General features: G+C 46.7%; 1 protein-coding gene and 1 long non-coding RNA gene across 10 annotated transcripts; one reads left to right on the forward strand and one right to left on the reverse strand.

Moving 5' to 3' along the window:
- Positions 1-41837: 41837 nt before the first annotated feature.
- NR5A2 (nuclear receptor subfamily 5 group A member 2) lies at positions 41838-169845 on the reverse strand. Of its 7 annotated transcripts, XM_070384675.1 has the most exons (8): positions 169658-169845; positions 157925-158062; positions 153846-153964; positions 152193-152334; positions 149349-149995; positions 93055-93174; positions 86776-86923; positions 41838-45049 (listed from the first exon to the last, which is right to left on the reverse strand). In XM_070384675.1, the coding sequence occupies exons 1-8, from the start codon at positions 169719-169721 to the stop codon at positions 44802-44804; spliced, it is 1626 nt and encodes a 541-aa protein (XP_070240776.1). In that variant the 5' UTR covers positions 169722-169845; the 3' UTR covers positions 41838-44801. The 7 variants fall into 7 exon arrangements, with proteins under 7 accessions (XP_070240776.1, XP_005902118.1, XP_070240773.1 ...); XM_005902056.3 differs by lacking the exon at positions 157925-158062 and having other exon boundaries at positions 169658-169843; XM_070384672.1 differs by lacking the exons at positions 157925-158062; positions 169658-169845 and adding an exon at positions 161799-161924.
- Positions 162845-206908, forward strand: LOC138991229 (uncharacterized). 3 transcript variants are annotated; one of them, XR_011467194.1, is made up of 5 exons: positions 162845-162976; positions 165949-166027; positions 168607-168657; positions 204584-204814; positions 205522-206908. It is a non-coding gene; the product is annotated as an uncharacterized lncRNA (long non-coding RNA). The 3 variants fall into 3 exon arrangements; XR_011467195.1 differs by lacking the exon at positions 165949-166027 and having other exon boundaries at positions 162848-162976; XR_011467193.1 differs by lacking the exon at positions 165949-166027 and having other exon boundaries at positions 162969-163319.
- The last annotated feature ends 81450 nt before the right edge of the window (positions 206909-288358 follow it).

Here is a 288358-nt window from a genome sequence, read left to right on the forward strand (position 1 = left end):
GCACGGTCACTTGTGTTTTGTAGGTGAAAGGGAGTTCGGATAAAAGCTTCAGTGTGGTTTGTTTACTACTAAAATTTAGCCGACTATTTTTAAGAATAAATGTATATTTTTTCGGCTGTGATGAGTCTCCGTTGCAGCGCGTGTGGGAACTCTTAACTGCAGCGCGTGGGATCTAGTTCCCTGGCCAGGAGTTGAGCCCAGGCGCCCTGCACTGGGAGTGCAGTCTTAGCCCCTGGGCCATCCGGGAAGTAGCCCACTATTTCTAAGCTCTACAAATATCGCTGTACTCAATCAACCACTGAAGCAAAATATTATAAATAACAGACGTAGAATAGCTTTTGCAGGGTCTTTGAATTCTAGTGTCAGAACATGTACTTGTATGTTTCTGCATACAAACATAGTCATTGGAAACAGAGAAATCATTTATTGTATTATCATTTATTCAAAATGCTCATGCGTTTTCACATTGGGCTGAGTTCATCCACTGAGCCAGGGGCTGAAGGTCCCTCTTCAAGGCGGCTCCTTCAGATGGCTGGCAGGTTGGCGTGGGCTGTGAGCTGTGAGCTCGGCCAGGGCGGTGGCGTCCCCTCATGGGCCTCCTCTAGGATGCCTGGCCGAGTTCCAAGAGTGAGCGTCCCAAGAGAATAAGGTGGAGGTACACGGCATTTGGGCTTCCATGTGGTTCAGATGGTAAAGAATCTGCCTGCAGTGCAGGAGACCAGGGTTCAATCCCTGAGTGGCGAAGATGCTCTGGAGAAGGGAACAGCTATCCACTTCAGTATTCTTGCCTGGAGAAGCCTGTGGACAGAGGAGCCTGGCGGGCTAGAGTCCATGGGTCGCAAAGAGTTGGACACGACTGAGCGACTAAATGAGAACAACACTGTGGCATTTATCACCTCTAGCCTCAGAAGTCCCAGCATGGCTTGTGCCAAACTCTTGGCGGACACAGGCATAAAAGTCCACTGAGGTTCACAGAGAGGGGACAGAGACCCTACCCCTTGAAGGGGGAGCATCAGCATCAGATTTCAGAAGAGCTTGTGGAATGAGAGATGCCAAAGTCACGTTTGCATGATACAACTTGCCGCAGAAGCCCTGTACTCCATCCTGTTGCATAACATTTATTATTTTGGGTGTGATTTAATTTGAGAGAGGCAAAAATGAATACAAAATCAAACAAGATTCTAATGATTCAACTGTAGTTATTCTTTAAACAGCATACTTTAAATTGTGTTGTTTTTGTTTTTTTCAGAGAAAAGGGAATAAAGGCAGGTCATTCTTTCTTTCAAATATTTTTATTTTATTGAAGTACAGTTGATTTATAATGTGTTAAGTTTAACACAGGACATTTCTAATGAGATAATGAGTGTGAAAGTACTTTGAAATCTATCATCTATAATGTAAGATTGTATGGGAAATAAAAACTATGAATTAAAATATATAACCACTGTTTAGTCAATATCTACTTCATCATCCTTTGGAAATTAGTTAGGTTCTGATGCAAAGAAGCCACACTCTTTCCCCAGATTCTGACTGTTGTCAGGTTGGTTGTATGTTGTTACTTTAGAGGCTCACGTGCTGTGATAATCGTGTTTGATGTTTGCTGACATCGAGATGAGATGGCTGTGTTGTAGCATTATGTATCTAGGGTCTTTAAGAGTTCTCTCCTTTAGTCAGTGAATTTTTGTTGTGCTTCTATCCTGAACCAGCCAGTGTTCTAGGCACTTTGGAAATTATTGTCAGAGTGGAACTTTTAATGTACACAATGATGTATGTATAAATTTTATTTAACAGATGTAATACGTTTCTCTGTGCTCGTTTCTTTTGAACCATGGAGTAGAGTTTCTTTGTTTAATTTAGTTTTTAAATATTATCTGTTGATGTACTTTTGGCTGCACTGGTCTTTGTCGCTTTGCGAAGGCTTTCTCTAGTCGTGGTGAGCCGAGGCTGCCCTTCGTTCGGGTGCTGGGCTTCTCATCACGGTGGCTTCTCTCGTTGGGGAGCACGGGCTCTGGCCACATGGGCTTCAGTGGTTGCCACACACAGGCTCGGTAGTTATAACACACAGGCTCGGTGGCTGCAGCACACAGGCTCTGTATTTATAGCACTCAGGCTCGGTAGTTATAGCACTCAGGCTCGGTGGCTGCAGCACAAAGGCTCTGTATTTATAGTACTCAGGCTCAGTAGTTACAGCACACAGGCTCGGTAGCTGCAGCACTCAGGCTCTGTATTTATAGCACTCAGGCTCGGTAGTTACAGCACACAGGCTCGGTAGCTGCAGCACACAGGCTCTGTATTTATAGCACTGGCTTGGTAGTTACAGCACACAGGCTCGGTAGCTGCAGCACACAGGCTCTGTATTTATAGCACTCAGGCTTGGTAGTTACAGCACACAGGCTCGGTGGCTGCAGCACAAAGGCTCTGTATTTATAGTACTCAGGCTCGGTAGTTACAGCACACAGGCTCGGTAGCTGCAGCACTCAGGCTCTGTATTTATAGCACTCAGGCTCGGTAGTTACAGCACACAGGCTCGGTAGCTGCAGCACTCAGGCTCTGTATTGATAGCACTCAGGCTCGGTAGTTACAGCACACAGGCTCGGTAGCTGCAGCACACAGGCTCTGTATTTATAGCACTCAGGCTTGGTAGTTACAGCACACAGGCTCGGTAGCTGCAGCACTCAGGCTCGGTAGCTGCAGCACACAGGCTCTGTATTTATAGCACTCAGGCTTGGTAGTTACAGCACACAGGCTCGGTAGCTGCAGCACTCAGGCTCTGTATTGATAGCACTCAGGCTCGGTAGTTACAGCACACAGGCTCGGTAGCTGCAGCACTCAGGCTCTGTATTTATAGCACTCAGGCTCGGTAGTTACAGCACACAGGCTCGGTAGCTGCAGCACACAGGCTCTGTATTGATAGCACTCAGGCTCGGTAGTTACAGCACACAGGCTCGGTAGCTGCAGCACTCAGGCTCTGTATTTATAGCACTCAGGCTCGGTGGCTGCAGTCCGTCTGCTCTGGAGCCCAGGCTCAGTAGCTGTGGTGCATGGGCTTACTTGCTCCGCGGCATGTGGAATCTTCCTGGACAAGGGCTCAAAACTGTGTTCCCCTGCATTGGCAGGCAGATTCCTATCCACTGAGCTACTGGGGAAGTCCTCTTTAATTTGTAATAAGGAAAAGAGTTGAGAAATAAAGGCAATTTTTAGGAGCCATCAGCAGGTGTAATTTGCTCTTGATACACAATTAATCCACAAGTGTAACTTAGGATGTTTGGTGTAAGTTGTTTTAAAGAACACAGAGCACAGCCTCACGAAGACAACATACACAGCTATTTATCAAGGTGTTTTAAAAGTGTTTATTTATTTTTATTTCTTTATCTGGTTGCACTCGGTCTTAGTTGCAGCAAGGGGGATCTAGTTCCTTAACCAGGGATTGAACCTGGGCCCCTCCAGAGCCCATGTAACAACTCTGCATAATCAAATTTTCAGTATAGATTTTCTAATAATAATTTTCAGCCAAAGTTTGTTGAGATACATTACATTGTATTATATGTGACATCTTTTTAAAAAATTTTATTAACTTTTTGTTGGTGGATAATTGCTTTACAATTTTGTGCTGTTTCTGCCGTACAACTTGAAGCAGTCATAATCATATATATATACATGCTCAGTCACTTCAGTCGTGTACCACTGCAACCCTATGGATTGTACCCCGCCAGGCTCCTCTGTCCATAGGATTCTCCAGGCAAGAATATTGGAGTGGGCTGCCATTTCCTTCTCCAGGGAATATTCCCGACCCAGGGATTCAACCTGAGTCTCTTATGTCTCCTACATTGGCAGGTGGGTTCTTTACCACTATCGCCGCCTGGGAAGCCACCCAATTTTATATATATACATACATATATGTATTTATTTATTTATCTCCCCTACTGTATCGCCATCTTTGCATGACTTTCAGTGGAATCCTCAGAAAGGATAAGTATGCCCATTTCACAGATGAGTGTATCTGGTCCTCACTATTTCTCCTGTTCCTGCAGGCGTTTTCCAGGCCTGTATCTAGCCTTCCAATATGCAGAAGGGCAGTGCCACAGTTTCGGTCCTTGTCAGAACCGGGTGTTATGTGACTCTTGTATCCAGGGTTACACAAGTCATGGATTTCACTTGTGGGTAGAACTTCCGCCCCTCACGTCTCCTGTGCATTGAGATGTGGCAGTGCTCCAAACACAGGACGGTATCGGTGTTTCCCACGTGAGCAACCTGAGGTCAGGTCTTCATGTCCGTCATCCAGTTTCTCTGTCTTGTGCAGTGACGCGGAATTCCATTTATTAAACCATTTTTTTTACTGACATAGTGAAACAAGAAAAAGCGGAGCAGTGTTTTCATCTCGAGCACTCGGGGCTCCAGGGCCGGCATCCCCGGATTCACGCGGGGGCAGCACCAGCGGTGGGCGCGACAGGAGGGCGTGTGACGCGCCTCACAGGGGCTCCAGTGAGGCCGTCGGGCTGGGGGGTGACCGGGGAGACTTCTGAGCCCTCCCGGTGCTCCGCGGGTCTCCACTGTGCTTGTGGCGATTTTGTTCGGGGCCGGGTGATGTGGGGAGTCCTCCGCTCTTCCCACTCCTGCAGCGTCAGGGCCAACGGGAGGAACCTCGCTGGGTGAGCGGGGGCCCCTCCCTGGGCACAGATGCACCTCGAGCCGGCTTGTGCAGGGGAAGGAGAGTGAGCTTTTAAGGGGTACTCTCTGCAGACTTCCAGCGGCTCCGTGTTCATTGGCGAGGTTTTCTCGGTGGCGCTTTACTGGCTGGCTTGTCAGGCACGTTGCGCGTGAGACCAGCAGAGCCTGCCTGCTCCCAGGATGCCTTTCCTTTCTCCTCCACGCTGAAAGTCGTTCCTGTGTGCCGCGGCTCTCCAAGCTGCCTGCAGGAACTTTGGCATGGTTTTCCTAACCTTTCAAACACTAAAATCAAAACTCTCCTTTGATTATTAAAAAAAAAAAAAAAAAAGCCGGAGGACTCTGGCATGGAGCCACGAAGGATGCAGGCGATCTGAGGGGATATTCCACAAAACACTGCGAGCTCCCTCTCCGGGCCCCAGCGCGGGCCACGCACTTTGCTTGTACTTAACGTACATCAACTGTCACCCAGCGGCAGTCGGCGTTCAGCCGAACACAATGGAACATCCAGATGGTCTAAACAAAGCCGACAAATGTTCACTGCTATTAAAAGCTGTTTACATCAGCTTCCAGGGTTTCATGGATTGAACTTTATATTCTGTCTCCACCGAGGTGCGTAGGTCCGTGGCCGGGACTGCCTCTTACAGAGTCTTACTGCTGACGTTTCCACACCCCATGGAGACGAAATGAGGCAGCAACCTAGGAGGCAGGATAATGTCAGCTAGAGCGCCACCGCAGGCGCTCTCAGTGACTTGCCCCCGATTCTGTTTTATTGTTGGTCCATTGCAGCCTCGGCCCCAGACCCAATAAACATACAGCGGACCCTCCCTGCTGGTGGTGGTGGTAGGCCTGGTGGATGGCTGGGCCCCTACCTGCCCTGCAGTCAGGCCTCTGGGCCTCCTTGCTCCCCATGGGGGTGTTTAGGCCGTGAATGCTTGTTTTCTTCCTCTGAGACGCTGTGCTATCAGGCCCTGTGCTGCTGGGGTTAATATACTCGAGTGGCCGACCTGCGTTCTGCTTCTTTGCTAGTCTTTGCGGCGCGATGCATCGCTCGTGGTGTGGGAGGTGTGTGGCCGCCGTTGTGTAGCGGGGGGGGGGGTGGTGTGTGGCCGCCGTTGTGTAGCGGGGGGTGTGTGGCCACCGTTGTGTATCGCCATCGCGTCCTGTTGCATACTGCCATTCACAACACTATCCCCGGGAAGGAAGTCCAACTCATTTCTTGTTAAAGAAGAATCTGAGAAACTGTCCCTGTGTTTAACAGGGTATGCTCACCATTGCCAATTTCTCTCATTATAACATACCTGTAAAGTGAATAAACACGAAAGCGTATTGTACATTAATTTGCCCTGACATTCAAACTAGCACAAGAACAGAAAAGAGCCTCAATGGAATAATTCAAATCATTATTTTCTACATAAATAGATAATCTTAGCTTTATGTCATATTTGGGTTAAATTTCATGCATTATTTGTTGTGTCATTTCTGAGTTACCATGCTTCAAGTTTTCTGATGTATTTTTTAAGATGTGTGAGCTCATAAATGACTAAAGTAACATGTTTAAGAAAATATGATTTGTTGGCGTGTTTTCTCCAGAAATAACCTTTAAGATCAAGATAGGTAGGGAACGAGGTTGTACGACGTGTCACAGGACTGAATTTTACTGATGCTATGTAAGGTCCTCAAAGCAAGATTGATGTGGGCTGTTAGGAACACAGCGAAGACAGGCTCTCCTCTATGAGTGGGGACCAAGCTCATCTTCACAACCGTCCTGCTGGAGCAGATCATTTCAATAAATTTGATAAGAAACAGGTTTCGATCTCCTATATTTTTATAGGGTTATAGGCTTTCTTTATATTATCACTTGAAATTCAAAGCTTTAAGCTCGAGCAAGAAAAAGATGTTGTCCATAAAAAGTTAATCTAGGACTTCCCTCGTGGCTCAGTGGTAAAGAATCCGCCTGCCAATGCAGGAGACATGGGTTTGATTCCTGGTCAGGGAGGATCCCACGTGCTGCGGAGCTGTAGCTACTGAGTCTGTGCCCTAGAACCCAGGAGAAGCAACTCGTGGGCCCACAGGCTGCAGCTACTGGAGCCCTGCTCCTCAGCAAGAGCAGACATGGCAGTGAGAAGCCCGCACACCACAGCTGGAGAGTCGCCTCCACTTGCCACAGTTAGAGAAAAGCCCGCCCCGCAATGAAGGCAGACCCAGTGCAACCAAAGGTGAATAAAATCATATATAAAACAGTTACTCTGCACTGGTATACTTCGTGATCGTGATGAAATGAGGCGGTCCTCCTTACAGAGCTGGTAAGCATTTGAAACTTTGCACTGATAATAGTTCTGTCAAATGCTATTTCAGGAAGGCAGCCTGGGAGTGGTGAAGACGCCATTCACACCTCTGTAATTTGGATTAGGGAGATCATTTTATTGGCTGTTGGTATGTGTGGTATTTTCATAGATGTCTCAAGAGTGATAGGCTTAAAAAAAAAAAAAAGGATAGCACAGAAAAGGGAAAAAGAAAAATGTAACAGAGCCTGAGTGTGGGCTTGTGCCCATCCTGGGGGACCCACTCTCCGCTGCCTCTCCTCCTGAACCAGCATGGGCTGCTCCCTTTCCTGTTTTCCGTCTAGCAGAGCGGCAGGCTTTTCCGCACACCCCAGGAGATCGCTTCCTTAAAATGGCTCATTATTTATCATTTAAGTAAGCCATCGGAATTTTGTTAATTCCTGTTTGACTTAGCACATGCAAAATGCTATCATTATCTGGGGGAAGATAATGTTAACTTATAACTGTTACCCAGAGTACTAATTAAGTGACCTTTGCAAAACAAACCTGATCAGGGAGTCAGCCAAGATGGAGGCCAAGTTGATTCCCTTCCAGGCCTTTGGGTCTATAACCTGACAATGCACGGTGGTTAAAGACTGCCTAGTTATTTGAAGACGTTCCAGGGTTTGCCTTGACTAATGTGGTCAAAATTTAGAGATCTCTTTAGCTTCAGCCAAATATCGAGTAAGCTGCACTTCAGCCTGTGTGGCCCTCCTCTTTAGTGCCTCTGTCTTCCTCCTCTGCATCCAGATTCTCCATCATTTCTGCTGGTCTCTTAGCAACACTCAGAGAGATTATGATAACCTAGCTTACACTCAAGTATAAATGACAGTTTGCTGAATAGTTGAATAGTCCACCTTTCCTAGGAGTATTGTGTTTTAAAATAAGATAAAATTCTAAGCTGGGAAAATAAGATTTTGGAATTTTAGGTTTCAATGAACTCAATAGGAAGGGTATTTTTCGAGCGTGAAGAGACTTGTCAGTGGCCCTGTAATCAAATCAATGAAACTGTGTTTCTTCAAAGCCAGGTCGACACTGTTCTCTCTTCTGTTTATCAGCTGGTATAGACGGCTTTTAAAAAGTTCAAATTAGATGCAGTCCACATTCAGTCTCACATAGTGAGAGACTACACACCTGCGAGGTCTGTTTCCTCCCGCCCCAAGTCTTCTGATGGCCTTATTTCTTAATTCTGTCTCAACAGAAAGGAACCCCTATTTTTGTTTTCTCACTTCTCCTAAAATAGACCATCCTTTCAAACATTTTTGAATTTCAAAAATCATTTATGAATGTTATATTCTTTTTAAAAATTTATTGACTTTTTAAAAAGTGCCTGTTTTCTTTTTATTGCTTATTGTTTATTTTTAATAATTAATTAATGTATTATCTTTTAAATTAATTTTTATTGGAGTATAGTTGCTTCTTTTCATACTGTTCGTGGGGTGTTCGAGGCAAGATTGATGATTGATGGATCATGGAAAAAGCAAGAGAGTTCCAGAAAAACATCTATTTCTGCTTTATTGACTATGCCAAAGCCTTTGACTGTGTGGACTGTGGAAAATTCTGAAAGAGATGGGCATGCCAGACCACCTGACCTGCCTCTTGAGAAACCTGTATGCAGCTCTGGAAGCAACAGTTAGAACTGGACATGGAACAACAGACTGGTTCCAAATAGGAAAAGGAGTATGTCAAGGCTGTATATTGTCACCCTGCTTATTTAACTTCTATGCAGAGTACATCATGAGAAATGCTGGGCTGGAGGAAGCACAAGCTGGAATCAAGATTGACGGGAGAAATATCAAGAACGTCAGATATGTAAATGACACCACCCTTATGGCAGAAAGTGAAGAAGAACTAAAGAGCCTCTTGATGAAAGTGAAAGAGGAGAGTGAAAAAGTTGGCTTAAAGCTCAACATTCAGAAAACTAAGATCATGGCATCTGGTCCCATCACTTCATGGCAGATAGATGGGGAAACAGTGGAAACAGTGTCAGACTTTATTTTTGGGGGCTCCAAAATTACAGCAGATGGTGATTGCAGTCATGAAATTAAAAGACGCTTACTCCTTGGAAGAAAAGTTACGACCAAACTAGATAACATATTAAAAAGCAGAGACATTACTTTGCCAACAAAGGTCTGTCTAGTCAAGGCTATGGCTTTTCCAGTGGTCATGTATGAATGTGAGAGTTGGACTATAAAGAAGGCTGAGCACCGAAGAATTGATGCTTTTGAACTGTGGTGTTGGAGAGGACTCTTGAGAGTCCCATGGACTGCAAGGAGATCCAACCAGTCCATCCTAAAGGAGATCAGTCCTAGGTGTTCATTGGAAGGACTGATGCTGAAGCTGAAACTCCAATACTTTGGCCACCTGATGCAAAGAGCTGACTCATTTGAAAGGACCCTGATGCTGGGAAAGATTGAGGGCAGGAGGAAAAGGGGACGACAGAGGATGAAATGGTTGGATGGCATCACTGATTCGATGGACATGGGTTTGGGTGGACTCTGGGAGTTGGTGATGGACAGGGAGGCCTGGCGTGCTGCGATTCATGGGGTCATAAAGAGTCGGACACGACTCAGTGACTGAACTGATAGTTGCTTAACAAAAATACTTATTTTTAAACAAAGAACTTAAATGCCATTCCAGTTTCCAATTTTCCTCTGTTCACCTACTTCCATAAGCTGTCCTGGCATCAAATTTCACTCAGATATTTGGGGGATAAGAGTATAAAACATGTAAAATAAATGATAATAGATTTTTCTTGAAAAGCTGAAAAAATAAACATTCTGCTTGAAGATTGTTGCTTATTAATACTCTGATTCTATAACATTTGCCATATTTATTTGTAGCTTCTGCCTTAATTATTACACTAATAGAAATATATATATATTTTTTTAGTAATTGATGGAGAAATCTTTCAACACACTGCTCTCTGATTTATAAAAGAGCACAAGACTAAAGCTGGGAAGACTGGATCAATCTGACGCTAGGTTCTCCTATAACGTAGTTGACACACGGTGCGATACCAGTAAACACGTAGTAAGCAGTCAAGGGAGTTTATCCCAATGTAATTAAAAATACCAGACACTTAGTGGCTTTGCAAAGAATTAAAAAAACGGCTGTTATTTATCGACTAGGGTTGAAATATATCCAAGTCTGGATATAAGATTCTACAGGATTGAAACGCTAGTAGCTGGAATACCACTGCACGTGGTACTTGATTTTACCGGGTCTTGGGAATGAGGTTAGTAATCAAGGTCTAGTGATCTGTAACGGGTCTTCTCTTTCCAACGCTGTATGACTTGGTTACTTTCTCAAATTGCTCACCCTCATCTTTCGATGCCCACAGTCCTTTCCCAAATGCCCTTTTCTACCACCGTTTCCTATTATCCACAGCTTGTAATGATTTATTTTTAGATTATTGGGCAATATTGCTTACCTACACTCCCTGTTTTTTTTCCCTTAAAGAACATTTTCATGAACCGTCATAGTTCTCTGTTATATGGCTAATTGATTAAAAGAGTAAAAATCCAGCATGTCAGCAAGTACTCCATAAGTGAAGTGAAGTCGCTCAGTCGTGTCCGACTCTTTGCGACCCCATGACTGTAGCCTAGCAGGCTCCTCTGCCCATGGAATTTTCCAGGCAAGAATACTGGAGTGGGTTGCCATTCCCTTCTCCTGGGGATCTTCCCCACCCAGGGATCAAACCCAGGTCTCCAGCATTGCAGGCAGACGTTTTACCACCTGAGCCACCAGTCAGCCATATTTATAAACACAGCTTCATAAAAATATTCCATTGGCCGTAGAATGACTAAACCCTTAACTTCTTGGAGAATCCTGCTCATGTTCTGTGACCCTTTCACACACATTTTATCTATCACCAAAAGAACATCCCAGTTAAAGCCTTTCCCCATGGTCATCAAGGTTCAAGCCAGAGAAAAATTATATTCCCTTCAAGAATAGTTGATGAGCTGAATAGTTTTAGAAGACGAGCTGAATAGAGCTGAATAGTTTTAGAAGATGAGCCTACTGGATCAATGTCTTTCCACGATGATATCGTCTTGACTAAACTTGACTAAAGTTGACTTTCCCGTTTCACTGCCAAGATGTTTGTTGACTTTTTCTTGAAAAAAACATCAATTTCTAATGCCTTTTGCCTGGAGGCCAGAGTATACTATTTCTTTTATTATTACACTTTATCTTTCTTCAATTGCTTGTTGTAAAGATTGTTATAACATTTGTTTGGTTCAATGCTCACAGTTTCAGCAGATTTTGGTAACACGATAATGTGTTTGAAGCTGTAAAATACTTTTAGTATTCTAGTGTTGCTAAGTCAGGCTTCCCTGGTGGCTCAGCGTTAAAGGATCTGTCTGCAATACAGGAGCTGTAGGAGACTCGAGTTTGATCCTTGGGTTGGGAAGAGCCCCTGGAAGATGGCATAGCAGCCCACTCCAGGATTCTTGCCTGGAGAATCCCATGGACAGAGGGGCCTGGTGGACCACAGTCCATAGGATCACAAAGGGATCTCAAAGAGCTGGACGTGACTGAAGTGACGGAGTGAGTACACAGGCGTGCATTCATGGATCAATTCTTGAGAATGGTCAGGCCTCCTAATCTTGCATCCAACATGAGGTGCTCCTGTCCTCTGGACAGCTGCAAGTATAATGAATTCATTCAGCCCACAAGTACTTACTTAGATCTCCTATATGCCGTTCGCTAGGGTCACGGTGGAGTAAGTCACCATCCGGGGAGCCTAGTGTTTAAGAAGGGAGGTGACCAACATCCATCTTACAGTGTGAAACCCAGACGTGGGGGCTGGCTTTAGGGGCTGGCTTTAACAGCTGCGAGAGTCGGGGGCAAGCCCGCCCGCGCTGAGCTGGAGCAGGAGTGGGTTCCCTGACTGTGCTCGGCATGGTGTGAAGGCTCCTGGCGGAGGGAACGGCCTGTGCAAAGTGTGAGGGAAGAGGGCCACGTCCAGAACGAACTGCAGGGACTTTCTGGGGGTCCAGGGGTCGGGGCGTCACCTTCCGATGCAGGGGTGCAGGTTGGACCCCTGGTTGGGGGCTAAGATCCCACGTGCCTTGTGGCCGAGAGATAGATCAGAAGCGGTATTGTGACAAATTGAGTAAAGGACTTTAAAAGCGGTCCATGTGAAAAACGACAACGACAAAATCCCAAGAAACTAACCGTAGGGCATGTGGGCGAGAAGGGAGGAGGGCCCCCTCGGGCCGTGGGGCTTGAATGTGACGGCTCTTTAGGCAAAATGCGAGGCCCTGGAGATTTTAGGTGATCAAGTGACATGAGAAGACAGCAGTGCGATGGCTGAGCGCTGCATAGGTGGGTCAAATCCTGTCCCTGTTATTTTGTTTGGAATATAGTTGATTTTCAGCATTTCATGTGTACAGCAAAGTGCATCGGTTGTACATATATGTGTACGTGTGTGTATGTGTGTATGTGTAACTGAATCACGGAAACACACACGCATACACGTGCATGCTGTTGCTCAGTTGTGTCCGGCTCTGCAACCCGTGGACTGTAGCCCGCCAGGCTCCTGTCTGTGGGATTTCCCAGGCAAGACTCCTGGAGTGGGTTGCCATTCCTCCTCCAGGGGATCTTCCTGACCCAGGGATAGAACCTGCCTCTCCTGCGGCTTCTGCATTGGCAGCTGAATTCTTTACCCCTGCAGCCCTGGGAAACCCCCCACCTCCACACACACACATACATATTTTTTGGCTGTGCCTCGAGGCATGTGGGATCTTAGTTCCCCAACCTGGGGTTGAACCCATGCCTCCTGCCGTGGAGGCTCAGCGTCTTAGCCACAGGATGGCCAGGGAATTCCCTGAAACACAGCTTAACTTCTGTTTGACTCTGGTTCAATTTGAGCAGGTTGTCTTGCGTGTGACAGAGCTGATGGATAAAATTAACATAGGAACTAGGTCACGGAGAAGAAAGGAACTTTATCCTGTACAGAGAATCTCGGTAGCTGGTAGCACATCTTGTGAGGTGGTATGTTAACAATACCTGGCCTTGCCTGAGTTCTTACTCTCTGCTGGTCAGGGTCTCATTAAGCCTTCGCAGTGACCCTGTGACTTACTCCTGTGAGCATCACCATCTACAGGCGAGGAGGCTGAGGCTCCTCAGGTGAGCAGGCGGCCGCACACTTAGGAAGTAAGGAGGCTTGTGCCGGGGTCTGTCTGCATAGTCTGTGTTCCCAGCACGGCTCTCCTCTCTCCTGAGGATGGAAGCCAGCCCCTCACTGAAAACCTGCTGCCTCTAACTGAGTCTCCGGTTTCTTTCAAGCCATTGCCTTCAGTCAACTCTGGAGGATTTAGTTGATGGTGGGCTTTGAGCTATTCTTTTCACTGCAGCTGTTTCTCCCTCAGAAAGGTTGAGAGAAACCATTGGTCAAAGAAGGATGGGATGTGGGTCTCACCCTCTCTGGTCATTTGTTAAGGCTTCCCTGAAAGCTCAGTTGGTCAAGAATCCGCCTGCAATGCGGGAGACCTGGGTTTGATCCCTTGGTTGGGAAGACCCCGTGGAGAAGGGGACGGCTACCCACTCCAGTATTCTGGCCTGGAGAATTCCAGGGACTGTATAGGCCATGGGGTCGCAAAGAGTCGGACACGACTTGTCATTTGTTATGTGTTCAATCTCAACAGAAACCCAGCTCAAGTGCCCAAGTTCCAGATTCAAGAGGGAGGTGTTTTTGTAAGGGGCCCAGGAGTCCATATGTTTGTAAGCATTTTATGGGGGGAAACCCAAGCCCCATGGCCCTGCACATATGGAACACTCAGGAAATGGCAGCTAAGCCCGGGGTCGTGGAGGGGGCCCAGCTCCCGGCTCCAAGTAGCTGGGCCTCGTGCTGAAGACGGCTGATAGGGACTCCGAAGGACCTCAGTGGCGGGGAGCGTGTGGTCAGAATGTGGGGAAGGGTAGATCACTATGGAGTCAGAGTTTATCATGGATGTATGTGGCCAAGATGGGAGGTGGAGGGACTTCCCTGGGGGTTCTGTGGTTAATACTCTATGCAGGGGGCACGAGTTCGATACCTAGCTGGGGAAATAAGATTCCACATGCAGTGTGGTGTGGCCCAAAATAAATAAAAATAAGTTAAAAAAATAAAATCAATTGCACTTTAAAAAAGTACCTACTGCCTCATATTTAAAATAAAGATGGGCGGCCGAGAGAAGAGTTAGGAAGCCATTGGTGAGGGTCTAGGAGACAGAGCGGAGGGCTGCCGTGTTGGACGTAAGGACAGAGCGGAGGCTGGGGAGTGGATTGGAGCCAGGGTACAGAATCAAGAACCCTTTACTAGTCAAGAGGTTTCTGGGCCAGTTCTTGGGTTTCTGACCGGCTGACCGGTGGGGCGTGTCACTGGAATAGCTGTGGAGCAGGGGGATGGTGGGGTCGGGTCCTTGTCCAGAGGGTCCGGTGTGTCCCACACGAGGAACCCAGAGGGGAGCCAGGGGGCCCAGAGATGCTATTCTGGGGGAGAACGATGCGATCAAAACAACAATAAAAAAAAGACAAATGATTAAAAACTTATGCTTTTGCTTTCTTTCCAGACTCATTTTCCCAAGGTGGCATTTCTGGAAACGCCATATTTTAGAAGAATATGAGAATTTCCTCTTTATGGCCACCTGGCCTGTGAGATGAAGACTTCCTGCAGTTTCAATCTCTCTCGTCAGATCCGGGGGTAAATAGGCTTCAGTCACCCCTGACAATGGCGTGAGGAACAGCCCCTCCGTAGGATGGAGCGGCATTGATTTTTCATAAAAGTTTAATAAGATGCTACAGGTCAAAAGCTTTGCAAAGTTTGCTATAAATTTTAGTGAGGAACTGAGCAAGATGTAATTGGATGAGAAAATGGAAATGAAACTTGGATCAGGGCAGCAGCGCGGATGGGGGACAGAGACGAGGAGGCCCTCCTACCCTCCCCCTGACCTTCAGGAACGAGGCTCAGGCCTGGCCACTGACCACCTAGAGCACCTGTTACCCCCCAGTTACCTGCATGTCAGTCACATCGCTCTGGCTCACTCGAGGGGCACCCGTCCCATAGGACCCCCAGTGTGCTTTGCAACGAACTTGATTTCCAGGTTGTACTTTCTGGTTATGTTTGTTTAATCCCAGAGTAAAGAACAGTATAAATTATCTTCCTTTAAAACCAGCTCCACAATTTCCAGCACCTATAATTTATGTCATATTGATTTACTTTGGATTTTCTAGATGAATGCACATTTATATCACTTTTTTGTGAGATACTCTCTCTTCCTAAGTAGGACTCTGTCTCCCACCCACAATCCATCTTAATCTAAGATTTTTAAAGTCCGCTTTCTTGCTTTAGCATTGGAATGAGGGCAATCCGTGCACTCCTGTTTTCTTATTATGACAAAGTGATGGTCTCTTTAAAGACCTCTGGATGGTGTCTGCCATTGGTTTAGATTTTCTTGCTCTGTGCTCGCTTCAGCAGCACATATACTAAATTTTCTTGCTCAACACAGCACACTCTACCCAGTCAATCTGTTTGTAATCAATTTAACGTCATGGACTATCACACACACACATGAACGATATTTCTCCCAGCTGTGTTCCTGTAGAGTTACGGGGGGAAGATAAGCTTGTTAGACTTAATTTCGTGTGGGTCCCTTTGCTGTATTACTTTCTCAGTTGCCACGTAAACCTTTTCTCCCCCTTGTTGGTGAAATTTAGGATAGAGTTAGAGGGATGCTTTTAGAATCCGTTCTCTGCTATGCTAAAAGCAGCTAGTTCTCTTTCTGGTTTAAAAGCCCCAAGCCTAACGAGACTGGGAGGGTGAGATGATGGAGGCAAAAACATTTTCAAGAAGCAGCCTTATAATTTAGGATTCCTGTAAATTACTAGGAAGTTGTGCAACTGCTATTTAATAGACACGGACTAATTATAGCCCCGAGTGCTGAGTCCCATCCTGCGGATATGCAGTATAATTCCTTTTAGAGAAGCAATGACATGTTGTTAATACCAGGCCATATTAGTGTATATCCCTCCAATCTCAAAGGGCTCTCTAAAAAAGGGACATGTGACAAAGAGCCAGCAGGTAACAATCTGGGCTTTGGAACTATCCTTTGGTGGCTCTTTTGTAAATGGATGTACGTAACTGAAAATTGTGTCACAGTCCTCTACTCTGCAACACTTGTGTCTCCATGACAACCACTTGTATTTATTAATGATCATAGCCAGTGATTACTGAACCTTCACTCTTTGCTTAGGGGTTTATATAACCTGCCAATTACCCTGAGAGAGTCTCATTCCATTATAATAGATGGAAAATGGTAGCTCAGAGAGGTTAAGGAACTTGCCCAAGGTCACACAGTTAATAAGTGGGGAAGCCTGGATTCAAACCCGAGTCAGTCTGTGCAATATCATTCATCCTATTTGGAGATGGCTAATTGGGCCACTCCTAGTTCTGGGGCTCAGTGTGACTTAATTTTCCTGTCCCTTGAAGCTTTCAAGGGTATTAGATACTCTTGCAGGAAAGAGGCAGGTTGGCCCTTGAGCTCCAAAAGGACTGAGTTCTATAATTTGACTACAGACTGTCCGGAGAGCTGGGTATCATGCCAGTGGGTCTCTGGGAGCTGCTCCAGATCTTGGAACCCTCAGATGCTCCTGGGGTCCTCCACGTCTCCTTAGTGGGAAGCATATTTATCCACATGATGAGTTTATGCCTCATAAGATCCAGGAAATGCCTGTGCTATGCTATGCTAAGTCACTTGAGTCGTGTCCGACTCTGTGTGACCCCATAGACGGTAGCCTACCAGGCTCCCCCGTCCCTGGGATTCTCCAGGCAAGAACACTGGAGTGGGTTGCCATTTCCTTCTCCAGTGCATGAAGGTGAAAAGTGAAAGTGAAGTCGCCTAGTCGTGTCCGACTCTTAGCGACCCCATGGACTGCAGCCTACCAGGCTCCTCCGTCCATGGGATTTTCCAGGCAAGAGTACTGGAGTGGGGTGCCATTGCCTTCTCCGAGGAAATGCCTAGGGATGTACATATGTGAACCTGTTTGTTGATTTGAGATCTACTTCTTCAGTCTCTAAGTCATGCCCAGCTCTTTGCGACCCCATGGACTGCGGCATGCCAGGCTTCCCTGTCCATCACTGACTCCCAGAGCTTACTCAAACTCATGTCCATTGAGTCGGTGATGCCATCCGACCATCTCATCCTCTGTCGTCCCCTTCTCCTCCTGCCTTCAATCTTTCCCCGCATCAGGGGCTTTTCCAGTGAGTCGTTGACTCTGGCATCAGGTGGCCAAAGTGGACCTTCAGCCTTAGCAGGAGACATACTGGTAAGATTCAAGTCCTCTTGGGTCTTTGAAGAACTCAACTTCCTGCCAGTTGCTCTTCTTGCCGGGAACCTCGCCTATGCTAGACACCAGGCCTCCTCAGGAGCTGGGGCTTTTGCACAGCAGCCTGGGTGAACTCTCGGGTCTTCACATGCTCCGGTAAGACGAGGGAGCCTCTCGGTGAGGAGGGCTCCCCTCGCCCCAGGTCAGCTCCTGCACCAGGCACCAAGCGTCACCCCTTCACTCCTTTCCTAGTGTCACGCCTGGGGTCATGGAGACTTGCTGGGGAAGGGGAGACTGAGGTGAGACGTGGGGTACAAGCAGTGATTGGCTGGGCAAGGGATGGAAAGGGGGTTCCAGGTGCAGGGACTCACCCACGTGGGGTCAGGGGTCGCGGGAGGATGGGGCGGCAGTGCCGTGTGGACACAGCAGGCGGTGAGACGGCGGGCTCGCAAGACTTGCAAATTGTAGATGACAGAGCCCTGCATGATTGCCCTTTTAAAAATGAGGCATCAATATCCTGTGATAAAGACTCTAAAAATGAGTGAATATATGTATATATGTGACTGAATCACTTTGCTGTACACCTGAAGCTAACACCACATTGTAAATCAACTACACGCCAGTAAAATTTGAATTTTAAAAAAATCAAGAAAATAAAAATTGAGGTATCATTGACATATCAGTTTCAGGTGGACATGATGATTCACTATTTGTATATGTTGCAAAATGATCACCACAGAAAGTCTAGTTAATATCTGTTGTATTATATGCATTATACCCAAACACACAAATGCATTTTTATTTTTTGGTTAAAATGGGATCTTTATTCAATTTCAGTATCAGTACCAGTTCAGTCGCTTAGTTGTGTCTGACTCTTTGTGACCCCATGAATCGCAGCACGCCAGGCTTCCCTGTCCATCACCAACTCCCGGAGCTTGCTCAAACTCATGTCCATCGAGTCAGTGATGCCATCCAGCCATCTCATCCTCTGTCGTCCCCTTCTCCTCCTGCCCCCAATCCCTCCCAGCATCAGAGTCTTTTCCAATGAGTCAACTCTTCGCATGAGGTGGCCAAAGCACTGGAGTTTCGGCTTTCGCATCATTCCTTCCAAAGAACACCCAGAACTGATCTCCTTTAGAATGGACTGGTTGGATCTCCTTGCAGTCCATGGGACTCTCAAGAGTCTTCTCCAACACCACAGTTCAAAAGCATCAATTCTTCGGCGCTCAGCTTTCTTCACAGTCCAACTCTCACATCCATACTTTAGGATGGACAAAATAGAAATGTTAGAAAACAAAATCTTCAGAGAGAACTCTGTTATGAAACCCCGTTCACATGTGATTATGTACCCAGTTGAAGAGTGTGCTGTGTTTTTCTCATTTCACTTACTCTTCATAGTCAAGGCGTGGTACACACGATGAGTACGCATGCCAGGCATGCGTACAAATGCCTTTTTAAACTTCAGAAACAAGCGACTACACTGCTGTGAAAGATACAAATCACAGAAGGGAGAGAGAAGGGAACTATCTGCAGTTTGCAGAGTGAAACTCTGACCCTGGGGCAGTTCTCGCGTCTACACGACGTTTCTGGGAGCCGAGATGGAGGAAGGCGCACCGCGTGGTGCGGCCCCGCCCTGGCAGGCCCTTTCCCGGCACGCCCAGGCAGCGCGCGTGCCCCTGTTTTCCGTAACCGACCCCCAGCCCTTTTATAAACAAGTTATCTTGGTAACAAAGGATGCGGCGCGGGCAGGAAGGAAGGTCAGGGAGCGCCCGGAGCGCCGGGGGAAACACATCACGCCTGGCCGCGCTTTCCTGGGGAGACGGGTCTGGCCTCGGAGGGCGTCACGTGGGCCGACGGGGCGGTTCGGAAGCGCCGTGTGTTTCGCGGGCCCGGGACGGAGGGAGGGAGGGGCCCGCGCACCGTCCGTGAGGCGGGGGTCCGGGCTCCGATCGGAGGCCCCGAGTCGTGTTGCCCGAGACTCCGGGGGAGGAGGCGACGTTCTCGGTGCGGTTCATGGAATTCGACATGTTTCCTGTGCGCAGTGCTGTCCTTCCAGTGCTGTTGACACTACCAGACGCTCACGGCCACAAGCTGAGCATATCTGTCCATCAGCGTTGATCCCCTCCACCGGCCTCCCTGTCCGCCACCCCAGTGGAAGCCCTGGGGTTGCCACTACGCTGTTCTCTGTATCTACGTGATAAACCACGCCATTTGGTCTTCTGTTAATATATGGACTATGTTAATGGAGTAGCTGGCAGATGCCTTCCCAAGGTGCATCTCCTAAAGGCATGCTTTACGGCTCTGAAAGATTTGCAATGAACATGCCTTTTCGCATATTTTGAAAACTCAGTGGAGCCCCAGGCTCTCTCTGGATGGTTTGTGGGGAACAGTTAGAAGAATTAGGAAGCATTTTATTTGGATGAGTGTGAGCAACTCTTGTTTACTTGAAGCAGTTAAAGACAAGACTGCTAGAAAGTTCCTGGCGGTTAGGACTGCGGCTTTCACTGGTGAGGGTGTGGGTTCAGTCCCTGGTTGGGGAACTAAGATCCCAGGAGCTGTGTGGCACTGACAAAAAAAAAAAAAAGACAAGATTCCTCAAGAAACCGTATCATAATATGTTTCTTAATAAGAATTCTGGTATAGCCATCAATTTCTAATTTTCTTTGAAGGATCTAGGCAAAAATGACCAAAGACTTTGTTATGTTTATTTGTGTGTGTTTCAAACCATTCTTTATGGTTCAGTTCACTTCAGTCGCTCAGTCGTGTCCAACTCTTTGCGACCCCCTGAACCACAGCACGCCAGGCCTCCCTGTCCTTCACTGGAGTTTGCTAAAACTCATGTCCATAGGAGCTGGTGATGCCGTCCAACCATCTCATCCTCTGTTGTCCCCTTCTCCTCCTGCCTTCAATCTTTCCCAGCATCAGGGTCTTTTTCCATTCATATATTTACCTATGCATAAAAATGATACAGCGCCAATTCAGCTTAAAAGCTTAGAAAGAAGTGATTATTGCATACTGGTGAAAGGGGCACAAAAGTTTTATTTTGGACCCTGATTAAGGGACTTGCTACAGAACTTCCTTCCTCTTTGCAAATAAGGCACATAGCTAGGTTGACCATAAGGCAGGAAGCAGGCAAATATACACAATGGCATTAGGACTATCTTCAGTCTTTACAAGAGATTGTATCACACCGTCTGTTTCCCACCTTTATCAACACCCTGAGTTGGACAGCTGCCCTAAGAGGTGCCTGCTCCTCTGCCCCCACCCTCCTTCCACACCCCCACACCCCTGCTCCTGGAGCAGGTCCGTGGTCCTCAAAGGGCATTTTTTCTGAAGTGGCTGAGGTTGAGCTTACTGGGTATCTCTTAGAAAGCGTGTGTAGTTATACAAAGCAGCACTCTGTCATAGCTCAGAGACGGTCAGCCTCCAGGGGAAGCAACACAGGCTGGGGGAAATCAGGAAGGCTTCCTGGAGGAGGTGAGACTTGGGCTTGGATTTTAAAGTAGGAGCTGGACTCAGACCAATTGCAGAAGACGAGGAAAATGGTCATTCTGGACAGAGAAAAGCTTCCACTCCTATCTGAGCCCCACGGAGTGTAATAATGAACAAATGCTTCCAGAATGGTCCAGGAATCACAGATCCCCTCGGCATTTCATGAGCCTCATTTGTAAAACCAGGGTCTGGACTCCAGTCTCTGGGGCCCCCCCAGAGCTCTGTGGTTAACTGTGGTTCAGAGGTAACCAGGCTCCCTTTCTCTGACTGCCTTCAGGAACGAAGTATAAGCCCATCTGGTAGAGTCTTTTCAGCCCGAGCCCATCACAAACCCCCCACTTCTGAGCCGAGGATCCTTGTCACTCTTGCCTTTTCTGGTGTGAATCTTCCTGTCTCTTCTCTGGGGCTTTCGTTTTCTATCTGCTGATTGAGACAGTCAGTGATCACCGAGCTCCAGGCAGGAAGCGTAGGTGCTGAATCATCAATTCTCCCTAATCCATCCTCACACCGCCGGCTTCCCCGCAGGCTTCAGCCCAGATGAAGAGAGGAAGAGGGAGAGGATTCACTTCCGATGTCAGACATCGGAATGAGGGCCTGCTTTCCTGCCCCGAGGGGCTCAGAGGGATCTGGGGCGACGGACTCCCGCCTGCCTGGGAAAATGGCAAGAGGCACCCCACTTAGGGATCAGGATGCTGCCCTGAGTTTCAGGACATGCCGAGTGCCGAGAGCACAGACGTCTGTCTCAGAGACTTTAGAGACGTGCTCCCACCTCTGTGTAGAACTGGGCGCAGTCGTGTCCGACTCTTTGCAACTCCATGGACTGCAGCATGCCAGGCCTCCCTGTCCATCACCAACCCCTGGAGTTTGCTCAAACTCATGTCTGTTGAGTCAGTGATGCCATCCAACCATCTCATCCTCTGCCACCCTCTTCTCCTCCCACCTTCAATCTTTCCCAGCATTAGGGTCTTTTCTAATGAGTGGGCTCTTCACATCAGGTGGCCAAAGTATTGGAGCTCCAGCATCAGTCCTTCCAGTGAATATTCAGGACTGATCTCCTTTAGGATGGACTGGTTGGATCTCCGTGCAGCCCCAGGGACTCTCGGGAGTCTTCTCCAACACCCCAGTTCCCTCCTCTAAGTGACACTGATTCTGAGAGTTTCTGCTTTTTTTAACACTTAGGTATTTGGCTGTGCTGGGCCTGTTTCGGCACACGGGATGTTTAGTTTCGGCTTGCAGACTCTTAGTTGAGGCTGTGGGATCTAGTTCCCTGACCAGGGATCAAACCTGGGCCCCCTGCCTTGGGATCACGGAATCTCAGCCACTGGACGACCAGGGAAGTTCCTGAAGTTTCTTAGGAATTAAACTGAAAAGTCAAATCCGAGGGCCCGTGGTTGGTAGAATATCAGCGTCTTCTTCCGAAGGCCTGCTTTGGGCTTAGCTCCCTGGCTCTAATGCCTCGTTCTCCTGCTTTGTGGGTATGTGGTGTGCATCTGTGTGCTTCCGCGAGTGTGTGTGTGCACACGCTGAGTGCCTCTTTGCTCTTCAGACCATTCTTGAGTGAATGGAACTGGTGTCAGACAGCTGAGATTTGCAGTGAGAATCTGGATTAAAAGATTTCCCCGTTAGCTATGGAGTTACTGGTGCAGCGGGTGCAGTTATACGATTCCCCTTTCTTTCCCAGTTCTCCTTGTGCTAAAAATAGCGACGGCCCAGGGCTGCCAGGTGGGAGGCTTGCGGTTTAGATTTAAATCCCTCTGACACAGTGGAACTCTCTCAGGGACAGCGCCTGCATCCTCTGCAGGCGAGGAGGAGGAGAAGGAAGAGGTGTTCAGGCATTTGCTGTGTCAGGTTGAGTGAAGCAAGCTTGCCCGTGAGCTGACTGAAGGACGTTTCTGCCCTGACATAGTCTAGGTCCTTCGGAAGGCGTGGGGAGAAAATGCTTGAACTTCATCAGCAAAACGGTTGCTCTACCGACTTGCAATTGTGACCCTGGACTGGAGACCCTTGGAAAATGCAGAGGACCGTACATTCATCAGTGATAACGATTTTTCTGAGACTTGGTTTCAGTATTTCAAAGTGAACTTAGGAGCAAGGTATAGAGTAAATGGGGCTTCCCTGATGGCTCCACGGGTTAATAATCCACCTGCAGTGCAGGAGACACAGGAGATGCAGGTTCAGTTCCTGGGTCTGGAAGATCCCCTGGAGGAGGAAATGGCAACCCACTCCAGTATTCTTGCCTGGAGAATCCCACAGACAGAGGAGCCTGGCGGGCTGCAGTCCATGGGCTCACAAAGAGTCCGACACGACTGAGTGACTGAGCACAAAGTAAACCCTCCGGGGAACGTCTGGGTACTCATCAGGAGCACTTGCGTCCCGTATATCCTTGGAACATGTATTTTATTGTGGAAACTGAAAAAAAAATCGCATTTACTGAGAATAAGTTTGAAAAATACAAAACTTATCTTGATCTTTCTAGCTGTTGCTATGGTTTTGAGTAATACATCATTAACAGCCTGGCACCCCAATGATGTATTGAAGCCATACATCATACCAGTGCCGTAGCTTTGATGATATATTAATGTAATTCGTGGTTAAGGCGCCATTGGCCCCATGATGTATGACTCAAAACACTACCAATTGGTTAGATCAACACACAGGGACCTGTGTGTTTGGGACAGGAGAATGGCAAATGCTTCTGGACCAAAACAGAATTGAACTTCTCAGGGGTGTCTCGGTGGTCTGTGCTGCAGGTGAAGGGTGGGTGCGCGGCTGCTCTGACAGTGATGGAACCTGTGCCCGGGGCCAAGTGGGCACGAGGCGGGGGAGAAAAAGGCCTCCGCTCTGCCCGCCCCAGCCGTGACCTCGTGTCATCCCTGCAGAGACGATAGCAGATGTTACTCACCTGGTGCTAGAGATCAGGAGCCCGGGGTTGAGAAGTGAGTGAAGTGACTGCCCGGAGTGACGGGGCTGTGGTGGGAACGCTGTCTGCCTGGCTCTTGAGCCTGGTGGGGGCGGGGTTCCTTCTGATTTCGTGCCCCCCGTTTCGAGGAAGGATGTGTCCCTCTCTGAAGAGGGACTGGAGAATGAGGTGTCTTCCCATCTCCCCCTCCACCTTCCCTGCCTCCACTTGTGGATGTATTGTGTCGGGAGGAGGGATTTGAAGGCACAGACCTGGGGAGGCTCAGGCAATGTGCTGGGCCTCTGACGCATCTCCTCAGGGTCCTGCCAAGTGCCTGCCCCCCGGCTGAGGGGGGGTGGCCCCCGGAGGGCGGCTCAGCTGGCGGCCTGAAGCCCCACTTGGCTCTGCTGACCGGCCTCCTCCCTGGGGTCTAGCGTCCACGCTGGCTCCCGGGACAGATGCATCCCATGCACGGTAGCCAGTGTCATCATTTAAACATGTGAATCCCATCGCAGAGCCATTCGACTTGGGTCCCTTCGAGGCTCCCTGCTGCACTTAGAGGAAAATCGAACTCCTTACCTCGGTCCCTGGAGCCCTGACCCGTGTGGGGCTTCTTCCTGCTGCCCGAGGCTTTTACACGCACTGACAGCCTGCACCAGCGCTGGGGGCTGCTTCTAAGGTCTCCCCTCAGACGCAGCGTCTCAGAGAGGCCATCCCAGACCTCTGGGCACTCTTTTTTTGGCTGCGCTGGGTGTTAACTGCAGCCTGTGGGATCTTTCGTCCCCTCGTGTGGGCTCTTCATTGCGGTGCAGGGGTCCCTTCTAGTTGTGACTCCAAGAATCAGTTGCCCCGAGGCATGTGGGATCTTAGCTTCCGGACCAGGGATTGAACCTGTGCCCCGCCTTTGAAGCGTGGAGTCTGAACCGCTGCACCGCCAGGAAGCATTTAAGGGTCCCTCAACTCAAGGGAGGTTCTGACTGCCCCTTTATTAATAGCTTAAATAATTAAGTCAATTTGTTGGGTGTCTTCTGAGTGGTAACTGCTGAGAGTTTAACAGTGACTCAAATCAGAGGCCGTGTCCCTTAAAATTACGCTTGTAGGAATTATACTCCAATTTCCAATTTAGTCCTAAATGGTCATGTTTTACATGTTATTCGCTAGTGTTAGAAAATGTAGAGCGTTTGACTTTAATATTAAACAATTCAGGGTTACACAATTTTAGTATGCTTTAAAAACTTCCCTGGCCTTAACTAACAGTGACTATTAGTTGTCTATAATTCAGTTCAGTCGCTCAGTCGTGTCCGACTCTTTGTGACCCCATGGACTGCAGCACGCCAGGCTTCCCTGTGTATCACCAACTACACAATTCTAATTGTGTATAATTCACAATTGTGAATTATTGTGAATTATAGAATTGTGTATAATTCTAAGTGTGTCTAATTCACATGAGCAAATGAAATTGGTAAGTATTATTTGTGTTTGTTGAGAGACCTATTTAGGACTTGGGAGAGTGGGGTAGGGAAGACATTTCATGGTGCCTAAAGAGATAAAGCCCTAACTCGTCAAAAATAGAAACAACAGCACAAAAAATAGCAAAACAATTGCACTTCATGGTTGGTTGCTAAAAAGTTAACTGTACAGATGAACATGCTAGGGTAGTTTCTATCTAATTTTAGTTTTATTCTGGTGTATAGTCAGTTTCCAGTGTGGCGTTAGCTTCGAGTGTACGGCAAAGTGATTCAGTCACGTGTTTGCAACACCCACTCTTTTCCAGATTCTCTTCCCATATAGGTCACTACGGAACACTGCCTGGAGTTCCCCGTGTGGTACAGCAGGCCCTTGGTGGTCTGTTCCATACACAGCACGCGTATGTTACTCCCCAGCTCCTGAGTCATCCCTCCCTGCGCCTTTCCCCATTGGTAGCCGTAAGTTTGCTTTCTGTGTCTGCGAGTGTTTCTGCTTCGTAAATAAGTTCATTATTCTATCGCCCTTTTAGATTCCATGTACAAGTGATATCGCCTGTCTTCCTTCTGACTCACTCTCTGGGTTCAGCCATGTGGCCGCAGATGGCATCATTGCATCCTTTCTTTCAGCTGAGGAATAAAGGATGAAGGGACCCCGAAGGACAGAAGGGTCAGGCAGCTTTATGGAGGTGTTGGAATCTGAGCTCTGTCTTCCGAGGCTGAGGAGGAGTCATCAACCAGTTCAAGAGGTTATTAATTAGTCCCCTATTATTTTAGATGCTTATATCTTATCTCTCATCAGGCTAGCTGAATATGAAATGACTTCTGCCTTCAAGACACTTTCAGTCTAATAGGGATAGTAATTAAAAAGATGGAGGCTTCCCAGGGGATGGGATCATGTGAGCTGCAGGACTAGGGGGCCATCGTGGAGCTGATTTGCCTGGAAGGGAAATTTCCTGAGTGCTAGGAGAAGCCCAAGTGTGGATGGCTAAGGGCCTTCCAGAATTTCTTCCCCTGCAGCCAGCGTTGTTGTTGTTCAGTCATTCAGTTGTGTCCAACTCTTTATGACCCCCTGGACTGCAGCACACCAGGCTTCCCTGTCCTTCATCATCTCTCGGCTGCTGCTGCTGCTAAGTCACTTCAGTCGTGTCCAACTCTGTGTGACCCCATAGATGGCAGCCCACCAGGCTCCCCCGTCCCTGGGATTCTCCCGGCAAGAACACTAGAGTGGGTTGCCATTTCCTTCTCCAGTGCATGAAAGTGAAAAGTGAAAGGGAAGTTGCTCAGTCGTGTCTGACTCTTCGCGACCCCATGGACTGCAGCCCACCAGGCTCCTCCGTCCATGGGATTTTCCAGGCAAGAGTACTGGAGTGGGGTGCCATCGCCTTCTCCGCATCATCTCTCGGAGTTTGGGCAAACTCCAGTGAGTTGGTGATGCCATCCGCCCATCTCATCCTCAGCCTGCCCCCCTTCTCCTCTTGCCCTCAATGGAGCCAATTAGGAATCATTTCAATACCATGAGCACACATGTTCTTCTGTGCTCTCCCCACCTCTACCCGTCACACTAAGCACATCCATTATCTTGAGGAAAATAACACGATTGAATCCAGGGCCGCCTGGTACCATGCTTTCAGGTGAGTGATGGAGCAGGAGCGTCGGAGGCAGCTCTGACCACAGAGGGCCTGGGAGGCGGAGTCGAGGCAGTGCAGGGAGCGAATCAGGACGCGCGGAGCGTTTAATCACCTGAAACAGGAGCAGGGGGCACTGCTGTGGATTAAGTCGTGGGACCCGCATACAACGGAACATCCCTCAGTCGTAGGAAAGAACGCGGTACTGCCATGTGCGGCGACATGGGTGAGCCTGGGGATGGTCCTACTAAGTGAAGCAGGGCAAACAGGGAAAGACAAGGACACGCGCCGCTTCACGTGTAGTCCGTAACGCTGACACACACGAACGTCTTCACAAAACAGAAGCAGGCTCTCAACAGACGTGGAAAGCAAATTTATGGTTGCCAAAGGAGAAGGGAGGAGGGATAAACTTGGAATGAACAGATAAAAGCAAAGATGCACTGTAACAGCTCTTCCTTCTGGGCCAGCATGTCGTCATTCCCCCCGGGTTGCTATGTTTTTTCCGGCTATTATTAGTCACATACGACCAGAACCCACGGGGCTGCCACCAGGACCCGGAGGGGCCTTGGTTAAGTGCCGTTCAGTCATAGGAACAGCTGCGTGAAACGTGGCAGTGCTACGTGTCTTCTAGGTCTTTCCTGTACCCTCATTTGTGCACCTGCCTTGGAGTTTATCGAGACCAAAAAATCTAAGTGAAACATGAAGCCTGCAGGCTCTGGGGTCCCCAGGAGCCCTGTAGCCTTGGCAGCCAGACACGGTCGGGGCGCTACCACAGACCCCGGCCGCCACAGGGTCACAGCCCGCCTGTCGGGTTCAGGACTGACAGATGCCTTCTCGCTGTTCCCTTTGATCTGAGCTGCAAGGGGCTTCTCGGAGACCATCACCCTCTCTTGCAGGCCGTGTCGGGGGCTCTGAGTCTGTGATAGGTGTGGCAGGGGACATGGTGTCTCTGCCTGCTGGATTGGCCCCTGGCAGGGCCCAAATCCCCCAAGATTTATGGCTGGTTGGAAGAGCTGGTGGCAATGAAGGTGCAGAGTGAGTGGAAAGTGTGCCGGCCCTGATCTCAGTGGATCAGTCCTGAGTGAGCGGTGTGTCCTGAGCTCCTGGCCATGAGGGAGGCCTGAACCCAGAAGGAGAGAACTGGGGGCGTTTTCCAGGGGTCCGTGAAGTCACCCTGCTTATTTACCTTATATGCAGAGTGCATCATGAGAAACGCTGGGCTGGAAGAAGCACAAGCTGGATCAAGACTGCTGGGAGAAATATCAATAACCTCAGATATGCACCTCAGATGACACTACCCTTATGGCAGAAAGTAAAGAACTAATGAGCCTCTTGATGAAAGAGAAAGAGGAGAGTGAAAAAGTTGGCTTAAAACTCAACATTGAGAAAACTAAGATCATGGCATCAGTCCCATTACTTCATGGCAAATAGATGGGTAAACAATGGAAACAGTGAGAGACTTTATTTTTTTGGGCTTCAAAATCACTGCAGATGGTCACTGCAGCCATGAAATTAAAAGACGCTTACTCCTTGGAAGGAAAGTTATGACCAACCTAGATAGCATATTGAAAAGCAGAGACATTACTTTGCTGATAAAGGTCCGTCTAGTCAAAGCTGTGGTTTTTCCAGTAGTCATGTATGGATGTGAGAGTTGGGACTGTAAAGAAAGCTGAACACCAAAGACTTGATGCTTTTGAACTGTGGTGCTGGAGAAGACTCTTGAGAGTCCCTTGGACAGCAAGGAGATCCAACCAGTCCATTCCAAAGGAAATCAATCCTAAATATTCATTGGAAGGACTGATGCTGAAGCTGAAACTCTAATGCTTTGGCCACCTGATGCGAAGAACTGACTCATTTGAAAAGACCCTGATGCTGGGAAAGATTGAAGGTGGGAGGAGAAGGGGACGACAGAGGATGAGATGGTTGGATGGTATCACTGACTCAATGGACATGAGTTTGAGTAAACTCTGGGAGTTGGTGATGGACAGGGAAGCCTGGCGTGCTGCAGTCCACGAGGTCACCAAGAGTCAGATGTGACTGAGCGGCTGAGCTGAGCTGAGCTGTGACGTTTCCCGCAGCCACGTTTCTGGGATGGCTGGATGGCTGTGTTTACACCAGTGAGAAATTCACCTCGAGAGCTAAGTAGTGACTGTTCTTTCATGAACTGTCCTGTACACATGGAGTACTTTTGCAAGTATATCTATAAGCTAATTTCCTAAAAATGGACTTATTCAAGGAGTCTACGCATTTTAACTTTGTGTAGACGTTAATAAATTGACCTCTGAGAGGTCTGCACCAATTTCCATTCTTACCCAGAGCATTTGGAGTGTCAGTTTCTTGACACCCAGTGACCACTGGGAATCTAAATGTTTCATTTTAGCTAATCTGACTGGTCAAAGGGTGTATCCTTGTTTTTATTTGCATCTTAAAATTAGAAATGAAGTTGAGAGTCTTTTTAATATATATGTTTAGCCATTCTCTATTTAACATCTGTGAATTTAGAGTCTGTTCTTTATACTATCATCAAGATACTAATGGTTGGATTATTTCTTAACTCTGTTTTCCCCTTGAGAGTTCATTTAATCCCGGTCATGTTGTATGGCTTGTGTAGATTTACTATCCATCAAATCCCAGGATGTTAGAGCTAGAGAACTCTTGAGATGATGCCAGGATGCATTTTCATTTCCAGGTAAACAAACTGAGGTCCAGGGAAGCAAACTCAACTGTCCAAGATCGGAGACTGGGTCAGAACCAGAACTTGTGCTGTCCGGGATGTACCCTGGGTCTTTTATTCTGCTGTTGATGACAATGAGAGGTCTCTCTTGGACTTTGAAAGCACTCATTTTAATCTATGAACATCCCAAAGAGTTTCTTTTGACTATAACCTCGATCCAGTGAGCCAGCTTGTCCATCCATGTTTTGGGTAATGGCGTATTTGATCACAGTCTGGTGGTCCTGCAGGCTGGATGTGTCTGCCGTGAGTGTTAAACTGCTCTGAGTACAGCAGCGAAGTTCCCTGCACGTCAGGGGCTGTAGTTCAGGGACAGAGAGCTTCCGGTGCTCACTCAACACCAGCGCAGGACAAATCAAGTGAGAGGAATCAATAATCTCACTCTTGTCTTTACGGTTTTCATGGATTGTTTAATATGATAAAATAGCTACAGGAAAAAAAGAAGTCTAAAACATCATACTATGTTCTCATCTTTGTAGAGCTATCCCAAATTCGTCATAAAATTATCCTCATTTAATTTCAGTCTTGAAATTGGAATTTTCTCTTCCATACATTGCTTAGAGGACCCCTAAATGATTACTAAAATCTGAGCTTATCATTAGGGGGACTTAAAAATCAGCATTCATCTCCCATAGACTTTAATCCAAGCACCCTAAGTACATAGACCCCAGACTTCTGTGTCTCCACTATGTCTCCTTGTTTTTTCCCCTTCCAAAGGAGCAAGACTTTTTTTTTTAATTTTATTTTATTTTTAAACTTTACATAATTGTATTAGTTTTGCCAAATATCAAAATGAATCCGCCACAGGTATACATGTGTTCCCCATCCTGAACCCTCCTCCCTCCTCCCTCCCCATACCATCCCTCTGGTTTAGATACATCTAGGTCTTCTTTTTTAAGACTATATTTTTAAAATTAAAGAACTTATAACTCTAAGTTATAAAGGGATGGATATAATTTTCCATTTGCTAGAATAAAAACTTGATTTTGAGGAAAAGAATGAGCAAAATAGGAACAATCGGCCACGTCATGCTTACACTGCATGTTAAAAGTAATCTACATCAGAAAGCAAAAAAGGGAGTTCAAATATGGAAAAAAGAGTACATTTGAATTGTAAATACTATAATTGATAGAAAATGTTTAACACGCGGTCTCAGAATTTTTTTTTCAGCCCGATGTGTGCAGCTCGACTGCAGTTCGGGAGTCGATGTGCGCTATTTCTGTTTTGAGTGCACTGTTTTATTCCCTCCCCCCTTCCTTTCCAGGTTATGGTGAGCTAATTATGAAAATGCTGAACATTCTGTCCTGATACTTGAAAGTTCTTGACTTCTAAGTATAATGGGTACCAGCGAAATTCTCCCAGTCCTGTTTTACTGACCTTCTCTCTGAGTACATTCGTAAGAAACTGTTCAAATCAATGGAATTGTACCTTTGGTTTCAGCTAAATGCAGCTGGAAACTAGTGTATTCATACCAGTAAAAATGTTCTTGTTTTCAAAGCTGACTGTGACAGTCATGGCAAATGTCAGGTATTTGTAATACATATTCAAGGGAGCGGATTGCTCATGAAAAGGCAGAGAGGGTTGGATGAGGCCAGGGGACTGCATCACCCTAGGCGGGTTCTTTCCAGACACAGCACAGAGGCTGAGAGCCGACCTGGGAACAGCAGCTGATGAAAGACACTTCTCCCACCTAAGAAAGTACTTTGTTGACATTTAGTCGCTTCAGTTGTGTCTGACTCTGTGCGACCTTATGGGCTGTAGCCCGCCAGGCTCCTCTGTCCGTGGGATTCTCCAGGCAAGAGTACTGGAGTGGGTTGCCATGACTTCCTCCAGGGGATCTTTCCGACCCAGGGATCAAACCCGTGTCTTTTATGTCTGCTGCATTAGCAGGCAGGTTCTTTCCCACCAGCGCCACCTGGGAAGCCCCTTATATACATTTGTCGTTCAGCTGTCAAGCTGTGTCCAGCTCTTTGCGACCCCAAGGGCTGCAGCACACCAGGCTTCCCAGTCCTTCACCGTCTCCCTGACTTTGCTCAAACTCATGTCCGTTGAGTCAGTGATGACATCCAACCATCTCATCCTCTGTTGTCCCCTTCTCCTCTTGCCCTCAGTCTTTCCCAGCATCAGGGTCTCTTCCATTGAGTCAGCTCTTCACATCAGGTGGCCAAAGTATTGGAGCTTCAGCATCAGTCCTTCCAATGAATATTCAGGGTTGATTTCCTTTAGGATTGAGTGATTTGATCTCCTTGCTGTCCAAGGGACTCGCTTCTCCAGCACCATAGTTCGAAAGCATCAGTGCTTTGGTGCTCAGCCTTCTTTATAATCCAACTCTCACATCCACACATGATTACTGGAAAAACCATAGCTTTGAGTAGACGGACCTTTGTTGGCAAAGTGGTCTCTGCTTTTTAACATGCTGTCTAGGTTTGTCATAGCTTTTCTTCCAAGGAGCAAGCGTCTTTTAATTTCATGGCTGCAGTCACCATCTGCAGTGATTTTGGAGTCCAAGAAAAGGTAATCTGTCCCATTACCACATGTAAAATAAATGGCTAATGGAAAGTTGCTGTATACGGGGAGCTCAAACCCAGTGCTCTGTGATGACCTTGAGGGGTGCGGTGGGTGGGAGGGGAGGGAGGTTCAAGAGGGATGGGACCTATGACTGACTCATGTTGAGGTATGGCCGAAACCAACACAACATTGTAAAGCAATTATCCTCCAATTAAAAGTAAACAATTTTTAAAAGTCAAGAAAAGAGTTGTTTTCTAAGTTTTTTTCCCCTTTATCCTAGATAAAGGATATAGAAATTAGGATATAGAAATTTCTACTGACATAGAAATTAGGAATTGTGAAAGCACAGTGTTTGGTTCTGTTTGAAAGCAGTTATAAGAAAGGTGAGAAGGAGGGTTTTCTTATATTTCAGGATGTGTCTGTCTTTTTCACGGTGAACGATCATTAATCCTGCTTTTTAAACTATTTGTTTTCAAACATATGTTAAAATGTCCCTTGGACTGCAAGGAGATCCAACCAGTCCATTCTGAAGGAGATCAGCCCTGGGATTTCTTTGGAAGGAGTGATGCTTGAAACTCCAGTACTTTGGCCACCTCGTGTGAAGAGTTGACTCACTGGAAAAGACTCTGATGCTGGGAGGGATTGGGGGCAGGAGGAAAAGGGGACGACAGAGGATGAGATGGCTGGATGGCATCACCGACTTGATGGACGTGAGTTTAAGTGAACTCTGGGAGTTGGTGATGGACAGGGAAGCTTGGCGGCTGCAATTCATGGAGTTGCAAAGAGTCGGACACGACTGAGCGACTGAACTGAACTGAACTGAACGGATGAGTAGGTAGGGAGTTACAAGAGCTTCCCTGGTGGCTCAGAGGGTAAAACGTCTGCCTGCAATGTGGGAGACCCAGGTTGGGAGACCCGGGTTCAATCCCTGGGTCGGGAAGATCCCCTGGAGAAGGAAATGGCAACCCACTCCAGTATTCTTGCCTGGAGGATCCCAGGGACGGAGGAGCCTGCTGGGCTAGTCCACGGGGTCACAAAGAGTCAGACACGACTGAGCGACTTCACTTTCACTTGTGGAGTTACCAGACACCAAGGGTGTGAACAGGCGTGGAGGTCCCTGGCGGAGAGCCTGGCCCCCGAAAGCAACACTTGGGGGTGTTGCTAGACCTCCCTGTTTAATTCTTTAGGCCCACGTGAGGGCACGTCTCCCTGCTGGAGACTTGTGACTGCTGCTCTGCAGGCTTGCTTCTCGGAGAGCACAGCACGGTCAGAAAGGAAGTTGGGGGCGGGGGATGGGAAGGACGTCTGGGCCAGGACCGGGACCCCTGCTGCCCTGAGCCCTGATCACTGGTGGGTGGTCCGCCTGTTCACCTTCCTCTGCCCAAGGAAAGCCCAGGTCTGAGACTGTGCCCCCGAGATGCAGAGAAAGACCCAGGAGAGCTGGGGGCGAGGTCCAGGGCAGGGTGGGGCGCACACATCCCTGTAATCTGATTTACAGGGAGCTGATGACAAAGCAGGAAGGTGAGGCAGGGCGGAGGAGCGGGGACCCCCTGCCTGCTGCTCTCCCCCTCCCCTCCACCTCTGGGAGAGCGACACTTTCTCTGCCTTCTCTGCCATGTACCCAGGTATACAGGGGCAGGCGTGTAGCCCCCATGTTTGCAAAGCCACTGCACTTCCCCTGCCCACCTAAGACAAGTCCACACTTCTGACCAGGGGCTGAAGGCAGCTGGGACCCCCGGGGAGGCACCTAGGGGAACGATGGTAGCTCCTTTCCACTCCTGACCCCCTGAGAAATTTCTGGTGAGAGACAGGAGGAGGTCCCAGGCCTTTATTCTGCTTGGAGGCTTCGAAGCAAGCAGAGATGATTAACCACAAAAGAATAAGTGGTTTGTCAACAGATCATAAAATAAGCGGGTGTGGGGTTTCCCTGTGCCCCGGGACGCTCCGGCACTGTGCTCACGATATAAACACACTCGCAGCCCCGGTCCGCAGCCGCCCCCTCCCGCCCACACCTGCTGGGGGCTCTGTTGCCCAGCAGATCGTATCTGGGAAAGTTCCCCGCAGGGCTGGAAAAACAGGAACTGGGCACCTCCGAGGGTCGTAAATCAGAGCTGGGTGGAAACCCCCTTCTCCTGACTCTCTGCACCAGGGGATCACTTGCTGCTGCCCGGGAAAATAAACGCAGGAAGTTTTGAGGGTGCTTCAGCAGAGCTGCAAACCACACACCGGTGAGACCATTCCATGTCACCTCCCAACACCCCAGCTCCTTATTTGGCCACGGTTGTCCACAGAATGAGGTAATGCAGTGACAGTTTAATGTTAGAACAATGACCCTTCTCATTGTTACCCGGCAGATCCCAGATTGCACACTTTTTCTTTTGCAGGGTGGGGTGCCCCCCACCCCTGCTTTAACCGCCCCCCCACTCTGGGCCCACCCTCCTGTCCCAGCGGGGCTCTCGTCTATGTCGCCCTTGTCTCCCTTGTCTAAGTCTCGCTCACACCATCCGGCTCCCACTTCTCACCCCTCAGTCGTCACCAGTGCTCAGCCTTTCATGCCTCTGTGAGCAGCGTCTGCGTCTAAATACTGCACCTTCCACCAGATTCTCTTCGGCCAGTAATTCTAGGCACCAATGTGGCTGCAGAAAGTGCCTGCATTTTAGTGTTGAAAATAACCCAGGTCCTCGTTTCAGTCCCTTTACATAAAGCACCGAAGAGCTGATGCTTTAAACTGTGGCGCTGAAGAAGACTCTCGAGAGTCCCTTGAACAGCAAGGAGATCAAACCAGTCCATCCTAAAGGAAATCAGTCCTGAATATGCACTGGAAGGACTGATGCTGAAGCTGAAACTTCAATACTTTGGCCACCTGATGCTAAGAGTGGACTCATTAGAAAAGACCCTGAAGATGGGAAAGATTGAAGGCAGGAGGAGAAGGGGATGGCAGAAGATGAGATGGTTGGACGGCATCACCTACTCAACAGACATGAGTTTGAGCAAGCTCCGGGAGTTGGTGATGGACAGGGAGGCCTGGCGTGCTGCAGTCCATGGGGTTGCAGAGTCGGACATGACTGAGCGACTGAACAACAATAACACATTAAAATGAAATAAAGCAAAAGCAAAGGGGAAAAAAGCAGCAAAAAAGCAGGGGCTTCCTATCACCCAGGCTTACTATTTTACTTCTGTGTTTAGTTACGGTAAGGCGGCTGTTTTTACTGACGTGAAATTATCACGTGACCAGAGTGTGTTGTCTTGCTGTTTCTTGATATGGATCTAGATCTCAACTGAACTTGGGCAAAGGGACGTTTGCCTCAAGAGTTAGGCAGCATGATGGTGAGATGGAAAAGCAGGTGAGGAGCTGAGCACCTATCTCCCCGTGTGCTCTCGCGGGTCTGTGTTGATCTGGGTGAGCTGCTGGGCTGCGTGGACAAGTGGAGCTGGGTTTGCATCCTGGCCTTGCCTCGCCAGCTGTGTGACCTCAGGAAACTACCGTGACTCAGCTGTGGTTTCCTCGTCTGCGACGCGATGGTGACAAACAGGTCACCTCGCAGGCTCGTTGTGAGACTCAGGGGAGGCGCTTGGACTGAGCGCTGCTCAGCCTCTCTCAGGGCATAGTCGTGGCTCCCCATCGTCATCCTTTTCTCACCAGTGACACCGGGAGTAGGTCGTGGAGGGGGAGACCTCTTCTCCCACGGGATGGGCACTCCTACACTTTCTGCTCCTTTAAGGGAGGTGGGAGGCCGGGTGAGCACCGGCCGGGCATTGCCAGGGGAACTTGGCCGCAATCCAGGCCACACAATAGTTGTAGGAGCATTTGACACAGGAATAACACAAGGCCACGGAGGAGCAGAGGGGAAATGAAACCTGTCGCGGCCACACCAGGGGCAGGGCGACACGTGTTTCCACACTTATTTATAGAAGCTGCTCCCCCGAGGGGGCAGAGATTTTGACAGTCCTGATTTATTTCTGGGGAAAATCCTTGGGACAAGAATTTTTTTTTTTTAAATACTGAATACGTTAGTAAGTGGGCTAATGGCGAAGGAAGTGAGCTGAATTAACATGCACCAAATGTTTATTCTTCATAAACATTGCCTGGATTCCCGGATAGGCTGTCTATGAATATATTTTTTTAATATTTATTTATTTGGGTGTGTTAGTGGGGGCATGCAGGATATTCAGCTGCAGCACGTGGAACCTTTTCTTTTTTTGTCGTTGTGGCATGGGCCGTCCAGCTCCCTGACCGGGGACCGAACCTGGCCCGACACTGGGAGTGCAGAGTCTCAGCAACTGGGCCGGCAGGGAAGTCCCACAGACGGGACGTTATGAACAACGGATGCATAAGATGCTTCTCGAATGGTTTCGTGGTGACACTAAATAGGGGAACTACTCGTCGGACTACAGTATGGGAGCTTTTAAAGTCGTAACGTGGTCAGGACTAACGGTGGACGGTGCTGATGGCGATGCTTCCTGTCGAGAAGGTGTACAAATAAAGGTTTCCACCCCTGGTTCTCCTGTGGGTAAGGCTCAAAGAATTTGTAGGTTTCGGGGGTCCCTGAGGCGCTTGGCAGTCAACCCCTGTTTTACTTATGTACTCATTTTAAACGTTTCATTTTGTATTGGAGAACAGCTGATTAACAGTGCTGTGACAGTTTCAGGTGGACAGCAAAGGGACTCAGCCACGTGTACATGCGTCCATTCTCCCCCAGGCTCCCCTCCCGTCCAGGCTGCCACGTGACACTGAGCTGTGTGGTGGGACTTAGTTGGTTATCCGTTTTAAATAGAGCAGCGTGTCCATCCATGTCCATCTCAGGCTTCCTAACTATCCCTTCCCCCATCCTTCCCGCCGGCAACCGTAAGTTCATCCTCTAAGTCAGGCAGCACCTGTTTTAGGTATCAGTGATATCTGATAACTGATCACTCCTGCTCTTGTTGAGACAAAGTACGTTTCTGGGTTTTGGGTGCCACTATTTTAAAAAATGTGTCCGTCACCATTGTGTCTTTTGAGTCCTAAAGAAAAGGGTCAGTAATGAACATGAGTCCTGGGGTGCCTTGGTTTGTGCTTCCAGGGGTTCAAAGCATGGGGTTTGGAATCAGAACCATGTGCACCCTGCCCTACCACCTCCTGGCTGGGACTTGGGCAAATTACTTAACTCCTGTAAATCCCGGTTTCCTTGTTGTGAAGATGGAGTTGCCGTGAGGATTTGGCAATATCATTTTTGTATATTTGAGGAAATATCAAGCTTTTGAAACAGAGAGACCCCATCATACAGTGGCTTAAATGAGAGCAGTTCATTTCTCTCTCATCTGAGCCTGGTCAGTGGACACGCCTCATCAGATCATTCTGGGACCCACTGTGCCCCCAGAGAAGGTATGTTGGAGAGCCAACACCTCCACCACCACAACTCACCTCCACTCAATGGCAGATGCTGCAGAAGCAGGTTTTTTTAATTTATATTGTATTGCTGCATGCTGTTGTTCAGTCACCCAGTCACGTCCGACTCTCTGTGACCCCATGGACTACCGCACGCCAGACCTCCCTGTCCCTCACCGTCTCCTGAAGTTTGCCCAAGTTTGTGTCCACTGCATCGGCGATGCCATCTAGCCGTCTCATCCTCTGACACCCTCTTCTCCTTGGGGTAAAGCTGACTAACAATGCTGTGATGGTTTCAGGTGGACAGCAAAGGGACTCAGCCACACATACACATGTATCCGTTCTTCCCTAATCCCCTCCCATCCAGGTTTCCACATAACACTGAGCAGAGTTCTCTGTGCTATAAGGACCTTGTTGGTTATCCATTTAAAATATAGCGATGTGTATATATCCATCCCAAACTCCCTAACTATCCTTTCCCCCCATCCTTCCCCCTGGCAACCATAAGTTCATTCTCAAAGTCTGTGAGTGTCTTTCTGCTTTGTAAGTTAGGTTCATTTGCATCATTTCTTTTTAGATTCCATGTATGAGGGACGTCATGTGGTATTTCTTCTTCCCTGACTACTCCACTCAGTATGACGCGCTCCAGGTCCATCCATCTTGCTGCGAATGACGTTATTTCATTCTTTTAATGGCTGAGTAATAACTTCTATGCAGAGCACATCACGAGAAACGCTGGGCTGGAGGAAGCACGAGCTGGAATCAAGACTTCTGGGAGAAATACCAAGAACCTCAGATATGCAGATGACACCGCCCTTATGGCAGAAAGTGAAAAACTAAAAAGCCTCTTGATGAAAGTGAAAGAGTGAAAGAGTTGGCTTAAAGCTCAACATTCAGAAAACTAAGGTCATGGCATTCAGTCCCATCGCTTCATGGGAAATAGATGGGGAAACAGTGGAAACAGTGGCTGACTTTATTTTTCTAGGCTCTAAAATCACTGCAGATGGTGATTGCAGCCATGAAGTTAAAAGACGCTTACTCCTTGGAAGGAAAGTTATGACCAACCTAGACAGCATATTAAAAAGCAGAGACATTACTTTGTCAACAAAGGTCCATCTAGTCAAGGCTATGGTTTTTCCAGTAGTCATGTATGGATGTGAGAGTTGGACTATAAAGAAAGCTGAGTGCCAAAGAATTGATGCTTTTGAACTGTGGTGTTGGAGAAGACTCTTGAGAGTCCCTTGGACCATAAGGAGCTCCAACCAGTCCATCCTAAAGGAGATCAGTCCTGGGTGTTCATTGGAAGGACTGATGCTGAAGCTGAAACTCCAATACTTTGGCCACCTGATGTGGAGAACTGACTCATTTGAAAAGACCCTGATGCTGGGAAAGATTGAAGGTGGGAAGATAAGGGAACTACAGAGGATGAGATGGTTGGATGGCATCACCGACTCAATGGACATGGGTTTGGGTGGACTCTGGGAGTTGGTGATGGACAGGGAGGCCTGGCGTGCTGCAGTCCATGGGGTCTCAAAGAGTTGGACACACTGAGCGACTGAACTGAACTGAATATTCCGTCGTATGTATGTACCACACCTTCATGATCCATTCCTCTGTCAATGGACATAGGTTGCTTCCATGTCTTGGCCATTGTAAACAGTGCTTCAGTGAACAATTAGGGTGTATATATCCTTTTGGATCATGTTTTTCTCCAGATATATGCCCAGGAGTGGGATTTCAGGGTCATATGGCAGCTTTATTTAAAGGCCATACTGCTCTCCATAGTGGCCGCACCAATTTACATTCCCACCAACAGTGCAGGAGGGTTCCCTTAAAGAAGCAGTTTTGAATGAATTTACAGAATTTTTCAAAAAGTTGTCCTTGCAAGGACACCTCCCATCTCCTCTTGGCTCTTTCTCACTGACTTGGTTCTGAAAACAATCTTAGACACAGTGGCCCAGGGAGGCTGGTCTGGGGACCACCGGACCTCCCGGGGAGTCCAGGGTCCGCCCCACACCGCCCTCAGCTCAGGAGGGGAGCAGGAGGGCCTGCAGTCTCCAGTCTGTTGGCTTCCTGATCATTTAGTGCCAAACTCATGTCAGGGATACTCAGCGATTAGTCTAATGACACCCCCTCCTTCCCTCCTTTCCAGCAACAATTAAACATGTGACGTTTCACAGACTGGCTCTAAGCTTTCCTGCAAACAAAACCACCACCACCGACTGATCTGAGTCACTGAATTATTAATTCCTCACTTAACATAAAACAAATGCCTGTGTGCAGCAGTTAAAGTCTTGCAGGAATATTTATTTTGAGTGACTAAACTATACACTTCCTGTTCGGCGTGCAGGAAAATTGGTCTTTATTATTCCAGGGAAATGTCAAGATCACTGAATGTCGGAGCATTTTGACCCACGTTGCGGAGAACAAACCCTCCACATGGTTCTCATAAAAATATACATCAGAGGTGGCTTCAAACCGAACGTCAAACTTCGTTAAAGGTACAAACCCCTTCAAAGTTACTGTGAATATCGAATATAACAATCAAATGCACATCAGCAAGAACCATTTCCCGCCCCCCGCCCCCCACCCCCAACCCTGCAACCCAGGGCTGGTTCATGCTGACGGACTCAGCAACTTTGTGAGAGTTATCCTAGGGGCTGGGAGTGAGGTCTCTGCTTATCAGAATCACCTTCACTGGCCGCTGGGCTGGGCTTTTTGAAAAACAGCCCCTCCACCAATTAAAAAAAAAAATGTATATAGCCTCTTATAAAAACATAAATGCACGATGCTGGATGCTTGGGGCTGGTGCACGGGGACGACCCAGAGGGATGGTGTGGGGAGGGAGGAGGGTTCAGGATGGGGAACACATGTATACTAATTAAATAATTTTCTATTAAAGAAAAAAAAAGAAAAGAAAAGTCCAAGGTAATAAATGCCATTCATGAGAAAAGGAAAAAAAAAAAGAAAAAAAAAATTAAAAAAAAATATGTTCTATGACTCCCTTGACCTGTGTGATGATTATCTGGGCGTATACATATGTAAAAGTTTCTGCACTTTTCTATGTGTTAAGTTATAGGTCACAAATGAACCTATGTACATATTTGTATGCATGAATGTAGACAATGTATGAATATATACATTTTTTTCATATTTCATGCAATGTCGGCATGAATTTTGTTAGTAAGAGGTTGACAAGGGAGATGTCTTTTGTGGGCCACTGTTTGCTGCTGCTAAGTCGCTTCAGTCATGTCCGACTCCGTTTGACCCTATAGACGGCAGCCCACCAGGCTCCCCTGTCCCTGGGTTTCTCCAGGCAAGAACATTGGAGTGGGTTGCCGTTTCCTTCTCCATCGCATGAAAGTGAAAAGTGAAGGTGAAGTCGCTCAGTCATGTATGACCCTCAGCGACCCCATGGACTGCAGCCCACCAGGCTCCTCCATCCATGGGATTTTCCAGGCAAGAGTACTGGAGTGGGGTGCCATTTCTTAGTTGATCAAAAATCTTAGCTCCATAATCAACTAGACCTTAGGTATGGCGTTCTGATTCTTTGGCATCCTTTGTGTGGGTAGTTGCTCAATGGCATCCAATTCTTTGTGATCCCATGGACTGTAGCCTGCCAGGCTCCTCTGCCCATGGGATTTTCCAGGCAAGAATACTGGAGTGGGGTGCCATTTTCTTCTCCAGGAGACTTTCCCCACCCAGGGATCAAACCCTCGTTGCTTACATCTCTGCACTGGCAGGTGGGTTCTTTACCACTGTGCCATCTGGATAATATCATTGATAAAATTTATATCAAATACCAATAACTTAGTACCAGATGCCTGACTTTGTCTAACATACCTTTTCCTTTTGAAGCAAATCCTAAGTGTCATCCTGGCCCAGAGACAAATGCAGTATTGTGTTTAAGGGCTTCTGAGTCTTGGATCCACAATTCCCACTGACTAACACATCACTCTGAGCAAGAAACTGTCAGGAAGAGGATGCTACCTCGTGAAGCTGATCTGTGGTTGTTCAGTCGCTCATCGTGTCTGACTCTTTGCGACCCCGTGGTCTGCGGCATGCCAGGCTTCCCTGTTCTTCGCCATCTCCTGGAGTTTGCACAAACTCGTGTCCATTGAGTCAGACTCTGGAGCTGATCCAAGGATCAACTGAATTGACCGAACACCTGGGGAAATGACTAGGGCACAGGGAGGGCTACAAAGACAGATACTATAGGATATTGCTGTCAGCTGTAACAGTGAGTGATGCAAAATGCTGTATTTTATGTATGGAGAGGTGATGCACAGGTTGAGTTCAATGCTTCATTTCCCACTGAGGACAGTGGGCCACCTGAGGCATGTCTGTGCATGTGGAAGTCTTCTGACTCCATTCCTAGTCAAGGATCTCAGTTACTTTAGATGCTTTAGAACCCTGTAGAATGAGGACACCATAAAAACTTTTAAAAATGATCAGGCTGGGCATATCAATATTTATTGAAATACTGAAAAAAAAATTCCATTTTGTTGAGAAATTCCTGGCAAGAACCAACATGACAATTTGATTTCACGGATACAGTTAAGTAACGTCAACGAGGAACTGACTTCACACTCTCGACATCGCGTGGATTCAAATCCAGGGGGCAGCAGAAGATCCGTAAGATAAATACCCAGATGTGACAGATTGTCTGTTTATAAACATAGACCAATGACAGTGAACCCGGCCAAGCCCTGAACCTCCATATCTGAGTCTGCCTTTCCTAGTAAATCCTACAGCTGATAAGGCAGAGGATAAGTCAGTGTCTGGCTGAAACCCAGTTACTGGCAGACACTAGAGAAAGTCTGCACGCGCCATGGACGCCAAGCAGCACTCTGTCGGCTTCTGTCCTTAGTGTCACCATCAGCGTGGCTGAAGTCTCTGTGTCCCCATCTTTCTAACTGTTCTCACGGTGTAATTTATTAGGTTAACAACACAATAATATGTGGCCTTGTTTAGATAAAATAGTCAGTGGGGAATACTGTACATTTAAAATAAAACTTGGACTTTTGGGATCGATATATTTGTTTTTGAAAAAAATTTTTTTTTTTTGCAATGTTAAGCACCCTCCAAACAACTATGTCCCAGATCTAGAAATCGTCTCATCCCGTGTTCCATATACAGTGATGGAGCCATCTCATAAACTGCCGACACTTTTCTCTTCCAACTTGGGGACAGTAAAGATGCTGCTCTATTTACTGCTTTGGGTATGGACTGATCAACTATTTTCCTGTTGTCCTTTGAGCCATGGAGACAACATAGGTGACCTCTGAGTGACGAGCTATGGACGCCCGGCTTAGCTATGGGTACCCTTCACTTGGACGTGTGTTAGAGGTGATTAATAAAAATAATAAAATAATCTTCTCTGTACTCACAGAAGTAATAACTAATATCTTTGGTATACAACTTACAACGCTTGGAAAGAAAACCAGATAAGACTCCACCCTTGTTAAATTTACTAGAAAACAGAGGGAGCTACAAGTCACATAATTTACAATAGACATTAAATAAACTACGGTAAGAACCATGAAGATTTACAGACATTTAATCAAGTGAATGATTTAAATTCATTAAGACGCCTCTCTGTCTCTGAACTATGTCCCACTAACTTGACATGCTACAATGAACCACAGATTTGGTTTCTTCAGCCTTGGCTCTATTTTAGACAAAGGCGAAACCAAGGAACAATAAATTAGCATCATAATTGTCTACAGTTGAACCTATGATATACAATATAAATAAACTATTCAAAAGCCAGAAACATTTATGAAAAAATTAAGGGACTAGGAGATACTTTCATGTTTTTACAGTTTCTACAAGTGATTGTGCCGCCAATAATCTCAAAAAAAAAAAAAAAATTAAAATCTAAATGAGATCCCCGTTTCTGATTTTAGTGTCTCACGACATACAATAACTAAGTACTGTTAAAAATAATTACCGATCAGAAAAATAACATTAAGAAATTGCTACTCCAGCTCTTTCGTCACATCACAGTCCCCCCCCGCCCCCCAGAGGCCCTAAGGAATGTAAACACTCTATTTCATTTGACTTTAAAGTATTAATACTTTATTTTAAACAAGTGTTGATCCACATCTGCTACCTTTGAGAATTGTGAAGTAAGGCAAGACTTCTGTATCTCTGGCATCGCCTGTTGATAATACTGACAGCGGGGTCTGGAGACTGTTTCGCAGTTCTCTGTCCTCCAGTATTTGTTCTATAGCAGACTTTGGTCTATAGAGTGACTCAGAAAGGTCACCATCACTCTCTTCCCTTCCCTACTGGGGAAGATTTGAAGCACATTGCTATCTTTCCAGGCTCACCGTTTCCTCTCTGCGTTCAGGGGATGATCAATTGCAACACGCCACTCATCGTGTGTGCTCACCCCCGCCTTGATTTTGCATAGCTTAACATGCTTCCGTGTTCTTTTTCTGTTCAGAACGGTGACTATTTGACATTCCAGCAAAATATGTTTCCTATTGTATTTTTTTAATGAACTACAAACCTTGATGGTTAAAAAGGCTGATGTATCCTAATAAGCCTTTCTGCTGGGATTTTTTATGAAATCCAGTAATGCTAAAGCTAAAGCTTTACAAGTTTGTAGTCGCTGCCCTTAATATTAATGAACGCTTGTAATAGGATCAGAAAAGGGACACTGCCTGCTTTTTTTTTTTTTCCCAAACATTATGAACACGTGACAAAACAATCCAGAACATAGTCAAAATGGCAAGCTCACATATCAATGGACTGTTCTTATTAGCTGTTGGCAGGTCTAAGATACAGACAGTCAAGAATAGGCTTTTCAAGGTTTGGTGGCGGAGCTCCTGGGGGGTGCAGCTGAGCACAGGTCCTCGCTACAGACTCCGGGATCCCAGGACAGAAGGTGCCGGGTCCTTGGAAGGAAGAGGAGAGGGCTGTTATCGGCGCAGCTGATGGATTCTTGAGGATGGTTCCAGTTCCGCTTTACCACGGAGGAATTCTGTAAGCTCAAATTCCCTGCCACGTAAGCCTAACGAATAGCACAGATCAGTTCCTAGATTTCTTCACAGCGGAGATCGGTTTCAATATACAGGAAAGCGTCTGTCCGTTTCCAGCCTGACACGGTGTTGGGGTCCGTCTGTGGGTTCAGTCGACTCCGTTCCAGTGTCTTTTGCACAGAACGCTCTGGGGATGTGACACATTTGATTCACAGTTTGCGATACAAATACCCTGATACATCATTTATTGGCCATTCAGCACTTGACTACTATGCCTTATTAAATTCAGTATCTTTAAACCAAGTGTTTAATTCATGTTGCTTGGAGCCATTCAGAGTATTTTTTTTTTCCCTTTCTTCCTGTTCTTCTCCTCCCCCACCCCACCCATCTCTGTGTTTTGTTGGGAGGCCGAGCCCGCGGCTGTGATCACGCTCGCTTTGCATGCAGCATCTCGATCAGCAGGTTGTTGTAGGGGACGTCTCCGTTCAGGTGCTTGTAGTACAGGTACTCCTCGGCCTGCATGCTGAGGGCCCGGATCTCCGGGAGGCGGAGCAGCAGCTGCCCGAACTTCTCCGTCTGCTGCGGGTAGTTGCACACCGTGTAATCCAGCAGGGCGGCGTTGACCTGCTCCTGAACGCCCTCCACCAGCTGGAAGTTCTCCAAGTTTTTGACATCTGGATTAAAAAAAAAAAACCACAATATTTCAATGGTGTTTTAATCCCTGTTTATAGCAGCCTGTTCAATTCAGGGTTGCATTTTTCCTCCTGACATTCAGCCCACCTGACGCCCCGCCAGACGGTCGGTCAGCCCCACTCATGGAGACTGCCTGAGCAGACGGTCACAAACGTGCTTTAGGACAATGTCCTGTGGAAATTCTGCCTGTGCCTCTGGTCAGCTAGACACCAGTGGGTTTTGAGCAAGGTCAGTTCTTTTCATATCTCACAAAAGAAAAGGTTTGAGGATTCCGAAAGTAGAAGGATCGTAATATATTGCCAGCAAATGAGTCCCCTGAGGAAGACTGATCTTAACCCAGTATATGACACGGTGCACGGAACTCTGTATTAATTTTTCTGACCCAAGGTGAAATCTGTGTCCAGGCTATGATGTAGTTAATTCTAATAAAAAGTGACAGGGTTCTTGTTTCTGTTTGACATTTTCTAAATGATTCTGAAAGCCTCTGACTTGTCTAGCCTATGCTAATGAACCATCTGGTACACTCCAGTGACTGCCAGCGGAGTTGTCGCTGCTGGGAACTCTCTAAAATATATGTCTTGGTGACTAATGATCTTTATCAAATGAAAGCTTCGTCCTTTAGGCAGAGTTCAAGCAGGATGGCCGGTGCCCTTTAACCTGAATGTGGTTTCTGCAGTTGATACTTTGCTTTTTTTTTTTTGATTTTCCCTTCTAGACACGAGCCATTCACACAGAGGAGATGGATTCAGACAATCCACCTGGCCTGACTCCTACGGATCCTCGCCCTGCAGGTCCTCATAATGTAGAGGAAGAGGGAAACAGAGTTGAAAGACAGATTGACACACACAGACACACAGACCCTGAGCCGGGGCAAGCGGTTATGGTGGGATTTCTCTCCTGGAGTTGGTTTATGTGAACTGTGCAACGTGTTCACGGTGTGTAGACAGACGTCTCTGGGAGAAATCTATAGACATGTGTGCACGTGTTTACGTACGTCATCTGTGCTAAGAAAGCAAACAGATGCAGGCACCTCTCCCTCTGCTTTGTCTTCTAATTGGACAAAAATAAATAAGAACGATTCCATAGAACACCAACTAATACCCTGGCTAAAAGGTTAAACGTACCAAACCCCGCTGAGTCACCAAGATGACTCATGTCCTGTGTATCTGCCACCGTACGTCGTGAGGCTGAGTCTGTACGCATGTGCACGGTCCCTTTGGTGTCTCTACACGCTGCGACAACAGGCTGCCTCACATGTGCTGTCGAAACGTGTCCAGGATGATTTCGGTGTTTACGTTTTGAGCCATAACTTTGCATTAAGCATGCTTCCCCAATTCCGTCCCCAAATCTCTGCCCCAAATTAAAAACAGTGGGGAATTAGTACCGAAATAGCGTGGGCACTGGTACGATCACATCTACTTCAAAGTGCAACAGGGGAGTCAAAAACACGCTATTACTTATTAACGAGATGCACAGACAGACAAATGCTACCTGATGAGGCGCCTCGCCTTCCAAGGTGCTGCCCACCGGACACGACACAGGTGGCACAACCACTAATAATGCGCTTTCCATCTATCGCATCTAAGACGGCTTAGAGCTCAAGTAAGATACTTACTAGTTATAGCCGGTTCAGAACTATAAGATGTAAACAACTGGAAATCCCCTGAATATGCCGTACCAAGACAGATGACAGAAAAACGCACGTTCATGTCAGCCTGGTTCTCTGCCACACTGTTCGAATTTCAGAGGCACACACCCTGGTTCCAGACATTGGTCCTTCCTAAAGCATCATGGCAGAGAACCAGTAATTCCAAAACAGTTCATCTGAATTCTGACCAGCTTCTTAGTGCTGCTTCTCTTTACCCTCCCGCTCAACCTAAAGAAAACATTTAAGCCTAAAACCTAAGGAATAATTTAGTTTTTTCTTTTATATACTACTAAGAAGTTGAAAGAAAAAAAAAAAGCAAATTCCAGTGTTATAGTGATTTTAACACAATCATAGGAAAAAAATCGAAGTATTATTTTATGCTACAATGACAGATATTGTCACAGCAAGAAAAGCTAACGAAAGTCACCAAGATTCATAGGGAGGATGCAGGAATTTGCACAGTATAAAACGCAAGATAAACGAATAATAGTCTTTTCAGAAAGTCGTTTTTGAAACCTTTTTTTGATAAACGTATTTTTTGAGAATAAGGTTCAACCTTCTGTGATAAATTATGCCACTCTCTTAATAAAAGCAAAACAAAACACACTGAACTGCTGAGAAACAGAAGACAAAGGACGGATCGTAAGTTCTGGTTAAATCACGTGCTCTCGTTACAGACAAACATTTGAAGTCTTCAGGTCTTTAGAATTCAATTAAGATACTTACTAGTTATATCTGGTTCAAAACTATAAGATGTAAACAACTGGAAATCCCTTGACTATGCTGTACCAAGACAGATGACAGAAAAATGCACGTTCATGTCAGCCTGGTTCTCTGCCACACTGTTCGAATTTCAGAGGTGCACACCCTGGTTCCAGATATTGGTCCTTCCTAAAGCATCAGGGCAGAGAACCAGCAGCAATGCGTTTTCCATCTATCTCAAACCCTAAAGTTTAAAAACACATGCAATTGTCCTTCTGAAGGAAAATCCCGTTTAACGTGTTTATCATTAACTATAACAGAAGTTACGTTGCTGGTTGTCCCAAAGGTACTACTTACTGCATGTCCACTCTGTTTCTATGTCTATACAGGCAGTTTGTAATTCAGTGGCAATGATTCTGATATTAAAGCTATGTAGTGGAAGAAAGAGAGAGAGAGAAAGAAAGGAAGGAAGGAAAGAAAGAAAAGCATTTTGACTGAGTTCCTCTCATCCACTGACCAAGAAGTTCCCAAATCACAGCTCCGGCTGATCTGTTTCAGCTCTGTGTCCCTCTCACAGCATCTTGTCCTCTTTTATTAACCGTCCATTTCCCCATGAAAACTTCCAGCATCTTGGGATCAGCACTATTATCTATTAGTCAAGGCCTCCCCAGAGATGTCTCCGATTGTTTGCTTTATATTTAGGTGTATTTGTCCAAAAATCGCTTAATTATAAAATGACCTATTATGTTAGCTGCTACATATTTTTTATGCTGTTGTGTGTGTGCTCAGTCCTGTCTGGCTCTCTGCGACCCCATGGACTGCAGCCTGTAAAGCTCCTCTGTCCGTGGGATTATCCCAGCAAGAATACCGGAGTGGGTTGACATTTCCTCCTCCAGAGGATCTTCCCATCCAGGGATCAAACCTGATTCTCCCGCATCTCCTTCAATGGCAGGCAGATTCTTTACCACTGAGCCACCTGGGAAATCCTTGAGCCGCTTTGTAGCTTCTAAGTTGATTTCCTTTCTTTTTCTAGCTTGACACTGGCTTTCAAAAATGGACTTATACATCTCTCCTTGAAGTAAAATAGTTTAAATGTAATAGTGTGTTCTACTCAAGAATCCAGTGGTGAGCCTTTTTATGATCTGAATAACCAAGGCTCAGTTCACGTGTTCTGACAACGGGGGTCAGTTGTGCTCTAGGGAGAACGTGCCCACGCCTTCTCGTCTTTCCCGTCCGACAGGCAGAACTTGGCGTTTCCACGTGGAGAATGTAAACTGGTGCAGCCATTGTGGAAGACAGCATGGAGGCTTCTCAAAAAACTAAAATGCAGCTGCCATATGACCCGGAAATTCCACTCCTGGGTATGTACTTGCAGAAAATGAAAACAATAATTGGAAAAGACACACACACCCCAATGTTCATAGCAGCACTCTTTACAATATTGAGATGTGGAAGCAACCTCGGGGTCCATCAACAGACGACAAAGAAGGTCATGAGTGCAAGCAAACGCTGGGAGATGGTGAAGGACAGGGAAGCCTGGTATGCTGTAGTTCACAGGGTTGCAAAGAGTCGGACATGGCTGAGTGACTGAACAACATACATATATATACATATATATATACATATATGTATATATATATGTATAATGGAACACTTTGCCAACAATGGTCCATCTAGTCAAGGCTATGGTTTTTCCAGCAGTCAAGTATGGCTGTGAGAGTTGGACCATAAAGCAACCTGAGTACCAAAGAATTGATGCTTTTGAACTGTGGTGTTGGAGAAGACTCTTGAGAGTCCCTTGGACTGTTAGGAGATCAAACCAGTCAATCCTAAAGGAAATCAGTCCCGAATATTCATTGGAAGGACTGATGCTGAAGCTGAAACTCCAATACTATGGCCACCTGATGCAAAGAGCTGACTCATTGGGAAACACCCTGATACTGGAAAGACTGAAGGCAGGAGGAGAAGGGGACGATAGAGGATGAGATGGTTGGATGGAATCACTGACTCGATGGACATGGGTTTGAGCAAGTTCTGGGAGTTGGTGATGGACAAGGAAGCCTGGTGTGCTGCCGTCCATGGGGTCGCAGAGAGTTGGACATGACTGAGCAACTGAACTGAAGTGAAGAATGGAACACTGCCCAGCTATAAAGAACGAGATTCTGCCATCTGCAAGAACATGGCTAGACTTGGAGGGCATTATTCTCAGTGAAGTAAGTCAGACAGAGAGAGACACACACTGCGGTATCACTTATCCGTGGGATCTAAAACATGGCAGACCAGTGAATGTAACACCAACCAAGAGAAAGACTTGCAGATGCGGAGAACCAGCTGGTGCTACCAGTGGGGAGAGGGACACGGGAGGGCCGAGACACACCCTACAACACAGGAGCACAGCCAGATGTTACACTAACAGTAACTAGGATGGAACATAGCCTTCAGAAACTGTGAACTCAAAAAAGCAAGCAAGCAGAGACGAAAAGCGCCTCAACGCAGTGCCACCACGTCTCCGAAGACCTGGAACTTTCTCTTTCACGCGGGTCACTTGTGTGCACCTTACAGGAAGAGACCAGATTTAACTGTGCCCGTGGAATTCATTTTTAGGCTAATTCATGCCCTGTCCTAAAAAACTAAACGTGAAATACCTTTAAAACGCTAATCATTTTCTCTGTGATGCCGCCTTACCAATCAAGCCCCACTCTACAAGTAACGAATGGGTGCTGGCATGCCTCGGGGGTCTTAACTCACCTCTAGCAGGAGTCCGTAACGCTGGAAGTTCATGAATGAACTGATAGCTAATTATATGAGAAAGCAAAATTTGGACAAATTATTCCATGTTCTGGGGTCCTTGGAAATCTGCTTTTTGGGATTTGGTCTTCAGTTCCCAGATGAAAGAGCCTTGCCCCACACGTGGGTTTGAGGAGACCCAGCTGGGGGAGATCGACAGGAGACCAAAATCCGCCGCCAGCTCTTCTGGGGCGTCACGCCGGATCCCTGAGCCTCCTGCGTTTGGCACGCTACACGTTTCTTTGAAACTGATGTAAGCTTCATCTTAATACAATTTAGAAACGCAAGTTAATGAACCCCATCATTACAAATTCTGAGTCGGAAACAGTACGTAAACAGGCAGAGGCACCCCCGACCCTTTCTCCCCCGCCTTTAAATTTTGATGACCGGCAAAAAAGCATTTTCAGCTTCTCGTCTAAGTATCAATCTCCCATCATCTATTCCACTTTACTCACTCAGGGACTAATTACCAACTAGTTATATGGAGCAGCCTGACGATCAGCTCACAGTGGGGGCCCAGAGTCTCTTCCATCCTTATTGGAAAGTAAACCCTTAGGTCTTCTTGAATACATTACAGCTGGCTTTTTGGTCGCACACAGCTTTTAGCCTCCTTCTGAAGCTAAAGACGCCGGTTTCTGCCGCCCTGGTCTCTGCCACATGGCACGGCTCCCGTACAGCATGCTCTTTTGGGAGACTGGTTCTCTGCAGAGCAAGGGGGCTGGGGGCTGGGGGGCTCAAACGGCCGGAGAATATAATTATCTTTGTTAACTTTCCACACATTGGGGGAAAAAAAGAAATCTCATCCAGTCCTTTCAAAGATACAAAAGTGGGGGGAAGAGGTACCACTTCGCATCCGGAGAATACTGCTTCCCCTTGAGGCTTCTGGAGGGCTACCTCTAAACTGGCTCGCGACTTGTCCCTCGAAGACTGAACTGAACTGAAGTCCTTTATCTAAATCTCTGTATGTGTGCACATGTGTATGATTATTAGCCACGAACTATTCGTAGTGACTGGAACAACAGAATAAGAAAATCCAAGTCTTTGGCGGGAACTGCATGTAAAAATGTGGGCATACAGGATATGTATTATTTTTGTACATAGAAATGAGCCTGTACAACTTGCTCAGTTCAGTTCAGTCGCTCAGTTGTGTCCGAGTCTTTGCGACCCCATGGACTGCAGCACGCCAGGCCTCCCTGTCCATCACCAGCTCCTGGAGTTTACCCAAACTCATGTCCATCACGTCGGTGATGCCATCCAACCATCCCGTCGTCTGTCGTCCCCTTCTGCTCCCGCCTTCAATCTTTCCCAGCATCAGGGTCTTTTCAAATGAGTCAGCTCCTCCCATCAGGTGGCCAAAGTATTAGAACTTCAGCATCAGACCTTCCAATGAATATTCAGGACTGACTTCCTTTAGGATGGACTGGTTGGATCTCCTTACAACTAGCTGGTGCTTTATAAATGACAAAGCACACGACAGTGCTTTACTACTTCACACTTTATGTATACACCGTCTATGAATTCATTCATTCATTCATTCAGCCGTGCGTGAGATGATGGAGATATAGGAATAAAAGACAGACTCTGGGTCAAGTGCTAGACACAAACAGTGGGTGCCCCAGGCACACACAGAGCCGAGGGGCAAGAGAGTGCTCGGGGGAGGTGACGTCTGAGAGCTTTCGAGAAACGAGGCAGAGAGAGCTGAGCATCATGGGGAAGTGAGAGGAGCAAGCTGCACTCAGAGCCCCAGAGACAGGGAATGGGTCCCCGGAACAGCTCAGCTTCTGTGAAGGGCTGCGGGGGGCAGGGAGTGGGCACGGCGGCGGGAGCGGGTACAGAAGGGTGGACTGTAAAGTTTGGGGTGGGGGGTGCTATACAAAGAGTCTGTCTTTTGTTCTGGAAGCTACACAGAAGCATTGCAAGATGTGAAGGAAGGAAGGGCGCGGTCAGCTCTCTGAGTGGTTAACAGCGGGTGTGTGCAGGACCACAGTGGCAAGCTCGGTGGCCACAGCAGTGGGGATGCGCGTGAGGGTCATCCAGGCAGTCACGCCACAGGGCGTGCCGGCCCCGGGTTATTCCGGAGTGGGAGAGGGCAGAGGCCCTGGCTGGTGGTCTGGGTGTCCGTCCAGGGGGAGAGTGGTGGGCACCTCCACCCCTGCCCCCCGGCAGAAGGAGAGGACGAGGCGCAGGACGTGGTGAGTCCAGGGGCAGGTGGGCGTCCCCAGGGATGCAGGGCGAACGGCTGGAGATGGGGGAGGGGGCGGTCCAGGCTCAGCAGGGAAGCTGGACTGGTGTCCAGAGGCGGGAGCCATCAGTGGGCAGTGAGGATGAAACCCCAGGAGTCGGGGGAGTGTGTGGAGAGAGACGAGAAGGAGCCGGGGCTGGGAGCTGGGAGACTACCAACTCGCCAAGGATTCTCTCGTGAGAAGGCATTGTGGGTTACGAGATTTAGACTCGGAAAGATTAAATAGCTTTTCCACGATTTCTAAGTTAAGGACAGACCCAGAGAATGCGGGAGTGGCTAACATTCGGCCGCATTAGTCAACCTGCAGAGGAGGTTTTCACAGACCTCTTAAGACTGGGAATGTGTCACACAGCCCCAGGTTCCTGCCACCTAAGGGGTTTCGGAATGGGACGTACCGGGTGGTCCAGTAGCTCAGCTTCTAAAGGGTCTCAAGGTCTGTGAATGAACAGTTTTCAGAGAACGTGAGTGAAGTCACGTACCCCTGACACCCATACTGACGCATGTAAGTTGCTTCAGTCATGTCCAACTCTTCGTGACCCCATGCACTGCAGCCCGCCAGGCTCCTCTGTCCACGGAATTCTCCAGGCAAGAATCCTGGAGTGGGTTGCATTTCCTTCTCCAGGGGGTCTTCAGGACCCAGGGATCCAACCAGCGTCTGTCATGTCTCCTGTACTGACAGGTGGGCTCTTTAACACTAGCCCATATCTATGCATTAGACACCTTAGTCGTCGTAATGCCCCAGGTCATGGTCATAAACAGTCGCAGTGACACTGAGCAGAGACCAGAGTCATCAGTACCCTCCTGGAGGGCTTTTCTGCGCACCAGCCCTTGACATCGGGGCTGTTTCATGGACAAATCAGTCTCTCTGATGTTTTCCAAAATCAGAGAAAGGTAGAGGATTCCTTGCACATTTATCCCATTCTCAATCACAAAGAATATTCAGGAAAACATGGCCAAGCCCTAAGTTTCAGTTAGAGACTTACTTTCCACTCTCTTTTCTTAATTTTGAAGTGCAATTTCCCCAAACATGTATGACACTTCACAAAAAGCAGTGCCTCCCGGGGTTGCCGAAAGCGCAGGCTCAGGAAGCGCCGCTGCATAAAGAACGTCCCCTGCGGGGGCCACGCGTGTGTCAGCTCTGCGTTCAGAGTTTGTCCCCCCTAACGGGCAGCAGCTTTTTCCCCAACGGAAAAGAACACCGCGCCCTAACCAAACATCATGCTTCTGGCCCCGACCCTGTCTCTAACTCTGAGATCACGGGCGCGTCGGTCTCTGGGGCCCTGAGTCTCCTGGTCCCTGAAGGGCAAGGGCTGCACCTGACCATCTCCCATCGCCCCAGCCCTAAGAGTCCACAGCTGTGTGACTATGAGTCCAAGCTTTGAAGGAAGGCGCTGGATTCGCGCCGTGAACACAAGTAGTGACGTGTATCTCTCTGCGCCCGCCTGGTCAGCTGCGTTTTCACTCAACTGTCCGGGCTTGGCTTTGATTCCCCGAGATGGTTTTGGGCTTGAATCGCAAATTATTTCAAACTCTGTTTAGTAGGCAGCAGAAAGTGGACACAATGTCCGTTAGGAAAACGGCGCCTGAACCGATGTACATCCACGTGGCAACCCCTTTACAAGGGGGAGGAGAGTAGTTTTGTGTGGACTTGACCACAAAGCTCACAGACGGTGCAAAGCGGGCTGCGGGGTGCTGACCCAGGTCAGGCAGCCTGGTCGGGAATCTACAGAGTATAGACCAATTGAGTAAATGGTCTATTTAATGGCTATTTAAATGGCTATTTAAATGACTATTTAAATGGCTTCATTTAAATAGTCAAAGCAAACACTATTCTGGGGACTTCCTTGGTGGCGCGGTGGGTAAGAATCCACTAGCCAGTGCAGGGGACGCGGCTCAGGCCCTGGTCCAGGAAGATCCCATGTGCCTGGGAGCAGCTAAGCCTTTGCGTCACGACTACCAAGCCCTCGAGCCCAGGGCCCCGCGCTCCGCACGGAGAGAAGCCACTGCAACGAGGAGCCTGCGCAAAGAACGGGCCCTGCTCGCTGCAGCTAGAGAGCGCCCGCGCCAGCAATGGAGACCCAGCGCAGCCAAAACACACCACTGTTCCCCTGAGCTCGTGCACATTCCCTTCTCAGAACAGCGCGACATCCTCGTCCCGGTCTAACCCCGAACTCACGTCTCTGCCAGGCTCCTCTCCGGACATGCTGGTCTCATCGCTTGCTCCTGACTTAGGACCTCACACGTGCTGTTCCCACAGTCCGGATGGTTCTTCTCGATCCTGTGGACTTTTTCCAGGAAATTCAGAAACTCAGAACACCCCAGTTTCTGCTCACACGTCACCCCCTCAGGACGCCTCTGCTGACAACTTTTTCTAAAACAGCTCTGCCTCCCTATCAAATCACTTTGGCCCTTCCTTCTGCCTTACTTTTCCTTAAAAATATTTACAATGTTTGCAAGAGTTGTGTGTACATCCATACGCAGAGGCCGCAGTGCCTGTTAATGGGTAAAGGAATAAAAAGCAGGGTCTGTAGATTCAGTGAAACAGTGACCGCTTAGGAAGGAGGGTCATTCTGACAAGGGCACGACATGGGGGAACCTTGAGGACACCGCGCCGGGTGCAGGAGGCCAGTCACAAAGGGACAGATAGCGCAGGCCTCCTCGGGGCTGCCAGGGCCCGGGGGACGGCGGGTCGGGGTGTCTGGCGGGTTCAGAGTTCTGCAAAGTGGAAGGACTTCGGGACGCTGACTGGACACCAGTGTACATCCACTTCACATCCTTGAACTGCCCACTTAAAAATGGCGAAGGTGAGAAAGTTTATGCTCCGTAGACAGACGTGTGGTTGCCAAGGGCGAAGGACGGATCAGGAGTTTGGGGTTAGCAGATGGATAAGCGAGGTCCTACTGCCGAGCACAGGGAGCTGTATTCAAAGCCCTGTGTAGACCACAGTGGAAAAGACAATGAAAAACACGCATGTAAGAACACACGCACAACTGAGCTGCTCTGCTGTATGGCAGACTTTAACACAGCCTTGTTAACACAACTGTAATTCGATGAAAAACAAGAAATTTTATGTGCTGTGTATTTCACCACAATTAAACTCTGAAAACTGTACTGTCCGTGTGGTGTTTGAACATAATAAAACAACGACCGGAGAACCACCGCTCTGCAGAACCAGACCATCCCCGACGCTGTCCAGGCCACTGGCATTGTGTGTTCCTTCCACGGACCAGATGCCCGCAGCTGAAGGGGGACTGCTACCCGTTCTGCGCTTCCCCTTCGCTCACATCCTTACGCTGCGCCTTCCTGTTGATGCCGCGTGACGACTTCTCAGGATACAGTTACTTGTCTAATTCTACATTAAGTGTTTACCTGATCTCTAAGCTTGCCTGTCGCCCTCACGAGGCGCGCTGTGAAGGCGGGGACACCCGGGCCGGGGGCAGCACACGGGACGCCCTCCCCGACACGGAAGGGGTGACTGCAGAGTACGTACACTTCCTGCCTTGACGCTGTGTGGCCCTAAACCCAAGTACTTCCTTCTTCCTCTTTTGTCCTTTGACACATTGTTTGTGCTTCCACATCAAATTCACGCCAGACTGTGTTTCTCTTTCGTGTAGAACCGTTTCACGATCAGAAGCAAAAAGCACCAACCACACTGTGCACTGTGCTTTCTAGGGACACAGATTCTGAACCGGGTGCTGGCTGTGTGCCCTGACAGCAGTGCCAGGCCCGCCGGCTTCCCCGGGCTCCTCCGCACCTTCCGTGTGTAGAGCACTTACTTCCTCTGCCGGGGTTCCACCTTCGCCGTGTGCTCAAGGCCCAGGACGACGGCTCCCGGGCGTGACTTAGTAGATCCAACCGCTTCTGGACCTTCTCGCTTCTGCACCTCCTGCCCGAATGGCGAGTGGGCATCACAGGCTCAGGTGGTAACATCGCCCTCCATTCCCTGGGTACCCAAGCCTGCTCTCTGCCTCCGGATTTCCCTGTTCTGATCACCAGCCAACGTCCCCAGGCCTCGGCCCAGACAGCCTGGCCTCCAGGGGGCCTCTCCAATCCCATCTCTGTGGACTGTGCTGTTTGCCCATCGCAGGGGGCATCTGGCACCATCTGGTCACCTACCTGTCAATCGTGGCGATGGGATGTTGACCTTGGCAATAGCCACCCTTCCCCCATCCTACCACGGGGCCTGGGCAAAGTCAGAGCCCCCTTCACACTCAGCGAATGGACACATTCTCACGTTAGTGCACACATCCCTCTTCGCCTTGCTGTGTCTGAAGTCCCTCTAAACACGTCTGATCGGACCCCCTAACCCACAGCCCATGTCCTGCCTCCCCTGCTGGTCTGCCTCCTCGGGGAAGGCAAGACGCCCAGCACAGACCTGAGGAGACTCGCCGCTTGGAACCAAGCTCCCACGAGCAGGAACCATGTGCCGACTAACTCCCTAAGAAGGGCCTGCTAACCCCGCCGGAGCCAGAGCCCCGGCGACTAGAGCCCTAGGCGCCTTCAGAGCTCCTCACGGCGTGAAGTCACCACCAACCTCAGATACAACAGCAGGACACCTTCCTACTGTTCGGCTCTGGAAAAAGAGATGAAACTGAGCTCGGTGAACTTCAGAAGGAAAAGCATTTGGTTTGCCTGGTATAGTGAAGCGGTACGTCATCTGAGGATGTTGAGAAAAGCCTGTCTGGGCACTGTGAGCCAAGTCCTGACCACTGCTGACAGAGGGCATTCATTCTTTCCTTCTCTACACACATTTGCAGCGTGTTTTCCGGAATGCTAGGGGATAAAAACGCGGAAGGAAGGCCATACTACAGGGGTTTTAAGACCAAGAATTGAAGCAGGTTGTAATGTTTATCAAGTTAAATGCATGCAGAATGAAAGGCAAAAAAAGAGAAAAATCTCTGACTGGGAATTAACGGAGTAGTTTGAACCAGGAAACAGAACTGAAAGAGGCACAGGATAGAACAATTTTCTGGTCTCCTCCTAAATTTCAAATGAAACCGTGTGTCAGACGGACTTAATCCTTAGGGCAAACGCATACGGTGCTTGGTAAACAGGAACTACTTCTAGCTGGAGCGGCCCTGGCCAGCCAGCCTTGGCAGCCTCTGTCCTTACCTTGTTATAAAGACCGTCTGTCTGCTCGGAAGACGTCCACATGCACGAAAACCTGTCCGCCTTCAGAGCAGAGCTCCTCCCCCCACTCTCGTAGTCACGGCCCAGAATAGGTTTTGACTCACAAGTTTGCAGTTTTGATTTTGACTCAGGAATTTCTGTGGTTTTGGCCAAGTTTTCTTACTCTCTTCGAGTAAGGTTATGGTCTTCAGTTTGTTCAGGTGGCAAGTCAAGCCTATGAATAAACCAACGTTATCATATGAAAGAGAATTAAACAGGCAGATCCAAGTGGGGATATATTAAGCCAAATTTAAGCTCCAGTTGTTGAATTTAGCCCGGGCTTGCTGTCTGGTTTGCCTGGGGATAAATTCAGCTTTCCAGCTAATCGAATGAAGAAAACCGCCTCAGGTATGATAAAATTTACAAGAGAGCGCTGTCCAACCGTTCTTGTTAAAAATATTAGCTTAAAGGCATTCTTATCGTCTTTGGGATGAAGACCATATTTGCATTTAATGATCTGGTTTCAAACTTTTATGAACTTGGAACCAATATTAGCTTAGCCAATTAAAATCTTATTTGGAGGGAGAGTGAGGGGTAAAAAGCCCGACCTACTCAGCTCTGGTTAGTGTTTTAGAACTTGCCTATGAACTCTCGAAGAGGTTATTTCTAAGAGAAAAAATAAAGGGGAGGGTAACATTTCAGAATATAAATGTACATTTAGTAAACAATGTTATATTCACAATACGCAATTGACTTGAAGCTTTTCTGCACATTAGAGCCTTGGTCCAGAAGACAAAAGATGTAATCTTCCAGATATTTCCACCGTACAATCAATACTCCTTCATAATTCAGCATTTGAAAGAAATGCTTTTTCTCTAAACTGCTGTTAGTCCACAGGCCACAGGGTGGTTGCAGGGCCAGGGGCGGCCTGCTCCCCGTCCAGACCCGTTCCAGCCTGCTTTCTATCCTCCAGGCCCGGGAGGAGGCAGACGGGCCAGGGGTGCGAACGGCTGAGGGTCCACGGGGAGAAGGAGCCGACTGCAAACTAAAGGGTGGGCGGAAATGTTGGAAAAAGGCATTCAGAATCCTCCCCCAGATAAGCAGTTTATTCCGTATAAATTGCAGCACGCAGACCTCAGGGCCCCTGGCTGATTGGTCAGGAACCTCACGGACTCTCCCAGGGCACCACATCCACGAGCAGTCCGGGGTCAGAAACACGAGTGTCCCCGCTGCCCAGCTGTGGTCCACTCCCCGGCTGACGGCCGTGGCCCTGGGGACATCACGGCCGTGGCCCAGCTTCAGTGTCCCCAGTGGCATCTGGGACGAGACAGAAACGAATCAGACACCCCGGGACCAGTTCTCCTCTCACTCATTTCAACAGAAACCAAGACGTGAATGGAACACACACGTCATTTGGAAGAATAAGCACCGGTTATTTCAAAAGGATGAAACCCATGACAGTTAAGCCAATACAAGACCATGTGACGAGGTAAGGAATTCTGCCTCCCGAGCAGCCAGAAATAAGGACTGAGAACCTCCACTGCTATTCATGGTTGGTTCCCGAATGAAGACTCAGCAAGTTGATCAGATCGGATCAGATCAGTCGCTCAGTCCTGTCCAACTCTTTGCGACCCCATGAATCGTGGCATGCCAGGCCTCCCTGTCTATCACAAACTCCCGGAGTTCACTCAGACTCACGTCCATCGAGTCAGTGATGCCATCCAGCCATCTCATCCTCTGTCGTCCCCTTCTCCTCTTGCCCCCAATCCCTCCCAGCATCAGAGTCTTTTCTAATGAGTCAACTCTTCGCATGAGGTGGCCAAAGTACTGGAGTTTCAGCTTTAGCATCATTCCTTCCAAAGAAATGCCAGGGCTGATCTCCTTCAGAATGGACTGGTTGGATCTCCTTGCAGTCCAAGGGACTCTCAAGAGTCTTCTCCAACACCACAGTTCAAAAGCATCAATTCTTCAGCGCTCAGAGGCTGTATTTGGGCTTTATGTTTGATAAGAAGTTTAAAAGATGCCTTTCCGTTTCACAGGGCTTCGCTTGTAGCTCAGTCAGTAAAGAATCTGCCGTGGTGCAGGAGACCTGGGTTCGATCCCTGGGTTTGGAAGTTCCCCTGGAGAAGGAAATGGCAACCCACTCCAGTATCCTTGCCTGGAAAATCTCATGGACAGAGGAGCCTGGTGGACTGCAGTTCATGGGCTCGCAAAGAGTCGGGTACGACTGAGTGACTAACACTTTTTGTTTCACAGTGTAAATATCTTAATTCATGAGAAATAAATTCTATCTGAAACCAGCAGCAGAATCAGAAATTCAAGGAATTAAAAGCACTATTGGGACTTCCCTGGTGGTCGGGCGGTTAAGAATCTGCCGTGCAACGCAGGGGCTGTGGGTTCGATCCCCAGTCGGGGAACTAAGATCCCACACGCTTTGAGGCAACAAAGCCTATGAGCTCTAGAGTCCTCGGCTCTGCAACTAGAGAAAGCCCAGCACCGCAAGGAAGACCCAGCGCAGACAAAAAACCCCAAAAAACCTACTATTAATGTGTCATCTACTTTAAAACCCAATTTTAAAATGTTAAAGGCGTTCTGTAAGGCATTTTATGAAATGTAGGCCCGTCACGTTTTACAGTCTCTGAAGATGAAGTACTTGTTTTGCTCTTTGACGTTTTACCACAGCCTTTCTGTCTACTCTAGCTCCCCCTGCAGCACTTGGGGCTCCCCCATCACCCGTCTTCTGAGACACCAGGGCGAATGCAAGGGCTGGAAGGAAAACGGGGGATTTTTTAAATGCTGCACCTGGTGCCTCCAGTCCTCTCCTCACAGGACCCCACCCTCCTGCGTTGACCGCTATTTTAGAGGAAGCATCGGAGTGAGGTCCCCAAACGGCATTTCTTTAATTGCATGTGAACTCAGCTTCCTGTTGAATTGTTAGGAATTAGTGAGGTTTCTTGTGGTTTGCATGTTCTGTTTTCCACCTGTACTAAAAATGCTTGCAACCCTCGGTCCATACGAGAACTGTTATTTATATACATCTGATCAAGATAGCCAAGGTTTCTCTTTAGTTTGTAGGATTAAAATAAAACTACCCTTCAAGAGCTAGATATACTTGCTACTTAGCATTACATCATTTTCCTCAGCTTATTAAAATTCTACTCAATAAGATCAGAGGTTGAATGAAGGGGGGAAAAATCATTCAGTTGACCGATACATATCAGAATCATTTGATATAAAAAGAAAAGAGAGGTCTTTGGGGTGAGAACCAGGGAGGAAGGGATACTGACTACCTAACAAGATCACTGAAGACAAATACTTATCAATTGTTTGGATATAAATTAATAATTCACCCAACTGCTTAGGGATATGTATCTGTTAGTGAAAGACAGAAAATCCATCACCAGTTTGTTTTCTGTTTAATGATGCGAACTTTTCAGGGACTTCCCTGGTGGCCCAGTGAAGAGTGTGCCTTCCAATGCAGGGGACTCGGGTTCCACCCCTGGTCAGGGAACTAGGATCCCATGTGCAGCGAGGCAGCTACACTCGTGCACCACAACTCTGGACCTGTGTTCCGCAACCAGAGAAAGCCTGTGCGCTGCAATGAAGACCCAGTGAAAAAATAGAAAGAAGAAAGAAGGAGAAGAAGAACTTTTAAGAGCCTGAAACACTGGCAAAGGAAGCTCTCCGCCCCCCTCTCTGTGACTGTGGATTTGCTGAGACAGTGATAGGGCTGGTATCACAACACTCACATCTGACCGTATCTGTTCTGGGAAGTGTTGTGCTCAACTCTAAGCCTGCAGAGCAAGGCAATGAGGAAGAGGTGGTCACCTCACCTTTCCCCACTGGGTATCACGGATGTCAGAGTCAATAGACATTGGTGCCCCTGAGGCTGAATTACAGCCAATGCTTGAGTATTTAGGGGAATAATTGGTCTGTGTGTTTCCACAGCTGGGAAAAAGTTAAAGAGGTGATCTTAAATCTGTGAACATCTCACTGGTCAAATGATCTTGGAACGAGGAAACGGCACCAGGTCTCAGGTTCCTCTTCTTTGCAATGAATTCCAACGGTGATTCCACGAGGCGGGACACCCCCTGTAAGGCTGTAAGCTACCTTCAGTCATTTCACCCACAGTGATGACTTCGCTGCTGTGAAACATCTCCAGCGCAGAGAAGGCTCTTCCTGCACCCGGAGCCGGAGAAGGCAATGGCACCCCACTCCAGTACTCTTGCCTGGAAAATCCCATGGATGGAGGAGCCTGGTAGACTGCAGTCCATGGGGTCTCGAAGAGTCGGACACGACCGAGCGACTTCACTTTCACTTTTCACTTTCATGCATTGAGAAGGAAATGGCACCCCACTCCAGTGTTGCCTGGAGAATCCCAGGGATGGGGAAGCCTGGTGGGCTGCGGTCTATGGGGTCACAGAGTCGGACACGACTGAAGTGACTTAGAAGCAGCAGCACCTGGAGCGGCTCTGATAAGAGTCAGGGTCAGCGGGGATGACGCCGCACTGCCCAACCTCTGCTCTGCGCTCATCCGCACGGCGAGGGGGCTGCTCCCGGGGCCCCAAGGAGCCTGGGGTGAGAAACCGTGGTGTCTCACAGGCGCTTCCAACCTTAAGTGGGTGTCCAGCATGTGACAAAGCACTGGATACGCCTTGCCCGTGCCTGGCGGTGGCCCAGGGACCCGACCCACGACAAGTTCAAGGGCAGCTCCAGACCACTCTCGGAGATGTGGCTGGTATTAGCAACAAGTCTCATCTTGCGCAGCAGGATTGAAGTAACTGTTTAAGACTCGATTTGTGGAAATCTGCGGACTTTGTGTTGTCCTTCATTAACAGAAAACTGGGAACATTTTTTAAATTCCCACGCAGTAGATCACAAACAGCAAACTTGGAGTTGACCTGGCCGTGACCAAAGGTAACAGTGACTGTGGAATCAGGGAAGGTCTCTCAGGGGTGAGCGCGCTGTGGTTACTCTCCAGCTGTGAAGGAACATGGGCTTCCCTGGTGGCTCAGCTGGCAAAGAATCCGCCTCAGTGCAGGAGACCTGGGTTTGATTCCTGGGCTGGGAAGATCCCCTGGAGAAGGGCATGGCAACCCACTCCAGCATTCTGGCCTGGAGAATCTCTATGGACGGAGGATCCTGGTGGGCTACAGTCCACAGGGTTGCGAAGAGCTGGACATGACTGAGTGACTAAGCACTGAAGCACTGTGAAGAAACAAGGACGCTTCCATTCCCTATATTTTAAAGAAACACTTCTACAAAGCATCAAGCGCATCTCAAAAAAAAAAAAAAAAAGAAAAGAAAAATCTCCAGATGCTTGACATTTATGGATAGAAATGTTTCTTTTAAAAAGGCATAAACCTTAGATTGTGTGAGAACAGAGCAACTGTTTACATTCACTATTTCAAAGCAAATAAATCCCTCACCATCTAATCAAGACCAGTTCTTATTTCTCCGATTAAAACAAAGTCCTGGCAGAAAGGAAGTCCACTGGATGTATGCAAATAAATACATTTTAACAGCCGTCTGAGCATTTTTAGCTTGTAAGGGGGTGGAGGTTGTATGTTTATGATGAATGGCCTATTAACCAATAATGTCAGCAAATTTCTTAAGTGTCTATCTGTGTTCGCGCTCTCTCATTCAAGGCTTCAGACACTCCAGTGGGTTGATGGTGTGCTTGTCATCTGTATTCTTTTACTTGGTGCTAGTTGGTGGCAGAACTGGGAGCTGGATTAGTTTCCAGTCTGCCCTCCGGGCCTTGACTCACGCTCACCTTCCGTTCCTGGGAGCCTCGGTCGTCGGTGGGAGTGGACACGCGGGACGAAGCTCCCCCCACCCTCCTGAAGGGTGTTGAATTTTGCTGCAACAGAACCCGGGGGTTCTACGCCGAGGAGCTGGAAGGGCAGGGCCAGCAGGGACCCTGCGATGGGAAGACCTCATGATGGGCTGAGAGTGGAAAGAATGCTTGTGAAAATATTACAAATGTTCAAGTTATTTTTCTTAACTAACCTGGATAAAGAACGCACCGATTGAAGAATTCAACCGGATCAAAGACTAATGTTTACGCCAGGGCAATTCTAACTGATCCCTCCTCTCCTCTCTTTCCTTCCTTCTTCTCTCTTCCCCTTGTTTACCGTCTCATACATTATCACCTCATTTTCACTGCATCCTCAATTCCTGCTGAAAATGTACTCTTTCACAGTACCTACTTTTAGAACAGTCAACGCCGCCCACGGGTGGCGATGTCTGGCCCGCAGCCTCCCTGGTGGGGAAGCAGGGAACCTGATGGCAAACGTGCTGTCCTTCTGGATCTCCCCCCTCACCTGAGCCCACGGGGCCGAGAAAGCTGGGCTTGAAGCCCCCTCCTGGCACCGCACCCCGCTCCAGGGCTTCCTGCCAGGGTCTGTGCCCTCTGTCTGCGGCCGCCAGCAGCCGTGCGGGCCACCCCAGCGGGTTGGGTGTCGGGGTAGGTGTGTTGTGGAAGGACTGCTTTTTAACTGCGCAAGATAAAGGATGTGCAAAGAGTGTTTTCTGGCTGCCAGACGACAGAATTATTAAAAAGCACGGGTGTGACAAATGATACTCCATTTGACTCAGATCTCCAGTTATAGAAGGGACAAGCACCTCTAAAGCAGGTTAAAAAAAAATACTGCCTGTTAAGTAAAGGGGAGAATAGAAAAAGAAATAATGAGAGCAGGGATACAGTTAGAGATTGGCATTGTAGGAATTAACCTGTGCAGGTTTAATTGTTGGGGCCACCGCAAATAAAAATGGACATCACGGCCACCTGACCAGTCATGCAGGGGAGTGCCTGGCTCCGAGGACGTCGGGCAGAAGGACAGAGCCTGTCCATCCTGTTGTCAGAATGTCAAAAGGAAATTTAAAACATTCTCATGCAAAATCTAGTAGCATATTAACATGGAAGGAAAAAAACCAGAAACTTGAAATACTATGAAAGAGAATATTCGAAAAATCCATCATCAAAATAGTCCTTCCTCCACCCCCATCTCCCTCCAAACAAACCCACCCCAAGAACTCAAACTCCTTGCTGACATTCATCTTCAAATGCTGCTTTGGGAAGGTGGTCTCCTGCTCAGGGTTTTTGCTGGTTTGTTGTTTGTTTAATATTTCCAAAAAATATTTTTGTAGTTCTTCAAGACTCTTACACAAATTCAAAAATTATCCACGTGTGAGTTTCTGCCTTCTTGATAAAATATATTATCTCTAAAGGTAATTTTTATAGTGGGGGTTTGGAGTTGGCACACAGTATTAATAACGAACTATGAAAAACCCTTATACAGTAAGTCCCCTACATACAAACAAGTTGTGTTCTGAGAGCATGTTTGTAAGTCTGATTTGTTCCAAGTCTAACAAAGTTAGCCTACGTGTCCAACTAACACGACAGGCTACATAGTGCTGCTTTTACGCTTGCTTACGGACACGCTGGGCTTGAATTTGAGATACTGCACTACCACACTCTATAAAGTACACAAAAGCACAGCCACTCGTAACGGATGCACACACGTGACAATGTGCGCCTCACATGTGAACTGACGTGACTGAACATGCGAACACACGTGTGCACCTTTGAAAGTTCGCATGTGGGGGACTTACTGTAGAGATCGCCACTGTCAGGAAGTACTGATAAATGATAAAGCATTTCACTGTCCATGTATCTGAGATTGGGAATGCAATAGGACTTATGATTCTACACAGTTCAGATTCGAGATGCGTTAGGATCTGCTCTGTAAATTGCCTCTTTATGTTGCCGAAATGCTGGAGATGCCGAGGTCTTGCCTGTCCCCCAAGCATGACTGGTAGCCAAGATCCTCTCATTGCTTTAAAATCCTATTTCTTTTTTTCGGTCCTCCAACCTGTGCTCTGAAAGACTATTCAACTCATCCACGCATCTGTCCGGCCTCTGGGGCTGACTGGACTCTGGCGACATCGCTTTGCAGGGACACGGTGTGCAGAGGCCTCCGGGGCTGACTGGACTCTGGCGACATCGCTTTGCAGGGACACGGTGTGCAGAGGCCTCACTGCTGGGCTGGGGGGCGTGTGGCATTTGTACCTTTCACCTCAGCAGCGGTCACTCCTGGCTCGGAGAGTCAGTCTGGGCCACAGTCACCCGGAGCATCCTTCCACGGCCCAGAGGACCTGAAGGGCCAGTTGCAGAACAGAATCCACAGAAGCAACATCTTTATGTCCACTGAAAGATGCTAGCACTTTCCAGACCGTCTGCGTGGCTTTCCCAGGCTCTCTACCCTTCGCTTTCAAATACAGCAGCATTTCTAAAATTCCCTACAGCGGGTGTGCAGAATCCCACCGTCTTCTGTTCAGCCTGGCAGAAAACGGTCACGTGCCCCTTCGTGGCTGGCGAGCTGGGTCTCGCCAGGTGCGCTCCCGCCACTGGGGCTCTTTGCTTGATGTAGATGGTAATGAAAGCTCGCTATTGATTTCCCTGTAGCTGCTTGTAACTATTATAGTTGATACATCAATAGAAAAGGAAAGCACAATGTTTCACGAGAGGCAGAAAATCAGAGGCCAGTGATGCTCCGACAGTAAATCACGCCATAATCTTAGGAATTGATGGATGGTCCCTGCGAACGTGAAACCCACGGCTTTCCTGAAAAAGACTGTCCTACGACCGCCCAATGTGTCCTGACAGACGGGCTGCCCTCGAAGCTGCTGCAGGATCAGGAGGTGCTTCATCTTCTCAACACACTCCTCTCACTCGGGGCGGGGGCAGGCGGGGGCAGGCGTGGGCGTGGGGCTGAGTCCTCAGGGTGGGATGCGGGTGAGTGGGGTCACTTCAGCCGGGTGGTAGGCTGGCAGGAGGGCCATTTTCCGTCCCCCTCCTCTTTCTCGGTCTGAAATGTCATAACCTCTGGGACACCATAAAATGCACCAACATTTGCATCACAGGGGTCCCAGAAGGAGAAGAGAGAGAGAAAGGGTCTGAGAAAATATTTGAAGAGATTGTAGCAAAAAACTTCCCTAACACGGGAGAGAAAACAGCCACCCAAGTCCAGGAAGTGCAGAGCGTCCCAAGGAGGAACCCACGGAGGAACATGTCAAGACACATAGGAATCAAACACATAAAAATTAAAGACAAAGAGAAAATATTAAAGCATCAAGAGAAAAGCAACGAATAACATACAAAGGAATCCCCATAAGGTTATCAGCTGATTTTTCAGCCAAAACTCCACGAGCCAGAAGGCAATGGCATGATTTATTCAAGTGATGAAAGGGAAAAGCCTGCAACCAAGAACACCCAGCGAGGATCTTGTTCACATTCGACGGAGAAATCAAAAGCTTCACAGACAAGCAAAAGCTGAGAGAATTCAGCAGCACCACGCCAGCTTTACAACAAATGCCAAAGGAACTTATCTGGGAAGGAGAAGGGCTGCAATGTCATAGACTCTGAGAAGGCAGAGAGCGTGGGTCATTTCCGAGGACGGCAAACGACAGAGAGGAATCACAGTGCACCCCACCAGTCCTTCACTCCGTGGGCCCCGGTGCTGGAGTGAGAGTGCTTTAGTTACTCTCAGCAAAGGTACCTGGGCTGAAAGGACCTGCACTGTGGCGGTTTCTGCCTCTTAAAAAGGTAGACGGCGAACTGTGACTCATGCATGATGCTATTATGTCACTAGAATCATTCTCAAAAAATGTCTGGGGCATCAACAATGCCTGTATCCTGCCTTTATAGAGCCTTAAAAAAAATTCTTAATAGCACGAAGAGCATCCCTGGTAGTCCAATCGTCAAGAATCCTCCTGCCAATGCAGGGGACACGGGTTCGATCCCTGGTCTGGGAAGGTACCACGTAAGCAACGAAGCCCGTGCACAACTACTGCTGAGGCTCACACGCCTGGAGCCCAAGCTCCCCAAGAGAAGCCACCGCAACGAGACGCCCGTGCACTGCAACTCGAGAGCAGCCACCGTGCTGCAACCAGAGAAAGCCCATGCACAGCAGGGAAGACCCAGCACAGCCACGGAAGAGTAATCCTCAAAAAGAGACACCGAGACCTCTATACCAATGTGCCGTCTCATGACCTGTCTTCCCCTTTGTCTCCCACCCTTCCCCAGCCTCACTGAACATTTGCCCACTTTTTTATACACAGCGTTAACACGGCAACAATTACACCTATGCCGTACGCTTCGTGTTTAAGCCGTCTTACAAGCATCTTGTAATCAGTCCATTCATTATTGGAGCTCTGAGCATTGTTTGAAGCTCTCCCCATCACACGTATCAATTATTTAACAAGGAGTCATATTTTTAAGTGGTGCTGATAATCAGCCAGGGTCTTACTGCTATAAACACAGAGGCATGAAATATAAATGACACTCACTAATGTAACGTCCAGGCTATTTTAGACTCTCCATCACACTGATGCTAGAAAAACAAACCCAGCGATGGACAAACTGGTTTAGCTATAACTCCTTGAAGCGACAGCACAATTTCATATTTCCCCCACTAATACATACCAAGCATGACAAGACACGGGTTAGGTTCTTAGTTTTTCATTTGATTTTGGTCCCTGTTTGTGTCATTCTGGGGACAGAATGAATGAGAAAGTGTGTGTGAGACAGTGCTGCTTCAAACTGCTCGACATGCCTGCTAATCGATGACTGTTTTGACCATCCATCCATGCATCATCCATGCATCCATCCCCTCCTCCCTCCATCCAGCCAGCCAGCCATTCCAGGCTTCTTGAACACCTCCGTCTGCCAAGACTGGGGTTACGACTTCAGCAAGCGGGGCAAACCCCGAGACAAACAGATAACTGCAATTACTACACGGAAGTTGGTAGAAAAAATGTCGTGGGGAGTCAGGCAGGGATCTGGGAAGAAGCAACACTTAGATGGGTCCTAGGGAATGAAGAGGAGCCCACGGGTGGAATCGGAAGTTCCACTGAACTTCAGGCAGGTACACCTCCTGCTTGGCCAGCGCTGCTTGGGATATAACGCGAGAAAGATGTGCTCCCAGGAGGGAGGAGCTTCTGGTGGGTGCGCTTCCAGCCCTGGGAGGCACACACACTGCTGGCAACAGGGGCCTTCTGCATTTGCAGCTCGTCCTTGCTACAAGCAGCCCTAGCCCACAGCCTCTCCCTGGGAGAAAGGCCCCTCCTCCCGAATTGGACCCCCTCAGCGTGCCTGCAGTGTGCGGAGGGGTGGGGGGTGTGAGTGGATGTGGAAACACAGCTGTGGGTGGTGGGGAAATCCTAGGGACTCCGTGGCTGACGCTGAGTTGGTGCTCATGATCAGAAACAAGGAGCCTCTTGGACTCAGCACCACCGGACATGTGATTCCAAGGGCAGAGAAGGGAGGGGCCCGCCCCGCGGTGGGCAGTGCTCAGGCACTGGGGGCCACGCGGGCTGGGGGCACCCTCGGCCACACAGGCCAGCTGCCACAATCCCCTCATCAGCCACAGTCACTCTTCTGAATACAGGGGTGAGAGTTTACAGCACCAGGAAGTATGAACACACAGACTGGCTGGAAGCGTGCTCTGACTGGACCAAGAAGATGAAGGGACCCTCTCCACCCTCATGAGGCCGGAACAGGCCCACAGGGTCCCCTTCACGCTTCCTCGTGGCTGGAGTCAACTTTTATTCCATGTTCCTAGATTATTCAGCTAAGGAAATGTATAAAAGGAAAGAGAAAGCCACTCACGTAGAAATGGCGCTTTTAATACATTTTAAGTTTACCAGGGACGTTTTTATTCTCAAAAATTGTCTTTTGCTCGTATTTACAGCCTATGTATATCTTATTTTCGTTTTTTGAATGTAATTCTTGAAGTGTTGTTGATTACTAGTGAGTTTCAGGTGAACAGGCATCTCTGGATCAGACTGTTCACCTTCTGTATCAGGACTGCCCTGCTTCTTTTCACTCTCTTGTACGGTTTTCTCCCCCAATTCTTGAAAAAAATTTTTTTACTAACATGATTATTAACTAGTAATTAACCAGCCTTCTATTTGTTCATAACCACTGAAAAAGATAAAACTTCCAATCAGACACCTACTCAGCATGAGATGACTCCTGGTACACTGACTTGCTGTCATTAAGTTAAAAGGAAGGCTGTGTTAGCCCTGGCGATCTCACTGCAGGTAAGTGTACAGTTTCTAAATGGAGTTTCGGAAGTACTGAAAATACCTGGGGTGGTTTGAGTGCCCCAGGAGCCGTGATTCACAGGATGGACAGGGAGGGCATGCTTTGCACCTCTCCCAGCAAGCTGAATAAGCAGTTGTTAATCCACCGTTCTAACTTGATTTTATTTAATATTTAAAAGCCATGAGATCTTTTTACTAGTAGAGCACTAGACCTTGAACGTATCGTAAGTTGCCTTAGCTGCACTCCAGTACCCAGCAGCGAAGGTGGGCGGGACATTTCCATGGTACCTACTGACGGCCACTCACACAGGCTGTTAACATCACCGCTGTATCAAGTTAAAGCAAATAAGCCAAGAACACTGTCCTGCGTCTGCCTGCACACACTTCCTGCGGTAGCCCCACCAGGTGAATCCGAGCAACGGGGCCACTGAGCAGCGAGACAGAAAGCAGAGCTCCCCCTTTTTTCTTGTTTACACACGGAGGGCTGTTGACAGCTCACGTGTACTTTGAAGAATTCTCCACAAACCAGTGACGTATTTCCACAACTAAATTAGCAACTCAAGAAGTTTACTGTTAATATTCAGCAACCTTATTAATCTCTAGTAATCTTGTATCTTGGATTTCACAGTGTTTTTAAAAATATGATTTAATTTTATATTGGGATATAGTTGATTTCCCTGGGTCAGGAAGATCCCCTGGAGGAGGAAATGGCAACCCACTGCAGAATTCTTGCCTGGAGAATTCCACGGGCAGAGGAGCCTGGCGGGCTACAGTCCATGGGGTTGCAAAGACTCTGACACGACTGAGCAGCACAGCACGGCGTGGTTTGTAATAAACGTCCAACACCTGGAGAATGAGTCAATAGACTGGTACATTAAACAATGACATCTATGGGTCAGTGAAAATGATGATCCAGGCTCTGGATTTAGGAAGGATTCTAGAGCCACAAGAATCAAAATGGGAATCTAGAAAATACGGAGCAGAAAGGGTAAATGAAGAGGCTTTTTAATCCTAAAAGCCTCCATTCTTTTGTAAGCTCCGAGTTAAGTTTCTGCAGCTACCCCTTTGAGAGAGGAAGTTCCCTGAAGTTATAATTAGAAGCGATACTGTTCCAGTATTCACGGACCCAGTCCTCCTTGATATGGGTTGTCCTGGACAAACGCCAGAACGCGTGGCTATGCAATTTGCCCCATAATTTTTTTGCAGCAAGCAATAAAGACACGAACTTTGTTTTTTTTAATTTTAAAAGAAATTGATAATTACTAAAACTCCAGGCTATGAGTATCAGGAATGTACTAAAGACTTTTATGATAAAACTTTAATTTTGGTAATTCTTTAAAACACGCATACACATTCGTCTTTCCATCTCTACTTCCTGTTCTCCTGCTCTACTAAGCCCGGTCCTCTGAGTTTGAAACTAGCCATAGTAGGAAACAGAGAATCTGCCGAGGACCCAAGCTTACCATATCTGATAAATCGTGCGATCCTGTTCACAATAAAGACCTGGAAGGTAGGGATTTGGACACGAGATGTGCCTTCGCATTAAAAGCTAGTCAGTGTGAAAGCTAAGTGTCCTGAAATGTCAACAGTGCTTTGACTTTGCATTGAGAAAATCTGCCACCCACTTCCTAAAACGGGCCAGGAGAAATCAGCCCTGGGTGAAAGAAACCACGCGTGGCAGTCCTGAGCAGGACGCTGGGGAAGGGACTCCCTAGCCAAGGAGGAGGTCCAGCAGGTAATCCATTCTTGTTGCAAGAAAGATGTAGAAGATCAGACATCCTCCAGATTCCTGACTGGTCCACTTAGAACGAGTCCTCATTATCCTAAATGACAAGCATTGACAGAGAGCCTTATGGTTTACACGCTTAAGCACTGAGAACACTCGTTAGGCAAGTACTGGTTTCAATGTGAACGACTTGCCAGGCGTGGCGCTAAGCACCAGGAATGCAGAATGAAAAACAGACTGGAGTTGCATGCGGGACATAGAGTTCAATGACGGAACACGGTGGTTGGTGGAGATGAAAGCAACAGGAATCCAGGGGAGGAAGCATGAGCCCGTCTGGGAGACAAGGAGGACTCCTCGGAGTCAGTGATCTTGACCTGAGACGTGAAGGGTGACAGCACACACCCGCAAGGCAGACCCCGGAGTCAGTGTTTACACTGGAGGCGGAGGAAGCCCCAGGGAGACGCACGTCATGCAGGAGGCTGCCAGCGTCAGCCTGGGCGTCCCAAACCCCCAGCCCGACCTGCTTCTAGAACCCAGGACTCCGAACCGAAAATATTTTAAAACATGCATTTTTCCTATTTCACTGAGCCCCTTGAGTTTGAAGCCAAAAATATAAAAAGGGGGAGAATCTGTTAATATTCCCACTGTTGTTCAGTCACCCAGTCATGTCCGACTCCTTGCGACCCCGTGGACTGCAGCACACCAGGCCTCCCTGTCCCTCACCATCTCAGAATCACTATTAATAATTGTTATTAATAAAGCATTCCTCTTATTTTAAAATGTGTTCACAAAAGAACAAAGTTAACTTCTCTGAAAGGTTTCAGTTTGTGAATTCCAACGACTCCCTTGGAGGGAAAAGGTTATCCAGGATTTTTGTTCCAAAAGAAATTGCTTTCTTTCTCTAAGTGAAATCTTTCAGTTTGTATACTGGAAGCTGTGAGAGACCAAGTATTAATACGTCTGAAAGAAGAACTTACAACCTTTTTAGGTAAAGTTAACTACAGAGCATTGATAATCTTAGACAATTGGAGGGAAATGTTGAATCTCCTGGAGCGAACATTTTTGTAGAGAGCAGGTGCTGACCCAGCTCCTCTGCGTGGTCAGAACATCACGACTGGGGCTCCAGCAGCTTAGAAAGAGGACCGGTTGCTTATTTCGTGTGCCTTCGGTGGAATCTGAAGGTTTGTGGTACACGGAGTGAAGCGAAGTGGCTTGAATTTGCTTCTTCTGGCACATTTCAAAATACCCAAGGTAATCATGGCGCCGTGGGTTAGTAGATGGAAGATTTCAAACTATCTCCTGGTGCTCAATTAATAGAGTAGTTTCTGCTGCCACGAGGAAGATCTTTTCCATATAATCTATTCACCAGAGATTACATTTTGGAAAGAGGCATTTCCCAATAAGGGACCTTCACTTACATGACTTCTGCTGATGTAAAAGAGATGCTTTAAACAATATTAATAATTATTGGTACCTTACTGGGGCCCTGGACCAGGTGCTGAGCTAAATTCTTCATAATAATGATTGCATTTAGCCCTCACAACAGCGCTTTTAGGAGATCATTATTATTTCGATTTTACAGATGGGGAAACAGGAGAGCTAAGTTGCCTAGGAATGTGGATTCAAGCCTGCAGCCTTCCCTGCCTAGGTAGTAAGCTAAGCTAAGTCACTTCAGTCGTGTCCGACTCTGTGTGACCCCATAGACGGGAGCCCACCAGGCTCCCCCGTCCCTGGGATTCTCCAGGCAAGAACACTGGAGTGGGTGTCACTTCCTTCTCCAATGCATGAAGGTGAAAAGTGAAAGTGAAGTCGCTCAGTTGTGTCTGACTCTTAGCGACCCCATGGACTGCAGCCTACCAGGCTCCTCCGTCCATGGGATTTTCCAGGCAAACACCTCCCCCTTCTCTCCTTTCCTACTTTAGACCCAGAACCCAAGACTACCTTCCCTGTGGGTGTAGATGGATGGCCACAGGTCTGGGATTAGAGAACTTGGCTTGGGTCACAGGCTCTTAGACTCCAAGCTGTGTGGCCTTGGGCATGTCAGCCACAGTTTCTGAACCACTTGTAACGTTATGTTATATAGAAGGAGTACTTTCTAAATAAAAACAGTTCTGCATGATGACTGCAGGTATTAGAGGGAAAAGGGAAACTGAAGTTGCTCAGTCGTGTCCGACTCTTTGCAACCCTATGGACTGTAGCCCGCCAGGCTCCTCTGTCCATGGAATTTCCCAGGCAAGAATACTGGAGTGGGTTGACATTTCCTTCTCCAGGCGATCTTCCCGACCCAGGGATCGAACTCAGGTCTCCCGCATGGCAGGCAGATGCTTTATCGTCTGAGCCACCAGGAGTGTAATAAAAGGCAATGAGCACCCCTTAGTTTCATGGAAAACTACTTTTGTGAACTGGAATGATGACAGATTTTGTTAGAAAGATACCCAAGAAATTTAGATTTCGTTAAGAAAGATACACGAGAAATAGCTCCGTCTAACTTTGAAATCTTGCAAAAGCAGTAACGCAGCCATTACTGAAATCCGGGCCTGTGTGCGGAGTCTAACCCGTCAGTTCAGACTGAGCCCATGGGCCTGGGCCTGGGCCTCCTGAGCTGCTCGGCCCATTTCTCCATCTGGGGAGAAGCGCCTGGGCTTGGCCTTGGACTCAGTGCAGGGTCTTTTATGCGTAAAATTCTAGGATTCAGTGTCTTTTTGGGGGGCAGGCCCACAGTTTCTGCCAAAAATCCAGGCAGCTCAGGGTGTGGGACAGGGTCCCCTCCAGAGGTTCTACCGGACCCCACGCCCGGCTTCCCGCTCCTCCTGCCTCTGCGGGTGGTCACTCACACCACGTGAGGGCTGACAAAGGCCTTCTCACTGACACGACAGGGCTGGTGAGCCGGCCACGTGTGTGGCATGTGATGTGGGTCCCAGGAACGAAGCAGGCAGGGAGGGAGCCACGGCATCAGGGTATGCGGTCGAGGGAAGGCCTTTTCTGCAACGGCGTCCCTGGGTTCTGTGTCCGATGGGAAGCTTCCTTCCTTTTGGAAAGACTGTGGGAAGACACAGGGCCCAGTGCAATGGTTTTACACGTAGCAGGCACTTGGTGTGTTTTGTCATTTAATGCTTCAAAACGATGAAAAGCCTTTATCTTTTATATTTCCTCTTGGTTCCTGGCTGGAATTGGTCTGTCTTAACCAAATATCCTAAAGCAAACCAGTCCATCCTAAAGGAAATCAGTCCTGAATATTCATTGGAAGGACTGATGCTGAAACTGAAGCTCCAATACTTTGGCCACCTGATGTGAAGAGCTGATTCACTGGAAAAGACCCTGATGCTGGGAAAGATTGAAGGTAGGATGAGAAGGGAGCAGCAGAGGATGAGATGGTTGGATGGCATCACTGACTCGATGGACATGAGTTTGAGTAAGCTCCAGGACTTGGTGATGGACAGAGAGGCCTGGCGTGCTGCAGTCCATGGGGTTGCAAAGAGTCAAACACGGCTTAGTGACTGAACAACAACAAAAACCAAATGTACCCAGAACTCAAGATTGGATTTTATCAGTCAAATAGGAAAAAGGTTTACGCGTGCTTCAGCCATGAGTGACAGACTGGCTCCATTCTGGAATGCCCCCGAGGGTTCTGGAGTTAACTAGTGTGCGGACCTGAACCGGCCACATTAACCAACTAACCTCTGCTGAGTCTAGACTAAGACAGCTGGTCCTGGGGTCGTCACAGAGCAGCTGGCAGGACCAAGGCAAGAGACACCTGGGCAGAATGCCCCACGCACTCCGCCACTTCCCTCCCTGCTCACTCCGTTTGCCAGGCCAATTGCACTCTGAAAAATCATCTCCCTAAACGGCAGCAGTTAGCAAAATGACAATATTAGTGTGAACAACTAAAAAATGATAAATATTTTTAGGCATAAGCTATTCAGAAATATGCCTAAATAAATGCTATTTAGGCAATTATATTCTTGCACCAGGAGATAACAAATGATAATCACTTCTTCCACGGCTGTAAATTCATATCGATTCAGCTCAAACTTAGAACTCCAAAATGAATTATATCTGCTCATTGCTAAACTGCTTTGCTCACTGAAAAAAAAAAAAATCCACACAACACCTATTATACCGCATTTAATTAAGACAAGCATCAACTTTATGTGCCATTATTTGCTCCTGCCAAATCTCTATGGTGTAAATATTGAGCGGGGGCATCTCCTGAATGCTAATCAATCCTTTCTGAATTTCAAATGATTACATAAATTTTAGGAAATGCTTATTTGCCAGCATTACCTTCCGCTGCATCTCCATCAGCCGGGCAATCCTGTGGAGATCTAGAAAGTGTCTGGTGAGTGTTTTTCTAAATTATAATATCATACACGAAAAGGGAAAAACTGAGATGGAATGCTAATTGTAGGAAGAAGCCGGGAGCCCTCTTTCCCTTATGTTTCACAAGGAACAATTTAAGAGTGCACTTGGGGAACGATGTGAGGGGAATATACCCACCGGTCAGGGACGGCGTGTGTGTGGGTGTGCACGCGTGCTCTAGCACACAGGTGAGGGTTTGGAAGGCTACAACAAGGCAAATATTGAGACCAGCTTCAGGAAAACCAACGACCACATCATGGAAAACTGGTTTTTGCTGTTCCATCTTTTTCTCAGGTACTTTATAAGTAGTTCTGTGACCTGCAGACAGCTGTGCCTGTTTTCAGACTGAATTAATATTCAGACGCACAGGGGATGCACACGTGCGGAGGTCTGCCAGGCTTCCAGCCTTCCCAAGCTCCCCCGGTGGACCGAGGCTGTGAGCTGAGCCCAGCAGCACGACCCAGGTCGGCCGTGGGTTTGCTCCGCAGTTGACCCAACGCCCGCGCGTCGTGGTCTGACTGACAGAGAGCACAGTTCATTTTGCTCCAGGCGCTGCAAACGCAGCGTTAACCACTGTCGTCGAATCTGCTGGGTCTGGGCCACTTCCGTGAATTAGATTTAATGTTGCCAAAAAGCAAAGGGGGGTTTGTGTTTCCGTTGGTTCCTGTGGCTTTGCTTAGAACTGTGCTCTCACCCGCCTTCCACCGCCCCTTCCAACTCAACAGGGGCGCACAGTCCAAAGGCAAAACCCCTCAAACCCAGCAAGCTGCTGGGCCTCTGCTGGAGACGCCGGCAAAACAAGCTCTTTCTTTTGCAGCTCCTCTCCTGGCATCCCCTCCTTGAAGGTGGCTGTCACTATTCCCAGACTCGTCTAGAAGTCGGGGGGCGGAGCATGGGGCCTCTGCTGTGTCCGTATGTGTGCCCCCTGCCAAGGCTGCCCAGCTCGGGGTCAGCAGGGCATGGGGGCACAGCCCAGGCCAGAACAACCCAACGTCCCATAACTCACCAGTCATCACCGGATCCTGCAGAACTGTCTCCTCCCTGCAGGAGGCAGGACTGAACGCAGATGCCTCAGTGACCTCTGGACGGGGACTGGTGAATGGAATGCAGTTGAGCAACCAGCGCACACCCTGGTCTGTCCTGAGGGCCGCAAACACCGAGTAGAGGGGAGGAGGCGGGCGTGCAGGGGGGCGGTCTTCTCTTATTACAGGAGGGCACACGCCACCCTTGGCAATGGCTTCACGGTGGTCTTTCCCATCCAGCAGCGACAGCAGTGAAGAAGGAGAAGCGGCCTCGGTTAGGGAGGCCAGCACCGAACCGCTAGGGCCGCCGGGCCGGGGACACGTGGGCCTTGCCTGTGCGCCACTTAACCACGCAGTGCTGACTATCCCTGCGAGTCCTGTGGCCTCTGGTTAATTGGGATCTGAGAGCAACAGTTGCTCTGCGATTCCCGGCCCATTAGAACGCTCTCATTTCAAATGAAATCTACATAGATAAACAATCTGGTCCTGACAGTGACTCGAGTCCCCTTTGGTGACAGCTTTCTGAGCTCTGCACAGAGGCTCTGACTGCACGGGGCTCGTCTCCCTCCTGGCGTTTTTCTTTGCCACCTGCTCCCTGGGGAGCACTGACCATGCATCTTGGCCAGGTTCTGACACTGCAAGCCAGGAGGAGAAATGGTGTGTGCAGGAGAAGGAAACAAGAATAAACCCTCATTTAAAAGCCCCAAGCAGAAGAATTACCGGACAAGATTTAAAACACAAAAACAAGAGAAAATCCATCCTATCAAAGAATAAGCTCTTTGGGAAAACCAGTGACCAAAAATACGTCTCTTTAACCCAAAAGACTGAACTCACCGTCCACAGTCTCAAGCTAGAAAGCACAGTGTGATTTTATTTACTATTAACAAAATCAACATCATATTGCAAGAGTCAGGGTGGACCCTTTAGTAAAGCAAGAAGATAGAATGTCCTAATTTGCCTCCCCACCAAGGAGCGTCACGTCCTGAATCTCCTAGCCTCCTCTTTTTCTGTTTAGAGTGTTTGATGCTGATGACCAACGGGCAAGAGGACAACGACCATCAAGCTACTCTGGCTAATCGTCTCCTGTGAACATCACAGAGTCCAGGGGGATACAAAGCAGACACGAGTTCTGAAAGCCTGGGATCACTCATGCGGCTCTGCTAAGGTATGGTTCGAGGTCAAAAAAAGAGGCAAAGCTGAGACAGCAACAAACTACGAGGAGGGATTCTTCGAGAGGGAGGTACCAAGGCTACGACACAATGCTTTCCACAAGCTCGCTGAAATCCTCAGCCCAGAGTGCACACAGACATACGATCTCTCTCTCTCTCTCTCACACACACACAGAAACCAAGGGGAGTGAAAAGCTTTGCAATTACTTAGTATAGTCAATAAAAATGGGAAATTCATGTAAAGCAGTTCCCTGCTTTTACCCAAGAGAGTCTGATCTCCTTCCTGGTCCATATTCTTCAGATGACAGTCCTGATTCTCTTCATCATTCTGTCTGTAGAGATGGTGCCTTAGGATGTAGGGAGCGTTTAAGAAACACTCACTGATAAGCTCATAGGTCCCTGAAGAGTCTGTCGTGCCAGACCAAGCTTTGGGGCTGTCAGTTCCAGATGTGGCTCTGAGCCTAAAATGCTGGGGGAGACTACCTGGTCTTCTTTTAAACACGAAATGAAAGGGGGACAGTAAGACGTTTACCCACTTGAAGGCATTTAAAAATGTTTAAAACTGTGCTGAGTCTCTGCTGCAACACGCAAGCTTCTCCACTTGTACCGCTCGGGCTTAGCTGCCCTGCGGCATGCGGGATCTCAGGTCCCCAACCAGGGATCAAACCCAGGTCCTCAGCGTTGGAAGGTGGATTCTTAGCCACTGGGCCACCAGGGAAGTCCTGAGGGTACTTTATTGCTAACGTTAGAGGAGAAACGCCTTCCTGCCCCCTCCTTCTATGGCTCATGTTGACACTGAGCCTCTTAGCACCGCCGTTTCAACAGAACCTGAATACTGAGCATCGGTCCTTAACTTCGTTGACTATGTTATTCCCAAAGGAGAAGATTCTGTTTAGTCTCTACTTCCCTAACAAGAACTCCACTCACAATGTGAAGACTCAGATCCTTAATTTCTAAAATAAAAAGATGTCGAATTCTCTAACATGTATCCAGAGGATCTATTTTCTAGCCTCCTGTCTTGAAACTTTGTACATTTTTTAAAACTAATTTTTCAAGTTTCTATTACTTAAAACATTTTTTATCATATAAATATTTTTTACTTTTATTGGAGTGTGATTGATTTACAATGTTGTGTTATTTTCAGGCGCACATCACGGTGAGCCAGTTAAACACACGCAGCCGCTGCTGTTCAGTCTCCAGGTCGTGTCTGACTCTTGTGACCCCATGGTCTGCAGCCCACCAGGCTCCTCTGTCCATGGAATTCTCTAGGCAAGAATACTGGAGTGGGTGGCCATTTCCTCCTCCAGAGGATCTTCCCAACCAAGGGATCGAACTTGAGTCTCCTGCACTGCAGGTGGATCTTGCACTGAGCCACCTGGAAAGCCCAGCTATACACAGATATATATCCTCTCTTTTTACGATTGCTTCCCACATAGGCCATTGCAGAGTACTGAGGAGCTCCCTGCGCTATACAGAAGGTCCTCATTGCTCGTCTATTCTATACATAGTACTGTGTGTATGTCAACGCCAATATTCCATTTTATCCCTTCCCTCACCAGGTTTCACCCCTTTCTTTTTAACCCAGAAGTTGGATGCAAAAGCATTCTTTCATCTGTGAACCACGCAATACATATTTCTTAAAAACCTACTATATGTTCAAGAGTAAGCTTGGAGCAAACCAGATACACATCCCCTGCTCATGGGCTGGAGAGCTGGTTAATCCGGGGGCTCGGCGGCCTTGACCTCATTGAGAACAACGGCCGGCCCCCGGTGTCAGGTCAGGCTGCAGAGCTTACGGCAGCCACACAGATAGGAGAAAACCACTCTGTCCGGCCTTAGAAATATTTTGCTTTTCAAATTGTAATTTTTCAATGACTTTCGGACCTGAAGGTACTACCCAGCCACCGTCAAAACCCCTTCTGACCATGGATCAGGCCACACTAATGCTGTTTTGTTCTTGAACACTCAGCAATTGCTTGGACGGTCGTTGGTGTTTAAGACACTGTGCCTGACGGCCCTGAGGTGCAGGGGTTGTGCTGAGCCCGCGGGATGGAAGAGCTGAGCCACGGGATGAAGGAGACGCCTCTGCTCACTCGGTGCTCCTCCGGGACGGGCCGCGGGCGGCAGCTGGATGAGGGCGGCCATGAGGCCGGGGATTTCATATCGAGTCATCACATGGCCCCACCACCCACCTCCGCTGGGGTGTCCGCCCTCACGAGCATGACTCTTCCCCGTGCGGTGTTACTCGTGAGCAGCACCCCAGTCAACACCTGGACGCTTGGAGCGAAGCTAAGAGCTGCCACGATGGATTGAGACACGACTGTGTCCACCCGAGAAGGACAGCCGTCCTCAGCCACGTTCGTGAACAAGGGCTGAAGGCCTACCGTCTCACATTTACTTGCTTGGAACAGATAGGCATTAACCACCTGGTTTTAGCCACTGATATTCTTTCTAATGTTACTGCTGCTGCTGCTGCTGCTAAGTTGCTTCAGTCGTGTCCGACTTAGCTACCCTGAGAGCTTACAAGTGAACAGCTCTCCACGTACCCTGGGAGAATGCAAACTGGGAATAGAAAAGAATGTAATTGTGTAACATGGACGGACCTAGAGGTTATCGCACTACATGAAGTGAGTCAGACGGAGAAAGACGAGCCGCGCACGGTATCACTTATACTTAGTTAGTCAGCGTTAGTTGTTCAGTCACGTCCGGCTCTCTGAGATCCCACAGACTGTAACCTGCGAGGCTCCTCTGCCCATGGGATTCTTCAGGCAAGAACACTGGAGTGGGTAGCCATTCCCTTCTCCAGGGGACTGAACCTGGGTCTCCTGCACTGCAGGCAGATTCTTTACTGTCTGAGACACTAGGGAAGCCCATGATGTCACTTACATGTGGAATCTGAAAAGAAGGACACAAATGAATTTACTTAGAAAACAGAAACAGACTCACAGACAAAGAAAATAAACTTATGGTTACCAAAGGGGAAAGGTGCAGGGGATAAGTTAGGAGTCTGAGATTAACACACACACACTACTAGGCATAAAGTAGGGAAATCAACGAGGACCTACTGCACAGCACATGGAGCTGCAGTGAATATCCTGTAACAAGCTATGCTGAACAAGAATCTGAAAAAAAATATACCTGTGCACTTATAACTAAATCACATTGTTGTACACCTGGAACATTGTAAATCAACTTACACTTCAGTTAAAGAAGAAAGAATTTAATTGTGAGGAGGTAGTTGTTAGAGAGTACTTTGGAAAAACTAGTCTCTGAAAATTAACCTGCACTTGGATAGATAGAGCCCACCTGCCAATGCAGGAGACATAAGAGACGTGGGTTCAATCCCTGGGTCAGGAAGGTTCCCTGGAGGAGGGCATGGAAACCCGCTCCAGTATTCTTGCCTGGAGAATCCCTGGACAGAGGAACCTGGCGGCCTATGGTCCATAGAGTCACAAAGAGTTGGACACGCCTGACTCAACTAAGCACTTAGACAGAACTTTCTGACTGAAATACCTCCTATTATACAGATCACAAACTATTTCGGTAGAGGCTTTGCCTTGAGTTTAAAACTGAATAAGTCAAACTGAATCATGTTTCTGTATACCTGAAACTAACACAGCATTATAAATCAATGATATTCTAATATAAAGCAAAAATTAATAAAAGTAGTTTCTAAAAAAATAAAAATAAAGCTGAGTATTCAGAGTACATCATGAGAAACGCTGGGCTGGAAGAAGCACAAGCTGGAATCAAGATTGCCAGGAGAAATATCAATAACCTCAGATATGCAGATGACACCACCCTTATGGCAGAAAGTGAAGAGGAACTAAAAAGCCTCTTGATGAAGTGAAAGAGGAGAGTGAGAAAGTTGGCTTAAAGCTCAACATTCAGAAAACGAAGATCACGGCATCTGGTCCCATCACTTCATGGGAAACAGATGGGGAAACAGTGGAAACAGTATCAGACTTTATTTTTTGGGGCTCCAAAATCACTGCAGATGGTGACTGCAGCCATGAAATTAAAAGATGCTTACTCCTTGGAAGGAAAGTTATGACCAACCTAGACAGCATATTCAAAAGCTGAGACATTACTTTGCCAACAAAGGTTAGTCTAGTCAAGCCTATGGTTTTTCCAGTGGTCATGTATGGATGCGAGAGCTGGACTGTGAAGAAGGCTGAGCACTGAAGAATTGATGCTTTTGAACTGTGGTGTTGGAGAAGACTCTTGAGAGTCCCTTGAACTGCAAGGAGATCCAGCCAGTCCATTCTGAAGGAGATCAGCCCTAGGATTTCTTTGGAAGGAATGATGCTAAAGCTGAAACTCCAGTACTTTGGCCACCTCATGGGAAGAGCTGACTCATTGGAAAAGACTCTGATGCTGGAAGGGATTGGGGGCAGGAGGAGAAGGGGATGACAGAGGATGAGATGGCTGGATGGCATCACTGACTCGATGGACGTGAGTTTGAGTGAACTCCGGGAGTTGGTGATGGACAGGGAGGCCTGGCGTGCTGCGATTCATGGGGTTGCAAAGAGTCGGACATGACTGAGTGACTGAACTGAACTGAACTCTATTGATGCATCTACTTTATCAGTGACATTTCCTAAGTCCCTGCTGTGTACCAAGCAATGAAACCTGGGATATAGAGAAAAATAAAGGACAACTTCTAACCCCAATCAACTTTTTAGGTCAGGGAAATCGTCTCAAAGAGAAGAAACCATCTCTTCCACTCAGCTGAGTATGAAAAAGTGCTGTCAGAAATACTGACCAGACAAGAGAATGACTCACAACAGTCAAGGGCACACACCAGACGAGATGGGATGCAATATGTGTCTATTTTCTCCTGCCACCTGGGATCGAACAGGAGTCCACCAAGCCCAGGCACGGAGCCCCGAGGCAGAGAAGATCCCAGCCAGGGTGACCTCTTAGCTGGGATACTGCCCTGAGCTCTCAGACCACATTCACGCCCCTGCTGGCCTGGACCATGCAACGACCTTATCCAGGAAGCGGCAGTTACAGGTCAGGTGACCTTCTCAGCTCAGCTCGGACCTTCGCAGCTGTGCACGTGTTTTCAGGTGATGCAGTGGGCGGGACCGGTCTCCTGGTCTTGGAAGGCACGCGGTAAAGACGGTATTGGGATCATGACTCCACACGCCTACCTCCTCCTCTGTGAGAGTCACCTCTGTCCTGGTGGCTGACAGCAAACGGCATCAGCAACCTCGATTCCTCTTTAAAAGGTGGGAGTACAAGCCAATAAACAAACATTTTATTTTGGCCTCTCTTGGGGCATCAGTTTGCACTGGACAATTAAGAATTCTCTCCACGGATGCAAATTATGTTATCTCATAGTAAGGTGAGAAGGGTTCCCAGGCGGCTGAGTGGTAAAGAATCTGCCTGAAAATGCAGGAGACACAGGAGATGTGGCTTTGATCCCTGGGTCAGGAAGATGCCCTGGAGGAGGAAATGGAAACCTACCCCAGTATTTTTGCCTGGAGAATCCCATGGACACAGGAGCCTGGGGGACTACAGTCCATGGGTTGCAAAAACTTGGACACAACTGAGCATAGTTAGGTGAGAAAAAGAAAAAATAAATAAGTAATAGGATTTTAAGAAAATAAAATAACCAGTGAAGACTGGGACTCTGGAGCCTACTCTATCACACACAGAGAAATATCCTGGAAGACAGGGCATTTTTTCACTTTTTCTTTTTCTAAACCAGCGTAATCAACTGATGTCTGCTTATGGACACAATTTGAAGGGGAAAAATTCAGGTAGCAGATTGGAAGAATTTTGGTCAGCTGCAGCTTTTACTTTAGTTCCGTCATTAGCTTTTCATGGAATCAGGACTCAGCTTCAGTGTAGGACAACTGTTAGGAGAAGCCTAGCTGCTTCCCTGGTGGCTCAGACGGCAAAGAATCCTCCTGCAACGCAGGAGACCCAGCTTTGATCCCTGGGTCAGGAAGATCCCCTGGAGGAGGGCATGGTAACTCACTCCAGTATTCCTGCCTGGAGAATCCCACGGACAGAGGAGCCTGGTGGGCCCCATGGGGTCAGCCCACGGGGTCACAAAGAGTTGGACATGACTGAACGGCCAACACACTGGTTGAAATCAGTCAGGGGATGCTCCTGTCGAATCTCCTCTTCTGGGTGAGGAGCCCAGAAAACCGAGATGCGTCCCAGCGTCTCCTCTGCATCAGTCACATCCCAAGGTCTGTGCCCTGTGACATGTCCATACCTATCGCACTTCTGTCTTCAAGGCTCGTTAAATCCACTGAAGACAGTTTCTAGTCCACTTTCCACGTCGCTACAGGGAAGGCAAATCTCCTTCAGTGACACGCCTCCAACCCTTTAAAAAGAATCCAGACTTTCTGCAGAATGAAGACTGTGGTCCCCAGTTTTGGTGGCCACTGCATCCCCGTGGTGGGGCAGGAAGTGCTCAGCTTAGGCAGTGCCTCTCGCCTGCCTCTCCAGCCACATCCCCTGCCAGTGCCCTGATGGTCCCCAGTCCATCTGCCCTCCTACCTCCCGTGTTTTGCACGGCGTGGCATCCTGTGTCTTAGGAGGCTGGACCTGCGAGGGCTCACACCTACTCTCACCACATCCACCTGGAAAGCCCACCTCATCTTTCAGTCCACACCGCCCCTGACCTCATATGAGTCCATATGGAGCCCCAGCCATCTCCAGGATCCCAGAGGCTCACGGCTGGAGCCTTGAGATAGGAATATCTCAAGGGATATTGACCACAGCAATACAGGAATAAACCTGGGATAGGAACACCGCAGGTTTCAGACTCAGGGGCACAGGGTCAGCTTTTGTGGGAGGCCCTGATGTGATCTCACATCCATCTTGGGTACAACAGGCTTTGGGGGCTGGCGTGGGTGCCCAATGGTGAATTACCACATCCCTTCCAAAGATTGATTATTTATTGTTTCTAAGGGGGACTAACGTTTTCCATTCAGAGATTGGAAAATACTTGGACTTTATGGCCCAAAACTATTCGTGATTCTTTAAAAATGAACCCTTGGCCAGACTTGGTTTACATCTACCAGAAAGCCATGCTTTCCTTTCTTCCTTAAGCCACAAACAAGAATAGTTTTAAGGGACATTCAACTGGGTATTCCCTGATGCTCAGGATCCTGAAACGGTTAACATACTCACTAGAGTGCAGTTCTGGTAAACGCATGGCCAACGGTTCAGGAGGATAACCTGTCAAGTTCGAGCGTTTCGAGCACTTTAGAACTGCCCCTCCCCCGCCACCCCGGGCCCACGCCCCTGACCACCCATCCATAGGATTTGGCAGAGAATATAATAATTTTGAAAAATGATGAACGAAAGATAAAAGTGATGAAAACGAAACATGGCTGATGGTTAATCTCCGCATCTTCAAATGTCACGCAGTTCTTCAACTAATTTAAAATACCATTGAAGTGAGATGACTCTCTTTAAATATTTTATCACTGAGATGCTGTAAGATTTCTTACACACACATTACCACATTTTTCATTTAATTACTGATCAAATGCATGAGTTGAAAAGACTAAGATCTTGCCATAAAGCAGAATAAATAGTGAGATGACAGCAAGCAGGCCTATGCTATATGTTCCTCTCCTTTAAAAAAAAAAAAATGCTCTTGGGACATAGACTTGGTTGAATAGAACTCTCCTATTTCTTGTGGTTAATATAGAAACCACACAGGTCCCAGGGCTGGCATGGTAAACCTTTGAACACTACATCTATGAAATTCTGTTGTCTTTTCAAATTTTCAGTAACATTTCTTTTTGCTATATTTATCACATTTTCCAAAATATGAAAATGTTCCTTTTCTTTTCAATGTTGACTACATGTGAAAAATTAACTCTGGTTCTATTACTTCAAACTATGCCTTTATTAGCAACAGTTGTGCTGTGCTGTCAAGAAGAATTTTAAAACGAAAGTACCAAATCTGGAGCGTAGACACATCTGTTTTACTTTGCAGTGTGTTTTATTGTTTTATTTCTTAGGATATGAATTCACAACTATCTTATAACTGAAGACTAAAGAAAAAACATATGTTGGTAAATCTGATTTCTGCATTTTTTTCATTCAAGGGAAGTTGCCTCCCTCAGCTGTCTGCCAATAAGTAATAAATGCACTTGGCAAAAATTTTATTTAAGTTGGCTTTATTAAGCCAACAAAATACAGAAATCAAGTATGGGACAGGCAGAAAAATCTGTGCCTTTGAAGTCAATAAAAATCCATCTCCTTAATCCTTTTTTTATTCCAAGCAGTGGTGATTTTTCTCAGCTGACTCACTGGGAACCTTGATTTAGCTAATCTGTCTTGCTTAGTTATTTCTTCTCCAAAGCTTTCCTAAAGAAGCATCCTTTCCCCTTGACAACCATCATCTTTTATGCTTGCCTAGTGTGTATTTGGTTATAAACATACTCTAGTTAATCCTGATAGAGATTTAAGAATCAAGTTTTTAATTACTCTCCATATTTCATAAGAACAAAAACAGCAGTAGCTTGCAAGCTGAAGCAAAAGGTACAGAGAGACGACCAAGAGCAGCTAAGGTGGCCCAAATGTGGCCCACGTGCCCTTCCGGGCCCTCTGCCGCAGCTTTCTATCAGGGTCGCCCCTGTTACGGCCATCAGTCATGACTCCTCCACGCCCCAGTCCACCCACTACGGAGCAACAACTCAGCCAGGACCACACAGGAAAACACGATCAAGCTGGAAGGTGTCATGATTAGAAAGGAAGGTTCTTCTCTTCTGGAAAAACAAAAACATGGATGGACTTCAAGGCACTCAAAGATCGGGATCATTTAGTCACTTGGATGAGGAAAGGATTCCTTACCTAAACTAAAGAGCACCAAGAACTTCAGACACACGAACTCTCGTTGATCAAACTGCAGAGAACGAAGCTTTGCCACCAATTCCTGTGCATGGCTCATGAGGTTGTTGAGTGTGGCCCCCGCCTGTGAGGCTATGACGGAATAGTCTACCTGCAACACAGAACGCGGCGTGTTAGTAGGAAAACTGCACGTGCAGAACTGGCAAGTCTGTCGTATTTACTGTTTATTTAGACTTTATACATATATATAAACACGCATATATACAATACATGGGGCTTCCCAGGCGGTTCAGTGGTAAAGAATCTGCCTGCCAATGCAGGAGACTTGGGAGACACAGGTTCAATTCCTGGGTCGGGAAGATCCCCCAGAGGAGGAAATGGCAACCCACTCCAGTATTCTTGCCTGGAGAATCCCGTGGATGGAAGAGCCTGGTGGGCTAAGGTCCATGGGATCTCAAAGAGTTGGATGTGACTTTTTTTCCTATTGTGACATGCCATTACCACCTAAGATGAAAACTGTTAACTTATGAATAAGTTTAAAGGAAAATACACTGTCCATAAAAAGTGAATCCAGAGAGGCATTCTAAATGTATGCTCAGTCGCTAAGCGGTGTTCAACGCTGTGAGACCCCATGGACTGCAGCCCGCCAGGCTCCTCTGTCCATGGGATTCTCCAGGCAAGAATACTGGAGTGGGTTGCCATTTCCTCCTCCAGGGGATCTTCCTGACCTAGGAATCGAACCTACGCCTCCTGTATCTCCTGCATTGGCAAGTAATTCTTTACCACTGCACCACCTGGGCAGCCTACATTCCAAGTGTATACAAAGTTAATTAATGAGGCAAGTGAAGGCAGAGATGTATTTATTGCTTATTTATTTTTTAAATGTTATTTAATAAAATTATTAAGAGACTTCATTTTAAAGTAATCATCATTCAAGACTCTATGCTTACAGGTGATGAAGGTGTCACATTTAGATTATTCTTTGATTTGAGTGAGTGATGGTGACGCAGTTGTATCTGACCCTGCAACCCCATGGACCCACCAGGCTCCTCAGTCCATGGAATTCTCCAGGCAAGAATACTGAATACTGGAGGGGGTTGTCATTTCCTTCTGCAGTTCCTTAGTTTGCTGCTTTCTAAAAAGCTACAACAACTAGCTACCCTCACGCGATTATTAATACATCACTCTCTAAAGACACAACGATCTTATTTATGAGAAGAATAATTTCTTGATTTGGAAAACAAAAAAAGGCTTATTTTCTTCTCCGTTAAAAAAAAAACGGAGCAGCAGATGCATCCATCTCAGATTATTCACAGGGACACCCAAAGTTCGACCTACAATAGTAAGTTAAGATGTTGGGGTGGCCGTCAATGGCAGAACCGGCTGTGCTGCTGCAATTACAGCATAACGGGAGAGCCCGGCTGGTACCTGCTGCCCCATCCTCTTCTTCACTGGCGGGCGCTCAGGCAGCCAGATATTCTTTTAGGTGCATTTAATATTTGCAGCAGCAGCAAATTTGTCTGGGAGGCAAGTCCTCATCTGCCACTCACCCGGAGCAGATTGTATTAAATTTTTATATTTATTGACATTTCATTACCATAATTGACTGCACTTGCTTCTCTAGGAGAAGGCACAGGGCTGCCTCCTAAGCAGGAGAACGAGTCCCTCGAGGAGAATTTGCAATTAAAAACAAGGCAGAATGGATTTTGTGTGTGTGTGTGTAAATATGATGAGTTGAATTTTCAGCTCTAACTAGAGAATACTGGGTGCACAGAAACCTTTTTTCGAGAGTGAGAAAAATTATGAGTCAGTGGAAAGACGACCCCCACAAAGGTGTCAATCAGTTTACAGAGAGTCAACTGTGCATGAAAAAGCCCCAGTTCATGCGTGTCCTCGGGAGGCCCCGCATCCCACCACACCGTCCTCCTCGCCTGGGCCAGGTGCCCGCCTCTCCCCCTAAACTCACACATCAGCAGCTAAGTGCTCCTGTGCTTCTGTCTCGGACCGTGTAAAAGGAAGGGCCAGCACACAGGCAGCCTGAAGCCTGAGCTGGAGGCAGAGAGGCCCAGCGGAAGGATGCCATGACCACTGCAGGGTCACCCGCTGGGCACGCCCAGGGATGCCCCAACCTTCACTGGACCAGGTCCCGCCAGGAGAACTTCCTACTCCAAGGACGTTCTTCTTACTAAACAGGGGTAGCTCAGCTCCAAATCCCTTGGGGACTGCACAGGGTCTAACTACCCTAGTAAGAAGAATGTAAATCCTGCAGGGACAAAGTGGGGTAGAAGAGGGAACGGCAGCCAGGGTCAGAGGTGGGGGAAGCCCGGGGCAGAGCGGGAGGGGGCCTGTGGGAGCCTCGGAGAGGCCCCGTCCTTTTGTGCCCTCCTCTCAGCGAGGTATTCAGCTGGATAACAGTAAGGGGCCACCCACTCCCATCGTCATTAAGAAATGAGAACAGCTGGGACAACATTGCCAAGTTAAACTTGGAATCACCAGCTGAAAGCATCGTCACTACAGCTTAGAATGCACATAACACGTTAAAAAAAAAATCACCAGCCAGCCCTACACCTGGAGAGTGTACCAAAGTAAGCCACAAGTACATTGCTACTGGAGAAGGGAGTGGTGACCCACTCTAGTATTCTTGTCTGGGAAATCCATGGACAGAGGAGGCTGGTGGGCTACAGTCCACAGGGTTGTAAAGACTCAGGCACGACTGAGAGACTGAGCATGTGATTCTTTTTTATTATTAAGATGGGGTTAATTCAATTCTGCAATGTGTGTGGTTCTAATAGGTAGGCAGTAAGTTACAAAGGAGATCATTGCTAGGACTGTTCATTGGTAAGACTGATTTTGAAGCTGAAACTCCAGTACTTTGACCACCTGATGCGATGAGCCGACTCATTTGAAAAGACCCTGACGCTGGAAAAGATTGAGGGCATGAGGAGAAGGGGATGACAGAGGATGAGATGGTTGGATGGTATCACCGACTCAATGGACATGGGTTTGGGTGGACTCGGAGTTGGTGATGGACAGGGAGGCCTGGCGTGCTGCAGTTCATGGGGTTGCCAAGAGTCAGACACGACTGAGCTACTGAACTGAACTGAAAGTTACAAAACTAAAACTTTATAGTTGCAAATGAAGTACACTGTAACTGAAAGGACTCTAAATTCATTTTTTAAAAAGATGGGTAAGTTAAAACTTGTGAGGTGTATGTAGATCAAATAGGTATGAAATAAGTTCAACTGTCAGAATTTCATACTTGGAAACATAAACACACTCTAAGAGAAAGGAACTGAAATGGTTTCACCGGACTCTAAACTAGCGAGGTGGACTTCGGGAAATCAATTGGCATACCGACAACTTTATCGCTATATATTTATATGCAGGCTAATGTGAGAGCTCAAACATGCTCATGAAGTGGGGGCTCTGATAACCTCTCCTTCAAGGATAATTTATCAAATCACACGGCTCTGAAGGAGGAGCAGTGATTTATTCCTGAAACAGCGCCCAGATCTGCAACTTCTTTACATTTTATTACAAACATAATTATATTTTCATTGTCGAATGTGGAGTTTGCACTCACCGCAGGAGCAGCTGGCCTTGTCTTTTATGTACTTAGTAAAATTAATTTATTACTGCCTTACCTGGAATCTTTGTGCCCATTAAATTCAAGGGAGATATTGAAGAAATACTGTAAGTGGATGTCCCCTTTGGATAAATTCCGCTCATCATGAAGGGAGCAACAGTTTTAGCTAAATTGCTTTCCGTTCTGATAGCTGCAATTTTTGATGACTTGTATGCTGGAAGATGCCTGTCTTTTTAATACGATACATAATAACAGAAGATAATGAAAAAGGTGCCAGCAGGCCCTTCCCATAGGAAAATGTTACAGCGGCTGTTCATTAGCGAGAATGTGCAAACACTTAAAAGTGGAACCACTTCAAAATCCTCTGTTGCTATTTTATATATGCACTTTCAGCCATACGTTTTGTGTGCATGTGGTTTAAAAATCCTGATAAGAAATGAATTCTTATAGTGATAAGATGCTAAATACTGATATGTAGAATTGATTTGGCGATGCTTAATGTTACTGACAATCATTTTTTTCCTTTTGGCTTAAAAAGGCTATTTAACGTACCCTTAGAGAAGCCAGAAGAAAAGACAGAATTAAAATAGCTAACTTCAGGGTTAAGTAAGAAATTCCGTTGTGATGGAAAACACGAAGTAGCAATAATTGATACTGAACATGAGAAACGCCATCCACTCCTTGATCATTCTTGGTTTGGAAAATCGGAGGAAGAGGGCACTTTCTCTACTTTTTACATGGTAATTGCCTTTACCAGGGTCAGCACTTAGTGCAAAATGAAACGTGAAATGAGGAGCATTTCTAAGAGCAGGAATGGAAGTGCTCTGAGAAAGAACGGCACAAACCCATTTGATTTCTGGAACTCGGAAGGACGAAATCAAATTAATTTGTGGGCTGAGTCTTGTTCTTCTAATGTAGCTCCCCGTGGGGCCCGGGAGGGAGGGGGTTGGGAGGCAGGCTGTGACGAGGCTCTGAAAATGGGTCCACTCCTTCCACAGACCCGGGTCACAGGCTGGAAACGCTCAACGGAAATTCAAAAGATCAGGAAGTCAAACCCGCTGAGGCTTGATCCTAGAAAGCCTTTTTCTCAGGAGCTGTGCAGGAAGCAGGGGCCAGGCAGTGATGATGGCTGATCCGATCTGCAAAAACTCTGAGACAGTGCTTGCCTTTAACTTGATTGGGAACATGTGATTTATCTATAATTCAGCAAATGATGTGGAAACAGCCTTTCACTTTCAAATATGCACTGCCGGGCTTTCACAGCACATAAACATTTATGGTTGGAAGTAAAAGATCACGGTGCCTGGGTCCTGAGGCCTGCAGCAGCCCCCCGGACTAATCGGGTCTCTGCATCCCTCCCATCATTTTAACAACCCACAGAAAACAGAAAACGGAGGCCAAGAACCAGGAGGGACATTCCAGAACGCGGTAAAGCTGGAATCAGGTTCACTAGGCAGACCTTCTCTCCTCCCAGGTGTCCAGAAGGCCAGGTGTCTTTCTTCCCTCAAGGCTTCGCTCAAATCTCACCTTCTGAATAAGGCTCAGCCAACCCGTCCCGTTAACACTGCAAGCCGTGGGTCACACAGCAACACGCCAGGGGAGGACACTGATTCCCCTCTACACGGCATCCCCCCGCCCCTTTTTTTTTTAATTCAATAGCACTTTGACTTCTCACATTTATTAGGATTATTGATTACCGTCAGCTTCTCCTGCTGAAGCGTTAAGCCCCTTTATCGTTTGACTACTTTTCTGTTTTGGTCACTAATATATGCCGAAGCCACAGGACAGTGAGCGAGGGGCCCTGCACGATGCTCAATAAATACCCGTGGACCAAACAAATACCCATTCATAAAGGAGTAGGACCTCACGGCAATTTCCTGTTTCCATCTTCCTTTTCGATAATGACTGGCTGGGGGGGAGTGGGACGAACTGAGCAAGTGGGACTGACATACACACCCCGGCCTGTGCAAAACAGATCGCGAGTGGGAAGCTGCTGCAGAGTGCAGGGAGCTCAGCTCGGTGCTCCGAGATGACCGGGAGGGGAGGGGAACGGAGGGTGGGGGGGCGCCTACGAGGGATATGTACACACAGCTGACTCAGTTCCCTGTACAGAAGAAACTAACAGAGGAGTGTAAAGCAGTTATACTCCAATTAAAAAAAGAAAAAAATAAAGGTGGAAGGGGGGAGAAAAAAACAGTGACTGACTCTTGAAAATGAACACTGCCTTTCCTTCTCACTTGGCTGCCTTTAGGCCAAAGATACAGATGATTGACATACAGTATTTGAATCAGTCTCTCCCACCAACATGATTCCAAAATACCAAGATTTCATCATTTCCAAGTTTTTTTTTTTTTTTTTTTTTTTAATAGCTAACAAACAAGTGTGATAGATTCATGCAGAAGCTTGGGGAAGAAACCCAAGGTACCAACCATTAATCCCGACTCAGCAATTGTTTTGACCCTTCAGAGCACCACTCGCAACCCCAGCAGGCCGGCAGGGGTGGCGGTCTGGGCCAAGTTTCACTGTAACCATCCGAGCGGGAACAGGGCGCCCCAAGTCAGCGTCTCTAAATTATATGCAGCCAATATATATCCCTTTCAAAGCGCAAAAGAGCTTCTGACCTAGTTGAATTCCTGCCATCCTGCACATGCTTAATAAAAAGACACTTCTTTTTTCCTTCTGGCGTCTACACTCACTTGTTGCCCAGTAACCAGGAAGATGGAGCCCTCCTTTCCGTGAACCACTTGTCGGTAAATGTGGTCGAGAATTAAGAGCTCACTCCAGCAGTTCTGAAGCAGCTTCATTTGGTCATCTACCTGTAAAAGAAATGGAAAAAAATGACTCTGTAACTCACTACTATTTTTTATTTTGCATTTTTTTTCCACACAAGAGAACCTACCATATAAGCCAGGAAAACCACCAACGGTCACCAGATGAATTCACACCCTCCCTCCTGAAAGTCCTTCTTTGCATTTGGACAAATACGTTTCAGGCCACAGAGAAATACTTAAGCAAAGTATCTGCAATCAATGAGCTGCTAGGAAAAGGTACTCCATCAGATGGGTCTACTTGTCATCAGTAGATCTATTAGCGTTTGCTCGTGGGAGGGACAGGCGCCTCAGACAGTCCTCAGTGGACCCCACTTGAATGACCCTGGATAGGACTTCCCTGGCAGTCCAGTGGTTAAGACTCCGCCTTCCAATGCAGACAAGTTGGGTTCCATCCCTGATCCAGATACTAAGATCCATGTGCCTCGGGGAGAAAGCCTGCACATCACAGTGAAGGCCCAGCACAGCCAAGATAAGAATAAGACATGAAAGAGGAGGAGGAGGAGGACGATTCACATCGCCCAGGCTTGTATAAATGGCACCCACTCCAGTACTCTCGCCTGGAGAATCCCACGGGTGGAGGAGCCTGGTGGGCTGCAGTCCACGGGGTCGCAAAGAGTCGGACACGACTGAGCGACGTCACTTTCACTTTCACTTGTATGTGTATCTAGAGGTTAATGCACTGAGCCCAAGCTGAAACAGTATATGGATATTAGCAAGTCAGGACTCGCCAGGTGGCTCAGGGGTAAAGACTCTGCCTACAGTGCAGGTTTGATCCCTGGGCGGGGAAGATCCCCTGGAGAAAGGAATGGCAACCCACTCCAGGATTCTTGCCTGGAGAATTCCATGGACAGAGGAGCCTGGTGGGCCCCGGTCCCTGGGGTCGCAGAGAGTCGGCCTCAAGTGAGTGACCGAGCACACACACACATCTGCAAGCTGCCAAACCGCGAGGATTTATATGAAAAGCAATCAGCACAACAGTTCAAGTGACTTTCAAATTTAGAGGCCCAGGGCCGTTGTCCTCAGTCTCAGCTAGTCCACGTCACACTAGACCTTGACCGGAACGACCACCAAGCCCCTCTTGACGTTCAGCTGCACTTGCTTTAAGATTTGGCCAATCCTCCCACAAACTACCTCCACTTCAGTTTCGGCATCTGAAACGTGGGCCGAGAACAGCACCTCCCTCCCACGTCAGCAGTGTGGAGTAAAATGCAGAGGGCTGAGTCACAGTGAGTCGTGTAGGCACACGATGCCACCCCCCTCCCAGGGGACCGCATTCTTCACACACCTATGCAGGTACAAGTCACACATGCACCGTCAGACGTGGAGGGCATATGGATCCATTTCCAGGACTATTTGTAACAGCTTCTCTTCATTTTGCAACTGTAACCAGCCAAAGAAATTGGTGGGCCTGAAGGTTGATACATCATGCTTTTACACAGATAACACCTAACATTTAGATGTCCTGTAACGGCTAAGAAGGGAGGGGTGGAGGAATAAATGAGGAGTTTGGGATTAATATTACACACGACTACATAGAGAATGGGCTTCCCTCGTAGCTCAGCTGGTAAAGAATCTGCCTGCAATGCAGGAGACCCAGGTTCGATTCTGGGGTTGGGAAGACCCCCTGGAGAAGAAAATGACAAGCCACTCCAGTATTCTTGCCTGGCTCCTCTGTCCATGGAGTTGCAAGAGTCGGACACGACTTAGCAACTAAATCACCACATGTAGAATAAATAAGCAACAAGGATTTACCATACAGCACAGAGAATAATATTCAATATCTTTAACAACCTATAATGGAAAATAATCTGAAAAAATATATCAATGTATATATAATCGCATCAGTTTGCTATACACCTGTAACTAACACAACTTTGTAAATCAACCATACTCAATTTTTTTTAAAAAGGTGCTAGAATTTTCTAAACCATTTTTTTTTTTTTTCAAATTAATTTAACTCACTCTTAACACTCATTTTTAAGTGAGTATTCAATGAGATTTGGATGGCTGGGGATTCTTAGGAAGTTTTCACTCATACACTAGCAGTTATACGAGCTTGTTGTTGTTCAGTCTCTAAGTCTTTTCCGACTCTGCAATCGCATGGACTGCAGCACGCCAGGCCTCCCTGTCCTTCACTAACTCCTGGAGTTTGCACAAACTCATGTCCATTGAGTTGGTGATGCCATCCAATCATCTCGTCCTCCTCTGTCGCCCTCTTCTCCTCCTGCCTTCGAAGTTTCCCAGCATTAGGGTCTTATCCAATGATATAAGCTTAGGACTATTTCCGTGAGTCTAGGAAACAGTGAATGTGGTCAAGCCAGCACTGAACTTAGACTAAGGATTCCGGGCACAACTGTGTACTTTCCAGCTCCAAGAGCTTGGCCAAGCCACTTAGTTCTGAAAGCCTTATCTTCTCACCTAAAAATACACGAGTAGCTCTTGTCATGAGGATGGAGTGAGAGATATCCTCATGTCTCTCACTGTGAGACAATACATTAATGCAGAAACAGTGCCAAACACGAGGCTCCCGTCTGGAAGAGCGTATTGACCCTACTTAGAGGGAAAAAGGCAACTGCAGAGATTGAGGCTACTCTGTGATTAGGAAAACAGACCCAGAAACATCTCCATCAGAAATGATCTGAGCTGGTGAGTCGGCTCTGACCAAGAGACCTCCACTCCTTGAGTAAACATGTGAAGAGTCGGGTGCTTGTTGAGAGTAAGGGTCACGTCTAGGGTGTAACGGTGAACGAGGCAGAAGCAGGCCCTCCCCGTGGCAGTGACTCCTCTTCAGGGAGAACGCTCACCAACTCTGGTGCGTGGGCTCAGGAGAGCAGAAGCTCAGATCCTGCTTCACAGGAAACCTTGGGCGCTGTGAGTACAGGCTGGGCGACAGCAGCTGATGAGAACCCACCTCGCAGGCCTCTGAGCACAGCTCGTACTAGAAGGCGTGGGCCTGTCTTCACATCCACCCCTGCTCACATCCAGAGGCAGGAGGGGACAGACTGGCTTTGGAAATCTGTTTCCTGGGTCCTCAGCTTCTTCGGACCTGGAAGAGGAAATGGCAACCCGCTCCAGTAATCTTGCCTGGGAAATCCCGTGGACGGAGGAGCCTGCAGGGCTAGTCCAAGGGGCTGCAGAGAGTCAGAAAGGACTGAGCAGCTACGCACAGCTTCGTCAGGAGTTGCAGTAGTGGGTGAGATTGAGCACGTCGGTCTCTCATGCCAGCACTTCATTTCCGGCTTTGTACTTTGTGCTGTTCATGTCATCACTTCTTCTGATTCCACCAAGTGCCACGCTTGTTTACCTGTCTCCCCGCTTTTTAGCTGGGGGTGCCCAGAAACAGCAGCTCTTGGGGGGCCCAGCGCCGCGTCGGCAGAAACGCTCGTGAGATAAACAGAGGAACACAGGACTGATGGAGGTACCCTCACTCCCGTAAGTGCCTGCTTGCGGCCTGAGTCCCTGGCACTTGACAACAGCCAGAGCCACTCCTCAGGTGCTTGCGGAAGGCAGGGCCCTTGAACATTCAGATGACCCCACACGCGGGCTGGCGGGTCTGGACCCACTGCTGGCGCTCGGTAAAGATTTCTTGACCAATTGTCATTTTAACACCCCTCTCAGGCAACTGATCCCTTGTTTTAAGGCTCTCTGAGGAGGCTTTCCAGGCTGACATCCCAGTTCAGTATTTCCATAATTGATTATGTGATATTTTATGTTATCTTGAAATTGGCGAGTAGGCAACTTCCCTGGGCTTTGCGTGTCCTAATTTGTACGCAGCTCTTTGAATGAAAGGACAAGGCAAATATGACTCCTTCCTTATCTCCAGATAAGAGATGTTGGCAATTGCAAAGATAACTTCTCTTTAGAAAACAAGCTTACAGGTGATACGGCGGTGGGGGTGGGAAGGAGAAAAACTATCTCCTCCTTTCGAGTCAGTTCTCTGGGTACTCATGTCGTCAACACTTTCGGGTGGACGAACGGACTACGATTTCCAGGACACATCAGAACCTCGAACTAGCTGGCAATGCCACCTCACACGATCCTGCATTATCAGCTGTAATAAAAGGGAGGGCTTATCTCAGAAGCCGAGCTGCTCTGCGGGCAACGACTCAGGCTGACATTATAGATGAGCGTGTGAACGAGCACAGGCCTCACGGGGTTGCCCGCACACCTCCCCACAACCCAGGAGGTTAATCATTAGAAACCTGTGCTTTCTCATAAGTGCAGTCAGGCTGGCAAACAATTAGAAGAAGAAAAATGTGTGGATCTTTCTCAAGCCCACAGTGAACTTATCAGAGCCTCTCTGATGCCCCCTTTATCTTCTCACCGTCTGGCCACGGAACTGTGAGTCCACGTTCCCTCTCCCAGGGGCCTTTATTTGAAAATCGCCGTCATGAGTCACTGTGGAGCAGCTTCAAGAAAGGCATTTTTAGGAAAATATTCAACTGACATGGGTCAGTAATTGAAAGTCGACGAAAACCCATTTCCCATTTCTGATCATTAAATCTGGTGCGTACCAGGCCTCGAAATAGAGACTCGGGGGAAAAACGGAGGTGACCACACCCTGCCTTCAAAAAGTCACACTCCAAGGAGAAGCATCGGAGGGTCCATCTGTTATTATAACCCCATGTGTACTGGATGCCGGGGCCATCTCACCCTGCTTCTTTCTCTTTTTTAATTTAAACTCTTTAATTTGTGTTGGGGCAGAGCTGCTTAACAATACTGTGATGGTTTCAGGTGAGCTGTGAAGGGACTCAGCCCTACATACACATGTATCCATTCTCCCCCAAACCCAACCCTGCTTCTTTCTTGGGGGTACTCCCAGCGGCTCAGGGAAGCTTAGAAGGACAGTGTGTTTAAGCAGGTCTTAATGTTGTAGGATCATTTAATAATACACATTCTTTTTTCTCAGTAGCTTCTATTAAAAGAACTCGGAATAAAAGATTTAAAAAGCAGTGTGACGATTCTAAAGATAACACGTATACACGGCTATATTTAAAATGGATAACCAACAAACAAGGACCTACTGCATGGCACAGGGAACTCTGCCCAATGTCATGTGGCAGCCTGGATGGGAGGGGAGTTTGGGGAGAATGGGTACGTGTGTGTGTGGTTGAGTTGCTCCGCTGTCCACCTAAAACTACCACAACACTGTTAATCGGCTCTACTCCAATACAAAATAAAAAGTTAAAAAGTTCATTATGATGACTGCAACATATCTTAACCTATTTTCTGCTATATAAGCCAATAATAAACCACTTATTATTTATATTGGGCTTCCCTGGTGGCTCAGCTGGTAAAGAATCCGCCTGCAGTTCGGGAGACCTGGGTTCAATCCCTGGGTCGGGAAGATCCCCTGGAGAAGGGAAAGGCTACCCAGTCTAGTAATCTGGCCTGGAGAATTCTATGGACTGTATAGTCCATGGAGTATAATCACTGTATAGTCACAAAGAGTTGGACATGACTGAGCGACTTTCAATTATTATATATATTAAGTCAATAATAAACCACTTATTATCAAAAAAAGATTCTTCAGAATCATTATTAATAACATCCAGTAATGTTTCTGGACAAAAGAAAAAAAAATCGCTGAAGGTGGACTTCCCTTCGTGACAATGATGATACGTATAAAGGAATATTCAGATGCAGGGAAAGGAAAATCACCCCCCAACAAATCAGCAGCAACTCAGCAACTCTTAATGAGAACCTGCTTTGGGCAAGACAGACACACAACTACTCGACCCCTTTACTGTCTTTGTAGAGAACACTGACGGTTATCTGCAGCCTCTATAATAAACTGCTACAAAGTCCAAGAAAAAATGATTTCACATTAGCAATGATTAAACAGGCACGAACAACACCACCGTACAAGAGCAGTAACAGCCAGTCAAACTCCCCTGCCAATTGCTGCAAAACCCAGCAGATTTATGAGCAGAAGGTCTTCCTCTCTCGGAGGACAACTGAAGTCACTCTCGCATGCTTGCTGGACTGTGTGGCCGCGGGTGCGGAGCACAAGGACTTACCTGGCAACCCTCAGCCCCGGGCCTCAGCTCTTCTGCCCCTTTCTACGTTTCTCCAGCAAAGCAACAAAGGATTTTTTTTCTCTCCTTGGAATCGAAACTCTCTTCCCGGAGAGGGAAGCAGGAGGCAGAGGGGTCTGACTGCGGGGTATCTGCCTCGTGCTTCCATTCCCACCAAGTCCCTTCCATGCAGGTCCTGACCAAGGCTCCATGGAAGTCAGGACCCAGGTGAGTCCCCGTGCTTCTTTGTCAAGTAATTCATCACATGAAAGGTGTCGGTCGGTCAGTGCTGTCCGACTCTCTGCGACCCTGTAGACTGCAGCCCGCCAGGCTCCTCTGTCCTTGGAATTCTCCAGGCAAGAATCCTGGCACGGGGTTGCCATTTCCTTCTCCAGGAGATTTTCCCAACCCAGGGATCGGACCTGGGTCTCCCGAATTGCAGACAGATTCTTTACTGTCTGAGCTATCTGGGAAGCCCTCAGTTCATCACATTCACAGGCACCAGAGCGATCTATCGCAGTCAGGCTATTCCTTCAGACACAAGACTCTTCCACATTCTCTAGATTCCCCTCCGAGGACCTCTCCCGAAGCAGACCTCCCTGACCAGTGCTTGGGGAATGGGCACCACCGATCGGTGTGCCCACTGGCCCGGCCATCCAGGAACTGAGGGGTCGAGTGGCTGCCCAGGCAGCCTCAACCTCTGGGGACGTGGGCCACCTCCACACGATGGCGGGGGGGGGGAAGCTGGGAAACGAACATGCAAGCTGTCAGCAGAGGAGGGAGACAGAAGATTCAGCAGAGCAGCCCTCGATCTACCTCTTGAACATCTCAATCCAGGCAGGAGACGCATCAGGGGCCCGAGACCTCAGGAACCCTTAAGGGGACCACCCAGAACCCTGGATCCAAGAGCCGGTGCCTGTGACCATCATGAGCCATCAGAACAGGCTCAGCAAATCCTCAGTTTGGAAATGAGGGATCCTGTGACTTCTGCAGCAGGCTTTCCATCCAAAACAAAAACAAAAACAAAATTCATTTCAAAGGCAGATACTTCTGAAATTGCTTCATTTATCAAAAGTATTCAGGTTCCTGGTACACATTAATTCCCAGGAATGCTGAAGTCAATACTTTTTTTTTCTTTGTAATCTTTTTAAAAGATTTTTTTAAAAATGTGGACCATTTTTAAAGACTTCATTGAATTTGTTACAATATTTCTTCTGTTTTATGCTTTGATTTTGGCCACAAGGGATGCCCGATCTTGGCACCCTGACCCGGGACTGAACCCACAGCCCCTGCACTGGGCAGCGAAGTCTTAACCATTGGACTGCCAGGGAATATTCTTTTACTGAAAGATGTGCTAATGCCAGATATTCAGTGCCACCTTTTTATTTGTATACATACGAGGTAATAAGTGAGAGACATACGTGAGGTTTGGAGGAAAAAGACTGCAGAATGTATGTGAGTGTGAAATATCACTTGAGATTCATCAACATAATACAGTCTAGCCATTTCTTTCAAACAGAATGGTAACGGTATTCTCAGAATTTGTCAAAGGGAAGGAAAACTTTTGCTTAAATTTTCCTCGTCCCCCATTTCAACAAGCTTCCTGCTAAAGTAAGAATGAATTATAAGCTAATAGTGTGTTCATGGCATTTGTGGGCTCAGTGAAGAGTCTGCACCCCGTCGTCCTGGCAGAGCTTTCTGTTCAGGTTTCTGGGTGCGGGCACACAGAATTTATCAGACCTGATTGAGGTGAGCCCTAAAATGTAAAAAGGCCATTTTTATTCTGGAACCAACCACATCCCACTGCTTCAAAAGCCTGTTCATACGTAAAGAGATGGGAAGAGAAGGGGTTTCTGCCACTCGTGAAAGGTGAGCTGGGTCCATCCTTTCCGTAAGAGTGGCTTTGACAGGAAAACTCAGCAAGATGCGGTGATTCTTCTCTAAGTTCGCAGCAGTTTACAAAGTAAACAAATAGAATTAGCATATCGGTGCATTTCATGGCCAATCCAGCTCCAGATTTGTGAGACTGGCAGTAAGAAGGATGGTCTGTATGGGGGCACAGTGGGCCTAGGAGTCATTCATCTTGTCAGATTATGGGTATTTCTCAGTCAGCAGTCAGTCAAACAACACAGATGGGTGCTTGGTGCCACTGAGACTCGAATGGAATAAGATGTAATTCTTCTGCTCAAGGAACTTACAAACCAACCAACCAAACGTGACGAGCCCATGCAGAGTGATCAGGGCACAAGGCACCATGTGTGGTGCTGGCTCCGTGGGGCCAGTTATTAGAAAATAAACATAGGTGTCTGTGCGTGTAAAATATGACATCCTACACACCATTACATATAAAATAGACAACAACAAGGATCTGCTGTATAGCACAAGGAACTCTGTGATGACCTGTAACTAAATCATGGGAGTATCAGACCACCTTACCTGCCCCTTGACAAATCTGTACGTAGCTCAAGAAGCAACAGTTAGAACCAGAATCGGAACAACAGACTGGTTCCAAGTTGGGAAAGGAGTACGTCAAGGCTATATATTGTCACCCTGCTTATTTAACTTCTATGCAGAGTACATCATGAGAAACGCTGGGCTGGATGAAGCACAAGCTGGAATCAAGATCACCGGGAGAAATATCAGTAACCTCAGATATGCAGATGACACCACCATATGGCAGAAAGTGAAGAACTAAAGAGCCTCTTGATGAAAGTGAAAGAGGAGAGTAAAAAAGCCGGTTTAAAGCTCAACATTCAGAAAACTAAGATCATGGCATCTGGTCCCATCACTTCATGGCAAAAAGATGAGGAAACAATGGAAACAGTGTCAGACTTTATTTTTTTGGGCTCCAAAATCATTGCAGATGGTGACTGCAGCCATGAAATTAAAAGACACTTGCTCCTTGGAAGAAAAGCCATGACCAACCTAGATAGCATATTGAAAAGCAGAGGCCTTGCTTTGCTGACAAAGTCTGTCTAGTCAAAGCTATGGTTTTGCCAGTAGTCATGTCTGGATGTGAGAGTTGGACCATAAAGGAAGCTGAGCACCGAAGAATTGATGCTTTTGAACTGTGGTTTGGAGAAGACTCTTGAGAGTCCCTTAGACTGCAAAGAGATCCAACCAGTCCATCCTAAAGGAAATCAGTCCTGAATGTTCATTGGAAGGACTGATGCTGAAGCTGAAGCTCCAATATTTTGGCCACCTGATGCAAACAATGGGTAAAGACCTGATGCTGGGAAAGATTGAAGGCGGGAGCAGAAGGGGATGAGAGAGGATGAGATGGTTGGATGGCATCACCAACTCAATGGACAAGAGTTGGAGCAAACTCCGGGAATTGGTGATGGATAGTTAGACCTGGCGTGCTGCAGTCCATGAGGTCGAAAAGAGTCAGACACAACTGAGCCACTGAACTGAACTGAACTGAACGCATTTTTCTGCACCCCTGAAACTAACACAAAATTATAAATCAACTGTGGTGTTGTGCTCAGTCACGTCTGACTCTTTGCAACCCCGTGGCCTGCAGCACGCCAGGCTCCTCTGTCCGTGGGACTTCTCAGGCAAGAATACTGGAGCGGGTTGCCATTCCTTCTACCCAATAGAAAATAAAATAAAATGCAACAACCTTAAAAACTTCTGAAGCAGTTTCTACGTGAATAGAGTAAAAGATGGACGAGGACAGAAATGAGAAAGTGGAGACTAAGGGAAAATAAAGGGAGGAGAAGAAGTCGAAGCCAAGGACAACATCGGTCCCCAAACCAGCTCCACAAGGGCTGTTCTGGGCGGGCGGGGAAGGGCCACAGCGGGTCCTGTCGCCGGGCAGCACCCTTAGACGGTCTGCGGACACGCGCCACCCAACACGGCTTCCCTACTGCTGGACTCCCGAGAGGAATCTCGTGTGCGTTTTCACAGGAGGACTCTTGATGGCATGCAAGCCAGGCAAGGACAGCATCCTGGCTGCACCGGGCTTCAGTCAGTGAAGCTGCCGGTAAAGCTGCCAGCGATGTCAGGGGGGAGCTGTGACAATCTGATGCTAGAACACAACTTTCTGAGGGCCTGACTTCCAAAGATAAACTAGGACACTCCGGAAAAGGAGGGAAAGTCAAAGTGAAAGTTGCTCAGTTGTGTCCGACTCTTTGTGACCCCATGGACTTCGTCCATGGAATTCTCCAGGCCAGAATACTGGAGTGGGTTAGCCTTCCCCATCTCCAGGGGATCGTCCCAAACCAGGGATCGAACCCAGGTCTCCCACATTGCAGGCGGATACCTTACCAGCGGAGCCACAGGGGAAGCCCATTTATCGCCTGGCTCAGGACCACGCGGCATTGTGAAGGGCACATTTGGGCTTTACAGCTCAGAAGCCTGGGTTCCTGCCTTGCTCCTGGGTTCCTCACCATGTAACTTTGATTCCTTCAACCTCAGCTGTTCTCACAAGCCACTGTTTTTGTTAAATGAGATGAAACACAAGTGTGCCCAGCTGGGCAGCTGGCACACCACAGACTAATAGTAGGGAAACCTGAATCTGACGAAGTAAAGGAAGGCAAAATGTAAGAGGCGTTAAATGAAGTACCAGGGAAAAACTTCAGGTGACGGAAAAGGTTGATGAATGAGAAATCTTTTAAAGTGGATTAATGTGAAATATTTTCCAGCGCTTTCTGCTAGCAGGTATTGTTCCATTTATGACTGCTGCCTGTTTCCTGTCTCGTTTAGAAGTCTCCTCTTGTACAATTAGGGCAACGTTCCTCTCATGTCCGACCAGGCGGATGGTCCAGCCATGAGGACAAAGCTCTTTAAGCCTGGTTGGAAAGGCCGGAAGGCATCTGTGAATTCGATGGTCATTTTCAGAATAGGGCAACAAGATTAAGATTGTAATCTTCATTTTCCAGACACCGCCTTAAAGACAATAATGACACCAGCCAGAGAATCCTGGGGAAGCAGGGGCTCACTGTCTGGACAACAGCGATTAAGGCATAAGTGAGGGAAGGTTTTGGCTGCCCTGCGCCCAGTGAAATGGACTCCCTGCTGGAGTTCTTGGGACACCAGGTGGAGAAGAAAGATGCAAGCTCTGTGACGCCCTTAAGGTCTGGGGGTGCAGCTTCCCCTCTGTAGCTGCTGCTACTGCTTGCTGCTAAGTCACGTCAGTCGTGTCCGACTCTGTGTGACCCCACAGAAGGCAGCCCAACAGGCTCCTCTGTCCCTGGGATTCTCCAGGCAAGAACACTGGAGTGGGTTGCCATTTCCTTCTCCAATCCCCTCTGTAGACTGTGTTTCAAAGTCAGAAGGAAAAAAAAAAGTTCTTAGAGCTAAAAAATGACCTTGGGTCCTTTTTGGCTGGCTGCTTCAATCAGGCTTTTAGCCAAAGAAAGGAGGAAAGAACCCAAGTGGCCTAAATATCACTCACCAAAAATACAATAGAAATTAAGGCAGAGGCAAAGGAGAGGTCCCTGGGGACTATGATGGGAATTCACTGGGCACAAAGGCTGCTGGGAGAATCCCTCCACCCAGTTCCCCAGTGACACAGGAGGACCTGCTCCCTTCCCATGATTCAACTCCCCTCTTAAGGTGGCAGGTAACCTGTGCCTTCAGAGATGCCCAGAAATACGTCAGAGAGCTAGTGACAACTAAAGATAAACCTCAGAGATGCCCAGAAATACGTCAGAGAGCTAGTGACAACTAAAGATAAACCTCAGAGATGCCCAGAAATACGTCAGAGAGCTAGTGACAACTAAAGATAAACCTCAGAGATGCCCAGAAATACGTCAGAGAGCTAGTGACAACTAAAGATAAACCTCAAGAGTCTACATCTGTAACTCCATTTCTGTTTTGTTGGTAAGTTCATTTGTAGTCTTTTTTCAGATTCCTCCTACGCTGTTGGGGGGAATGTAAATTGGTACAGCCACTATGGAGAATGGTATGGAGGTTCCTCAAAAAACTAAAAATAGAGCTACGACAGGATCCTGCTACCCCAGTCCTGGACATATATCCACAGAAAAACATGGTCCAAAAGGATACATGCACTCCAGTGTTCACTGCAGCACTGTTTACAACAGCCCGGACGTGGAGGAGGCCTAAAGTTCAGTCGACGGAGGAATGGATAAAGAAGACATGGTATGTACATACGGAGAATGTTCAGTTCCATTGAATATTACTCAGAAATTAAAAGGATGAAACAATGTCACAGAGAAGGAGAAATATCCTGATACTCCCTGGATGTGGGATCTAAAAAGAAATTACAGAAATGAACTTACGGATGGACCTAGAGATTGTTACCCCTGGATGTGGGATCTAAAAGAATTACAGAAATGAACACAAGTCAGACAGAGAAGGAGAAATATCCTGATACCCCCTGGATGTGGGATCTAAAAAGAAATTACAGAAATGAACTTACTTGCTGAGAGCAAGCAAGTCAGACAGAGAAGGAGAAATATCCTGATACCCCTGGATGTGGAATCTAAAAAGAAATTACAGAAATGAACTTACTTGCAAAACACAGACTCACAGACCTAAATGAGGTTATGGTTGCCAGGGGGGAGGATGGGGGAAGGGATGGCTCGGGGAGTTTGGGATGGACATGGACACACTGCTGCATTTAAGATGGATAACCAACGAGGTCCTACCATAAGGCACAGGGAACTCTGCTCAGCGTCTCGTGGAAGGCTGGATGGTGGGGAGTTTGGGAGAGAATGATACATGTGAAGTGATGTGGCCTAGTCCCTTCCTGCTCATCTGAAACTAACGCAGCATTGTTAATCAGCGATGCCCCAGGACAAAATAAACAGTCAAAAACAAAACCAAACCCCAGGAGTCAACGGGCGAGCCCTCAAGTGCGGGATGATTATTTTGAGGTAAACCATTTCTGCTTTGCTTAGTTAATGCTTACTTGGCCAGCACTGAAAAGGCCCCTTAGTTCAAAGACTTCATTTTTACAGAGAAGAAACTCTGTCTGGGTGGGCTGTGGTTCACAGAAGCTGACTCGGGGGCCAGAAACGGGATGGGAACCCAGGTGTTCTGAATCCGAGCACAGCGCCCTGTCACTGAGCCTTCATACAGGAATTAAAAATGAGTCTTTTTTTCCTCTAAAAGTTTTATTCTTTTTAAATATAAATTGCCTCAATTTATTTCCTGCAAGGAAATACACTAAAGGTAATATAATTGCTCTATTTCAGATGTAAAAAAAGGCTGATTTGAGAAAAAAAAAAAGTCCTTTGGAAACATACAAAAACACAGTCACCCAATGACAGAAGCCTGGAGTTTCTATCTGGACATAAAATCTAGAAGGGAGTTCTTTCTTATTTCCGTGGAAAGACTATGAAGGTAACTTGAATGGAAGGAGAGCTAAGGCCTGGCATTTCCTTAATCCCAAGGGGGTCTGTTCTGTGCCCTCAGCGGAAGTAAGGGTGTGGTTCTTCTGGGTAAAGTAGACCCAAGAGGGAGAAGGGGCCGAGGGGGAAAAAAGAACATCCTCTCTTCACATTTTTGAAAATCCACAAATTACGGTCTGGGATGACTGACATCATCGCGCAACCGACATGAATTGGAGCAAACTCCAGGAGACAAGTGGACGGAGGAGTCTGGCGTGCTGCAGTTAGGAGTCCGGCACGATGGAGCGACTGAACAATGATGACAGCCATTAACTGTGTTTTCCTCTTAAGACACTCAGGCAAATAAGAGCTTTATTTGACCCCTTTCCCCTAACAGCCCCCATATGGCCTCAGGATGTGTCCCCTGGGTCAGGACAGAGTGCGTGGCCGTGGCCAGCTGTCTGTGGGGACCACCTTTTCGGGCTGTGTCCCTGGGGCAGCACCGGGGCTCACCTCCGTCAAAGCTCTCAGGCTGCACCTTCACAGTGATGCACCGGCTTCCCGGTATCTCGGGGCCACCACTGAAAGGCCGGGTAGCCCCTGCATGGCTTGGCCCCGGCCCCAGAGGACCCGAAGGCGAGCTGAGTCACCACGAAACTCCGTCCTGCAGCTCGGCGGGGGAGGAGGACCAAGGACTCCTCAACCTCCTGAAGGGCCCAGAGCTAACTATGAAGGACATTAGCATCGTCAAAACACTGTTTCCAAACGTCGTATCCACACTGGTTTCGAACAATTTTTTAGTTAAAAGGGGAAAACATCCTACAAAGCTGCACGGTAATGGAATTTGGAATTAAATTCACAAAAGCTAGATTTTTAGCAGCAGCGTCCCGAGCTCTCTGCACCTGTATCAGGAGGGTGGGCCTTACAACACGCTTCCCATTCCTTTGGCCTGTCTCAGTGATGCTGGCCGCTGCTATGAGTTATTAATAGAAAGCAAAGGCCTCCCAGCTGTGACATGCAAGACTTTTCCCATTATGTCTTTATGACCAATTAGGACTTTTCCCTGCCAAAAAAAAAATTAACAATTTTCCCTTGACTATGATTCAGAACCTAGAAGATACCGAATAATCCTAACTCACTCCTTGGCTAGAGGGCCCAGAAGCTTCACCGACCTAGTCAGGTCACAAGGTGGGTGGGCCCATCCCCATCCCAGCTCCCCGGGGCCCGACTCCGCCCTGTCTGAACCGAAGCCGAGTTGGGCCGATCAGATGGAGGACCCTGGGGTCTTCTCGCTCTTTCAAATGCTCAGAAGGAGCTCAAACACCAATAAACAAAGTGAAGTAAGTCAACAGGAGAAAGACCAGTATCGTACATTTGCACGTATATATGGAGTCTAGAGGCTTCCCAGGTGCCGCAGTGGTAAAGAACCTGCCTGCCAGTGCAGGAGACACAAGAGACTCGGGTTCCATCCCTGGGTGGGGAGATCCCCTGGAGGAGGGCATGGCAACCCACTCCAGGATTCTTGCCTGGAGAATCCCATGGGCAGAGGAGCCTGGTGGGCTACAGTCCGTAGAGTTGCAGTCTCGGACAGAACTGAAGTGACGTAGCATGCATGGGCTCCCGGAATCTAGAACGCTGGTACTGATGAGCCTATCCGCAGGGCAGCAGTGGAGACGCAGAACAGAGGGAGGAGAAGGTGGGATGATCTGACAGTGCACGCGTTTATTCCAGTAATGGAAACATACACGTTACCACGTGTAAAACAGATAGCCGGTGGGAACCTGCTGTACGATGCAGGTGAAGGAGCCTGGCGGGCTACAGTCCGTAGGGTCCCAAAGAACTGGACACAACTGAAGGGACTCCGCTCACACGCACAGAGGGAACGCGAAGCCAGCACCGTGTGCCAGCCTCGAGGGCTGGGACGGGGAAGGGGGCTTAAGAGCGAGGGTGCCTGTGGCTGACTCGTGGGGATGTACGGCAGAAACCAACACGATGCTGTAAAGTAATTAAAATAAAAAATTAAAACACAGAGCAGAGTGCTCCTTCTGGTGACCGCCTGCCTTCACAAGGCGGGGGTGGGGACATGCCTGGAAAAGCCTTAGACGGGGAATCTCACAGAAGCCTGAAGAGGAGACTCGCCCTGTGAAGAAGTTTCAACACGAAAACCCGTTTCAAAGTGGTATTTCACAGACGTCCCTTTCAGAAACCCCTAGCCAAGAATGAGGTGTAATTTTCATGTTACAAAAATCTGACCCGTCTACTTGCCTCAGATACAGGCTTAACTCTCTTTCCCAAAGCAAAATTTGGCTAGAAAATGAGCAAAATGGAGTCGAGGAGAAGCCGACCGCTGCTTGCTGAGCTCAGCGCTGGGCTGGGGCCGGGAGGGGTTCACGGGTGACCAGGGAACTTCTCAGGGGGCTTGTCTCCCCGTGGATGGTGGTGAGGGGGCCTGCGGGTGGGGCGAGTCTCTTGGAAACCAAGTCTGAGGCTTAGCAGGGCGCTGAGCGTGTTCCCGTCCAGCTTGAATCTGGAATCTACACTTCAGAAGAAAAAGGAAATGTTTGCCACTGCACTTCTAGAATTCCCAAGGCCCATCACTTCCAGGAAGACGCACACAAAGGTCACATAAATGTTTTACGAGCTGGATCCACCGAGCCACTGCTTCCTCAGTGCTCCAGCAATTAAAGGATGACAGGAATACAGGGATGGCCGTGACTTGTGACAAAAAGAGACACGGATAGGGTGACGCCTGGGTCCTAAAGACCACGCCGAGCAGGTATCATTTAATGAAGAAACCCCGAGCTGTGTTTGTTAACATCCACGTTATGTCTGAAAGCAAACCATCTGCCTATATTCCAATGCATCTAATCCCTCCTTTGGGCTCACGTGATTTAGACTGCAGAAGAAAAACAGCTCCTCACGGTAGAAAAGCAACCCATCTCTTACTTTTTTTTTTCTGAGTAAATAAAAAACGAGTCCCTAGGCACCGAACGGAAGACCTACAACGAGGGTGTTTGCCCATCCACCTTTTGCCCTGCTAGGATCCTCAGCTCAGAAAGCTGGCCATCCACACCACCCGTGAGCTGATCAGTTCAAGGACGGGCGCGCCCACGAGCCCAGATCAATACGGTGAAGTATGGAGATGGATCTCGTCCCGGCATGACTGCATTAACGAGCTCCTCTCCGTGACCTTTGCCCGGTGGCGCAAATTAGACTCCACCACAAACCACATTCTTCAAGGGGGCCCTTCCGTCTTTGTTGGCTTTTAATCAAGCACACTGCAGGCAGACCTCAAAGATGACCATGAGAAATTACAGTGCGTCCTCTGCACAGACTAGGCCTTGAGGAATTCGTCCAGGTTGTCTGAGATTACGGACGAGATAGCGTACATGCATGCTTTTAAAGCACGTTCTCCTAAGAAGCACCCCTTTCTCCGTTTTTTCACTGAAGCTCCTGGATGTGTCTCTAAGCGGGAAGCCCCCCTAGCGGCCTCATGTCATCCTCATTCTGGAGGTCAGGAGACGCAGCACCTGTGTCTCAGAAGCCAAGGCACCTCCAGTTAGCAGGGCTCTTCCTAAGACACAGGCTCTGATTCACCAGGCTCTGCAGCACGTCTAACAGGCTGACCATGATGCAGTGCTGACGGAATCACCACCTCTTGAATAAAAAGTTTTGCAGATTTCCAGGAAACATACAGCCCCCTCTCCAAGTGTGAATGTGTCTTCACACACAGTCTAATACACACACACTCACAAACCGACATTTTGGGCGCACAAATACAGTATAAGGAAATATACCCGATGGCGAGGGGCGAGAGCTTTGCAGTCGGTCAGGCCTGACGCAAAGGCAGACTCCACCCGCGGCCCACAGAGGAGGGCTGGGCAAAGACTTAACTTCCTGGGCCTTCCTCTACTCCAGAGTCCATCAAATCCTTTTTTTTTTAAATTTTATTGGAGTATAGTTGATTTACAATGTTGTGTTAGCTTCAGATGTACAGCAAAGCGATTCAGTCACACACATACATATATTCATTCTTTATCAGATTCCTTTCTCACATGGGTTATCACAGAATACTGAGCAGAGGTCCCTGTGCTACACAGTAGGTCCTTGTTGGCGATCCATCTTACAAAAGTACTGTGTGTATTAATCCCAAGCTCCTGACTTATCCCTAGCCCCTCCCCAGCTCCAATCAGACTCTAATAAATGCTGACACCTTGAACTTGGGGTGGGAGTTCACCAAGCTAGCACATGCCTAGAACTTTTGGCAAGGCTTGGGCTCAGTAAATACTCACCGTGTTTAGAGGACACCATTGTGCTTCTTTCTACAAAAGTCAGGCACAGTCCTTCATCCTCAGTTCAGTCGTTACTACCACCCAAGAGTTCAACCCAAAATGAAAACCCAAGCACTAAGTCTAAGCTTTCGCCTGGACGGGGTCCCTCCGCTCACTTTCCTCCCTGTCCTGGGGGTGACCGGACAGAAATTGTAGCTGATGCACAAACCCAGAGAATCTCGACCTCAGCAAGGGAGCGCCGTGGTGCCCGGCCGCCCCTCACCAGGGGTCATGGTCCAGGTGAGTGAGCGTGTGCTGGGGAGGCCGGGGCTGACCACAGCAGGGGACGCGTGCCCTGTGACTCCACGACAGCGACTTCACAAGCACCGCAGCTGGGAAGATTTCATTCCCTGGGGTCTCCACTGCCTGGCTGATGTGGAAATTCTGGTTTGGGAAGTGCACTCAGCTGGCATCATGCTTTAATTCCCTTGAGAGAGGAAATACCCACAGGAGGGATACCTAAACACCAGCTTACAAGTGCGGTCAGAAGGTCTTCCTGTTTGCACTCGGATGAAACTCGCCCTTTGACCCTCTGCCTCTCAGGACTGTGCCGAGGCCCCAGGATGAGGTGACATCACTCTCCTGCTAAGTGGAAACTGGGCTGGTGAATTCTTGTGCTTTAACCATTTCTCAGTTCTAACTCCAAAGACATTAACACTGAGAGTTAAGACTCACATGAACTAAAGGTCTTGGAGTCCTCGGTCATTTTCAAGAGTGCAAAGGGTCCTGTCAAAATGGCTGAGACCTCTGGGACCAGACTTCCCTGGGGGGTTCAATGGTCAAGACTCAGTGCTTCCAACGCAAGGGCTTTGAATTCAATCCCTAGTCAGGGAGCTTCGATCCCACATACTACATGTTACAGCCAAAAAAACATTTTTTAAAAGTTTGAGACCCCTGCGTTAAATCAGTATGGCATTTTCATATGAACATGGGTGAATTTCTGACAAACGAACCTTGCTATGCAGTGAGTTCAAAACTCTCTGCTCGGTTTTGTGGGAGAATCCTTCAGAGTGACAAAGCAGGGGTGCAGACAAGTAGCAGAGACAGACATACAAGTAAGCGCCCCCGGGGAAAGAAGCGGAGAGCCTCACCACGGGCCCCAGCGTCTGACACACCAGTTTCAGAGATCTCCGTGACTACGCTTACATTGGGCCCATGAGTGGCTTTGAGTCTGGCGGTGGCGGTGTTCAATATACAGACAGATCAGCTAAAAAAGAAGAAGTGGGAAACTGCAGTCGCGGAGGAAGGAGGGAAGTTAATTCCACCCCGAGCCGCTGCGGAAGCTTCCGGGATCTGGAGTTTAGCGCAGTCGGTTCTGATGAGCGCGGTGGAGGGCTGCCCACGCGGGCCCAGCACAGCGGTGGCTGCGTGTGAGCATTTCCGTGTGTCTGGAGTCGGGGAGGGACGTGAAAAGGCGGGGGTGATGAGATGCCTGCTGGCGAGCCGTCGCTTGTTCGGCAGCTGAGAGCGCCGTGATGGAACCACACGACCCAGGAAATGAGCTGGAGGGGCTGTGACCCCAGGAGGCCTCCGGGCGCTGATGTGGGTGATGAGCCCGTGTGTCCGGAAACAGAGCAGTCTGGGGAGAAGGTTTGTGGGCGGCATCCCCAAGGACGCACAGCGTGAGAGGGAGAGGAAAACACTGTTTTGGGGCGGGTCAAGGCAGGGGAGCCTCGGAGGGAACGATCAGGAGTCGCTGCAGGGGCGCCTCAGGGTGCAAGAGAGAGAGCAGGCACAGGCCGAGGCGAGGCGGCCAAGGGCGCCGGGAGGCTCTGAGACGCGTCTCCCTGCGGGGCGGGGTGCGGCCTCCGCGGACCCTGCAGACGCCGGCGGTGGAGCCCAGGGCGGGGGGACCCTGATGGGAACAGATGCTGGTTGGGAGATGGGCTTTGTTTGTTGAGAAGTGGAGTCTCGCAGCTGCCTGTTGGGTGAGGGAACCTGGTGGAGGGAAAGCTGGAAAAACTGCCGGGCAATGAGACGTCTAACAGGAGTAAGGGACGTGGGAGACAGGGCAGCGGAAAGACAGAGGAGAAGGGACCCTCTGGCTCCACAGCAGGAAGGGGGCACCGAGCTACAGGCACAGTGGAGAGCTTCTGAGTGTGTGAGTGTGTTGATGGGCAGGTGTGTGCCTTATGGAGAATACCTGTAGCTAAATCAGGGCACGTAGGTCAGGGCTAAGAAAGAACTCACCTGCACAAGCCCTTCGACTTCTTCAGAAGCCGCAACCTGCCTGCCCTTCGTTTCTCTGTCCCCAGTTTTAACCCAGGTCAGGGTTGCAGAGAAAAAAAAGGGACTCACATGTGCTGAGACTTTTTTCTTCTCGGGGGACCTCTATTATTGCACTTGCCATATTGTAAAGCAATTATCTAAGGGTTTTGTTTTTTTTTTTTTAATTTCTAAAAAAGTTTCCGGAACTCATTCTCTCCCCGCCCTCCTGCCCCTCCATTAATAACAGACATAACTATTTGGCATAAATCAGCCTGTGTGACATGCTAGAGTACGGGGGAGCAGAGTCACGGAGCAGCTCAGGGGAGTGGATCATCCTTGGCTCCTGCCGGCCTTCTCCCTTCCTCCAGCATTTGTCTCCTGACCGCGGAGCTGGACAGGCTGATGGCCTCACAGCTTCTCTCCCCTCCCTCCATCCTTCAGTGAGAACCAGAGACAGCAGGCCTTCCATCAGACCCAAGAGATGCAGAGAGAGCCATCCAGACGCGAGAGAATTGTCTTGTAAAGGTCTGGGCAACTAAAGAGGAGATATGAAATGCATACAAATAAACACACCTTCTGGTTGCTGGTCTACACCAGGGATCTCTCTACTGCAGAGCCCTGGAGATGTAGTTCTTGCTGGGGGACAGCCTTCTCTCCTCTCCCCACCTCCAAACCGCACTGGTCCTCTCCCCCCACCTCCCAAATAGCACTGGTTCTCACATCTTACACACATGAGCCCTCCTATCTGAGGATGGAGACCATTCCATCTCCGTGCATCCAGGTTCTTGCACAGTGCACTTTGCAAATATGATCTCACTTTATTTAAAATTACCACATCAACAGTACACAATCCCTGTTTTGTAGATAAGGACACTAAAGTTAAGTTCCTTTCCTGAGAGCATGTGACCACAAAGTGGCAGATCTAGGATCTGAGGCAAGTCTGACTCCAAAGCCCATGCAGGACTGGGTGGTCCTGTGGTGAAGAAGCCGCCTTCCAGTGCAGGGGACGTGGGTTCCATCCCTGGTCAGGGAACTAAGATCTCACGTACCACCCAGCAAGTCCAAAAGATAAACAAAACAAAACCAAGAAACAGAGGCCACTTGATGAGGCCCCCACTGTGATGAGAGGCAAGTAACAGTTCAGTCAGTGCCCAGCAACAAGCAGGGAATTTGTATCAAACACAGCACCAGACTTTCCGGTATCAATTAAGGAAAGAAGAAACTGATGTTTCCAGATCAGTGGTGACTCACCCTGGAGCCTCCCTGGGGCACAGTCCAGATGCTGCTGCCTCCCACTACCTTCAAGTCATCTGACCTGGAACAAAACAGCTTACAAAACGGCCTGATGATAGAATTCTTAAACAGCGCTACCGAACTGAACTTGGATCCCCTTGCTGGGCATGCAGCAAAGCCAGCTACTGACACCGGGTTGTGGTGAAGGAAAGCACAGCGTTTATTGCAGGGCACCAAGTCAGGAGAATGGGCAGCTCGTGCTCAAAATGCCTGAACTCCCCATTGGGTTTCAGGGAACAATTTTTAAAGCCAACATTTAGGGTGAGGGCTGAAGGGTGTGTGACTTTCTCCTGACGGGTTGGTGATGAGGTAAGGCGTGGCGTGTGGGCAATCCTAATCATACTCTGTTTTACTTTGTTCCCTGACTGCTTTTTGTCAGCTGTGTTCCCTGACTTCCCTAATTAGTAACTGCTTGAGTCTGCTCTTTGGAAGTCAGGGAAGGCCAAGGACACTAAACCCTTTTTCCACAAACATGATATAGGGGACACAGAAGGCCTTTGTGCCCTGAAAGGCCCTGAAGGGTCCTGTGCTGGTGGCTCAGTCACCAAGTCGTGTCCAACTCTTTGCGACCCCATGGACTGTAGCCCGCCAGGCTCCTCTGTCCGTGGGATTATGCAGGCAAGAATACTGGAGTGGGTTGCCGTTTCCTCCTCCTGGGGATCTTCCCCAGCCAGGGATTGAACCTGGGTCTCCTGCTCTGGCAGGCAGGTTCTTCGCCACTGAGCTAAGGGTCCTGCTCAGTTTCGATATCAGATTTCAGCACTGCCCACCCAGCACTGTCCCGTAGCTGATTCTCCACTTGCTTTCCCGTCACACTGTGTACTTGTAGGTAGAGTACACTTTGATATTGCATTTTGTGATGCCAAAAATGTTTATTAGGCCTATATCATTGAATCAATGAATTAGAGAAGGTATCCCAAAAGGACCGATGCATTTTTAATGAAACCACATAACTTATGCAGCTCTGGAGAGTTACCAATCAAAGCCCACAAATGGGCATCGTTCAGCTGTCACAGGAAAGAATATTTCTAGGGATTCTAATCAGGCTTTAAAAGCACTGTTTACCTACATGAGTTTCACCCTTCTTTGATTCCTCTAATAAAGTTACTATTAATTTGTGAAAAAAATTATTATTCTCCTTAATCATTATTGTTCCTTTTCACCTTGACTCTGAGTGTCGAAAGGGACACTAACTATTAAAATTATCTTTGAACACAGCCAGGAATGTACTTGAAATCATACTATGAACTGAATGGGGAAGCTGCAGAGTCTCTTGAAAACTTAAGCAGAGGGGGAGCAGAAACACTCCATGATTTGGGCCTTTAATCCTTGATTAGGCTGGCTTGCTAAATTACAAAGGCTTTTATTAACTCAGTGTAATTACTCAAAAAAGATTCAACACCACTAAAATATATAAAAAATATACTTCTCAAAAGGAGGGATATTGACTCTCTAAGTCCTAAGATGTAACTGGACACAACTGACCCTTAAGAAGTATTTACTGAATGAAAGAAGGGATTGTAAAATTATCTGACCAACTCTATGGCAATTCAACCGTACACTTATGAGTTCAGCTGTGGACGTGCCAGGAAAGCGTATTTCGTGTTGCTTTGGTGGCTACTGTAGGTTACACACAGGATCCAGGCTTTCATTCTCCAGGGTCTACTGTAGGGCTGTATAGGAACCCACAGAATTCATAAAAGCTCATCTCATCTCATCATTGAAATGGTTTAGAAACTCTGTATGAGCACATATTTAGATTTTAAATTACGTTTAAAGTTGATAAGAAAACTTGAATCTCAAATGACACTGGCATTGACAATTTGGATAACAAAGAGAATATTCATTACTCTAGAAGCCCCTAGAAAAGGCAACTGTAATTAATACTTTAGGATGAAATTAATTGATTTGAGAAATAGAGTGAGTTGAATTATAGTATATATCTCTTTAAAAAGTCCTTCTTACTCTGCCCTACCCTATTGTAGGTAAATCTAAATTGTTTATGTAATATCAAAATATAGTGACAATAAGATCACAATATATGTTTTATGTTGTTGGTAGTCTGATATCTGTAACCCATTGTCTCATTTAAAGTTACCATTAGAAATTTAAGTTCTGAAAAACATCTTAACTGGTAGGAAACTTGTGACTTTTTTACCTTTAAATGAAAATAAATGCTACTGAAAAAGTCAGAATTTCTAGACTGAAAAACTTAAGAGACATACAGTCTGAGTTTAGTCTCTAAGGGCTTATGTTAGAAGAGCCATCCTAATTCCAGAAAAAACATATATAGATTCTTTTCAGATAGCTTGCATACATTTTTAGATGAAAAAACTGATAATAAATGTAAAAGCTTTGTAGATTCACAGCAAGTGTTTTGGGGGCTTATGTTGAAAAGCTGAAAACAACTAATTATACAAATCTGGCTGGACTAATCAATTACTCAGATCAACATTAGGTGCCTATTACAGACATAAACACGGGAATTATATCTCCCTTAAGTAATGCACTAAAATCATGAGCCTAAAACATTCTAATACCAAACGTGATGGTATAAGCAGTCTAATTATTAAAAGTCCTTCCAAGCAATGAATTGACTTTTATGTGAACATTAGACACACGAAAGACACTTTTTTGTTTCAGCTTGATTCCCATTTTTGTAATTTGCTTTATATTTTTATAACAACAAATGTCAGTGAAATAATTAACTAGTACAAAGGACCTTGGTGCAAAGCATCTAATGTGATGATCTCATAACCACCACAAAACATCATTTTTTGTTAAGGAAATTTTTAGAATTGCATACATGCATATGATTATGATCTCCAGAATGTAAACATATTAATCTTTAAAAAAGTGCATCTGTGGTATCCAACTCTGTTCTCTGCATCTTTCCCCTAAACCAGGGGTATTCTTAGAAAAATGATAACAAAAATGTCCTCCTACAAACAAGCTTTCCAGCTGCCTGTCAAATATATGCTGTTCCTTCCTCCAATGAGGACTCTGGTATTTAGGAAAAAGCAAGCTCTTAAATACATTCAAACCAGAGGAAAACCAAAAATAGAAGCAAATAGACACCTGCTGATGAACAGTGACAAATCCCACTGACACCGCAGTGACCCCCAGTTAGTCAGGATTTAATTAAGGGCATAATTAAGTCAGTGGAACGGAACGCTAATGAGTGTTTTTTTAATACGGGTAATTATACGTAAAAATCCAAAGTGTGATGGAGACTTAGATATATCATTAACATGAACGGTATAGAATAACAAACAGGGCAGAGTGTGCCACTTCTATTGCGGTGAAGAAAAAAAAAGTTGAATCAGTCTCAGGTTGAATAATACTCGGGCAAGTTTATGTTGGCTCCATGCTGGGAACATTTGTTATTCTAATTTTGCAACAATAAGCGACTTCGGGTATTGAGATCCTGTTTTCAATGCAGATTCCATTGGCTTTGAAGTCTTTCTGCAGTTAGCGTTCTGTCCAACTGCAAATGAGCAATTAAGAGACTGTTTGCAAGTATGTGGCTTCCTCGCTTGCCTTCTGGAAGAGTCCATCTGAGCGGGAGACCGACAGATGCAGGGGTGGGGGCTCCTCACTAATTCAGAGTGAGCTCCCATTATGTGAGAGCCTTTGATCTGATCTCTGCCTTAGGCAGGGACAGAACCTACAGGACCGGGGTCTGCTGGCGGGAAATAGCAGGAGGAAGGGGAAGAGGGCTGAAACAAAGTCGCCAACTCTGCAAAAGGCGAAAAGGAGGCGTCAGGTCAGGAGCAAAAAGTCTACAGCCACCGACCACTTCATGTTCTGTGACGGAAAGCATCCCAGTGGGGTTTGGGACCTGCCCTTCTGCCGGGATTATTTTATCTATGGTTCCCTTGACTGGTTTGTTGTTGTTTAGTCGATAAGTTGTGTCCGACTCTTTGTGATCCCCATGCACTGTAACCTGCCAGACTCCTCTGTCCATGGGCTTTCCCAGGCAAGGATACTGGAATGGTCTGCCATTTCCTCCTCTAGGGGATCTTCCCGACCCAGGAATTGAACCCGTGTCTCCTGCATTGGCAGACGGATTCTTTACCACTGAGTCACCAGGGAAGCCATAGGGAACTCATCTATCCAAGCAACAAGTGGACAAGGAGATTCCACTCACCATCCAACTCTCTCTCTAATAAGCGGTTCTGATTTTAAAGCTTTCCTTAAAATAGTCAGGGCATCTTCTTCCTGTGGGTCTCTCAAGTCTGATCTAACCTGCACTTTTACAATATTCCAGAGGAAAAGAAAAGAACATCTCTGTAAGCCTACAGTATTTTCCAGGTGGCTCAGTGGTAACGAACCTGCCTGGAGAAGGAAATGGCAACCCACTCCAGTACTCTTGCTTGGGAAACCCCATGGACAGAGGAGCCTGGTGGGCTACAGTCCAAGGGGATGCCAAGAGTCAGACATAACTTAGAAATGACACAATAGAAACATGAGCATATTACTAGCAGAGCCAATGGTCAGACCCTGTATCTTTCCACTGTGGGCCAGGCTTGAGGGTGTCTGGATAAGGATTGGGACAACGGTGCCTTGTCAAGTATATGTGAATTTGGGGCACAGCTGGGTCACCCACGTAAAAATTAAATTCCCATTGGCACTTATATATTATCAGATGGGTGCCCAATATTAACTTCTTATAAATCCCAGCGTATCTATGATGATAATGAGTTTGCCTCTGACAAAGGTATTCAGTATAAAAATGTCTACGAATGGAATTTTGACACTGTATATACTCACCAAACCCAAGGGCCCTGGAGCACAAAAGAACTGGAAAGAAAACTCACCTTTTGTTTAGACGGTGAGTTTACAGAGCTCATTTTTCCTGAATGCTTGCCATAAAAACAACCATTATCTCTCTGACAAGGCTCGTATAACAGTTACCAGGAGTTATAAAGTTGAAGATTTTGTATGGACACATCCCACAACTAGAGTTAATAATTAATTGCAGAAGACTTGCACGTTAAGGCCTACCAGAATGCCTAATATTCTCATGATCATTAAATCTATGAATACTAGGAGTGGCTTTGGCAACTCTAGAATCTGTAGGACAACTTCTCAGAGGCCGAGAGGCACTGGTTGCATTAATCTGGGGCCAAGTTCAATTCACAAAAAACATCTGAGCCACAAGATAAATTTTTTGGTTGCACTGTCCGGCTGTTCTCACTGGGCAAATCCATCACTGGTCTGTGTTCTTTCCCTTCCCCAAATCAAGTCAAATTTTCTAAACAAAATAATAAAGCAGACTAAGGAAGCCCTTTATGCAAAGCTTAGGGGTGGGTGCAAAACGCCAAGTCTGAAGCTCTTGGTAGCTTCTAATGAGATCCTAACGGCGGAGCATCTCCCTGGGTTCGCCGTTTTGTGTTTTTTAAGATTTTTTTTTGATGTGGACCATTTTTAAAGTCTTTATTGAATTTGTTACAGTATTGTTTCTGCTTTCATGTTCTGGTTGTCTGGCTGCAAGGCGTGTGGCATCTTAGCTCCCCGACCAGGGCTCGAACCTGCACTCCCTGCACGGGATATGAGGTGTCCTAACCACTGGCCGGCCAGGGCAGTGCCCCCAAGTACTCCAGGTTCGTCTCACACGACCCTCACACACGCCTGATAGCACCACCCCTTCCATGCTCCACTTTTTCGGGCAAGGCCACTCGTATCAAGTTCTGCGTGAATGAAGAGAGGTGTCTTTCACCCCCCACTTGCCTCCTGGTTCAAAAGGAACTACTGAAATAGCAACAGCATTCCAGCCGCAGCCTGGCAGCCGGCGTGCACGCGGCCCACCCTTGCTCCCCGGGCCCGTGAGAGGTTGGAGAGCTCAGCAAAATTTTTATGTACGGGAGCGGGCCCAAGGAAAACTCAGCCGCCATAACCAATTGTGGACAGGGGGGTCATCTATCAGCAGACAAATGCAGGAACTCCAGGATGTCTCTCCTCAAATGAAATAATATATCTTTGAAAGCCAATGCCCGTTTGAGGCCCGAGGCCCATATATCAAGGCTGAGCGGCTGGCGGAATCGCTCCAGGGCCATTAACCTTCCACCTGTTTCTCCTTGTCCTTCAGGATGAGACCCTGCCCTTGGTTTTACTCCCTTCCCCTGTTCATCTTCCGACAGAGTGTAAATGTAAAGCAGCGGGCCTGTGAAATAATTCAAGAGCAATGGACCAGGCGCACGGTTACAAATCTCTGCCACTGGCGCTGTGACTTATGCAAGCAGTTTGTCACACATGAGCCCGGTGACCTCTGTCACATAACAGAGGAAAATGCCGCCGGAGATCAAAGCCGGGATGCGGAGCTCCAGGACTCTGCGCCACGGACCGAGCGGGTTACTCGTACCCCAGCGTGTAACATCTGCTCCAGAGAGTACGGACAGGAGCGCGGGGCGCCCTCCTCGGGATCACTGCTGTCAAGGGGAGCGGGGGCTTTCCTGGAACATCGGGACTAGAATTTCTGTGTTCTGGAGAATGCCTTAGACCGGCTGGGACTGCCAAGAGGAGGCAACATCCATCTGTCTAATTTGACCTGAACGCAGAGAAGTTAATAGAATTCGAAAAATGTAAAAGGAAGGCCATGAGGAATGTGTCAGCTTGAGAACTTAAATGCTGTGGTTGTGACGATAAAAACAAACTTTTACCGAAGCTTATAAATTTGCTGGGTGAAAGAAGCAGGTGAGTAGATTTTTTGAGACTCACGTGACTCATTAAAAGGAACTGCACACATTTAGTGATGTATGTATTCCTTCCTCCCCCACCCCCCCAAAAAAGATAGCTCATTAAAGGACCAAATAAGATCACCTACATGAAAGTACCTTACAAAGTCCAGGAATTCTCTGCCAGTCCAGTGGTTAGGACTCTGCGCTTTTACTGCGTAGGGCCTGGGTTCAGTCCCTGGTCAGGGAACTAATATTCCACAAGCCACATGATGCAACCAAAAATTAAAAAAAAGTCCAAAGCTTTCTCCAAATGACATTAGAATTTAGAAAAATGTTGAATCTCCCACGGGTGGCTTAAAAATAGAGAGACCTACGCTGGAAGGAAATTAGCAGTTTCACTATTCTTAAATCTGCTTTAGGATTAATTCCTATTTTGTACTTATGTATGACGTTACTCTTACTCTGTCCATTCCATATTCTGTGTAGAGTACAGAAAATGAACAGAGCTAGAAATGGTCCTCCCTAGGCTCCTAGTCTCTTTGGTATATACATACCTACTTACATAGTAAGTTGCTTCAGTCGTGTCTGACTCTTTGTGACCCTGTGGACCACAGCCCGCCAGGCTCCTCTGTCCATGGGATTCTCCAGTCAAGAATACTGGAGTGGGTTGCCATGCCCTCCTCCAGGGGATCTTCCTGACCCAGGGATTGAACCCAGGTCTCCTGTGGATCCTGCATTGCAGGCAGACTCTTTACCACTGAACCACTCGGAAAGTCCTTTGTTAGGAGCATTTAATTTTGATTTCTTCATAAATTAAAAACGACAACAGAAGTCTCGATTAGCTGATTGGGAGATGCAAGCAGACCTCAGTTCATGCATTTCCTGCCCTGAAGAGAGCCCTGGCTGGGACGTGTGACACCCACCCCTCCAGCCGTGCACACACTTGGCTGGGACGTGTGACACCCTCCCCTCCAGCTGTGCACACACACAGGGTCTCTTTCAGGTACCATACACACTGCTCTTTAGTTGACCGAGTAATGCGAGTTTCCATTCTTCAAGCAGGCTGACACCAACGTCCAGTCTTCTACGTGGAAACGTTAGACAATAAAAATAGTTAACCTAAATAATAATTTTCAAAGTTCTGCTGCTAAAGTTTTGAGCTATTTTTAAATGCCTCATCAAATTTTCACAAAAACATGAAGCTACCCAGTCTCGGGATTCTTAACCTGGGGCCCCTCCCTGGGCTCCAAGGGGTCTGTGAAGCCCCAAGACTGCATGCAAACTCCTGTTCGTGCAATTTCCTGGGAAGAGTCATGATAATCCTCATCAGATGCTCAGAGGTGCCTGTGATCCAAAGAAGGTGAACAAGGATTGACAGGAAGTAGAACCTGAAGCCCCTCTGTTGGTTTTACCACCAAACAAGAACCTGGAACTGCGAGAACTGGAGAGGCCCCAGAGGTCACCCAGCCTGACCCGTTGTCTTACAGATGAGACGATGTAGACTGAGATGAGGCCACCACAGGCCACGGTTTAAAAAATCAGTTTGTGGAAGGAGACCGCAGACTCCTGCTTCCAGCCTAGGACTCCTCTACGTGTGATCCCAGTCTTTCTTTCCTTTGGCTGTTGTTTAAAAGTCAGATTTTGTTTCATGTCCCCTGAAATAATTTTTCTGTGATGCAGAAACCTAATTATAAGAGATACCTATGTCTTTTAAAAAAAATAGAACATTTTATAATTATGGCCTTAGGCATCTGCTGTTATGAATAAACATGAAAAGACTTTCCTTTGTGGATTACAATTTGTTTTGATAAAAACAGCAGTAGAATGATGGATATGATGCCTTGAATTCTTGTTAGGTTTCCTTCCTGAAAAAGATGTGTGTGAGTGTGTGTGTGAGTATGTGTGTGTGTGTGTCTGTGTGAGAGAGAGAGAGAGAGATAGAACACAGTGGGCCTAATTTTTAAGTAGCTTTGTAGTACCTATTTCATTGTAAGCATATTTTAAGCTTCTTTATAAATTAATATTTAATTTGCACAGATAAAATCATTGTCTCTTATGGTAAGCATGGCTGCTCCTTTGGAATAATCATGAAAAGTTCAAACCAAGATCATATAATGCTACCTATTAGCAATAAATGTTCTACTTAATGTTTGATTACTTTGAGTTCTCTATGCTTCCAAATTATGAACAAAAATAAGAAGAGAGTCAGGCATTCATTTCTCTGACTCCTCAGATAAAAGCAAGGCACTGAATATTTCCAGTAAAGCACCTAAAATAGTCACTCCTTTTAGAAGGAAATGCTGGACCCCAAAAACGGAAAAGATACTCTAATAATAAGTTACCCTAAAATTTTTAATCCATTAATGGTCTGCGATTTAAAACAAACAAAAATATGATCAGCCTGCAAAAAAAAAAAAAAAAATTCCTGGGCATGAATCACTGCTTACATTCTTTTCCATCCACAAACAATTTCGTTTGGGAAAGTTGCCACGAAGAATCGACAGTGACAACAAATGGCATTGTCCCGTGAACATCTGTTTCCGACGCCCACGCTGATACTGCGGGCTGAGGACGCCGGGCCTGCCTGGTCTTCACAAGTTGCCACAAAGGAACTGGAAGCCACTGGTACGCTGAGGCTTTATTATTGGAACACAGGAAAACTTTATCATCATGCTGGGAAGTTCTGTATCTTTTGAAATATTGGAACCGGGGTTATGTTAGCACATTAAACCATGCGGAAGACTACTTCTGAAGAAAAGGAGGAAAAAAATGGTTTCTTGTCTATTATGTCCTTGGGTTGACGTTCCCACTCAATCTTCATATAACTTCCTCACCCACCCTCGACTGAAAACTATTTTGTTTGCTAAAGATGGGACTGAGTTTTGCTTCTTGTAAAAACTGAGAGGATCGAATACCAAAGAAATTCTAAGCCAAACATGATAAATAAACACTATTGTTTCTTAACAAAAAGAAATCAAATGCAAGCAGAAGAGCTTTCATATACACTTTGGTTTTTTTTTTTTTTTTTTTTCCTTTCTAAATTCAAACTACCATGCTTACATTTACTGGAAACCTGGAAACAGGGGGCTCATGAAGGCTCCTGACTAGAGAATTCTCAGCTCAGTGCGAGCTGCAAAAAGAAGAAAGGCAGAGAGCTTCCGGGAGAGAAGCCAGTGTGAATGGACTACAGGGAGGGCAGGACCCTGGACACAGTCTTGGGGCTGTGACTTTGAACTTGAACCTGGGCTGTCAGGGTGAAGCTTTATGCCAGCCTGTCAGTAAAGGAGCAAGGGCACAGACCTCCTGTTTTCCCCCTTTTCTCTGTTTCTTGTCTACTTTTAACAAACGCAATATTGGAAGTCAAAGTTATTCATGATGGTAATTTTAAATGGTAATCTGTCTGCTCAAAGCCTTTGCATACTCCAAATTAATTTGAATACTGCCAAAGCAATAAAAAGAGGCTTCCTTCTTTTTTTGTGGTCAAACACTGATTCACTTACATGAATGGAGGTGCTAAGTGGGAAATGCAATCCATGACTGACTTGCATGTATGTGTGAGTGTTTCGTTCTGTCTAAAAAAGAGGGGATATATGTATATGATGTATAACTGATTCATCTTCCTAAACAGCAGAAAGTAACACAATGTCGTAAAGCAACTATACTCCATTAAAAATTATTTTAAAAATGTTTCATTCTAAAAAGACATATTGCTTGGGACTTCCCTGGTGGTCAGTGGCTAAGACTCTGCACTCCCAACGCAGGGGGCATTGATTCCTGGTCAGGGAACTAGATTTCACACGCAGTAAGTAAGATCTAGTGCAGCCAAATAAATAAATACATCAAATACATATTTTAAAAAATAAATAAAAAGACATATTGGAACATATTCCATAAGATGTTGCTCACCCAGTTTGACAATGCACAAAACAGGCACTCAAAAAATACTTGCGGAATAAATCAGTAAATCACAGTGCCAGCTATCCAACTGAGGATAAGAAAACAAATATTTACTGGACAGAGATAAATCTGATATATAATTTGCCTAAGAAAGATGATCTCTTTCACCTGAAAACACATAGCTTGTGCATAAGGAATCTGTCTTTTCTTTAAAAGCGATCTAATATTAATACTAATTACCACATTGTTATAACTCCACATCCTGAAAATCACCACAAATATAACTACTTCAGAAGTAATTACTATCATTATTACTTATGGGAAAACATAATCTGTATTTTGGAGGAATTACCATTTCTTCTTTTGATTCTGGACCATACTGATCAAAAACAAGAACCAGAAAGTACTTGAGAGTCGTGTTTCTGTCACTTAACTACACTTTCATAGTCAGTTTTCACATAACTACACTCATCATTAGTTGTCAAAAAAGAAAAAGAAAATTAGCAAGCACTTCCCAGATGGCACGGTAGTAAAGAAAGGGTCTGCAAATGCAGGAGATGTAAGAGATGTGGGGTCAATCCCTGGGTTGGGAAGACCCCCTCTAGGAGGAAATGGCAGCCCACTCCAGTATTCCTGCCTGGAGAATCCCGTGGACAGAGGAGCCTGGTGAGCTACAGCCCACGGGGCTGCAAAGAGCCAGACACAACTGCGCATGCTCACAAGGCCAAGTACCATGTAAGCATGTGAATCTTTTGTTATTAAAAGTGAAACAAATTAGAAATTTGTTGTATGCGTCGTATGGGGCAAGAGTAGCCTATGCTTATACTGTCTTTTCATTTGAACTCACTTTTATGATGCTATTGGTTTCTCACCAGACCCTTGGCAGATAAGCAAGTACAGCCGCCTCCATCTGCTTCTATAGATGAGGCAGCCTCCGAGATGGAGTTGATTCAGATGGCTCCATTTTTACAAAGCTTTCCCAGTGCCCTTAGAGTACAGCTCTGCCCTGCCTTTTTTTTTTTTTTTACTTCGTTTGTTATTATCATCTTGGGTTCACAGCATATGGGATCTTGGTTCCCCAGCCAGGGATCGAACCTGTGCTCCCCTGCGCTGGAAGTGCGGAGCTGGCTGCTGGACCACCAGGGAGGTCCCTGCTCTGTATTCCTGCACAGAGATCGTCTCTATGATGTATTCCTCATCAGCTGCAGGTCTGTCCCCCAGCCACGCGTGGTCTGTGGGCAGGAACCGGGGTTTCTCATTTACCCTGTAACCCCACTGCTTCGTGTTGTACCCGGAGGACTGGAGCTCGACACACACTTGTCACGTTCATCAACCAGCAAACGGGCACAGGGGCACATCCACAGATGCTCTGACCCGGAGCTCAGGGCTGGTGGCTCAGGTGAAGCTCAGACCCGAGCCCTGGCCGGGGCTGCCCACCACCCCCGCCCAGCTTCGGTCGCATCACCTGATCCCCCAGAGAAATAATGTGGGAATAACCAAATAAGTTAACAAGGCAAGCCCTCAGCGCCGATTTCAGTAAGAAAGTCAGGATAAGATTCTTCATCACACCTTGTGTCACCGGAGGAAGCGTCGGCCTGCCAATTTCACAAACATGCCAGCAAAAAGAATTTCCTTGGCAAACGGACAGCATGGAAACGTCCTTTTTAAAAGTCAATTAACCCCTAAATTCATGAGCTTGCTAGAAATGTTTCCTACTCCGTGGAATACAAGGCTCCTGAAGAAGCTCTTCCCCCTTCTATTTCTGGAATCTTCTTTTGTTCATCCGTGCTGATAACAGTGACAGACCAGGGGTTATTTATAGCAGCGGCTCTGTGAGCTCGACATCCATTTATATTTCCTGTGTTTATTGTTACCTTACCTTTCTGGTAATTAAAAGTGCCCTCCAAGATTGTATTTAGTAACAAATCACCTGTAAATAGCTTTTCTTTTAATATATGAAAGCTTATATTTAGACTCAATAAAATGTTTTACTCCCATTTCCTATGAACTAAAAACAGATTTCAATGGTGGTGGGGGGAGGGGTGTGTTTTATTTTCAATTTTATAGGAAATGTTATTATTTGACCTTTAAACGTTTTGATTCAAAAGAACCTCACTTTATGTGGTAGCTCATGTATCCTCAAATCATTCAAATTTTGTCTTTTGATACTGAAACAAAGTTGCTATTAAGACTAAGCCACAAAGAGTTTATTAATGAACAGACTATCCTTTAAAAACATATCTGATTACTATATAGTATGATAAAAAATATAATATTAAAAAATGCCTCATCTTCTCCCCCACTTGCCCCAAACTGCTTGCTGGAATACAGTCCCTATAAATGGTCCCATCTAGGGATTCCCTATGGGTTTTCTGGTATAAAAAGCACTCAGAATCAGGAAGATCAATTCTGTCAGATTTACTTCTAATATTTCTTTACCTTGATTTAAAAAAATTTCCATTTTATATTGGAGCATGGTTGATTGACAGTGTTATGTTAGTTTTAAGCATACAGCAAATTGATTCAGTTATACATGTACACTTATCTATTCTTTCTGAAATTCTTTTCCCATTTACTATCTTGATTTTTGATGAGTTAGAGCCTATCCCTTTATGAGTATTTCCTTGGGAAGACAGTCATAGGAAAGATGAATCAATTTCTTCCTCGGATCTAAGACAACATACAGGTATATTCTGTCAACTGAACCAGCGTCCCATGTCCACGGGGTCCTTTATAACACAGCATAGACTGTTTTAATCACAAAGTCAAAGTCAGGATAGTCTGGGTACATGTATTTTTAAACTGGTCAACTCTCAAAACATTCAGAAAAAAAAAATCTGCTGAATACTGTGCCTGGCTCTGTCTGGGGGTAGGGGAGATGCTGAGTCACAGAAGTGTACCAGCTTCTGTGGTCTTTGTTAATATCAGCTCTGCTTTCCATCAGAGTCTTAAATCCATGAGAATGGAGACAAGGTGTCTTTTTTTTAAACTGAAAATAGTATATTCCTCAAAAACTAAAAATAGAAGTACCAGCTGACCCAGAAATCCCACTCTGGGTATATATCTGGAAAAAAAAAAAAAAGAACCCACTAATTTGAAATAATACATATATCTCAGTGTTCATAGCAGCATTATTTACAACAGCTAAGAGAAACAACCTCAGTGTTCATCAACAGATGATGGATAAAGATGTGGCACGTACACACACACACATGTGCACGCACATACAGCACACACACAACACGCGTGCACACACACAACACACATATAACACGCATGCACACGCACGCACGCACACAATGGAGTACTACTCAGTCATAAAGAGAATGAAAACAATGCCGTCTGCAGCCACAGGGACGCACTTGGAGAGCACTATGCTAAGTGAAACAGGTCAGACAGAGAAAGATAAACACTGTATGGTATGACATATATGAGCCTAAAAAATACAACAGTCCAGTAAGTAAAACAAAAAGAAGCAGAGTCACAGATCTAGAGAGCACCCTGGTGGTTACCAGTTTGGGGGCGGGGGTAATATAGAGGTGAGAACAAAGGGTTATTCTGAAATCACGTGAAATCGTGTGTGTGAAGCTTCTGAAAACTGCAAAAGGACCGTAGAGTAGAAAGAATCGTTTATTCAACATAAAGGTGAACTAGGGCATTCCCTGGTGGCTCGGTGGTGAAGAGTCTGCAAACCACTGAGCCCACGCACCCTAGAGCCGGTGCTCGGGAAGAGAAGCCCGCAGAGCAGCCAAGACCCAGCACGGCCAAAGATACGTACACAAACAAAATTACCTAAAAAAAGAAGTCATTTTTAAAAAGTAAAGCAATATTACAAGGAAAAAAAAAAGAAAATTGTCTATTTAGCGAAACAACCAGCTCTTGGTTAAAGGACTCAATCTCAAAGCTCTCTTTTAATAATATATACTTTTTTATTTCTCTGATCTAAAACTGATCAGACTAAGCGAGTCAGGAAAAGTGGGAGCAATTATGTAAACATTTACTCACCAATCTCAATATGGAGTAATTTAACAACTGGATTTGCCTGCTGCTGCTGCTGCTGCTGAGTCACTTCAGTCGTGTCCGACTCTGTGCGACCCCATAGACGGCAGCCCACCAGGCTCCCCCGTCCCTGGGATTCTCCAGGCAAGAACACTGGAGTGGGTTGCCATTTCCTTCTCCAATGCATGAAAGTGAAAAGCTAAAGTGAAAAGCTAAAATGAAGTCGCTCAGTCGTGTCCGACTCTTAGCGACCCCATGGACTGAACACTCAAACATAAAGGAGCAACAGGTTGCGGACACCTTCGGACACCTCTGCTGTTTCAAGCGTCCCTTCCGCATGTTTTTGCCTCATGTTTTACTCTGATAAAGTTAAAGCCAAACAGATACTCCTTATCTCAGAGACCTTTATAAAATGTTACATCTGAGCAGCAAAGTGCTTTTGAACCTAAGCTAATAATTGATATAGTGGGGTTTTTTCCCACCTCCTGAAGTAAAGTGCATTAGGGCTCAAAACCGTGGAAAACCTCACTGCTAAAATTCTACTTTGTGGATCCAAGCTCCCGTCTGTGACAGTGTTGTGTGTGGCGCATTTGATTTGGAAACCAAAGAACATTAGTCTAAATGGTTCTAAAAATGATGTGACCGATGTCTAATTTCTCACCAGGTAGCCATCTGGGTAAATTGTTCGAAACCAAAGAAGAAAACGGCTCAAAAAAAAAAAAAAAATCTCATAAAAGGACAGGAATCTGGAAAAGTAGGTAGTTTGTTCTCATTTCACAACATAAATTCATTTTAGTAAGAACCTACTGTATAGCACAGGAAACTCTACTCAAAACTCTGCAGTAACCTATATGGGAAAAGAATCTAGCTAAGAGTGGATTATGTACATCTATAACCGATTCACTCTGCTGTACACTTGAAATACAACGCTGCAAGTCAACGATGCTCAATAAAAATTTTAAAACTAAATTCATCCTCACTCTTTTGTCTCAAAAGGATGCCAACGAGTGTCTCCTCTGCCTTACAGATTCTTCCAGGGTTCTCCCACTTACTGACTGTCATCACTGCTCTGTTTATACGTCACAAGGGAGGCACGTTCCAGCAGAGTGAGAGTCAGCAACCTGAGTCAGCTCTGAGCCAGACCCACGGATACGTTCAATTTCTAGATCAGATTTTCTGTCAAGTGTTACTATGCAGAAACAGTCCACGAAGTCTCCTGATTGATCGTTTTATTAATAGGACATTCTTATAGTTTATTCAGATATAAAGTCCACAAGACGTTCTAAAATATGACTTGGCTCAGAGTTTGCTGGACTCTCTCCCCTCACCCCCTTCGCCACTCCTCAAAACAAAAGTTCACAGCAAATGCAAAAGGACCGTTACCCACCCATTCAACCAACACACAATCCTTTGGTTCCCTGTACCATAAATTATTTATTTCAGTTTTACCGATGTATTTAGTTGACATACCAAATTCTCTAAGATACTTAAAGTGTATATTGTGATGATTTGATACATCTATATCTAGGGTTTTTTTTTTAATTTTTATTGGAGTATAGTTGATTTACAGTGTTGTACTGGTTTCTGCTATACAGCAAAGTGATTCAGTTATATATACACATATTTCCGCTCTCCTTTATATTCTTTTCCCATGTAGATCACCAGAGTGTTGAGTAGAGGTCCCTGTGCTGCACAGTAGGTTCTTATTAGTTACCTATTTTATATATAGGAGTGTGTATACGTCAATCCCAATCTCCCCTTACCTTTTGGGAGGATTCCTCCATTTAGTTAATTAGCATCCATCACCTCATTTCTTTCTTCATTTTTGTTTCGGTGAGGACATTTAAGTTCTTATGCACAACTTACATAGCCATACCACCTCACAAACAAAAACCACTTGAGAAATTCACTTCAGTGTTTTAAAGCAGTATTAGAAGTGAGAAAAATTCACTTTTTAAAAACTTCTCAAAACATTTTAAATTTATTTTGAACATTGAGCTCTCAAGAGTAAACTCTTCACCAGAATGTTCTCCAAGGTCCCATTTGAAAGCCAACGAGAATCCAGCTGAGAGGTAACCACTCACGGATGCAGGATCGAACTGAGACCCAGGGAGAGTCTATCTCTCAGTGCTCCTCCTGATGAATCCCTAAGAATTCTAGTCTTTTCACTCACATGTTTTCAGTTCAGTTCAGTCCTTCAGTTGTGTTCGACTCTTTGTGACCCCATGAATCGCAGCACGCCAGGCCTCCCTGTCCATCACCAACTCCCGGAGTTCACTCAGACTCACATCCATCGAGTCAGTGATGCCATCCAGCCATCTCATCCTCTGTCGTCCCCTTCTCCTCCTACCCCCAATCCCTCCCAGCATCAGAGTCTTTTCCAATGAGTCAGCTCTTCCCATGAGGTGGCCAAAGTACTGGAGTTTCAGCTTTAGCATCATTCCTTCCAAAGAAATCCCAGGGCTGATCTCCTTCAGAATGGACTGGTTGGATCTCCTTGCAGTCCAAGGGACTCTCAAGAGTCTTCTCCAACACCACAGTTCAAAAGCATCAATTCTTCGGCGCTCAGCCTTCTTCACAGTCCAACTCTCACATCCATACGTGACCACTGTTTGAGACTGGGTAAATACAGACTCCCTGGCAGTCCAGTGGTTAAGGCCCCGTGATGCCAACGCAGGGGGCAACAGGTTCCGTCCCTGGTTAGGGAACCGGAACCCACATGCTGCATGGCAGGGCCAAGAAACAAACAACTTAAAAACAAAAAAATTTTAAAGACTGGGTAAACAAAATCCAAGAGAAAATGTATGACTCCTCAATAGTTGATTGTGCTATTCCTCTTAAGAATAGAAAAGCTGAGTTTCTGCAGTCTGAGGCTCTTCAAACCTTTGTGCCCTGCTGCACCACGTCACCACAGGACACCCTTCCCCCTTCTCAGCAGGTCACCAAGACCCTACGTGGACACACAGCACGCCTGTCACTGGAGAGTGCGAATTCTTTATGAATGCTTCAGCAAAACTGACGTAAAACTTGTGGCACTTTCTATTTAAATTGGTCGGATACGCGCGTGAGACATGTCTCGGGCAAGGAGAGCGGAGCCGTGGAAACAGGAAGATGCGTGAGCGCGGCCGGTGAGTCCGGGTGAGGAGGTGGACCAGCGGGAGAACACCCAGCGCTCTCACGCTGACACTGCAGCTACGACCTGAATCCACAGGCAGGACTACCCTCGTCCTCCCATACCCGGCGAGGCGTCCTTCTTGGGAAGAAGACTCAGTGCAGGTGTCTGGGCTTCTCATCTGTGTTACTCAGTGTGGGTCGCTACTGTCCGGTCCCTCAGTCGTCACTCTTTGTGACCCCATGGACGGCAGCACGCCAGGCTCCCCTGTCCTTTCCAACTCCCGGAGCTTGCTCAAACTCATGTCCATTGAGTCGGTGATGCCGTCCAACCATCGCATCCTCTGTTGCCCCCTTCTCCTGCTGCCCTCAACCTTTCCCAGCATCAGGGTCTTTTCCAGTGAGTCGGCTCTTTGAATCAGGCGCCCACAGTATTGGGAGCTTCAGCATTAGTCCTTCCAATGAATATTCAGAGTTGATTCAGTGTGGGTGGTCTACACTTAAATCCTATTTGACTACAGTGTAGATTTTTATCCCCACCTTCTTCCTACCCCAGTGACATCCTATGCAGGAAATTCCTTATTGGAATAGAAATCAGAGGCAGTCTTTCCTGAAATGAATGAGCTTAAGCTTCAAAAACCTTCCCAACTGCAGAGACACTAGACAAATATCAAGATGCTTTTCAATGTCAAGAAGTAAAGTGTGCAAGGTACACACAGTCCTTTCGGAGAATCAGGGGGTGTCAGCATTATAATACACGGAACACTCATTGCTGTAGGCAGGGTACGATCCTGGAATGCCAGGCATACTCATGTCCGACTCTCTGCAACCCTACAGACCGTAGCCCACCACGCTCCTCTGACCACAGGACTCTCCAGGCAAGAATACTGGAGTGGGTTGCCATGCCCTCCTCCAGGGGATCTTCCCGACACAGGGATGAAACCCACACGTCTCACGTCTCCTGCCCTGGCAGGTGGGTTCTTCACCCCTAGCGCCGCCTGGGAAGCCCGTGGAATATTAATGCCCATCTATAATTCTGTAGATAAATCCCTGGATCTGTTTTATAATCCAATCCAGTCTGCACTGTGGGGAGGGAAGCGTTGGAGAGACTGTAGCTTGGATTATCTGTTACTATAGAAAAGAAAGTGAAAGTTCTTACAAAAGCAACACACATAATGAAAGGATTGGAGATAAAGCTTCGGTGGGATATTTAAAATACCCAGCAATTTTCTCCTCATAAAAAAGACACGGCTGTGGAGGAAAACAAAGGTGGGTCCATGTCAAGGAGGTGGCTCAAACTCAAGGATCAAATTCTTCTAGACAATTTCAAAGGTCTGATGGTCCAAAGCTTCCTCTGCCTTCTCGGAATGGGAGTCACGTTGGCCTCAGCCATTCATAGAACGTGCCACTCCGACTGAATCTGCAACCTGGTCAGTTTCTGTTGGCAGAGGGGTTCGGTCTTAACCAGACTCCTATCTTAATTACTGAAATACATTTGGATCCCTTAAGGAGAGAATACTGGTAAGTTCTCATGTAGCTGCAACTCAACGAGCTGCACCTCAGTAAGAGGTTAGGAGCCGGGGTGTCCTCCTGTTTTGATCTCACTGACAGGCTGGTGACACCTGTGCAGGATGAAGGGTCGAAGCTGCAAACCACAGAGCATCTTGACTGCTGTGGAACTCAGGCCGACTGCAGAGGGTGTCAAGAATCCGGGTCTCTGGGAAGAACTTGGCTTCTTGTCTGCAGGGGATGTTGTAGCTACAGAACGTCGGAGGGTCCCCAAGGCAGCATCTAAAGACCAGTCCTGGCACCTGTATCTACCTGTTCCAGGAGCATCTCAGGCGCTCTGCAGGCATGCTCCCAGAGATGCCAGTTCCCCTTCCTTCTCCACAATGGCTCTCAGTGGCTCAGGCCACAAACCCAAACTGTGCTTGTCTCATCTTTTTCTCTGAAAGCCCCTTTCAGCAAATCTGTCCGCTCTACCTCAACCTGTGTCCTGAGTCCGTCCACGCTGTCACTTCTCCAGTCCCACTGTCACACCCTGTCTAAGCCACTGGCCTGCTGAACCTCCTACGTCCCCCTTCTTGCTTCCTTCTGAAGCACTTCCTACCTGTGGCCAGAGAGATGTTTCCCATAATAAGAATGCAGTGAAGACACTGCATTGTCTAAAATCTTCCTAAGAGTTCCTATCCCAAACCGTACAAAATCCAAGCCCTATGTGGGTTGGACCTTGCCAAACGCTTTGACTCTCTGTATTTTGGCTTTCTTCATGATTCTTGAAAATACTGAGCTAGTTTCCATCCTGGGGCCTTTGCACTTGCTATCCCTGTGTCTGGACTGTCTCCGAGCTTAGCAAGCCTGGTTCTTTCCTGCCGCTTAGGTTTCAGCTCAAGTGTCCGCTCCTCATGCTGGCTTCTTCTGATGCCCCCTGTTCCCTCTCTTCCCATACTCTCCTCCCTCATTTATTCCGTTCACCTTGTCTTTCTTGTCTGTTTCCACGCGCTTCCCTCCCACCACAAAGTGAGCACCAATAAAAGCGGTGTCCTTGTTGCTCCTGTTCACCACTGCATCCCCTGCTTTAGAATAAGGCTTGTCACTTAGTGGATAACTTTACTTTCTGGCCTCGCCATGTGGCATGCGGGATCCTAGTTCCCTGACCAGGAACTGAATCCACACCCCTGCACTGGGAGCACAGTCTTAACCGCTGGGTCTCCAGGGAAGAGACCTGGAGACGTTTAATTAACATGGGCTGAATGAATGAATGATTTGAACAAATAATTTTAAAAGCTGGTATGTGATCGCTCTAGGTCCACTGGGCTAGCTGAACCCTCTCGCCAACACTCAATATAAACTGATTTGGTGCCATTAAATCAATGACTATGAAACAAACAGCAATAGATGTGTGTGAGGTGAAAAAGAAAAGTTTCCTGGTCAAAATACAAGTTATACTGAAGGAGTTTTAAAATGTCACGTGGGTTTAAACATGAAATAAAAACCAGAACCTCGAATATATCCACGTCACCAGTGACTGGACTTTACCTAGAAGAAAAGGCCTTGGAAAGAATAGCAGAAATAACATAGTATATATGAAAGACTTTATACCTTCTTCACAGCAACAACAACGTTTAACAATACATAAAAAGAGGTCACTGGGATGCATTTCAGCTAAACACTGGGAAAACAAAGGAAAATGACGCCAGAATTGAATGCAAAAAATGAAACAAAAAAAAGCTCAAATAATAAAATATTATTAAAATAAAAAATAAAAAAAGTTTAAAATAAAAAATAAAGCTTGAAAAATAGTGGTTTTGAGATATAATAAACATACGAGAAAAGTAACTCCCCCCTTCAGAAAAAGAAACAGTCGGCGTGTATGTCCAATGGTCACCATGCACATTTCCAGTCCCCCTGGGTCACTCCTCAAGCTCCCCTGGCGGCTTCCCTTTGCCTAGGACAAGATCCACACACAGGAGCCCACGTGGTGGCCCCGCCACCTGTCCGGTCACCTCCCCCCCCAGTCACTTCCTGCAAAAGGAGGCAGGTGCCCCCAGATTACAGGGCCCACGCCTTGTGCTCTCTGCACCAGCCCCTCTCTGCTGGGGACATCCCCCGTGACCCCCACAATGCCACCTGCTCACCTGGCTGGCATCTCCTCCTCATCCTGCAAGACCTCCCTTCCCCTGACCAGCTTTGCCCCAGCTCCACGCGGGGTAGGCGCCCCCAAGAGCTCACCCTGCATTCTAGGCAAACCTTCCTCTCTTGGTACTAGTCACCGCTGGACTACTGCCATGGACCACTGGTTGGTGGTGGCTCAGTTGCTAAGTCATGTCCTGACTCTTGTGACCCCAAGAACCATGGCCCACCAGGCTCCTCTGTCCATGAGGATTCTCCAGGCAAGAACACTGGAGTGGCTTGCCACTTCCTTCTCCAGGGGATCCTCCCACCCCAGGGATCGAACCCTGATCCCCTGCATTGCAGGCAGATTCTTCACCAACTGAGCCACAAGGGAAGCCCAAAACTTATCAATGGGGTGTTTCAAATTCTGGACTGTATACAATTAACTGAACTATATAAATGGTACTTCATTTTCCTCATCTTTACTTTCTTCATCCACATTATTTATAGCTAAGAATAAATAAGACTCTTGAGAGTCCCTTGGACTGCAAGGAGACCCAACCAGTCCACCCTAAAGGAGATCCATCAGTTCTGGATGTTCATTGGAAGAACTGATGTTGAAGCTGAAACTCCAACACTTTGGCCACCTGATGCGAAGAGGTGATTCATTTGAAAAGACCCTGATGCTGGGAAAGATTGAGGGCAGGAGGAGAAGGGGATGACAGAGGATAAGATGGTTGGATGGCATCACTGATGCAATGGACATGAGTTTAGGTAAACTCTGGGAGTTGGTGATGGACAGGGAGGCCTGGCATGCTGTGGTTCATAGGGTCGCAAAGAGTCGGACACGACTGAGAGACTGAACAACTGAACTGAAGAATAAATAAATATCTTCTAATATTCACCTCTGTCAACTGTGGTTATATGAAATTGCCCAATGTCATTTTTAACATGAAATGTTTATTTTTAAACTTCAGTGACAGAATTAGACCTAAGTTTTATTTATACAAAAAAGAGTCCCCTCTTTAAGATGCATAAATTGCCCATGTACTCATTTATGCAATTCACCACTGCTACTACAAACCCCTGCCGCGTTTCTCAGGGTTGGCATGATGTCCACGAGAATTCGATCGTCTCTTCAGTTTCAGCATCGTTTCAACCATCAGTGCGAGCATTGTCACACATAGCTGCACAGGCTTCCAGAGGCAGTGTCTGCTAGGGGGCCAGGTGTTGCTCCTACTTGAATTGAGCAAAACGCCCCGCAGAACACGGCTGGTGTTGGGGGCGGGGAGCCCACCTGTCCTGTCTGCAGCACAGGCATCGACGCACAGTCAGAACTCAGTAAAGGCTGCGTGAACGGGGGCATAAACAGGTAAGACCTAAATGGATAAAATCTCAGATCTGCCCTGATCCTAAGTCACAGCCCATCATTTACGGAAGTGTTTTACCAATGGCTAGGGAGTCAAGCCTTCTTGAATTGATCAGATTCTTGAAGGATTTCTTTAGAGATTCACTTCTAAAGAAAAAAAACCGCTACGTCCTGGTGAATGAAATGCAGGCACAATGTGTTCTGGCTCTTTTCAAAAGCCAACCATCAGCTGTACCCAACCAAATCCATGACTGGAATGAAGTTATGTTTTCAAGATTGTGACACGTCATTGATAAAACCATAAAAGGAATTCTCTATGGTCGAATAAAACTCCTCTGAAAACATTCATAACCACAAATCCCAATACATGAGCGCAAACTATTAATGCTTTTAAAGCAAGTTAGACCCCACAAAAGTGACGGCTATTGTTTCCACGCTAAATATCTGGCATGAGTTGAACCTTATATAAATGGCAGTATTTTTGTGCCCAAGCATCTTCCCTCCTTCATTTGCTTGCCAAACAGATCCAGAATTTTTTTTTTTCCCTCTGAAACTGGAGCAAGAATCAATTAAAATGTATAATAATGTGTTAACTAACTAATACAGCAATTAACGCTAAGGGGCATTTCAAGCCCGGAGTTTTTAGCAACAGCCCTGTTCTTTCATTCCCTCTGTCGGATCTGTAATTGAGAGAATACCGTGAGAGCAGTCTTTCATCAGCTCCAAGAGTTACATTTCCCGCTTTGATAACCGTACAAGGAAATCTGAGGCACTTCAAGCTTCCAATTACATTTGATTAGCCAGTCAGAATCATCTAACAGCTTTCATCACCCAAAGGAGAACTTTTGAAGAATTCTGTTGCCCATACTTCTGCACAAACACTAATCTATATCATTATTTTACAAGGGGAAATGTAATATTTAGTAAGTTTTTAAATTAGGCAATAAGCAAAAGCCTCTTACTCATCACGACTTTGGGATCAAAGAAGCACAAGGGTGGTTCTGAGATGTGTGAGGTAAAGGATTTGTGGTGAGTTCACAGGAGGCAAGATACTCTGGTCAAAATGAAACAACAGGTCTTGGAATCTGCTAACATTTCGGAGAGCACGTCTGAAAACAGGATATGCACTTGTGATACATACACACAAGATCTGCCTGGGAGAAGCGCGGAGGACCCGAGACCTACGTGTGTGTGAAATTATTTCCTACCAAATGCACGCGAGTGTGGCTGTATCGACCACATCAGGGCCACTGCTTAAGAAGTCACTGAAAACATCCTCCTCGGAATTTTCTGATGACCAGTTAGGAATTTAATCCTGCTTAAAAGTGAAGACAGGAATTGTTATCAGTGCTGCCTTGACCCAGCCCCACGCCCCTCCCCATCTTGAGTGTATCCCTGCAAAACGGACCTGATATCCTCCATGTTTCATCCTCCATAAAAATGTGTTTTTAATTTAAGTGAAATAATTATCCTGCTTTCCCAGGTAAAGTATTCTGTAAACAGGCTACTTAGAAATGTGATCGTCATTTCACAGGAGGTGGTCCTGCTGCATAGACTTTAAAGAGCAATGCTATGAGGCACGGATGGAAGGCCAGCTACCTCCACTCTCCCCAAATGAATGGCAGAAGGGGTTACCCTCTGCCTCCGCAACCCTCGTCTTGTGCAATAAAAGACAGACTTTAGACCTGTTGCCCAGTTAGTCCATCTGCTACGTCAAGAGAAGGCCTTCTTACAGCGTCAGAAATCGGATCACGGTTGGTTGCAAAGTTAATCCTTAATGTTGCGTAATCCTGGGGACATTTCTAAATATTCAAGATAATGGGGCGCTCTTTTAGTCTTCACGGAGAAATGGAGAGCAGCAGGGCCCTACAGTCCTGTGCCCTTCAGATCTGTACAATTTCTCTTCCAAGTGTTTGGCTGTTCCTTCCAAGGCTGCTGGATGTGAATAACCCAGGCTTGGTCCTGGGAGGTCGGAGACATGGCGTTTGAAAATGATTTCCAGGGGTCTTCCCTGGTGGTCCGGTGGTTAAGAACAGCTTTGCAGCGCAGGGCACGTGGGTTTGATCCCTGGCTGAGGACCTAAAAACTCACACGGCTCGGAGCAACAGCCTGGACCTGCAACCAGAGAATCTGTGCACCGCAACGAAGACCCCGCATGCCGCAGAGAAGTTCCCACGTGCCGCAGCTAGGACCCCGTGCAGCCAAGTAAACATTTTTTAGAAAGAAAGAGAATGATTTCCATGGAGGAAGTAAAAAGGCAGGGACACACGGGCAGCCAGCCCTTTGCGGGACCGTGCGGAGGTGTCGCTTACACAGTGTAGGCGGGCGTTACAGGGGTCCCCACACTCGCGGTCAGTCTCTTGTGCCCTGGCTCTGGAGGCTGACCTGCTTCTGCAACAGGAAACCCCACTGTGTGGAGTCCCCTCGCCCGGAGACAAGGCCACCCAGATGTTCCACCGACTACCCGCGAACGCTGCCCACTCCTGGGTTCGCCGACCTGACCGTTTCTCATGTCTTCTCCATCTGCCCTCAGACCTCCAGGGCTCAGGGGCCCTCCTGGCCCACCACGTCCCATCTGCAGGGAAATACAGACCCAGCCCCGGATGGGGCGGGCTCCCAGGACCCACAACACTGCAGGCGCCTGTGGGGAGCTGAGAGACCCTGGGGAAGGAGGAGAAGCCATGTGAGTGAGCAAAGAGAAAGGGGGTCAGGACAGATAGAAAGGAGAGATGGAGGAGAAGGAAAGGGGAGAAAACCAGAGGACGATACAGCAGGTCAGCGTGTCTCCAGAGACACTGGCCGGGGCCCCGTGCACAGGAGGCCCGAGCTTCGCCTGGCACGTGGCGAAGGCAGCCCCAGAGGAAGCAGGTGGTAAGCATCAGGTATTTAAGAAAGACCCAGGGCTGGCAGAGGGACTCTGTGGACCGTGCTGTGCTGGAGGGCGGCGGCATTCTTGGGTCAGAGATGAATGTCTTTAACGTGAGCAACAGCACAGACGTGCGATTTCCATGCAGCCATTCTGCAAATGGATGTGGAGCTCGCAGAGATTTGTATGATCGACTTCCAGAGCTGCAGAAGAATGAGTCAGAGCAAGTCATCCTTCACTTGCCCTGGAAAACAGAAAGACCTACTCTACCTCACAGGTTCAGAGGGCAAAGTCCTTCAAAAGTGTGTTAGGGAGTGTCACACGTGAGTCATGTTTGCGGCGTTGCCACCCACTACCAGACTCGGAGTGCCGGCGGAGATCTCCCCTCCCCGAGACTGAGGAGCAGACGTTCTAGACTTTCTTAAGATCTGTGAGCAGCCTGTGTGTCCTGCTGGGCAGACGTGTGCAGGCCTTGGACCGACCAGGGACCCAGGGAAGTCTCAGCAAACAGGTGTGGACCAGCTTCTAAGCAGACAGGCTGACACACTGCTCTCTATTGGCCACACGGTCGGAATCAGAGCTGGGCACCCGGGGTGGCAGAGCCTGCCCGGCGTGCCCAAGTGGGGAGCACCACCCCCCTGCTGACCCTGCAGTCACATACGCTTTTACAGATTAAGGTTTAGAAGCTCCGGAGTCTACAACCAATGGCAGACTCCTCCTCTTCTCCGGTTCTGTATTCCAGCCTTACAAGGTCACCGCCAATTAAAAAGAGGAAGAATTTACATATTCTTGGGTCATGTTAAGCAATGGCTCTCTGCCGCTGAAGAAGAACACAGGTCCTTTAAGGCCCATTGTAAAGTGGTTCTCAGATGGGCGTGGCTTACAGAAGACCGCCATATGCATGGTTGGTTTCAAAGACATAGTTAGTACTTAACAGCCGCGTGACTTGGGGCAAATCAGTGAAAGTCTTTAGGTCTCGGAACCTCAGCTGCACGCTGGGAGCAGACATGCTCACTGCCCAGGAAGTAATGAGCATTAGATGAGATACAATACTGGTAAAGCGACTGACAATCATCTGAGTAATGAGTAGTAAATGAGATACAATACTGGTAAAGCGACTGACGATCGTCTGACTCACTCAGTAAGTGGCAGCTACTATTATCACCTGCTACCCAAAGTATTTTCTGTTGACCTTGCGCCTTCCCTAAACTCTCTCCTGTTAACCTAACTCCAAGCCTTGGGGGCAGGTTACCTACTGAGCTTTTATTTTTCCGTCTGTTTCCTCCTCCATCTCTCTCCTGCCTGCCTCCCATCCCCCTCCCCAAACTGGCTGAAGTGCCTCGGCAGCCGGTGACAAATTATTTGACTAAAAAAAAAATTGGAGGTTTAAAAACCTAGTTAGCAAAACTACAATGAGGTAAGACCTGACACTGGTCAGAATGGCCATCATCAGAGAGTCTACAGATAAGAAGTGCTGGAGAGAGTGTGGAGAAAGGGGGACCTTCCTACATCATCGTGGTGGGAATGCCAACTGGCACAGCCACTGTGGAGAACGGTGTGCTGCTGCTAAGTCGCTCCAGTCGTGTCCGACTCTGTGCGACCCCATAGACGGCAGCCCACCAGGCTCCTCTGTCCCTGGGATTCTCCAGGCAAGAACACTGGAGTGGGGTGCATCGCCTTCTCCAAGAGGTTCCCTAAAACACTAAAAATAGAGCTGCCTGCAATCCCACTCCTGGGTGTATATTCAGACAAAACTGCAATTCAAGAAATGCATGCACTCCTACATTCACAGCAGCCTATTTAAAACAGCCAAGACGTGGACACAACCTAGATGCCCATTTACAGAAGGATGGGCACACAGATGGCCCATGCACACGGTGGAGTGCCAGTCAGCTGCGAAAAAGAACGAAATCATGCCATTCGCAGCGACGTGGATGGACCTAGAGGTTACCACGCTAAGTGAAGTAAAGCAGACAAATACCATATGACGTCACGGAGGTGTGGGATCTAAAACATGACACAGATGAAGCAAACTCACAGATGCACAAGACAGACCCGCAAACTCCAGACGCACAGGACGGACCCACAAACTCTAGATGCACAGGATGGACCCGCAAACTCACAGACGCACAGGACGGACCTGTGGGTTCCAAGGGGGTGGCTGAGGGTTTGGGATTCACAGGAGCAAACTGTTATACGCAGGCTGGACAAACAGGGTCTTACTGTACAGGACAGGGACCTGTACTCAGTGCCCCGTGACAAACCAAAATGGAAAAGAATATGAGAAAAAATATAGACATGTATAACTGAACCACTCTGCTGTTCAGGAGAAATGAACACAGCACTGTAAATCAATTATATGGGAATAAAATAACTTCAAAAAAATATAAAATAAAAACCTAGTTAGCAAACTTTTATCGATCAGTTAGCTCTGTGTCTCTCTGGATCCAGAAAGGATGGACGGACGTGTCCTCTGGAAAGGACCACTTTACGTGACAGCAAGGGTCCAGGGCTTCCCCTCCTGGGCAAGAGGCGACCTTGTCCCGCCCTCCCTCCCCAGGAGGGAAGGAGCGGACCGACCCGCGCCTGAGGAGAGGGACCCAGACCTGCAGCAGGAAGAGCGAGCCCTCGATCAAAGGGGCCTCTTCCCTCCACCACCTGACCTCGAGCAGAGCAAGGGAGATGCCCGTTTTCTTCCCACCCTCACTGTGCTTTCCTGACGCCTGACAGCGACCCAGCCAGTTAAACACGGTGCCCTGGTGTGGCGGGCTTCTCCCACGCTCCCCACCATCCTGACAGGTAACACACAGGTTAACAGGGACAGGAAGCGCGTCGGGTATGTGAACCAGCATGAAGCACGATCATTGCTCCCACCAGACCCCCTGGCGCCCACCCACTGCACAGTAACTAGCAGCGTCTGGTCACCCGGAAACCCGGAGTCCAAGCCGAGTCTGCAGCCTGTGGGCGTATCCTCACTGAATAAAGCAAATGTAATACTTACAAGGGCTTCCCCGGTGGCTCCGTGGTAAAGAACCCACCTGCAATGCAGGAGAAGCAAGTTCAGTCCCTGGGTTGGGAAGATCCCCTGGAGGAGGAAATGGCACCCCACTCCAATATTCTTGCCTGGAGAATCCCACAGACAGAGGAGCCTGGCAGGCTATAGTCCACAGGGTTGAAAAAGGGTTCAACCTGACTTAGCGACTTAACAACAACAACAACAATACTTTAAATGGAACTGAGAGAGTGGAGAATCTAGCACTCCACAGTCAGGAGGGTCATTTCTGCCAAAGAACAACACCTGTACCTTAAACAGGTATTGATGGGGGAGAGCCGATTCACCCTGCAGACAGTGACCAAGAAGACTTTAACGGCTACAGGAAGATTCCTCAGTCAGTAAGTGACGTGGATGCAGGAGCACACAAGCCTGGACAAGCACAGACAGCCAGAAAGACCCACATCTCAGCACCAGCAACCAGCCCAGAGGCTCTGTGCCAGGCCTGCCCGGAGGAGCCACAGAAGCAGATGTCTGATGCCGAAGAGCCCCGAGCCACAGAGTCAGATCTGCAGCTTCCAACCTTCCCTCCAAACTCACAGGCAGCAGAAAACTTCCATGCCCACCCCCAGTGGAAGAAAAGCCAGTTTTCCGGTTTCCTTGTAAACCTACGGAAGGTCCATTTATTTCCTTCTGATCTCTTTTTGAGAAATAGGTTTCATGGTCAGAGATGTTTTCATTTGCCTTCGAATAGAAATACTTCTCCCCTCTTTATGGGAAATCACATTAAATGCTGATCATCTGCTTCCAGGAGGACCTACTTTGCATCCAAAGAAATGAAAACACAGGTAAGTAAAGTGACAGACGATAATTCTGGGTACATGATCCTGAAAGCTCAGGCAGAGGCCATAGGGAGCAGTGGGGGTGTGTGTGCACAGCTGACCCCATGGACTGCAGCCCACCAGGCTCCTCTGTCAATGGGCATCTCGAGGCTAGAACACTGGAGTGGGTTGCCCTTTCCTTCTCCAGGCAATGTTCCCGACCCAGGGATTGAACTTGCCTCTTCTGTGTTGCATCTCCTGCACTGGCAGGCGGATCCTTCACCACTGAGCCACCTGGGAGACATTAAAGAGAGCAGGATGGCAGATACGGTAGGTGAACACATACACACAGAAAAGAAGGGCTGAGCGAGCCCACCAACGAACACGGCCTCAAACTGGGGCAAATCCAGCGAACCGCAGACTGTGTTGGGTGGGAGAAGTCCACTGAGGCTCGGGAAAAGGGATCTAGGGTGTTGACAATAAATAAATTAAAACTCTGCTCAAAAAGCATCCGCACCAGAGCAGAGAAAAAAGGGCGGCTGGCTTTCGAGAAAACTGGCTTCTGCGTGGCTGAATTCCTTTGGCACAGACTCCCTGAGCCTCTGAGCCCTATTTTCCACAGAAATGCTAGTTATGCGTTTCAGTCAGGATTAATTTAGACTTTTTTTATTCCTCCATGTACAAGAATATTCACGGAGGGGAAGTTCTTCTCCATCCATTCCCAGAATCCTCGGAAGACATCTGGTCTCCTTAGACGATCAAACAGATCCTGCAGATTCATTAGCTGTTCAACAAAGTGGGAATTACTTGCCCACTGCTCTGGTGTTTGTGAGATACTCGAGACACAGACGAGAGAAAAATGAGCGAAGGAAAAAGAGCACCATCTTCTTGACTCGCGACGACAGCACTTTCTGGGATGTTGGGTGAGAGGGTCTGGAATTCACTCTTGCTTTCCAAAAACACAAGTAAAACTCAAGAACACAGGCCACCGTAAGACAGGTGGAGCTTAAAGATTTGAAGGTGTAGTGAATGCGTGCCTTGACCCCAGAAATGCTGTCAGGCTGGGGGAATTCAGGGCCATCTACCACCTGGTTACAGTTCTAAGCTCCCTTCCTGACTGTTTTCACAAACACAGAAAGGAGCCCAGACTGATGCACCCGGCACCCAGCCGGACCCAGGACGTGACTTCCTTTATCCACTTTTCAGCAGGGCAGAGCCCCACGTGGCTGCCTGTCCTCCCTAGAGTGGTGGGCACAGGGGAGGCACTCAGAGGGGTCTGGACCCTCCTCCAGGGCTCAGGAGTGCCAGCGGAAGACGCACTTCACTCGCTCTGCAAGAATTGTAGTCGCTTTCCAAAGCGACTCCCTCCCTCCCAGGGAGGGGTCTGGGCTCAGAGAAAATCCATCTCACTGATTATCAGTGATTTAGCAACTGGGCAGTAGTGACCGACTTCTGATAACCGGGAGGTCTGCTGTAGCTTTCCTGGGAAAGGCGTGGACTTCTGGAGTCAAAGGTTACAGGGCTTGTGTGCGTGTGTGTGTGTGTGTGTGCATATGTGTGTGTGTGTGTGCATATGTGTGTGTGTCCTGGCACGGGGGCAGGGCTGTGGAGAAGCACAGCTTCTTGTAACCTGAATGGCCCGCCCCCCAGTTCTTCCCTGCAGTAGACAGCTGTACAATATCATTCAGGCCACAGGCCCCCTGCCTCAGCTTCTCCACATGTAAACAGAGGGGCTAGAGCCCAAGGACCCCCACCATCTCGTCCTGCTCTGGAAAGCCTGTGGTGTCCGGGCCGCGAGGATCGCTGGATGCATGGGTGCTGGCTGGACAGCTACCCCAACTAGTTCGTTCACCTTTCCCATGCCCCAACTTTGGACGGAAATCAGAACTGCCCCTCATGTAGGAAACGAAACAGCGCACTTACAGGTACTTACTCTCTTTTCTCTGGTCATCACCTAGCTCTGAAATTGTCTGGTTTCTATATTGTTTTTTTTTTTTTGCTGTTTATGTACTGTTTTTCAAGATGCACGTATGGGAGTTAAACTTTGCTCTTTCCCACTCCGATATTTTGAATGGGAACCAGAACACCATTTCTCTTGTTTTGCTCCGTGAACGAAACAACCCACCAGACTTCCTCCGGCCCTTTTGGCCCCTTAGACAGTAAACAAATGAAACCTGCATCCCCTCTTCTGCACGCAGAGTGTAACGCGTCCTGTGAGGCTGAGCAAGGGGCCGTTTGCAAAACCGCCCGATTGTCTTATTACTTCTCCTGCAGAGAATGTATGCTTTTCCAGGTCGGGGCTGTGGAGCTAAAAGCAATCTGCTCTATAAGTATACCGCCTGATGGGTAACTTACAGTGACATTAACAAGAAAAAGACAATTATGAAAAAGGGGCCGTCCATCTAAATAAATCGTCCCAAACGCTATTGTAAAATCACAAGTTTTGCAGGAAGGCAGGTGGAAGATCTGGCTGCAGGTTTCCAGGGGGCCCTGGACGCCAGGCCGGGGTGAGGGGTGGGGTCGGGGGAGGCCTTGTGCAGGAGGTGTTCCTGGCCAGGGCAGGTGGACCATGCCCGGTGGCTGGCCCACGACCTTGCCCAGGAGCAACCACTCCTGGACTGCTGGGCCTGCCTCCGCAGCGGGTCTGGAAATCAGCTCAGGGGGTGGCAACCGGGAATTTTTTTTTATTTTAAAAGCATGAAATAAATTTGACTAAAGCAAAATAGAATAGAAAATATCAGCATGTATGGCATGGACAAAAGCAGGCACTGTCTCGTGGAACTCTGGCTCAGTTGAGCATGCGTGCGTGTGTGCGTGCGTGTGTGTGCGCGTGTGTGTGCGTGTGTGTGTGTGCGTGCGTGTGTGTGTGTGTTGGTACACCAGGTTCCAATGGAGAATATGTTTCTTACTGTGGGCCTCAGTTCAAAAGTTTGCAAGCCTCTGCCCTGGAGAAATACAGGGCAGCACACAATGTCTCCACGCTGGCTTCAAACGCCTTGGTCTGGTTTCCACAAAGCGACTTTATAAACAAAGGAAAAGGAATTCTTCCGAAACAAATGGTCACCTCTCAATTCTGTATTTAAACAATCCCTAAGTTACTCTGGAATTCTACTTTTAGTCCTCTGAAAAATACTTCAAGGGTAATACCTCTTTCAAAAATATAAGTCCAAGGCCAACAGCGAAGAGGGTCTAGTTGTCTTTCTCTCCTGGGGTCACCCCTGCCTTTTACAGGAGCCAGGCCAGCGTTTGCATCTGTTCCCTTCTCTTCTTTAAAGCATTTCTCACAGAAGATGATAAATGCCTTAAACAACAGCATGAAGGACTCAGATGGACATGAGTTTGGGTGAACTCCGGGAGTTGGTGATGGACAGGGAGGCCTAGCATGCTACGATTCATGGGGTCGAAAAGAGTCGGACACGACTGAAGAGACTGAACTGAACTGAAAGGACTCAGAATGCTTTAATATGTCCCATTCCCCCAAATGTTCATATTTTAACCAAATATGAAATCTCATGCCCTAGAAAAGAATCTCACGCAATTTAACTACAGGGAAAGGAAAGGCGAAATTTGGAGAGCATGTTTTCCTAGCACTCTTAAAGTCCCACCTCGGGTTCTCTATACTCACTTCACAACTTTCTCTTTTTTCATGTAAATAATACATGATTTCTTTCCTCATGATTTTGTGAAACGAACTTCAGCTCTGTTTTTTTTTTTTTTTTTGCGTGGATATTTATGAAATTGTCTTCGACAGCAAATATCTTGTCTTATTCAACCTTGTATCCATCTCACACTCAACGTACTGCCTGGCAAGTTTGAGGTCCTCAACTGGAAGTAATTAATTACTATTATAGAATTTTACTTCTCTATCATGCAGATGGTAATTCTGCTTTTCAACGTCAAACTAAAAAGAGTACAAAGTGCATGTTTTTTTCCTGAACATAAGAGTATTAAGTAAAGCCTCCACGCATTTGTCATGAAACAGTAAGAACAATTTTAAAATAGCACTGATTTACTAAGTATATAATATATGCTGGGCTCCCAGGACTAGATGCTTTGCCCATATAGTCTCGTTTATTCCTTGAAATATCTCAATAGATGTACTGTTATTCCCTACATACCTCCACCTCCCCCACACCACCACACCTGTAATTTCACAGACTAGAAAACTCAGGCTCAGAGACTGACAACCTGCCCAACAAAGACAGTTACTAAGCAGCAAGGATCTGACGCCAACTGGGTCCCTCTGCGAAGGCGAGGCTTCCGTCCTTCTGAGTTTCCTAACCTATCAGCTGCATCTGGAACGATCATTTTCGTTTTCATTTTCCAATCCCTTACCTGTTCTCTTAAGGGACAACGTTGCGAACCCAAGATCACCATCAAGAAAGCGTTGCTTGTTGATGATAAGCACCTGATGACACCAGGGTGGTTCCACGCCACAGGGTCTGGTCTGGCAGCCAACAGGGCACCTTGCTCAGTCCCGGTGTGAACCCCACCATCGGCCCTCTGCACACGCGGGACAGGCGCCCCGGAGCAGGGCTAGACCCGGCCCGTTCAGATAACTCTCCTGTTTCAGATCACGGGTGTCGAGGGAAGGTGGCCGTGGAAAGCCGCGTTTTCCATTTGGACGTGGTTTCCACACTCCAGCCCATCCACATGCACACAGCTTTAGACAGAACCTTTAAATGAAAAGTCTGCTTTATACTCTCCTCCTTGCAGAGATTTTAAAATCTCCTCCTAAAGGCTGAAGCCGCCACGGTAACAGGGAGAAATTGATTTTATAACAGATAGACTAGAAATCAAGCCCAGAGTTCAGTTCTGTCTTTAACGCAGAGAATGAAACCACTGACCACCCAACGCTGCTACTGGCGGTCCTGCAATTGCTCCATGATCCCAAACTTCATTACAACTTTCCCATATTAATTCAGTCTTCAGTTTCAGGAAATAAAATAATTATGTAGTTAAACAGAGATCCTTGTACAAACAAGGACTGTGTTTACAATGTACCAATCCATTAAAATCAACGACAGACACAGATTATGAGAACCAAAGCCCAGCCAAGCAGACTAGCACTCACACGGGGCTCATTCCGCAGCCAAAGGCAGTAAACATCCTATTGGAATCTGCTCTGAAAACAAAAGGTTTACCAACCTAATGTCAAGGTAAACAGGCAGGAAATACCTACTTGATAGTCTTAACCAGCGGTACCATTTGGCTTCTCTAGCGTCTAAACACAACGAAATGTTGGCATTTTTTCCTTCTCAATTGGCACCATTATAACAGAGCCCCTTACTTGGTAATTCTTCAAAAGTTTACTGCGCTCTGTTTCACTGTTTCACATCAGCCTCAGTGTTTCAGCCATAAACCAAGGCAGAGGGAATAAGGTAAAAATAAGGGAGAGGGAATAGCATTTTTCCTGTTCAGCAAAAAAAATCCCAACTAAGTTTACCGTGTGTGACATTAAATGCCACGCCCCTAAACGGAGAGCTGCAGAAAATACAGGCGCATAGAGGGAAGCCGCGGCAGTTCTGAAGTCAAGGTCTGAAACACCGCTTTACAAGGAAGGAAGGACAACGTGTGCGCGGCACCCAGACCCTGTGCAGCGGCACAAGGCCGGGCCGTGCGGAGGGAAGCGGAGCCCTGCGCCCCGGCGGCCGGCACGTACCTTGAGCTCCCTGAAGAAGACGCTGCTGCGGGCCCACTCCACGATGGAGAACAGCGTCTGGTCTGCCATCTTGCACATGAGCCCGAACGTGCTGAGCCGCTCGTGCTTGCCGCGGTTGGCCTGCTCCTGCTGCAGGTAGGCCATGATCTTGGCCTGCACCTGGGGCTCGTCGGGCTCACACTTGAGCAGTTCCAGGATGAGGTGGGGGATGCTGGCCGGGGAGCTGGTCTGGTAACTATCCACGTAGGAGTAGCCCATGATGGACTCCGGGGAGCTGGTGTAGGGGTCGGGGTACTCGGACTTGATGGCGCGGCTGGGAAAGTGGCTGTAGGTCTGGTACCCGGGCAGGCTGCCGTGAGGGGGCATGGCCATGCTGATGGGGGAGGTCACAAAGGGGCTCCGGTCGTAGTCTGTAGGGGGCAAGGCAGCGTGGTTCAGAGGTAGGCCTTTGGAGGCAGAGTGGATGTTCTGAATCGCAGAGGAGATGCTCAGCTCGGGGGGCATGGCTTGGATCACCTGAGACATGGCTTCCAGCTTCAGTCCGTTGGCCCGGATGAGGGCTTTCTTCTGCTGCTTCAGGGCCCTGTCCCTCTTGTACATGGGCCCGAACTTATTCCTTCCTCCGCGCATTCGGTCTGCCCTTACCGCTGTTGGTGTGGGCATGAAAAAACAAAAAAAAGGAAGGAAGGGTATAAATAAGATGTAAGTCCTGAGCACTGTCCCGATCTCCGGATAGTTAGGCTCAAAATGGACCAGAAGTGGTCTGTATGTGGTTATTTTCACCACAATAGCTCTCAAAGAGTCCCAAAAAAAGCCATGTCCTCTTTATTTATGAATTCTTTCCTCCAAGTGTGTTTGTCATCAAAAAAATATTTCGGCTATGTGGGGACACATTAACCCTTTGGTGGACTGAAGAGACTCCTAGTCCTTGCTACCCCTGGGGTATTGCTAAGGACGAGGATCGGATTCTGTCCTGCCAGCAAGGCTGGGCTTCTCGTTATGGAAACACAAACTACTCAGAGGGCGCACCACCCCCCCAAATCAAAGGGGCCATTACTGGATCAAATTGTGACTATTTCTCCTGAGAACAGCTTCCTCTCTCAAATTCTTTTTGGCTAATTTGCTGCAAAATCGCTAGGTACACGCTCTTCTCGGGAAACCATCCTCACCCAGACTTGACGGGCACACACCAGGTAGCCACCGGGCATTGTTTTCAATTAAGCAGAACCGGACCTAACGAAAGCAGATTCATTTGCGAAGCTGTCAGAACGGTCCACCGTCCCGGTATCGGGCGGTGTCCGGGGCCACGTCCAGCAATATCCGTAGTGGGTCTCTGCTGGCTCACAGTGACCACTGGCAATTAGACCAGACACAGCACCTCTGACAGCCTGTGACATGGTGAAATTGCTGGAGGTTAAGTTCTGGAGCTTTTTATCTTCGGATTAGTACAGCATTAAAAATTTATTGTGAATGCTGGGCACCCAGAATACCACACAAGATAATACAGAGTTTTTCATCTGGATGATATTTATTGAATATTCGACTGTTTCTTCTCACTGTGAACAAAGTATGAACACACACCACAAGTGACTTCCTATTAAGAAAGCACACTTTTTAAGCTAGAGAAAGGCAACCTCTTCCTTTTTCTTTTTTAATCAACGATCACAACGTTTAATTTTTAACATTTTATCTTCCGAGTCTCATACTATCACAAGCATCTACCACACTGTTTTGCTGTTTGGAAAATAATAAAGTGATTGGTAATGAAGAAACTGACAAGCAGTTACATCCTTTCTCAATCTCATCACAGTCCCCAGATAACCCACGAGGCCTCTTCTATTGGGAAGGAATCTATTAGCAATTTCTGCAGAGTATTTGAAATTTTTTGAGTATTTCCATCAAGTCTGAGTGCCATGCAACAGAAAAGCCCCAAAGACAACTAGTCTGTGTCTCACTGATCAAATGGAATGGGCCCCCGCATCCGGCACATCTCTGGGGTCTGTATCCCTTCTTATTACTTTATTTACAGTATATGCAATCTGTGGAAAGTCAGTGGGTCAGAGACTGAAAACCAGCAACACACCATAACATCCATGAACTACAGGTTATTTATAGCAGTCACATATTAACTTTACTTCCTCCAGTCTGTACAGTATAAACGCAGATCCTCCTTTTTCAACACAAAGCTTAATGTGGCTTTGGGGGAGCCACTCTCTTGTTCTCGTCAAACCACTGCTACCGACATGACAGTTCATTAATTTTCATGTTTCCTGATTCTCAAAAAAATTTTTTTTTAATTTTGCAGGCTCAGTCATCATCTTAAAAAAATTGTGCTTTCTTACACAATCAAAAATGATACTCTCCATGAGAAAAATCTCTTTATAATTAAAGGTTTTAACTCTTATTCAGGAATCATGAAACTAATAGTAACAATCAAGACAAGTTAACCTATTTAAAAAGATTAAAATCAAACTTTTTTACTAGGGCATCCTGATCTGAAACCTTTAAAGGACTTTAAAAAATATTTTGGCAAATTATTTTTACTTGTTCTCAGCTGAATCACATTGGTCTTGCTTTCATCTACCCTATGAAATGCATCTGCTTCTCAAACTAAAAAATGAGGTGGGGAGGCGAAATGCCAATGTTAAAAACTTTTTCCTAGTAGATTTCACCAGCCTTTAAATGAGACTCAGACTATACTGCTGACAAAATGTAAAAAGATATTATTGTCAATAGTGTTAAAAGACTAAGAAAATACTGTTACCATGTTATAAGTACAATGTTGTTTTAAATCCTATGTCCTTGGAGAATTTGAACAGGCAGCAGTCTTTAGAAAAAACTTACCTTCTAGCTTCATTCCAACACTTAGACATTTTTGAAATCGACAGTAAGGACAACGCTTTCTCTGTGTTTTGTCAATTTGGCAGTTCTGGTTTTCTATACACGTGTACCTTTTATTATTTTGGACTGTTCGCTTAAAAAAGCCCTATAAGAGAAAACAGTAAGACATATTATAAAGCTAACACCCGTCTCTTCTATTGTTTCATTTTAAGGAAATCACCAGTAAATCTCTTTATTGCACCGTTTGAGTCCTTATGTGGTTCTGTGGCTTGTTTCACGTTTTAACAAGATCAACCCTTCAAAACCAGGCTATGGTGGAGATTTTTCTGACATCAGAGTTATTCTTCACAAGAATCACATCAAATCTTGGAGAGCTTTGTCTACACACAGTTTTATCTCAACATTCAGGGGAAAATACATGCTATATTGATCAGTAGTTGTTTTTTTTTTTTTTTAACCTTCATGTTCCAGACAAGGAACTTTTAGAGAGCTGAATTATTTTTACGTAGTCTGATATAATTTTGGTGGCAAACTACAGTAAAATACCAATAGAAAAAATGAAATAACAAAACACTTCAGATGTTTTATAAACGTCAGCACTAAAGAGTTAAAAGCAAAAGCATTTAAAGAATAAAATGGAAAAATGTGGAAAATGTTCATAATTCCATTGGAATACATGAAGTTGGGGAACTGCAAAGAAAAAGGTGAAACTTATGAGGGAAAAAAGCATGTAGAGCAGAGAACTGGGTTTTAGCAGAGTGTATGCCTTCCTTATATTTCACCCAAAAGAATTAATCAGAAATAAAATCTGTAGCTTTATAACACAGTAACTGCTTAGATGGTATATTCTCTGTTTGCCCTACTGACCACAAAGTGAAACCATCTTACTTTGTTATAAAAAAAGAGAAGAGATTTTTTTGGCAGTGGTTTAGTAATTGTACTGAGTTTTCTACTTTTAAAAATGTTGAAAAATAAGGAGTATTAAATTTACTGAGAATATATGAAAAAAGTCTGAGATAAATCCTTACTGTATAGTTGATGTTATTAGTAATAATACAGTACATCTCACATATTAAAAACTCTTGCATTTAAATAAGTCACCATATACTTAAAACTACTCATATTATAAACTTAAGCTCTGGTTTCTATTCTTTCTGATATAAATTCCCAAAGTCTTAAAAATTATTTTTAGAATAAATCAGGATGAAATCATGCAGCTGGGAATTTAGACTTTTATATCTGTGGATAAAAAATGTTTGGATGTGTAGCACAGAATACTCTGAAGTTAAAATGTATTTGGGAAATACTTTGTCATGTTGGCTCTCAAGAACAACGATGCTTTAAATATATATAAGTCAAGCAAAATCAATATTCTGGACTGTTAGAAATAGAAGCCTTTCTACAGCTACATCACTTTCCTGCAATAAACTATTTTAAAGTCGTGATACTGGCAAAGTTTTCTAAACAGCATAAATTTCTTTGCTTTGGGGATTAAATCAGACACATATTTCTAAGAATCATCTCACTAAGACTCACTCTTTCCCTCTCTCATTTTTGAGTCCAAAAAAGACAGCCTACATTTAGCCTGAAGAAGTGGTCCAGTGGTTTATTTTGGTTTGAACATTACATTTCTCAGGTAGCAACGCAGAAGCACACCTTGCAGCTTTCACAGGTGAGGAGCCCGTAATGGTACCCAGACACTTTGTCTCCGCACACCGGACAGAGCTCCTCAAGATCTTCATCATAGGAGTAATTCACCATTTTAAACGGGGACACTGAAACAAGAAGAGGGATGCACACACCCGATTAACTTACTAGGTAGGTTTCAATCCTGCAAAAGGAAGCGGTTGGTGACTGGAGGGCAGACATCACCAGGTAAAACAGAAAATACAAATGTCTTACAGGTGTACCGCAGAGTTATTTTTACAGTCAAAGCAAAACCTCTTTTGGCATCAATGAGTAAGCACTTCACATTATTTTAATTTAAAAATAATTCTAAATTCTTTTGTTAAACATTCTTAAGCTGACCACTGTTGAACACAAGTCTCTTAACTCTGCAAAAGAGATCCAGAAAAGAAACACGAACTGCATAAAGTAACAACTTAGAATTCCTTTTAAATCGCCTTGCTGATAAGTTCCAAAACGTCACCTTTTCCTAAGGAAGAGAAAGCAGCACACAGCGTCATCCTCTCACTGGAACCGGGTTTGCCCACAGTTCCCCGAGCCTTAGGTGTCTGAGTGAAAGCAACGCCCAACCTCCACCCGGAACGGGGAGCCCCGGACACTTCGTCAGCAGCTCTGTTCCAGCCACAGCCCGAGGCTCCCAGCGTTCAGAGCTGTTAGATTAATCCAAACACCCAGTTACGTACTGGTTGGGCTTTGATCTCTGCACTTTTGAAAATCTACTGTAAAATTACTAGAAAAAGGGGAGGGAGCACGGACGCAAAGGGAAAGAAAAAAAGAAGGAAAAGAAGGAAAGCAAAAGATACACACGAGAGTTTGGTTTCGTCGCGAAGTACTTAAGTCCTTTAATGAACTTCACATGTTTCCGATCATCACTGCAAAATATAAACACCTCGAGCTCCCCTGTTAAACAGAAATCAGGCGGCAGCTTCGCGCGGCTCCCTGCAGGGATCGGGTAACCGTCCAGCTCCGGACGCAGTCCGGGGAAGGCGTCTTCGCAGCTCTAAGACCGAGAAAAACTGCGCGGGAGGGGCGGAGGCCGGGAGACCCAGGTAATACCTGATCCGGCCCCTCCCGGAGACTCGGTCCACGCCGGGGGAGCCTCGCAGCGCGGGCCACGGGCCGGGGAAGGCGGGGGACGCCGAGGGCAGGTCCGCGCGGCCCGGCCGCCGCCCGAAGCCTCCGGGCACCTCCTGCGAACCCCGGGGCGCACTTGCCTCTCGCCCCTTGCTCAACTTGGGGCTACACACAGGCGCACGAACGCCCCAGTCAAGTTTGTTTTAAGTTAATCAGTGGCATTTTCAGGGGGCGGGGCGGGGCTGGGCGGGGGATGGGGGGAACTGAGAGCCGGCAGGAGTTTCCTCTGATTTGTTTACCGAAAAGGAAAGGGAGACAACAGGCCCCCCACCCATCCCCAAAGTGCCAGGACACTCCAGCACCACTGTGGCCTCCTGGCCAAAGAGTTGTGTGTTTGTTTTTTTTTTTTAAATACAGTTCTGTTTTCTTTACGGGTTCTGGGGGCTTCTGGAAAGGGCCTTTAGGGTGGGGGTGGGGGGTCCCTAGCCGCGCTTCTCGACTGACCCCCCTACCGGGAGCCTCTCCCGAGACATGGAGTCCTGGGTTGGGGCGTAGATCGGGATGAGTTACCGGAGTTTGGGGAGGGGGGGTTCCAGGAAAAGATGGGAAAAGCCGAGGCAGGCGTCTGAGCTCCGAGAAATAGAAATAGAGACACAGAGCGCAGTCCTCTCGCGGGGGCCAAGGGAGGTCCCCGCTCGGGTTTGGGGAGCCTGGGCTTTGGCTGAAGCTGAGGTTTCCAGAAGTTTGTTCATAGCCTCACTCTCCTGAAAGGTCGTGACTGTTGTCTCCAGGCGTGTTTTCGGACAGGGGAAAAAGTGTACTTTTCCAAGTGTATGCCTTTCGCCTTTCTCCTTCCCCCTTTCCCCAGCAAAGTAAACTCTTCACTTAGCCCCAGAGAGGTGCGAAGAGGTAGGGGACCCGGTGCGCACCTCGGGATCCGACATCTTAAAGACCGAGGCTGGGGACCCTCTTGGAAAATTCCAAGACCGAGGCCGCGTGGGGAGACCGACGCCGTGGTGCGAGACCTGGGCATCTTTCAGAGGCGCCCACGTGCTGTAGCTCGAGTGAGTCTTCAGAGAATCCAACGCATTCGAGCAAAGAAGTCCCGGTCTTGAGAAGGCAGCGGGGGACGCCGGCGCCTGGGACGGCAGAGACCGCCCAGGCACGTGGACGAGTTCCCCGAACCGTCCCGGGACCCGGTAGGGGGTCCCTTTGCTGCACCTCTCCCCCACCCGCCACGGTTCGGACCGCGGCGCGGCCCAGGCCAGGGCGTGGAGCCCGCGTCCCCAGGGGCTCCCCTCGGGCCGCAGGCCGCGCGTCGCCTGGAGGAAGCCGCGCCGGGCGCTTTCCACCAGCTTTCCACCCCAGGGCTGAGCAAGCAGCCGGCTACGTCCCAGAGCCCCAGGCACCAGGGAAGGCCGGCTCTCTGCCCCGGGCGCTGGATCGGGTCAGGAACGGCCCTCTCGAATTTTACAAAGAAAATACCACAGTGCTATCTTCCTCCCGTCTTACCCCCACCCGACTTCCTGCTCCAACTTCTCCCTGCGCTTCTTCTCCCGAGGCGCTCAGAATCGCGCACGGGAAGGAGAAGCCGAAACTTTCCCTTGGACGCCAGCATTTCGCCGGCTCCGAGGGCGCCCAAGGGACATTCCTCGGCAGTGGCGGCCGAGGGGCCCGATGCGGCGCCCCGGGGCTGCTTCCCCTGGGCCCGCTTCGCAGAATCCCAGGTGCCCGGCGGGAAAGCCTCTTTGGGCCAACCGGGTCCTCCCCGGGGCAGCCAGCCTACAGGTTAGACTCTAGGGGCTCGGTCCCCGGGGACTTCCACGGCCCTCCCTGGAGGTTGGGCGAGACCCCAGGATCCTCTAGCCATGACCGACCCCACCGGCGGGGACGCACGCCCTCCCGCCGTCCCCTCGTCTCCAAACAGCGGGGCGACCTCAGGCCCCGGCTCCCGCGCCGCCTCTCTCGCACGGCCGCGGGCGCCAGCCCTGAACTCTGCTCTCGGCGCGTCCCCGGCCCTTTCAAGTTCACTCGAGGGGATGGCAGGAAGCGCTCGGAATCACAGGCCCGCCGGCCCGCACATCCTGCGCGCTGGCAGGGGCGAGGTTGGAAGGGCACCGGAGACTTTTCCTAGCATTGTTCCCTCCCTGGCCCCGAGCAACTGCGATAAACTTCTGAAGGGCTTAACACGGCCAGGGTCTAGAATCGCTTCTTTTGGAACGTGGCGAAAATACAGCCTACGGGATTTGCTATTCGGCCTCGCGCTTGTTGTTAGCAATCAAAAGCTTGGGAAACAAACGGGACTTCCACATTCCCAGGTATCCGACCGAAGAGGCTGGAAGCTAAGCCGCCGCCCCCGCCCTGCACTCACTCCGCAGTGCCCGGCTGGAGACAACTGGTTCTTTCCAGTTCTGCCTGCCTTTTTAAGAAGTTGTTCCAATGCCAGCCGACTCCCCGGGTGCGCCGGGGCTGCAGGGTGCCCTGGCGTCCTGACACCGCTAAGCCAGCTCTCCCCGAGGTCCTGCGCTTTCTGCAGCTGACTTTCCCAGGCAGAGGTTTCTTCTGCACTCAAGAGCACTGGTTCAAGTTCCCCCGATTCGAGTGACCGGGAACCTGCTCGGGCTTTCCGAGATTAGTTCCATTTCTTAGAAGGATCGTTGGAATAATTAGATCTCTAGACAGAGGCTGCCCCGGCTTCGGTCGCCGGAGCTCGAAGCCTGTCTTCTTAATTAGAAGCGGCCAATTAGGCATTGCTCGGAAAATCCCCGCCCCGCATTGTTCAAGAGCCATAAACTTTTATGCCTTCCCTGGGGACGGGGCCCGACGCCCGCGCGCCGCCCCGCAGCCCAGCAGCCCCGCGGCGGCGAGCGCCGGGCGGTCAGTCCAGCGCCCGCGCGGGGCCGGCGGCTGCAGCCCGCGGGGCGAGCCGGGGGCGGGGGAGCCGCAGGAGCCGCGCGCCGCGAGCGCCTCCTTACCTTGCATGTTTTCCGGCATCTGCCCCTGGTCCCCATGCGACCGAGCCAGTCCCAGGGCTTCCGTCTCCACTTTGGGCAGCATGACAAGGCGGCCGCGGGCGGGGGCAAGGGGTCCGTGTCCGTCCGGAAGCCTTGCACCTGAATGCGGGCGGCACGGCTTCAACTCCGCCGGGAAGAAGGAGGGGGCGGCCGGCCGGCTGCTCTCTCGCAGGCGCTCCGGAGCGCGTCCCCGTCGCCTCCGGGGCTGCCGTCAGGACCCCGGAGCCCCGTCCAGGTTCGCTGCTCCTCAGCCGCCCCTGAACCGCGAGGAGGAAGCGGCGGGCACCGAGCGAAGACTGCGTCCGGGCCGGGGGGCCCGGCTCGGCTAGGGCGCAGCTGCCGGGGGCGCGGGGGCGCGTCCGGCCGAGCTCCGGGCGCGCAGCGGAGGCGGCGGCCGAGCGGCTGCTGCTGCTGCCGCCGCGGCTCCCGGACGGCTCGGCTCGGCGACCCGCACCCCGCCCTCTGCTGCCCTCCGCTCGGGATCCGCAGGGTCTCCCGCTCGCGCGGTCTCTGGCCTCCGTCTCCTCTCCGCCCCTCTCCCGTGTCTGCCTCCCTCTCGCTCACTCTCAGGCGTGGAGCTGGAAGTTCCAGCCTCCCTCCGCCGCCTAGTCCACTCCCGTCCGGGAGCGGTCCTCTGCAGCCCCGGGGCGGCGAGGCTGGGGGTGGGGGAGAGGGAGGGGAGGAGGACCGGGTCGGGGGAGGCCGGGATGAGGGGTGAGGGCCGGGGATGGGGACGCGGGTTCCGGACTCGGGTCGGACCCCAGGCGCCAGCCAATGAGGACGAGGCCCAGGCTTCCCGGCCCCTCGCCGCCCCAACCTCTTCACCCCGCCTCGCCCCCTCCCACACCGCCCGGGGCGGGGGATGTGCGCGCGGCGGGTCTTAGAGCGGCTGAGAGGCGACCTCTGCCTGAGCGCGGCGGCCGAGGAGAAGCTGGTTGGAGGTGTCGGCGCGAAGGGGGAAGCCCGCGGGGGTGCGCCCACCGTGCGCGCTAGGTGAGGGGGAGTTGAACGCGTTTCAACAAACCAGGAGAGAAAAGAAGAGCTGGTCTGCGCTCCAGGGTCTCCGGGCCCCATTCCTCTCGGCAACGAGTCCACAGCCCCCCACCCCGCCCCCAGAGGGGCCCAGCGGCGCGGTCCACCTGCTCAGGAGCGAACAGCCGTGTCGCCGAGAGTTGGCGCAATTGCCTCGAATCCGAACGGCCCTCCCCAGCCCCCCATTCTCCTCCAGCTCCTTCGCTCATTTATAAACACCACCCGCCTCCTCGAGCCCCCAGATCAGGCTGGCGACAGACTTCCTAAAATGTTAGTGAGCCGTGTTTCCATACTGAATGCAAAGAGCAGCGCCGGCTTCCTCTTCATCCGCAGGTCTCTGGGGTGGGACGGGCCACTTGAGGCCCAGAGGCCCAGCACTTGAAAAAAAGTTTTAAAGAACCATCTGTTATGCAAGCTCTTCCACACCAGCCCAGCCCCATCTTCAAAGTTTTCAGATCTCATCTCAACAAGATGAAAACACTCTATCCCCAGCCTCCTGACTGCATGTGAAACGCCTCATATTCAGTATCAGCTGAGAGTCCACCCACAAGGGGGTGAATTTGAATCTCAAAGGCTCTGAATTTATTCTGTGTGAATGGCATAGAGATCACATACTCAAACTGGCCAGTCCAGTATCTGATGAATTGAAAAGTACTCCAATCACTGCCATACATAATCCACACTTTTGAATGAAATGGGTTGCTCACCACATCCCAGGCCTGGCCATTCACACACTGCTGCCTCTCAGAACTGACCTGTCACTTTGCTGCTTAACATACAGTACTCAGAGTCGAAGTTATTCAGACCTCAGTTTTAGTAGCATCTGCAGGTTTCACGAAAACCTTTCAACTTGGTGAGAAGGCCGCCCCTTAGGTGGTAAAGGGGAGTGGGTTGCAGTTGCCGACATCAGTGACCATTCTGATGCTCAGATTTTGGTGACAATATCACAGTCAGTCATTTTCAGTATTGCCTGGTTGCTGTAAGCATCGTTGTGAATGAAGCTCAGAAAGGGCTCAAGTCAATGCTAGCACCTTGCGTGTGGATTCACATGAACTTTCAGAATAAGTTTATTACGAAGCCCTCCCACTGCAGAGAGCATCTGGGGGCACTTTGACCCTCCTTACCAACACCAGGCTGGCATCTGGGCGTGGGGGGCTCTAGTGCTCCCCCCAGTGAGGGAGGGAAGGCCCGCCGGTTGCTGGAGCAGGAGGAAGAGGTCGGGAGGGTTGAGAGAAGGATGCAGAGCGTCTAACAGGACCGCGGGTTGCAGTATGGCCCGTTTCTGCCCGCGCATGAGGAGTGCCTGACCTGGCTGCAGGCAGAGGTCGGGGTCAGGTTCAGAGCGCAGCCTCAGCCCAGAGAGGGCCTGTTGAGGCCACACAAGTGTGGAGGCCACTCTCCCCTCTCCTCGCTCCCCAAAGGCCTGGCATGAGGGTGATAGACAGCCACCTGCACCCATTTGTCTCACAAACGGGAGCGGCGACGGGGTGAGAAAGGCGGCCGGGTCAGGGTTTTTTAAAATCGACTCTTCAAAGAATGCGCAGGCGTGTAACAGCGGAAAGGTTTCGCCTTGCTTTGAAGGTCGAGTCCAGGCCACGGCTCTGCCGGGTCGGCTGCGAGCCCAACGGGCACCGAATGCGAAGGTGGCCTCAGACCTGGAGAAAACTTCCCTTCCCGAGAACCCCTGGCCCCGAGGGCTCGTTCCAGGAACGGGGCGGGAGAGGGCTGTCCCGAGGGCCAGAGCTATGCCGATCCCTCCGGGGGACGTGGAAACCCCGCCTTTAGTGGACGATGCGGGAAACCTCCCGCGGGAGAGACCCGAGGGCCGGTCATCTTTCCCCCCGGGCGCTCCGCGTGGGGTCTGGGCAGCAGGCCGGCTCCGGGCGCACCCCTCCCCCTCCCCGCACTCCCTCCGGTCCTTGCCCCTTCAGTTCCGCGGGGCAGGGGGCCTCCGCCGGAGCCGCTCGCCCTGTGACCTGGGATGGGCCTGGGCGTCTCCCCGAACACCCTGGAGGAAGCAGAGCGCCGGGAGGAGGCGCCCAGCCCGCCCGCGGTGCCGGGAAGGTTACCTGGGGATGGTTCCAGGTGGCAGAGGCCGCAGCGCGAGGCTGGGGCCGGGGGCAGTGCGGGGGAGGCGCGGACGCCAGGAAGGGCGGGGAGGTGGGGCTGAGGGGCAGGGCCGGGGTGGTCTACTAGTCCAGGCCTGGGGGTGGTCTGCGCTCTAAGTATACACCCACCGCCTTGGAATCACAAAGCCGGGGCCCGCGGGCGGACGCCTCCCACCCTCAGCGCGGGACGTCTGGCCTCTGCGGCCTCCCGGTAGAGAGCCCCGGGGAAGCCACCCCTGCTGCGGGGCAGTTAACTGGTGGGGACCGGAGGCCCAGTGAGACGGCTCCGGCTCCAGCCACCCCCAACATACTCAACTTGCTCTCCGCTCCCCTGCAAACTTCGCTCCCCGCGTCCCCCACGCCTCCATCTCCCGTCCTACGGGGCCGGTCTCCAGGCTCGCCCTTCCCGGTTCTGACTTTGTCTTGAAGCCTTGATTGACGGTTGCAATTACGAAAGATGATGGCTCGGGGAGGCTCCCGCAGCCTTGACGAGCTTGAGAAGCGCAGTCCCGGCATATTTTATCCAGGCTCAGCGTCATGGGGCCGTGCGCCCCCTGCGCCCGCGGGCAGCAGCGGAGGGGGTCTCGCGCCCCCGGCCCACGAGGAGGCTACTGCCCGGCCCTCCCGCCTCCCCCTGCCCGCAGCTTGGCGTCGCGTTCCCGGGCGCGCCGGGCACCGCCTGCCCTTGACCTGACCTGAGGCGTGCCTGCCGGCCGCGCGCACTTCCCGCGTGCAGTCTGCAAAGCCGTAAAATGTCAAGATTTTCAGGACTGGTTTCTTGGACTCGACAACACGGGTCCCCGGAGGAACAGCAAGGAAGATTCTTGTCCTCGCGCGCCTGGGTGGGGAAGCACCCCCCCGCCCCCCCCGCCCCCCGCCCCCCCCCCGCCACGACCCATCCCAACCCGTCAAAAACTTGCAAATCCGCATCCTTGAAAACCATGTCTAGCACCTCCTCCATTCCGACTTTTTGGTGCTTTGGAGAAACCGGAATACTTTTCTCGGAGCATGTGTCTACTCTTCAGAAGAAATCTAGATTCCCACCCCATCCCTCCGCCCTTTCCCCAGAAAGTCTCCGAGGCCAGGCCAGGCCAGCCTGGGGGGAGACAGAACACACCGCTGAAGCGCGGGCTCTGTTTCATTTCTCCGCCCCTGCTACTCGAAAAGCCCATCAGAAGTCACTTTTGCTTTCCTCTGAAAATTAAATTTAGCAAGAACTTTGGAGTCGCGCTCCCGAGCTGGAGGGCGGGGTGGCTGGGGTGGAGGCGTCCCACCCCCGAGCTGGAAGCACTTTTTTTAAGACTTAAGTTTTCCTGCAGACACGTAAGTTACCGAAGAGCGTGGAATTGGCCAAAGCGTTCAGAAAATAAACTGGAATAGGTGAAAAGTCGTGTTTTTTTTTTTTTAATCTTTTTCTGACGCCTGCGTAAATAACTACTTCCGACATCCTCGAAAACAACCTCCAGTCCAGGAGGTAGAAGGGCAGCCAGTTTAGACCGTCCACCCCGGAAGACTGCCTGGTGGGGTGGCCGCCAACAGCGATGCGAGCAGGTTCACTATGGGAGCATCTCAGTGTATCTCCGGCCCCTCTTGACCAGCGAGGAAAACGCAAGGTGACACAACTCCTGGGTAACCAAGGCCCCTCGAGCCCTCCCCAGACAGACTCGCATCTTTGTCCCGAGGGAAAGGTGAGGTTGGGGAGACTTTGGCCTGGAGTATCAGAACCTACCACCCTTGGTATGAAGGCGTCCTTGCAGAACTTCTACTTTGCAGAGAACTGCCCCAGCCCAGGGATCCAGGCGCGTTCTACCGCCCTCGAGGTGAACGGGGACATCCGGTCTTGCGAAAGGAGCTGGCTGGGACCTAATCTTGGGTAGGTGCTGGTCCAACCTAATCTGTGCGCTCAGTCGCTTCAGTCCTGCCTGACTCTTTGCGACCCTAAGAACTGGGTTCTGCCAGTCTCCTCTGTCCATGGGATTCTCCAGGCAAGAGTACTGGAGTGGGTTGCCATGCCCTCCTCCAGGGGATCTTCCCAACCCAGGGATCGAACCTGCCTCTCTTAACGTCTCCTGCATTGGCTCTTTACCACTAGCGCCACCTGGGAATCCGCCAATGTAATCTAGCTTTCCTCTCTGTAATTGAAATGGAAGCACGAGTGAGCTGCAACTCAGCTCTGGGAACCACCCCGTCCAGGTTGTTGGGGACAAACCAGAACGGTGAGTGGCATTCACGAGGGCGTTGCTGGCCCAGAGCAGACCACCAAGCCCTGGGTGAGAGCTGCTCCCCAGGCGATCCCACTCCCCAGAGCCCCCCGGAGCAGGAACTCGGATCCCAGCACTAGATAACTCTAGACTGACGTCCCACTAACTCTGGCCAGACTGGAAGCTTCACGAGAGAAGGGGTGACGTGCTGCCCAGCTTCCCCTTCCCCGGCTGGGGCCGTTCGGGGATGGACCGCCGCGAGGCTGTGTCTTAGGGAAGCCCCCCGGGGAGGGGGTTCTTAAAATCTAAGGGTGCCGGACCCGCTGAGCTGCGGCCGTCGAGCATTGTGGGTGCCTCTTACCCAGCAAAGTGTGGGTTTGGAAAGGCGGGGCTTGCGGGGGACCGTCCCCCCGGGACTTGCCGCGTGGGCAAGTTAGGGTCCCCCGAGGGGTCGCGGGTCGTGCGATTCAGAGGGTCCTTTTCCAACCTGCATCCAACTGGAAAACAACTTTCGTAATTAAGAGGTGGTGGCCAGGGTGCGCCGAGCCTTGGGGCGAATCCTTTCGCTTTCCCCTGGGTTCCTCGTCTGGATACTGTGGGGCGTCGCCTCGGGGACGGGATGGGCGGGGGGCGGGTTCCGAGCAGTTTTCTTTCCAGGCCCACAGAGACCAGTGGAGGCAATGGAGCCTTGGGACCCTGAGGCTGCAGACGCCCAGACCCGCAGCCAGAAGCTGCGTTTACTGTGAAAGCACGTTAGCGCCTGGCGTGGGAGACACACCCGGCTTTGTCAAAGCGCTTAAAAAGGGCGGGGGGCGGTGTTTAAACTCTTTCCCTGTCCCCTCCCTCCAGGAGACATTTGCTTGTTTGTTAGGAGTAAAATGTTGATCTATTGGGCTTCCCTTGTGGCTCAGCTGGTAAAGAATTCACCCGCAATGCGGGAAACCTGGGTTCGATCCCTGGGTTGGGAAGACACCCTGGAGAAGGGAAAGGCTACCCACTCTGGTATTCTGGCCTGGAGAATTCCATGGACTGTATAGTCCGTGGGGTCATAAAGAGTCGGACATGACTGAACGACTTTCTTTATTATATATAGGAATAAAAAGTCCTCTATAAACGCCCTCATTTTGAGGGATTTCCCTGCCTTCCTCATACCTCTGATGATAACAAGTGGATGCTGTGAATTTTCTATTTCCTGGTCATCCGCTCAATGGCCCCATGCCTTGTCACCAGAGGCCACAGAACTGCAAGCTCAACGTCAAAGATCCTTTCAGGAAATTCCAGAGTCTGAGACAAGCAGGGCCTCCCTCCCCCCACACCCCCATACTGCCCTCTACCCAACCCCACCCCCCAACCGCCTCCCACTCCCCATTGCTGCTCTGCCCTCAGGGCTCCAGATGCCGCCCGAGCCCACCCTTTCAAACTTTTGGGGGTTCTAAACCTGATCTGCACTGTGGATGGAGGAGGAAGACAAAGGGCCATTGACCAGTGTCTTTCTTAAGTCCAAAATGCCTTTCGGGAGAAAGTCTGAATAGATCAACATTGCTTGTGATCATCACTTCTTTATATCAACAGGGGCGAAAGGTATAACCTTGAGGAAAATGCACGGTTTTCAGAGCCCCATCCATGGGTTCCACTTACAGCCCACTCTTCTGACAAACTGAATGACCTTGGCTAAATCACTTGACCTTTCTAAGTTCTTTTTTTTTTTTTTTTTCCCATCAGTAAAAGAAGACTTGGACTTCGCTGGTGGCTCAGTGGTAAAGAATCTGCCTGCCAATGCAGGAGACCCGGGTTTGATCCCTGGGTTGGGAAGATCCCCTGGAGGAGGAAATGGCAACTCACTCCAGTATTCTTGCCTGGAGAATCCCATGGACAGAGGAGCCTGGTGGGCCACAGTCTGTGGGGTCGCATAGAGTCAGACACAACTCAGTGACTAAACAACAAAATAAGGTTCACAAAGAAAACCTTTTTTTAAATAAAATAAATTTTCCATGCAGGTGATCGTGTCAGGAGAGCAGCCCACCACATTGTTATTAATATCAGTTTTTTTTATCTTTTTCCCTTTCCCCCTAATTTCCCCCAAAGCATCCTCTGTAAGGAAAACACTTAGGAAAGGAGTCACTAGCCATTCTGCATGCTAAGTTGCTCAGTCATGTCCGACTCTTTGGGACCCTATGGACAGTAGCCTGCCAGGCTCCTCTGTCCATGGGATTTTCCAGGCAAGAAAATTGCCATGCCCTCCTCCAGGGGATCTTCCTGCCCCAGGAATGGAACCCACAACTCTTAAGTCTCCTGTTTTGGCAGGCTGGCTCTTTACCACTAGCGCCATCTGGGAAGCCCAGTCATTCTAAGGACCATGAAAAATGGGTCCTTCTAGTGGAAGGTTCTTGCCAACTGCACTGTCTTACAGTGTTTGACACTGTCTTCAGGACTCAGTCACATTATCTGCAGATGTTCTGCTTATTTGAGTTGTAAAAGTTAAATATATCTTTTCTTATGAATCATGTAAACATACATAACAGAGCTTCCTGAAAGACTGAGGAGGAGGCAGACTTTACTGAGTGGCCTGGTCAGTTTCAGTCCACTTGGGTTTTCCAGGCTCCATCTCTCATATTCACACCATTCATATTCAGCTCTCCCCTAGGCCCTCCCTGGATACAGTGCCCCCCAAATTCCTGAAGCTCCCTGAAGCCAAGTGGATTTCTCGGAGAAGTTCCAACAAGGTGAGGAGTAAGGACGAACCCTCAAAGGGAGGTTCTGGACTGGGGGTCGAGATGTCTGCTTCTTGCCCTGCATAGAGCATGCCAGGAGCTGTTTGGGGAGGTTGGACCGTGGAGGGAGACAGTCCCAGAGCCCTTCTCTAGCTCAGTTCAAGTTCAAGGCTAAAGCCAAGATAACCCTAGACATTGTGTCTGGGTGGAAGGGTCAAGTAAAGGAAAAAAGCATCACCAACCTCTGTTCTCGCTTTCTCTGTATATCTCTCTTGGTTCATTAAAGAAGTCCTTTAAGTCCCATCACAGTTGCAGATCCAGGCCAGTACAGAGCATCTCGGGAGCAGTGTTTGGGAGGCGGGCAGGAGCCAGGGAGGAGAGGAGGCTCCTGGGCTCAGCTTCCCAGACGAAACTGGCCGCCTGAGCCCAGCTTGAGGACCAGAGCACGGGCGTGGGTGACTGTGTTCTCAACTGCACTGTGAACGGAGCTGGCTAGAGGTTAGGGCGACACAGCCAGCTGTCTACTGCCCACTGTGAGACGCTGCTCCAGAGACCCTCAAGGGCACAGAGCTCGCCGAAGCTTATCACCCGAGTAAAATCAGTCTCCGAGAGCACCAAGGGGCCCAGAGAGTAGCACTGGCATCACAGCCTCCAGGCAGCACTTTCGCGTGTCTTAGGTACCCTGTGTGTGCGTGCTTAGTCACTCAGTCCTGTCTGACTCTTCGAAACCCCGTGGACTGTAGCTCGCCAGACCCCTTGGTTCATGGGATTCTCTAGGCAAGAATGTTGGAGTGGGTTGCCATGCCTTTCTCCAGGGGGATCTTCCTGACCCACGGATCAAACCTTGGTTTCCTGCATTGAAGGTGGATTCTTTACCATCTGAGCCACCAGGGAACCCCTATTATATACCCTAGCTACACAGAACTTACTGTGGCTCATATGCAACATTATATAGACTGTAAAATATTCTTTGAAATGCACTTAGTTAGAAGAATTACATAAACTTAACACAAATCAACCATAACGTCGAGCACATAGCTGGAGGGTTGCTGCCTATTCCTTAGATGACATGTTTCCTACGACACGGATTTGGCTCTTTTGCTGATATAGACAAATACTTTATTCTCTCTCTCAAACTATTACTGCATAGCACTCTGTAATGTCACCCTATTTATGAGAATGTAAAAAACCTAAGCCAGAAACCGAGAGTCTGGAGGGCATCTGAGGCCAGTTCCCTTGAAGGGAACAATCTAGATATAGCCCAGGTCTGCTGCTCTCATGCTCTCAGACAGCCCTGCAGACAGAAGACACACCGATCGGTGTCTTATTTTCACTTTTCTATATGAGCACAGACTACATGCAGTTGTCATGGCACCACGAATACATAAAACTGTCATGCCAGCTTGGACCCACAGAGACTGCTTTTTAGATAAACAGGCACGTTCCCAGCAGAACAGAGAAACTGAGGCAGAATTCAGTCCCTGACTGCACTGTACATACAATGGGCTCGGTTTGGGGGGCTTCTCTCCCTGGTCCCAAAGTGCCATTTGCCATCAAAGCCCCAGGGACTGCAGACACCCTGAGCTGCGCCAGGGGGTTCTCCTCGGTGGGCCTGCCCTGGGCGGTCAGAACCCCTCCCCCCCATTCTAGAGGCGACTGGCCTTCAGGGACGCACTGAAGGAGCTGATGCAGCACTGTCCCCCTGAGTGACCATCTGGCCAAGCATCCCGGAAAGTGCCCCCAGCACCCCGGGAATGACACCCCCCCACCCCAGCATCCCGGGAGGCTACGCTGTGGAGCAGATGATGCTCAGAGCCAGCAGCCTCCCCGAGGTGACCAGGGGGTTCCAAAGAAGGCGTCTCACAGCCACCGGCGGGGCTGCCATGCCCGGGCACCTGGGGGGTAAGGCAGGTGGGGGGAGCGTTCCTGGGCCCGGAGCGGACGGTGCCCTCGAATGAGGTCCGGGGAGAGGGCTCTTTGAACGGAAAACTGTTCTTGGTCGGCCTGTGATCTAGAGGCGCCCTAAAGTGCCCGCACAGGTTTCGGGGGCCGGGGTGGGCCCCTGGGCTCTTCTTCAGGACCTTCTTGAGGCTCAGCCTCCAGCGGTCCCTCCGGGATTAGACGGCCGCCCCCACCCCGACCCCTCGGCCGCCGGGGCTCCGGACCCTGCGGACCCCAGACGTGAAGGGGGTCCAGCCTCGCGGCCTCACCGACCCCGCGCGGCCTGAGCGCCGGGCGGGAGCCGAGGCAACGCGAAGGCGGTCCCTTCCGCCGCCGCACCGGGTTCATTCACCCCGGGCTGGCGCCGCCAAGTGAGGGTCCCCGAGCGCGGTCCCGGATTTCCGCGCGCTGACTTCGCATCCACAGGTGGGTGCTTCTCCGAGCACGCCCTCGCCGCGCGCCCCCGCATCTCCGGGCCTCGCCGCGCGTCCCCGCGCCCCCGGCTCGGGCGCGCCCTCGCCCCAGCAGCCTCCGCCTTCAGGGACCCTTTGCCCAGGAGCCCGGCTGCTGCTCCCTGGGCAAAGATGTGAAATCGCCCCTGTGTTCTCTTCCAGCTCATTTCTGTACCCGTATTTTTTTTTTATCTGCAGAGCAATTGAATTCTGTTGCACTCTGCCTGCCTTCCCAGCGTTTTCCTTTTCGTAAGTACAGAACTTTTTTTGTGTGTGTGTGCCATTTCCTCAATTGATATGCTTTAGGGTGTAGTTGACCCATTAAAAGCAATCACTGCGTTCAGTGGAGTCAGCTGGTTATGAAGGGAGAACGAGGAAAAACCCAGACCTTGGTTTTCCTTCTCAGCAGAGCTGGAACTCAGGCCTTTGCAAATTACAGGGACATTCCAATTCATTCCAAAGCCTAAGAAATGTGCTGCAGAAAGGGCTTAGGGCCTTCAAAAACGAGTGCGGAGGAATAAAGGCAAGATTTCCCACAGAGCAGTAATGACAGATGTCTGGGAGTCTTTTCTTTTTCACCCTTTAGGGTTAATTCAAAGTGTTCTTGCTGTAACATTAACGTTTGTGACTTGGCATTGCTTGTACTTTTTAAAAATGAAAATTAGCTTTGTGTACTTATTCTGTTTATAAAAAGAAGATAGACTCATTATTTTGAAAACCTGTAACCCTTAACTTCTTAACTAGTGACGGTATGATTTTGGGTTTTGATTTTGTCTTTTGGAACGAAAAGCAAAATTTTCTGTAGTGCCTACAATGAATGAGATGCACGGTGGTGTGGCTTCGAACTCCACAGACAGTTGAAAGCCTTTGCTAAGGTTGGATCAGGGATGACTCCATATGGCTAACTTGTTTCAACTGGTTCAACTTTTAGTTTATTATTTCTCATTTAAAAGTATCAGAAAATATTAGGGATGAAATGAATATATTGTACTTTTTGTTTTCTGGCTATTTTAGGCTGGTGGAATGACATCCAAAAACAAAGGCTATAAGAATATTTGAAATATTCATTTGCCTCTTTAACTTCAAGAAAGATAAATGTGTGATATATACATGGACTTACGTGCTTTTAATAAACACAACTGGAAAAGCAGTGACTGATAATAGTAAATACATCAATGGCATTGAATTACATGTATTAGTGTCATAGCAGGATAATAAATAGATAATAAATAGAGCAACTCCTACTTACCAATAGGTGTAAGTCCGTGCTTTAGAGATTCTTGTAAATCCCCAGTATCCGAATTAGAAGACATTCTTAATGAAATTATAGGCAGTCCTTTGGTTTAAAGCAGATATCATTGAGTGTGAGAAGGAAGTGCAGCTTGTCAAATTTTGAAGCCTTGGGCAGGACACATCAGACTACAACAACCCTGAGTGAAAGTTAAGAAAAAGAGAGGAAAAAAAAAAAAACCTCCAAGAATCCAGAAAGTTACAAGCTCGTCTTTCCCTGGACTCTGTACTTTTCCAGCATTAGTGATCTGCTGTAAACCTTGTATCCAGTTTCGTGATGGTTTCTAATCAGAGGCATGGAAACTTTTGATAGGCTTGGACGAATCATGTGACTCCAGGCAGGTTGATAAGAGGACCCTGTTATAAAGTGACAGCAAAGGAGATAAGAACTCTTGGCAGATAATGGCACAGAAATGATTAACTCAGAAGTGGAGAGTTGGTGTGCAGCGCAGAGAGTAGAAGGTTGTAAAACTGAGGGGTCAGAAGATCACACTTAGTGGGGAAAACTGCAAACCAGCTTAAATCCACTAACTAAACTTAGGCTTGTGACATACTCCCTGGATGTCATCACCTCTCTGCATAGAAGAGGACGTAGCTCTTCTGACCTCTGTAAATATATTTTAGATGATAACGTGGGCAGACATTCATTCTCCAAGTGATGACCGGGCATATGATTGACACTTCGGAACCCTTCAGGCAGGCTTGCTGAGCCTGTGCTCATTTATCTCTTCTTGTTTTGTCAACCAGCTTTTTTTTTTTTATCCTGCCTGTTCATTAGCTGAGGAGTTAACCTTAGCTTGTTTGTAGATTGGTCAGTTGATTAAAAGGGCAGACTATTTCTTTGCCCCCCAAAAGTAACACTTCATACTTTGAGGTTAATGCTGGCAAATACATTTGCCATAATTTAAAAATTATCATACTTTCCTTGAATCCATGGGGGAAAAAAAAGGGTTACTCCTCACATGAAAGAGATATTATTCAAATGACCAAGGTTAGTTTTAGGCTCTTGTAGAATATCTCAATTGTTTTCCAAAGTAATAAAATCTGGATTCTTAGAACAATGCATGTCTTTTCCTATGTTGTGGAACAGTTAGTCATTTTCTTGTATGTTTTGATTTTGCTAATGGAGCAGTTTTTGTGTGTGTGTGTGTGTGTGTGTGTGTTTGGCCTAAGATTCCATTAAAAAACCCAGAGTGTTTATGTACAGCATTTTCCCCATCAAAATTATATATTTTTTGGATTAAATTTGACTGCATATAATAGAAAAACCAGAAAGACAGTGGTTTAAATAAGACATTTATTTTTCTCCTATGAAAGCGATTCAGAGGTAGGGATGGTACCGTGCCCTATGAAGTTACGCAGGACCTCACTCCTTCCCTTTCTCTGTCCTCTGTCTCTTGTCCCCATGTTCCAAAACAGCTGCTAGGGGCTGGCCATCACTACCAGGAGCCATCACTACTGGGGAGCAGAACAGATGAAGGGAGAAAACATGGGTTCCTTCTTCAGTACATCTCCTGAAAGTACTGTGTAAACACTTTGCTTATATTTCACTAGGCAGAAATTTGACACATACGCACACTTAGCTGCTTCCCTGATAGCTCCATTGGTAAAGAATCTGCCTGCAATGCAGGAGACCCTGGTTCGATTCCTAGGTTGGGAAGATCTGCTGGAAAAGGGATAGGCTACCCACTCCAGTAGTCTTGGGCTTCCCTTATGGCTCAGCTGGTAAAGAATCCGCCCTCAATGTGGGAGACCTGGGTTGTATCCCTGGGTTGGGAAGATCCCGTGAAGAAGGGAAAGGCTTACCACTCTAGTATTCTGGCCTGGAGAATTCCATGGAGTGTACAGTCCATGGGGTTACAAAAAATTCAGACACAACTGAGCAACTTTCACTTTCACTTTTTCCTTTCACACTTAGCTTCAAGGGAGGCTGGAAGTGAAGTCTCTAGCTGGACAAGTAAATATATATTTCAAGCTACAAAGGATTGGGTGATTATTAATTATCCATGTCAGTTCTTTGTTGTTATTTCTTTAAGCAATCAGACAATAATGTGGTACAGTACCTGAAATGTACCCGTGTAAATGTTAAGGGATGTGACGTGTGACCCTGAGAAGCAGCTATTCTCTTAAAACTTATGAGGACTCCAAAAGGTTTTTGCTCATGTAAATTACATCAATTAGTGTTTATTGCATTTGGAATTAAAATTGAGAAAGTAAAAATTATTAGTTATAAGTATATTAATTTATTGTTTTCAAGGTGTATTATGATAACGCATTGAGGATTGAAAAGAGCTATTTTCCAAAGGAAAAGAATCTTTAAAAAGCAGCATTTTCAGAAGCCTTTTTAATGTCTAGCTTAATATAAAGCTGCCTTCTCACCTGCACTGCTGCATTCAGTCTGTAGTAATATACTGTTTTTTTTTTATTTCAATCTTCACCAGTTAAAAAGATTCATTTGTTTACTTGTGTTTTGGCTGCACTGGGTCTTGCTTTTGCGCCAGCTTTCTCTAGCTGTGCTGAGTGGGGGCCGCTCCCCTTTGCAGTGTGAGGGCTTCTCCTGCTGGGGGCACGGGCTCTACGTGTGCAGACGTGAGTAGTTGCGGCAGGTGGGTTTAGTTGCCCTGTGGCATGTGGGGTCGTCAGGGACTGAGCCTGTGTCCCCTGCATTGGCAGGTGGATTCTTAAGCACTGGACCAGGGAAGTCCCAGAAGTCTTTATTTTATTTTTTAAAACTACTTTCCTGTTAAACTTTTGGCTGTGCTGGGTCTCCGTTGCTGCCTGGGCTTTCTCCCATCGTGGTGTGTGGGCTTCCTGCTGCAGGGGTGTCTCTTGCGGCAGTCTGGGTTCGAGGCGAGCGGGCTTTGGTAGTGGTTTTGACACGTGGGCATACAGCTGTGGCTCTGGAGCTCGGGTTCCGCAGTCGTGACGTACGCTTAGCTGCTTGCAGTATGTGGGATCTTCCCAGACCAGGGATGGAACCGATGTCCCTTGCATAGCAAGGTGGATTCTTAACCACTAGACCACCAGGGAAGCCCTCCAATACACATTTTGATGTCATTAAAAACCATGATGGACTATGTGACTCAGGGTCTTGGGTGAGAGACTCATCTTCCGTAAATGGAATTTCGGAAGATATATGCAAGTTTCTTTTCTGCGTTTTGTTCTTGGCGCCCATTCTTAGTCACAGGTACGACCTGACACCCTGCGGAAGACCTCCCACGGTCTGTAATTCAGTAGCGTCGCGGCGTTCTTTGCTCTGGCCCTCTTCTTTCGTGTGTGTGGCTAATAAAACACGGAACGAGAAAAAAGACTGGATTCCATGCTTTGTTATATACATCTGATTAGACAGGCTTATTTACAAAATATACCAAAAAATATTGAAAGATGATAGTAGTACTGGGTTCCCTTAAGTCCCACTAGAACCTTTAAAAAATACAATTTGCCATTTTGTCTTATTCATGTCCTGCAGAACTTACTGGCATGCTGAGGAAATGTCGCATTAATGAGTTACTTTGGTCTTCTGAAGCTTATCTAGGAGGCTAATTGACTAGGAATAGACACTCAGAACTTTGTGAGAAATGAACATGTTTTTGTGAAAGAAGGCTGGAATAACATTCACATGTGATACAAATAACAGGTGCACGGAACTCAGCCCGAGAGATGGTTAATGAACAATTTAGGTTCCAGCCAGGCTGGGGGAAAAGCAAAAGAGGAATTACGACCTCAGTTTTTAGTAATTATTTTTCCCAATCAAGGCACAGTCTAACTCTCTCCTTTGGGCAGATGTGGGCATTTAATCACCTTCGCTATCCCACCGAACTCATCAGATACCACCATAGAGCAGACCGGCAGTGACTCACATGTACGAGGACCCTTGTTTATACTGATAAAACGTTATTTGCTAACTGATTTCAGAAAGGATTTGTAAATGATTGACAGATAACTAATGACTCCTGGACATCTTTGCCAAAATCCAGAAAGCATTCAGTAATGTCATCTGAACCCATATTGCATGATGATGTTGAAGTTGGGTTAATGAATCACAGTTGCTGTAAACTTCCTGAATATGCTCTTCCAAGACATTATGACATATCCATTAGGAACTGATAGTCTTGTAAAATCAGTTTTCTGGTCAGCACTGTGCGTGAGCACATAGCAGAAAGCCCCATGGGTCTGTTTGTATTTGGATTTACTAAGAACAAGCACCCTACATGACTCATCACTCAATGGGACTGATTGTACCAGTTACTGGGGAGTTTGTGTGCTCAGACACTCAGTCCCGTCCAACTCTTTGCAACCCCACGGACTGTAGCCCGCCAGGCTCCTCTGTCCATGGGATTCTCCAGGCAAGAATCCTGGAGCGGGTTGCCATTTCCTTCTCTAGGGGATCTTCCTGACCCAGGGATCAAGCCCACATCTCTTGCATCTCCTGCATTGGCAGGCAGATATTTTACCACGGTCATACATACCACATACTACCCCATTGCTCACTGGGCTGTTTTTGCTGGTGCCCTTCACTAACAAAGCCACTTGTCACTGATTTCATTTAAGACCTGGGCTAGCACTGGCACTTAAAAAAAGAAAAAATCAGCTTCTTTAACAGCCCGCAAGCCCCCAATCATATAAGATGATGGGGTGGCGGATCTGGAGAAATAATGACTATGCAAAGATTTCTTTTCATTCTTTTTAATAACTGTGAGAAATGGGGCACCTGGCAGGAAAGATAAGCTACTTTTACACAGTACTATTATGGCCAGGTAAATATTACTCACTTTTTATAGCACTAATAATTAAACAGAGCCTTAGTCAATCTTCCAGCAATTGAAATCTCTCAGACTTGATTCTTCTGTAGGCTTGTGTTGAGTTCCCCACGTTTATCACAATCTGTGATCTGGGTCTGATGACTTTTGGTTCATATCTTTATTTAGAGTAAATGAAATAAATTCAGTGCCATTTTGTTTCCATTCAAGGCCTTTTAAAACATTTAGGCAAATAACTAAATTATCTAAACTATTTTTAAAAGCTGGATATGTGGAACATCCAAAGTGATTTCTCTAGAAATTACATAGTGATTATTTTCTAAAGGATATGGAGCCACAAACAGATCTCAGACATTTTTAATTCATGGACCTGAAGGTTGTATGTTACCTGACATCGTCTGGTAAGCTGCATGAGTGAAATGATCTTTCAAGTAATAAGTGTTCCTCTAGAATGAAATATTCACATGGCTAAATCTTCCATAGGGCCATACAACTCAATCTTGATTGTGTTGAAGTTATTCTAATACACACTGTTGTATTGTTATTTTTTTGTCCTCTCAATCCTTTGTGAAATAACAGAGCATTTAATAAAAAATGGTAAATGAGGAAGGATTTTAAAATATCATGGCAATCCACTCCAGTATTTTTGCTTGAAAAAAATCCCACGGACAGAGAAGCCTGGTGGACTACAGTCCCTGGGGTTGCAAAGAGTCAGACGTGACTTAGCGACTGAACACGCGTGCACACACACACCCATGTAAGCAATCCTTAAAGGGTTTCTGAACACACAGCAATCTGTGATTAGTCAAAACATCAATCATTGATCTACTGATAGTAATAAAATAAGGGCATAAATGCACGTTACGTTTTGGGAAAGAAAAGATAAAACCAAAAAAAAGAAAGGATTAATTGAAGATATTGCGTTGGCCAAAAGGTTTGTTCTGGTTTTTCTGTAAGGTTTGTGGAAAAATCCAAATGAACTTTTTGTCAACCCAGTACTTAAAAAGGTTGTCTTATACTGTATGAAATAGTGAAAAACAAAAATGAGTTTCAAAGAGTGAGGCATACTTTCTACCTGCTATTTTTATTTCCATGAATCTAACAAGTTATATCCTCAACCATTATTTATTTAGATACTAATGTATTTTTAGATCTTTCCAGTTCTTTTGTATTTCCCAGATAGCCACAAACCATCTTTATCTTTAGCTAATAATTAAGAGAAAAGAGAGTTGATTTTTCAGGTAAATAAAAAATTTGGAATTGTTGTGAGATTTCAATTATTCATTCTGTTTTTCACTAACTTCTATTACCACCCAATAGAATGCCACCAAACTTAATTGTGCTGTGCTTAAATTTAGTGTCTTTTTTGAGCCATTATTGTGATCTTGAAGTTTTATTCCGATCAACGATATTAATATTAGAATATATGTGAGATTTAGAATAGTTGTAACTAGGTATGTGATTTTTTGCTACGTTTTCAACTTCTCTTTCCTTTTATGTCCTCATGTGTCATTTCTCCATTTGTTGAACACATTCAATAAGCCAGGCACTCAGTCTCTCAGTCGTGTCCGACTCTTTGCGACCCCATGAATCGCAGCACGCCAGGCCTCCCTTTCCATCACCAACTCCCGGAGTTCACTGAGACTCATGTCCATCGAGTCAGTGATGCCATCCAGCCATCTCATCCTCTGTCGTCCCCTTCTCCTCTTGCCCCCAATCCCTCCCAGCATCAGAGTCTTCCAATGAGTCAACTCTTTGCATGAGGTGGCCAAAGTACTGGAGTTTCAGCTTTAGCATCAGTCCTTCCAAAGAAATCCCAGGGCTGATCTCCTTCAGAATGGACTGGTTGGACCTCCTTGCAGTCCAAGGGACTCTCAAGAGTCTTCTCCAACACCACAGTTCAAAGGCATCAATTCTTTGGTGCTCAACCTTCTTCACAGTCCAACTCTCACATCCATACATGACCACTGGAAAAACTATAGCCTTGACTAGACAGACCTTTGTTGGCAAAGGAATGTCTCTGCTTTTGAATATGCTATCTAGGTTGGTCATAACTTTCCTTCCAAGGAGTAAGCGTCTTTTAATTTCATGGCTGCAGTCACCATCTGTAGTGATTTTGGAGCCCAGAAAAATAAAGTCTGACACTGTTTCCACTGTTTCCCCATCTATTTCCCATGAAGTGATGGGACCTGATGCCATGATCTTCGTTTTCTGAATGTTGAGCTTTAAGCCAACTTTTTCACTCTCCACTTTCACTTTCATCAAGAGGCTTTTGAGTTCCTCTTCACTTTCTGCCATAAGAGTGGTGTCATCTGCATATCTGAGGTTATTGAGATTTCTCCCGGCAATCTTGATTCCAGCTTGTGTTTCTTCCAGTCCAGCGTTTCTCATGATGTACTCTGCATATAAGTTAAATAAACAGGATGATAATATACAGCCTTGACGAACTCCTTTTCCTATTTGGAACCAGTCTGTTGTTCCATGTCCAGTTCTAACTGCTGCTTCCTGACCTGCATACAGATTTCTCAAAAGGCAGATCAGGTGGTCTAGTATTCTCATCTCTTTCAGAATTTTCCACAGTTTATTGTGATCCACACAGTCAAAGGCTTTGGCATGGTCAATAAAGCAGAAATAGATGTTTTTCTGGAACTCTCTTACTTTTTCGATGATCCAGCGGATGTTGGCAATTTGATCTCTGGTTCCACTGCCTTTTCTAAAACCAGCTTGAACATCAGGAAGTTCACGATTCACGTATTGCTGAAGCCTGGCTTGGAGAATTTTGAGCATTACTTTACTAGCGTGTGAGATGAGTGCAATTGTGTGGTAGTTTGAGCATTCTTTGGCATTGCCTTTCTTTGGGATTGGAATGAAAACTGACCTTTTCCAGTCCTGTGGCCACTGCTGAGTTTTCCACATTTGCTGGCATATTGAGTGCAGCACTTTCACAGCATCATCTTTCAGGATTTGGAATAGCTCAACTGGAATTCCATCACCTCCACTAGCTTTGTTCGTAGTGATGCTTTCTAAGGCCCACTTGACTTCACGTCCCAGGATGTCTGGCTCTAGGTCAGTGATCACACCATTGTGATTATCTGGGTCGTGAAGATCTTTTTTGTACAGTTCTTCTGTGTATTCTTGCCATCTCTTCTTAATATCTTCTGCTTCTGTTAGGTCCATACCATTTCTGTCCTTTATCGAGCCCATCTTTGCATGAAATGTTCCTTTGGTATCTCTGATTTTCTTGAAGAGATCTCTAGTCTTTCCCATTCTGTTGTTTTCCTCTATTTCTTTGCATTGATCCCTGAGGAAGGCTTTCTTATCTCTTCATGCTATTCTTTGGAACTCTGCATTCAGATGTTTATATCTTTCCTTTTCTCCTTTGCTTTTTGCTTCTCTTCTTTTCACAGCTATTTGTAAGGCCTCCCCAGACAGCCATTTTGCTTTTTTGCATTTCTTTTCCATGGGGATGGTCTTGATCCCTGTCTCCTGTCCAATGTCACGAACCTCATTCCATAGTTCATCAGGCAGTCTATCTATCAGATCGAGGCCCTTGAATCTGTTTACATACGTGCTATCATCTAACCCTGAAACTAATTATTATTAATTAAATGGTTTATATGCCTGTCACACATTCCATAAATATCCACTAACACTATTAGTATTGATGGCTAGAAGATTTAAGCTGGGGAAACATAGAAACATAGAATTGGTAACACACAGTGTCCTTACATAATATAAATATATACATAAATATCAATTAATCCTAAGCGCAGATCCAATTCAGCGTGTCCCAAATGGAACTCATCATCTTTCATTTCAAATGCCAAATTTTTTGAATGAAGGACACCGTCAAACTGCTAAATCAGAAATGTGAGTATCCCTCTAAAAATCTCCCCGATTAACTTGCTGTGTCCATTCAGTTGCCCAGCTCAGCCCCTTCTGTTCCCTGACATCCCTCAGTGGCATCCCGTCTTCTGGTCCTGCTCTTGCCTTGGTTTCTGACATCCAGACAGGACAGCTCACTGGCCTGGGGCCAGAGGGACTCGAGGTCTGGGCTGGCGCCTCACTGGTCACCAGTGTGACCCTTGGTGGGCTCTGTGTCCCCTCTCCCACTGGTTCCTCAGCATAGATGCAGCATGGACCACAGCTCCGGGGATGGCGGGACGGCTGAGTGGGAGCACAGCAGGTCTAGCTCCGTGGCCGGCGCATCCTTTCCACCTCCGATTCCTCTGTCCTCTCCCGATGGTTCTCTGCCTTTGCTCTGGCTTCCTCCAGGCCTTTCCGCACACTCCTGCTTAACACATTTCTTTTTTTAAAGTGATTAATTATTCTGCTGCTTTAAATTCTTCAGTGGTTTGCCCTACTCTTTAGAATAAAATAGTCTTACTGTTTATCACACAAGACCCTTTAGGATCTGACCATTTTAAAAAAATTATTCATTTTTAATTGAAGGATAATTGCTTTATGATATTGTGCTGGTCTCTGCCATACATCAACATGAATCAGCCATGGGTGTACGTATGTCCCCTGACTTTTTCTTTTTTAACCTCTCTGACCTGTCTTCTCCCCTGCCTTCTCGTTCATTCTGTATTCTGGCTGTAAAGAACTACTTGTAGTTCCTCAAAACATCCTAACATTCATGCCTCTGTCTGTTCACTCGCATCTTCATGTGTTCATTTATCTATCCATCCGTTTGCTTCATCAGCTAAAATGTGCAGGAGGCTGTACCAGGTGCTGGGGATGAAGAGTAGACCTTGTGAAGTTCGGTCTGGTGGAAGGGAGAAAGGAGGAGAGCTTTATCAGAGTTTAGGATGCTGGGGGTACCGTGCATCCCTAGAGCATCTTGGGAGGGATGAGAGGCAGCATTCCGGAAGTGGGGCTGGAGCATCCTTGAGGGCACCCCAGAGTGGGCCAAGTAACAGGGGGTTTCTGAGGGGCTGTGGAGGTCTCGGGGTCCTAACCCCATTCCACCCGAGCAGAGCCTGGCCTGTGTTTAGCATCTGTCCTGGGAGCATGGAAGTATACAAGCAGAGAGACCAACCACCGACTGGGGAATAGCTGAATAAATCACAGAATCTCCACTTCGTTGGCTATAATGTGGCCATTAAAGAAAAGCTACACAGAGCCTTCTCAGGAAAGCTTGGAGGGGGTCTCGTGAAGATTTATAGTAGACGAGCAAAGCCAGGTCATTGCGTGAGTGGGAGAACCAAGCCAAAGAGAAGAAAAAGTAGGGGCGTGTGATCACATTTATTCATTCAAGTGAAAAATCTAGGTACCTGTAGATATGTGTACAGAAAAAGAGATTAAGACAACTTAGAAAATGCAGCCAGGTATGAAGGGAGTCACCTGAAATCCTGGCATCCTGAGATCTTTCCTTGTTACTGTCGCTCAGTCCTGTCCGACTCTTTGCAACCCCACGGTCTGCAGCACACCAGGCTTCCCTGTCCTTCACCATCTCCCGGCGTTTTGCTCAAACTCAGGTCCATTGAGTTGGTGATGCTATCTCGTCCTCTGTCGTCCCCTTCTCCTCCTGCCTTCAGTCTTTCCCAGCATTAGGGTCTTTTCCTATGAGTCGGCTCTTTGTATCAGGTGGCCAGAGTATTGGAGCTTCAGCTTCAGCATCAGTCCTCCCAGTGAATATTCAGAGTTGATTTCCTTTAGGATTGACTGGTTTCATCTCCTTGTAGCCCAAGGGCCTCTCAAGAATGTTCTCCAGCACCACAGTTTGAGAGCCTCAGTTCTTAAGCACTCAGCCTTCCTTATGGTCCAACTCTCACATGTATGCATGACTACTGGAAAAACCATAGCTTTGGCTAGACAGACCTTTGTCAGCAAAGTGATGTCTCTGCTTTTTAATACACTGTCTGGGTTGTCATAGCTTTCCTTCCAAGGATCTGATCTTACAGTTTGAAATATTTTCTTCTAGTCTTTTTCCAGTGTCTTTAAGTTCTGAAATACAGACGAAATTGGTGTCGTATATATTGTCTTACAGTCTGCACTTTGAGACATTTACATTATATGATCAGTATTTTTCCATCCGATATGTTTCTTTCTAAAACAATTCTGAATTTCTGGTTGCTGTTCCTTTAGATGGCTCCTCTGTAACTTACGATTCTCCTATTGTTGGCCATTCAGAAATAAACCCACAGACATAGAAAATAGATTTATGAATAAGTCTGTGGGAAAGGGTGTGGGAAAGATAAATTAGAAGTTTAGGATTAACATATACACACTACTATATATAAAATAGATAATCATCAAGGACCTACTGCATAGTGCAGGGAAGTCTACCAAATATTTCATAATAGTCTATAAGGAAAAGGAATCTGAAAAAAAAGACTATATATTCTGAATCCCTGTGCTGTACACCTGGAACTAACAACATTGTAAATCACCTATACTTAAAAAAGAGGAGGGAAGTGGAGATTCGTGAAGCTAAAGTATTTTCCCGGAGTCAGTCAGCTCGGGAATGGAGCTGTGATTGGCCCCTTTGTCTGGTCCTGGAGTCTGGACACTTGTCACTCTGCTTTCCCCCATCCTTTAAGGAGCTCGGACCAGACCTGGCTTCCGGGCTTGTCCAGTAAGGTCAAGTGTGTCCTGTCGGTTGCCGTGGTGAATTACACAGCCCGCCCAGCTCTCAGTACTCCTCTCTGTTAATAGTTGGGCATATGGTCACTGACATTCTCACGGTGCTCCCCGGTGACCCGTGAAGAGACAGAGGCCTCTAGTAGAAGCCAAATGAGGAAGGTCAGCATGTCCCCCGAGAGATGCCAGAGACAGCCTGGTCCGCGTGGACCGAGCAGAAGGTACACAGTGGTCATGCCCTTGTCTTCCGTAGCCGTGCGGCTTGGCCTGCCTGCACGGTCACAGCTGTCGTCTCATGGCTCATGAGTCATCAGTGAAAAGTCAAGGAAATTGAGGACAACGAGCAGACACAGGACAGGAGATGGTATTTTCCCGTACTTAGTGGTGGAGGGTAGCACGATGTTGGTTCAATTGGAAGGGAGACATTAATAGCAAAACCAAAACCTATTTTATTTTTAAACATGGATGTGAACCCAGGAACCTTCACCAGTTGAAAAAATAAAGGCCAGAACACTTGAGAATATATTTTTAAAAATCTCAAACATGTGAGCCTCAAGAAAGACATAGTTGAGATGCCAGAAATGAAAAGATCACTTGAAAAAACAAGACTAGAGCTGGGGGCACCCAGTTCCTGCTGCAGGTCAGCCTGTTTTGATGGGATCCTGCAGCAGGTGGCTGAAGTGCTGGAGCTTTGACTTCAGCATCAGTCCTTCCAATGAATATTCAGGGTTGGTTTCCTTTAGGATGGATTGGTTTGATCTCCTTGCAGTCCAAGGGACTTGCAAGATTCTTCTCCAGCACCACAATTTCAAAGCATCAATTCTTCAGCCTTCTTTATGGTTCAACTCTCACATCCGTCCATGACTACTGGAAAAACCATAGCTTTGACTATGCAAACCTTTGTCAGCAAAGTGATGTCTCTGCTTTTTAATACACTAAGTTCATCATAGCTTTCCTTCTGAGGAGCAAGCATCTTTTAATTTTGTGGCTGCAGTCACTGGCTGAAGTGATTTTGGAGCCCAAGAAAATTAAATCTGTCACTATTTCCACTTTTTCCCCATCTGTGTGCCGTGAAGTGATGGGACCAGATTCCATGATCTTAGTTTTTTGAATGCTGAGATTTAAGCCAGCCTTTTTACTCTCCTCTTTCACCCTCATTAAGAAGCTCTTTAGTTCCTCTTCACTTTTTGCCATTAGAGTGGTGTCATCTGCATGTCTGAGGTTGTTGATATTTCTCCTGGCAATCTTGATTCCAGCTTGTGATTCATCTAGCCTGGCATTTCTCTAGCCTGGCATTTCTCATGATGCACTACTCTGCATATAAGTAAAACAAGCAGGGTGACAATATGTAGTCTTGATGGACTCCTTTCCCAGTTTGGAACCGGTCCATTGTTCCATGGTCGATTCTTCACCTGCATACAGGTTTCACAGGAGGCAGGTAAGGTGGTCTGGTATTCCCACCTCTTTAAGAATTTTCCACACTTTGTTGTGATCCACACAAAGGCTTTAGCATAGTTAATGAGGCAGAAGTAGATTTTTTTTGGAATTCTCTTTTTTGGGAAATTTTCTATGATCCAGTCTGCTGCTGCTGCTGCTAAGTCACTTCAGTCGTGTCTGACTCTGTGCGACCCCATGGACAGCAGCCCACCAGGCTCCTCTGTCCACGGGATTCTCTAGGCAAGAATACTGGAGTGGGTTGCCATTTCCTTCTCCGATGATCTAGTCAGATGTTGGCAATTTGATCTCTGGTTCCTCTGCTTTTCTTAATCCAGCTGGAACATCTGGAAGTTCTTGGTTCATGTACTGCTAAAGCCTAGCTTGAAGGATTTTGAGCATTACCTAGCTAGCTCAGTCTGTTTAAAAAAAAGAAAAAATTAGATGTAAATCAAATTAAGCAGCCTAAAAACGCAGCGTCCTTCTGTTGGATGCCAATTGGTATTCTCTTCTCAAAATGCAAACCTTCTACAGTGTTGAGGTTTGCCTTCCAGTTGACCTGTGGGGACATTCACAGTGCTGGGTGTTGGGTCTGTGTGGACACTGTCTCCTCCTTCTCTTCTCCCAGGTTCCATCTCTCTCCACTTTCTTCTTTGCTTGCTCACTCACTCAGTCACAGAAAGTAACTCTCTCAGTGTCTTACTTCAGTGTGAGAGCCGTAACTCTAATCACTGGACAACCTTTCTGAAAAACGAGAACAATAATGAAAGCCGTCCTGCGTTCACATCTCACCCCCCTCCCTCTGGTTGTTCTGTCCACGCCATGGGCATTATCTAGACTGGCTGGCTGGACGCCCAGCAATCGGGCTGACTTTGTTTCTAAGTTCCATCATCCATTCTTCAGGATTATCAAAATCAAGTCCGTAGGCAGTCCTGAGAACTGACGAGGTCCTCCCAGAGCTGTCCTGGGCTTTGTGGGGGACACCCAGAGGCAGACCAACAGAGCAGCGGGCCTCGGACCTGAAGGACCGTCACAGTTTCGTTCCCTACTCGTGTTTGACGTGTTATTAGACCACAATGTCCCCTGCATGTCTGCTGGGAGACTACATTCCTAATACCAGACAGGAAAGAGGGTGCTCACTTGGAGTGAGCGGAGGGTGTGCGTGCGTGTGTGCCCAGAGGCAGGGAGGTGCTGGAGTTGGTGCCCGAGACCAGTGGCATTGGTGTGCTGTGCTGGGTGCCCTTGGGCAAGCTCCTCTGGCCTTGACACCTTGGTTTCCTCATCTGTAAAAGAAGGGTTTACCTGTGTCCTAAGGCTGTTGTGAGGGTTAAATGAGCTAATTACATAAAAAACCCGGCACACAGTAACAATGGGTATCAGTTAGTACTTTCTCCCCATTGTTTGCAAACCACTCAGATCTTCCAAGGTGGATGTTTTTGGCTAGAGTTAGAAAATTATTGACTATTGATTGAAATTGATTCTAACAGTCACTTATTCATCTTAAACCTACATGTAAATTAATTACAAGAAAAACCCTCAATATCTCCTTGGGACAAATACTGGGAGTTGTCACTGTGATTGGTGAAAGCTGCTTTCTAGACCTTCTGATCTCAAAGTCGATATGGCATAATGGAATATGGAAACCAATCTGTGAAGTGGGGCAGTGTACACGCAAGTTTTTTTTTTCCCGTTGTCAGGGAAGGGAAGGGTGTGTCACTGATTTTGCTCATTTGGCCTCAGCTTGTGGGAACTTGGTGAAGTTGCAAAACACAGGCGGCACGTTTGGGTTATATTTTCTATAGAAAGTCCCCGTCCGTTCATTATTTGACAAAGGAAGGCACGGGAGGTTTGCTCAAGTTTCAAAACAAAAGACAAAGCGTGGAAAGCGGAGGGCCTTCGCTGGTGGTCCAGTGTGTTAGGAATCCACCTTCCAACGCAGGAGACCCAGGTTCCATCCCCAGTCAGGGAACGAAGCTCTCAAGTGCCGAGATGCAGTTAAGACCCGACACAGCCGGAAAAAGACAAACAAACAAAAAGCAGAAAATTGAGAAACGCTTGCATGCGTGAAACAAGTTAGGTAATTATCATTTTTTTTAAGAATGGATTTCCAAACAGTTTGATAGCAAATTAGGTATTTCTGGTTTTATCTTATTTGACATCAGTGAAAGCATTATCTAAAGCTGGCCCAATTTAGGAATCTACAGTTCTTTAAGCTTCAGCCGGATTACTGTCATTGTTCTAGAAGGAGTTAGGACAGTTTTGACTGACTGCAAGGATCTGCCTCAGTCCTAAAATCACTAAGAGATACAAAAGACGGATTGTGTTGATAACTTTTGAAGTTTTCTGTGAGCTGCATTGTTAACTCCTCCTAAATGTTTTATCATGTCATTTCAAATGTGCAGTTTCTTAAAAAGATAGAGTTCAAAACCATTGCTGAATGCTGATTTAAATATCTAAAGACCTTTAATTAAATTCACAATAAACCTGTGAATCTGAAAACAGAATTTTTTGTTATACCCAAACACTGGGGAACTGGATTTCAAGAGCTTCAATTTGTATTGTTTTGTGATAATGTTTTTGTTTTTGTTTTAATTCAGCTCTAAGTTACCTCATCTGTACACACTGGTTACAGTTACAAATCTGTCTCAGAGCCTGAAAGCGGGGAGAGAGATGATTCCAGAGCCTTTGGGCAATGTTTAGTTACTTTTCTGTATTCAGCATAGAAGTTACACTTTATCACTTTAGGGAATTTTCTTTACAGCTTTTGTAACCTATAATCTACATTAAATATTTTATTCTCCTTGGCTTAGTTTAAAATATAATTCCATAGCTAGAGACACGTGTGCATGTGTGTGTATGTATTAAAAAACCAAAACACTATCTTGGAATTTAAAAATCTTACCACTTTGAAAGCTTGTTGTTCAGTTGCTAAGTCGTGTCCCACTCTTTGTGACCCTATAGACTGCAGCACTCCAGACTTCCCTGTCCTTCACTATCTCCCAGAGTTTGCTCAGATTCATGTCATTCATTGATTCAGTGAGTCGGTGAGGCCATCCAACCATCTCATCCTCTGTTACCCTCTTCTCCTTTTGCTTTCAGTCTTTCCCAACATCAGGGTCTTTTCCAGTGAGTCAGTTCTTCGAGTCAGGTGGCCAAAATATTGGAGCTTCAGCTTCAGCATCAGTCCTTCCAGTGAATATCCAGGATTGATTCCCTTTAGGACTGACTGGTTTGATCTCCTTGCTGTCCAAGGGACTCTTAAGAGTCTTCTCCAGCACCACAGTTCGAAAGCATCAATTCTTCGATGCTCAGCTAGCTAGTGTTTGATTTTATTTAATTTTTAAATTGAAATACAGTTAATTTATAGTGTTGTGTTGGTTTCGAGCGTACAGCAAAGTGATTCGGTTATATATGCATATGTATGTATAGCTCTTCTTTTTCAGATTCTTTTCCATTATAGATTATTACAAGATGTTGGGTAGAGCTCCCTGTGCTATACAGTAGGTCCTTGTTGGTTATCTATTTTATATAGAGTCCTCTGTATATGTTCAGGACTATATATGTTAATTCCAAACTCCTTCGCCCTTTCCCCTTTGGTAACGTAAATTTGTTTTCTATGTCTGTGAGTCTATTGTATCATTTTTTCAGATTCCACATTTGAGGTGATAACACGTGATAGAGTCTTTAATACCATCGCTTTTCTGTTTTAAATGATGGAGTGTAAACCTCACTCGATGTCACTTGGGATGACTTTCCATTTGGCGCGTGTGTGTGTATATATTATGCTTCTTTCCGAGGTGTGTTCTGGGAAGCCTGGAGGGTGTCTTTAGGTTGCCAAGGGTTTTGCACTTCTGCTCCATTCGCTCCCCTCTGCACCAGGAGGGAAGCGTGGACAGTGCTACCTCCACGGAGTGGACACCGGCACGCCCGCCAGTGCCGGGGCGGGGCCTGTACGTGGGGACCCACGGTGGGGGCCCTGCCCAGCACCCCTGTGTCCTGGGAGACACGACTCACAGGGGGACCGCCTCCCTGAGAACCCGGCCGTGACGTCGGCCGCAGTGTCACCTTAAAACCCGCTCACGCAGACGCTCTCCCTTGTTTCCCACCAGTGAACGCCGGTCCTCTCCTACCTCCTGTCGTAAAACAAGCAACCTGTTTTCTTTGTTCATTTTTGGTTTTTAGGGGAGAGGAATTTGGCTTGGTATTTTGCTAAGCTAGTTAATTCCTGTCTTCGTGTCGTCAGGACCCAGTCAGTGAGAAAAAAAAAAATGTAAGCACGATATCCAAATAGACTACTTCCGTACTCTAAGATATCTGCTTTCTGGTTCGCTTGGCTCTGGAAGTCCAGAAAGATGATTCTTCCCGTAAAAGTCATCACGAACGCAGACCTCTTTCGTACCATATGGACACTGGAAATGTTGATGAAAGCTTATACAATGCCCACATCCAACTGTTATCCTTCACTTGCCTGAGTTTTATAAATCTTAAATGTGATTGTTAGAATGGACCCAAATGTAGTCTTTTTTAAAAACAATGTTTCTTTATGTGTTGATTTGGCTGCCGTGGGTCTTAGTTGCTGCACTGCATATGTTTAGTTGCGACATGAGAGATCCTAGCTGTGGCCTGAGAGATCTGTCTCCGTGACCAGGGGTGGAACCCAGGCCCCCTGCATTGGCACCTTGGAGGCTTAAGTGCTGAACCCCCAGAAAAACCGCCCCTCCATGTGTCTTTTAATTAATCCTCCGCAGTTTCCAGCTGCATTTCCTTTATCTGTTTGAATCTAAATATTGTTTTACAATCTGCTACATGCTTTGCACTTTTAATCTGACATCCCCAACCAGCTGAGTTTATGCCAGTGTAGCCTGCAGAGCTGTTCACTGAACGCACAGGACTGGACACCTTTGGAATGACGCTCGCTGGCCATGATGAGAAGGGCAAGGAGATAGTTCACGGTCACATGGAGACAAAAATGTACTGTGATCAGAGCCACCATCATATTACTGTGGACTTCAGAAGCTCTGCATAGCTGGCATTGGGAGACTTGAGATGTGACTTACTGCTCAGATGTTATCTTCCTCTCCCTGAATTATTCTCCAGGGGCCTTTCTTGCATATTACTCATTTGTCCTGTTAGTATTTGGCATTTACCATAAGGAGAGACTGATGGGAACAGACATAAGCAAAGTGAAAAGGAGCTTTTCTGTTTGCGGTCAGGGGCAGGGTGGGTGGGTCTTGTTCTTGAGAAATCTCTCCACCCTTGGCACAGTCGCCGATGGGGAGACATCTCTGGGTCACCCACACCTGAACCTACGAGAGGAAAGATGAGAATCTTGAGTGGAACTGAGGGGTTTTGCCCCGAGAGAGTGAGTCCTGGTGGTTAAGTCAGGAAGGCTGGTTTTTTTTTTTCAGCTTCCAGTTTTAATTTGGGGCAAGGTTTGAGGCTACAGGCACAATGAGAGAGCTGTCTGCCAGACTTTTTAAAAATCAATCCGACACATTGTTTGTTCCCCTGGGTTTGATAGACATGTTGTAATAAGGTCCTGAACTGCTCCTCTCTCTGTGTACCTTCTGTCTAAAGGCTTGTTCCTATTGTGACCTGTATTCATGGGACCACAAACAATGGGATTAAGCATTAACTTTGAGGCCACCTCCAAGTGAATTCTTTTATAAGATGGGAACTATACGGGCTTCCACGGGCTGCTCAGAGGAAAAAAGAAAAGGATTCAGGTTGAACTGGGTTGTTAAGGACTTGGGAGTTGATGGCAAGGATGCCCCTAGACCGGACAGGTAGCTTGCCTGGACCTACCATGTCAGATCACACTGTTCGGCTGACATTCCCACGTCCCTGAAAATCATAAGGTATTCTAAAATTGGTCTTTCTGAGAATAAAATAAATTGTGGCGGTATCTAGGTTCATTGAGTTAAACCTGGCGATCCATGTGCATACTTAGTGTCCATTAAGGCACAATTTGATGTCAGGCATCTATTTTCAGGGCCCTTCCTGGTGAGACTCGAAAGGACACATTGTTTTCTCAAATGATGGGAAATAAACACTGAAATCCTGCCCTCTCCTATTCATAATTATGTCTATGAATTTTCTCATCTATTTTTAATTGAGCAGCAATCCAAATAAAGGGTGGATTTCAGAAAACTATACAACGCAATAGTGCCTGCTGTTTCAGGTAAGACAAAGGACCATCCCACTGAGGTGGGGAAACTGGCCTAATACGGATGGCGATGAAATACCATCAGAAACAGGAGCCCCTCTTGGGATCTCCCAGAGTTTCTATGTTTTTGCTTTTTCAGTGGGGTGTAATTTGCACATGCTCCTTAGGATCCATTGGGCTTACTCCATCGTGTAGGATTTTCTTCCCCTACAACATTAGAAAAGCCCTTTTTCTGTCCTTCTAGTAGATTAATTATTTTTCAGAATCTGTCTTGGGGCTGCTTTAACCTACTGGCTCCAATTTTCGGATGGAAGCACGGCGAGAGCCGGTGATGGGCTGAGCACAGTGCAGGAGTCAGCAAGAGCCGCCTCTGGTTCCAGCCCCGAGTTCACCCTCGGAGTCAGAGGGCAGTTCCCGAGTAGCCCCTTTAGAGTCAGCTCTGTGATCCACAAACATACGGGCTGCTTTTGATGGAAGTGCTTAATCTGCTTCCTCAATGCTTTGACAAATTCACGTGTATGCTCTCATTTAGCAACTCATTGTATAATGTGCCGGGTTTCTCAAGTTACACAGTGGGTGCTCAATGAATGTTAGCTGTCCTCAGGCCCTGGAAACAGTAGGCACTGACATAAAACCAGCACGGGAAGTAAGGACATATGTGATCATAGTCGTGGGTTTGAAGGGTTCCATTCATGTCTGACTCTTTCCTGGGACACGCCGAGGACTGAGCAGCCTCTGAGTGCACTGGGTTTATCTCTGGGCTTAGTGCTGTCGGGGCACAAGATGAACTGGACGTGACCACTTTTGCATCAAGGAGCTTGGGTTTATTCAGGGCGGGAGGCTCCCAGGAGACCCTCATGCGTGATGGAGAGAGAAGAGGGGAGGAGGGACAGAGGACAGGAGTCTGGGTTTAGGAGGAGAACACAGGTTCTATGAAGCAGAGGCGATGGTGGACGTTGTTCTTACCATGTTTGCAAACCCACTCCAGCAGCTGCATGGATGTGAGTTGCTATTCGTGTGTGTCTATCATGTTTCACTTTATGGAGTGAAACTGAGGAACGAGAATGGGTTTTTTGTTTTGTTTTCTACCCTTTAATTGGGGTGTTTAGACTCTTTACATTTATTACTATTATTGATATGGTTAGATTTAAACCTATCGTCTTTCTGTTTATTTGTCTCATCTGAGTTTTATTTAAAAAAACTTTTTGTTTCGTAGGGCTTCCTTAGTGGCTCAGCTCGTAAAGAATCTGCCTGCAACGCGGGAGACCTGGGTTCGATCCCTGAGTTGGGAAGATCCAATGGAGAAGGGAAAGGCTACCTACTCCAGTATTCTGGCCTCTAGAATTCCATGGGACTGTATGGACCATGGGGTCGCAAAGAGTCAGACACGACTGAGCGACTTTCACTTTCACAGCCAATTAACAATGTTGTGACAGTTTCAAGTGAACAGCACAGGGACTCGGCCATACATACACGTGTGTCCTTTCTCTCCTGGACTCCTCTCCCGTGCAAGCTGCCACACAACATTGAGCAGAGTTCCGTCTGAAGAGCATGGGTTTTTGAATCATACTGATCTGGGTTTAAATCCTAACTCTGTTCCCTGCTGCCTGATTTTGGGCAAATTTCTTAACACGCTTGAACTTCTGTTTCCTCATCTGTAGAATGGGGATGCCACGCAGAATTTAAGATTGGCTGAAGATGGGTGTGTTTAGAGCCCCAGCACAGGGACTCTTATCAGAATTCTCGCTAGCGGTGGTTGTTGCTGTCGTTAATAACTGAGCTTATAGATTCTGGCAGGCTTTTCTGGCTGAGATGTGATCTGTGAATTTGTATGTACATCCTGGAGAGTTGTCAGAGAAGAGAACGTGACGTGCTAATCCTCTTTTCTTATGTGCTAAGTTGCCTCTGTCACCTCTGACTCTTTGCACCCCTGGGTATCCTGCCAGGCTCCTCTGTCCATGGGATGCTCCAGGCAAGCATCCCTAGAGAGGGTTGCCATGCCCTCCTCCAGGGGATCTTCCCGACCCAGGGGTCGAACCCGAGTCTCTTGTGTTCCTGCATTGTCAGGCAGGGTCTTTACCTCTAGTGCCTCCGTTCCCTTCCCTTTGGTGACTTTTAAGAAAGGGAGTAAGATCTAGGAGTTTGTAACCCTTATGGGGAATGAATATAGTCACTTTACTGATGGCTCAGTGGTAAAGAATCTGCCTGCCTGTGCAAGAGCCACAGGAGATGCGGGTTCAGCCCCTGGGTCAGGAAGATCCCCTGGAGGGGGGCATGGCAACCCGCTCCACAATTCTTGCCTGGAGAGTTCTCATGGACAGAGGAGCCTGGTGGGCTACAGTCCATGGGGTCGCAAAGAGTCAGACACTACTGAAGCGACTGAGCACACACTGGTGTTAATCTTGATTGATCACATCTCATGTCCAGTTGATTCCTTAGGTGGCTGTTTTCAACATACCTAAGAGTGAGTTCTGTTTTCATTTCTCTCTTCTTCCTGCTTTAGTCTAAACTCAGTAAATAAATAGCACGTCAAGTGAAACCAAGTGCTGTGATCACGCCCATCCGTGGAGATGGTCTCAGTGTCCTGGAGATGTAGCGACTTTGGCTGCAAAGTCCGAGACGGTCACCTCCGCAGGTCAGAGCCCGCCAGCTCCCCACTGAACTCCTGGGTTGACCGGTTGTCACACGGAGGGTGTAGTTTCTTGCTATTGGCTGGTGGCTGCAGTAACGGACAGTGTGTGTAGAGAACATTTCCAGCCTCCGAGGGAGCTCAGGGGGACTGTGCTGCTTCCCGCCCGCCCCCCGCTCCCCGCCAAGGGGGAACCGAGCTGAAGTGTCAGACAATGGACCGCTTTCACTTTCACACTTAATATGATGGCCAACATCGTATATTAGAGGAATGGATAGATTCTGACGAAAAGATGGAAGACGCCGCCAGAAGAAGGGATCAGAATCGAGACACTGCACTGTGAACGCTGGCACATGTCGGGGATCAATATATTGGATCACGTGCATATTACACTCACATTAAGGATCCAAAACTGGACTCCAGTCTGATGAGAATGGTTCTTCCAGTACCAGGAGAGCTAACGCATACTGGTCTTGATTGGACTGCTGAATGCTGCTGTCCTAGAAATTCATCAGCGGCATCTGGGAGACTGAAAATATTGGTGCTTATACTGCTGCTGGGTCGGACGCAGCCGGGCGACTGAACACACATCCCCACACAAGTATTGTTGCTGCCGTTCTTGTTCTCAGTGGATTCCAGAGGCCAGCTCTCTAGCATGTGATCTCAGACACAGCCTGTCTTCCCTTGTAGCAAATTAAAAGGATTTCCCCATGGACTTCCCTGGCGGTACAGTGGATAAAAATCCATCTGTCAGTGCAGGGGACACAGGTTCGATCCCTGGTCCAGGAAGATCCCACGTGCCATGGAGTAGCTATGCCTGTAGCCCCAGAGCCACAACTGCTGAAGCCCAAGTGCCCAAGTCCTTGCTTTGCAACAAGAGAAGCCACCGCAGCGAGAAGCCCCCACACCACACTGAGGAGTAGCCCCCGCCCGCCCGCCACAACGAGAGAAAGCCCTGAGCAGAAATGAAGCCCCTTCACACCCAAAATAAACACAAAACTAATTAATAAAAAAGTTTTCCCTCAGTGAGCAGAGGAAGAAAAATATTGCAGCGCTTTGCAGATCCGTTGGGCTTACAAGAATGGACGACAGTGTGACCCCAGTCTCCTGCGTTGGTGCAGCTGTTACTAACCCTAAGGCGTTTTAAAGGATCTTCAACTCCATCCCCATTAGCTTTTAAATTCATTGGCTCAAACGAAACAAGACGGGTGACTAGGATACAAGGTCATACTTATCTGTATTTCTATGAAAACTTTTAGGATTTTTTCATTTTATAAAATTTGGATAAAGATTCTAAGTGTAGATTGTTAAAAGTCACTTTGGCACGCTTGAAAGTGAAAGTTGCTCAGTCGTGTCCGACTCTTTGCGACCCCATGGACTATACAGTTCCCAGGCCAGAATACTGGGTGGGTAGCCTATTCCTTCTCCAGGGCATCTTCCTGACCCAGGAATCAAACCGGGGTCTCCTGCTCTGCAAGATTCTTTACCAGCTGAGTTAAGATGCGTAGGAACACTCAAATACTATGGATGGTCCCTTCTTTTTTGTTTTTCCTTTCCATCTCTGTTTTTACATTTTAGATCATTGTAATCAAGGTAACACTTATTTTCGAGTGGTACCTTATATTTTAACACTTTCCTATGTTGTTCTGTGTTCCTGCTCTGAGAGTGTTTTTCAGGCTTCCCGGACAGTTCAGGGCTAAGAACATGAGCTTCCACTGCCAGGGGCTCGGGCTTGATAGCCGAATTGTCTACTGCTCAGCACATAGCAAGTGTTCATTATTTTTACTGTCATTATAAGTATTTATTTTTAGTTCCTTAACTACCAACAGGCACTATTTTATAATTTTCGTTTTCTTTTGTTGACTTAGCTGTTTCCATCTTTTGTCTTTTGGCTTTTTGAGTTCTGTTATTCTTAAACTTTAAGATGAGATATTTATGATACTCCTTATCTGACATTTATACTAATTTTCCTCTAATCTAGATTTTTTTTGTATAGAAATTCAAGTATTTTATTTTATTGATAGAGTTCTGTTTTCTTTCAGACTTCCTTCAGTTGTGTCAAGTCTGAGGAACATGTGATTGTTCTTCCAAAGACCTACTTGGTTTTCCGCTAAATTGTAATGATTTTAAAACTAATGTGCTCTAGTTTAGACTTTGATTTTGTGCATTAATGTAAATCATGGTCTTGCATCCTTTTTCCTGTCCACAACGTTATCTAGTTATCCTAATGCCATTTAAAAATAATCTTTGCTTTTCTGTTGTCCTGTGATAACTGATTTTCCACACATTACCTTCTGTTATATGACTGTTCTAATCAGTAATGAGCTGTGATTTGACTATTTCTTTGAGGTCTCCGGGGCAAGTGGTATGCAGGAATTTTCACTGTCTTGGGAGAGTCCAGCATTTACAAAGAAACTTGGCCACCATATTCTGTGTCACAAGGGTACCTGTGGGCCGTACACAAGAACTTAGCCGTGCTTGAGAGCTGTAAATCTTATCTTAGTAAATAAAATAAAACTGGCTAATGATCACCGACTGCGTTTTCTTTTCTTCTAAGGGATGGGCTTGAAAAAGAAAAAGAGGACTGGTATCTTACAGCAGCACTAAAACAGCTTTTAAGCAAAAAATAGCCTTATGTCAACCAAAGAGATTTATCCTCATTACACAAACACACCTTTCTCAGTTCTGTCCTTTTGTGCTGTAATTGTTTCCATGCTATACAACTCCAGGAGAGATTAGACCCAAAAGACTTCACTCGTACAAAAACATTTTTATGTGCTTTATTTTCCGGAAGGACCAGGAACTGGTATGTCAGGGCAAGTTGGTTTAGAGGGAATATACCCCAGGGCTAACAATTTATCTGCCATGTATAATTCCAGTTACCCCTAAGGAACATGGAGAGCCAGTTGGGTGTGGAGTTTGGGGGAACATCAGTTTGGTTGGCTGTAGGTTCGTTAACATCGAGAGAAGGTGGAATCACTGTGCGTGGTTCTTGTTTGGGAATCTATTGTTGTTGTTGTTCAGTGGCTAAGTCGTGTCCAACTCTTTGAGATCCCATGGACTGCAGCACTCCAGACTTCCCTGTCCTTCACTGTCTCCCGGAGTTTGCTCTAATTCATGTTCATTGAGTCGGTGATGCTGTCTAACCATCTCATCCTCTGCCACCCTCTTCTCCTTTTGCCTTCAATCTTTGCCAGCATCAGGGTCTTTTCAAATGAGTCAACTGTGCATCAGGTGGCCAAAGTGTTGGAGCTTCAGCTTCAGCATCAGTCCTTCCAATGAATATTCAGGACTGATTTCCTTTAGGATGGACTGGTTTGATCTCCCTGCTGTCCAAGGGACGCTCAAGAGTCTTCACCAGCACCACAATTTGAAAGCATCAGTTCTTTGCCACTCAGCCTTCTTTATGGTCCAACTCTCGCACCCATACATGACTACTGGAAGGAACCATAGCTTTGGCTCTGCAGACCTTTGTCAGCAAAGTGATGTCCCTGGTTTAACACGCTGTCTAGGTTTGTCATAGCTTTCCTTCCGAGGGGCAAGCGTCTTTAAGTTCATGGCTGCATCACCATCTGCAGTGATTTTGGAGCCGAGAAAATAATATCTGTCACTGCTTCCACTTTTTCCCCTTGTATTTGCCATGAAGTGATGGGACTGGATGCCATGATCTTGGTTTTTAAAATGTAGAGTTTTAAGCCAGCTTTTCCACTCTCCTTTTTCACCCTCATCAAGAGGCTCTCTACTTCCCCTTTACTTTCTGACATTAGAATGGTATCATCTACATATCTGTGGCTATTGATATTGCTCCTGGCAATCTTGATTCCATCTTGTGGAAGTTTTGCTGGGAGATAAATCTGGATTTGTCATTGTGAACCAAAGCAGGTCAGGTTTATGGTTCTGTTCTAGTTCAACTGAGGCACAAAAAAGATGGTCTTTATGATCTGATCATACCTACTTTTCTTATGGCGTGCTCAGTTGCTTTAGTCGTGTCTGACTCTTTGCAACCCCATGGACTGTAGCCCGCCAGGCTCCCTCTGTGCACGGGATTCTCCAGGCAAGAATACTGGAGTCGGTAGCCATTCCCTTCTCCAGGGGGTCTTCCCGACCCAGGGATCGAACCTGCGTCTCTTACGTCTCCTTGCATTGGCAGGCAGGTTCTTTACCACCAGCGCCGCGTGGGAAATCCGTTTTCTTACAGTGGAAACACCACAGGCGTGGGTTGAGGACAGTTTGTGAAATGCGCAAAGAACACGGTGAGCCGTGTGTCTAAGCTCGACCGAGGCTCGCTCTCATGGAGAGAACAGGGCCCTTGTGTTTTAGTTGTTTACAGTTCAGCTGGGAAGACGAGACTGACACGTATAAAATTTTAACTAGCAGTAAAAACCAGGATATGAATCAAAACCAAATGATGGTGCAGTGGCTGAGCAGGAGGTCAGAGAGGGGACCATCGGGAGGGGCGGGGGCACCCGCAGTGGCTTCCTGGGCAGGTTCGGACACCCCTGAGCCTTGAAGGATGGATGGTGACGAGGTGGAGGACCGGGATGCTCAGGGGAGGAGCAGCCTGAGCAAAGACGCGGGGGCTTGAATGAACAAAACCTGCTGGAGCGGCAGTGACGAAATGAGGCAGGCTGGGGTAGAGATTCCAGGGGGTGCTTGGAGTCTGATTCTGAACAACCTTGAATGTCAGACTTTTTTTGTCCCCCTTAAATAACTAAAGGAAAGCTAAGTTTATTCACTTACTTAATCTTATCCAACAGCTTTCTGGATTTGAATGCCAAACATCACTGTATATCATTTGGAACGTTGTCTTTATATTTTTCTTGAATACAGTTAAAGTGAAGGGTTCATGTGCATTTTTAAGAATGAAAGAGAGTGGGAAAAAAAGATCCCCAAACCACAGAAGACATTGAGGGCAGTGAAACTGCTCTGTCTGAGATGCCTGCGGTGGGTTATGTTTCTCTAAACCCACAGGATGTGTTACACCCTGAGTGAACGCTAATGTGAACTAGGACTCTTCCCTGGGGGCTCAGTGGGAAAGAATTCCCCTGCTAATGCGGGAGACTGAAGTTTGATCCCTGGGTGAGGAAGATCCCCTGGAGGAGGAAGTGGCTACCCACTCCAGTATTCTTGCCCGGGAAATCCCGTGGACAGAGGCACCTGGCGGGCTACAGTCCATGGGGTTACAAAAGTGTCAAACATGACTTAACGACTGAACCACAATGATGTTCAGGGAGGCAGTCGCCCGTGAAGATAGGGGACGTGTTGGAAATCTCTCTACCTTCCACTCAGTTAACCTGAAACTGCTCCAAGAATAAATGCTGTTAAAAAAAGAAGAAGAAGATTTAAAAAGCACGAGAGTAGTAGACCTGCGTAGGTTTCTTCCATTTACCCGTCTTGGCGGTGCTGGGTCTTTGGCGCGGTGCGGGTTTTTCTCCAGTGTGGCGATCTGGGGCGACCACTCTTTGCAGTGTGTGGTCTTCTCTGTGGTGCCTTCTCTTGTGTGGCGCTTGGGCTCTAGGGTGCCGGGCTCAGTTACCCTGAAGCGTGTGGCATCTTCCTGGATCAGGCACCAGTCCACGTCCCCGGCACTGGCGGGCGGATTCGTAACCTCTGGACCACCAGGAAAGTCCAGATTTCTGTCTTTTAAAGATGTGAATGGAGATAACCAAGGTGAACCTTTTTCTATATTTTATTAAAGCTTAGTTTCTTTACAATGTTGTATTAGTTTCAGGTATAAAGCAAAGTGATTCAGCTATATATGAATATATAATATAATATTATACTGTACATAGTGTTATATATAGTATTGTTGCAGAAAATATTGTATAACACTCCATATAGTATTGTTGCAGCTATATATCAATATATAAGAATACTATATGTAGTGTTAAATAAGTACTATATATATAGTGTTATATTGTACATGTATTAATATATATGTACAATATATTCTGTATACGTATATTATATAACTACATACATGGCATTGTTGCAGGAAAAAGCCAGTTCTGATTCTGTGTTGCAACCCTTGCTTTTACTTACTTTCCATTGCTATTGTTATTATAATCACACAGGTTGGTCTGCCTCAGAGAATCCTGCCCCTCTGCCTGACTGTTAAACTAAAATGCCTTTGTTCAGAACCCTATCCACTTGGGGATGGTGGCTGCTGCTGCTGTTAAGTCGCTTCTGTCGCGTCCAACTCTGTGCGACCCCAGAGACGGCAGTCCACCAGGCTCCCCCGTCCCTGGGATTCTCCAGGCAAGAACACTGGAGTGGGTTGCCATTTCCTTCTCCAGTGCATGCAAGTGAAAAGTGAAAGTGAAGTCGCTCAGTCGTGTCCGAGTCTTTGAGACCCCATGGACTGCAGCCTACCAGGCTCCTCCGTCCATGGGATTTCCCAGGCAAGAGTACTGGAGTGGGGTGCCATTGCCTTCTCCTTGGGGATGGCAGGAAGAAAGAAATTAACATATCCCCCTGCCTGAGGCTTGCCGTTCTAAGAGATATTTTCAAGATTATTAGCCTTTTTCCTTTGTTTCCTCATCGCCCCCCCATCTCTTACCCATAGAGGAACCTGGCATCAGACCCAGGGAAGATGGTTATTTGAGAGATCAGTCTGCCATCTTCTTGGTCAGCGACTCTCTTTGCCAAGCAGAGCGAACTTGGATTCAGTAATAGTTATTATATATAATAATATGTATACTATTTCTCAGATTCTTTTCCATTATGGGTTATTTCAAGATGTTGAGTATAGTTGCCTGTGCTATACAGTGGATTCTTGTTCAGTCGCTCAGTCGTGTCTGGATTCCTGTTATTTATCTATTATACATATAGTGTGAAGGTGGAAGTGTCAGTCCAACTCTGTGACCCCATGGACTGCAGCCCACCAGGCTCCTCTGTCCATGGGATTCTCCAGGCCAGAATACTGGAGTCCATTGCCATGCCCTCCTCCACGGGATCTTCCCGACCCAGGGATCGAACCCAGGTCTCCTGCATTGCAGGCAGATTTTTTACTGTCTGAGTCACCAGGGAAGCCCTCTTTTCTAAGTAAAGAGTGGAAATGAGAACTAAAACCCCACGCCCAAACCATCTGCACACAAGTCTACAATATATCAGCACCTCACTCATTTGAAACTCCCCACTTGGAAAGGGAGGAGGAAGTCCTCTTGCCTACTGGCAGTAGGAAAGGAGCTTATGCGGAGATTTACACAAAGTCAGGTCCAGAATTGGAAACAAGCACTGTCTCTTGAAATGGAGATTTGAAGTCCAGGGGGGTTTTTCATCTGAACTCCGGATAATTGCCACATTCTCACCCATTGAAATGCAGCAATTGGAAAACTGACCTTCAGACTTTTGACCACTCATGCAATGCCGGACCAGCCTTTGCTCTTTGGATAATAAACCTGTCCTGGGCACCGTGTTGACCCAGCCCTGCAGTGGAGGACAGACCGAGCGGCTGTGTGCCTTCATGGAGCCTGTGTTTGAGGAAGATAGCAAAACCGAATGACCAAGATCATTTTGTAACCCAGCAGGACCCCATAGGGTCTTCCTGGGACAGACCCCCTCCCCCAGATCCTCTGCTTTAGCTTCTCTCTAAAGTACCTCAGTTCAGTTCAGTCGCTCAGTCGTGTCTGACCCCACGGACCGCAGCACACCAGGCCTCCCTGTCCATCACTAACTCCTGGAGCTTGCTCAAACTCACGTCCATCGTGTCGGTGATGCCATCCAACCATCTCATCCTCTGTCATTCCCTTCTCCTCCTGCCTTCAATCTTTCCCAGCATCTGGGTCTTTTCAAATGAATCAGTTCTTCACATCAGGTGGCCAAAGTATTGGAGTTTGAGCTTCAGTATCAGTCCTTCCAATGAATATTCAGGACTGATTTCCTTTAGGATGGACTAGTTGGATCTCCTTGCAATCCAGGGAACTCTGAAGAGTCTTCTCCAACACCATGGTTCAAAAGCATCAATTCTTTGGCGCTCAGCTTTCTTTATGGTCCAACTCTCACATCCATGCATGACTACTGGAAAAAACATAGCTTGGATTAGACGGACTTGTTGGCAATGTCTCTGCTTTTTACTATGATGTCTAGGTTAGTCATGGCTTTTCTTCCAAGGAGCAAGCATTTTTTTAATTTCATGGCTGTGGTCACCATCTGCAGTGATTTTGGAGCCCTCCAAAATAAAGTCTGTGACCGTTTCCATTGTTTCCCCATCTATTTGCCATGAAGTGATGGGACTACGGTTTTTCCTGTGGTCATGTATGGATGTGAGAGTTGGACTGTGAAGAAGGCTGAGCGCCAAAGAATTGATGCTTTTGAACTGTGGTGTTGGAGAAGACTCTTGAGAGTCCCTTGGACTGCAAGGAGATCCAACCAGTCCATTCTGAAGGAGATCAGCCCTGGCATTTCTTTGGAAGGAATGATGCTAAAGCTGAAACTCCAGTACTTTGGCCACCTCATGCGAAGAGTTGACTCATTGGAAAAGACTCTGATGCTGGGTGGGATTGGGGGCAGGAGGAGAAGGGGACGACAGAGGATGAGATGGCTGGATGGCATCACTGGCTCGATGGACGTGAGTCTGGGGGAACTCCGGGAGTTGGTGATGGACAGGGAGGCCTGGTGTGCTGCGATTCATGGGGTCGAAAAGAGTCGGACATGACTGAGTGACTGAACTGAACTGAACTGAACTGATGGAACTGGATGACTTGATCTTTGTTTTTTGAATGTTGAGTTAGATAATAGTGTTTGATGCACATTTCCTGAGTTGTTTTGCAGATGTGAAAACCTGTCTCCAATAGAAGATGTTAACTACTTGATAACCATGGCCCTAGGGCTTCTGGAGCCTAGGGACTGACAGCTGAACTCCTGTGACCTGCCCTGTTCCCACACCATCAGCCAGTCAGAGAGTTGTGCACGAGCTGATCACACACCCTGTGACTCCTCCCTGCCCCCCAACCTGGCTTTTAAAAGAGCTTTGCTGAAACACTTCACCCTTTGGGGAGTTTGGGAATTTTTACGGCCTGAGCCACCTCTCCTTGTGCGGCCCTGCAATAAACCTTTCTCTGCTCCAGACTGCGATGTTTCCACTTGTTTGACCTCACTGTGTCCAGAAACTGGGACTGAGTGAGGAGGGTGGCCGCAGTCTCACCGCAACGAGCGGGGAGGCTGGGGGCAGACCCCGCTTTAGATCAGTGGTCACGGAAGTGAGGGCTTTAGACACTTCCGGGAGGAACGGCCGGTTAAGTGAACATCTGGGGATGGGGTTTCAGGAGGAGGGAACACCGGGGACAGGGGTCTGAGCCCCAGAAGGGCTGGCTGTGTGTGATTTACGCGGGTCCCCGTCATGCGGCCTTCTGGGTGTGAATCCAGGCAGGTGTGGTCCCTGATGACCTGGGGAGGGGATGCTTAGAGGCGATCCAAGCCGCAGTCCTTGTAGATGGAAGGGGCTGGGCGCTCGGTTCCGTTGCCCTGGTTCCTGTCCATCTCACCCAGGAGCAGTGGGAGGGGCGAGGTTGTTTGAAACCTGCTGGCCCTTAAAGAGCATGCTTAGGTTCTCCAAGTCTTAACCACTGGGCCTCCAGGGAAATCCCTGGATTTTTACTCCATGTGGAGCGCAGGGCAGAAGGGGAAGCCAGAGATGAAATCAGAGAGAGCAACAGGGCTAGATTGGGAATGCCATTTGTAAACTAGGCTAGAGACTTTGGTCTTTATCTTGGGGATAACAGAGAGTTAGGAAGGCAGTTAAAAAAAAGTCAGATCGGATTGTGGGGAGGCAAGGAGTGTGTTAAGCTGTTGCATAATATCAGGTGGCCCATGATGGCTTCTGGGGCCAGAGCAGTGAAGCTGAACTGGGGCTGAATGGGTACACTTGATACATATGTGGAGATAAACACACTTGCAGGGTGGGTGAGGAGGAATTAAGGAAGATGGCCAAACTCTCAGCTTGAGCGACTGTGGTGGTTGGCTGTTTCCCAATCCCAGGACACCTGAGACGGTCCAGACACCCTCTCGCTGGCTTGGAGACGCAGAGGGCCGTGAGGCACACGGGTGGGTAGCCTATCCTAGCTGAAACAGGCCCTACCTGGCAACCCGCCTGGAAACGGGGTGCCCAGTCCCATAGCTGCAGGGCACTGAATTATGCCAACCCAAAGGATGAGCCCAGAAGTGGTAGACAGACAAGGAGGCAAGAAAGCGTGGCTTTCGGAGAGTAAAGAGGAACACGGGGTGGGCCTGTCACCGCCTGCCCGCTTCAGACTGCATCGGGCGCTGGGGTTTGGGAGTCGTTCAGGAGGAGAGATTCTGGTTTTCTTCTGTTATGGAGCTGTGGGGCGATTCACTACCCTTTGGGCTTAAGCAGCAAAGCCCGGGCTGCAAGTGGCCTGACACTTCTCGGCAGGAAAGCCTTGAAGATGCCTCTGTTCACTCTGTGTGTCCCCCGAGCCCACATTGGAAGCCTTCTAGAATAACGCGTCTATCTGATTCTCTTATCATCCTGAGTCCACATCCCCTGATTTATGTCAGAAACCAGATTGTGCCGTGATTGCCCATGTGTTCCTGTTGTTGTTGCTGTTTTCAGTAGAAGGTAAATGGGCCTCTCCTGTAATCTGAGGCTGGAAGACCTCCAGGAGGCAGGGGCTGCCTTTATTTTGGTTATATGCCTGACACATGTCCCTCTTTTAAAAATGGCTATTGTCATATCATGACAGTAAATAATATTTATTTATGAATTCAGCCAATACTTGTTGAGTGCCTATTATGTGCCAGGTATTTTTCTAGGTGCTAAAAATTCAGCTGCGAATAAAGCAGAATATACTTTCATAGAGAGGAGACAGAGAATAAGTGAGGTGAATAGAATGTATCCCACGCTAGATGCTGATAAGTACTGACAGTGTTAATGGCTCAGTCATGTCCAGCTCTTTGCGGCCCCATGGCCTGTAGTAGCCCGCCAGGCTCCTTGTCCATAGGCTTCTCCAGGCAAGAGTACTGGAGTGGGTTTCCATTCCCTTCTCCAGGGGATCTTCTTGACTCGGATTGAAGCTGGGTCTCCTGCATGGCAGGCAGATTCTTTACCATCTGAGCTACTGGGGAAGCCCTAATAAGTGCTAAAGAGGAAAATAAAGAAGGTGAAGATGGGGCCTGGGATGGGGTGTTGGGAAGGGCAGCCAGGGACCATACCCCCACCCCTGCCCTGGAGTCCGCAGGAAGGAGAGGCGGGCAGTCTTGCAGGAGGGATCTTTATTTGGTAAGTTATGTTGTTGTTGTTCAGTCGCTAAGTCACGAAGTCACTTTACACCCCCATGGGCTGCAGCACACCAGGCTCCCCTGTCCTTCACCATCTCCCAGAGCTTGCTCAGACTCATGTCCACTGAGTCAGTGATGCCATCCAACCGTCTCGTCCTGTCGTCCCCTTCTCCTCCTGCCTTCAATCTTTCCCAGCATCAGGTTCTTTTCCAGTGAGTGGGCTCTTCACATCAGATGGCTGCAGTATTGGAGCTTCAGCTTCAGCTTCAGCATCAGTCCTTCTAGTGAATATTCAGGGTTTATATCCTGTAGGATTGACTGGTTGGATCTCCTTGCAGTCCAAGGGACTCTCAAGAGCCTTCTCCAACACCACAGTTCAAAAGCATCAATTCTTTGGCATTCAGCCTTCTTTATGGTCCAACTCTCACATCCGTACATGACTACTGGAAAAATCATAGCTTTGACTATTTTTTTGTCGGCAAAGTGATGTCCCTGCTTTTTAATATGCTCTCTAGGTTTGTCATAGCTTTCCTTCCAAGGGGCAAGCGTTCTTTAATTTCATGGCTGCAGTCACTGTCCGCAGTGATTTTGGAGTCTGAGAAAATAAAATCTGTCACAGCTCCTACTTTTCCCCTTCTATTTGCCATGATCTTAGTTTTTTGACTCTTGAGTTTTAATCCAGCTTTTTCACTCTTCTCTTTCGTCAAGAGGCTCTTTAGTTTCTCTTCACTTTTCTGCTATTGTGGTGGTGTCGTCTGCATATCTGAGGTTAGATTGAGAGGTGATGCTTTATCTTGGTGCACAGAGAGAAACCCTAATTTTTAATAATGACAGTGACCTGAAATTTAATTTCTGCTACTCCTAAGAGCCCCTTGCTCTGTATATTGGGAAACCAGCCTGATGAGCGTCACAGGAGAGTAGCCATGTCTAGAAGGGAAAGTAATCTAGCCAGAAAATGTTAAAATGATAGGGAATCTCAAAGATTATTTAGTGAACTACCCACTCTTTTGTAGCAGAAGAAAACAAAAGACTAATGATGAATTATGGCAGAGTCAAGTCTTTCTGCTCTGAGTTTTGCCCCGGGCCACACCCATCTCTGCCTGGACCACAAGTCTTCCCGAGCAGTGATTACAGAGCCCTGGTACCTACCAACAAGGATCAGGGTAACTTCCTCGTGAGCTGATCCGCCCCAGGGTAGGTGAATTGCACCACCGCTGGTTGAGTCACGCTCCATCCTCTGCAGCGCCTTGCCCCGGGCAGGCTTCTTCCAACCAGCTGGGGAGTAACAAAGTCCACTCCAATCAGCTCCTCTGTGCTTGAAGATTTCTGGGTTATCTCACTGGTAGCTTCTGGTGGCCACAAAAAGAAAACAAACATGGTGATTGACAGCAGAAAAGGAATTCTGTGATTCAGATTCTGAATGTGTACAGAGCGGTTTGGATGGGACCTTGGAAAATTCTGCTGATTCCTGTGGAAATACTTTTTTTTTTTTTTTTTTGATGGCATGTTATTATAGATTGTCTACAAAATGGAAATGGAAAAAATATGAGTGGGTTGGAGTCAGGGGTATCGTTGTGTGCCCAAGCAATCTCCCCCAAGTGTCTTGCATGTCACAACTACAGTCCAGTGGGTTTTTGCTCTCTGTGGTTTTTATTACATAGTTTTGGGGGTAAAATGATATACCTTTAAATCTCTATATATTTCCTTATGTAAAGAGCTAAATATATGGACATGATCTGTTGGGTCCTAACAGATCTTTCTGGGAACGTGGGATGGGCTGAAGTCAGAGTGGGCCATGACCCAACTCCTGAGCAGGTGATACCTCCAAGAGGCAGGATGGAGACCCAGAATCAGAGTCGCCGAGAGGGGATGATCCAGGCAGGGAAGAGAGATTAGGACTCCCGTGCCAGGGGTCCCGACGGAGGGCCGGGGGTCATCTTCTGTGCTGTGTGGCCTTCGCTAAAGGCCCAGGGCAGAGCCCCTGTGGTCTGAGTGGGGAGGGAAAGACTGGGAGGGGTTTCCTTGGTTTTAAAGCCATAATCTGCTAACATCTGCTCAATGAAACCTTTCCAGATTGCTTTGCAGATACGGTTACTGCTGTCTTGAGCTACCAAAGCAGCTATGCTTCTCCTACGACGCCTCATGCCGCCTCATGCCATCAAGCCTCATGATGCCTACAGGATTATGCTGCTATCTGGGAGCCTCATGATGCCTACAGGATTATGCTGCTATCTGGGAGCACAGTCACTGGTGCTGCAGTCTTTATAGTCTCCACACTGCCTGGGACTGCTTCACGCACAGCAGGTACAAGAGAAATGTTTATTGACTTGAACAGATAAGTCCTAATTCAGATAGATTCCATGAAACAGGAATGCTAATAATACCTTGCATAGAGGGTGACTGTTGCAATAAAGAAAAATAATTGATATAAAGTGCTTTGCTCAGGGCTGTGCACAAAGACACTCGTTTAATATTAGCTATCTTTATTATTATTGTGACCATTACTTGAATTGAAGAAATGCATCAGAATTTAAATAGTTTTGCCTACTAGTCTTTTGGCTTCTAATAATTATAATATGGACTCGAGTAAGTTTTGATGATTAAAATATGGTATTTAAAAAAATTTTTGGAGTATAGTTTATATACAATGTTGGATTACTTTCAGGTGTATGGCCAAATGAATCAGTTATACATATACATATATCCACTCTTTTTTTTAGGTTCTTTTCCCATATAGACCATTACAGAGTTTTTGAGTAGAGTTCTATGAAACAGAAATAGAGTCACAGATGTAGAAAATAAACTTATTGTTACCAGGGGTTAAGGAGGAGTGGGGGAGAGATAAATTGGGACATTGGGATTGACAAATACTGACTACTAAAATATGATATTTTAAATGTCCAGTGAAAACTGTGTTTGGAAACATTTCTTGTGCTCTGATCACTGATATTTGACCTCAGAATCAGAGTTGAATTGATTAAATCAAACACCGTCAACTTTAAATATTTCAGGTCTACAGAGATAATATTTGGATCACAAAATGATGAATACAAATTATTAAGACCAACTTGCATTTATCACTGAAGACTCCTATGGGAAGATCCTTGAACAACCCAAGTGACTCTCGTGGAGAAACCATGATGTCCACAAGAAATGAGATAATGAGGTTTCTCTAAAGGCCAGGAGTTGCTCAACAGGCACAATGTGTCGTAAACCATAGATGATGGTAAGGGTGAGACAGCAGGGCTTAGCTGCAGCGTGACGGTCCTCAGACTCGGAATCCATGGCAACGTCCCCATCTGCGGACCACTAATTTAGTGAGTCTGTTCTTTTGTGGTTTGGACATTATACACTGTGATATTTCAAGGGTCCCCACAACAGGGCAGAAAATGACTTTTTCACCCTCTTGTTCTCCTTGTGGGTGTGACTTACAGAATAAGTTTCCTGAACATAGGAATGAATTATGGTGATACATGCAGTGGTGCGGGCTTTCCCAGAGGCTTAGTGGTGAAGAACCCCACCCGCAGTGCAGGAGATGCGGGTTCAATCCCTGGGTCAGGAAGATCCCCTGGAGGAGGAAATGGTAACCCCCTCCAGTATTTTTGCTGGAGGATCCCATGGACAGAGGAGCCAGGCGGGCTGCAGTTCATAGGGTCACAAAGAGTCAGACATGACTGAAGCGACTGATCACGATACGGCGGTGCACACTACCGAAGTGATATCATTACCTTGTGATTTGAGATGTTTTTTTTCACACATCTGCTCTTTCGTCAGAGCTGGACATGAAACCTGATGAAGGCAGGAACTATGCTTTATTTTCTGTGTGTCCCTGACTGTGTTAGTATGGGGGATTAGTGATTATAAATTTACTTTGATTTGAGTTTGGTGTGTTGTTTAGGCCAGTTTGACTTAGTAAAAAACCAGGGCGGGGCGTTTGGCAATTGTGTGATGGAGGCTGAGAGATATCTGTTTGGAAAACTTTGCTCTGGTCATCAGGGCCTTGACTTTCCAATATTTATGGTATCTTTTTCAAAAATTCATGCTTTTCTAAGATCAACATCTATACTCTGTATGTCATAAAAAGAGTGGACAAGACAGGCCACAGCTGGGAAAAGCTATTTGGAACACATACAAATGACAAATGATGAGTCCAGAATACCACACAGAGAATCTCAGTGAGTCACCAGGAGAAAGCCTAATGAATGGAGGAGAGACGTGGGGAAAGATCTGAGTTGTCATTTTGGGAAATGAAAACTACAAGGAAGATACCACTTTATTTCCATTAAATGAAATTTATAAAAAGTTATCTAACACTTGTGTAGGAAGGCATTATTTTATAGGTTTTACACACAGTAGCTATTTAATTCTCTCAACAATCCTATAGGGAATGTTCTGTAATTATCTCCATTTACCAGATGAAATTAAAAGATGCTTGCTCCTTGGAAGAAAAGCTATGACAAACCTAGATAGTGTATTAAAAAGCAGAGATATTACTTGGCCAACAAATGTCCATCTAGTCAAAGCTATGGATTTTCCAGTAATCGTGTATGGTTGTGAGACTTGGACCATAAAGAAAGCTGTGTGCCAAAGAATTGATGCCTTTGAACTGGGGTGTTAGAGAAGACTCTTGAGAGTCCCTTGGACTGCAAGGAGATCCAACCAGTCCATCCTAAAGGAGATCAGTCCTGGGTGTTCATTGGAAGGACTGATGCTGAAGTTGAAACTCCAATACTTTGGCCACCTCATGCGAAGAGCTGACTCATTGGAAAAGACCCTGATGCTGGGAAAGATTGAGGGCAGGAGGAGAAGGGGAAGACAGAGGATGAGATGGTTGGATGGCATCACCGGCTCGATGGACATGAGTTTGAGCAAGCTGCGGGAGTTGGTGATGGACAGGGAGGCCTGGCGTGCTGTGGTCCATGGGGTCACAGAGTCGGACACGACTGAGCGACTGAACTGACTGAGCAGATGAGGAAACAGAGGCACGGGGCGGTTAGGTGGGTTTGTGAGGTCACACAGCAAGGCAGTTGCAGAGCCAGGGACTGACGGTCTGTGTCCTGGTTCCAGAGTCCACAATCTTCACCTCTGCTCACCTCTCCCCCTGACGGTGTGGAGGCTGGAGAGGTGCGCATGATTCACAATTACCTGGTTTGAGAGGCAGTTTGATGTGACCTAGGAAAGCTGACTGTGTGCAGACCACGTGACCTGGCGGTTCTTCCCATCTTCACTGCAGACTAACTCATCATTGCATGTGCGGACTCAAGAGATTTGGAGTAAAAGATTCAGGGTGGCAGTGATCCCAAAAGAGAGGGAAAAACTTGGCAACAAGCCAAATGTCCATTCAGAGCAGAAAAGGTGGGTAGGCTGGAGTCTGTTCACGTTGTAGGCTTCTTCCTCTACAGCATTTACAACGTGGGCTTAATGACAGCTTTTGTCTCTCTTCCGTCATGAGAAGCGTCCCAGCTGCAGCTCTCTTGCATGCCCGGCCCTGCACACCTGCGCACAGGCCCTGCAGGTGGCCTATGTGGGATGCACCCACTCCCACAGCTATTCTGTTCCTCATTGCTGCACAGCAAGACCCATGTTTTCTCCATGGTCATAGGGTCTCTGTAGCAACCACTCAGTTCTGCGTTACAGCCACAGGTGATACAGTGAACGAAGGGACAGGGCTGGGTGCCAATAAAGCTTTATTTATAGGACAGGCTCTATTTAACTCGTCTGTGGTCTGCAGTAGCAAAAGGCATGACCTACAAGCCCCTTCATCTTCTGATCTCATTCTCCTATATTTTCATTTCCCTAACACACTGTGAAGCTTTCCTTCCACACTCCCGTGCAAACTCTTCTTCCTAAATGTCCCCCTCCACTTTTCCTTACAGATGAACTTCTTCCAATAAAAAATGAAAAAAATCACTCAAAAAACTCCCCCAAAACAGAAAACAAAAAAAAACCTCAAACTGGAAGCAAAACAAAACCTCACTTATGAATTCTTCCCAGCTCTATTTCCAGGAAGAATCAGGTATTTTTTCCCTTGTATTCCCATGGAACCCTTCTGCATTTCTATTACATCAGTTGCTACCAGTTTTTGTGACTCTTAAATATTTTTGCCTCTTTCTCATCACCTTCCAGGAAGCAGTAAATCCCTGAGAAAGAAAATTTGTCTCAACCATATTTGTGTTATCAGAGCTGGCATGGTGGCTGACACAGTGCTGGAGTTTAATACATACTTAGAAAGATGATGCAGAAAACATGCTCGAGAACAGCATGGGGAATGCAAATAATGTGAATTCTGTCTATCCACACCATGTCATGAGCTTAACTCATTTTTAATCACTTTATCATTTGAGTTGTTTTTCCTTTTTATGGCATCACATAAAGAGTTTATCTGGATTTTTCAGTGTTTCACTGTCTAAATTTTCAGGGTGCCACCTACGTGGACACTAGTGTCAAACATGGAGAGAATGTTGTTTTAAATTTTTATATCTATCTACATACATTTATTTATTTGGCTGTCCTGGCTCTTAGTTGCAGCGTGCAGAATCTTTATTTGTGGAATGAAAACACTTAGTTGCCGCATATGGGATCTAGTTCCCCGACCAGGTTTTGAACCTGGGTCCCCTCCACTGGGAGGGCAAAGTCTTAGCCCCCAGACCAGCAGGGGAGCCCTGAGAATGTTCTCTTTTTAAGAATCCAGAAATAACATAAAAAAGAAAAGATACAGATAATGGCCATCTCTATTTGGTTTTGCCACCCAACCTTCTATGCATACCATAGAGTAAAAAAACAGCTTCATCTTGCCTGTTTCACCCTGTATATAAACAGAATCCTACTATAAATTTGTGTATGTGTATATGTGTGTGTGTATATGTGTGTGTGTGTGTATATGTGTATGTGTGTGTGTGTGTATATGTGTGTGTGTGTATATATGTGTATATGTGTATATATGTGTGTGTGTGTATATATGTGTATATGTGTGTGTGTGTGTATGTCTGCTCAGTTGCATCCAACTCTTTGCGACTCCATGGACTGTAGCCTGCCAGGCTCCTCTGTCCATAGGGATTCTCCAGACGAGAATACTGGAGTGTGTTGCCATTTCCTCCTCCAGGGGATCTTCCTGACCCAGGGATTGAATCTGTCTCTCTTGTGTTTCCTCGCATTGACAGGCATATGAATTGTGTCTTTTTCCCTTTCACTATTATGCTATTGAGGTTCCTCCACAATTTAATCAGGCTGCTATTTTTCACTTATTTTAGTCTTTATTTTTAGAGCTTCCCCAGTGGCTCAGTGGTAAAGAACCCGCCTGCCAATGCAGGAGATAGAGGAGATGTGGGTTCAATCCCTGGGTCAGGAAGATCCCCTGGAGGAGGGCATGGCAACCCACTCCAGTATTCTTGACTGGAAAATCCCATGGACAGAAGAGCCTGGTGGGCTACAGTCCACGCGGTCACAAAGAGTCAGACATGACTGAGCGGCCGGGCACGCACACACTACACCCTTATGGATCTGAGGCAGAGTTGGGACATCTGATAACTTCTCAGATGGATGGATCAAAAGAAGCCAGAAGGCTCTAGAGTTTTTTCTGGTTACTGGTGACCCATGGGAGATCTGGACTGGAAGAAAGGCATGAATTCTCCGGGGGGAGAGGATGAACTTGGATTAATGGATGGAGAACAGAATGCAGGGTCTGGGTCAGAGACCAGCCAGGTTGGAGCCCCGTGTGCATGGGCGGTGGGCAGACTTCCTACGGAGGCAGTGCATTTAGACGTGCTGGGGGGCACACCCAGGCTGCAGGCTGAGGAGGAAGCTGGGAGACAGTGTTGCTGAGTGATGTACAGACCTGGAAGTGCTGCTCATCACTTCGGTCCACATTCCACTGTGTGAGCTCTGCTCTGTGACCTGGCCTCACCCTGGAAACATCAGAGTATCATTCTTGGCTTTTAGGGACATTTCATGGGGACAAGGGCTGAGGAAAATGTGCCATCAGCAAAAAGGCTTGCTTGGGAGGTCACAGGTGGCTGCTTGCTCTGTCTTTCGAGCTTCCTTCAGAGAAGAAAAGCTCCTCCAAGACCTTGCCAACAAATACTTGCTTATCAGTTGCTTGAACTAGCAGTGTGGCTCTGACCTAATCCTGCCCCTTCAGCCCTGATCCATAGCCGTGTGGAAATGGCTTCTCTCTCCACCGCATGCAAACAGAGGCATGAATGCTGGGTCTCATTCCCGTTGGGAAACAGCCAAAGTTATTATGACAGGACTGTATTTTGAGCAATGTTGGCTATTTGTTTTTTGGAGCACAAAGCAAGCAATAAATCTGTCACCCTGAAAAATCAGGTTGTGACCTAGAGGAGAGAGCAAATTGTGACTTTAGGTAAAAAAGAGTGACCTACCGGGTAGGATAATTTATCATGATAACAAAATTGCTGGAGCTTTCCTGACGGACCAGGAAGAAGGGCTGCAGTAAGCAAATTCAGGAGATGCAAGCGTCCGAGTATTTGTAACTGATCAATATTTCCAGGGTTCCCAAGCAGCCAAAAAGCTGCCAGCGTTCGGAGGAAGTACACTGCTCACCTGATTTGTTTTAAAGGGAAAACTGAGGGCTCTGATTATTCTCTTCAAAAGAATGTCACCACTCCACTGTGGGTGCTCTTTGTAGGAGGAAAATAAATACTCTTCGGGGGATTGAAGTGATGATGCTTGATTCTGGGGCAGGGTGGGTGGTGAGAGGGGGAGGAAGGAGGAAGCAGGGGTTGATGTGCCTGTGACCTGGAAGAGCTTAAGGAAACTGACTGGGGGAGAGCAACATCCTTCACTCGCTCCTGTGTTCAAACTGGTCCTCCTGGAGCCTGAACCAAGCAAGTGTGTCACCTTGGGAATTACTGAGAGAAAGGCTTAGGCGACGCCAGAGGTTATTTATTTATTCATTTATTGAAGGTTGTTTTTTTTTTTCTTAAGAATCCAGTCTTTACTGAATGTGTTACAATACTGCTTCTGTTTTATGGTTAGGTTTTTTTGGCCACTAGGCAAGTGGGCCAACCAGGGATGGAACCTGCAACCCCTGCGTTGGTAGGTGAAGTCTTAACCCCTGGCCCGCCCGGGAAGTCCCCCCAGAGGTTATTCACATTCTCTCTTCCCACGTACACTTGCCCTTTTGATCCACTCTCCCTGCTGCCCTGTCCTGCTCGGTGGCTTTTGGGAGGAGATGGCCTGCCTCCTCCCTGCCTCCCCTCCATGTTGGTGGGGTTGTCAGTGCTACCTGCTGGGCAGCAGAGGGAAGACAGGCTGGGGACCGCCGCCCCCGACCCCGCAGGCAGCTTGTGTCCCTCTTCTGAAGTCACAGCTCCCAGAGGGAGCTCTTTTCCACAGAGCCACTTTTATCCCTGGTTTGCGGCGACCTCTCCCTTCCCTTGACACTTCTGTCACAGGGGTGCCCAGCATCCCCACCCCGGGGTCCTCCACGTCCCGAGGTGTCCCTGCTCTCCGCCCGCGGCTCTGCGGACTAAGCCGCCCTAAGTTGCTGTGTGCCCTTTCCTGCCCCCTCCATTGTTCCACAGACCCCCTTCCACAGACCTGAACCTCATCCTGGCTTTTCAGGGACTCCAGTCCAGTTCAGTTCAGTCCCTCAGTCGTGTCCGACTCTTTGCGACTCCGTGGACTGCAGCACGCCAGGCCTCCGTGTCCATCACAAACTCCTGGAGTTCACTCACACTCATGTCCATTGAGTCAGTGATGCCATCCAACCATCTCATCCTCTGTCATCCCCTTCTCCTCCCGCCTTCAATCTTTCCTAGCATCAGGGGCTTTTCAGGGACTCCAGCGGGCCTTAAACGGGGGAGAAGAATGCTCTCAGTCCCTGGGTGAAGAATGCAGAGTTTACATGACGCAGCTCAGGGTTGCAAACCACACGATACACCCAGCTTAGGATGTTATCAAACTCGGGTCCTTATCTCTCCATTCCGCTGAAATGTACAACTACGATGAGCCTGGCTTTATGTCGTCATCGCTTCTCCATGAAGTTGAAGGCTAGATAAAGCGCTCCATCCCTGCGCTTGAACACCCATGATCTCAGCCACACTGACCACAAGGCTCTTGGTATTTGCACTTCTGTGGCCCACGGACCCAGCTATGCCCCTGCGGACTTGACAGGCTCATCCCATTTCTCAGAAGAGATTTAATGGCAGAGAGTTCATGTCCGGCAAAGACTTCATTACTTTTATTAGCTCTCCATGCTTTCCTGCTTGCTGCTGCACTGAGAGGTCTTACTGAATAATCTATACTTGTCAGAAATACAAATGTGCCCTAGCTCCAGACAGCTTTGATTCCACCTATTGCACTTTCTTATTTAGGATATTCTGGAAGGGGTTAGACAGATGCCTTCTGTAGGGGCCTGGCTGCAGTGTGGTGTTGGTTTATGTCCAGTATAGTCCAGTATTCTTGCCCGGAGAATCCCAAGGACAGAGGAGCCTTGCGGGCTACAGTCCACGGGGTCACAAAGAGTTAGACACGTCTGAGCGACTCAGCACGCACACACACACCAGCAAAGCAGTAACATCTAATTTCCTTGTGCCCGAGGCCCCTGATGAAGTGCATTCATGATGCTGAATGAGTCACAGATGCCTGTTGCTTTTTAGGCTGAGGCAGGTTTTCAGGGAGAAAAGGACTTATTTACTACTTCTTCTAATTTTATTATTGACCTTCAGTTCAGTTCAGTTCAGTCCCTCAGTCGTGTCCAACTCTTTGCGACCCCATGAATTGCAGCACACCAGGCCTCCCTGTCCATCACCAACTCCCGGAGTTCACTCAAACTCACGCCCATCGAGTCAGTGATGCCATCCAGCCATCTCATCCTCTGTCATCCCCTTCTCCTCCTGCTCCCAATCCCACCCAGCATCAGAGTCTTTTCCAATGAGTCAACTCTTCGCATGAGGTGGCCAAAGTACTGGAGTTTCAGCTTTAGCATCAGTCCTTCCAAAGAAATCCCAGGGCTGATCTCCTTCAGAATGGACTGGTTGGACCTCCTTGCAGTCCAAGGGACTCTCAAGAGTCTTCTCCAACACCACAGTTCAAAAGCATCAATTCTTTGGCGCTCAGCCTTCTTCACAGTCCAACTCTCACATCCATACATGACCACAGGAAAAACCATAGCCTTGACTAGACGGACCTTTGTTGGCAAAGTAATGTCTCTGCTTTTGAATATGCTATCTAGGTTGGTCATAACTTTCCTTCCACGGAGTAAGCGTCTTTTAATTTCATGGCTGCAGTCACCATCTGCAGTGATTTTGGAGCCCCAAAAAATGAAGTCTGACACTGTTTCCACTCTTTCCCCATCTATTTCCCATGAAGTGATGGGACCGGAGGCCATGATCTTCGTTTTCTGAATGTTGAGCTTTAAGCCAATGTTTTCACTCTCCACTTTCACTTTCATCAAGAGGCTTTTTAGTTCCTCTTCACTTTCTGCCTTAAGGGTGGTGTCATCTGCATATCTGAGGTTATTGATATTTCTCCCAGCAATCTTGATTCCAGCTTGTGTTTCTTCCAGTCCAGCGTTTCTCATGAGGTACTCTGCATATAAGTTAAATAAGCAGGGTGACAATATACAGCCTTGACAAACTCCTTTTCCTATTTGGAACCAGTCTGTTGTTCCATGTCCAGTTCTAACTGCTGCTTCCTGACCTGCATACAGGTTTCTCAAGAGGCGGGTCAGGTGGTCTGGTATTCCCATCTGTTTCAGAATTTTCCACAGTTTATTGTGATCCACACAGGCAAAGGCTTTGGCATAGTCAATAAAGCAGAAGTAGATGTTTTTCTGGAACTCTCTTGCTTTTTCCACGATCCAGCGGATGTTGGCAATTTGATCTCTGGTTCCTCTGCCTTTTTGAAAAGCAGCTTGAACATCAGGAAGTTCACGGTTCACATATTGCTGAAGCCTGGCTTGGAGAATTTTGAGCATTACTTTACTAGCATGTGAGATGAGTGCAATTATTGACCTTAGATAGGTTAAATATTTTTGGGGATCTGTTTTCCCACTCATGTATGTCGATGCATGAATTGTGCCCTGAATGTCTTATTTATTTTAAAATTAACTTTGTTAATCTTTCCAAAGAATTGACTTTTGCCTTTACTGATTTTTGGTGGCAGTGTGTGACTTGCAGGATCTTAGTTCCCCAACCAGGGATGGAACCCGTGTTCCCTGCATTGGGAGCACAGAATCTTAAGACCACCGGGAAAGTCCCCCAATGTCTCTTTTTAAAAAAAACACCACAGTCAAAACTATTGAATAGTATCTTATAACGTATTTGGTTATTAAATCTCTATTAGTTAAAATAAATGATAATACAAGCGTATGAGTACTAACAGGGTATGAAAGAAGAAAAATAAGCAGAGTGTATCCAGTTGAGATTAGTGTTGATAAGGCAGGACAGTCAGCATTGATCACACAAGCGTTTTCAGCTGTCGTTAGACTTTAGTATTATTCATAAAAAGAGAAAAGAGAGGACGATGGGGATTTGTGTCAGGCCCTGAACTAAGAACTTTATGTCTCTTATTTCATTTAGCTATTTAAGTTAAATTTACCTCAATAGCAAAGTCACAGAAGCTCCCTAAATGTGTGTCCAGAGGTGAGTGGATATAGATATGGTCCATACATACAAGGGGCTTCCCAGGTGTGGCTAGTGGGAAAGAAGCTGCCTGCCAATGTCAGACACACGACATACCTGGGTTTGACCCCTGGGTCATGGAGATCCCCTGGAGGAGGGAATGGCAACCCACTCCAGCAATGTCGCCTGGAGAATCCCATGGACAGGGGAGCCTGGTGGGCTACTGTCCATAGGGTCACAAAGAGTCGGACACGACTGAGTGTCTACCACTTCACTTCCTTATTTTTCATGACCGAATTCCATTTTTTGTTTGCCTTTCAACTACGTATCAAAATATAAGCATTTTGTGCCAGACTAATACTTAGAATACGTACTGATGTTTAAATTTTTTACATCATTGACTGTCAGTCTTTCTGCTTTGGCTCCTTTTATTAATACTATGCTTGAACAGACCTCTTTCACTAGAAGATGACATAAATGTTTGCCTACTTTCTATGATAGAGCTCTTTCTTTATCACAATATTAAATCCTAACTGGGTGGAGTGGAGCTGAAGGTGCGATGTCCGGCAGTGACACCGCTGTTCTCCGTATGACGCCTCCTTTTCCTAAGAGGCCTCAGCGAATGCTCCGTCTCCTCCCCAAAGACTTACCAGGCCAGTGGTGGTGTCTATTTTGTGTGTATTTCAGCCTTGTTTGAGGTTTAATTTTGGTCGGTTGCTCTGCCATTTTGGTGACACGCGAGAGGTCACCTTTGGACAACGCAGAGCGTTAGGGGCACCAACGCTTCCTCGCGTCCACCAGCCGCACACCACGGGGTCCTGCAGTGTCTACTATGGAAAAAAATCTGGATATACGTGAACCTGTGCAAGTTCAAACCCAGGTGTTGCTCTGTTGAAGGATCAACTGTATTTCAGCAGCATGGTGACTTGATAAAGCGTTGGAATACAATTCATACGTAGACATGTTCACGGCATGGTTGTGTGGTTGCCTGCTGCTGCACTCACGCTGGACACGTGCGTGCTCAGTCGCACGGTTGTGCCCTCCTCTTTGTGCCCCGTGGACTGTAGCTCACCAGGCTCCTCTGTCCATGGCATTCTCAGGCAAGAATGCTGGAGTGGGTTGCCATTTCCTCCTCCAGGGGATCTTCCCGACCCAGGGATTGAACTGGCGTCTCTGGCGTCTCCTGCACTGGCTGGTGGATTCTTTACCCCTGAGTCACCTGGGAAGCCTCTATGCTGTATAATAACCATCCAAAATGCAAGGGCTTGGGGACGTCCCTGCAGTGGTTGAGATTCTGTGCTTCCACTGCAGGGGGCATGGGTTCAATCCCTGGTCCGGGAACAAAGATCCTACATGAGGGGCCAAAAAAAAAAAAAAGAACCCCCCACCCAAGAAAAAGCTCCAAAATGCAAGGGCTTAAAATAGCCCTTTTAAACAGGGTTTCAAGAAGCATTTAAACCCTAATACCCTAAGGCATTTATTATATGTAACTAATTAACTATGTTCCAGGGGGAAGATTAGAAAAATAGTCACTCAAATATTTTTTCTATAGGACTTCATTTTCTCATGGAGACTCCATTGAGAAAGGGTGGCTTAAAACAGTACACATTTATTTAGCTCATGAATCTGCAGCTTGATTTAGGTCAACAACAGACTGGTTCCAAATAGGAAAAGGAGTACATCAAGGCTGTATATTGTCACTCTGCTTATTTAACTTATATGTAGAGTACATCATGAGAAACGCTGGACTGGAAGAAACACAAGCTGGAATCAAGATTGCCGAGAGAAATATCAATAACCTCAGATATGCAGATGACACCACCCTTAAGGCAGAAAGTGAAGAGGAACTCAAAAGCCTCTTGATGAAAGTGAAAGTGGAGAGTGAAAACCTTGGCTTAAAGCTCAACATTCAGAAAATGAAGATCATGGCATCCGGTCCCATCACTTCATGGGAAATAGATGGGGAAACAGTGGAAACAGTGTCATACTTTATTTTTCTGGGCTCCAAAATCACTGCAGATGGTGACTGCAGCCATGAAATTAAAAGATGCTTACTCCTTGGAAGGAAAGTTATGACCAACCTAGATAGCATATTCAAAAGCAGAGACATTACTTTGCCAACAAAGGTCCGTCTAGTCAAGGCTATGGTTTTTCCTGTGGTCATGTATGGATGCGAGAGTTGGACTGTGAAGAAAGCTGAGTGCCGAAGAATTGATGCTTTTGAACTGTGGTGTTGGAGAAGACTCTTGAGAGTCCCTTGGACTGCAAGGAGGTCCAACCAGTCCATTCTGAAGGAGATCAGCCCTGGGATTTCTTTGGAAGGACTGATGCTAAAGCTGAAACTCCAGTACTTTGGCCACCTCATGCAAAGAGTTGACTCATTGGAAAAGACTCTGATGCTGGGAGGGATTGGGGGCAGGAGGAGAAGGGGACGACAGAGGATGAGATGGCTGGATGGCATCACTGACTCAATGGACGTGAGTCTGAGTGAACTCCGGGAGTTGGTGATGGACAGGGAGGGCTGGCGTGCTGCGATTCATGGGGTCACAAAGAGTTGGACACGACTGAGCGACTGAACTGAATTGGAGCTGGGCTGTAGCTGGGCTCACTCTTAGCCTGGTGGTTTGCCGGCCGTGGACCGAGGCGCTGCATGTAACCAGGCTTCGTACCTTTTATCCTCCAGGTACCAGCCCACATGTTTCTACTGCAAGGGGCAGAGGGCAGGACAGGAAGCAGGTACAGTGTTTTCAAACCTCTGTTTGTTAAAAGCTAACATCTCATTGGCCAAAACAAGTCACATGACTGAACTCAGCCCTGAGGGGCTGGGAAATCTACTTTACCTTTTGATAGAAGAGACACCTTGCACAGAAGGTGCAGGCAGGGAGGGGTGGAGAAATTGGGGCCATTAAGGTAATTAATGCACCGCCATGATGTAACTCGTAACAACATGTCTCCTGTTGTTAATTTTCTTTAAGGCTTTTTACTGACTCTTCCTGAAAACTTGTTATGTTTTGGAGTCATTTTGTCAAGATAAAAGGTTGCCCACCGGGATTTGCTCCAGGAGTCTTAGCTCTGGAGCTCTGGGAGTTGGTGATGGACAGGGAAGCCTGGTGTGCAGCAGTCCGTGGGCTCGCAAAGAGTCAATGACTGAGAGACTGAACTGAACTGAGATTAGTTATAATACCTAATTCAATGTAAATACTATGGAAATAGATGTAAATAGATGCCCGCAGGTGGCAAATTCAAGTTTTGCTTTGGGGTACTTTCCAGGATTTTTATTTTTCTGAATATTTTCCATGTGGATACTGAGGGCCATGGACAGGTAGTTAAATACTGTAACTGTTTATCTCACAGCAAGTACGGTGGGAGCCTGGGCTCCAATTTAGGGTTCCTATTAGAAGTTCTCCCCTTCCTCTCGTCCAGGGATGCTTCCTTTGATAACCGCCTGAGGCTCAAGCAGGCCAACGTCCATGAATGGGCCTGGAGAGTTAATGTGAGCTAAGACTCGGTGATGCTGGAGTCCCCACACGATGGGCCTGGGGAGGCAATGTGGGCTAAGACTCCGTGATGCTGGAGTCCCCACATGTTTCTGTAAATACAGATGTGTCTCATTTTATTGTGCTTTGCTTTATTTTGCTTTTTACAAATTAAAGTTTTGTGGCAACTCTGTGTTGAGGAAGTATATCTGTGCTATTTTTTCCAACAGCGTTTGTTCGTTTCGTGTCTCTGTCATACTTTGGTAATTTTCACAAAATTTGAAATTTTCATTATTATTATATTTGCCATGCTGATCTGTAATCAGTGATGGTAAAGAACCCACCTGCCAATGCTGGAGACTTAAGAGACACGAGTTTGATCCCTGGGTTGGGAAGATCCCCTGGAGAAGGGCATGGCAACCCACTCCAGGATGCTTGCCTGGAGAATCCCATGGACAGAGGAGCCTGGCGGGCTGCAGTCCATGGGGTCTCAAAGAATCGGACACGACTGAAGCGACTTAGCACACACACGTAATCTTTGATGTTACTACCGCAAAATGACTATGACTCACTGAAGGCTCAGGTGATGTTTAGCATATTTTTAGCAATAAAGTATTTTTAAATTGAAGCATGTACCCTTTTTAAAAGATGTAATGCTAAGGCACATGTAACAGACTACAGCATAGGATAAACACAACTTTTTATTTTTTTTAAGTTTTTTTTTTTTTTGGAGGTGGTTCATTTTTAGTCTTTATTGGATTTGTTGCACTATAGCTTCTGTTTTATGTTGGTTTTTTTGGTCTCAAGCAAGTGTGATCTTAGTTCCCCAACCAGGGATTGAACCCCTGCTTTGAAAGGCCAAGTCTTTGTCCTTGGACCACCAGTGTGTTAGCCACTCAATCGTGTCTGAGTCTTTGCAACCCCAAGGACTGTAGCCCGCCAGGCTCCTCTGTCTATGGGATTCTCCAGGCAAGAATACTGGAGTGGTTTGCCGTGTCCTTCTCCAGGGGATCTTCCCGACCCAGGGATCGAACCCACATCTCCTGCAACAGCAGGTGGGTTTTTTACCACTGTGCCACCTGGGAAGCCGCTGAACCACCAAGGAAGTCCCTAAACATAATTATTATGTGTACAGGAAAACTAAAAAATTCATGTAACTTGCTTTACTGTGGGTGGTGGTCTGGAACCAAACCAGCAATATGGCCAAGGAATGCCTTGTAAAGCTCAGGAAGTTTTTAATTTGCAGGAGAATCTTTTATATCTCCTTCCTGTTTCAGGCATTAGTTTCTGTGTATACAATGTCATTATATAAATTGCGTTACCTATATAATTGACAGAAGGAGATAAATAATCACAAGAAGTGTAGTTGACATTTATTATGGAGGCACTAACTTTTATAACTCTATTGTGTTATAATCCGTTCGATTTTCTGGCAGTTTGGAAGAACAACTATTTATGAGGGGATTAGCTATGTCTTCAGGCTGCCAAAATTTTCCCTTAGGAAGCTTTGATTGGGGTTCAGAAATGAGGTAAAGGAGCTGAGGGCAAGTGGCAGGATCTCGTGGCAGGGCTGCCAGGGGTGGTGTCAGATGCTGACCTGCTTCATTTTATCATTTTGGGAAACGACGCTTAATAAGTTTGAGCATAGTTTGAAAAGTGAGATATTCATGTTCATTTTGATTAACATGTTTGTTTTTTTTTTTTTTGCTAGAAATTCTGGAAACAAGCAGCAGTAGAAAAAGTAGTGAGAAAACTGCTTTAAGTTAAACTTTTGAATATTTTTAATGAGAGCCAAACCACTTTGCATCTGAAAACCAGTCATATAGCCAGGAGCCTTAATGTTTTGGGTGGTCCCATCAATTCAGATCATGAGTTGACCCCACATGGAAATGGCTGAAGGTGGGACAGGGTGGTTGAATTCCAGGAGCCCTGGCTTCTCTGACTGCCTCGTGGCTGAGCACGAGGGTTTGCACTGGGTTATTCATACCAGCTTGTGAATCATGAGCACGTGAATTTCCTCTGAGTTTGTTCATCTCCTTGATCATTGGGGAGCTGCCATGCCACCAGCCTGAGAACAGTATCATAGATTCCTGAAGGTCCTGGGAAACATCCCTGAGAACGTGTTGCTGATGAGAAATGCAACCCAATTGCTTTCTCTTCTTTGGTTTGATGGCAGGACTTTGCAGGAGCAACAGGTGGAAACCCCATAATGTCCATCGAGGAATAACTACACGAGAACAGCGCTGAACATCTGGAGAGAGGAGGTTGTAAGAAGCTGTCTGCTCACGGCATGAATTTAAGAGGGGTTGTAAAGACTGGAGATAACACATATTAAAGTATCTGGTCCACAGTGGGCACCCCATGCATGTCAGCTGTTATTCCTACAATTGAGGCATGGTCTGCATTTGCTTCCTTCTGAATGGAAGGAGGAAACTGGGCTAGATCAACGGGGTCCACATATGACTGATCATCAGAATTTTGGGAGGAGCTTCCTAAATTCCCAGATTACCAGGTTGAAGCACTGGTGATTCTTAGTCAATAGGCATTTTATTTTATTTATTTATTTAATTTATTTTTTTATTGAAGGATCATTGCTTTACAGAATTTTGCTGTTTTCTGTCAAACTGTTTTATTTATTTTTTAAATTTTATTTTATTTTTAAACTTTACATAATTGTATTAGTTTTGCCAAATATCAAAATGAATCCACCACAGGTATACATGTGTTCCCCATCCTGAACCCTCTGTTTTATTTATTTTTAAATAAAGCTGCGCATCTCATTCTGTTGGTCAGCTAGAAGCCACTAGAGGAGGAGATTTCTAAATTCCCTCTTGTCTGCACCATCCAGAGTTCGCATTTGGAACTTGGAGAAGATTCCTTCCTCAGTATTTATTGCTTGAGCTTCTGCAAATCTGCATGCTAAGGTCCCTGGGCACTGTGCCCGTCTCAAGGGTGAAAACTTGAAACCTGGTTGAAAGCACAGACGGGGACCTGACTGAGGAGCATCGCCATTTTTTCTCTTTGTTGTTGCTAAGTTGCTAAGCCGTGTCCTGCCCTTGGCAACCCCATGGACTGCAGCACACCAGGCTTCCCTGTCCTTCACTGTCTCCTGGAACTTACTCAGACTCGTGTCCACTGAGTCAGTGATGCCATCCAACCATCTCATCCTCTGTCATCCCCTTCTCCTGCCTTCAATCTTTCCCAACATCAGAGTCTTTTCCAGTGAGTCAGTTCTTTGCATCAAGTGGCCAGAGTACTGGAGCTTCAGCTTCAGCATCAGTCCTTCCAATGAATATTCAAGCATGATTTCTCTTAAGCAGAATCAAACTAAGAACCTATTTATTGACTTTCAGGTGGTCATGCCAAGGCCCCACGGTCTTGTTGGCGCTGCTTGTTTGCAGGGCAAATTGGGTTGAGGAGCAGGGCTGCTTTCCTGGCTACACCCAGACTTCAGGGAGTCCACGACCTGGGGAGCCTGGGGACACACCCCAGTCCTTAGCCTTGTCCAGATTTCAGGCCGTCGTTTCCAAGTGTATCTGTGCTATGGACAGGATGAAGGGAATGTCACAAAAGTATCTGCTGTCACAATTTCTTTTGCTACATACAGCACTTTATGCCCCTTTGGGGTCACATTCCTAGACATGTACCCTGTTGCCCCGTGTATTTTTCTCCTAGTCAAGAACATCATTCAGAGCACAGGTAACTGAGAAGAATTTGTTCATGAATCCTTATATACAATCAGTATCTGTATGAATACTGCGTTCATGTGTGTATCAATATATCCTCTTGAAAAAAATCCACCAATTATTTATAAGTGACTACTCGACACTTACGGGGCTTCCCTGGTGGCTCAGTTGGTAAGGAATCCACCAGCAATGCGGGAGAAGACCTGGGTTTGATCCCTGGGTTGGGAAGATCCCCTGGAGCAGGGCATGGCAGTCCACTCCAGTGTTCTTGCCTGGAGAATCGCCATAGACAGAGGAGCCTGGCGGCCTACAGGCCGTGGGATTGCAAAGAGTCAGATACGACTGAGCGACTAAGCACAAGCACTTGACACGTGCTGCATGACTAAACGAGATGCACCTTTGCGGCCAGACTTTGCTGTGGAGAGCCACCGATGCCGAGATTTCCGATGCCGGAGAGAGGTGCCCATTTTGGCTCCGTCACCACCCTCTGTTGGAAGCAGGACTGTAGGACTCTCTCTGCTCTCACATGAGAGATGCTTCAGCTCTACTCTGGGTTACACTGGGCAGCCTCCGGCGAGGACAGTTCTCTGTAATCCTACCCGCAGAGGAGAGGTTTGGGGAACACATGTGGGTTTTAAGAAAGCTGGCGTATTTAGCACAGGGTCATTTGGGAATTGTCCGTTTTTCTGAGTATTCATTTGCCAAGATCTTGAACTGAACTGAACCAGAGACCCAAACCAGAGGCTGGTGAACCAATTTCAGTTTCTAAAACAATAAACGAATTGGTTAACCACAAACCAATGGAGAACTATTTCAGATTTAACCTACTCGACCTGTTTCAACCAGAACTGGTTGTGAGTACTTTTTTTTTCCCTTCTAAAAACCACAAAACCATAACAGCAAAATGTTTTCACATCAGAGCTAAATTAAATTTGGTTTGAGTTCCTGACTTCAACTTTGATAGCTGAAATGCTTTAACCTTCTCCTTGCTTAGTGTTGATGATAATTTGGTATAAATTTGCATTTGAAGATCAGAGAAATGTTGCCCAAGTTTGGAAATAGCATTTCAAGTGTATTATCTTAATCATTAAGTTGAAAAAGGCTGTCATAGACTGTATTTACTGAGGGTTCACTGAAGGTGAAATCAGGAGTCAGAAAGAGGTACACAGTGCCCGGACAACCTCTTTAGGTGTTTGTTGCATTTGCATTTGTCACTGAGCCAAGTGGCCAACATTTATATAAAGCTGTGTTTTTTTTGCATGTTATTCACCAAAGAAAGAAATAAGAGACCCCCACTGTTGTTCACATGCTACTTGATACCTTGTACCAGCAATGAAGAGACGCTAAGAGCATCTGAATTCATTGATGAGTATGTTTCCTTGGAACGTAATTAAAAGCTTTTATTCCTTTTATCATTATTATTATGTATTTTACACCCCCATCCTAGGAGTTAGTTAGGAATTTCCAGGTGGTGTGGTAGTAAAGATCCACCTGCCAATGCAGGAGATGAAGGAGACACAGGTTTGAACCCTGGGTGGGGAAGATCCCCTGGAGAAGGAAATGGCCACCCACTCCAGTATTCTTGCCTGGAGAATTCATGGACAGAGGAGCCTGGCGAGCTACAGTCCATGGGGTCGCAAAGACTCAGATACAACTGAGCAGCTGAGCGCACAAGGTCGTGTCAGTTTCAGGTGCACAGCGATCCGTTCTTTCTGTGTAGACAGAGACCCACAGGGCTCTGCGACGGTCAGGTCTTACAGCTTTAAGTGAAAGAGCTTGTTTAAGCCCAGTGCTGTTTTGATTCATGGTCCAGCGCATTAACTACCATGTAATGTGCCTCTGTCTTGAGACATTGTTCTGTTTATTCCGTGTTTCCTTCTGTATATTTTTAAATTTACTTATTTGTTTGGCTGTGTCAGGTCTTAGCTGCAGCACGAAGGGTCTCTCTGTGGCGGGCGGACCTCTAGGTGCTGTGTGCTGGCTCGGCTGTGGCTCGTGGGCCCAGTTGTCCCGTGGCAGGAGGGATCTTCGTTCCTGGACCAGGGATTGAATCCAGGTCCCCTGCATTGCAAGGTGGCTTCTTTGTTTTTTTTCTCTTTCTTTTTTAATTGAAGGATAACTGCTTTACAGAATGCTGTTTTCTGTCTCACGTCAACGTGAATCAGCCACAGGTGTACATATGTCCCCTCCCTTTTGAACCTCCCACCCATCTCCCTCCCCACCCCACCCCTCTAGGCTGATACAGAGCCCCTGTTTGAGTTCCCTGAGCCATACAGCAAATTCCCATTGCCTATCTATTGTATAATTTTCTGTGTATAGTTCTTTTGTCTCTTTCAGATCAGATCAGATCAGTCGCTCAGTCGTGTCCAACTCTTTGCGACCCCATGAATCGCAGCACGCCAGGCCTCCCTGTCCATCACCAACTCCCAGAGTTCACCCAGACTCATGTCCATCGAGTCAGTGATGCCATCCAGCCATTTCATCCTCTTTCGTCCCCTTCTCCTCTTGCCCCCAATCCCTCCCAGCATCAGAGTCTTTTCCAATGAGTCAACTCTTCGCATGAGGTGGCCAAAGTACTGGAGTTTCAGCTTTAGCATCATTCCTTCCAAAGAAATCCCAGGGCTGATCTCCTTTAGGATGGACTGGTTGGACCTCCTTGAAGTCCAAGGGACTCTCAAGAGTCTTCTCCAACACCACAGTTCAAAAGCATCAATTCTTTGGCGCTCAGCCTTCTTCACAGTCCAACTCTCACATCCATACATGACCACAGAAAAACAATAGCCTTGACTAGACGAACCTTTGTTGGCAAAGGAATGTCTCTGCTTTTGAATATGCTATCTAGGTTGGTCATAACTTTCCTTCCAAGGAGTAAGCGTCTTTTAATTTCATGGCTGCAGTCACCATCTGCAGTGATTTTGGAGCCCAGAAAAATAAAGTCTGACAGTTTCCATTGTTTCCCCATCTGTTTCCCATGAAGTGATGGGACCAGATGCCATGATCTTCATTTTCTAAATGTTGAGCTGTAAGCCAACTTTTTCACTCTCCACTTTCACTTTCATCAAGAGGCTTTTTAGTTCCTCTTCACTTTCTGCCATAAGGGTGGTGTCATCTGCATATCTGAGGTTATTGAGATTTCTCCCGGCAATCTTGATTCCAGCTTGTGTTTCTTCCAGTCCAGCGTTTCTCATGATGTACTCTGCATAGAAGTTAAATAAGCAGGGTGACAATATACAGCCTTGACGTACTCCTTTTCCTATTTGGAACCAGTCTGTTGTTCCATGTCCAGTTCTAACTGTTGCTTCCTGACCTGCATACAGGTTTCTCAAGAGGCAGATCAGGTGGTCTGGTATTCCCATCTCTTTCAGAATTTTCCACAGTTTATTGTGATCCACATAGGCAAAGGCTTTGGCATAGTCAATAAAGCAGAAGTAGATGTTTTTCTGGAACTCTCTTGCTTTTTCCATGATCCAGCAGATGTTGGCAATTTGATCTCTGGTTCCTCTGCCTTTTTGAAAAGCAGCTTGAACATCAGGAAGTTCACGGTTCACATATTGCTGAAGCCTGGCTTGGAGAATTTTGAGTATTACTTTACTAGCGTGTGAGATGAGTGCAATTGTGTGGTAGTTTGAGCATTCTTTGGCATTGCCTTTTTTTGGGATTGGAATGAAAACAGACCTTTTCCAGTCCTGTGGCCACTGCTGAGTTTTCCAAATTTGCTGGCATATTGAGTGCAGCACTTTCACAGCATCATCTTTCAGGATTTGAAATAGCTCAACTGGAATTCCATCACCTCCACTGGCTTTGTTCGTGGTGATGCTTTGTAAGGCCCACTTGACTTCACATTCCAGGATGTCTGGCTCTAGGTCAGTGATCACACCATCGTGATTATCTGGGTCGTGAAGATCTTTTTTGTACAGTTCTTCTGTGTATTCTTGCCATCTCTTCTTAATATCTTCTGCTTCTGTTAGGTCCATACCATTTCTGTCCTTTATTGAGCCCATCTTTGCATGAAATGTTCCCTTGGTATCTCTAATTTTCTTGAAGAGATCTCTAGTCTTTCCCATTCTGTTGTTTTCCTCTATTTCTTTGCATTGATCGCTGAAGAAGGCTTTCTTATCTCTTCTTGCTATTCTTTGGAACTCTGCATTCAGATGTTTATATCTTTCCTTTTCTCCTTTGCTTTTTGCTTCTCTTCTTTTCACAGCTATTTGTAAGGCCTCCCCAGACAGCCATTTTGCTTTTTTGCATCTTTTTCTTGGGGATGGTCTTGATCCCTGTCTCCTATACAATGTCATGAACCTCATTCCATAGTTCATCAGGCACTCTATCTATCAGATCTAGGCCCTTAAATCTATTTCTCACTTCTACTGTATAATCATAAGGGATTTGATTTAGGTCATACCTGAATGGTCTAGTGGTTTTCCCTACTTTCTTCAATTTAAGTCTGAATTTGGCAATAAGGAGTTCATGGTCTGAGCCACAGTCAGCTCCTGGTCTTGTTTTTGCTGACTGTATAGAGCTTCTCCATCTTTGGCTGCAAAGAATATAATCAATCTGATTTCGGTGTTGACCATCTGGTGATGTCCATGTATAGAGTCTTCTCTTGTGTTGTTGGAAGAGGGTGTTTGTTATGACCAGTGCTTTTTCTTGGCAAAACTCTATTAGTCTTTGCCCTGCTTCATTCCGTATTTTGTCTCTTTAGGTAAGCTTATTCCTAGACATTTAATTCTTTTTGTTGCAATGATGAATGGGATTGATTCCTTAGTTTCTCTTTCTGAGTTTTCATTGTTAGTATATAGAAAGGCAAGTGACTTCTGTGTATTGATTTTGTATCTTGAAACTTTGCTAAGTTCACTGATTAGCTCTAGTAATTTTCTGATATTATCTTTGGGGTTTTCTATGTACAGTATCATGTCATCTACAGAGCTTTACTTCTTCTTTTCCATTCTGGACTCATTTCTTTTTCTTCTCTGATTGCTGTAGCTGGGACTTCCAGAACTATGTTGAATAACAGTGGTGAAAGTGGACACTGTCTCGTTCCTGATCTCAGGGGGATGCTTTCAGTTTTTAACCATTGAGAATAATGTTTGCTGTGGGCTTATCATACATGGCCTTTACTACGTTAAGGTAGGTTCCTTCTATGCACATTTTTTGAAGAGTTTTAGTCCTAAATGGGTACTGAATTTTGTCAAAGGCTTTCTCTGCATCTATTGAGAAGGTGGCTTCTTAACCACTGGGCTACCAGAGAAGTCCCTTCCGGAGGAGTCTTGATGAAAAGTGCGCAGCCCAGACTGTGTGCCTGCTCAGTCTCCTCAGTCGCATCCGACTCTTTGAGGCCCCATGGATGGGAGTCCCCCAGGCTCCTCTGTCCTGGGGTTCTCTAGGCAAGAAAACTGGAGTGAGTTGCCATGACCTCCTCCAGGGGATCGTTCAAACCCAGGGATCAAACCTGTGTGTGTCTCTTGAGTCTCCCACACTGGCAGGCGGGTTCTTTACTGCTAGTGCCCCCCGGGAAATGCTGGAATTGGCTAAAAACTAAGCTGGTTACTTCTGTGCTTTGGCAACACCATCCTGATTTAAGCTTTTCTGGGCCGTTTTCTCTTCAGACAATTAAGCTGAGTGAGAGAGTGAGCCACAGAAAGCCCCTGTCCGCCCCTTCCATTTTAGGGGGGTGCTCCAGGGAAGGGGAGCTTGACCGTCGCGAGGCCCAGCTCAACTTCTCACTCGCACGCCGTCTCAGGTTGCTTTTGCAAGCTGCAGTGCCATGGTGGCATCAGAAAACCAAGTACTGAGCAGAGACTACAAACCCAGCCCAGCGCTCCGCGTGACGTCTGAGCAGAAACGCACCTCTTCAATTTCTTCTTCCCATTAGCCGGGTGTTTTAAAGCCTCGTCCCAAGGGGACGAATTTGACTCTCCATTCCTCCAGCTTTCCGTGGGCTCCTGTGACTTTAACTGCAGGCTTCCATCGTCTGAGGTCTGTGTGCAGGGAGGCCAGGCGCAGCCCATTAGGAGAGCCCGCGCCTTGGCTAAGTAGTCCAGCCGAGTGTGCCTGTTGTGAGGCGCGCGCATCCAGAGGCCCATTTTCCTTATTGCTGTAATTTGTTCTGATTCAAGTATTCCACGGAGAATGAGGTTTCTGGCCGGAAAGTGCTCAGCCGCGGCGGCGATGCGGGATGCAGACGGCCGGCGGAGCCTGAAAGAGGGATGGGAAATGTGTCCACGTGCCTCAGTGTGCAGCGTTTCTGATTTTTATATGGACATTAAACTTGGTCAAGCTGAAGTGCCATTTGCTCGGAGAGAGGATAATGTACACAAATCCCCCTGAATTCTCAAATACAGACTGAAGCTGGGGCGGCAGCGTGCGTAGGGCGGCCTGCACCCCGGACGCCTGTGATCTAGGGCTTACGATGGGGGAGGAATACACACATGCTGCCTGTGGAGTTCTAGGTGGTTATTTTGACTCTTGACAGATCACGTAAGATCATAAATCACATCAGTTCAGTTCAGTCGCTCAGTGGTGTCCGACTTTTTTCGACCCCATGGACTGCAGCACACCAGGCTTCCCTGTCCATCACCAACTTGTGTAGTCTTTCTTTAATTGCAAGGATGACAGTGTTTATCGATGAATCAGCAGAGTGTTTATGACGGGCCAGGGACTACACTAAGCCATTGTTTTTGTTTAGTCACTCAATCATGTCTGACTTTTTTGACTCCATGGATGGTAGCCTGCCAGGCTCCACTCTCCATGGGAGCCTCCAGGCTGGAATACTGGAGTGGGTTGCCATTTCCTTCTCCAGGGGATCTTCTGGACCAGGGATTGAACCCAGGTCTCCTGTATCTCTTGCATTTTGTAGCTTGGGGACAGGCTGCCTGGGCTTCACTCTGGCTCTGCTACCCACGAGCTGTGTGACCTTAGCCAAGCGTCAAATGGAGCATGTAAGCCTCCATTCCCTCCTCTGTAAAGTGGGCTTAATTGTAGCACAGGCCGCATGGGACTGGAAGAAGGCTTAAACAAGATAATTTAGGAGCGCACTTACACAGCACTTGGCACATAGAAGATGCGCAGAATATCAGCCAGGATGTTCACTGCTTTTTAACGTTTGCATACCATTGTTGAAGTCTCCTGCAGTCAGGTAGGAGATAAAGGAAGAAGTGGATGCAAAAGGCATCTATGACTTTCCCGGGGAGTGACTTGAAACAGGTAATTGAAACTGACCAGGAGAGGGAGAAGCATGAGCTTCAGGTCAGAGGGTTTCATGGGTAGAAGTGTCCAAGCGATGGTCTGAGAGTAGCAAGAAGCAGGAAAGAGGATATGGAGCTCTTCCCTGCTGATGTAGAGACCTGAATTCTGTGGGGGAGGTGGAGACAGAAGGGGGGAGGGGGGTGGGGAGGGGAAGGGGAGGGGAGGGAGGGAGGGAGGCGGGGGAGAGAGAGCGAGGGAGATACATGGGTGAAAACATGAGATGGCATGGTTGAGCATACGGAGCTGTTGACAGGGCTTGCATTTAGGGTGTGAGGAGAACGTGATGATGGTACCTGGAGGGAGTGACAGTAACTGCTTGAGAGGTCATGCCCCAGTTTAGTGCCCACGCATATTCTTGTGACTTTCAAAATCCTCTCTTTACTGAGATTACAGTATCAGTGCTGGGATTCAGAAAGGCCTAGGGGCAGAGGGAAGTGTGTAACTGTATATAGCGGCGTTGGAGGAGGAGGTGGCGTTAGCTTACTAACTGGAGCTAGGGAGGGCTTCATGGAGGAGGTGACATTTTAAACCGGGTTTTCACAGGTGATGAAAAGGTATCATGAGTGAGAAGACAGATTAAAGAATTGAAACAAGAGAGAAGGTCATCCCTGGTGGTCCAGTGGCTAAGACTCTGTGCTCCCAATGCAGGGTCCTGGGTTCAGTCCCTGGCCAGGTAACGAAGATCCCACAAGTTGCATGGCATAGCCAAAAGGTAAAAAAAAAAAAAAAAAAAGAAAGAAAGAAAGAAAGAAGGAAAAAACAAAGATCCTGCATGTTGCAACTAAGACCAACACAGCCAAATATTAAAAAATTTTTTAATTAAAAAGCATAAATGAGAGAACAGTAAGAGTTAGGACATGTCAATATAGCACAATCATTGACAGGTTAAAAAATAGAGATAAGATGATTGATTTGGTGAGAAATTGATACACAGTGAGATAAAGATGAACTTGGCATATTGAATAGACCCCTTTATTGGTCTTTACTGAATATCAGATTAATAAAGCTGCTTTTCAGAGCGGGTCCCAGGAACTTCCTTCCAGAGAGCCATGCAGACACCCTGGCCATCTCCCACGTTACTCTGGCCACCGTGATGCTACAACCTAACAATTGCCTTTATTCCCGATGGTGAGTATGCCTAAGATGAGTAATTAAAAATTCTATCCCGTGAAAGCATTGTTTTTTTTTTTTTTTTTAATTCCCCCCTATTTTTAGACCCAGACCTGCTGTCAGTGTGCAGTCTGGATGGTCACTTGATGAGTCTGGGGTAAGCAGATAATCACAGGCAGATAACAGGCATCAGTCATACTGCTTTGCAAGGTATCTGCTCTGCTTTATGTTACTGGATGGTCGTTTATGATACTTTTAAAATATCTGTGATGGAATAAGGCTTTTATAACCAAACACCAAAGACAAAGCCATTCTTTCATTTATTTATTTATTTACTTATTTAAGCAGTCCACTTACCCTTATGCTGATTAAATCTGAATGCTTGTATGGTTGTTGAGAGCTATCGTTCATATAACTTACCAAAATGAAGGTGTCTCCCATGAGAATATTAACCAAAGGGCAATACTAACTTTAGTTGTTGGTTTCAAAGCTCATTTTCAGTTTGTCATTTAAAACCTGCATTTACCCAGATCTCTGAGCATTGTCTAAAGCTAGAGGATTAAGAACATTATTTTACTTGCAATTTTACTCAACCTCTGTCAAGAGTGGGTTCTTCTGGCTCTGGCAGCACATGTACTATTTCCTTTTTCTTTCTTTTTTTAAAGCTGTGCCGTGTAGCATGTGTTATCTTAGTTCCCAGGCCAGGGACTGAACCCATGCCCTTGGCAGTAAAGTGTGGAGTCCTAACCACTGGACCACTAGGGGATTCCTACATGTGCTGTTTTAAAGACTGAGAGAAACACTTAAGTACCCCCAAGTATGTTTCTTCCATTCAGCTGCTTTGAGGGGTATCCCAAGTCAATGTGCAAACAAAAACGTGAACTTTAAAATATCAGCCTCTGAAGGCGTACTCCTTTCTTCCAAGTGTGCATGTGTGTGTGCTCAGTCCTTCAGTTGTGTCCGACTCTTTGCAACCCCATGGACTATAGTGCACCAGACTCCTCTGTCCATGGGATTCTGCAGGCAAAAATACTGGAGTGGGTTGCCATTTCCTTCTCCAGGGGATCTTCCAGACCCAGGGACTGAACCCATATGTCCTGTGTCTCCTGCAGGGGCAGGCGGATTCTTTCCTGCTGAGTCACCTGGGAAGCCCCCTTCCTCCAGACGTACTTCCTTCTTTTCTCCCTTGGCCCCCGTGGCCCCCGATCCCACGCCACTCTTGCTGCGGAGAGCAAGTGGGCCCTGTTGTTGGGGGACGCCCTGTTCTTGACGCCAGCCATGCTGCTGTCTACCTCTGCGCCATTTCTCGTCCCCCTCCCGTCAAAGGACTTGCCAACCTCCGCGTGGAATCCCGCCCCCTCCCACCTTCAGGAACCTCACACTGCTGATTAGTTCAGCGATTTCCTCTTTTTCAGACATCTTTGCCCTTTCTCTTGATCAGTCTTCCCGTCTGTTTTTAATCACGCCTTGTTGTTTAGTCATCAAGTCGTTTCTGACTCTTTTGCGACCCCGTGGACTGTAGCCCGCCAGGGCTGCTCTGTCCATGGGATTCTCCAGGCAAGAATCCTGGAGTGGGTCACCATTTCCTTCTCCAGGGGGTCTTCCCAACCCAGCTGTGGAACCCTTATCTCCTGCATTGGCAGGTGGATTCTTTACCACGGAGCCAACAGGGAAGCCATTAGGTGCAGAGAAGTACTGTGTGATTCTGCTGTAGGAGGCACCTGGAGCAGTCAGATTCACGGAGTCAGAAAGTACGCTGGTGGATACCGGGGGGCGGGGGGGGGGCGCGGGGGGAGGGGGGCTTAGTGTTTATCGGGGACAGAGTTTCAGTTTAGGAAAGTGAAAAACTCGGGAGATGGGTGATGCTGAGAGCCGCACAACAATGTGAAGGAACCCAGCGCCCCTGAACTGCACAGTTAATATGGTTCACGTAGTACGTTTTGTATGATATGACTTCTTACCACAATAAAAACAAGTTGTTAAAAAAAAAAAACAAAAAAAACCCCACCACCACTCCCATGTCCCTCCGCAGCCTGCTGGGTCAGCCATCTTTCTTTTGCGGTGAAATTACTTTAAAGATGGGAAAGTCTCCCGTCCTCCCCTCCACTGAGGACAGCTCTCTTGGATCCTGCTTCCCGCCTTAGCAGCAGGTACAACCACCTTTTCCCCTCTTCTCTCTGACGTCATCAGTGGCCTGTCTTGTCAGCATGCCTGATGAATGTTTTCCGGTCACTACACTGGGATTCTCACCCACGGTGACTGTTGACTTCCTAGCTGTGGCCTCCAGGGTTCCAGCCCCCTTGATCCTGCCGCTGCCTGCCCCGTCCGCTCGCCCAGTCGCCTTCTTGCCTGGATTGTTAGCTGCTGGGGCGGGGGGCGGGGGGTGCACGGGGCCTCCCCTCGACCACTCCTCTTCCCACGCTGTGCGGCTCTTAGGCTGGCTGGGACCGTGGCTGAATGTTGGGGAGAAGACATTCCTTAAAAGATCAAACGCTGTTGCCAGAATAAGGAAAATGGAAACAGAAGCTGCGTAAGCAAACTACCGCCACCGCCACACAACAGACACACTAAAGTTTATCCCCATGGACAACCTATCTGGTACCTGCAGTCTGTCGTCAGAATGATCCTTCCTGTTCTTTATTAGCCTTGCTACATCCAACATCCGATCCCCACCATTTATTACTTCTGTGCTTTGGAACCAGTGCACATTCAGAATTTTTGATTCTGGGCTTCCCTGGTGGTCCAGTGGATAAGAATTCATTTGCCGATGGAGGGGACAAGGGTTCAATCCCTGGTCTGGGAAGATTCCACATGGGGCAGAGCAACTGAAGCCTGTGTGTTCTAGAGCCCGCGCTTCACCGCGAGAGAATCCACCGCAATGAGAAGCCCACGCATCGCAACGAAAAGTAGCCCCCGCTCGCCGCAACTGGAGGAAAGCCCGCACACTAGCAAAGACCCAACACAACCAAAAATGAGTAAATAAATAGTATATATACATATATATAAACCCAAACAATTTTTGTTTCCTCTATAAACCTGCTAAGTGAGACCTTGACCTACTTCCTAGGGCTCAGAACCTGTCTCTCTGGAAAACCTAAATGAAAGCTTCCTAGGTATGTTCCGGTAACAGTCTTCTCTCCTTGGGCACTTACCAAGTTCTAATTTGTACCATCATTATTTCTGTTTTGTAGGCCAACTCTTTACTTGAATGTAAGCTTACGCTCTGCAAGGCCAAGGACTATATCTTGTTTATCTTTTCTTCCCTCATTGGGTCCAACCTGTGGCCAAGTTCATGGAAAGTACTTTTTGGTTGGTTTCATGATCATTATCTGTTCCTAGTAAGTCAGAAACAGGCATATTGGAACTTTCAAGAATTAAAAACAAAAGGAAAAGAGAAGGACAGTTGAAGAAGAAAAAGAAGAGGTTATATATATATATTCAATTGCTTAAGTAATTAAGTCCATCAGAAATAGCCACGATTTAAATTCCTGAGAGACACGATGGTATAACAAGTGCCCGTTCTGTCTCGTACTGTTACACAGAGCAGATATCTTAATCCTAAATATTGTGAATTTTTCCCCTATTCTGGTTTTATCTCTAACGAATGACCTGCCCTTTGGTTGTTTGTGTTGGTCAGACATGAGCTCCATGTCCTAAACACATGTAAATTATTATGGAATAGCCTCTCTAAACAACCAAGTTCTAGGAAAATCAAATCACAACTGTGATAGTTTGGTAAGAAGAACTGATGACCTTCGGCCTCAAAGCAGCGCAACTGCAGCTTCTCGCAGGCACGTTAATGCGAAGCCTGGCTCTGTGAGTCCTGGGGGCGGTGGGAATGGCCCTGCTCGTACCCCAGGGGTGGCTGGCTTTCCCAAGGATGCGTTGAGGGGGCAGCATCGCTCTTATCTTTTCTGAACCCTGTGCAGGTCTGAGGTGAATGTGACCTCAGTTCTTCCTTCTCCAAATCAGTTCTGCTTATAGAATTCTAGGATAATCATTTGGTGAACGTGACTTTTAACCTGAATACAAGACTCTGACCGACACTGGCGCTCAAGCTGGGTGAACTCAGCCCCATGTTGCACAGCAAGCTGTTTTTCTGACGACATCGGTGAGGAAGGATTCGATGGAGACAGAGGTCAGGGATGCTCTGCTAGTGGCTCCTCACTCTTCATATTGAGTATTTCGACCTCCACGTTGCTCTGGATCTCCTCTCAAGACCTGTCTAGTGATCTGCCCTGAAATACAGTGTTGTCATTTCTGAACCACCTGGCTTCTGCAGTCTTTAAGCTTATCTCATGTACATATTATATCTTTTGCTAAGAACAGAGTAAAACTTTAATATATCATATTTAAAGAGCAGAATACCATGGAGTCCATCATATCCTGGCTGATTAAAATGATGTCTGGCAGTTTTTCTTCCTCATTTGTTTTAATGTCTTTGTCTTTATGATACTTGAAGTTCATTGCTTTCTTTGCTGCCTAAGTCCTTTTATGAATATGCGTTTCTGTGTTGTGTCTCAACAGACAAGAAGAGTCTTTCTTCCTATTTTAAAATTGTGCTTTCAGAGCTGTAGGATACTTTGAGAAATATACTAAACAAAAATTCAAACATGCAAAAGTGTCACTTTGGGGCAGGCTTGTCATAGAGAGGGAGTCTGCTTCACTAAAAGACTTACCCAGACTCCCTTTAAAAAGAAGGTCTGTTGCTGTTGCCTGTGCAAAACAATGGCTTGTTAGAAAGCCTGGCGAGAAGAGCCTGCTTAAGTTATTTCTTACCAGTAGGGTTGCCAGGTAAAATACAGAATGCCCAGTTACATTTGAATTTCACATAAACAACAGATAATTTTTAGTATAGTATGTCCCAAATGTCACATGAGCATATTTGTACTAAACTAGGCATTGGTTATTTGTCTGAAATTCAAGTTTAAGTGGATGTTGTATTTTTATTTGCCAAATCTGGCAATTTACCAGGGTAGAAGAAAATCTTAAGGTATTTATTAAGTATCTTATTACAAAATTCAATTTATAAACAATATTTCTCTTTTTGGGGACATCAAAAGTGGCCCATGTTAGATGATACATGCAAAAATTCTTTGTGAACTAAAAATATGGGCACAAAAATTTTGTTTTTATGCGTTAGCAACACAGCATGATTCTAATATCTAACACTCAAGAGCCTAACAGGCCCACTGTAAAGGCTGGTGTGGAGGACGGGGGAGATTTTTTTTCTCTTTCTTCAGTAGTGTTTCAAGCCTCCCAACTTCCAATGACTCTCACACAAACTCTTTGAGAAGAACATGTGTATGAAGTGAGTTGTATTTGGTCTGAGTTAGGGCAAGAAATAGAAAAAACAGAGAAGCAGAAATGGCCCAGGCACCACAGTAAAAGGGACCTGGGTTCAAATTCTGTATGCAGACAGCTCAGAAGCTAATGGCTTTGGTCACGTTACGTAACTTGTTCTGGTTGTCATCATTTATGTTACTTGAGATAAATGACTTGTCTCCTAAGTGGCTGTATCATACTAGGCATTTGGTCTTATAGTTATTGATAAGGATATAAAGGAACAGCAAAGGTGAGAAGACCAGGGTGCGAGGAAGGAAGCAAGAGAGAGAGATGGAAGGACACAATGCAGGAGGCTGTTAAAACCCTCTTAAAGAATGAAATTAAACAGAAGCAACCATCCCCACCTACCAGTGGTAACAAAAATCCCAGTGTGTTCAAATTCTTTCTCCCAAGTCTTGCTGGGATCCGTGAAACAAAGCTGCAGTCGGTTAAACAATTATTGAAATTTGTTTGATGAAAGGAAATACTCAAAACAACAACTAAGAGAAATCTGTCTAAACCAAAATTCCATATGGGAGGAGGTAAAAAATTAATATTTTGAAATATCTTGATGAGTCACATGGCCTTTGCCAGTTTTCTAAATGATTGATCAATTTTTTTTTCTTTTTTTACTTTTTAATTTTCCATCTTGATATAGTCTGCTATCTTTTGGGCCATTTGCTTTATATAACATATAACCGAAATTTAAAAAACATGAGTATAAAGTAAGTTCTATTCCTATGAAGTGACTAATAGCATACAACTTGAGATCACAGGATTTGAGGAAATTGTAAGAATCTCACTCACAGAATATTGAGAATATCATTGTCTTTCTACAGAGAGCAGGGTGCTTTTGTCTTTTTTTTTCTTTCCTTTTTAAAAAGAAATCGAGGTATAATTGGTATATAATGTAAAAGTTTCGGATGTAAAATATAATAATTGTGTACACTTCAAAGTGATCACTACCATGAATCTAGTTATTATCTATCACTATCTTTTTTTTCTGATAATAGGAAAAGTAGACTTAAATGGAGGTATGTGATGCATATACTTTGGTAGAGCCTTAATGAGTCAGTGGGGGTCCAGTCATGATTAAGTAGTATTTCACCTGAGTCAGCGGGGGCCCAATCATGATTAAGTAGTATTTCACCCAGAGAAGTACTGCATTTGGCAACATGCAGATTAGCAAAGTGGCACGTGAAGTTCCCGAGATGTGGATTATAAGACCCAGCATCGCTTGCCTGTGTGAGGAACTTGTCCTCAGCCATGAACAATTCCCCAACTTCCGAGCACACTCCAGGATGCAAGAGATCCCCAGACTGGGGTGAAGATCACTGGCGTCAGCCCCTCAAGTCATCAGCCCCCAGCCCGAGGTGGGTTCACTGCCCCACGTCCAATCGTGGGTAGAGCTACGGATGCAAATGACAGCCATGAATCCTTTCTTCTTTTCAAAGGAACGGGCCGGAGGAGCCTTCCGCCTCTCACTGGCTGGGGTCCGAGTGACCACATTGCTCCGGATGGTAACCTCTGACGGCATCCCCACTCCAATGCCCCAGTGAGTCTGAGCTACAGCAAGCACGCCCCAGTGGATTTAACAGCGCCATTTGGGAACTGCTGGCCCTTACTCGTCCACAGACACGCTCGGGGCGTTTTCAAACAGACGTCCACGGAGAAAGCTTTGGGGATCAGACGAAGGCTCCCCGACCCGCCCTCCTGCCCATGGCCTGCCTCTCAGACGCCTGCCCTCAGGTCCCAGCGGTATTGGGGCATCTTCGAGGCTCTCATGGAGGAGATCAGCTTAAATGACCCCAAAGGAGGCTGTTGGTGCCTATTAGGTATCTGCCTGACCTTGGAATCACGAAGGTTATCCAGGCTGAGCTCCGAGGCTTCTCTGTGTGCTCTGGACCACCTCGCCCTCATCCCTCCGGTACCGCTGCTTCCGGTACTGACCAACCTCTTCCTGTGGCCCTTTTCCATCTTAGAGGATTCTGAACCCCCTTTGGGACATCGTAACCCTCGTGGTGGTTCAGCATCTATATGTCTGTGTTGTTACTTCCTTTTCATTCTTCCCATGACACATGGTTGATGCTGTGTTTAATGAGCAGAAACTGCATTAACTTAGTTTCCTGTAAGTTAATTTAGTTTCCTGGTAGTACTGGCAAGGGCCACAAAGCTTCAGAGGAGAGGGCGTCATTTAGGAGTTCGGAGGAGGAGGAAGGTAAGAACCGAGGCTCCCCTGTAACTCTCAGGGTTCTCTTTCGTTTCCCCGAGAGAGGAGGGTGTGCTCTGGAGTGCTCCGATGGGGACTCAAGTGCTCCTCCTCCGTGTGTTTCCTGCAGATCTTACCTTCAGTTGGTGTCAGTGTGAATCAGGGGACTCTCAGCCTTTTTTGTTGTCACGCCACACGCAGAAAAGTGACATATTTGTTCTGTATACAGGAATGAACGGGGAGGAGTTTGGCTCATTATATCTTGTGTTAAAAGATTATGAGAAGGAAAGAAGTTGCAGAGCCGCTTTCTTCTTCAGAGCAGTTTTAGGTTCACAGCAAAATTGAGTTGGAAACACAGAGCATTTCCATTGCTATGTTTTCAAGGCCCAGCTCCCATACCATGATCTTTACGAAATCTTGAGTTTCCCTGGATGAAAATGTTCTCTTCCAAATGTTCATTGCTCCTTAGCTTTACGTGTTCACCAAGATTTTCATTTTTCTAACCTGTTTTATATCCATCTTGTACTTACCTTTTCTTCTTTGCTAGACTATAAATTCCCTAAGGGCAATGTTCACATCTGATTTGTCTCTGAATCCTCCAAAAACTACCTGCCGTGGTCCTCTCACTGTTGTGGCAGATATTAGGTTATGCACATATCACATTGCACTCCTTATGTATTTGTAGGTCTGTGTTCGTTTTGTTTCATTTTTGTTTTTAAATGCTTATTTATTTGGCTATGCTGGGTCTTAGTTGCAGCATACAGATCTTTAGCTGTGACATGCAAACTCTTAGTTGCCTTCATGTGAGATCTAGTTCCCTGACCAGGGATTGAACCTGGGCCCCCTGCATCAGAAGCATGGATCTCAGCCAGGGATGTCCCAGGTCTGTCTTTCTTATTAGACTGAGAGTGCTGGGATCATATATTTTTGTGTGTGTTTGTACCTCCTAGGGCTTTGTCCCATGTAAGGATAGAGTCAAGTATACCAGTATACAGTAGCATGGCTTTCATAAGTAAGCTGATTGTTGCATGGTGGAATTTCAGTTGAAATATCAATACGTTTTAAGTAGTAATCATAAACAAAGATCAGAATAAAATGTAAAAAATTAGATTTTAACTGAATATCTATATTATGTTCTCAAAAGTACATGTTTATCTCCCAGTGCTTAGGTCACCCAGGCTTGATTACCCCTGCAGGATCAGACATCCCTCATGGATTAAAATAGATCTGAAAATATAACTTCTTACAACAGCAGAAAAATAGCAAGGAAAGAAGAGCTTGAGTCAAAATACAACTTTAAAGTGCTCTTTTTCTTGGAACATCTGACATTTAAAACTCATCATCTCTTGCCACTTGAGCCTCAATGTTGACCTCAGAGATTTTATAGAAGATACAGGATTTAGAGGGCAAAAAAGACGCAAGAAGGCAGGGTGATTGAGAGTGAAGAGTCGAGGTATAACTTGGGCTTGAGGTTGTTAATTTCAGACCAAGAGCAGGAAGGATGTATCAAAAAGGAAAAGGATGCATGACTGACTAAAAGGCAAGGGCTGAGTGGTGATGAGAGCAGCGATGTTACTGCTGCAAAGATGACGAAGATGGATGAGGCTGAAGGGCAGAGCCCGGAAGAGTGAGGAAGGGACATTTCTACAGTGATACCTGGATCCTATTCAGTGCATGAATAACTTCAAAGTATCATTAATGAAAAATAAAAACACCATCTTCCCAGCATATCAAATTTGTTTGCCTTTTTGGTCTTTTTCAGGAGAATGGACAGATTTAGAGAGACAGGAGTCCATCAAGGACCCCTATAAATAACTATGAAGCTGCTGCTCGTGTAGAATTGCTGAAGCATGGCTGCCAAACACGCTTTTCCTTTTGGGAGAAAGGAGAAGTGTTTGGCATTGGCAGATCTTTTTGTTTTCTTTTTGGCCACACCGTGCAGCATGCGGGATCTCACTTCTCTGACTGGGGATCGGAACCCTTGCCTCCCGCAGTTGAAAGTGCAGAGTCTTAACCGGTGGGCGCCGGGAAAGTCCCAGCGTCCGCAGACCTCATCTTGACTTTAACCGAGTTAGGACACCTTCCTTCAAGATGGTTCTCCTTCCCAGTTGAAAAGCACTAGAGACCTGGGCCCAGGATGTTGGCCCACGGGGGCGCAGATTTTAATTCTTCACGTCCTTTCTCTCATTAACCTGGTGGACTTTCTGGAATTTAGAAGTACATGTTTTTTTCTATCCTAATACACATTAACTAACACTCATAGGTATACCATTTGCTCCTGAGCATATTTACATTTTGAGAAGTCTTCTTCTTACCACCAATTTGTGGAGAAGTGAAGCCCAGAAATAATTCATAATTCCCTTTAAATCTTATTAACTATGGACCCTGCATGCACAACGTAGGTGGTAGTTCACATTGATTCTTTGAGAATTGTCCAAAAAACTATAATTTTCCCCTGTAACTCAGAAAAATGCCAGAGAATCATTCTGACAGCATCCTAAACAGTGATTGAACATAAAACACCAGTCACAGATGTTAGCATGTTATTTGTGATGAGTTCTTCCGCTTCCCATGGGTTCCGATGCAGACAATGGCTGAGGGTGGTCACTCTACGTGACGCTGCCATGAGCTGTCGGACCCCTAGGAAGACGTTTCAGTCCCTGACAGGGATGCCAATGGTTACGGACCTGGAAATCAGTCTCGGACGTTCGATACATTTTCCTACCTAGATTTCAATATAAACCACTTTTGTTTCTCCTGGGAACCCGTTGGCTGAAACTCAAGGCCCTGCTCCAATGCCAGAATCTAACATCTCCATTTCATCAGCTTTGAGTACATTTAGAAAATGTCGGAATGCATCACGACAACTTTATGATCACATAAAGCCAGAAACATCCTTCTATAGTCTTCACATACTCAGAAGATTTAATCATGAAAAAGTATCAGAGATGCTTCTGAACGTGCCAAAAATTTACATTATGGTCGTTTAGCCTGGTATCTTAATTTCTTCCCACAAAGGGAGAGGGGGCTTCCAGCCAGTGAGTTGTACAGTTCATGCCTGGATTCACTGTTTCCTTCTGTGTGAGAATATTTCAGGACATCTGACTACAGACCAAAGGTGTAATTAAAACTCTCGAGTACTTCCTGTGAACAATGTGCGTTAACTTTTAGATTTACGTTCTGGGTTTAAAGAAATAAACGATCTGGTCCCAGTGCTGAAGAAGCTCAAAGTGTAGGGGGAATATGTAGGGGGAAATGTAGGCGGGGAGCCCTATAAACAGGTGATAATGGGCTTCCCAGGCGGTACTAGTGGCAAAGAACCCTCCTGCCACTGCAGGAGACATAAAGAGACGTGCGTGTGGTCCCTGCGTCGGGAAGATCCCTGGAGAAGGAAATGGCAACCCACTCCAGTACTCTTGCTTGGAGAATCCCATGGACAGAGGAGCCTAGTGGGCCACAGTCCATGGCATCGCAAAGAGTTGGACACGACAGAAGCAACTTAGCACGTGCACACGTATGTAATGTTTTTAGAAAGTCGTCTGAAGCGCTGTGCCACGGATCACCGTCGCTGCCTGGGGAAGCCTGCCCAGGAGGGAGAAACTTTGATCTGGGCCTTGAAGGATGAGCTGCAATTTCCAGAGAAGAAGAAACCTAAGTGTCTTTCAGCAGAGGGAGCAGCATGTGAAAGTTTGGGCAGGGAGAGGTTTGGGGGAAATGCAAACTATTCTGCAGGAGTAAATTCAAGAGGCAAGTCACTGCTTTGGCTTGACTCCTGCTTACAATTTATTCCTGGGGATACCCTCGAGTGTCTCCTGTCTCTTGCTTTCTGAAGAGTTAAGCAAACCGAGATCCAAAGCAGCTTCCCTCGCCATTATGCAGTGGGTTATGTTGTATCTCAAGGGTTTATAAATCACACCACTGAAGCACTCACAGCATATTAACTGAGACAAAGGAGAAGCTTTCTGCTTCTGTTTGCTTGTGTTGAGGTGGGGAGGGGGCTCAGGCAAAAAAAGCAGTGAGTGACTCATTCCGGAGAGGTCAGGACATGACTCTGGACCGCCAAGTGCCAGGGCACACCTGGGGTCACCCACATACCACTCAAGGTTGCTAGTCCCTGAGCACCTTAAGGGAAGGTAACAAAGAGAGCAACCGTCTCTACTAAACGGAGACCCTTCACTCTGGAAGGAGGGACCACTGGTTCTTGCTGTTTACCACTCACCAGGAAAGGAAGCAGTTGGCTACTCAGTCCTGGGTAAAGATCCCCTGGAGGAGGAAATGGCAACCTACTCCAGTGTTCTTGCTGGAGAATCCCATGGATAGAGGAGCCTGGTGGGCTACAGTCCATGGGGTCACAAAGTCGAACACGACTGAGTGACTAATGCTTTCAATTTCCTGGGTATCTACTGAGCCTGAGACTGTGCTGAGCACAGTCCGAGGGGAACTGGACATCTATCGGTAATGTTCTTTACCCTCTTGGACTCCACACTCAGGATGGGGACCCATTACACAGAGCGGGCTGTAAGAGCACAGGAGTTCAGCTTTCTTCTCCTTGGATTATCTCGGTCATTCCCATCAGTATCAGATTTGCTGTGCACTTTGAAGCCTTCCAGAAACTTTCTGAATCAGAATTTCCACGGCCTCCTGGGCGTCTTTATTTGGGTGTTCCCGAGACCATTGGAATGCACCAGTGGAGGCTGACGGTACCAGACATCACTGATGGTGTAGGGGAGAGAGGGGCTACTCCCCAGGGATGAGCAGGAGGGCATCTCAGCTGGAGACCAGCACGGAATTGGTGACAGCACGTGGATCTGGACCCGAGACACGCACACGGACACACACAGACACACACACGCACTCACACGACTACACCTGTCAACACTGGGGCTAATGGTAGGGATTCAGGCATGCCCTTGGCAGAGAGAGGTGTCCTGGGAGATTGACTTCATTCAACACACAGCACAGTGTGCAGAAGACCCAGGAGTTGCCAGCTGTTGAGGATGCAAGCGCGGGCTGGGAGGGCCTGTGAGGTGGCCGGGACGCGGGGTCAGTGTGCAGAAGCCGCACAGAGCAGGACTCCTTCTTTTGGAGGAAAAAATACTTAATGAATAATATGAATTTTTGGTTTAAAATTTTTGTATATACATGGTATTTTATATAATCATTTGGGCAAAATTTGTTCTTAAGTCTTGAACCTAGAAATGTAGCCACGGGGGCAAAATAATTGCCTTTCAGTTTAGCAACATCGCCTTTGAATTTCCACCTGCATCTCGGCTCTCTCCGCAGATTCTTGCAGCAGCAGGACCTGAAGCTCGTCACAGCAGGCCTCCCCACGGGATGCTTACCCTCTCAGGACTGGCTCCCGGTGACAAAGCCCTCTGTTCCAAGGAACCACTGGCTGTTGGTGGGTTCTGAGCTGTGGATGTTCGTTGCTACAAAGTACAAAGTGGAGGCTTTCTTCTGGGAGTCTGTTTAAAAAAAATTTTTTTTTTTTGGCTCTGTTTTTAAGAGACATTCAGTAGCTACAATTCTTGGCCACGTCATAAGGGTAGACAGTAGACAGTCAGGCACTTCCAAAAGGTCTTACCTGCCATGTTGAAGTGTTTGGCCACAGGAGAATGAGGGATGCGGCCGTCGTGTTGCTGCCCACAGCCTGCATATCTGTTCCTTTTCACTCCACTGTGGTCCCTTCCTGAGCCTGGACAGGACGAATGGCTGTGGTTCTAAGGCCTCTCAGAGCCTCGCTTGTTCCCTTGTCAACGACAAAGGCATGATTTCTCATTTTACAGGAATTTCTTTTATTATCCTGATATGGAAGATTGGTGTTCAAGAGAGGGACGTTTCTTCACATGAAAGTAAAACCAAACTCAGTTGAAGTTATCATTAACGCATGGTTCTGAAACGGAGACAAAAGACGTCGGGTGTTTTTAAAAGTTCGGGTGTCTAATATACAAGGTACTGGATATTTTTTATAGTAATAGCCATCCTGTACAAAGTAGACTAAGATTCTATGGAAAGTCCTTTAAATCTCTGTAGAACGAGCCTCTAGAATTCCGACGTATTTGAAAACAAAGACTCTGATATTAACAACAGGACTCTGCTGGCTGATTCCACTTTAAATGGACGACTGGTCCTGACTTCAGTACCATATGCCTTTGTACCTCATCACACCGTCGTCTCTCCTGTGTCAGTGAATGACTCTCAGGTTGACAGTGCTGACAATGACTGCAAAAAATGTGCTGTTGAGTTTGGCCGTAATGTCCTAATTTTCATACTCATGGCTCTCAGGATGTAGTTGAGGGCGCACATCCATCCTTCGTGTCGTGAGAGCTCTGTCTTTAACCGCTTAATGAAATAGAAAGCAAACTTTCCAAGAGAGGCTGAACAGCAACACATCCTGCAGATGAAATAAGGTATTTTCAGTGCAAATAGAGTGCGCGGATATTACACGGGAAGTTGGCTCTGTATACAGGGCACACATTTCATGGTCCGACGACAGCTTGAATTGCTAAGGGTCTGACATCAGAACCAGGAGTTGCCTTTTCGCTGTAGGGGACTTTGAGAGGTCCACGACTCAGCTAACGCTATTTGTGGGGTGATGCGGGTGGGTGTATCGTCAGAAGTATCAAGCTCTCCTGGTGCTGAGGACAGAGAACTAGCAGCAGGAAGGAAAGGGAGGCAAGGGGTGACGTGCTGCACAGCATTTTTTTTTAAACATATGTGCTTGTTTATTTGGCTGCACTTAGTTTCAGCACGAGGGATCTATTTCCGTGACCAGGGACCTCACCTGGGTCCCCTGCTTTGGGAGCATGGAGTCTTAGCCGCTGGACCACCAGGGAACTCCTGTGTACAGCATCTTAACAGTTTCTAACTCTGCTGTCTTTGGGGGAAAAAAAGAGAAAAAATAATTTGGGAAGGTCCTTGAGAAATCATTTAACCCATGTTCTAGATGTTTCAAAGGATTTTTCTTAAAGTCCTATTTTTAGATACTTTCAAAGTAATTGTTTCTATTAATATAGCTTCTCAGAAGCACCAAGTTGGGTAAGGAGGTTCTACCTGACATCTCACTTTGGCCCCTCTCTTCTTCTGTCCTCAGTGGAGTCAGAATTCAAAGGATCTTGGGGAAGTCATTCCTCTATTTTCCTTTTCTTCTGATATCTAGATGCTGACAACAAATCTGAGTTAGGTTAATTAGCACATTGTGGAGAACATTTTGATGTTATTAAACGTGTAACTTTGTGGCTATATATTATTTTAAGGCTGGATGTTTTTTCATCAGTGAAGTTATACTAATATCATATTAAAAATACACTTGTTTATATCTACTGGAAAATTAATTATAACTTAGTATATGCACTTCAGTGCAATATTTGTGACATTTTTCTTCCTGAAGACATTTTATCATTTTGACAAGCGTTAATCTTTATATTTCTGATTCCCATAACCCCCCAAAGAGTGTCAGCTGAGTTATGAGTCATTATTGATGTCCAGGTATTCAGTTATTTGTGAAGCCCCTTCTTTGTAAAAAGCATAGGTAAAAGATGTAAGGATTAGGATCCTTGATTCTTCTAGCTCACAGTTAAGGGCAGATGCTTGTTAATTACATAGTGATTCAGTGATGTAAGCCAGACAGTGCAAGACAAGTGTCATATGATACTGCTTTTGTGTGGAATCTAAAAAATGATACAAATGAACTTATGTAAAAAACATAAATAAACCCACAGACATAGAAAACAACCTGACACAGAAAACAATCTTACGGTTACCAAAGGGGAAAAGGGAGGAGGGCTAAGTTAGGAGTATGGGATTAACACATACCTGCTACGATATACAGTAAGCAGCCAGCAGGACCTATTGTATAGCACAGGGAACTATACTCAATATTTTGTAATAACTTATGAGAGCAAATAATCTGGAAAAAAGACATACATGTTTTATAACTGAGTCACTTTGCTGGACAACTGAGACAGAGCGCTGCAGCTCAGCTACAAGCGCTTGCGCTATGCAGTCACTTCAGGCGTGTCCGACTCTTCACGACCCCATGGGCTGTAGCCCACCAGGCTCCTCTGACCATGGGATCCTCCAAGCAAGAATACTGGAGTGGGTTGCCATGCCTTCCTCCAGGGGATCTTCTTGACCCAGGGATCAAACCCAAGTCTCCTGCAGCTCCTGCATTGCAGGTGAATTCCTTACCCCTGAGCCACCAGGGAAGTATAGACCAACTATGCTTCAATTGAAAAAAAAGTTAAATAGCAATTCCAGTCAGTGTCTGATTATGTATCAAGTTAATTACATATCAAGACTTTGAGATTCTAGAGAAGAGAGCACGAGGGTGGGCTTCTGCTGGTGGACAGTATTTTTAGGGAGGACTGTGACCTCAGTTGGGTCTTGCAGCACAGGCAAGATGTAAACAGCTGGAGAAGAGGAAGCCACGTTGGGTCTGGGGAAGCAATGGTTTAGAATGAGCTGAAAATCATGAGGGGAATAAGGTGGAGTTCATCCTGAAGGGAACACAGTTTGCGTTGGGGAGAATCAAGCTAGTATACCAAGCTATGATCAGGTGAAAAGAAGCATGAAGATTCCTAGGGCTGGGTTCCTTTGGGCGATGGGTTTGGAAGCGACTGATGGAGAGTTGGTTTTTTTTTAATTAATTAATTTATTGTTAATCGAAGGATCATTGCTTTACAATATTGTATTGGTTTCTGCCACACATCAACATGAACCAGCCATAGGTATACACACCACCCCCTCCACTGTTGAACCACCCTCCCACCTCCCACCCAATCCCACCCCTCTAGGTTATCACAGAGCCCTGGGTTTGAGCTCCCTGTGTCAGAGAGCAAATTTACTCTGGCTATCTATTTTGCATATGGTAATGTGTATGTTTCAGTGCTGTGAGTGACAGAGTTTTAAGGTAGTATGTCTGGTGACCACGTGCAGTCCCCGCAGAGGAGGCGAGCACGGGTGCAGAGTCAGACACTGGTTTACTTGCTGTGTAAACTTTGGCAAGCAGTTCAACTCCTCTGGGCCTCAGTTCCCTCATTAAGAAACTTGATTACTTCTTACTTTTAACTGTGGTGAAAAACACCAGTTCCTCATTTTTAAACAACCCTAGTAATGGCACCCCACTCCAGTACTTCTGCCTGGAAAATCCCATGGGCGGGGGAGCCTGGTAGGCTGCAGTCCATGGGGTCGCTCAGAGTTGGACAGAACTGAGTGACTTCACTTTCACTTTTCACTTTCATGCATTGGAGAAGGAAATGGCAACCCACTCTAGTGTTCTTGCCTGGAGAATCCTGGGGACGGCGGAGCCTGGTGGGCTGCCACCTATGGGGTCGCACAGAGTCGGACATGACTGAAGCGACTTAGCAGCAGCAGCAGCAGCAGTGTTATTTTGAGGCATGAATGAGATGAAGTATGTGAAGCACTTGGTCCCTCCCCTAGTGCCTCTGACACGCTAATCCCTCAGGATGGGGGAGCTGAAAATACTACTTAAAAGGGAAGAGGCTCTGGAGAGTGAGAATATAATAATAAGTCAGCTGTGAGCTGACCAGTCAGTCTCTAGTAAAGAGCTCCCAGATTATTTTTGTCACGTTATGTTATGTGTTCATAGTTCTGATTTGAGCTCCTTGCAGGCCAGAGCGTCTCGTGTGGTAAGATGCTTGTGTCTAGTGGATGTCTAGTGAAAAGAGAAAGTGAAAGTTAGTCGCACAGTCATGTCCGACTGTTTGTGACCCCATGGACTGTAACCCACCAGGCTCCTCTGTCCATGGGATTCTCCAGGCAAGAATACTGGAGTGGGTTGCCATTTCCTTCTCCAGGGGATCTTTCCAACTCAGGGATCAAACCCAGGTTTCCTGCATTGCAGGCAGATGCTTTACCAACTGAGCCACTAGGGAAGGATTTCTAGTGGGTCCACACCAAACACTTGCTGAATCTATAATTAAGATGCAGGCTGAGTGGGTCATAGTGGACGGGGATGGTTGGGTTAAAAAGCCTGGTGTGGAAAGAATTAATTATACCTGAATGTCTGAAGTTGACCAGCAGAGAAAAATGGATAGTACAGGTGATTCCCGGGTTCTGAGCTCAGGCAACTGAGAAAATGATTTTATTATCAACAGAAGAAGTAATGAGTTTTGGAGAGAAAATGATGAGTTTGGTTTTATTGCAGTGACTTTAAAATTAGTGACTCGTTTACCTATTCATTCAACAAACATTACTGAATTTTTGTCATATCAGCTACTTTGTCAGGATTTTGCTTATGATGTAAAATATTGTTTTCCCTGTTATGAACTTTTCATTTTCTTTCCCTTTTTCTTTCCTTTAGCTACCTTTTCTTTTGCTTGACTGTTAGAGCAATGGCTTTATGACCGTTTTCTCACGCTACTTTTTTTTTTAAATGAAATTTTTATCAAAGCATGGCTGTTTTACAATGTTGTGTTAGTCTCAAGTGTCCACAAAGTGATTCAACTATACATATATTCTTTTTCATATTCTTTTCCATTGTAAGTTATTGCAAGGTATTGAATACAGTTCCCTGAGTTATGCAGCAGGACCTTGTTGTTTATCAGTATTTTATACATGGTGGTAGTATAATAACTGTTTATCCCAAACTTGTAGTTTATTTCTCCCCCACCACCTCTATTTCTGGGTGGCGGGAGGTGGGGTGGTGGTTAACATAATAGTTGTTTTGTTTCCTGCTAGTCTCAGATCGACTTTGAACCCTCTCATCCTTGCTTGCCTTCTCTGCCTGGTCTTCATGGCTCATTTTCTCTGTCTGTCTCCTTTTTCTCTTGTAACCCATGAAATGGAAGGTTCTCTAGGCCATGGTAAGTCCCATCTGAAGAGCTGGGTTGTGAGCACAAAAGTGAAGAGGACCCATTGCGATTTAGTAGGGCCACGTGTGTGTATGTGTGCTGGAGTGGGGATTAGACTCTGTTTCCGCTGGATCTCGATGCAAAGAATGATTCCTTTGGAACATGTTGATGGCTTGCAGACCTTTTCTTCTGATTACCTAGGATAGTCGGGTCACGGCAAGATAAAGGCATGATAGGAGCCAGAGTGTAACAGGATCAGATCTGTTTTGGATAAAGCCAAGCTTTCATGAGGAATTTCCATGTGGGAGGGCTTATAGTTTGCAGGCTATGTTGAGATGGGCCAGCGTCAGCCTGATGGATAGAACAGAGCACGAGGCAGGTGCACAGAATCAGAACACCCAGGCGCCTGAATTCTGAGACCCGAATTTAGAAACCCTCTTTTCTTCCCATTTCACCACCTTACCATGATCTCCTGTGCGTAAAACTAAATGGAATTGGAACTTGGGTGATTTCCAGCTGCCGATGGTTGAGTTGGAGCAGTGCTGAGCTTCCTTTTGCTAAGCAGGCAGGTTATAGATGCCATCCATTAAATCTGTAAACAAGACCTGAGCGTGGGAGATTTTTAATTTGCTCATGTTTTGAGGCACTGAAAAAATTCCACTAAATACTTCAGAAACAGAATATCTGTGTGGATAATTGATGTGCTAATTGCAATTTGAAGTCTTCTAAAAATCTCTACCAGGTGATTTTTTACCTCTACATGAATTATGTTGCCTGTACTTGAAAGGAATGAATCTGTATTTCAAGAATGTTTATAGTTCAGGTGCCTTACAAATTCCAAGTGTTTCTCATCCTTAATTAGTGGTGTTTTAGTCAAAGAACCTGCCTGCCAATGCAAGAGACATAAGAGTGGGTTCAATCCCTGGATCAGGAATATCCCTTGGAGAAGGAAATAACTCCAATATTCTTACCTAAGAAACTCCATGAACAGAGGAGCGTGGTGGGCTACAGTCCATGGGGCTGCAGAAGAGTCAGACATGACTTAGTGACTAAACAATGAACATTCCACTGTATAGATGGACCATTTCCTTTATCCAGTCATTAGTTAATGGACATTTGATTTGTTTCTACTATTTGGCTATTGCGGACAATCTGTTATGAATGGTCATACACTAACTTTTAGATAAGCATATTTTCGAATTCTCTTGAGAGTGTCATATTTCCATCAGCACATATGAAGCTTTCAATTCCTCTACATCCTCACCAGCGCTTGCTATTGTCTTTCATTTTGATCATGACCGTCCTAGTGGGTGTGAAGTTGTAACTTATTGTGATTTTTATTTTCTTCCCCTTTTTGTTATTGATGTTGAACATCTTTTCATGTGTCGCCCGGTGCAATCTTAGCGTCTATGATGTGAGCGGAGGTTTTAAGTCTTCTGTGGGTTTGTCATGGATGGAGGAGCCTGGTGGGCTGCAGTCCATGGGGTCGCACAGAGTCGGACACGACTGAAGCGACTTAGCAGCCGCAGTGGGTTTGTCTTGGCTTCTTGTGCGTCTGCTGACTTCTAGTGTGCCTTTCGCACAGGTCTGTTACTGTGCACCTTTACCCAACACCCTGGTTACTAGGCAGCCATTACCGCGGACCGTTAGTGGTCCTGCTCAGCCATTGGCTGAGGCTGCAGTGGGCCCCTCCCCCAAGCCAGCAACTGTCAATGAGTGACCGTTAATGGTCCCGCTCAGCCATTGGTCAGCGCTGCGCTGGACCCCTCCCCCAAGACCAACTGTGGGTGAGCGACCGTTAGTGTACCGTTCAGCCAACGGTCGGTGGAGCAGCGGTCCTCACGCGGAGAGTGAGGTAAGGGGCGGATCAGGGCTTCTTCCTGGGGCTCTCCAGCTCATCCAGCAGGTGCCTGAAGGCTGTGTCCTGATGGCTCCAGAGCGAGGCCGGGCCCAGGCCTTGAGGCGCTGGTGACTCTCTCCCGCATCCCCACTTCTGCGACCTCATGGCAGCAGCTGTCTGCTCGAGACACGGTCTGCAAGACCAGCACCCGGTAGTCGGGGGGCCTGAGGAGCCTGCGGGCCTGCTGGGTCCTGGGCGCCCAGCTCCCTTAGTGATGACGCTGTGCAGGGTCTGGGGACCCGGCCCTGAGGGGGCGGCCAGAGGAGCTCTGCTTCCTCTCAGCCACCACTGGACCTCAGAGGGAGGCAGCTGTGCCTGTGCCTGGGAACCTGGCCCTTTCTTGTCAGAACAGGGAATAACATTTGTTTGGTTACAGGACCATGACCTGCCCTCCAGAACAAAACATCTGACACCCAGACGTTTACAACCTCTCCCCACACCCGCTCCCCTCCTTTCCTAGAAAAGGGCTTTGCTGAGAGCTTTCGGGATTTGGGAAAGTTTTTAAGGCATGAGCCTCCCTTCTTGCAGGGCCCTCTGTACACCTTTCTCTGCAGCAGAGTCCGACGTTTTGGCATTGTTTGGCCTCACTGTGCGTCAGGCACCTGGATTTGTGTTTTGTAACACATACATCCCCTCCCTCTTGAACCTCCCGCCTAGCCCCTATCCCACCATCCCACCACCCCACCCCTCTAGGTCACCACAGGGCACCGAGCTGAGAGCTTGATGTGCACCAGAGAGCTCCCTGTGCTACACTGCAGGTTTCCACTGGTCATCTGTTTATTTTTGGCTGCACTGGGTCTTCGCTGCTTCATTTTTCTAGTTTGGGCAAGGCAGGGGCTTCTCTCTAGTTGTGGTTCACAGGCTTCTCATTGTGCTGGCTTCTCTTGTTGTGGAGCATGGGCTCCAGGGCACGCGGGCTTACTGACTCCATGGCATGTGGGATCTTCCTGGACTGGGGATCAAACCCATGTCCCCTGCATTAGCAGGTGGATTCTTAACCACTGGACCACTGGGGAAGTCCTTATCCATGTGTTTTATACATGGGAGCGTACATACATCAATCCCAATTTCCCAATTCATCCCATCCTCCCCCATGGCCACATGTCCATTCTCTACATCTGTTTCTCTATTCCTGCCCTGAAAATGGGCTCATCTCTACCATTTTTCTAGATTCCACATATGTGCATTAATATACAATCTTTCTGCATTCCTCTGTCGATGTACATTTAGGTTGCTTCCACATCCTGGCTATGCATATTCTAACTAGTTTACATTTTCAACATTATGTTTCTAATATTAGTCTATATGGATATGTACAGTTGTAGTTCATTTATGTTTATTGCTGTATTCCATTGTACAAATAAGCTTCAATTTCTTTAACTAGTCTATAGTTTGTGAACATTGGGGTTTTTCATTTTGGGGTTATGACTGCAATGCTCCTATCAACCTTATTGTACATATAGTATGGACCACAGTGTATATGCCTACGACTGAAATTGCAAGATGGGCTCCATAAAGGACAGAAATGGTATGGACCTGACAGAAGCAGAAGATATTAAGAAGAGGTGGCAAGAATACACAGAAAGTGAAAGTGAAGTCGCTCGGTTGTGTCCGATGCTTTGCAACCCCATGGACTGTAGCCTATCAGGCTCCTCTGTCCATGGGATTTTCCAGGCAAGAGTGCTGGAGTGGATTGCCATTTCCTTCTCCAGAAAATACACAGAAGAACTGTACAAAAAAGATCTTCACAACCAAGATAATCACGATGGTGTGATCACTGACCTAGAGCCAGACATCCTGGAACATGAAGTCAAGTGGGCCTTAGAAAGCATCACTACGAACACAGCTAGTGGAGGTGATGGAATTCCAGGTGAGCTATTTCAAATCCTGAAAGATGATGCTGTGAAAGTGCTGCACTCAACATGCCAGCAAATTTGGAAAACTCAGCAGTGGCCACAGGACTGGAAAAGGTCAGTTTTCATTCCAATCCCAAAGAAAGGCAATGCCAAAGAATGCTCAGACTACTGCACAATTGCACTTATCTGACATGCTAGTAAAGTAATGCTCAAAATTCACCAAGCATGGCTTCAACAATACGTGAACTGTGAACTTCCAGATGTTCAAGCTGGTTTTAGAAAAGGCAGAGGAACCAGAGATCAAATTGCCAACATCTGCTGGATCATGGAAAAAGCAAGAGAGTTCCAGAAAAACATCTATTTTTGCTTTATTGACTATGCCAAAGCCTTTGCCTGTGTGGATCACAATAGACTGTGGAAAATTCTGAAAGAGATGGGAATACCAGACCACCTGATCTGCCTCTTGAGAAACCTGTATGCAGGTCAGGAAGCAACAGTTAGAACTGGACATGGAACAGAGACTGGTTCCAAATAGGAAAAGGGGTACTTCAAGGCTGTATATTGTCACCCTGCTTATTTAACTTCTATGCAGAGTACATCATGAGAAATGCTAGGCTGGAAGAAGCACAAGCTGGAATCAAGGTTGCTGGGAGAAATATCAATAACCTCAGATATGCAGATGACACCACCCTTATGGCAGAAAGTGAAGAGGAACTAAAAAGCCTCTTGGTGAAAGTGAAAGAGGAGAGTGAAAAAGCTGGCTTAAAGCTCAACATTCAGAGAACGAAGATCATGGCATCCGGTCCCACCAGTTCATGGGAAATAGATGGGGAAACAGTGAAAACAGTGTCTGACTGTATTTTTGGGGGCTCCAAAATCACTGTAGATGGTGATTGCAGCCATGAAATTAAAAGACGCTTACTCATTGGAAGGAAAGTTATGACCAACCTAGATAGCATATTCAAAAGCAGAGATATTACTTTGACAACAAACGTCCATCTAGTCAAGGCTATGGTTTTTCCAGTGGTTATATATGGATGTGAGAGTTGGACTGTGAAGAAAGCTGAGTGCTGAAGAATTGATGCTTTTGAACTGTGGTGTTGGAGAAGACTCTTGAGAGTCCCTTGGACTGCAAGGAGATCCAACCAGTCCATCCTAAAGGAGACCAGTCCTGGGTGTTCATTGGAAGGACTGATGCTTACGCTGAAACTCCAATATTTTGGCCACCTCACATGAAGGGTTGACTCATTGGAAAAGACCCTGATGCTGGGAGGGATTGGGGGCAGGAGGAGAAGGGGATGACAGAGGATGAAATGGCTGGATGGCATCACTGACTTGATGCACATGAGTTTGGGTGAACCCTGGGAGTTGGTGATGGATAGGGAGGCCTGGTGTGCTGCGATTCATGGGGTTGCAAAGAGTCGGACACGACTGAGTGACTGAACTGAACTGAATCAAAAGTCAGGCAAATTGGTCCACTGTGAGATCCTAGAACGATGGAGCCAGACCAGAGAGGGATTTCGAGACTCTTAAATCCACCTTCATCCTTTGCTAGGGGAGGAAATTGAGACATCTGGCTTACATCACACATCAGGTGACTTCGTTACATGGAGGTTGAGCTGCGGGGTGAATCTCGCCTGATCCCCAAGACAGTGCGCACGTGTGGTGGGGGACCCACTGCCTCCTCTGTTCTCTTTGTGCTTCTGTGGTGGCTCTCAGTCCTAACACTTCTCCCGATGACATGTAATGGGCTTGTGACCATGATGATTAAGCTAGTTTATCACTGGCTGGAGAGCAGGAGAAGGCGGACTTACCATGTCTCCATTGATTCAACACCTGTTTCCTGAGTGCCATCTCTTGTCATGTGATGTGCTGAACACTGGGACGGTGTTCAGACCAGTGGGGGTGAGAGACCCACCAGAGCCTGTGGGAACTGAGTCAAGGTGGCACTTGGAGCTAATTTTTTTTCCTTCAACAAGATGTAGGTTATTAGATTGTCAACGTACATTTTACCTGTAAGATTTCTATGTATTGCAGATTGTTAGATATTTGATACAGAATTTCCTATGCAACACGATTCTCTCTGTTTCCATCACCTGGAATATAGTTTCATTGTCAACTAAGATGATAGGAAGGTGTTTGTCCACGAATCCTTGAGATCTGGAAGCAAAACATGAGTTAGGTCTCTTGTCCAGTGTTAGGTGATGTCCCCCTAGCTGCGAGGGCCATCGATGGTCAGGAGAGTCCCAGTGTGGGGAGCCATGGCTGGCAGGCGGGAGATGTAAGAGTGATGCCATGCACATAGTGGGCTGGAGGCAAAGGCTCAGGCAGCAAGGGTCAGTCAAATGATAGCCTGGCAACCGGGGAGGAATTGAAGAGTCTGAGCCTGTTTTCAGGGCAGAGAGGTCTGTCACTGGGAGTATTTAGGAAATGAGGATGTCAAGATATTAGGAGGGGACCTCCGGCAGTGGCTCAAGAAAGGGCACCATGGTCAGGTTACTGGTCTGGCTGAGACAGCACAGAAATAGCCAGGTGCTCAGAGGAGAATTCAAAGCTCAGAGGGGAGCGCTGGTAAAGCCTGTTTTATGCTGAGCCATCAAACTTTTATCCCAGTGTATTTCTTGCCTAAGGACTAGATCAGCCTATAAAGATGTTTAAGGGGCTCCAGGTATGGGGAACAGGAAAGAGGGAATCTGTGGACTCGAGGGGCTTGCCATTGAGGGTTGCTTTGATCGACATTATCTTACAAAAGTGGCTTCACACTCTTCAGTGCGTCAGTCACCCCGCAGGATCACCGAAACATGGATTGCTGGGTCCCGCCCCTGGAGGGCTGATGTGTGGGTCTAGGCTGGGCTGACTAGATTTAATAAAATGAGTTCTCAAGTGATGCCGACCATGTGTGTCTGGGGACCACACTTTGAATACTCCTGTCTTGGAGTATCAGAGATGCTTAAAGTAAGATAATGGAGGTGGTCAGGACCTTATAATGGTACCTGGCTTTGGTGGATTTCTTCCACCAAAAAAAGCAGGAAACTCAGGGAACCTGTCTACTTTGAATTCCTTAGAGTACATGTGAAAATGTAAACTCTTCAGCATTATCTTTCAGACATGATGTTTTCCCCATTAACATAGGTCTCGAATCGATATATATCAATTTGCTTAAAAATGAGTGTTCCTTCAAAATTGAACCAAGGTCGAGTATTTGCAGCCCGTTTCTTCCTAGCACATCATTCCTCTGGAGGTCAGGGCTGCCTGCGTTTTGCTTATTACTGCATCCTGATCCTGCACCACTCATACCTGCCAGGGAGGCGGGGAGTGTTTGCTAAGTGAGCAAATAACTGAATTGAATGTGCACAAAATTTTAATTTATATTTTATTGACTTTTCTTCGAAGGCTGCCTTAAGATAAGAATGCAGCGTACCTGATTTGAGGGGGAAGGTGGGGAATGGCAGCAGGCAGGCTTCAGGAGCAGGATGCCAGCCTTCCCTTCCCTCCACCCATGCCGTGACTGGAGATGAGCTCACGGCTGCTCGGTCTGCTGGTCCAGCCTCCCTCTGTACAGGCTGACAAGCTGTGGTCAGGGTTTGTCTAAGGCCGGGTGAGTGAGGGAGCCTTGAGTGAGGGGGCTTTGGCCCCGCCTGCTCCCTGCCTGCCCTGGGCGCCTCTGCCTCCAGGAAGCCTGCTCTGCTTCCCCCAGCTCCTTCCTGCGTGCTCTCCTGCGGGAATCACCCAGCTGTCCCTGACATGCCTGCAGGCTGACAGCAATTCATTGGCCTGTTTCCACAACTCTAATATAGAAATAATACTTTTGTGTTCTCTAAAAGAAACTGTAGGAATAAACTGGTATCTGTGAGGTTTACTGAGCTGCTCTGAATAGTAGAGAATTTAGAAATGCAAAAAATTTATTCTTATTATCCAATATCTGCTTCTTTTACCCCCAACCCCGAATCTCTTGCTTTCCAATTTTTCTTTTAGTCAAACCCATAATTGTCTAGAACAATTGTTTTTAACCCACTTTTTAAAACTATTTCTTTAAAAACTAGGATTTTTTATTTTAAAAATCATTATTATATTTCTTCTGTTTGTAACCTGTTGTTATGAAATATTTCAAACACATAAAAAAAGGATAAACTTTAGCCATTTGTTTTTATTGAAGTAAATTTACAATATTGTGTTGGTTCCAGGTGTAAACAGTGATCCTGTTATACATAAACATCTCTTCTTTTTCAGATTCTTCGTATTACAGGTTATTACAAAACACTGCGTATGGTTTCCTGCGCTCTACAGTAGGTCCTCCTTTCCCATTAGGTATGTATTTGTTTGTCTACATCAGGTCTTAGTAGCGGCACTAGGGCTCTTCCTCACATCACGTGGGATCTTTCGTTGCAGTGCCTGGACTCTCTGTGGCCAGCAGGCTCCAGAACACACAGGCTTCAGTAGTTGCGGCTCGAGGGCTCTCTAGTTTCACGGTGCACAGGGTTGGTGGGATCTTCGTTTACCCAGTTCAGTTCAGTCGCTCAGTTGTGTCCAACTCTTTGTGACCCCATGGACTGCAGCACGCCAGGCCTCCTTGTCCATCACCAACTCCTGGAGTTTGCTCAAACTCATGTCCATCATGTCGGTGATGCCATCCAACCATCTCATCCTCTGTCGTCCCATTCTCCTCCCGCCTTCAATCTTTCACAGCGTCAGGGTCTTTTCCAATAAGTCACTTCTTCACATCAGGTGGCTAAAGTATTGGAGCTTCAGCTTCAGCATCGGTCCTTCCAATGAATATTCAGGACTGATTTCCTTTAGAATTGACTGGTTTGATCTCCTGGTAGTACAAGGGACTCTGAAGAGTCTTCTCCAACACCACAGTTCAAAAGCATCAATTCTTCAGCGCTCAGCTTTCTTTATAGTCCAACTCTCACATCCATACATGACTACTGAAAAAACCATAGCTTTGACAAGAGGTACATTTATCAGTAAAGTAATGGCTCTGCCTTTTAATATGCTGTCTAGGTTGGTCATAGCTTTTCTTCCAAGGAGTAAATGTCTTTTAATATCATGGCTGCAGTCACCATCTGCAGTGATTTTGGAGCCCAAAAAATAAAGTCTGTCCACTGTTTCCACTGTTTCCCCGTCTATTTCCCATGAAGTGATGGGACAAGATGCCATGATCTTAGTTTTTTGAATGTTGAATTTTAAGCCAGCTTTTTCACTCTCTTTTTTCACTTTCATCAAGAGGTTCTTCAGTTCCTCTTCGCTTTCTGCCATCAGGGTGGTGTCATCTGCATATCTGAAGTTATTGATATTAGTTACCCAACCAGGGATCAAACCTGAGACCCCTGCATTTCAAAACCAATTCTTAATCACTGGACTGCCAGAGAAGTCCCTCCTATCTTTTTAAAACCAGGAAATCTTCGATTCAAACAAGTCCCTGTAAAAGTCAACATCTGCACCAGAAGGGGGGTGTCCTGGGGACCCCATACTCTGTGCAACCCCGGCAAGGTCACTCTTTGTGGCGATTCAGCCCAGCATAGTACGTGACAATAAATTAGCTGAGACAGATTCAACATAGTTACTTCCTCAACAATTACACGATGCCTGCAATGACTGCTTCTCCGGGTGCTCATTTCAGACAGCGTCGGGGAGAAGAAATAAAATGGCATCAAATGCTGAGAACCAGGGATGCTGTTTGTGCTTCATCTTCTGAAATAGCCTGTGTTTTTCTCCTGTGGATTTTAATCTGACCACAGGCAGAAAGGTGATCATTAGAGTGAGATGGTGTCCTCTTTTTTAAATGCGCCATTACACTGTCCATAGTAATAACTGGGCTCACATTCTCCCTCTCCACGGAGTGCAGGACTGGGTCCTCCAAGCACCGGTTTCTGTAAAATATCCTCCAGGACAAGCGGACTGAGTAAGGAGGACAAGGTTTCAGGGGCTGGAGGCCAGACCACCGGCCACAAAGGGGCAGAGGTGAGCCTCTGGGCTTCGGAGCCCCCATTTTCCAGGTGTGCAGCGGGGACAGTCATCGTGCCATTCGCAGAGCCGGGGATGGACCTAGAGACTGTCATACGAAGAAGGAGAAAAACAAATATCATACATTAATCCACTAGAAAAACGGCACAGTTGATCTTATTTGCAAAGCAGAGATAGAGACACAGATGTAGAGAACAAACATACGGATACCGGTGGGGGGAAAGAGGGGATGGGATGCATTGGGAGACTGGGATTGACATGTATACGCTCCTGATACTATGTATAAAATAGGTAACGAATGAGGACCTACTGTGTAGCACAGAGAACTCTGTTCAGTGCTCTGTGGTGACCTAAGTGGGAAGGAAATCCAAAAAAGAGGGGACATATGTAAACATATAGCTGATTCACTTTGATGTACAGCAGAAACTAACACAACATTGTAAAGCAACTACAATAAAAAAAAACCTGAAAAAATTATAAAGTTCAAAACAAATATGAGGTTCTACAATGTAGGCATTTACAAAATATTTTGGGTGAGGATCACAGCCATGTTGTGAAGGTGCCTTCGGTGCGGAAGGCTGTCTTCAGCTCTCTGGGGAGGGAGTGGGGACCCAGCTCCTGCGTTCAGAGGAGGATGCTCTCAGGAGCGCAGGACCAGAGGAGGGCATCTTCTCTGTGCCAAGTGCTGAGGCGAGGGATCTCCATGCAGCCTTACTAAGTGGGAACAGTGGTTCCCATTACAAAGGAGGAAACTCAGGTGTGGGAGTTTACAGTGACCTGCACCGAGTCAGAACCAGGATGTGTACACTGGTCCTGACCCACTCCAACCTGGGCCTGGACCCTCTGCTCCTCTTCCTCCCTTTCCCCCCACTTCCCTCCTTGCCACCTTCCTTTTCCTTGTCTTCCCCCTCTCCCCCTTCTACACACACACACACACACACACACAGTCTGCCCATCCCACATTTAAAATTAAGCATAGCTTTTATCATTATCAGCCAACTGGATTCATCTTCCTCCTAATTTATAGGAATCATATTTTAATGTTCTCATGGTTTAATTTGGTTCACATTTTTAATTTTCAAGTTTTAATATTTTTAAACAAATTGGGTGCTATAGATGATTAACCTTTCAAATAAAACAGTCCAGAGCATGAGTCGTTAGATCTAACATCAGATCTATACTTTAAAAATACGACTGGCTTAGTAAACCAAGCCTATTTCTTTCCATGTTATGTTATATCTCTGGAATATTGGGTTATTCATGCAGTAAAAACCCTGTTACAGAAAAAACCCTTTCAGTTATAACTACAACTTGTTCACGTGATGGCAGTGAGGTTTGCTCTGCTTCTTACTGACAGTGTTACTTAGAACATGAGTTTTCTCTCAACCAGGTGCGATGACCATGTTTTAACCACAGATGTCATCTGTCAAATAGTAAATTCAGCTTTATATTCAGCCCATATGATGTCATAGCTTCAGCTTTCCTAGATGACTTTCTAACTTGGCATGTGGGATAAGTTAATGGTAAAGGTGAGAATTTTTAGCAAATGCCTCCTATGAATCTCCTAGATTTCCTTGTGGGAACATGATTATGGTGATATAAATTGGGCTGCAAATTATGTATCGTGTGTGGTGGAGAGCTTGTCATGAGCAAGTCTCAAATATGCATGGAAAAGAGTCTAACTTTTCAAATCATCCTTTGGAACTCATTATGAATAAAAATATATATTTAAACGAGCACAGATTGAAACAGGGCATAGAACGTAATGGATGTTTCTCTTTCACACGTGAGGGACCCACACCTTTCTTCAAGTCTAGTCCTTGAGGACCAAGGAAAGAGAGATTACGGGTCTGATTGTGAGCTGGGGGTCTGGGTGGAGTTTTTCCACTTTATCTGCCAAAACTTCGTTTGCCAAATGTTTATTGCTAATATTTAATGAGCATGTACTATGTAAGTGTGCGCTTCCTGTGCTTGTGTGAATTGTGTTTCTGAATCTCCTACCCGATGAGGCACTTGGTCTGATTACCCCCATTTTACAGGTAAGAAAACCCAAAGGCTACCAGCCGGTCAATAGGGGATCTAGAATTGAACCCGATATTAAAGCAAACAAACAAACATATATATATTTTTTGAGTTCAGTTGCTTTACAATGTTGTGCTAGTTTCTGCTGCACAGCAAAGTGAATCAGCTGTATGTGTGCATACACCCCTCTTTTTTGGATTTCCTCCCCATTTAGGTCAGCACGGGGCACTGAGGAGAATCCCCTGAGCTACACAGCAGGTTCTCATCCGTTATCTGCTAGTCGTGTATATATGTCAGTCCCAATCTCCCAACTCATCCCATTCCCCCATCTCCGTCTTGGTGTCATACACTTGTGCGCTACCTCTGTGTCTCTATTTCTGCTTTGCAAATAAGATCGTCTATATACTTTTTTTCAGATTTCACATGTATTCATTTGTTGTTCATTCCATCAGTCATGTCTGACTTTTTGCAACCCCATGAATTGTAGCATGCCAGGCTTCCCTGTCCTTCACCATTTCCTGGAGTTTACTCAAACTCATGTCCATTGAGTCAGTGATGCCATCCAACCATCTAGTCCTCTGTCACCCCCTTCTCCTCCCACCTTCAATCTTTCCCAGCATCAGGGTCTTTTCTAGTGAGTCAGTTCTTTGCATCAGGTGGCCAAAGGTTTGGAGCTTCAGCTTCAGCATCAGTCCTTCCAATGAATATTCAGGGTTGATTTCCTTTAGGAGGGACTGGTTTGATCTGCTTGAAGCCCAAGGGACTGTCAAGAGTTTTCCTCAACATCACAGTTCAAAGGCATCAATTCTTTTGTGCTCAGCCTTTTTTATTGTCTAATTCTCACATCTTTACATGACTACTGAAAAATCCACAGCTTAGACTATCTAGACCTTTGTCAGCAAAGTAATGTCTCTGCTTTTTAATACACTGTCTAGGTTTGTCATAGCTTTTCTTCCAGGGAACAAGTGTCTTTAATTTCAAGCCTGCAGTCACTGTCTGCAGTGATTTTGGAGCCCAAGAAAATAAAGTCTGTCAGTGTTTCCATTGTTTCCTCATCTATTTGCCATGAAGTGATGGGACCATATGCCATGATCTTCATTTTTTGCATCATGTATATACACGTATAATGTATATTAATATACATCAATAATTAATATAATAATAATAAATAATACATTAATACCTTGTTTTTATCTCTCTTACTTCACTCTGTATGACAGTCTCTAGGTCTATCCATGTCTGCAAATGACTCAGTTTTGTTCTTTTTTATGGCTGAGTAATAGTCCATTGTGTATATATATGCTTTTGAACTGTGGTGTTGGAGAAGATTCTTCAGAGTCCCTTGGACAGCAAGGAGATCCAAGCAGTCCATCCTAAAGGAAATCAGTCCTGAATATTCATTGAAAGGACTGATGCTGAAGGTGAAATTCCAATACTTTGGCCACCTTATGCAAAGAAATTGACTCATTTAAAAAGATCCTGATGCTGGGAAAGATGGAAGGCAGGAGGAGAAGGGGATGAGATGAGATGGTTGGATGGCATCACCGACTTGATGGACATGAGTTTGAGCAGGCTCCGGGAGTTGGTGATAGACAGGGAAGCCTGGCGTGCTGCAGTCTGTGGGGTCGCAGAGTCGAACATGACTGAGCGACTGAACTGAACTGGATATATATATATATATATACATCTTCTTTATCCATTCCTTTGTTGATGGACATTTAGGCTGCTTCCATGTCCATGTCCATTTCCAGGCTATTTGAATAGTGCTGTTATGAATATTGGGGTGCATATGTCTTTTTGAACCATGGTTGAACTCAATACTCTGACTCCCAAGTTTTGGCTGTTAACCATAATGTTTATCTATAACATCAGTGTGAAAAAAGTTAATACGAAAAAAAATTACAGGACAAAATGATGAAAGATAGCAGAGGGAAATAGACAATTACTTCTGCTTCTCATTCTCTCCCAGCTCAGTGCTGGCTCATCTCCTTCTTAATTCTTTGGCGTTCTCCTTGAGGGTTTCCACCCCAGGGACTATTATGTAACTATCTCCTCCAAATTAGAACAGTGCTAGGGACGAGGTTCTGCTCAGGCTCCATTGTGAAGGTTCCCATGGAGTAAGTCCTCTCTTTTTGGAAAGAACCATGATTTGCTCTAAAATAAAGCCTGTGGTGCTGCTGGCGGATGAACCCTGTTGGCCCTTTGTGGAGAGAAGCAGCAGGCGAGAGCCAGTGAGTTGAGAGGAGTCAGAGGTTTGGTCCCTGGGCAAGTGTCTTCTGATAGATCTCTGGGGTGGAGAAGGGGGCAGGTTTGGGATGTGCCGGGGTGGAGGGAAGGAAGTAGGCAGTTCCATTTCTACAGAAGCAGGATCAGCCCTGGGCAGATAATCTTTGCAGCAGGAAATGGCATATTATTTCTGGAGAGCACTTCCTGTCCTGAAAGGAAGGACTTATCCACTTTGGACGTTTCCCCACTTGCGTGAGGGGCTTCCTAAGAGGAAAGCGGTGCTGTGTGCGTCTCCACGTCTGTCTGTTCAGCAGGGTCTCTGACAGCCCTCTGAGGACTCATGCTCTGGAGAGAGGGAGGTGAACAGACTCACCCTCTCCCACGTGCCACCCCACACTATCCATTTGAAAGCTAACTGACTACTGATTTTCTTTGACTGTCATTTGCTGAGATTCTCTAAGGTACATGTGTGGGCTGGGGTTCTGAGCCAGGGGACTCTGGCCAGCTTACCCCTTCCACCTGAGGAAGCCTTGAGGGACACTGGTGGAGGGATCCCAATGGCTGAGGTCCCCATGCAGCTCAGGCTGGGAGAACTCGCAGGCAGATGCTGCCTGGGCCTGCTCCTGCCTCGTTGATGCTGTGCCCTGTCCCTTCTGATCAGACACCCCTTTTCCATCTGAGGTTCAGCAAAATCCCATTCATCATTTCTAAGCAGAGCCTTGCTCCACTGGTCATAACTAGCTGGGAGGCTTCACTGACCACTCATTTTTATTGTATACTAACTTTTAGGGCCAAATTGTGCCCCCCAAAGATTATAAACACCACATACTTCACCAGATTAAAGCCTTGAGACTAATGCTTGATCCAAAGCAAGGAGCTACTACAAAGTCAGGGTGCTAACATCACACATCACATATTAAAATCAACTCTTGGAAATAACCTTGGAATAGTCATAGCATTATTTTTATATTACCACAAAAAGGAATATGGACCCTCGTGTATTCTTTGTATTTCATTCACCTCGTTCTTCTTTTTTGTTTTACACAAGTGTTTTCCCTCGTCTTTCATGCAGACAGATGGCCTCCACTCTGAGCAGGAGCTCCATCCTCCACGTTGCTATGCGACAAAACGCATCCTATCTCCCTTCTCTTTCTGTTGTATCCCGTTTCCGTTCAACAACTCAAAATAACTAGCCGAGTGCTTCAACATGCTACTTCCTCCTTTCTACAGAGTTGAATGTCTATCAAGTATCTTCCTGGGCTTCCTATCTCTTCCTGTTACAGCCTTGAAAAAATGTGTTTCCCCAAATTGATTTTCCTCATCACTTCCTATTTACATCAACCCTCTCATTGCTAAGGCAGGCAAAACATGCAGAGTGACTCATGCAGCTGCTGGCCTGTAGGAAAGAAATGGGTCAGCCAGTTGTGGATGTTTGAAACCAAGATTTTTTATTGCGGTCAGGTGTAGGGCCCCTCTTTGTCCTCTTTATCACAGTGTTGTTTCTCAACCGATACTAGAAAGTAAAAAAATAAAAATGAAAACCAAACAGACGCACATAAGAGCACCCCTTTTCTCACTTCTGACCTTAAGAAACAGGATAATAACCTGGACAAGTCTTACAAAAGAAGAGACAAGCCAAGGACATGGAATGTCCTTCTGTATTTTGAAAATAGGAAGCTTTGGAGTTTAAAGAGGAAAACTGCTCAAAAAAAAAAAAAAAAAATAGAAACAACGAGAAATGTTTTTGAAGACTGTAGGTCAGGTTGGGGACTTCTTTCTTGTTTACATTCAAGAAAATTAGGCTCGTTATGGATTCTTTCGAAACTCATTTCATGGCCCCTTGATTTACACCATTTTTCTTGTCCCCAGCAGTCACAAAGCTCAGATAATTAGGCCAAAGTTGGCCCCACTAAGAAACCAGTGGATGTGCTGGGGGAGATGGTGAGGTGGAGGTGGGAGAAGTTGGGGAAAACATGTTCATCATTCCTGGCTCTTTGTACACCCATGGCTGATTCATATGAATGTAAAAACCACTACAATATTGTAAAGTAATTAGCCTCCAATTAAAATAAATAAATTCATTTACCAAAAAAAAAAAATCCAGTTTCTGAAGGAGACACTAATGCCAAGTGGGACAGCATGCACGTATTAGAAATTCAGAGAACACATGATTTACATTAGTGTTACTTCTCTTGATTTGAAGAATAAAGGTGTTGCAATATTGCATGTTTGGAAACAAAGCGTAAAAGACACAGAACTGTAATGCTGGACAATTACCGTGTCTTAAATGTATGTGAAATTGCTCAAAATGTTCTCTTTAAAGGTGAGTGTGTTGATCTTTTCCAGGATGTTTTGGTTTCTCGGTCAGTTGTCCTCTGTGGGGTCGTTGTAGAGCTCCTCCAGCTCTGGCTGGGGGTGGGAGAACACGCTGACTCCCATCTACAGTGTTTTTCATGCCCAACATTGCTACATCTGTGTCGGCCTTGTGTCTGGAGTAGGCTCTAACTATGACTATCAGAACAGATGATAACCATGGCTGGCCCCACCGCCCTCTTTATCTCCATACTCAGAACGCTGCGACTTACAGTTGTCACTTTGAGCACAGAGAACTGAATCATGCTGAGGCCCGAGTTTCCTGGTTGGACCCCTTGGATGTCTCTGTGGCCTCTGGCTACTCTCAGGACCTTCTCAGTGTTGCCACAACTCTGCACGTGCCTGGAGCACTCCAGCTAGGTGATGTGGGAGCCAGGACCAGGTGAAGCAGGAACTCAGGTGATGGCAGTGTCAGGATGAAAACGTAGATGGAAGATTGGTAATGTGCACATGTTAAGTTCATATGTATATAAATGTGTATATATGTATATGTGTATGTGTTTTTATGTGTGTAGGTGTATGTGTGTAAATATGTATTTATGTGTATATACGTATGCATGTATGTATATGTGTGTACATATATATTTGTGAGTAGTGTGTATACACGTATGAATGTATTTATGTGCATGTATATATGTGTGTGTGTATATATATAGTGTGTGTGTATATATATATATATATATATAAGAAATAGATGCACAGTCATGGAAAACAAACCTATGGTTTCCACAGGGGAAAGCGGGGGAGGGCTAAATTAGAAGTTGGGATTAACAGATACACTATATATAAAACAGGCAAACAACAGAGTCCTACCGTGTAACGCAGGGAACTCTACTCAATATCTTGTAATAACCTATAAGGGAAAAGAACCTGACAAAGAATGTACACACACACGTATGTACAACTGAATCTCCTTGCTGAACACCTGAACTAACATGACGTTGTAGAGCACCTGTATTTCCATTAAAAAATGTAGGCACAGTGCCTCTTTTTCATTAGATATTTTAAAATATTTAAAGGGTTGCAGTACAATAAATTTCATCAGCTTTCTGGATTTTTAAAATCTTGTGATTGAGAGAGCCCCCTGTCCTCTGATTCACATCATACTTAGAAAAATAAACAATAGATTCGAGGAAAAAGAAATTCATTTTTGGAACGTCTGTTCTGAGGGCTTGGGAACATCCCGTCCACCTCATCCTCCCCCTCCGAGTGTTTCATCATGTCATTTTAGACCATGAGTCTGAAAATCCCTTCCCATCTCGACCACAGTGCACATTCCAGGAAAGACAGTGAGTCCGCAGAGCAAGCTCCCAGCTCCAGCTCAGCGCTGCGGGCACCTGAGGCGGGGCTGGGGCAGCAGCTCCCGCTTGGGGTGAAGCAGCCTGAGCGACGGGAACCGCTCAGCAGGCACTGCTGCCTGGATGGGAAGGCTGATCTCCAAAATCCATGCGGCTCGAAGAAGGATTCAAATCAGAGTTTTTTTTTCCCATTTAAATAAGTTTTGTTATTTCTCTTAATGCTGGAGTGAAGAACAACTTTAAAAAGCTCAGTGTGAGAAGCACACCTCATTGACTGATCACATCAGTAACACTGTGATACTTTTCCCCTTCTCTCTCTCTCTTCCTTTGGGTTGCCATTGTTCTGCATAAGGTTTTCTAGTCTACTTGTGAATTTCTAGCCTACTTACGTTTTCCTACAAATGAATAGTTTTCTATGTAATAAAATATTTTAAGTTCTGATTGATAATAGCTGCATTTACTGCTCATGTATAAGTAACTTTGGTTATCTGCCCAAAGGGTAAATTCATTCTACTTTTAAAAATATCTACAAATTTTATCATGAAATAATGTACAAGTGTGAGAAAGGCAGGCTTTGTATCTGGTCTTCGCCCATCTCTTCCTTCTGATACCTGTCTTGTCCTAGCAACACACACCACCCCTAATGACTGTGGTCTGTTCAGGCTCATCTCTCCCAGAACAAACTGATGCTTGAAAATCAAACCTTTCTCCTGAACCCACATGACACCTTTATTTTAGGACATTACTCAGAAATTCTACTCTTTTCTAGATATTTGCATTTCATGGATATACGGAAAATGTAGAGAAGCAAATCTCTCACTAAAGTTTAGTTAGTGCATCCTCAGCCTGCGTGTGGCAGGAACCCTATGAAGGAGACAACCTACTCTGTGAGCATTTGTGGCCAGTTCTGTTTAAGGGGCCGAAATTGTTTCCCAGATAGTTCGTGATTTTGGCACCTGTTTCCCCAGTAATATTGTCAGTTCCTTTAATAGAGGTCCAAGGGGTAGAATTTGTTTCAGCTCAGTGCTTAATACAATTCTTCAGTTCAGTTCAGTTCAGTTGCTCAGACATGTCCAACTCTTTGTGACCCCATGAATCACAGCACGCCAGGCCTCCCTGTCCATCACCATCTCCCGGAGTTCACCCAAACCCACGTCCATCGAGTCAGTGATACCATCTAGCCATCTCATCCTCTGTCGTCCCCTTCTCCTCCTGCCCCCAATCCCTCCCAGCATCAGAGTCTTTTCCAATGAGTCAACTCTTCGCATGAGGTGGCCAAAGTACTGGAGTTTCAGCTTTAGCATCATTCCTTCCAAAGAACACACAGGACTAATCTCCTTTAGAATGGACTGGTTGGATCTCCTTGCAGTCCGTGGGACTCTCAAGAGTCTTCTCCAACATCACAGTTCAAAAGCATCAATTCTTCAGCACTCAGCTTTCTTCACAGTCCAACTCTCGCATCCATACATGACCACTGGAAAAACCATAGCCTTGACTAGACGGACCTTTGTTGGCAAAGTAATGTCTCTGCTTTTGAATATGCTGTCTAGGTTGGTCATAACTTTCCTTTTCTTGGAATGTTGCAAATGATGATGATAAAAAGCAGTTTATTTAATTGGAGTGGTCAGACAGGACATTCAGACTTGAAATCATGAGATGTGTCCAGTCTCAGCAATGAAGGGATGGATGTTCCTTCTAATACTAGACCCAGGGCAGAAGTCACGTGGAGAAAGGCTAGTGGAGGCAAATTTATTGGGCGGATTTGCCTGATAAGAGAGATTGGGTGATATTAAGCAGAATAGTTAGGCTTATGTCTAGGTTTAGAACATTTTAGGTACATGAAGTAAGTTTTGAGATAGTATGCCCCAGAGTCATAATGTTGTCAGAATTTTTAAAGAGCTTGGCATTCTTTTCTGTTGAACCATATCCAGGAAAACAGATAATTCTAGTCATCAGAGCCATGTTTGCATGAGTGGAAGATGAGTAATATACTCTGCTAAGTGACCAAGATAAGGACATGCCTGACATCACACTCCTTTGCCATTCCTGCTCCTCTCCTAAAGCAGTCTTTGTTTTCTATCTTACCCATCCTTCAAGATCCAACTCAAATATTCTTCACTTACTGATGCCCTAGTCTAACTTTGCAAACCCTAAGACTTCCTTTTCTGTGTTCTCACAACATTCCTGTTCTATATTCACAAATATTTCATTCATTACTTGTTTGTTTTTTATTTTGGCCATGCTGGGTCTTCATCATGGTGCGTGGACTTTGTCTCGTTGCAGAGTGTGGGCTCAGTTGCCCTGTGGCGTGTGGAGTCTTAGTTCCCTGACCAAGGACTGAACCCTTGTCGCCTGCGTGGGAAGGCAGATTCTTAACCACTGGGCCACCAGTGGAAGTCTCTGCCCATGAACATTCACTTATCACGTGTAGGCGTCATGTGCTACTGAACGTCCCCCAGCCCCACTGTTCTGGTAACTCATCAGGTGTAGGGACCGTGTTCTATTTTGCTTTGAATTCCAGGGACTTATCGCAACCCACTGTCCACAGTAGGGACACAGAAGTTTTACCAGGTGATTGAATGATGGTCTACAAACCATACTACAAGTTTTGATAAAGCCAGTAGAGCCAAGCAGAGTGCCGGGGTTCTTTCTACTGCTGTTTCTTGGACTGTCTTGACCAGGATGTACAAAGAGATTGGGGTATTTAGGCTCAGTGTGGGATGTCTAAGGCTGTGCTTTCCTGTTGCCAATCCTTTGCCTTAGATCACCCTCCTCAGACCCTAAATGCCAGTTTCCTGTTTCTAAGTCTATTGAGCCTGCTCCTACCTCAGAGACTTTTTCTCTTTTGGGTCCCTCTCTGCTTGCATGACTCAGTTCATCACTACATTATGTCTTGTGTCCTCAGGGAAAACTCTCTTTTCATTTCGGCAGCATTGCATGGCTTATAGGATTTGAGTTCCGTGACTAGGGATTGAACCCAGGTCCTAGGCAGTGGGAACACAGACTCATAACCACTGGACTACCAGGGAATTCCCTCATCACCCTGTTTTAGAGACCCATTTCTCAACCTCTCTGTGTCCTGATTTATATTTCTGTATAACACTTACACTGTTTGCCATTATAGAACACATTTGTCATCTACATGTTTGTGGATATCCTCTTCTAGACTATAAAATCCTCAAAGAAATGGACGGTTTTTTTTTCTCATTGCTCCATCCCCAGCACTCAGCACAATGTGTGGGTTAAGGTAGCTTGTGAGTAAATGTTTGCTGAATGCTCAGTAAACTTGCCTGCTCTGTCTGGGTCTAAGAGCTGAATGACAGCTTAAATGAGTTGAGTTTGCATTGGTATGCAAAAAACATGATTTTCTTTTAAGAAGAAAAGTGAAGGAATTTTTTATTGTAGAATAACATTCATGTAAATTGCAGTTGCTGCTGCTGCTAAGTTGCTTCAGTCGTGTCCGACTCTGTGAGACCCCACTGATGGCAGCCCACCAGGCTCCCCCGTCCCCGGGATTCTCCAGACAAGAACACTGGAGTGGGTTGCCATCTCCTTCTCCGATGGATGAAAGTGAAAAGTCAAAGTGAAGTCACTCAGTCATGTCCGACTCCTAGCAACCTCATGGAGTGCAGCCTACCAGGCTCCTCCATCCATGGGATTTTCCAGGCAAGAGTACTGGAGTGGGGTGCCATTGCCTTCTCCGTAAATCGCAGTATTTCTCATTAAAAAATCCCATTGAGTAACTCTTATTCCACAAATATGTCAAGTGGTTTTTGACAATAATACAAAACCAATGCAATAGAAGAAGAATAGACTTTTCAACAAATGGTAGTAGAGCAATAGAACATCCGTGGGCAGATAAAGGAACCTCAAACTAAGCCCCGCCCCCCCCACCAATTAACTCAAAATGTATCATGCAAAATAGGAAATGTAAATCTATCAAACTTTCAGGAAAAACATAGGAGAAAAGTTTTGGAGCCTAGAGCTAGGCAAAGAATTTATAGACTTGACAACCAAAGAACAATTCATACAAGAAAAAATTGAGAAATTAGACCTCATCAACATGAAAAACTTCTGCCCTGAAAAGACCCGGTGAAGAAGATGAAAAGATAACCTACAGATTGGGAGAAAAATACTTGCAAATCACATATCTGACAAGTGCCTTGTATCTAGACTATGTAAAGAACTCTCAAAACTCAACAGTAAAACAAAAAAGTAAAACAAAAACTCTCAAACAGTCCAATCAGACCACCACAACACTGTAAAGCAACTAAATTATCCTCCTATTAAAAAAAAAAAAGATATGCACAGACATTTCACCAAAGAGGGTATACAAGTGGCGGATAAGCACATGGAAAGGTGTTCAGCACCTTAGTCCTTAGGGAAATGCGTGTTAGAGTTATAGCAAGATGGGACACAACCCACAGAAGGACTAAGTGCAGTGACCGCCCCGAGCGCTGCCAGGCCGAGAAACCGGGTGGCTCGCACCCGGCTGGTTGAAGTACCCATGGCGCCTCTGCCCCGGGGAACGGTAAACATGCACGTACCCAGCATTTACACTCTTGGGCATCAATCCAGAGAACTGAAGGCTCATCTTTACGTAAAAATCTGCATGTGAATATTCATAGCAGCTTTACTTACAGCAGCCCCAAACTGAAAATAACCCCAAAGTCCTTCAGCAGATAACTGGTTAGATCAACCGTGACAGCACATTGAGACCATGGAACAGTCCTCGGCAACCAAAGGGAATGAGCCACTGAGGGCTGGATGGGTCTCAAGGGAGTTTTTCTGAGTAGAAAAACATGACATTTCGTATGATTCTGTTTAAGTAACAGTATTAAGACAACATCAATCCTAAAGGGAATCAGTCCTGAATATTCATTGGAAAGACTGATGCTGAAGCTGAAACTCCAATACCTTGGCCACCTGATGCGAAGAGCTGACTCATTTGAAAAGACCCTGATGCTGGGAAAGATTGGGGGCAGGAGGAGAAGGGGATGACAGAGGATGAGATGGTTGGATGGCATCACCGACTCAATGGACATGAGTTTGAGCAAGCTGTGTGAGTTAGTGATGGACAGGGAGGCCTGGTGTGCTGCAACCCATGGGGTCATGAAGAGTCGGACACGACTGAGTGACTGAACTGAACTGATTAAGACAACAGAATTATAATGATGGAGAACAGATTAGCAGTTGCCAGATTTTAGGGGAGGGGAGCGAGGAAGGGCTTGTTAAGGGATAAAGGGATGAAACAAGGGAGCATTTGCTGGTCTAGATGTTGATTCTGGTCGTGATGACACAGATTTGCACACGTGATAAAACTGCATATTGTGATTTTAAAATAATAAAATTAGTAATGATAAATAAGTAATAAACAATAAAATAAAAATAGAGACCTCCCTGGTGGTCCAGTGGTTAAGGCTTCACCTTCCAATGCAGGGGGTGTGGGTTCCATCCCGGGTTGGGGAGTTAGGATCCCATATGCCTCATGGCCAAAAAACCAAAACATAAAACAGAAGTAATATTGTAACAAATTCAATGAAGACTTTAAAAATAGTCCACAGCAAAGCAGTCCTAAAAAATAAATAAGAAATAAACAAGAAAGAATAAAAATGAACAGTAAAATTGCACACACACACACACACACACATAAACAGGTGCATGTAAAACTGGTGGAATCAGAGGAGCATTTCTCTCCAGAGACGCTGACGGCAGGAGAATTAGGTTGTCACTCTGTTAGGGTGTTACAGAGATCCCGCAAGAGATGCACTTCTAGCAGTGCTTATCACTTGATGCGGGAGAGGAAACTCCCGCCAGCGTGTCATGTTCGTTTCCCAGGGCTGCTACAGCCAGTCACCACCAGCTGGGCGGTCTGTGGTGCGTGGTGCTTTTGAAGCTAAGCCATGCCCAACTCTGTGCGACCTCGTGGGATTGTAGCCCACCAGACTCCTGTGGCCATGGGATTTCCCAGTCAAGAATACTGGAGAGGGCTGCCGTTTACTCCTCTGGGGAAATCTTCAGGGACTGAACCTGGGTCTCCTGCATTGGCAGGCGGATACTTTGAGTCACCAGGGGACCCCGGGTGGTTTAAAACACCACCGTTTACTCTCGAGTTCTTGAGTCTGGAAGTTTGAAAGCAGGGCGCCGGCAGCCCTGCGCTTCCTCTGAGGCCCCCTCTGGTAGTTGCTGGCCGTCGGTGGCCTCTCTTTCTGCATGTCCTTCCTCTCATAAAGACACCAGTGTTTTAAAATTAGCATTTAATCACTTTTGGCTGTAACGGGTCTTCGTTGTGGCAGACAGGAATCTTGGTTCCCCGACTAGGGGTCAAACCTGTGTCCCCTGCACTGGAAGGTGGATTCTTAACTACTGGACCGCTAGGGAAGAACCTACTGCGTGTTGCAAAGACCCTGTTTCCAATAAGGTCACATTTAGGGCTACTAGGAGGATTTGAATATATCCTTCTGAAGGACACCGATCAACCCCCAGTGGCTGTCCCTGTTTTCTATGGGAGGGAGGCCAATAGGGAGGGCGCATATGTATACAGGTAGCTGATCCATGTTGTACAGCAGAAACTAGCGCAGCGTTGTAAGGCAACGGAGCTCCAATTAAACAGATAAATAAAAGTAAATTACCTAAAAAACAAAGGGGCAAATCTTATCCCAACCTTGAGGCAACATGAATCTCTTAGCTGTGGCCAGGTATTGACTCAGGAAACATGTGCGTCTGTCCACATGGAAGGTATTGGTGGTCACTCGCTGGTTTGGGGGAGCAGTAAGGGGAGCTGCAGTCGACACCCCCTGCCTGTGAAGGAAACACAGCATCTATATTGTTAGGATTCTCCCCAGTTTCTTCTGCCTCAACACCTCTTAGCCGCTTCACACAGCTTGTGAGTGACAGACTCAAGACAGTTTCCGCGAGTGAAACTCAGAAAATGCCTCTCTGTGTGGACACGCCTGAGATGTGACCATCTAGCCAGATTCACTGCTTACTTTGCTTTTCAGCCAACACAGGCATTCATTTTAGGTAAACATCATTTATATGATGAAAAATAGGGTAGACATGTCTCACACCATGACGCTTCTAACCGGGGCAGGAAGTCAGATCATGAGCCCAAGCACATTCCTTCTGGAAAATCTGTTAAAGGAAGGAAGTTCCCGGAGGGATTTTTAATCCTCCTGCACAGGACCTTTTTTTTTTTTTGAGGGTCATTAAAAAAAAAAAAAATCTGTACAAAATGGCCTATAGGGCGCTCATGACACACTTGGGGAAAATTTATAATGCTGCATTATGATGCAAAAGGGCCCGTCGTGCTAAAAGACAGATCCCCGTCCTCGCTGAGTAAGAACATCATGTGAAGAAGCGGCAGGTGTGCTCAGAGCTACCGGCTTGTTGGAAGGAGCTTGCAGTGGCAGGAGCAACTTAACTCAAAAGCTCTGTGGACAGGACCAACCTGAAGAAAAGAAACTGGGATGGAGTGAGGAAACAGGATTTTTCCTTTTCCTAAGGAAAATTGCTTTCTTGTATTCTTTGTATAATACTTGTATTCTTTCTTGCTTTCAGGAAGCAAGAGGCTAGGTCCCACTGAGTTTCCTACTGATGCTTAGTACCCTATGGGGGAATGCATCTCTCACAGCAGTGCTACTTTTCTGCATTTACTCCTTCTTTCATTCACTCAAAATTATTTGCAGAGCAGATGCCAGGCGTTTTGCTGGGAAATCATGGTCACGGACTCAGAGACGCAGCCCAAGTCATTAGGGACCAAATGACGTCCACAGGCCCAGGGAAGGAGAGGCAGGGCAGAGGGCCCGGACAGACGAGCAAGCTGCAGTGGGTAGAGATGGAGACACTGAGGCTAGAGTTTGCCTGAAAAACCATTTCATCAGCCTCAGTATCAGGAGGAGATAGAGTCGGTTGTCTGCTCCGTAGGCAAAGTGGGGCTCAGGACTGAGACAAGTCTCCCCTCTGCTCACCAGGGTTACAGGCTACGTATGCACCTTCCCCATTCCTCCCAGATGTCACTCTTCCCGGAACTGCCCCGACTGCTGCGAATAGAGAAGAGCAGCAAGAGTGAACGCAGGGAGAGAGGAGGACCCAGGACGCTGGTTCATAGAGACCAAGGGGATGGGCTCACCTGCTCTGGGGACAGGGCTGAGGCGGAGCGTGGACAAGAGGAGCAAGAGACTTACAGATGCCCCCTGGGGCTTTGGCTTGAGCAGCGAGAGGGTGATACTGCCTTTTATGGAGAAATAAAAGACCAGGGAGGGCCAATGATGGGAAGGGGCTGACGTCTTTGAGGAACTGCAGGAACAAACATAACTGGAGGCTGGAAATGGAGGGGACGAGGTTGTTCAGTGGTAGGCTTGTTCTTGGACCATCAGGGTCTGGCTTTATTCCCCAGGGGAAATGAAATCTCATTCCCTCTCTCCCCATCCCATGATTAGATGTAGTTCAGGTCTTGCTTCTGTATATATATGTATGACTGAATCGCTGTGCTGTTCGCCAGAAGCTAACACGTTATTGTAAATCAACTATGCTTCAGTTTCAAAAAGAAATACTGTGTCTCTTGAAAACAAGGATTTCTTTTTTAAAATCATCTGAGACACTAGAGAGACAGTAAACATTTTTAAATATTTTCTTTTCCTTGGTCGCCCGATTTGGCTCTGGCCCCTTTTTGATGGTGGTCTTGGTAACTCATTTGCCAGAATTGCCATTTCTGTTTGTTGCTGTTATTCAGTCTCTAGGTCGTGCTTTTTGCAATCCACTGAGTGCCTCACGGCAGGCCCCCGTCCTTCACTGTCTCCCAGAGCATGCTCAAACTCATTCCATTGAGTCAGTGATGCCATCCAACCATCTTATCCTCTGTCTCCCCCTTCTCCTCCTGCCTTCAGTCTTTCCCAGTATCAGGGTCTTTCCCAATGAATCAGCTCTTCGCATCAGGTGGCCAAAGTATTGGAACTTCACCTTCAGCATCAGTCCTTCCAATGAATATTCAGGGTTGATTTCCTTTAGGATTGACTGGTTTGATCTCCTTGCAGTCCAAGGGACTCTCAAGAGTCTTCTCCAGCACCACAGTTCAAAAGCATCAGTTACAATTATCGGCCTTCTGTAGGGTCCAGTCTCATAGGTGTACCTAACTACTAGAAAATCCATAGCTTTGACTAGATGGCCCTTTGTTGGCAAAATGATGCCTCTGGTTTTTAATACACTGTCTGGGTTTGTCATAGCTTTTCTTCCAAAGAGCAAGTGTCTTTTAATTTCATGGCTGCAGTCACTGTCCGCAGTGATATTGGAACCGAAGAAAATAAAATTTGTCGCAGTGACAGATTAATGATTAAGACTCACATTTAACTTTTTACAGCACATGGCACTTTGAACAGGTGCAGAGTAGTACTGGGGTACTGAGATGATGTATCTCATGAATGGAATTCAAGTTCTCTTTATTTGACTACAAACCTCCATGCCGTGGGGATCAATGGCTAATTACAGTAGTTGGCTGTCTCCATTACAAAGTCAATAACAAAGTTAGTGCCCCTTATGGAACACTTCAATATAATTGACATCTGTTTTAAAATCTGGTAGAATAAACTTCCCCTTACTCTCGTATTTATGTGTGTGTTGAAAATGATCAGTGCGATATGGAAAACAAGCCATATGTTCAATGACAATAAATGCTTTGAATGGTCTCTCTGGACACGTAGTTCATTTGGAGTACACCAGATGATTAATGCAGATTATTTTACAATTTCCATGTGGATAAAAGGATTTCAGACACACTTTCTTCTCACCTCAAGTACATTGTTGACTGACGTGCACTTCTGGTGTTTACTACTACCTAAAATAAAAGAGCAGAACATGTGTTTGCTGAGAAAGCAGTCACAGAGGGGCAAGACGGCGGGTCATGGCTGGCGAAGATTTATTTCCTCTGCTAACGTATTGCACAATTATTCTTGTATTTATTTGGTTGTTTGGAAGGAAGAGAACAGAAGGATATTCCTGGAACATTCTCGTTGCCCCAAACATCCAGAGTTCAAGAAAATATGAAGTAAAATATGTATGAGAAAGGAAGAATGTTTTAAAACAAAATTTGTGGTCAGTAAATGATTACTCTAAAAATGGTGCTAATAATGTAAAGAATTTAAAAATGAAGATCAACAAAGCCCATTCTGTCACTTATTCCTTGTTTACATGTTAGAGGCCCCAGATAATAACATATTTCTTTTTTTGGATAATGATTATTTTAAAATTTTTATTTTATATTGGAGTATAGTTGGTTTGTGATAGTGTGTTTATTTCAGATGCACAGCGAAGTGATTTAGTTGTTTATATTCATACATCTATTCTTTTCCAGATTGCTTTTACATATGGGTTATTATGGAGTATTGAGTATATAGTTCCCTGTGCTATGCTGTAGGCCCTTTTTTAAAATTTATTTTTTAATTGAAGGATAATTGCTTTACAGAATTTTGTTGTTTTCTGTCAAACTTAACATGAAGCAGCCATAGGTATACATATGTCCCCTCCCTTTTGAACCTCCCTCCCATCTGCCTCCCCATCCCACCCCTCTAGGTTGATACAGAACCCCTCTTTAAGTTTCCTGACCCTTACAGCAAATTCCCATTGGCTATCTATTTTACATATGGTAATGTAAGTTTCCATGTTACTCTCTCCATACATCTCCCCCTCTCCCCCCTCCCCATGTCCATAAGTCTATTCTCTGTCTGTTTCTCCACTGTTGCCCTGTAAATAAATTCTTCAGTACCATTTTTCTAGATTCCATATATATGTGTTAGAATACGATATTTATCTTTCTCTTTCTGACTTACTTCAGTCTGTATAATAGGCTCTAGGTTCATCCACCTCATTAGAACAGACTCAAATGCATTCCTTTTTGTAGCTGAGTAATATTCCATTGTGTATATGTACCACAACTTCTTTATCCATTCATCTGTCGATGGACATCTAGGTTTCTTCCATGTTCTAGTTATTGTACCTAGTGCTGCAGTGAACAATGGGATACATGTGTCTTTTTCAATTTTGGTTTCCTCAGGGTATATGCCTAGGAGTAGAATTTTTGGGTCATATAGTGGTTTTATTCCTAGTTTTTTAAGGAATCTCCATACCATCTTCCACACTGACCGTATCAATCTAAATTCCCACTAACAGTGCAAGAGCATTCCCTTTTCTCCACACCCTCTCCAGCATTTATTGTTTGTAGACTTTTTGATGATGGCCATTCTGACTGGTGTGAGGTGATATCTCATTGTAGTTTTGATTTGCATTTCTCTAACAATGAGCATCAATCTAATCACACTAGGACCACAGCCTTGTCTAACTCAATGAAACCAAGCCATGCCCTGTGGGGCCACCCAAGACGGGCAGGTCATGGTGGAGAGGTCTGAATGTGGTCCACTGGAGAAGGGAATGGCAAACCACTTCAGTATTTTTGCCTTGAGAACCCCATGAACAGTATGAAAAGGCAAAATGATAGGATACTGAAAGAGGAACTCCCCAGGTCAGTAGGTGCCCAATATGCTACTGGAGATCAGTGGAGAAATAACTCCAGAAAGAATGAAGGGATGGAGCCAAAGCAAAAACAATACCCAGTTGTGGATGTGACTGGTGATAGAAGCAAGCTCTGATGCTGTAAAGAGCAATATTGCATAGGAACCTGGAATGTCAGGTCCATGAATCAAGGCAAATTGGAAGTGGTCAAACAGGAGATGGCAAGAGTGAACATTGACATTCTAGGAATCAGCGAACTAAAATGGACTGGAATGGGTGAATTTAACTCAGATGACCATTATATCTACTACTGTGGGCAGGAATCCCTTAGAAGAAATGGAGTAGCCATCATGGTCAACAAAAGAGTCCTAAATGCAGTACTTGGATGCAATCTCAAAAACGACAGAATGATCTCTGTTTCCAAGGCAAACCATTCAATATCACAGTAATCCAAGTCTATGCCCCAACCAGTAATGCTGAAGAAGCTGAACGGTTCTATGAAGACCTACAAGACCTTTTAGAACTAACACCCCAAAAAGATGTCCTTTTCATTATATGGGACTGGAATGCAAAAGTAGGAAGTCAAGAAACACCTGGAGTAACAGGCAAATTTGGCCTTGGAATACAGAATGAAGCAGGGCAAAGGCTAATAGAGTTTTGCCAAGAGAACACATTGGTCATAGCAAACACCCTCTTCCAACAACACAAGACTCTACACATGGACATCACCAGATGGTCAACACCAAAATCAGATTGAGTATATTCTTTGCAGCCAAAGATGGAGAAGCTCTATACAGTCAGCGAAAACAAGACCGGGAGCTGACTGTGGCTCAGACCATGAACTCCTTATTGCCAAATTTAGACTTAAATTGAAGAAAGTAGGGAAAACCACTAGACCATTCAGGTATGACCTAAATCAAATCCCTTATGATTATACAGTAGAAGTGAGAAATAGATTTAAGGGCCTAGATCTGATAGATAGAGTGCCTGATGAACTATGGAATGAGGTTCATGCCATTGTACAGGAGACAGAGATCAAGACCATCCCCATGGAAAAGAAATGCAAAAAGCAAAATGGCTGTCTGGGGAGGCCTTACAAATAGCTGTGAAAAGAAGAGAAGCGAAAAGCAAAGGAGAAAAGGAAAGATATCAGCATCTGAATGCAGAGTTCCAAAGAATAGCAAGAAGAGATAAGAAAGCATTCCTCAGCAATCAATGCAGAGAAATAGAGGAAAACAACAGAATGGAAAAGACTAGAGATCTCTTCAAGAAAATTACAGATACCAAAGGAACATTTCATGCAAAGATGGGCTCGATAAAGGACAGAAATGGTATGGACTTAACAGAAGCAGAAGATATTAAGAAGAGGTGGCAAGAATACACAGAAGAACTGTACAAAAAAGATCTTCATGACCCAGATAATCACAATGGTGTGATCACCAACCTAGAGCCAGACATCCTGGAATGTGAAGTCAAGTGGACCTTAGGAAGCATCACTATGGACAAAGCTAGTGGAGGTGATGGAATTCCAGGTGAGCTATTTCAAATCCTAAAAGATGATGCTGTGAAAGTGCTGCACTCAATATGCCAGCAAATGTGGAAAACTCAGCAGTGGCCACAGGACTGGAAAAGGTCAGTTTTCATTCCAATCCCAAAGAAAGGCAATGCCAAAGAATGCTCAAACTACCGCACAATTGCACTCATCTCACACGCTAGTAAAGTAATGCTCAAAATTCTCCAAGCCAGGCTTCTGCAGTACATGAACCGTGAACTTCCAGATGTTCAAGCTGGTTTTAGAAAAGGCAGAGGAACCAGAGATCAAATTGCCAACATCTGCTGGATCATGGAAAAAGCAAGAGAGTTCCAGAAAAACATCTATTTATGCTTTATTGACTATGCCAAAGCCTTTGCCTGTGTGGATCACAATAAACTGTGGAAAATTCTGGAGGAGATGGGAATACCAGACCACCTGACCTGCCTCTTGAGAAACCTATATGCAGGTTAGGAAGCAACAGAACTGGACATGGAACAAGAGACTGGTTCCAAATAGGAAATGGAGTACATCAAGGCTGTATATTGTCACCCTGCTTATTTAACTTCTATGCAGAGTACATCATGAGAAACGCTGGACTGGAGGAAGCACAAGCTGGAATCAAGATTGCCGGGAGAAATATCAATAACCTCAGATATGCAGATGACACCACCCTTATGGTAGAAAGTGAAGAGGAACTAAAAAGCCTCTTGATAAAAGTGAAAGAGGAGAGTGAAGAAGTTGGCTTAAAGCTCAACATTTAGAAAATGAAGATCGTGGCATCTGGTCCCATCACTTTATGGGAAATAGATGGGGAAACAGTGGAAACAATGTCAGACTTTATTTTTTTTGGCTCCAAAATCACTGCAGATGGTGACTGCAGCCATGAAATTAAAAGACGCTTACTCCTTGGAAGGAAAGTTATGACCAACCTAGATAGCATATTCAAAAGCAGAGACAATACTTTGTCAACAAAGGTCCATCTAGTTAAGGCTATGGTTTATCCAGTGGTCATGTATGGATGTGAGAGCTGGACTGTGAAGAAGGTTAAGTGCCGAAGAATTGATGCTTTTAAACTGTGGTGTTGGAGAAGACTCTTGAGAGTCCCTTGGACTGCAAGGAGATCCAACCAGTCCATTCTAAAGGAGATCAGCCCTGGGATTTCTTTGGAAGGACTGATGCTAAAGCTGAAACTCCAGTACTTTGGCCACCTCATGCGAAGAGTTGACTCACTGGAAAAGACTCTGATGCTGGGAGGGATTGGGGGCAGGAGGAGGAGGGGACGACAGAGGCTGAGATGGCTGGATGGCATCACCGACTCGATGGAAGTGAGTCTGAGTGAACTCCAGAAGTTGGTGATGGACAGGGAGGCCTGGCGTGCTTCGATTCATGGGGTCACAAAGAGTCGGACACGACTGAGCGACTGAACTTAACTGAATAACGAGCGATGTTGAGCATCTCTTCATGTGTTGTTAGCCATCTGTATGTCGTCTTTGGAGAAATGTCAGTTTAGGTCTTTTTCCCACTTTTTGATTGGGTTGTTTGTTTTTCTGGTTTTGAGTTGTATGAACTGCTTGTATATTTGGGAAATTAATCTTTTGTCAGTTGTTTTATTTGCTATTATTTTGTCCCATTCTGAGGGTTGTCTTTTCACCTTGCTTATAGTTTCCTTTGCTGTGCAAAAGCTTTTAAGTTTAATCAGGTCCCACTTGTTTACTTTTGGTTTTATTTCCATTGCTCTAGGAGATGGGTCATAGAGGATCTTGCTTTGATTTATGTCATTGAGTGTTTTGCCTATGTTTTCCTCTAAGAATTTTATAGTATCTGGTCTTACATTTAGGTCTTTAATCCATTTTGAGTTTGTCTTTGTGTGTGGTGTTAGGAAGTGTTCTAATTTCATTCTTTTACATGTGACTGTCCAGTTTTCCCAGCGCCAATGTATTGAAGAGGCTCTCTTTTCCCCATTGTATATTCTTGTCTCCTTTGTCAAAAATAAGGTCCCCATAGGTGCATGGGTTCATCTCTGCACTTTCTATCTTGTTCCAGTTCAGTTCAGTTCAGTTCAGTTCACTCAGTCGTGTCCAACTCTTTGCGACCCCATGAACTGCAGCACGCCAGGCCTCCCTGTCCATCACCAACTCCCGGAGTTCACCCAAACCCATGTCCATTGAGTTGGTGATGCCCTCCAACCATCTCATCCTCTGTCATCCCTTTCTCCTCTTGCTCTCAATCTTTCCCAGGATCAGGGTTTTTTCCAGTGAGTCGGCTCTCCACATCAGGTGGCCAAAGTATTAGAGCTTCATTTTCAGCATCAGTCCCAATATATATATATATTTATTATATACATATTATATATAATATATATATATTAGCTTCATTTTCAGCATCAGTCCTAATATATATATATATATGAGTGTGTATATATCATTTCCAACCTCCTAATTTGTGTTCCATCTACAGTTATTACAAAGTTGTTGGCTGTATCCCGCATGGTGTATAGGAACCCTTAGACTACCTTATACCCTACTGTACCTCCCACTCCCCACCTCCCCTTACCCTCCCTCACTCCCCACCCACTTGGCCTTTGGTGGTGCAGTTAGGCATGGAACCAGTTTTTCTGGTGGGTTTGATGAGAATACAGTGGTTATTTTTTTTTTTAGAGTGGTTATTGTCTGAAAGTTTATTTGCTTGTTTGTTTTGGTCTTGCTAGTTTTACCCTGCACTGGTCCTTTGGCTAGAAAGAGCAGAATTGTCTTTCTTTTTATGGGCAGGGGGCAGGCTTGGTGGGCTCTGCATTGGAGTTTCCAGGTGGCTGGCTTATTTGGCAAGTCTGAGCCATACGACGAAAAGAGCCATCCTGGGCCTCCCACCGAGCTGCTGCTTTAGTCCTGAGCTCCCTCCATGCTTTGCCGGCCTCTTTTCTCCAACACTCTGTTGTCTGCTTGCTTTATAGATAATGTCCAGGGCTCGTAGTTGAACGTAGTGGGAGGAACAGGGAAATATGTCTATTCCATCTTCCTAGAAATGCAAGCCTCCTTAAATAGAAATTTTAGGACAAACATTCACTTAATTTTGTTCTCTGCTTCCTCTAGATGTCTAGGCACTGGTTTTAAACATTGCAATTCATGTTTTGACCCCCACCACATTCTCCCACATACTTTTTTTAAAAAAAGAGCACGTGCATTTGAGGTCAACTAACACGAAGTGTTGGACACAACTGAGTGACTGAACTGAACTGAGTCAGAAATAGCAGTATAGCTTGTAGCATTTTTATTGTAGTGTTTAGATTGGCTCTGAATCCTTCAATATAATGCTTATTAATTATTAGTTAATTCTGTTGGGGAGGATGGCATTATTAGTAGTAACATGGATTTTTGCCTGCTAGGTAACATGTAAAGCTACTTTGCATCTAAACATTATTGAAGTTGCTCACAAGGGACAGATAATTTTAATATTGACACAGCCTTAAATACATTGAAAAGGCATACATCGGAGTAATGAGATTCATCAAGCTGTTAATATTAATGGAAAAATCTTCTGGGAAGCATGATATAAAATCAAAGAAACTAGGAACCCTAGATGTAAATGATGAAACTAGTTAATGATTAAAAAATTGGTTATTTTTGTCTCAATCTCTTTTCAAGCCAGACCATGTGCTCGGAAAAAGTGCAAAACTTTACCAACTGTAATCAGAAAATGGAATGCAGAATTCTCGGAAATAAAAAGAAAAGTTGAAATCTAGAGAATAAAATATACTTCTTTTGGTTTTGTATGTAAGGAATCAAGGCGTCACTAAACTTTATTTCTGAAAAGAATATGTGTTTACATGTCCGTAAACCTGTGAAAATTACTAAGTCATTTTCTGAGTCTAGGAAGAGTTGGACACGACTGAGCGACTTCACTTTCACTTTTCACTTTCATGCATTGGAGAAGGAAATGGCAACTCACTCCAGCGTTCTTGCCTGGAGAATCCCAGGGACGGGAGCCTGGTGGGCTGCCGTCTATGGGGTCGCACAGAGTCGGACACGACTGAAGCGACTTAGCAGCAGGTGCGTTGGCAAGTTTATGATTGAATTATTAGTGTGCTGACACCGAAGCTAGGCTTTCGCAGTGCTGCTGTTTCCAGCAGGAACACTGGCGGTGTCGCTGAGGCGAGGTGCACCCTCCCCAGCCCGACGCGGTCCCCACAGGCCACGAGCCTCCGCCCCACCCCGCCCCCAGGAGCGCGGCCACGCGGACCCTCGGTGTTACTGCTCAGACTCCAGGCCGAGAAGTAGGAAGTGGGACCCTTCTGTGAGCAGTCCAATACAGCCCTCACAAGCCACAGAAGCCCGTATCATTCAGGACAAACAGACTTTGGCCTGAAAATGCTCAGTTTGGAATTTCCCTTTAAAACTTGCTGAAAGTGGTTCAGTTTTGCTTGACCAATATAGTCAGTTCTCTGCCAATATATTTATGTATCTTTTTCTTTCAGGAGCTTGAAATACATCCCTTTCTCTCTTTGTCTAATCCCTGCAACACTGTTTGGAGCCCAAGGTCATGCACTATTACCTGGCTTATGGATTTCTTCCCAAGAGAAATTCAGAGGAGTCACTCTTTAGCTGTGTAGACACAAACCGCCTTCTCAACTGCTCACTTATTATTCATCTGAATGTACTTGCTATCTGGCTTCGTGTGGTTATCCGTATCCCAGGACATACTTGGCTTTCTAGATAGCTTCATATTTGTAAACGATGTGTGCGCATGGCTGTGCGTGTATAACAGGTATTTACTCTGGCCTCTGCAACCCCCAGCCCCACCTTCAGCATCCCTGCTCAATCTCCTGATAGCAGTACCACCCCCCATAAACTTCCCTCCTCCTTAAAGCACCTGAGCAAGGAGGGCGCTGAGTACTCAATAGAGAAAAATCAAGATTTTTCCTTGAGTTTTAGGATGAAGGAATGTTCCCTTTCTTGGTTTTTATCTGTGAGTCTTACAGGAAGGTGATTAAAGCAGTGCCTTTCCCTGGACAGCATGTCTTCTTAACATTTGCTTGTATGCTGGGTCCGAGCTGCAGGCGTGGCGTGTGGACTCTTAGTTGCAGCATGCGGGATCTAGTTCCCTGACCAGGGCCTCCTACATGGGGGGGTCATGGAGTCTTAGCCACTGGACCCCCAGGGAACTCCCAGCTTGTCTCACTTTCCAAAATCTAGGCCAATAGGGAATTGTCTTTGGTGCTGAGGACGAAGAAAGAATATTATTTCTACCTTATTTATAAGGATCAGTTTTAAAATCTGAACTGTAAGTGAACCTACTTTATTTTGTAGCATTTATTTTTTAATTACCCGCCCCCCCCAGAATAACCAATTATAAATTTGTCATATACAAAACAACTTGAAAAATCTGTTACCTAGAAAGCATACTTTCTTTTTTTTTGGTTAAAATAGACTTCATTGATAAATCCACCATTGTCTCAAATCAAACATTAAACTTGTAAGATTACCTCTTCTTTCTTATCAACAAGGATATCGCTTAACAGCAAGAGTAGTAATCACTATGTTTTATGAACAAGAACTTGTCTACAAAATAATTGAGCTAAACAAAATTTTTCTTATAGATTGATTGGGAGTTGAACATTGGTCATTTAAGATTGAATAGCTCACATATGAGCAAGTTAACACAAAGCCATTATTTTAAGAACAGCCAAATATACAAGTCAAACTCTTTCTACAGGTATTGGGGACACAGTATCGTGGTCCCCAGTGCCACCAAAGGGTGACTGTTTATTCTATTTATTATTTATTTTTCTTTTGCTGCGTGGTGCTGTGTATGGGATCTTAGTTCCCCAACCAGGGGTTGAACCTGTTCCCCATGCAGTGGAAGCACAGAGCCCTAAACACTGGACTGCTGAGGCATTTCTGTTCTTTTTATGTGTATTGCTTTATCGTGCTCGCCTTTCTCTCAGTGCTGCTGCTGTATTCTTATCCTATCTATCATTCAGTCTCCTTCAGGAGGTTTCCTTGGACCCTTGAAACTGGTTGAAATGTCTACTCTCACTTTCTTCAGTTCAGTTCAGTCACTCAGTCATGTCCGACTCTTTACAATACCTAAAACCCTTCTCTTGCAGTCCTGAATGGAGGGAGCTAGGAGAACGATTAGAAAGCTGCTGTCATGATCCAGTAAACACTGTGATAGTCTGGATCAGGGCACGGGTTGCAGAGATGAAAAGAGCGAATAGGTGTGTGATGCACTTTAGAGGTGGAGTTTATGTGGACTGCCAAGGGACTACATATGAAAAATGAAGAAAAAGAGGTTTCTAGAAAAACTAAAAACAGAGCTACCATATGGCCCAGCTATTCTTGGGTATATATCCAAAAAACCCAACAATACTAATTCAGAAAGTTGCTCCCCAATGTTCATAGCAGCACTATTTATGACGGTCAAGACATGAAAGCAATCTAAGTGTCCATCAACAGAGAGATGCATAAAGATGTGGTACATATGTGCAATGGATTATTACTCAGTAAATGAAATGAACAAAATAATTCCATATGCAGCAACATGGATGGACCTAGAGATGCTCACCCTAAGCGGAGTTGTCAGGCAGAGTGAGACAAGTACCAGAAAATGGCTTTGCAAGGTCATATTTAAAAAGTATGAGATAAGAAGAGATTCTGAGGTAGCCATGGTCTAGCATCAAGTGATTACTGACATTTGTGGCCAACTATTATAAAAGGGTAAACCCATCAGACCCAGAAGTAGAGTTGGATGTGGACTAACCCACCACCATCAGGTGGGGGAGAAGGGTGACCTCCTGCTTTGAGCCCCAACACTCCTACGGGGCAGCCAGGACCTTTGGTGAGAAGAGCAAAGGTGATGTGAAGGCTGAGAGCTTGGAGGAACGTGGATGGAGGTCTAGTCCTGAGGACGAGAGAGACCAGTGTGGGGCTGTGGGAGATGGAAAAGACATGGAGTGAAGTATTGAGCTGGAGGTCTCTACTCTTTAGGAAAGACAGGGAAAGAGCCTGGGTAGGTCTGTTCTAAGTCATCCATTTTAGCTGTGGGTTCTTGGGCAAGTTAAACTCTCTAGGTGCCCATTTGTAAGATGGAAATAATTATAAAAACTTTCACCCGGGGTTGTGAGAAATAAATGAGATATGGCACATGAAACACCAGCGCAGTGACTGTCACCAGGCAGGACTCAGTCGATCTAGTTCTTATTTCAATATCTTTGAGAAGCACTTGTATATTTTCAAATGACTTCGTGCATCATGAGTGATTTTAATGGTAAAACATTAAATAAACAAATGTTATATAAAAACACTGTAGGCTCAAGGATAAACAAAAATATTTCATTATAACAAGACAATCAATTTACATTTTAAGGCATTTGGCAAAATTATGTATAATTTCATCTATTTAGGAAGCCCAGATTTCTAAGGGGGTTAACAGTGAATTTTTAAAAAGTGAAACCTTATAGCAGTAAAAATTGTAGATTTCTTATTTTACTTACTTTAAAAATTTCTATAGTTAATTCTTCAAGTAGAACTGGCTACTGTACATCAATACTAGTTTCAATTCTCAAATCAATAGCCTGGAATTCTTTGGGAAAAAATCCAATTAGTCTAACTGAGGGGTTACCTCCTAAGGCAGTGGGATGCCCCACCACTCCTGTGGTACCTACTGGAAGGGAAGCCCTTTTAACGGCCCCTGCTGCTAAGTCGCTTCAGTCGTGTCGGACTCTGTGCGACCCCATAGAAGGCAGCCCACCAGGCTCCCCCGTCCCTGGGATTCTCCAGGCAAGAACACTGGAGTGGGTTGCCATTTCCTTCTCCAATGCATGAAAGTGAAAAGTGAAAGTGAAGTCGCTCAGTCCTGTCAGATTCTTCGAGACCCCATGGACTGTAGCCTACCAGGCTCCTCCGTCCATGGATTTTCCAGGCATGAGTACTGGAGTGGGGTGCCAAGTGCTCAGGCAGCACGTGGGAGCCGCAGTAGCTTTAAGACAAGCCCTGCTCTCCGATCAGGTGCAGTGAGCGCCGCTTTGTTCGCAAAGCACTTCGCTTTGGATGCCGGTTTCCTGTAAGCGGGATGCTGTTGCCCAGAGAGACAGGAGTTATCCGGAGCAAAACCAAACACGTCTCGATGTAGATCCTGGGCCGTTAGTGCTGTATAGCTGTTGGACGGTATCAGTTCATGGTTTAAGGGAAAATGAAGTGAGGTCAGTGCCTGCACGCTTGCGATGGAAGCCCCCCAGCCCAGGCCCACTGCGGGCCCCGCCCCCAATGCACTCTTTTCTGCATGAACTCCTCTTGGAATGCCTCTCCCCATTGTCTCGCTTAGAGGAGTCTACCTGTCCTTCAGGATTCAAATGTCACTTTTTCTCTCTGACTCCTTTTTGTCCTGCTGGGATTGTATTCTTTGTTTTGCTGTCAGAGTATCCTGTGTTTGCTAAGGCTGAAGCATTTTTTCCCGCAGGCATCCTTACTGTTTCTGCGTCTCCATCACGCGATCTTCCTAGGAGCCTGTTGTCTTCCGAGGAGCCTGTTGTATTTACCTTCGTATCCCCAGAACTCAGCACTGGGCCTGGCATTATTTATCCAATAAAGACCTTTACCTGAGAACCTCCTCCTCTGGACATGCAGATCCCGGTGAGTTGAACGACCGCACCTCACCGTCATAATACATTGACCAGGGCTTTCACCGGAAGTGCTCTGCCCCTGCGGGACTTCTGATCGTGGC

Source organism: Bos mutus, chromosome 16, assembly GCF_027580195.1.
Source record: "Bos mutus isolate GX-2022 chromosome 16, NWIPB_WYAK_1.1, whole genome shotgun sequence".
Taxonomy (NCBI): Eukaryota; Metazoa; Chordata; class Mammalia; order Artiodactyla; family Bovidae; genus Bos; species Bos mutus.

What these genes read in the sequence shown, in the direction of transcription:
- NR5A2 (XM_070384675.1), bottom strand. Translation starts at nt 169,721, where the DNA reads ATGTCTTCTAATTCGGATACTGGGGATTTACAAGAATCTCTAAAGCAC. An exon ending in TGTTGGAATGAAGCTAGAAG is followed by an intron (nt 149,996 to 152,192) that starts GTAAGTTTTTTC and finishes CCACACCAACAG; the next exon opens with CGGTAAGGGCAGACCGAATG. An exon ending in TCCTGGTTACTGGGCAACAA is followed by an intron (nt 86,924 to 93,054) that starts GTGAGTGTAGAC and finishes TCTGTGTTGCAG; the next exon opens with GTAGACTATTCCGTCATAGC.